The sequence below is a fragment of the Carya illinoinensis genome, chromosome 4 (genome assembly GCF_018687715.1).
Source record: "Carya illinoinensis cultivar Pawnee chromosome 4, C.illinoinensisPawnee_v1, whole genome shotgun sequence".
Lineage (NCBI taxonomy): Eukaryota > Viridiplantae > Streptophyta > Magnoliopsida > Fagales > Juglandaceae > Carya > Carya illinoinensis.
In genome coordinates this window covers 169,087-404,717 of record NC_056755.1, presented here as the reverse complement: position 1 = coordinate 404,717, position 235,631 = coordinate 169,087, and the positions used below count along the sequence as shown (strand labels likewise).

The window sequence follows — 235,631 nt, the reverse complement described above, 5'->3', positions numbered from 1 at the left end:
CACACACACACACACGACTCTTCTTTGCTTTTCGTTTGTATACATCTTTGTGATGAAAATGTATATATATGTAGGCTACATATATGTGCATATGGCTCACAGCAGGCACGCATCCCTCTTAATTGTATGCTGCTACACCCCCAAGGTCGTAGTGCATGTATGTAGCAGAAGTACAGTTCTCTCTCTTTATAATAACATCACCAAAAAAAAAAAAAATGTTCTATGATATACAATATAATATTTAATTTTCCTAAATCAAATTATATATAGGCCAGGGTACTCATGTAAAATAGAACAAATGTGAGGGCCGGGAACAATTATAAGCTGCTGGGGTTAAAAAAAATTAAGAGATGTCACGCGTATACGTACGTACGTACGATCGATGTTCTTAGTTAAGAAGAAAAAGGAGTTTATATATATGTACTGCTTCTGGTATTTGGGTGGCCTGAAAATGCAATGATCACAAGGTATTCGTAGATGGAAGATAAGGATCGGATATTAATTAAATTAGCTAGCTAGCTGGGGCAGCTTATATATCATGTATTATTGGATGAGGAAAATCAATATGCAGTCAAAGAAACGGAAAACGATATTAATATTCGATCATGCTTATTGTCAGATTTCTTCTTCTTCTTCTTCTTCTTCTCTCTCTCTCTCTCTCTCTCTCTCTCTCTCTCTCTCTCTCTCTCTCTCTCTCTCTCTATATATATATATATATATATATATGCATACATGCACTGCCTTAAGCTTACAGTACTAGTACTATATGTAGCTAATTGTATATTTGTGGCATACAATTATAGCCTTATTTATAATCTTCAAGTCTTAGTATATGCATGTGTTTAATTATTTAGAACAAGGCTACTTTGAGTACTGCAAGTACTGGACGTGAATTATATAGCTAGCTATCTAGCTAGGCCTCTTTTTGCGCCAAAAACCCTCAAAAAAGGTTTAATTGCGCCAGAACATGTATGGTGGTAGTGGTACTCAACCCAATTTCGGAGATCACGTACGGGTACACAAGACGCAACATGACCAGGGTGCATGGTGTTCCATTTTCAAGCAATTAATTAAAACATATGATCGTATATAACGAGTAATATTATATTATAAGTGGTGGAGGGGGTTTGATATTAATTCACGATCGATCTACTCCATTCGACTCTTGTGAATCTAATAGTTACTATTTTTCACAATAAAAAATTCTATGTATAGTCATTTATATTTATTATTTTACGCACTTCAATCATGTGATTAGTTGAATATTTAAAAAAGATTGATGTAGCCAATTAATCAGTAGTAAAATACACATAAAATACATAAAAATGACTGTATATAACATTATTCATATTAGTTAAGTTTTGAATTCACGGTCATGTTGGGTTAAGCTTCAAATTAAGCATGTTGACAGCTTGGTTTTCTTAGCCATGAAATGATGTGAGGCCAGCAAGATTATTAATTTATGGATCGCGCGACGTAGAAATCATGGCAAACGCAAGTTTTATGCGGTAATGTGGTAGAGCAAGCCTGGCTTCCAACGTCTCTAGCTGCGACTCATGTACGTACGTAGTCAGATTAATTTGTAACTTTAACCTTAATATAATATAGACCTATATATACAAATAGGAAAGATATTTCGTTAATATTATTTGGAAGTTTTCCCAGAGACCGGTACGTACTTGTTGCTTATAAAGATCGAGAGAGAGAGAGAGAGAGAGAGAGAGAGAGAGAGAGAGAGAGAGAGAGAGAGAGATTTCAATGAATTATAAGCAGCACGTGGTGAGGTATTAATTAACTAGAGAGGCCACAAGGTTAAAGGTTAAAAGTTAACAGAATGGGCCGGCCGGGGGTATATTTAGGACGTATAATATTAAAGGTACCATATATTGGTCTAGGTAAAGGCAAGTATATGGGAACATGTCGCCGGGAAAAGCCGGTGACACTACTGTACGTAGTGGCGGTGTGCTCACGACAACCATTAAAATCATATTCCCATGCATGCATGTCGGCAATTTGTTTACTAACTTTAATTTTTTTGTTGGAACTTGTTTTGTTTTAATTAATAATTTGAATATTATAAGTTTACATGATCATGTAAGCTGGAGGAAAACTCATGAGGTTTATATATTGTACAATAGCAATGATCTGTTATTCTACTAGTCTATCTACATATATATAATGGCATTCCTTGCAATATATAGTTCATAGTTGTTTTAGAAACCATTATATATAAATATATATATATTCATGTAACTATAATAAGTTGCTACTACTTCATCCACACTTTATTCTAAAAAAGAAAACCCGATAATATATAAACATACCTGATCCATATATAGCTTAGTAGCTAGCCTGCATGCCTCAAAATTAAGAATTATACAGTAGTAGTACTCCTCCTACGTACATACGTACGTACAAGCTAGGTTTGCATTGGCTAGGGCTGACGTATACATATGAGCTAGCCAAGCTGTCACTTATATACATGTACATGATCATGGTTTATCCGTTAAAGATGAGAAGGAAGAAGAAACTTTCGGATAATTTAGGCATGCATGCAGCAAACTGTTTGGTGGGGAAATGTGAGGTTGTCTATTGGTCTCCCACTTGCACCCCCCCCTGGCTGTTTGGTTGGGCATGCTGTATGCTGTACTGATCTCATGGAATTGGTGATCATGATTTTTCTTAGCAAAGTCTGACGCAACACACCTTTTGAAAATGCGACCAACCATATATATAGCTTTATCTATCTATCTATCAATGCACCCATCCTTCGATGTTGGGCCGTTAAAGCAAATTATGACAAGACGGCTTTTCTCAGCCTTTGCTCCTCACATTTGCAAACCAGCTGACGTTTTCCCAACGTTGACTGCTTTTGCTTTTCTCTCTGTTTTTAACCTTTTCTTGTCCTAACCCTTCAGCTGGTGAGTACTTCTGTGTTTGGATTATATAGAGCCTTGGAGGAGGGGGCTTGCTTCCATATTTTGAATTTTCAGTTGGAAATGTATCGATATTGGGATCTGCCGGTGTCTTTGTCTCGCATTGTGTTCCAGCACTGTAGTATAGGGAATGTCTTGTCTTTCTATTGCTTTCTGCTTGAGTGCCTGATCATCAATTATCTATTCCTCATGTTGAGAAGGATATTGGACCAGAAAAATACAACCTTTTTTTTTTTTTAATGTAAATCTCCAAGTAGCAATATAGTATGAAGGCTTGATCTCAAGTAACTCCTTCCAATTTAAAGTTTAATTTCAATCCCAAACCTTTGGAACCGACTCTAGAGTCTTATTTTTTGACTGTAAAGAGAGCCCTCGATCCGTGGTCAAACTTCAAAGAGTAGTTTTTTATTTTTCTTTTTTTTGAGAAAAAAACTTCAAAGAGTACTCATCATGGTATCTGTGCTGGCCGTGCTTAGAATCAAAGTACCGGACAAAGTTCTGCACTCATTTCCACCAAACCCTTGTGTCTTTTTTTCCTTTCTTTTTATCTCCAACTGATGAACCAACCTACGTCCTATTGTTAATTATTAAAGAGGAAAAAACACAACCTATTATGTCTCTTGAATGTCCATTGACACGTCATTCACACGTGATTGATTCATCACCTCCAACCTCTGTCTACAACATGACATAACATGCATGTACGTCTATATAATTAATTGTGCAAACCAAACAGTCGTCCTCTAGCTAGCTGCATGCTCGTACTGATTAAACAAAAGAGGTCCTCTTCGGTGGTTAATGGTTGACATCGTATTTTGAGAGGTAAACATGGGCCCATAATCATTTGCCAATCAGATTCGATTAATCCAAGCAATGTGAATTAGTGATCCCCCGGGTTAAAAAGCAGCATTAACTCAATTGTTGGAGAGATTAATTATGGTTTAATTATGAGGAAATTAAGAAGTCATCTTAGGCTAATTTCCATGTCCAGAAGAAGAAAATAATGCTAATAATACATGGCGTTTCTGTTTATTATATCCCGCAAATGGGTGGTGGGGAAGAACCAGAGAAAAGGAAATGATACGACCAGCACTACATCTAGTACTAGGGTCATGCCTACTGAATTACATTCATCTAACGGCTTAGACTTTCCTAATTCGATAGTAAATTAATCAATGTCCTCAACCAGCATGCAAGTAATATCCCTAGTCAATAAAATTAAATTCCTCTTTCCCTCAATACAGTCATACAGTGGAACTGTTTTAATTACCTCAAAACCACCTCCAGTCACTATGTGCAAATCTAATTAGTTGTATGAATCGATATCTCATAAACATGAATTTAGGGGCAGGCAGACGATGAAGCTTCACTAAATTATGTAATAGCTATGGTCAACATCAAAACCACCTCCATTACGCTCAGCTAGCACTGGAACTCAAAATTCTATTGTCGAGAAATTGGAGCCATTGGCATGGACGATGGTTGGTTGTAGATATTACCCTCAGAACCCTGAAAGCCCTGGTAAGAATTTGTAGGAGGTGTTGTAAAGGTGGGAATTCCATTCACCGGAGCCCCGATTGTCAAATAACTAGGCATTGCAGGCAGCTGTTGTTGGGCCACCCCATAGCTGTATGGTAGACTGGTTACTGATCCAGCAGTTTGCATGTACTGGGTTAGTGCATATTGTGGCATAGGTGGTAGTGGTGGCAATGGAGGAGGAGACGATGAGGGAGGAGGTGGTGGCTCATTTGGAGTAAACTGTTGGCTGCTGGTAGAGACACTGTGTTGTATAGATTCTGGATGCGGGTAAGGAGGAACTGGCGTTTGTTGAAGATTCTGAGGTATGTAAGAGGATTGGTCATTTTCGAGCTTATGCCTTTTTTCGGGAGGGTAAGCACTTGGGGATTCTTTCACTGGATTTCCTATCACTCCCTCTGATGCAAGGGAGGATAGGACATAAGAGAGCATCTGGGCTGAGGATGTCGATGCGGTTAGCTTTGCTGCCACTGCAGCAGCAGCAGACTTGCGTGGGTCATCCTCAGCCTGGCCAGATTTTTCAGGAAAGGAAGCCTGCCGTGTGTACATTACTGGAGCAGATTGTTCCCTATCTCCTGGTATAAAGCTGTGAGGTGCCATGGATGTTTGAGCTTCCCTCAGGCTCGGTTCAGCTGGTGACCTACCTTTGTTTCTATCTAGTAACTGTTGGCAGATATTACCTGCCTGTTCTGATTGGGAATGTGCGGCCTGGAAAACAGCACATGGTGAAAGGAAGACATGCAAACAGTTAGAATGCTTACAAACAATATTCCTAGAAAATTAAAAAGAAATCAAGTTAAAGGTTCTCTTGCATTTTTGGTGCAAATTTTCTTCAATCCACAGAGGAAAACCAAGACAAAGTTAAACATTGTACCCCAAACTACACCTGTTTTGTAATGTGGACATTGAATCATAACAAATTGCAATGTGTAACTAACGTTAATATTTTACAAGAAATATAACAAACTGCCATGTGTACCTAACGTTAATATTTGACCATTGTGCCATGTGGTCTATTTCAATCTATCTTTACACACTGCAACTTCTTGTAATTGAAGTACATGTTGCCTAAAAAGTGATAAGAGGGTGCATAAATTTTATTTATTTTTTTATAAGTAAGAGGGTGCATAAATATGATTACAACGAACACGTATGACATAATTACAGGAGGTCAGATAACACGACTTTCACATCTACCTAGCCATAACATCTTCCACCTTTTTTATAAGTGAACTATTTCTGCATTGAAATAAACTAATCCAAACCAAAAAGCCACAGCCTGTGTCAACAAATATACAAATTTATTGGTTTCAAACTTCCAATACAGAGAAGTTCAGAAATCTAATTTTATCAATGAATGCACAAATGAAGGGAGAGATATTGGAAGTTGTACTTAAGATTTTTCGACATTCCATATGTTTTGTCTGTTAAAAAGAGTAATAAAAAAATCGAGAAAGTTAACTAATACTCCCACCCGAGTAGGGTTTATACAAGCAACAAACCTGAAGTTGGTTACGGTCTCGATCCAGCTTAAATTCCTGACATGAACAAAACCATTTCAGCTTTAGGCTTGACTAATCTCATTATCTCCTGCAAAATAGTAGATAGGTATGCAGAAGTCTGGCCAACCAACCTGCTCCTGGAGAGCTTCTCTTAAATGAGAGACAAGACTTGCTCTGGATGATTCAACTGCCGTTAGTTGTTCAATACAGTCCCTCAGTATAGCATGCTGCCCTCTGAGCTCCTCCACAAATGCAGATCCATGGAATTGCCCTAAAATACCAAACATTTCAGAGAAAATAAAAGATCCAAAGTGTAGCGAACAACGAAAGTCCCAATGACAGCGATCATGGAAGACCAATAAGATACTGCAGCCAGAACGCAGCTAACAAAAGTGCCATAACTGACTTTTTTACTCAATTCTGATCCAAATTTAACCTGCATCTCAATTTGAAAATCCAGACAATTTTTATATTATTAAGTTATTGAAGTTCAATAGGTCATATTTCTATGGAAACGCTCTCAAAAGTGTTTTGAGGAGACCTCCCGCCACCACCACAGACAAGGCTGACGGGCTCCAATGACTCCTCTGAGGGCACTCCGGCGACGGTCCTCCTACCAGCGACCGGGACTCTCTCAAGAAACCTTCTTTTGGTTTCGTCAGCGTAGATCTGGTACCTTCCTTACATCGGGACCCCTGCCATTGCCATAGACAAGACCGACAAGCTGTATCAACTCCTCTGAGGGCGCTCCGGCATCGGTCCTCCCTCCGGCAACCAAGATTTTCTCAAGAAACCTTCTTTTGGTTTCGTCGACACAGATTTGGTATCTTCCTTACAATGGAACCCCTGCCACCACCACAAACAAGACCAACGTCTCCAACAACTCCTCTGAGGGCAATCCAGCGACGGTCCTCCCTCCAACGACTGGGATTTTCTTAGGAAACCTTTATGTTGGTTTGCTGGTGCAGATCTGGTGTAAGCTTCAAAAACAGCAGCTTTGCAAATTATTCCCGTATAACAACGCGATATGATGATGCGAGATTATCCTAGGAGATGATCTTGTGATTTGGGATCATAGGATGATGACGCGATACGCGGAATTGTCTCAAATGGAAGGTGAAAGGTGGTTGAAGGTGGCATAAAAAACTTTTGTTTTTACGAAAGAGGGAGGAAATAGCTTTCACATCTCTAAACGTAGCAAAGGGATGGCTAAGTTCATGTATCTATGTGGGTCATTGGCTTCATGGGTTGCTAAGAGAATAGAGGATTTGCTTAGAACTCCGCTGTCATGATGGATTCTTCAGGGAGCTAAGGATGGGTGTAACAAGTCTAATGACTCAGCCCAATAATTCTAAGGTCGAAATACTAATAATTTTTATTGGACTTTTAAGTTATATTTAATTGGCCATATTGGATAAATCCATGAGCGATAAATTATTGTGATTAATTAGGAGTTTAAATTGGACTTAATAACTAGGTTAAATCTCATTTATTATTAATTAAATGAGTTAGACTCATTTTAGAATTTAAAAATCGGTCATTAGAAATTTATTTCAATTTAAAATCATCACTGATTGAAGTCCCCTACTATATAATGTTTTTAAATTCAAACTCTCTTCATGAATGATCGTGACCGTGACTCGAACTCGAACTCGAACTTGTAGATATCCTATTCCAACAAGGATACAAATCTACAAGTCATCCTCACGTTAAAACTCTTTAACCGAGTCCCACTCAGACTAGTCATCACCCTCTCCCAAATCTCTCGATAAATATCTCAATTCCGTATATTATTTTGGAAAAAAAAAAATCATAAACCTCCCAGTTGAGCACTGTGATCGATTTTGTGTCAAAAAGTTTAGGAAGCAACACTACAAGGTAAGTATCTTGATCATAAATTAGAATTAACATACGTTAGCTAGTTATACATATTATTATTAAAGTCAGTTCCTTCGAAGTCAGTGTTTATGTACCACACATGTCATAATATTTACAAGCACGTCATTCATCATGTTTCATTCCACATGTTATAGTTATGTATGTATTATGCATCTCAAATTGCATAAAACACGTAAACTTTCATAAGATCAGGTATAAGATAAGCTCATAACAGTTAATCAGATAGTCATTTAGATGCATGGTACCAATAAAGTTTTAGGGTAGGCGTGCAAGGCATGGACTCAAGAGTTGTCCACTGTAGTACGCCAGAGTACTGCACAGTCGGCTTCCTTTGCTGCAGCAGGGAAAGTTAATGCACAACTTTGCACACAGGATTAAGTGTGTTGGACAGCCAAATAAGTTAGATAAATCAGATCAGTTGGTTAATTCAGAAAAATCAGTCATGCATAGCATAAGCATCATCATGATCAATCATGATTTTAAGTTCTCAACATGAAATATTTTATGAAAAATCTTATGTTAAGTAGGTTTACGTTATGATGAGTTTTTTTGCTAAGTCATCGACTCATTTTAGTTTGTTTTTATTTTTTAAACCACCCTAGATCAGGATAATTATGACGATAGAGTTGCACGATGGGACTTAGTCCAGGGAGGCATGATAGTAGCCTAGATCATGTACAGAGATTTTCAGTTATGATATTTATAGCACAAATTTTGAAAATTTTTAATAAATGCTTCCGCACACTCACATTTATGATATCAGTATTTTAATTCGAAATAACTCTATTTATTATAAGGAATCTTTATACTTGGTGCTTCCTTTATACTTGAAAATATATTTTTAAGTCAAAGTTCAATAGTAACACTCTGGCTGCCAAGAATTTTTAAAAGTGATTTTATTATCAACCGTGTGGAGCGGATTGTTACAATGGACAATGGAGTTCTCATTATTCAACACCATACTAACGCAAGGGGTATATTTCTACAACTCTTAGAATTCCAAAATGGAAGGAGGAAAGGTTTGTTGGTGATCCCTGAAGGCGCAAATGGCATCAAATAGAAAGGTTTTGGGCATTCCATTCGAAGCGTCACTGGGCCCAAAGCCTCTAATGCAAATAGAGGGGTGTTTGTTGATGGAAAGACAATGGGAAGGCCTTTCTCGGTCAAAGGTGTCTCAAAAGCCTCAGTGTTGAGGTCACAGGTGTGTATTCCAACCAAGAGTAGCCCTGCGGCGAAAGGAAAGGATAAAGCACTTGTAGGAGAAAGACTGCCAGGTGGCATTGGGAAAAGTGGAGGGTAAGCACACTCCTCATGTGTTGCCTCTGCCGGATGTTTGAGGGTGGGAGAAGTGGGGGAGGTCTTGTGGGCTATCAAAGCTCAATTGACGAAAGTTATGGAGAATGTGAGAGATCTGATGATTAAAGTGGATAAGGGGCTGGACTTGGTCATGGGTTTGGGCGGTGGGCCGAAAATGGACGAGGGGTGTTTGAAGGTCTCAAGTTCTCCGGCACAGGGCATCTTGACACCATCACAAATAGGGTCGTCGGACGCTAGTATCACTGCTTACACCGATGTCACTTAGGTCATCGGCACGTTGTCGTTTGATTGTCCTCGATCACCAGTTGTAAATGGGGTTGATATTTTTTTCCAGGGTTCACTTTCATTTGAAGATGGGGATCCTTCCAGGGTGAGTACTTAGGAAGAAGCAGATGAGTCTCTTTCAAAAGATGAAAAGGGTGTAACAGAAGGTAGTACTTCACCACTTGTTTTGAGAGGTGGGGATGAGCCTAGCCCTATCTGTTCTATGCCTTTTGCGGGAGCAGTAGGGTCTGACGAAGTGGCACAAAAGGGGTCTTCGGGGGATGGCACACCTACAAGCAATGTTCTCATCAATGGAATGCCGACACCTACGCCGGAGGTGAAGGAACCTTCAATGGTGATAGCAACAATATAGCTGCTAAGGAGATTCGAGATTTGAATGCAGGAGATGGTGGGGAAGAAATTATGGGTTTGTTGTTGGTGCCTTGTGAGGAGGAATGTTTAGGGTCGGAAGTTCAGTTAGGAGTTGTGTTTGGGGAAAATATTGTTCCCCTGGTACTCTTCCTCCGATAAACAATATAGCGGGTTCATCATCGAATTGGGTTCAGCATAGGGTTAATGAGATTCAGCAATGTGTGGGGCTTTCATATGAGGGATGTGACAACCAATTTGCAACACTACTCACTGCGATTGAGGTGGGCCACTCGCTTGAAACCAAATCAAGATTTAAGAAAAATATGGAGTCAAAGCATCTTTCTTGGAGTTAGTTCGAGTCGAGGGAAGACTAAAGGGAGGTCATTATGAAGCCGTCCACGTAGAGGGAGTTTCGGGTTGGGGTTGGGGTTGGGGAGGGTGTGTTTTGTTCCCATTCGAGCTTGGTGTATTTTGGATAGATTTCTCTCTAGTATGGACTAGGTCTTTCTTGTATACACCCAACGTACTTGTTTACTCCTATTGATGTTAATATATATAATATTTTACTTATAAAAAAAAGATTTCTATGGATATAATAGAATATATTTCTATCTTTCAGACATGTCCGACAGGGACGACAACACCCCATATCAGGGACAATTCCAAAAAACCAGGTCAGTTAAAGTTGCCTCGAATCTAAACTTGCAGCAATTGATTAGGCAGTCCTAAATCTGGTGGAAGTATGAAAAACCTCTTCTAGTTAAAACAAAACCTGTTCCCCAAATTGTAAAGGAAAAAATGGCATCATATAATACTAGCCTAAAAAAACCCCAGCCAGCACAACAGATAACAGTTACACCTTTTGTCCTGCACAATCACTGAATAAAATTTTCAAGGCATGGTTCAACTTATTCACAACACATACATAGATAATACAAAAGATAAACATCCATGAAATTGTCATAAACTGATTAGAAATAAGAAAATTACATGTAATATGTTAAATAAAGATGAAATTATCATAACCTGATTAGAAATAAGAAAATTACCTGTACGATGTTAAATAAAGATGAAGGGAGAAAAAAGAGCGCTAGATATGTTTTCAATTGCAAACATGCTCACATATAAATCACAATAATTGCATAGATTTGCGTTTTGAGAAAGCAGTTATGAAATACATATACGGGAAGTACCTGAATTAATATCACCACCAATTTCCTTATCTAGTTTCTCAAGACTGCTAACAGCATTGCTGCATTTGCTTAATATAACATCTTCATCCAACTGGCCACCATAAACAGCATGATAGTCTGAAACAATTTTTTCCAATATATTTCCAGCAGATGGTCTCTGTTTAAAAGGGAAAGAGAGACAGAATTAGTCTGCAAGGTGTATAGAAAACTTCAATATATATGCACACATAAATACAGCTCAGAGAATTTGAATTACCAATTTGAAGTTCAAATCCTTTCCATTTCTATTACTATTTTCCAAGTGCCTACCACCCACCAGTCCTTCCTTAAGAATCTGCCCCCTAGAACCAAAAACTTTTCTCTCCTCCCATATACCTATCTGCATGAGGAAAAACTAGATATAAATTTTGTGGTAATTTCCACACAACAAAATCAAGTGTCCAGTACATATTAAATGCCATAAGTGTGGATTACATAGAAATTTAAAATCATAACAGACAAAAACTTTTTTTCATAGGTCATACCAAACTAAAACTAACAATTTGCTACCCGTCCTATAGCCAAAGAGCAAAAGCATAGAGAGGGCAATCAACTACATACTTCAGCATTCATTTTGGTACAATACTAACATAAGTTTCAATTTTGATGTTACACTGGTTGAAGCTATAGCAATTTTCCAAGCATTACAAAACTCAAATAAAAACAATAAAAGACAAGTTATTGAATTAAATCGAAACCACGTGTGATGGGGAAGCTGAGGCAATGTCTTTCGATACATATCTTACCTCGTGCTTCGAACACTCCAATAGTCAGAGAGACTGGCCTCGTTTGTTTTCAGAGATGAGATAAGATAAAATCTTTTGAGATATGTTGAGATGAGATGAGATAAGATGAGATTAGATGAAATATGTGTTTGTTTTTAGAGATGAGATGAGATAAAATTTTTTGAGATATGTTGAGATGAGATGAGATGAGATAAGATGAAATTAGATTAAATATGTGTTTGTTTTTAGAGATGAGATGAGATTAGTTTGACTTTGTTATAGTTAGTAATATGATGAGACCCACAAGTACTTGTAGTACTTTTTATAATATTTTATTTATTTACCAATGCTACAATTTTTTTTCTTCTTTTTTTTTTTTTTTTTGCTACTTCCTTTGTTTATTTATTTACCAATGGTGTATTTTTTTTTTCGCTAATTCCTTTTTTTTTAACTGAGAGAAACCATTTGGTCTTTTTTTTTTTTATTGGTTGCTTCATTTGTTTATTTATTTACCAATGATGCATTTTTTATTTTTTTTTGCTGCTTCCTTTTTTATTAACCATTTGGTCAATTTTTTTTTTTTTTCTGCTTATTTTGTTTATTTATTTACCAATGATGATTTTTTTTTTTGCTGCTTCCTTTTTTTAACCATTTGGTCTTTTTTTTTTTTTTTTTTTGCTGCTTCCTTTGTTTATTTATTTACCAATGGTGTATTTTTTTTTTCTGCTTCCTGTTTTTTTTAACCATTTTGTCCTTTTTTTTTTTTTGGCTACTTCCTTTATTTATTTATTTACCAATGGTGTAATTTGAGGATTAGATGAAAACTTGAGATCTTTTAAGATGAAAACTTGAGATGAAAACTTGAGAAGAAACTTGAGATCTTTTGAGATGAAAACCTGAGAAGAAACTTGAGATCTTTTGAGATGAAAACTAGTAGATCAAAATGTGTGTTTGTTTTTGTAAAACTTCTGACAATACGAAAACTTTGAGAAGTTTTCAAAGTTTTGGTTTTTAGTCGCGAAAACAAACGAGGCCTTAACAATGACACATCAGCACATTTGCAGATTTAAAATGTTGCACATTGCTAAAGCATCTTTCCTAAGGTGAAGTTATCTACTTAGCATAAGGCTTATACTTTCAAAACAGAATGCACAGGTCAACTGGACAATAGGATAAATTAGACATACCAATCGGAGTGCAGCATTCCTTCCATACTCATCCCCATTTTCAATCACATCATGAAGAGCATTTGGAAGAACCTTCCAAAATTCACCAACAAACTCTGAACCCTTTCGCCTACTGTTCTGCAATATGTCATTTGCAAGATATAGAAAGGCTAATCTCTGATCACGTGGAGAACCATGAAACCGCTGATCCCATGTTTCAACAACTTGCTTTGCTTTATTCATATGGAATATACACCAATGTGATAAAGCTTAATCAAATTAAGGATGGCCAACTCACAAACAGCCCCAAACTAACCACAAACACCAGGAACACAATGAAATAATTGTTCAAACAAAGAACAATGCATCTATTTGATCCAAGAAGGAAAAAAAACAAGTTACAATGATCTGGAAAGTTACTGAGGAGTTGCTTGAGAGCAAATTACAATATCCAATAAAGCTATGTCCTAAAGACCCATCACAAGAAGCATTAACTAATCTAGGTACACCTTAAATTAACATCATAAATATGAAAAAAGCCAAAAAAAAAAAAATGATCTTAGATGGTATAGAACCAAAAACAAACAGGAAAACCCTAATTCATATAATGCAGGATACTCTCTATACTCGCCTGTGAATTGTTGAGCTTGGCTAGCTTCTCCACTAAAATCTGAGGATTGAATGTACTCCCCATTGATTCTGATGATAGTTTTCCAACTAATGAAGCACAATGCTGAAGCACAATGCTGACCTCAAAAGTGAAGTAATCTTCACAGGAGAACAGAAAGGAAAATAATAATAATAATACTGATAAATAGATTAACCACCCAAGAAGATAAGTTAAAGCACATCATATCAAGATAAGGAAATAATATTTGATCAATATACAAACAGCCTTCCTATTAAAACCAAAATCTAGCAAAGTTTCCAATCAAACACACTGACACAATTTTTTATATTAGATATATGCCAGGGAGCTTTCAAGTATCTGCTACTCAAATACTAAGTACATCGCTAATTATTGCCATACCAGAAGAGTGGAAACACTTGTGTTTGCGGGTACATATGAGATGCATATAAACTTTATGCATTATTAAAGAATACCCAAGTTTAAAGGTTCACAATAAGAAGCTGGGAGTGAAGAAAATCCAAGTTTGAGGAACACATAAAAAATAGGAATTACCAAGGAGATCCAGCAGTTCCAAATTCAAGTTACAAGATTGGCACAAAAAATATACTCGAAGAGTGCATATTTGCATGCATGTCCATGCGTTCAAATATATGATAAATAAATTCAAGTTTTACAAAAAAATCCTGGACATTTGCAATTCAAAGCATTAAAAGACAGGTTGTCTGGCATCAACTAAAGGCACGCATCTGTTGAATGTCACAAAAACGCGAAATAAACTTTGCCCCAGAACATTCACTCCCAATCAACGGAGTTGAAATTTCTCTACAGCAAGGATAATATGAATGCCCAAATAAAAATTGACCTCCGAGTGAGCCTATTGAAAAATAATTAAGGATACTAAAACCACACAGAGAAAATAAAAGAAAAAAAGAACACAAGAAAGCAACGTTCATGCTGCTAGGAACAATAGCTTACTAACTGTGCTATTGTGGAATTGGGCAATTAAGAAAGAGAAACTATTTCTATTAAGGAAAAACAATTCTCTTGTAGGGTTCTCCACACCAGTTCCCGTAGTATTCTGTGAAATTTGTCACTAAAGAAATTTTCATTGTACGCAAAAGGGACTGCACATCGGAAGGCATGAATACAGGATGAAAGGCCAAGAATTAAAGAGAAATAGGATGAGAGTAAAGAGCTGAAGCAAGTAAAAGAGAAAGAAATTTGTAATTGAAGGAAGTAGAAGGCATAGAGTTATTACCTATCGAGAAGAAAGCGGGAAGAATCAACTGCCGGTGAGAAGAGCGTGGTGGAGCTCTTCTTCCATGGGAGAGGAATGAGATAGAATTAGGGGTTTGTATTGGAGATAGGGGGATTACCGTACCAATTGGAGTTTTTTGGGAACCGACGGAGAAAGGCGCACACAGTTCTTCTACTTCTGCCCCCAAAATTGTCTTAAGCAGTAATTAGGAGTAACATTAAGGTCGCCTGTGGACATTAGTCTGACTTCTGAGATCCGTAGCCGTTGGCCCAAAAACATCCGGCCCTAGCTAGCCCGTCTTGCATATAAAAAGTTTTAAAATTTTTGAGATTTTTCTTTTTAAATTAAGTTGCATTTTCCTTGTGAGTACTGTTGATAGAATTTTGGATAAGATTTTAGTATATATTTTTATTATATTTTTTGAAAGAGAGTCATGTAATTAGGTACTGTTGTTTCTTATAATGCGATTATTTCAAACAAATAATTTTTAATATGCTGATCTTTAATTACCTGCTTTCACGTATAAATAACATTCTCGATCTATTAAGTATTTTGATATTTTATGTATAAAAACATATATACAGTACTGCTAAAGTACGTACTAGTACTGGTACTGGTAAGTAAATTTATCAAAATATCTCATGAAATAATTCGTTTCAATTAAAGAAATTTTTATGAATCCCCCGGCCGGCCGGCCAGCATGCATGCATGCTAGCTAATTCCATTTCTAGCTGAAGGTGTAAATACGTACGTACGTGGAATTTTCATCAAATTAATCATTCAATATTGTACGTGTTTGTCTCTCGCGATTCATCAAGTACGGACGTAGATCATCATCATGATATATATGGTTAAGTAGTAGTTTATAAATAATTTGTTCGATCACTGGCATGGCCTATTCAAATGCGCGCTAGCTGCCAAATCAACGTATATGGTTACGTACTTCATGTTGCATTCACGGTATGACCGCCGGCTAGCTTATATATACGATTCTTTAATTCACTAATCAGGTCGTCGTGATTTCTACATTAATTTAGTATCGTTTTTAGCAGCGCATTTAATTTTTATTAGTTTACGAAACGCGTACATGATGATGAATGGGAAACGAATAATAATAATATATACTACCAAACGTATTGGAATTTTTTTTCATTTTTATATAAAACTCGCATATATTTTAATTAGTTTAGACAAAAATTAAGTTGACGTTAATGTAAAAGCATTATCTAGAGTACTCACTTTCCAATAAAAAAAATATATTATTTGTCATGCACTTGGTAAGTAGCTGCCAATTAAGTCTGAACATACCAAACTCAAATATTAATTAAGTAGCACGGCCTATCTTGGTGGAACAATACAATATATGGTCAACCATTACTTATGTACATGCATGTATGTTTGACATTTATGTAATTGTAACGGTCAACCATTACTTATGTAATTGTAATTCAATTACACGTCCTAAAAAATATCCCACCATTTATTCATCATTTTCCATCAAATATCACCATCTATATATTCAACATTGCCAAAAAACCATTCATGAGTACTTTGTTATCTATTAACATTAAATTGTTGATTGGATTTTAATCATTTTATCAATTTAGGATTTTTCTTATCTATATTTTGTCTACTATACTCTTAATGGAGAAAATACAGCAAAATTTCCTATGTGAAGGAATGAATGTTGCGTTCAAATTTCATCCGATAGAATGGGCTACCGTTTGTTTTCCAATTTTTGAATAAGGTTTGGGTATCCAAACTTAATTTGTAGCTTTTTAATAAGGCGTTGTTGGCCGGGATTCAAAGTATTGTAAAGCATAGGAAGGTTGATGCTTGAACGATGTGAGTGGATCCTATATAAGGGGTGGTGGGGCTCTGGAAGCACATTAGGCATAGATGTATTAAACTTTCTAATTTTACCCATTTTGAGTCGGGTAACAGGTCCCAAACCAACTTTTAGCATGATATATAGTGTGACGACTAAGTACTCAATGAAGCCTATCCATACTTCTTTGGTAAAGCAATAATGAAGAAAGCCTCAATTGCGGCAATTCCCAATAGAATGTTACATTTCTTAGAACTGTCAATGATTGAGAAGTTGACACAATTTTTGAATTTTACAACCTAGTCTATTATGTCCCTATAAGAGCATTAGTAGTGGCCTCAACAAATTTTAGTTAAAATTTAGTTAAAAAATTCACTTTTATAAATTTTAACTAACCACTTTTTACAATACCAAATAATAGACTCAACAAATCTTTCATTATTCTATTAAAATATTGATTTTAAACTTTGGCTAGTCTCTTTCACTCAATAAATTTGATTAGCTATATAGCCAAAAGTTGAATTTACTATTCATTTGCTGAGCCTAGTGTAGCATTTTATTTTACATTTCGGTTATTATTTGGCTAAAATTTAATTTTATTGAGCCCACTACTAGTGCTCTAAAGGAGAGGTGAATACAAATCTTTTTGGCGTATCTCGACATAAGGGAAGTTTATAGTGCACTTCTTCTGCCAATCCATCTATAAAGTGTAATGTAAATCTATTTTTATGAAAGAGCATTAGGAAGACAAATGTTCCTTTAAAGGCATTTTTTTGTATTTTTTTGATATGGATAGTTTATATGGAGAAGATTCACTATCGACAATCTAAAGAAATGATGAATCATATTTTTAGATTTGTATTATTTGTATAAAAAGAGTGAATAATTTATCAATTATCTACTAATACATTGCATTGTGAGTTTGCCACAGCTTCGTGGAATAACTTTTTTGCTAGGGCAGGTGTAGCTTGGACGATGCCAAGAATAGTGCTTGACCTTTTAGCTTTATGGAGAGGTCTCTAAGGTATTTCTTGGAAGATAGTTCCGATCTGTCTAATGATGTGTCTTTGGAGGGAGAGAAACGAGCGAAAATTCAAATATCATGAGTGGTCATATGATGAATTTAGAACTTTTTTTTTTTGAATCATTGTAATTTATTTTAATGACATAACCTTTTATAAATTTCTTGTATCACTAGAATCTCACGCTTTTAAGTGTTGCTATAATATATGATCCTTATTCTCGGACTTGGCTGTAGATGACAAATAGAATGTTTCAAAGTTCAATAAATAATTCACACTTTTAAAAAATAACTCATGCTTTTATTCATTTAGATTTGGTCAACACAAATATTTTATACAATAGATCAATTTTTTTTTCTATTAATTAAATCATTAAAATATGTGATTTGTTCAGTCTCTCTATCTTCTCTTTGAAAAAGATTTCCAAATTCTGGTGTCGCCGATCTAGGGGGAGGAGCTTTGCCTCCCTTCCATTTCCTTTCTCTCTTTTCCTCTATTCATCTTCATCATTTTCTCTTTGTTTTCTGGAGTTTTTTCTTCCGTTTTGATTCCAGCATTTTTTGGTGGAGATATTTCGATCTGTTGGCCTTTGGAGTTCGACGGCTTCCACGCTCACCACAACGGACTTTCAAATGTGCCGATTTGTCGGAAGGAATAGGAAATTCGCCAAACGCAGTGACAAGTGGATAGCACACGCGGTCCGTAGTGGGGTGATTGAAGTTCAAATGCCACTGCTTAAAATACTTTTCTGTCGTCACGCGAGGCTTATCTAGGATCGGGGCATCTGTTTTCTCAGGAGCTGACTGTCGTCTCATGCTCCGAGGGCGGCGCGTGGATCGCACGCTCCTATTGCAGCCCCTGCCAGTGCTTTTGTTCTTATTTTTTGGTTTTGTTTAGTTTAATCTCTATTTAGTTAATGCTTTTTAGTATAATAAAATTACAAGTCTATTAGACATTAGGTTTGAAGAGTTGTTTTCCTTTGATTGTTAGTCTGTAGGGTGTTTTTTCTACTTGGTTTGTTGAACAAGTAGAGGCTGCTTACACTCTGTCCAAAATAGAGTATTGTTTGTCTCTCAAACAATAGTATTGCTTGGTGAGGATGCAATAAGGGTTAGGTCATATCGGTTACATGTGTGTATTGGAGATCTTTTAGAGATTTAAGTTGACTTGTAATGAGAATTATAAGTCTAGTTTGTAATGTCCAATTTAAATGAATGCAATATGTAATTTTATAAAAAAAAATTAAATCATTAAAATGGCCAAAATTTATCGTTGCAATAAATAATAAATACATAAAAACATCACATAGAATTGGGGGAAAATTTATAAAAAAATCCTATTCATCGTCTTATATACATACTATATATTATTTTTTATATTTTTTATTTTTATTAAATATATAGTATATAAATAATAAATAAAATAACTTAATCAGTTTAAGAGAAATAAAAAATAAAAATAAAAATAAAAATATGGGTGATATCGCTGACGTGTAAGTTTATAAATTCAACCGTGGATAAGGGTACCTTTCCGTTAAGAAAAGGTCAATTTCGTACAGCGAGTGAGTTGGGGCTATCAGCATCATCATCATTCGCCGCAGTAACCATCACATTCTCACTTTGGGAAAACAGAAAGGGCGGGTCAAGACGCACCCGCCCAATTCGTCCATCTCTCGAACGCCCCAATCACACATAGCCACGTCTCATCTTCTCTGCTGTAAAGCTCCCCATACACAAGTCCCTCCGCCGTACAATCTCTCTATCCCCCTCTCTCACCAAACCCTCGCTCGCTCCCACACACTCCGTCGGAGACCCCCCATAAACAGCCCTTGAGCTCGCTGGAACCTAAATTAATCATGGACCCGAGTTCTGAACGCTAGAAGTGAGCGATTGGAGCTCTTTGCACCTTCCCTTTTGGTTATATGCATTCTTAGAGTATCTAAAGCTGACAGACCGAAAGAGAGAGAGAGAGAGAGACACACACACACACACACACACACATATATATATATATATATATTTACAGGATGTACGTGGTGCCTCCACCCCAGGACTCCGATCCGGGATCCAGATCCACCGATGTTCGGCTTTACCAAGCTTGGAAAGGCAGCAATGTAAGTTTTCTTGTCTAATTCCCCTAGGAACTTATTTTCAGTCTTTTCTTTTAATGCGTATGTTATCTGATATCGTCATTATCGCTGTTTATGTTTTCCATATACTGTTGCCTTTTACTTTTCCTTTCCCCCCGCCCTCTCTTTTTCTCGTGTAAGGATTTTTGGAATAAAATTTGATCATGTAATCGGCCAAAAAGCACTTTTTTTTTTAATTAGTTTAGAAGCTGAGCCAATAAGCTGAAATTAATGTTCCGGTAGACTTGCAATTCCTTTGAATCTGATTCCATTTTTCCTTGGCTTTTGCCAAAAATGACAAATCAGTTTTGCCACGAGAGCATAAAAGCCTGTGCTTTTGTGCTTCTGTTTGGGTAAACCTGGGGGAGGGGGTGTTTAGCACCGTTGGACTGATGCCAGTCAAACGCTCAATTAACATTCGTTTTTCTTTTTGTGTAGACTGTTCAATTAACGCTCACCAACATTTTAAGATGTCGCCAAACGCTCTTCAAATTATTCTTGTAGAACTTTTTCAATCAGTGATTATTGAATTAGGATTTTTTTTTTTCCCAATTAGTAAGTGTAATCAAGTATTTGACATCGACAAGTTTAGAATGGGAACCTTGCCTCTAAAAGAATAAGGAAAGAAGAACAGAGAACGATAGCATACATCTGTGGTATGATTGACTTTTTAGAAATTTTAAAGTGATCAGCTAGAATGCTCTTGCTTGCCTCAATTCCACCACATAAGAGCTTTGATTTAGCTGAATGTTGTCTGGCGTACTTCCTTACTCTTTTAACCAGTAATTTCAGTAAGTTTTGGTTCTTTGTGCTTGATGCATGTATGCTACCTGTAACTTGTAGAGAATCCATTTAAACAGACAGCAAGTGAATAGAGTGATTCTCTTTTAGCATATAGCTAATGAATCAATTTGCTTGAGGTGAAGGTCCATTCATTCTTTCAATTATTGGCTGTCAATAATCTCTTTAGGTTAGTCCTTGTAAATGTCTAATGTGCTAGAGTAAGGAAGGGTAAACCTACTTGTGCTTTGCTTAATCAATTAATTTACTGACAATGCTGATGGTGAATACATTGCAAATAACTTGGTAGTACTTTTTGTAAACAAGGAGGTTTCCTTTGCTCCAGCCAGCTCCTCGCCTTTAATTCATTGAACCATCTCAATTGGATCCTTTCAAATAATTTAAGTTGGCTATCCCTGTGGATTCTTAAATCCACTAACTTCAATTAGATTTTGAAAAGGTTTATACATCTTTATTGTGAACGAGTTCAATTGGATTATTAACTTAGTATAATGCTTTAAATGATAGAATATCTCAGCTCTAGATGCTAATTATATGACAAGATATGTGAGGGTTATAATTAACTGTTTTTTTTAAATCTAATGTGATATATAAAGTATTCGTATGCTTCTGCATCTATCATAATCATTTCTCTTTTGCAGATATTTTTCCTTCAGGGAAGGTTCATATTTGGACCTGATGTAAGATCCCTGGGATTGACCATATTCCTTATTGTTGCTCCTGTCGCAGTCTTCTGTGTCTTTGTTGCCAGAAAACTGATGAATGATTTTTCACATCACTTGGGGATATCAATAATGATTATTGCTGTTGTGTTCACAGTATATGTGAGCCCTCTCTCTCTCTCTCTCTCTCTCTCTCTCTCTCTCTCTCTCTCTCTCTCTCTCTCTCTCTCTCTCTCCAATGAGTATTTATTGCCTTTTGCTCTACGTTCTTTGTTGCCTCCAAAATCATTGACGTTCTATGACATATCATAAAGACCAGTGTGCTTTTGGAATTCCTCATGATCGTTAACTAGATTTGAAAATTTTCGCTGACCAAATAGGTTTGAAAGAAGTTTATACTTTATACTGAAGGTGTAGGTTTTTCCCTTATTAGGATTAACTATTTTGCCAGTCACTTAGGTATGGAGTTTGGCCTCAGACAAGGGTAGCTTGTCACATGAGAGAGTGGCGAATTACTTTCTTTCATCTCCTGGTTGGGTCTTGAATGGGCTATTTTATATCTGCTATGCTTTAACAATATTTGTGATATGCGTTTGCAGTTTTTCAATAATAAAATAGAATTTTGGAGTACTGACGAGTGAAGACTAAGTTGATTGGCATGCTTAATGTTCCAGGTATTAGTTCTTCTTCTGCTGACCTCTGGAAGAGATCCTGGTATAATTCCACGTAATGCACACCCTCCAGAGCCAGAAGGCTTTGATGGGAATGTAGAAGCTGGGGCTGGCCAAACTCCACAGTTACGCTTGCCTCGCATTAAAGAAGTACTGGTTAATGGTGTCATTGTAAAGATTAAATACTGTGATACCTGCATGCTTTATAGACCTCCTCGCTGCTCGCACTGTTCAATTTGCAATAACTGTGTGGAGCGATTTGACCACCACTGCCCCTGGGTTGGGCAGTGTATTGGCCTGGTAAGTGATCCTTTCTTCTTGGATGAGTTTTGCTACATACAAGTAAAGTCGCGCACTAATCTGCATACCAATACTGATTCATTCGTACTTAAAATTTAAATTAGCACTATTTTTAATAAAATATACTTTTTGACCAATCACAAAAGATTGGTGCACATATTAGTACACAATTGTGCTTGTAACTAGATTTTTTCTTCTACCTGTTTTTTGCCATTTCTGGAATTCAGTTTTATGTTTATTATTATGTGGCTTTTTTTCTTTTCCTTTTAGATTTTTGGTGGAGGTAGCATTTATGGGAGTAGCGTTGATGAAGCATAGCTGCCTTTGTTCATGGAAGGGTAGAGTTTTCAAGGAGGTCTTTATAGGAGTAGTACTCATGAAACACTGCACCATTTGTTCACAGATGGGTAGTGTTTTGTATCAGTTTGGGAGATAGATACTTGTACTTATAAAAAATAAAAATAAAAAATGTTTGGGAGATAGATACTTGTAATTTGTATATATTACTAGTCTCAAATTTCTCTTTGTAGTAAAGAGAAATAATTACTTAGGCTCACATCAAATGAGCTTGAGCTGAGGTTGCTGGATTCCTATTCAGACACCACCACTGTCAGGTATCTGAGAAGAGCTGGAGCTCATTTGATTATTAGTTTGAACTGCAGATAAACATGACTGAAAATAAATCAAGCATCGGTAGAGTTAAATTTTGAATATAAATTGTCTTATTAACTGATTGATATATCTCCTTGTAAGTTGAATTGGTGATGCTCAATGTTTTGTTTATGGATGATGCACCTAAAAACTCCCGATGTTGGTTGCAGAGGAATTATCGATTCTTCTTCATGTTCGTCTTCTCGACAACCCTTCTTTGTATATATGTCTTTGCATTCTGCTGGGTCTACATAAGAAGGATCATGGGAGGAGAACAGACCACAATTTGGAAAGCGATGGTCAAAACACCTGCATCCATTGTGCTAATAGCTTACACTTTCATATCCATGTGGTTTGTTGGTGGTCTTACTGCTTTCCATTTATATCTCATCAGCACAAATCAGGTAAGAGACCCATCTTCTTCATGCCATAATTCCGTAGAGTTGAATTTTATATGCATTTCTGAAATTAATATCTTTGTTAATGACAGACGAGTTTCTAAGTTTCTATATATCCATGTCGCCTTGTGCAGACTACTTATGAAAATTTCAGATATCGATATGATCGGCGAGCTAATCCCTATAACAAAGGCGTGGTTGAAAATTTCACGGAACTATTTTGCACCAGCATTCCCCCATCCAAGAACAATTTCAGGGTTAAGGTACCAAGGGAACCCGGGTTACCTAATAGGTCAGTGGGTGCGGGTTTTATGAGTCCAAACATGGGGAAAGCTGTGGACATAGAAATGGGCAGAAAAACAGTGTGGGGAGACATGGGTGCTGGGGCAGATCATTGTGAAGGGCAACTTAACAACAATGATCGGCTGAATGTAAAGGATGGCGAATTAGGTGAAATTACTCCAGATTTAAAAATGATGGTAGAGGGAGCAGGGGAGCGTACTGCAATACATCCCAGGCGTTCCAGCTGGGGAAGGAAAAGTGGAAGCTGGGAAATGTCACCTGAAGTTCTTGCTTTGGCCGCTAGAGTTGGGGAACCAAACCGTAATGGTGGAACTAGCAGCAATGGCTTGACACTGAGAACTGAAAATTCGTAGCGGATTGGGTGATGAATGACTAGAATTGGGAACTAAACTGGATATGATTTGGTTGGTATGGAGTGGGTTAGTTGAGATTTCTGCGATTGATCACTGAAGATTATGTGCAGTATGGGGGGAACTTGCTTTGCTTTGCTATGTTGTGTTTTGTTTTTTTGTTTGGTGGGGGGGTTCAACTTTTGGCCTTTGTGATCTTAGAAAGGAATGTTAATGGTGTGTTGTTGGTATGATTGAGCCTTCATGATGTGTCAGCATTTGTGGAATTAGTTAGCATTTAACCATATTGCATTTGTGGAATTGGGCTATATTTGTTTTGGAGTGAGACCTTAAAAATTAAGCGAGGAAAAAGAAAAAAAAAAAGGGCATGAAAACCTGCTTCTCATGACTTAACTGTAAATTACCATCTAATAAATTTTCTTTCTTTGAAACTAATACTTTCCATACAAGGCAATGATAACAATAGCAATAACAGTAATAAAAATAAAAAATAAAATAGTTACATACGTTTGACTCAAGAAATAACGTTGCCATTATGATTAATGATGGGGAAGTTGAATTACTTGGTAATGCGGAGCAGAGTAGCTCGATTTGTTGCCAATTTTTGAAGTATTTGTCTCAAAGAAGGATAGGTGTAAAAATTATCTTCTCCACATACATCAAAGGTTATAACTTATTTTTCATGCAACGAATGAAGAAGGAATGGCGTTGAGGCAATCAATGCTCAATTGAATTCGAAGGAGTTGTCCGCGCTTACACGTACTCGATCTCAATCCAATGGTAAATATATGTAGTATATGTAAGTCAAAGCGAGGAGGGAGGTACCCTGCCCCCAGTCAACACAATGCCTGCACTCCACTCCAAAGTCAATGTGATGTTACACTGCGATTTTGCTGCCAAAAACAAAACTCAAATCAACTAGGCCATCTTCTTTATTATTAACTTGTACCACTTTCAATATTATCTCAGGATCTGGGGATTCTTTATGTGATTCGATCTAATCTATAATCTAGAATGGTGCAAAATGTCGTAACTACCCACCCCCCCTCCCCCCACCAAAAAGGTCAAAGATGAGGCTGCTTTTGGTTCTCATTGCTAGAAAACTGTGCTGTACCAGGGAAATTTTTCTTTTTCTTTTTTTATTTGAACTCAATTTAAAACTGTTATGGAATCCCTCTTTTCCTGCTGGGTAAAATGCTAGCCAAGAGAGAACAAAGGGAGTGCAAAAGCTTCTTTTAGCTCAGAGCTCCAAATTTGACAGTTTTCACTTGAGTCGGTTATCTTCTATTCTCTCTCTTCCTCACAGCTGACATAAGTAGTAGCACATGAGATGCTTTGTCCTGAAAGCCGAGAGTCCTATGCCAATGTAGGAGCGAGAAATCAGGTGAAGTAGGTGGGTTCCTTGATTTTGTCTTTAGATTTTCAGTGGTTGCATTCATTTCCTCCGCTCTTTCTCTAGGTTGGTATCATCTGCTTTACATTTCACTTGCTACACTATTTTAGTATTCTTTTGTCCCCATGAGATGATTTCTCTCTCTCCCTCTCTAGATAAGTTCTTATACTCTTCCTATTTTCCTCTCCCTTCTAGGATGATGGTAAAAGAACGGATTCATGTTGGTTTGATTGGTTTTTCATGGCAGATATGTATAAGAATCAGCTGCAGGAACTTGCACAGAGAAGCTGTTTCAACTTGCCTTCCTATGCTTGCATCAGAGAAGGGCCTGATCATGCCCCAAGATTTAAAGCTTCTGTGAATTTCAACGGTGAGATCTTTGAAAGCCCGAGTTATTGCACCACGTTAAGACAGGCAGAGCATGCAGCTGCCGAAGTAGCTCTCAATGTCCTGTCCACGAGAGGTCCTGTAAGGTCTCTAACTGCAAGAGTTCTTGTAAGTTCCTCTGCTAAGAAGCCCTCTTAAATATATTTGATTTTGACCAGTCTTGTTGAATGGTTGGATAAATAAAGAAGGCATACCCATTCGTCTCTAATTTGGTTTTCCTCATTTTATTTGCTCTATTGTTAAACTCCATGAAGGATGAAACTGGGATTTACAAGAACCTACTTCAAGAAACTGCCCATAGAGCTGGACTGAACCTTCCTGTATATACCACTGTAAGATCAGGTCCTGCCCATGTCCCAATCTTCACTTCTACTGTAGAGCTTGCTGGCATGAATTTTCCCGGTGAGCCAGCCAAAACAAAGAAGCAAGCCGAGAAGAATGCTGCAATTGCAGCTTGGTCTGCACTGAAAAAAGGTAGGTCTGATTTCATTAGTAAATTTCTTTTATTTCCCATACCAAGTTTATTTGATCAATGGCCATCTCTCTGCAGTGCCAAACTTAGTTTCGTTCGGTGATAAAGAAGTAGACACTGGTGAAGAACTGGATCAGGCAGTTGTGGTAAGGGTTCTTTCAAACTTCAGGACCAAGGACGAATGCAAACATGTGAGGAGGAGGGATCAGAACCAAGTCAAAAGGAGAATGGTGAGGGCTCATAGAGACATATGTTGTGGTACTTCTTCATCCACATCTAGTAACAATACGCAGCATAAGCCGTGGAGGCTTTTGGATCTGTTCATGGACTCTGTCCCAGAAGGCTTCGTTAAAAAACAAACCTGCTTTGTATCTCTTCTGCCTCCTCCTCCACCCAGAACAGCTTCAAAGATCCTACCACCAAATTCATCCACAGACAGTCCCTCTCCGTATCCATCAAATAGGCCTATTCCAGTAAGAATCAGGTGTAGATCACAAATCATTACTCCAGTTGAAGAGCATCAAAGGGATGAGGAAGAGTGGCTTGGTGGGAAATCAATTATCAAGAAACGTACTGAAAATGAATGTCCATGCAATTCAAATTCAAGTGTTGTCTACGGGTCAAGTTCAATATCCAGGCAATCTCCTTTTTCCAATACAGGGAAGATGACGGCTTCCATGCTTGATAGCGTCGCTCAACTTGAAGAAAGCCGCATCACAGCTAGGCCTTTTGGTTCGCTAGATTCGTCTCAATTGGCACTGGCTCCAATCAAGGCATCCACAGGTAGGCACATGGCCCGGACCATGTACACTGGAGGGTTCAATCCCCAGAGGATTGCCCCAGCAGTTCAAATCAGATCAGTGATCCCAGTCTGTGCAGCACCATCTCCAAATCCAATGATCCAACCCTCAAACCCCCCAGCAGTGAAGGAAACTTCAGCATCGGCTTTAAGTCCTACTACTACTACTTCACTATTGCCCGCACAAACAGGAGAAGAGATCCCATCAGCTAGCTCCAAGTTCAACAAGCCACATTTGGGGTCAACTCGACTTAGTTCTGAGTTCAACAAGCTAGAGTTATGAGGTACAGAACGAGCGTTATAGAACTTGCGTTAGCATCTTCTGCCACAGTTTGTACTTCATGGGTTCTGGAGAGTCCAAAACTTCGGCTATCGGCCCTTGGGAACCATAGTTTTTCTCTCATGTGTCTATGGTGAAATTTTGTAAAAGATGATATATTATAATTTTCACCTTGACATGTATTTACTGCTCCTATTGATCCAGAGTAAGAGAGGGATAGAGCAATAAATGAGATATGGGGGAGTGGGTTGCTGGAGATAAGAGGGAGAGAAAAAAAGTGAGCTTAGAGTTGGGGGGCAGATGGAGGTAGCAATGAAGGCAGTGTGAAGAGGACGAACAGACAATTTCAGCGATAAGGCAAGTAATTAAGATACCCTGAGAAATATTTAATGGTCCTGTCTTCACTCACCATTAATGCTCCTCCTGCACACACACTCCTCTCTCTTTCCTCATCTTCTTCCTTCCATTTAGTAGCCTCTCCTTTTATTCACTCACTGTTTTGTAACTATTTAGTTAGTTTTTTCCTCAATTCTTTATCTAATCATTCATTATTGAATTGACTCCACCTAGCAACTGGGGAGAAAGGCTTGGATTTTATTTATTTATTTTCTGAATTTCTTATTTATGAAGGAAAAGTAGCCGTTATGTTCAAGGGGTTGCAGGGAACTGGGAACTTGATGGCAGCTTGTGCAATCCCAGCTAGCTGTGGAAATTGAAAGTGTAGTGTGAGGGCCATGCCGGTTCAATTAAAGAGAGGGTTGGCCACCATAAAAGCATCCGGGAGGGGGATCAAAAAGTCAATATATTGAGCTTGTCCTGTTAGGCTTGCAATAATACAACAACTTAATATGATGTTACGTAGCAAGTAGGCATTCATCACGTACCCAACTAATACTGTTACAAAACTGAACGATCGATAACAGTTTAGTTGTCATATAAGTTAGGGATGGAATTAATAATATTGTAACAATCTTTGTTAACATAAAATATTGGCATAATCTCCAACCTGCATACTCATCTTTTGGTTATTAAAAGACGGAAAATATTTTAATATAAAAAGATTATATAAAAATAAATTTATAAATTGATATGATTTGATGTAATATGTCATATTGTAAAATTATTTTTATTGTAAAGTAAATTTTATAAATTTTATTAATTTATAAATTTATTTTTATATATCTCTTTTTATATATATATAGCAATTTTCTTAAAAAATACGGAAGAAAACACAAAAGACCTCAATAAGCGAGCTCGCACATGTACACATGGAAAAAAAAGGCTTACCACATCATACGAAGCACAGAAAACTGAGAAAAGGCCTTCAAAGCTCAATGAACGTAACCTCGATAATCTAAAAATTAAGCCCAAAGCAAGTTTTTGGTATTTAAAAAAATAGAAACCCGATAAGAATTTGGAAAAATTGTATGCAAAGTCCTGACCCAGCCCAAATCCAATGCACCGAATTCAAACACCGCCCCAACTCCATCAGGTTTGGTGTTGGAAATTGGCAGTGTTTGATGTGGACAAATTCGACTCTATTCCCTCCCAACAACGAAAACTTGGGAGGCAGACTATTAAATATAGGGTTTGGATTTTTTTTTTTTTTTAAATTAATGAGTTTGGACTTGACCTCAGAGTAACGATACATGTATAACATTTTTACAACATTTTATATAATTATATTTTAAATATGTGACATGATTAGTAAATTATCTAATACACATAATATTAAATTAACGAGTTTGAATTTGTTGTTAGAGTAATTACACATGAGCCCGCAATCATTTTTACAACATTTTATACAATCATGTTTTAAAGTAAGGGTGTTAATATAAAATGATGTTACTTTTATAAGTTATTTTATAAAAATACCCATCATTTAAAACATATAGTTGTATAAAAGATTGTAAAAATAGTTGTATGTCTATCATTTTTTTTATTTATTTATTGTCAATGGATTTAGATCAAAACAGGTTGATTCGTTAAGACATTATTTGTAAATGGGTTAACCCACATAATCTGAAATCAACCTTTCTTTTTTATAAGAGAAATCAATCATTTTAGACTTTATTTAAAAATTACAATTTTATTATTGTTAAGTTGTAATATTAGTGTTTCTCAGTATGCTTATATTTTTATTGTTGGGATTGTAATTTAAGACCTATGTTCATATTTGTTATTGTAAAGTTTGTAAACAGGTAGTCTTTTTAAAAAAAAAAAAGTTATTGTGACAATTAATAAATATAGATTTTAAGATCAAAACAGATAACACGACACAACTAATTATTTAAATGAGTTGGGTTATAATTTAAAATTTTGACACGTTTAATTTAACATGTCAAATTTGACTTGACCCATTTAGTCAAATGATCATGATTTTATAAGACACGAATACGAATTATGCATGCCACCACTCCTAATTAAAAGAAAATGAACCTGTGAATTAGATTTAATTATCTTATAATTAATGCATGCTGAATAATTATGTCAGAGATATATATATATATATATATATTTGTGTTAATAATCGTATTTATGAGTCATACATATCATGGCCGGCCGGCCAATCAACAAAATGCCAGATAATTAGGCGTAATTCTTTGCGTGCGCGCTAATTGTTTGGATACTCTCCATTGAGTCGACAACAGTCAAATGTTCTTTAAGTTAATAAAAGGATTCATCATGTGACCAAAATATTGAAGCAAATGATCATGTTAATGATCGATCATGTGAAATCTTTATGGTATTATTAGAAGGTTTCCACACGCTAAGCAAAGATGCATCCTTCCACGGTAAGAAACCTATATATAATATGGTATATATATATATAATTGTACGTCGATCATGTTATAATGTATAGAATCCGCTTTATGAATATATATGAAGGATTAAAATAAGTATAATGATAATGCTCCCGATCGAATTACTTAATATTTAATTTGATTCGATCTTCAAACCCATTATAAGTGCGAGCTTGATTGCGATCTAGTCCACCATGCATTTCCTTTTCGTTCTCTTTCATTCGCTGCATAACATATATTCCAACATGCAGGATGCTGATCGATCAATTCCCTGGTCTTAGCTTTATGTCTAGCTAGCTAGCTCAACTTGTTTAATTGAGATAATTAATTAGAATTAGTCTGTTAGAAGGTGGCTGCATGCCGGGGATATATTATTAATCGACATGCAGGAGAAACCAAAGCAGTACTGTGCCATGATAAATAATAATAATATTAATGGAGCTGCAGGGATCACAGCACTGCCTATCGGGTACCGGTTCCATCCCACCGACCAAGAGCTTGTCTTTCACTACTTGAAGCTCAAGGTCTTCGCTATCCCATTACCAGCTTCAGTCATTCCCGAGTTCGATGTATTCCAGACTCATCCTTGGGGCTTGCCAGGTAATTCCAGACAGATCATGATCTCTTTACATTATGCATTTTTATTTTTTTTAAATTAGTGATATTGTATTTGCAGCTCCGGATCGAATATGAAAGCCAGTACTAGAACTAAGTTCAAATTAAATGTCAAAATTAGTGCTATATATTTTCCTAATTAATTGCTGCCACATTTTATATATATTCTTGATCAAGCTAGCTAGCTAGGGTGTACATGTAGCTTATATATTACAGTATTAATTATAATTGTTACATGATGATTTTATGACTAGTTTTAGAAATATTTGATGAGCTAATTAAGCCTATCATGTTATATTAACTCTTTCATGGCGTGGGCGCTTAGGTGACTTAAAGGAAAAGAGGTACTTTTTTAGCAGTACTACTAGATCAAAGAGGATAAGTACTGCCCTTGACAATAACTACTGCAAGAGAGCTGCTGGTACTACTTCCGGTTACTGGAAGCCTGTTGGCAAATCTAAGCAAATATTAGCATCTGAGAGCAACGTCCGAGAGATTGGGATAAGGAGAACTCTGATTTTCTGCGAAAGGAAGCGTTCTTATGGAGCTCAAACGAGATGGGTCATGCACGAATATCGTCTTGTGAACACTGAAACAAGCCCCTGCTCCACTCAGGTATATATATATATAGCTAGGATGATGAGCAGTTAACTACTATAAAATCTGTTCACATGATGGTTTTGTATGAAAAGTACTATTCGATTTTGAATGAAATTCCGGAGTATAACACCAGGTTACAATTATTATTTCGATGGAGACTAAATTTTGTGAGCTTGATGGTTTTGTTTTTGAATTTCTGTCCAGGTGTCTAAGATGGTAATGGAAGATTGGGCTGTCTATCTTGTATTCCAAAGAAAGAAAAGACCTGAAAAACAAGGGGTCATGATTTCTCAGCTCTATAACAGCACGACAATTCGGAGACTGGAAGTTAGGCCAACTACAATGAATTACATGGGGGAAGTCAGCTCTGATTTAGGTCCTGATCCTCAGCCTTCTATATCATGTAAGAGTGAAATCACTGAGGTCTCCTCTATTGGCTTAGATCAGGAAGAAACAAGTACCCACATTAAGTTTTCCCCATATTCCTGTGTGAGAGAGCTGTAAATTAGCCTTGTTAAGGACTTGTATATATCGGTCGGTACTAAAAACTGTTGTTCAACAAAAGAGATCACTGGCCTAATAGAAAAGAATAAGCATTTAACTGTTTCAAGGGCTCAAGAGATTGTGCTCTGCAAGCAAATCCTTAGTTATTAATATTGTACGTACGTACTGATATTCTTTCTCGATCCTCTTATTTTATTGAATTAATGAAATTCAAATCAATCATAGTGAGAGGAAAAGAGGTGGCTCTGCGTGTTGCTCAGGATCTAATTAAGGTTATATTAAGAAAATTAAGGGGAAATAATTTTTTAGACAAAAAGATTACGCGAAGCAATGAATAAGGGAATACATTCAAAAGATAAGCATCCACTATGAAGAAGCAGAGAGGTTCATGCACTGCATGCTCTAATCATGAGTTTGTGAAAAGACGCAAATCCTTATGGCCGGCAAGAGCACAAACCCGAGCACGACTCAGATTCCAGTGCCAAAGAGCATCCGCACATGGGGCTGATTCGCATCCATTTTCACTCACTGATCTCTCTCTCTCTCTCTCTCTCTCTCTCTCTCTCACAAACAAAGTAGAAGAAATGAATACCCCGGCGCCCCCCATTAATGAATTCTTTCCTGCAAAGAATCTCTATGACTTTTTGAACTTAATGATAGCTTAAGCAACATAAAAAAGCAATGAGATTCTCAATCGTTTCCAGTTGCTGTAGAATTCAAAATTATTTGAGATAAATATTGTGTTTTTTCCTATATAATGCATGGTTGAATGGTGTTGGTTGTGTTGGGGAAGGTAACAAGGAACCGATTAAAAGGTTATCTGGGTACTCAATATCCCAGGCTTGGAAAACACAACCCTCGTACGTGGAGGTTGACAATAAGATTTACTATTCCTCTTAATTATCATCCTATATATGGAGCTGGGAATTAAAGACATGATATAATATATATATATATATATATATATGATCAAAATATTAGAAAGGTGCAATCTCCAGAAGGAATCTCAACTTGTTGGCAGGACCCCTTGCAAGTAAGATGAAAAATTAATCCCTGTATTGCTGGTACACACTACAACAAAAAACATATTTTGGAACGAAAATTTTCGTCCCAAAATATATCGATTTCGTTCCGAAAGATTTTTTGGGACGAAAAAATTTCGTCCCAAGGTCGTCCCAACATCACTGTCCCAGAAGATATATTGGGACGAAAATCACAATTTCGTCCCAAAATATATCTTTTGGAACGATTTTGAAAGTGACCGTTCGATACCGTTCGAACGATGGATTTTTTTGTCACGGTTAAAATTCGTCCCAGAATTGCGTTCGAATGCTTCTCATATACCGTTCGAACGTTTATGTTTCTTTTGAACGGTTATCAAGATACGTTCAAACGATCAGTAGAAATACGTTCGAACGTTAAATGAGACGATCGAACGGTATAAGAGATCGAACGGTGATGATCAACGTTCGAACGATATGGTAATGTCATGCGTTTGAACGGTTTTTTGAGCATCTGGTATCGTTCGAACGGTTTGCGAGTTGACGTTTGAACGTTACATTATCGTTTGAACGGCATGCCCATTAATGTTCGAACGTGACTCGGTCGTTCGAACGGATATTATTTTTATTAAAACCAATAATTATAAAAAAACTAAATAGACATCCATATTATTTGAAAAATATAAATTAAGAACTGTTTAATTACTCACAAAAGTTTTATAATAAGTGCGAAGAAATAAATAACCATAAAACTAGCATTGTTCATACATAATTAGATAATGTCATAAGCTAGACGTAAAAAACCATCAGTTGGTTGGAGGCCTGTACTGTTGCATAAGCTGTTGCATTTGGAGTTGCATATCTCTCCTGAACTCTGCTTGTTCTTCTTCATGTTGTTTGAGGCGCATCTCCATGTCTCCTTGTCTCGCCAATTGAGCCTCTAACTCTTGTTGTTTTGCAATCAATTCTTCAATTCTACGATTCGCATTCTCTTGAGCTATAGAGGCAGACCCGGAAGAAGAGGAAGAGGGAGAAGGTTTTACACAGCGACCCAAACCCCTCAAATATCCTGAACGTTCACCCAGAACTTGTGTAAAAATCTCAAGATCTGTATTTGAGGAATTTTGATCTGACGCAGATTCAGCACGCAGGGCAACCATTTTATCCTACACATAAGATAAAAAGTTAATATCATCATAAATATTCAAATATATTTATTTAAAACAAATTATAATACTTACATAATTTTCACGGGCATCAGGATGACTCCACTCTCCATTACGATTAGTATGTGATGCAGCATATAATTTTGTCAGATCATAATTGGCATCTGAATCTTGCTATAATAAAGATTTGTTAAGATATAAAGTCATTATGATTGATATATTCAGTTAACTATATACAAATGAAAGAATAGCAATACCAATTTTTTAGAGAGGCGGTGGAAAGATCTTGAGCCTGCATGATGAGTAATCTTCAATTTTGATCTATTTGTTTTGTTTATAGAACTTCGCTCGTACATAAGAATTGAAAATATTAGAAAGCGAAATTAAAAATAGGACTAAAATAATTAAATTAATTATACCTTATATGATGAATCCTCAAACATGTCACAAAGTTTTTCCCAATCAGAAGGTTGCACATCTTGAAAAGGATGTTGGCGTGCTTCTTCACTATTCTCAAACTTATTATAATGCTCATGACACCTCGCCTTATACTTGCGGAATGCATTACTCATAAGCTCTTCCACAGTTTTACGCTCCTCTCTCCGACCAAAATTTAATTCGAAATCATCCTTACAGAAAAAAGTTTGGACAAAAATATTATCATTTATAATATTCTAACTTTAAAGTAAAATAAAATTATAAGTCCAATTAAATTTCATTTATTAAACATTACCAAACAACGCTTCTTGATAAGGTCCTTAACATCTTGGGGGACTTTCTTCCATGAACTTGTTGCCAAAGGTGCATAAGTTCGTGTAAGAGCACCCACATGCGATGCAAGCCAAGCTGCTGGTTGTCCTTCGCCTCCGGTATGTTCATCAAGAATGTTAACTTTGATCTTACCCACCTTACGATATTTTTCCAACGTCACGCCTCTCGTAGTGCCTCGACCTTGACGAGATTGTACTGTGAAGTCATCATGATATATAACATTATAATCAATTTTCTATTATAATCTTAATTAATAACTTTTATAACTATTAGAATTTTACCTTGTTCTGTAGAATCAATCTCTAATGGTGAGTCTGAAGGAGAGCTAGGAACAGGTGGAGATGGGTTGCGCACTTCCTTTCTCTTCGGAGGCATAATTTCAAAAAACTGATACAATATTCATTAAGTAAAATAGTGCTCATCATCACGTAATGTGAAAATATAATTCGTCAATCACTATCTGTATCAGTATCATTTGACAATTCAGTCTCATCTTCTGTAGATAGTTCAGATGAATCAACACTTTGCTCAAGTGTCGCATCAACAATTTCAGCCTCAATATCTTCTCTATTCAATGGAATCATCTCATACTGGCTCAAATCCACAAACAAATTAAAGACGGGCTGACTCTCTTGGTATGCTTCTTGAGTAGAGGCATCATCTTCTTCTTCATCTCGCCCTTCTGCCTGAGGGATAACATCATATATATTTCTTGGAGCATATTTTTGTACTACTCGCCATTGAGTTCCCAACTTCGGGTCATCTAAGTAGAATACTTGAGATGCTTGAGAAGCTAAAATAAATGGATCATCCTCGTACCATTTTCTTGATGTATTAATACTCAAGAAATATTCATCATCACGGACTCCTGTTCGAGGATTGCTTAAATCCCACCAATCACACTTAAACAGATACACTGCAAGCTCCCCCAAATATTTCATTCCAATTATATTAACAATCACTCCATAGAAATCAATATTTTCTCCATCATGACTTCCCTCAACTAGGACACCACTATTTTGTGTTTTCCTATAATGATCTCGATCTATTGTGTGATACCTACTACCACGAGAAATACATGCAGAATATCTTGTAGCCCGTCTCGATGGGCCACGCGCTAATGCATACAATTCATCTGATATATCGTTTGGATTATTGGCATGCATTTGTACAACCTACATATTAAGTAAAACGTCTATTATATCAATAAAAAAAACAATCAATATTTTCTATTTGTATTGAATGAAGTGTCGCATATGTAATGTCATTACCCGTTGTTCAAACCATCTCGGAAACTCCTCTTCATGTTTCCGGTCTATATCATTTACTCCTAGTTCCTTGAGCATGTTAATATGATCACTGAAATTGATGATTACCACATGTATTTTATATTATTAGAATTTTGCGAAAGTAAATGAGCGAATACTAAATTAAGAAAAGATTAATACTTACTTCAAGTAAATCTCTATGTCAGGGCAATTGTTCAGCACGTACCACTGAGCTTTCTCAAACTCTCTTCCACATAAGTCATAACCACGCACTGCACCAAGTCGACGTACTTGTTGGGAAAACACGGAAAACACATTTCGTTGTCTTGCTCTGTCAACGTCAAAGTTTCTTTCTGGCCGATCAAACCTAGTGTCAACTTCGTGGAAATATTTGGAACAGAAGGTATGCCACTCATCATCAATATATGCTTCTGCAATTGATCCTTCTGGTCGAGCTTTATTACCAACTGTTCGTTTCAACTTCCCAAGAAATCGTTCAATGGGATACATCCATCTATACTGAACTGGTCCTGCAAGTCGAGCCTCACGTGGCAAATGGACGGCCAGGTGAACCATGACATCGAAAAATGACGGTGGGTAAATACTTTCTAGCTTACACAATATGATGGGAATTTCCCGTTCCATTCGATCCAAAGCTTCTACATTTAATGTCCGTGCACATAAGTCTTTGAAAAATAAACCCAACTCAGTCAAAGCCACGCGCACGTCTCTAGTCAAGTACCCACGTATACCAATAGGCAAGATACGCTGCAAAAGGACATGACAATCATGACTTTTTAACCCAGTTATTTTCCAGTCATTTGTTCGCACACACCTTGTCAAATTCGAGGCATAACCATCCGGTAATTTAATTTTCATTATCCACTCACAAAAAGTAGCCCTTTCATTCCTTGACAATGTATACCACCCAATCGGCATGTAAACGGACGAACCATTTTCTTGCAACTGCATTTCCGGTCTTATTCCCAACCGCTTCAAATCCTTCCTTGAGTTTAATGTATCCTTCGTTTTTCCTTCAATTGACATCAATGTTCCCAATACGGATTCGCATATATTTTTTTCAATATGCATAACATCAAGACTGTGCCGTAATTTTAACTTTGACCAGTATGGAAGATCGAAAAATATACTCTTCTTAGTCCAATTCAACTCAGAAGTAGCTTGTTTTCTCTTTCGTTGTTTTTTACCAAATTCATTACAACCAACATCTACAAATTGTGCAAGTAAATCTTCACCAGACAAATATGGTGGAGGTTGGCCCCATTCAACAGTACCATCAAACATTTGTGAATTTCCCCGTCATCTATGATCACCAGGTAGAAATCGATGATGACCCATGAAACATAATTTTCTCCCGTAAGTGAGCCATTCAGATTTAGTATGTTTGTTACATGTTGGACATGCCATTTTCCCCTTAGTACTCCAACCTGACAAGTTTCCATATGCTGAAAAATCATTTATTGTCCATAAAACCGCAGCATGCATCTTGAACGACTTACCTGTTGATGAATCAAATGTGACAACCCCATTCTCCCACAAATCTTTCAATTCTGCAATCAATGGCTGTAAGTGTATGTTTATATCATTTCCCGGCGATCTCGGACCTGGAATGAGCAAACTCATCATGAAATATGGATCTTTCATACACTTCCACGGTGGTAGATTATACGGCATAAGTACGACTGGCCAAGTACTGTGACTAGTACTCATGTTCCCAAACGGATTAAATCCATCTGTTGCCAACCCAAGTCTCACATTACGTGGTTCTTCTGCAAACCATGTATGCTCCTTATCAAATTCCTTCCACACCTGAGAGTCAGCAGGATGTGATAAAATATCATCGTTTCTAACTCTGGCTGATGAGTGCCATATCATATCTGCAGCTGTTGCACGTGACATATATAATCGTTGTAATCTAGGTGTCAATGGAAAGTGGCGTACTACCTTTTGCGGCACATTTTGTTTGTCAGATGTCCATCTTGACTCGTGGCATATGGGACATTCGTTCAACTGCTCATTCTCTTGCCAAAATAATATGCAGTCATTCTTACATGCATGTATTACGTTGTAATCAAATCCAAGTCCTCGTTTCAATTTTTTTGCTTCATAGAAGTTACGAGGAAGTGTATTATCTGATGGCAGTGCCTCCTTAAACAACTCGAGTAACATATTGACAGCCTTAATTGATAATCGGCACATTGATTTTATGTGTAGCAGTCTTACGGTAAATGACAACTTACTGTGTCTTCTGCATCCTGGATATAGCTCACGTTGTGACTCATTCCACAATCGTGCAAAAGTATTATGACCCCCATCATTTGAACTTGATGTGTCCGTGCCACCTTCATTCATAAACATTCCCGCACCGATGTCACCTAACATTTCTTCCATATCCTCATCATACTCATCTCCAACAATATCTGGTTGTACATCTTCATCGATAGCTTCTTCTTCATGTGGAGCATCGAATGAAGTTGGATATGGTTCCCCGTGTAAGACCCAATCAGTATAACCCTTGTCAATACCTTTTACAAACAGATGCTCTCTCACCAAGTCTATCTTATGAGAGCGCAAATTCCTACATTCTTTACATGGGCATCTAATACGTCCATCACTATCACATGTACCCAATGCAAACTCTAAGAATTTCTTAACACCTTCAGCATATACGTTGTAATTCTGACCCAAACGATCGCTAACTCGCATCCAACTCTTATCCATGCTGACTATCTTCATTATAAACAATCACGTGTGCATCAACAAACAAGCATGTATCATGTATCAATCAAGGAGTATGCCACCTTACACCGGGTAGTTGGTCCTATCCCATTCGGAACTGTAAGATCATAGTCGCAAACCTATCCTTTATAATCTGTCACGCCCAACAAAATTTCGGCAACATCTCCCCATAGTTCTCCAAATATGCTCGTCTGGTTGTGTGCACCGACTTATCCATCGTCGATACAACATCACCGAAACTGCATATCCGGAGAACAAGGGATAAATCTGCCAAAATCTTAATGCTGGACGTATAACAGATATAGCTCGATAGTTTGCGAGAATGATCTTACAATTCCAAACTGTCCACTCTGGACAATTCAAGAGTTATCAATCTTTCAATTAAGGCGGATTGATAACTCTCGAACGGGTCTAAGGCTAATATTGATGAACAAGCAATATAAGATATGCCAATATTTAACATGTATCAAACAAATAATTCAACATCATAAATAATTAAGTTTTGTAACAAATCTTAGATGATTTGTAATTTAATTCATTCTCATTTGATTATTTGAATCTTTTAAGTATTTAAGTATTATTAAATGTAGATTATATATATTTAATTTTTAATTACACTCCTGCATTTAAAATGTTAATTATTTTAACACTGCCCAAGAAATCGTTCAAACGGTGCTCGTGACCGTTCGATCTCCTATACAGTCGTTCGAACGGTACACGAATACCGTTCGAACGGTTTACTTCCAGAAATCACTCGTCTTCAACCTCCGAAAACCCCAAAATTTACAGTCCATATTACATCAAAAGATAGCAAAATATATGACGAACTCATGTAAGCAAACGAAAACACTTATATAAAAACTAAAATGAGGTCAAATTTAAGGAGAATACCTGATTTGGAGAGATAAAGCTTCAAAAATTCCAAACGGTAAAAACTCTTCACCAAATGGTAAAAACAACATCTTAATCCGAAAATATAAGAGATTGATAGAAGTTTGTAATATTTGAGGGCTAGATTGAAGAATAATGGCGTTGGTTGGAACAAAATGAGCGTGGGAGTGATGCTCGGTTGACTGAAACGAGTCCGAGATTGTGAGGTACTGTCGTGTAAATGCAGAACATTGACGTTCGAACGGTTGTTTAATGAACGTTCGAACGTCAAATCGACTAGCGGGAAAAATTTCCCCCCCTAATTTAACGTTCGAACGTGAAAATATACGTTCGAAGGCTAATAATAAACGTTCGAACGGTTATATCAGACCGTTCAAACGTCAAATCGACTAGCGGAAAAAATTTCCCCCCCTAATTTAACGTTCGAACGTTAATATATACGTTCGAACGTATTATTAAACGTTTGAACGCCAATAGTAAACCGTTCAAACGTTTAAGTTATATTGTTGCTTATTGTATTTTTTTTGCACTATACCTTTAAATATAATAATTTCTAAATGTACTATAGTTTAGAGCCATAGTAATATAACTATATAATATATAATCAAACATATATTATATAGTTTAGTAACATATATAGTATAAAATATCATATTACATCTAATATTATAGTCAAGTACTACATATATTAACCTATTATATATAACATATATATGGTATCATAGCATAGGGTTATATGTATAAAATGCATATATATATAATGTTTATTTCTATAATATTAATAGTAGATATTTAATAATAGAATATCTACTATTAATATATATAGTGTTATCTATACTAGTATATATATATGTGATACTAGTTAATATCACATATAATATATATGTTATATAAATACATGAACATAGCTTCATGTATATAGTAGTCTATATTATATTAATTATACTATATAATATAACTTATACTATATACTATATAATATTCAATAGTATAATATATTTTAATTAAATATAATATAATATATACTATATATATAAAAAATTATATATATAATACATAGTGTTTAATAATATATAAGTGCATTAAATATATTGCATTTAATATATTTAACAATTAAAATATATTATAATTGAATTAATTATTATATTTAATATAATTAATACCGAATATTGCATTTAAATATTTGAAAACCGATTAATTAGGGATAAATAGTAATATTTAGTTAATGCGTTCGAACGGTATAACTTACCGTTCGAACGGTACTGCATATATAAGCCCATCCCGACGTCATTTTTACGCATTTCCTCCGTGAAAAAGCCTCCAAACCGTCGATCTCCGCCGTTGAACGCCGTCTTCGCCGCCGTCAACAGTGCCCACTCGAAGCCCCTACCTCTAACAACCGGTATTTTTCATTTTTAAAGCATTTTACCGTTTAGATTTAGGTTTTTGATAGATTAATTGTTTAACTTAGGGTAAACCGATTTATACATCAAAATAATCGGTAGATTTGCATAAATCCATGTTAGGAACGTTTATTTAGGTTTCTATTGCATTTATTTTGGTGTAAAATCCAGGGAATCGAAGGATTCCATGGATTTCAATGGCCGAGTCGACTCGGCCTGGAATCCCGATCGGCACGAATATCGTTCGAACGCTATGCGTAGCGTTCGAACGATATAACTTAACGGTCGAACGGTCTGTCTGTAACCGTTCGACTGTTACAGTAAACGTTCGAACGATATAACTTAACGGTCGAACGGTTTGTCTGTAACCGTTCGACTGTTACAGTAAACGTTCGAACGGTTTTTAATATTATATTTATATTATTAATATTGATATTGAGTGACATATTTATTGTTGATAATATTGTTCAGAATATCAAATATTATTAAATTGCTGTTTGTTTCAAACTACTGTAAATAGTTCTTTATTGTATTTTTCTTGTTAATGTTATATATCTAGTTTGTAATTATAAATTTCAGGTTGATTATAATGTCTACTTCTAGACCGGCACGTAAGCGACGCAATCTTGGTGAGAGTAGTAGTGGTCCAGTTCGGGAGAGGACAGTTTCACTGGAGCGACCAGTGAAGATTTCTGATTTCCAGAGTCTTCTCTGGGAGGGTCATTCATTGCCCTCAATATTCAGTGATCGTGGTTGGGGACCTATCTTGGATGAACGGGAGGAAGCATGGGAGCCAGTCTCCTACATTGACATTGTTGCTGAGTTCTATAGAGAACTCGGCAGTGCCAGCGCAGATGATTCTGGGGCCTACAGTATCATTGTCCGAGGAGTACCCGTTGTATTTTCACTAGATGGACTTGCTGAGCATCTCGGTATTCCTAGGCTGCCAGATGCATATCCAAATGTGGTGCCTAGAGAGTCTGATCCTTCAGTTGAGGCGGAGACAGCTGAGGAGGAGGCATCAGTTTATACTGATGAGGTCGATACCCTTGCTGATCACGAGGTGAGGGATTTGGTTGTCGGTCCAGATGCTCCACCGTATGACGGGACGAAGAGCATCAAACAGGCAGATTTATCTTCTTTCTTTAAGATATTAAATTTGATAATTGCCAATAATATTGACCCTCGGCAGCACAAGACAGAAGTTGGCATTGATCGGACGAAATTTATGATACGGGTCGCTCGTGGCATTCCTATCGACTTGGTGGGGTATATATTCGATAGGATTCGATCAGAATCTCGGTACATTTCGATGGATATACTACCATTCGGAGTCCTGATCACCCGATATCTACTATGTGCTGGTGTTGTGCCAGATGTTGCTGAGCGTAAACGGGAGCCGATGGGACCGATAAATAGCACCACCCTCTCACGCAGCACGGGACACTCGAGACTGCGTTTTCGTGCACATGTTCCAGAACCAGTTGATCCTCACAGAGATGCACAGCCGGGAGATCATGGAGTCTCAGCTGCAGCTGCAGAGACATCTACACGGGCCGAGGCATCAGTCCACAGTGTTACTCGTGAGGAGATGGCTGACATAGTGCGTGCAGCGATCAGCGAGCAGACATCAGCAGTGATCGATGCAGTGCGTATGGAGATCCATTCTACTGTGTCTGAGCTTCGTACAGAGTTTGCTGCCATGTCTGCGACTCAGGTCACCATCAGTACTCGACTGACACAAATAGAGGAACGTATAGCTGCAGTCGAGGAAGTGTGCAAAGACTTGGGGTCTTAATTACTTTATGATAAATTTTATTTATTTATTTCCTGTTTTTTGTATGGACAATATTTTGTGTTTTGTAAATTCAGTATTTAAGTTATATGCAATAGTATTGTTTTATATTTTCTAAACTAATTCTTAATTTAGATTATTCATATTATTTTATTAACCAATTTTTTATAATTACTAGTTAATCTAAATATAATTTGGCAAAAAACTTAAAAAATTAAAACTTTGTCACCGTTCGACCGATTCAAATAACGTTTGAACGGTAAATATGCATCATTCGAACGGTTAATATTAACCGTTCGAACGGTTTATCAATTTACCTCCAAAATAATTTTGCCTATCGCGCCAATATTACGTTCAAACGGTGAAAATTAAACGTTCGAACGGTTAATCATTAACGGTCGAACGGTTAACTTATTTGGGACAAAAATATTCGTCCCTAAGAATACCGTTCGAACGCGTTCGAACGGTCTGGCGTCATTTTGGAACGAAATTCAAATTTCGTTCCTAAATCCCACTTTTTGGGACGATTTTAAATTCGTCCCAAAGTAATTTCGTCCCAAAAAAACATTTTTGTTGTAGTGACATGAGCATGATCAAGATGATATTTTCTTCAGATTAGTGAGTGAATATATATAAGATATGGTACTTAATCGTCCTTTCAAAGATCGATCGAGCGGATCAACTTGTAATTGGATATTAGAAACTTGTAACAAAATCTTTCAACTAAGTGGACATGAATTTGGGAAATTATTCAAAACCATGGTGTAACTAACAATTATGTTTCATAATCATTTAACAGTACTTCACCTATATATATAATATGTATATATATCATGTATAGTAGTAGTTTCAAGTATATGTGGTTTAAGAAGTACTAATTAGTGAGATCAGAAAGTTAAGAAGATTTGAGACTAACAATTCAATGTACATGTATTGTTGTTCACACGAAGAGAACTACGTACGTACGCGCACATGCATTAGTGTTGCAGGCCGCTTGTTGCATTAGTACTGGATTTAGAATCTTTATTACGAATTATCCAAACTATCGTATGTCATATGGATCGAATTATATATATATAAGCGTTAATATTTAATACTAGAGTAGTGCTATTTGAAAGTCTTTACATTACATACTATTCATAATACATAATTTGATTTTTAAGATTCAAATTAAAAAAAAAAAAATTAATTAAATTATATCACGTGAATAGTGTACATGTGGTGTAAAAAATTTCAAATAGAATTATTTTTAATTAATTACTACGTATGAAGGTCGGTTTTCTTAATTAATTACAAACAAATTAAGTAGCGTTATTTTGACAAATTAATTAGGTGGCTTGTCATGTTAAAAATTCAAATTTGAAAACGATTTATAGCGCATGGTGTTTGTCATGATTTCGTTGCAAGATGTTAAAGATGTTATCGGTTCTTATCACTACAACATAATTTGTCTTTTATGATAGAGAAAATTGTCACAAAAAATGATCAAAACGTCACTAAATATAAGTTTAAAATCGTCACTACGACCGTTATCTAATGTGCATCATAGAAAATAATTGATAACAGTTTACTGTACAACCGTCAGTAAAAGTTAGAGGCGTTTCGTTTAGTGCAACATTTGAATATGGCATTTTTCTGTGATGATTAAAATTTATTACAGAAAATAATGTTCAAACGTTAATCCGACCAATTGATATTCGAATAATAAAAGTTGACTTTTATTGGTTATGGTTCGAACGTATCATATTTACGTTTGAACGTTAACTATAATATACGCTCGAATATCTAATCAAATATTAATGGATGAATGTTTGAACGTAATGAATATAACATTTAAGCGTTAGTTTGAATATTAAAGAATAAGCGTTCGAACACAATTGATACATATAGAGATTTGTTTGAATGTTAATCGTTTAAACGTTGAAAAATTAGACATGGGATCTGAGATTAGAAAATCAGTTCCATATTAGAAGTGCCACAAATATTTAAAGACTATATTCTCTCGGAAAATATATATATATGTATATATATATATATGGACATGTCGACATGCATTTTACGTACGTCATGCATCCCTGATGATCTTACGTGATGTATGGCATATTTATCTATCTATATATAATTTAAAAATAGAAATTAGAAAAGCTGCTAATTTCCACAAGCTATCCAATATTAATAACAGACCATGCTGAGTTAAAGGGATAACGTACGGGAATTATCATCATGCTGATCATGAGCTCGCATGCATTAACGTACGTACGTATAGCGCTAGCTCGCTAGAATCGGTGTTTGTGGACATCTGAGTCTAAATTTATATATATATAGTATATATCTGTTGACGTGTCGAGCTTTTAGTGAATTCTTTAGAAAGATTAAGAGAATGGAAGGGATTCTCCACCCGCCTGCCTCTAATTAAGTCTTTCCAAAGCCACGGTGAACTTGAAACCCATTGTTAGCCTCGTGTTTTTACCAACCCTAATCCGGAACCCTCGTTGCATCGATCCCTTGTTCGTTTTGCAGAAAGTTTTGTCCGTTTCTTTCATAGCATGATTCAAACCGGCCATCGATCGAGACCCTAGCTAGCTACCAGCTTACACATGAGACTCTTTTTTTCATCTCCTCTGGATATATGATATCTCTCTCCTCTGCTCCTAGCTAATTAATTATTAATTCATCTCGATCGATCTGATCATCTTATTCTTTCGTGACAGTAGTACTCCTCCTGGATCAATGGGTTGTGGCATTTCGATGTTTGACCCCGAAGACGGCCGGGTAGGCCCAACTTGCGAGTTCAACCCCCTCCGTCAAAACAACGTTCACCCCATTGATCATCAGGTCGACGTTGATAATTCTGATCATGGCCGAAAAAGCATTTCTTCGCCAGCAAAGAACAAAGGTACTGCTCATGTAAAGGACCAGACTGCAGTGAAAAAAATAAAGACGAGGCAGCTCATGTGTTCCGAGGACCCGACGGAAGAGAAAGAGCCTAGAAAGGAGATGAAGGTCATGTCAGCTGGGAAAGTTGTGCAGGAAGATCAAGGGGGCTTTCGCAAGGAAGAGGTCGAGGAGGATGGACGACGGATCAATAAAGAAGAGGAAAAAGAGATTTGTCATAAGAGGGAAGATAGCCTAATTGGTCCAGGATCCCCAAGTTTTAAGGAGTACTGCAGGGATAGTTCTACCTCGTGCGGCTGCAGCGACGATGGTAAGGCATCGATATTTATTTATTTATTTTTTTAATCTGTCCGATATTTGTCATTTTAAAAGCTGCCCTAATTCAAACAGGCAGGTAGCGACTGATTAATTATACCTTGTGCAGGCCCTAACGGTGATATTGCAGCAAAGAGTGACAAGAAGCCACAAAAGGAGGGGCCGCTGGAATCCAACGAGGTACGTACGTAAATACGGAATGCATGCATGGCCATTAAGATGGCCGGTGGTTTAATCAAAAAAATAATATCAGATCGGGCATAAATTGATAGAAATAAATAAAGAAATGCTAGCTTGCAGAATCATGTACCATTCACGAGTAAATTAAGTTCCTGTACGACGTTTGGCCTCAATCAGTACCATATATAATTTATCTGATTCGGGAGTTGGCAATTTTTTTTTTCATTCCTTAATTAATTAACTGTGCGTGGAGTAGAAATTATCTTGACAATAATAATAATAATAACTCTCCTGCATTCAATTGTTTACCAACATAGCTTCATTATATAATTATATTCAAATAATAATCAATGTCATGCTTATATATATATGTTAATGTTCCACATATATATTTTTATATAATATCATGTAGCTCGATCTCGCAAGTTCTAATTTGAAGTTAAAATGTTCAATATCACGGGCATGATCAATAAAAACATGACGTTTTACAATTAATCAAAGTACTATCATATATTTAGTAATATGATCGATATGTATATATATATATTTATGTTATTATTTATAATTAATTTGCGCGCTTCGATTGGCAGCTGGTTTATGGAACCCAGATAGGCAAGAAAGATCAGAGAAAAGGAAGAGGATTGAGAAGTGTACTGTTACACAAGGGGCGCTGGCCAGCAGGAGTTAAATTTTTTTCCAACGGATCGAATGTACCATCCTAACTATATGCATTACACACACATACATATTATCTTGATCTCATACGTACGTGGGAGTTTGCTAAAACTGGTTTGAAAACCCGCGTGATGATGCAGGGTTTCGTAGGTAGACGATTATAATGATCATCATGTGGCTTATGCCACGTACTCATGATGTGAATCATGTACTGCATGCAGTACCTGATGCTCTTATGGTGATCATGAATCTTAATTTCTTTGTTTTAGTACCGCATGCATGCATGCAGTCACGTCGACAGGCCAGCTAGCTAGCATTGGGTTTGACTTTGATTCTCAAAATTGAGAATATTGTTATTAATGACTTTATAAGATATATACACGTGTATATATAAATATATATTTAATTACGGAAAATGCAATTCCATTCCAAATTAATTAAGAGTAGTTGGATATAATATGCATGCCTCTGTTGTCGTTACGACGTTGGAGAATGAGGAACGTCGTGGGTACAATCTGCAACACAACTTAATCAAAGAGGCAGTCTATGCACAGTCACCCAAATTCAGTCCCCGCTGCAAAAAAAGTCCTGCAATGAAAAAAATTGAATTCCCTCTGTTGAAGTCATTTTCAATTGACAAAAAAGCCCTGCACGAATTTCTCTACGATTTCGAGTTGCAACTCTGTCCGTCGGCATCGACTGGATCTCTTCTCCTCCACCACCGTCGGTCTTTAGGTTTCTCTTTGAGTGCGGTCAGCACAACTTTCTTCCTCCCCACTCTCGTTCTCAGTCCTCCCCACAGCTCTCATCACAGATCTGCTGCAGCACTGCCCACCACGAGAGTTCCTTGTGAGAAAATTCCTCGTCAGTAGTCAAGAGTGTGTAGTTGAAGTATAGAGCTGACTATAATAGCTTCTCCTGTCTTAACTCCTAAAGAAACATAAACTTGAAAAAGGAATGAATTGGCTTCTACACACTCTTGTGGTTCAGCCGTGCTATTTATTTATGATGATCAATCAGTACTTTTATCAAACACGTTACAAGTAGTTCCAAGTCTAGGCAAGAAGTAACCTGAGCCAATACTTTGTTACATTCAGAAAGAAATAGAACAATAAAAATAGAACAGCATACGAGATGTATGGCTCTTCTTCTTGTGATGAATTTCATCTTTTTGTCCGTATGTTTATGCTTATCTCTTTGTTGCTTTGCTTTGGTAGAGTTTGAGATGGACTCTGTTTCAATAACTACCAAACTTTCAAGATTAAAATTCACTGCATTGAATCTCCATCGCGGGAGGCAAGATGGGAGCCGTGCTCTAGGTCAATATTGGCATTCTCAATACTACCGGTAGCCACATGGTAAGCATAGGCTCGAAGAAAATGTATAAAATACGAAGCCTTTTCCTTAATTTCAGCTCCTTGAGCCAGAGATATGGTGATCCTAATCTAGGAGATAGTGCCATCCACCGAAACGAAGGATGAAGATACTTGTGAAGATCCATTTTCAATTCTGGTCATATCCAACTGAGAACGAACCATGTACCCAAATAAAATGAGACATTTCATTGCCTCCCTCTCGGTCCCATGCTTTTAATGAAACGAGTCGTTTCATCGCCCCTCCTCCACGTTAGAATTTTCCTGCATGACTGTATTTAGAATTTTCCTAAAAAATATTGAAGGACATAATGAAGCAGTAAGCAGTGGGGAATTACTACTTTTCAAAATCCATCTGGATATATATCAAATTGAATTAAAAAGCTAGTACTATTATGTCCTTTCAATTTGTCTCTTTAGTATAAATTATATATTTTTTATTTCAATATTTTTTAAAATATGTTTAAGTATTTTTAAAAAAATATCAATATATTAATAATTATTTTCAGTAATTTTTTTAAATAAAATTTAATAGAAAATAAAGAAATAAAACGAGAGGACAGCAATAGTATTCAAATTAAAAATGAAAGTGATGTGTACCTTTGAACATGAGCAGGGAAAGACAGACGTGACCCCATCTAGTTTTCCTAATCTTAACGTAGGCATGCAGGCAGCAGATTGCAGAACCCATTCTCTCTCTCTCTCTCTCTCTCTCTCACCCGCTGCTGACTTTTTGACTCGTTCTACTGGTATGGTACATCGAACAGCTCGGAAAGAGAGTTGACCCAGAGAGAGAGAGAGAGCGCATCCCATGCCCACGTGTTCCCCTCTCTCTTTATAACCATCCTACTCTTGCCACGTCACATTTCCCTAACCTGGGCCGTCTCAGATAAAGATTGTTCCTGAATAGCCTCTTCTCTCCTTCCACGGTTTACCAAGACTGTCCTTTCTCTGCACTTTTCGTCCCACTGGCTTGAGTGGCTTCCCCCTTTTTTTTCACTCTGGTGAATGACTTACCCACACCAACCACTCGCTCCCCCCTCTCTCTAACCCTCTGACCTGCTAGGAGTCGTCTTGACACCCAGAGAGAGGTGTTGCTGCTTCTCCTTCTTCAATGTTGTCCAAGTTATCGAATATATATAGAATCCTCACCTCTCTGCCCGTGAATTTTTGGCTGTAAATTCTTTGTATTTAATCCTCCGGCTTTGAATTTTAAGGAATATCATAGAAGAATACATATTTTCTTCCCTAACGGAGTCTGCGTTTGCTCTCTCTGCATCTGTTTTCGGTCATTTGGTTTAGGGTTCGTGGGAAATGAAGTCCTCTCTGGGGAAGCTGCGGAGACTCGCGCTGCAGAAGAGCGATGCCAAGGATAAATCACACTTTCTACCCTCGGCACACTTGGATGAGCTCGCTCAGGCTGCTAGGGTAATTCCCCAAACTGCCCTCATTCTCACTCTCTCTCTCTCTCCCCCCCCCCCCCCCCCCCCCCCCCCCCCCCCCCCAAAATACAAAAAATAAAAGTTTTTGGCTGTAATTTATTACGAATCCCGTAAATTTTAAAAATCCTATGCTCTATACTAATTGAAAGCTTCTTGACGATAGCTCCAGATTTTCCTTGGAAGCTAAAATGAGATTCGGTAGTAAATTCAAACATCTTTGCCTATATCTCGGCGAAATATTGATTCCGTAGGCTGAGTTTTTTTTTTTTACAATAATACGAGAAGATTACGGCTTAACTTGAATTATTTTGCAATACATTCATTCCATGAAAGGGTGAAACTATGTATTTTCTCGGAGTATAATGGTCTTTCAACAAAAGATTCAGCAGAGCTCCAGAATAAGTTTACACTTTGTCTTGTGCTCTTTGTGCGCGATAATTTGTATGTATGTGAACAGTATATTATATATATATAGAGTTTTGCTATATACAAGCACAGTCGCGTACTAATCTGTGTACCAATACTGATTCATTCATACTTAAAATTTAAATTAACACTGTTTTCAATAAAATCTACTTTTTGACCAATCACATCATATTGGTACACAGATTAGTGCACAATTGTGCTTGTAACTATATTTTTCCATATATATATTAGTTTCTATGACCCTCTTTCAATTATGAATTGTTGTTGCGTCCTAATAACGTCAACATTTGTAATTTACTATTAGCTGCTTTGGGTTGTGAGTATGATTCCAAATCATGTGTCATACGAATCTGTAGGTTAGAAGTGTGAATTTTATTCAGCTTGTGGGTGGATATGTACGGCAATGATATCATCACGAAAGGAAACTTTATGAAGGCTTAAGTAATGAAATTGTGAATTACAAATAGAGTGAAACAGTTGACTGAGATTACCAATTTCAGCAGCAAAAATAGCTATGGAACACGTGGTTTTTGTTGCGCTATCACATTTATTGTTTACCATCAAAACCTTGTATTCATCTGGTAGATAATGGAAAAGGACGGGTTTTATTTCTATCAATTGAGGTTATTGTGTTCATCAATCCAGATGAATGAATTTTGATTGTCCAGCTAGTTCATTTCCCTCATGAAAGCGTTTTTTGTTTGTTTTATATTATTCCTTCATTTTCTTAGGACATGCAAGAGATGAGAAATTGCTATGATAGCTTACTTTCTGCAGCTGCCGCTACTGCAAACAGTGCATACGGTAACCATTTTACTGCAATCTATGCAAAAGATCTCTAGGTTCCATATTTTGCTTTTCAATGATAAAACTCAGAATGTACTTTGACGACATTCAATTTGGAACATTCTCTGAGGTTGTTTTTCAGACCAAATAGTGTTATTTGGAATAGAAATTAATTTTGAAGTCCTAAACAGCACCAAACATCTCAACAGAAGAAATTTCAACTTATTAAGCCATATCCATGGTTTCTCATCTGATTCGATATAGGTAAATTGAATCCATACACTCACATTACTCACATACTATCACTTACAAAAAAATTAGACACATGCAAGTATTGGCCATTTTGATGTATTGTGCCTTATCCTATGTAACCTTCATATTTAAGTTATGACTGCCAATTTTTGATATGGTAAAAAATCTAAACTTCACTTTACTCGAGTTATACTGTTGCAGTATGTTAAAAACATTGATAAGTTATTGAGTTTTGGGATTGGTTGAAAAATGCATATCGAAATGTCATAAATTACTTGTTCAGCTGAACATCATTGAATCTCCTATTTGACTCCACATGCACTTCCAGAATTCTCAGAGTCACTGCGGGAGATGGGTGCTTGTCTTGTGGAGAAGACCATGTTACATGATAATGAAGAGAGTGGTGAGCGAGTAAATTTTTTTGACTTGGTTTTCCCCCTTTTTTTTTTTTTTGGAGGGGGGGGGGGGGGGGGGGGGGAACTGGTTAGTGTTTTATTCATCTGGTTGAATTTGAGGTGTTTAAAATCATTTATAGCTTGCTTTAAGTTTTCCACATTTGTCAATAGGTAATGTTTTGCTAATGTTGGGGAAAGTGCAGTTTGAACTTCAAAAACTTGTTGATAGCTATGTAAGTGCTTATTGTTATGGTGTAATCTTCAGCTCTTCTGGTGATATCATTTACTATTGCTCCTTCTACCTCATACTTGACCTTTTTCCTTTTGTATATCAGCGTGCTCATATATTAATGACAATTACAAACCCTTCAGAGTCTCTTCTCAACGATCTTCGGACGGTTGAGGTTTGTTCACATGCTTTTCTCTCCTTTTATTATCATTGGAGATTTCACATAATTTTCTTACTTGGTGATAACAAAAAGGTACCAAATGAAGTGTTGGTTGTTGAAATGAAGATCGTGGTGGTGATAATGAATATGTATGGACCTTCATCAAGCTATATTTAGACATTGGTTTTTGTTGTTGGGCTTGGATTAATGTGTTTGTTGGCTTTTCACAGGATTGGATTCAGTTAGTTTCTATGCTGTTTATGATTAGCCTGAGATTTCTGATCTATTTTCTCTAATAAACTTGCTGACTAGAAAGAATTATCTATTTTAGATATTGGTAGGCTGTTGAGAGGCCAGGTTTTCTGACCTGCCAAGTCATGCATTTTGATTGACCCCATCTGACATGTCAACTTCTGAAATATATTGGCTCAGTGATCGAAAAGTTGGCTAGACCTCCAATGTATGTCAGGTTGGGAGTTGGTAGTGGGTTGGTGGAATCCTGACCAGATGTGTATTAAAGGGCACAACTTAGCTTTTCTATAGAAGCCTTGCTTTAAAATAAATAAATAAATAAATAATAATAATAATTAAAAAAAAAGAAAAGAAAAAAACTAGAACTGGACAGAGAATTCTACCACTGTAAGGATCAATCCCTTATGTCCTCTCTTTTGGCTCTCACAGTCGTAGGTCGCAAACTCTAGCATTTTCCCTCGTCGCCATCTATTTCTCATAGCATTTTTTTCTCATTAGATCCCCTATAAATTCAAAGCCTTAGTTTCCAACAGTTGTACGAGCTTGATTCGTAGAACCTCTCTGCATTTGCTTAACTAAACTTACCATGCCTTAGGTGTGATGGTTTGATTTATGTTTGGATCTAGTGGCTTTGTCATGTTTCTCTTCTGATATGAAGATCATATTGTAAAATTATTCCAATAATTTGTATAGATTAAGAAGGATATCTTTTGATCTTCCAATAGGAAGTTTGGGGATTGTCAATTCTGACCCCTCAGAATTGGAAGGTGGAATGTCAGTTTTCTGAGACGATCCATCTCCACAAGAACACCCCTAGATTTTGTTCAGCTCGCAAGGGGATCGTCAATTCCAACTCCTCTATGAGGGGAAGGTGGATTGCTAGTTTTCCGAGATAATCTTTTTTTGATAAGTAAATGATATTATTAATAAGGATAGGCATAGCCCAAGTACGCAAGATGGTATACAAGAGATAAGACCTATCTAGGTCGCAGTAGTGGAAACAAGAAAATTATGTAAATTTAGGCCGTTAAAATCTACAGCTATGGCCCACGGAAATAAAGTACGGAAAAATAAAGATCGAAGCTCCTCTAGTCTTTGCTCCTTATCTTCAAATGTCCGATCGTTACGCTCTCGCTATATGCATCACATAGTACAAATAGGGACCATCTTTCACACAGTTTTGAATTGTGGGGCCCCTCCCGGAAGTGTCCAGCTGGCCAATAACTCAACCACTGTGGCAAACATTACCCAATTGAACTCTACTTGGCTGAACCTTCAATCCACAAGGCTCTAGCTATCCCGCAATGTAGCAAGAGATGATCCACTGTCACTAGCTTTCTTGCACATACAACACCAATCTAAAATAATGAATCGGCGCTTCCTCAGATTTTCAGTTGTCAAAATCTTGCTCAAGGCAGCTGTCCAAGTGAAGAAGAGTGCTTTGGGGGGCACCTTATTTCTCCATATTCTTCTCCAAGGGAATTGAGTATTCAGTAAATGTGTAAGGGACTTATAGAAGGATTGAACTGAGAATGCCCTTACTTGCAGGTGTCCACCAAAGCTTATCGGCTCTTAGTCCATTCAGCTTCACAAAAAAAGCCTCAAAGATGTCTACATCCCAACCTTGGGCCGCTCTATTAAAGGTGACGTTCCATTGGACTTGGTCCCTCGATCGAACCATGAGGTTCGCCACTAAAGCTTCCTGATCACATGCCATCCAAAAAACGGAAGGAAAATAGTCCTTTAGAGCCTCTTTCCCACACCATATGTTGCTCCAAAATTTTATCCTAGTACTTGCACCTAGCACTAAGTGTGTACAAGAAACTGACAAACCAGTCGTGATCGACACAGACCGACCGCCGGAGTCTGAAACTGCCAGGGAACCGGTCGGCTGGCGGCAAAAATTTAACCAAACCGACGGATGGTCACAATTTGAGGCTGGCTCAAACCGCTGAACTGGCCGACCACATATACTTATTTCTTTTTTAATCTATACCTATATAAAACGACGCCGTTCTACTTAAGTTTAAGTGGAACGGCGTCGTTTGATGCCTTCAGTTTTGTTTAAAACACATCTAAACAACGCCGTTTGTATTAAACCAAACGGCGTTATTTTATCTATGAGAAACGAAAAAAAAAATAAGTAGAACAACGCCATTGGATTTAGAAACAAATGGTGTCGTTTAGATCTTCTTCTTCTTCCCTAATTCACGTCCGTTTCTCTTTCTCTCTCTCTCTCTCTACTCTCTCAGAGAACCAGCACCGCTAGGGGAACCGAGAACCGACCGTGAACTGCGAGAGAACCACCGAAGTAGATACAGACGGTTTTCCTCCTCCCCATTGACCGGTTATTGTTGTTTGCTCCGGCATATCTCACCTTGTCGGTCAGCGTCAGTTTTACCCAAAAATCGTGCCAATGAGGTCGGTTTTCACCCCTACCTAGCACAAGTTTAGTATGGCGAGGAAACACCCCCCACCCTCGTCTAATGTGCTTCCAAACCCACTCCATAGGCCTTGTTCACCTCTCTAGTACACCAACCACCACCCCCTCCCCCCCAAAAAAAAAGAAAAGAAAAGAAGCTTCCGTGTTTGCAATCAACCACCAATTTCCACAGGACTTCTGGTTCCATATCATATCTCCATAGCCATATCCCAAGTAGGGCCCGATTGAAAGTTCTCATATTTTTTTTATCCCCAACCTACCTGAAGAAATTGGCCTGCACACCTTGTCCCAACTGACTAGATGTAACTTGAAGAACACCCCTAGATATTGGCTCCTCCCCTCACTTGGGCAAGTGGCTTAGGCTTTCTAAGATCTAGTGCCTTGAAGGTGCCTTTACCTTTGACTGCATTGGTGATAAAATCCTTAGTAGTCTTTGGCTTTTAATTATGATATTTTCAGTCCAACCAATTAAACGCTTCTGCATCACTTGCCTAGGAAGGTCCTGATCTCCTTTTCTTTTATCTAGTCATGTTGACTATACTGATTTAGTTTATCTGGGCATTGATTTGTGAACAATGCTCACCATCCCTTGTATTGTTTTCTGGTGCAGGAGATGAAGATACATTGTGATGAAAAGAGGTCCTTATCATTCTATTATAAACTATTTTGTCAGATTTGGAAGTAAATTTTTTCTAAAGGTGGTACATTATGTGCAGAGATGTATATGAATACATGATGGCACACCAGAGAGAAAAAGGAAGGTCAAAAAGTGGGAAAGGTGAAAATTTTAATGTACAGAAATTGCAAGCAGCTCATGAGGAATATAATGAGGAGGCATCCCAGTGCGTTTTCCGGTTGAAATCCCTTAAGGAAGGGCATTCTCGAAGTCTTCTGACACAAGCAGTTCGTCACCATGCGGCTCAGGTTTTCTTTCTCTCTCTACAATTTCAAAATTTAAGAACTTCACTGTTCTTATTATCTATATCTTTTTTCCCCCCCTTTTTTTTTTTCCTGCTTTGTGTTCAGTTGACTTTCTTTCGAAGGGGACTCAAATCACTGGAGGCTGTTGAACCACATGTAATATGTATCACGGAACAGCACCATATTGATTACCAGTTCAGTGGGCTTGAAGATGATGATGGGGAAGATGGCGAAGATGATGGTGAGAATAGCTATAGTGCTAATGATGCTGGGGAATTGAGTTTTGACTATAGAGCAAATAAGCAGGGTCTTGATGGTGTTTCCATGTCAAAGACTTCAATGGAGGTGTGTATCAATCGTGATTAAAAATATGTTTTGTTAACTATACTATCTGGGCCCAAAGGTGCAAGGTGAAAACACTCAACAAGTTTCTCTTGTTGGGAACCCAGCCTTTCCTCTAAAATATCAGCAGGTTTGATAGGTTTGGTGGCTTGATTTAAGCAAATATCAACCCTAGCCGTGGTTGTAATCAATAGCTGTGACCCCTAGGAGTTCACAAAAAAATAAAAATAAAAGCTGATCCCTATATATTAAAAAAGAGTAATGCTACATACAGTCATTTTTGCGCACTCCACTGATATGATTGGCTGGATTAATTTTTTTTTAATACACAACCAATCATATCACTGAAGTGCACAAAGGAGTCCGCAAAAATGATTGCATATAGAATTTTCCATTAAAAAATATATAGAGGGATATGGAAAGTTTTAAAAGCCAGGGGCTCTATAGTGATCACTGTGTTAGTTGGGACCTTTGTTTTTTGTTTATTCTCCTCATGAGCTACTGCCATTTGGACTCTTTAATTTTGCTTCTATTATTACTTATAACAAAAAAAAAAAATTGCTTCTATTATGTCTTTTTCATGTGCCTATGATTTGGTAGCTTATCCCCCCAGGTGGATGAAGTGGGCCGGTCATTTGCCCAGGCGTCAACCGCAGAAATTACAGAGGTATTGTCCTTTATGCCTTTCATTGGTGGATATTTCTTGTGAATTATACCTTGTGATTTAACTTTGAGCTGCCAAAGCATAAAGTGACAAGCATAAATTACAGCCAAATCCACCAGTTTCTCTTTACCTATGATAAAGACCAGCATGCTTGGCAGAGGGGATAGGTGAGGAATCACATCATAGGGAGAGATGAGGATTTCGGGAGCAAAGGAAAGGAGGGATGAGATCTCTTTGTGGGATTCTCTTTGTTTTTCCCTGTAGTTGACAACTAAACTTGCACTGTATTTTGAGTTTCGTCATGTAACATTCAGCTTCTTGAATTACTTATAAAAAAAAAACATTCAGCTTCTTGAATTTGCGTCTTAAAACTTCCTTGTGCAGATGAGTCTTGACAAAAACCAAGAGGATGTCAGAGTCTCGAGTAGAGAACCTAGAGTGGGTAGCCATTCAGCTCCAATATACGCTGAAAAAAAGTTCGATCTGGCAGAAAGGTTAAAAAATATGAAACCGGTATCTACGCACACATATGTTCTGCCCACACCTGTTGATATAAAGGCTTCAAGTTCAACAAGAGCAAGTAGTGCAATTCCCCAGGCAATGCAAAGTGGTCGCATCCAGGATTTCTGGTATTCTTCCACATTGGAAGATAAGAAGCATGAGAAGGATACCAGCAATGGTAGCTTGTCGGGGCATACGATCTTAAAATCACAGTCAGTACTCAAGGAGAGCAACAGTAATACCTCCATCGCACTACCCCCTCCTTTAGCACATGGAGTTTTACTTCCACAGCTAGATGCATTTAATGCTTCAGATACTAGAAAAATCAAACGACGAGCTTTTTCAGGTCCATTTGTTAGTAAGCCAGGGTCAACAAAGCCTGTTTTATCTGCCAGTGGTCCCATTGTGTCTACTGAATTGCCCCAAGTAGTTCCTGGAATGATTTCTCGGTTGCCAATTCCTCAGCCTTTTTCATCTCCAAAAGTATCCCCAAGTGCTTCACCTCCCCGTGTTTCTTCACCCAAGTTAAGTGAGCTTCATGAGCTTCCTAGACCTCCTGGTTCCAAGCCAGCAATGTCTTCTGGTTTACTGGGTCACTCTGCTTCAGTGGCCTTCAGAAATCAGGAGCCATCTGGAATTAATAAAATCCCTTTGGAGGCATCAATTGCTGCTTCTCCACTTCCAATTCCTCCATTAGTCGTCCCTCGGAGTTTCTCTATACCCTCAAGTAGTCAGAGAGCAATGGCAATTCATGTTGCAAAGCTTTTAGATTCTCCTCAAGTTCCTGGCAAGGCTAAAGAAGTTGCTTCACCTCCATTGACACCTGTTTCCCTCTCAAAGCATTAAGGCGGCAACAACTGTTACTGAAGTGGCCTCTGAGTCTAGTCAAATCCGAGGTGAGTGAGGTATCATTTTGGCCTAGAAATTGGCATGTCCATCTGCTAGCTGCATCACATTGCTTATGGTTTTCCATGGTTGATAATCGACATTGGAAAACTCCAGTGCTTCAAGTATTTTCAATTTCTTAGGATTAAACTGGTACCATATGTGTCAGTTGTAGGAATCTTCTATTGGTCTATGCCTTTTTTGGATGCGATTTTTTTGTGCGTGATAATCACATTTTATCGCAGCTGCATTAGTTACTTGGGATGCCAATATTATTTCTTAGTTGGGAACATCTTCAGTAAAAATGCAGGTGGAAGCTGGTTTTTCTTTTTGAATGTGGGTCGGCCTGGCAGAAGATTGTTTTGGGCACTTATCTTCATGTTGGGTACGGTTTTGTAAATATGATGTTTTCTGCGCTGTTTAGTTTCTCATCTCAGTTCTTGTGCATTGTTTGTGTAATTTGATAGTGATGAGAACTAAACTATACTCACTTGTGGGAGACATTGATGAGAACTAAACTATACTCACTTGTGGGACTGTAATGTCTCACTTATATATTTAAATGAAGAATTTGCACCAGGCTATCACCCCTAATTGTTCTCCGGACCACTTTTTAGAGTTTTTGTTTGCTTTGAATGCTTTCAATCTTGATCGATTCAATATTATGATAACTAATTTTGGAATTTTCTTCTTCATTTCTATTTTTTATTTTATTTTGGACTGTTGAGATTTTCAAACTTGGCTTTAAGACCAACTACATTTTTCTATTAATTATCTGGACTTTTAGATTTCTCCCATTGGCCATTTGGGATGGAGTTGGGCGCGGGAGAGAGGACCTTGGGAGAACACGAGAAGTTTCCAAGTTTGGTTTTTCTTCTCGCACTTTGGTATTCCCTACACGAGCCCTCCCCCACATCAGCGTCTATGAATATATATGTTTGGCTAAGAATGATGGGAATATCACTAATCCCACTCCCAAATTCAACTATATGATTGTTAACCTCCACTTGTCCAAACAATAAAAAAAGAAAACAAAAATGAAATGGACGGGTAACAATCTCTCCTTTCGGCTGCTCAAATGGAACAGTGAGAGTGGGCCAAGTCTCACATGCAATTAATGGTAGGCATGGATTGGCACGGCAATACCCAACAAGAGCGTGGGCCAGAGCTGCCTTTTATTTTATTTTATTTAGGCTTCATTTTAGGCCACACGTCTCTTGTGCTTGACAAGAGATGCATGCAGCGTTTCTGCTTTGAGCGGCGCTGAAAATTCGGTGCCAATGGGTACGGAACAGTCTAAATTATTATTATTTTTTTGTTTTCTTCAATAATCTTTTAAATTTTTGTGAAATTAAAAAAAAAATTATTAACAAATATTTCTTTAATTATTAAGTAAAAAAAATTACAAAAAAGTTTGATACAAAATGTATGTACAATTTTTTGACGGCTGTCATTTATCTCACCATATTCATTATTTGTAAATTTACATCCATTCCCACTTGATTTGGGATGGCGATAGGGTTGGTAAATTGTGTTAATAGGTTGTGTTTATGTTGTGTATATTATACTGTATAGATTAATCTAAACACGATCCATTAAATTCAATGGACTAGATTTTCAAATCCTAACACAATCTATTAAAATAATAGATTGAGATGACCCGTTTTAACATGTTATGAATTAATTAAAAATATATAGGCACAATACGACCTATTTTGATCTGTTTATGTAAATGGGTTGAATTAATCCAAATACTTCATTTGACTTAATTGACATAATTTTATACAAAAGTTAAAATCACAATATATCTCAAAAATATAAAACTAACTATATAAGTCCAAAATCGCAATTCAAATAATAAAAATACCCAAATTACATCTAGAAGAAGTGTGGGAGGCTATCATGACTCATAAAAACTGACTCAACTGAAATTTAAGAGAGAGCTAAGAAATACAAAATAGGGTTATGGTATTTTTGTCTTTAGGTTAAAAAATATATAATTGTAATTTTGAGTAAAAAATTGAATGGGTCTAAACGGATCACTAAAAGGTTAAGCAGGTTAACACATTAGAGAGCCATTAATAAATCGTGTTTTAACATATCAACATATTTTAACTCGAATCAGTTAATATCAAACTCAAATCTGCTAATTTCGTATCTTGTTCATATTAGATTAACAAATTATATCAAATATTACCACTCCTTGATGGCAATTGCCATAAAATGAAATGCATACCCAGAAATACTTTCAACATAATTTCTTGAAAATTCCATCCTACACCACTAAACTAATTCTTAACGCTCTGAACATTAATTAATTTTTTTTTTAAATAGAAAAGCTTTGAACCATTTTATTTATTTATATATATAATTCTATATACATAATAAAACCGATGTGAATGCGCTGCGTCTCTCTCTCTCTCTCTCTCTCTCTCTCTCTATATATATATATATATATATATATCTCTATATATATCTATAGATATATTTTAATTTGATACACAAACACAATACATTGAATCATTGTTAAAGAAAAATAAGAAAATGGTAAACTGCGGTGCGGTGCGGTACGGTACGTTTCATTTTTGTTTTGGGTTTATAAACAGGGTCCCCTTCCTGCCAATTGCCCAATCCATCCTTCTTCTACAAACCCAACCCCTCGCTTTCTCCTCTTCTTCCCCCCTACCTCCTCTTCCCTTTCCTTCTTCACCCTTACATAAGGTATTTCGTTTTCCTGAATTTCCTACACCCTTCTCTCTACTCCCTTCCCTTTTTCTAAATTGTCCCTGATTTTATCTTTTGCTTTTGATTTTACTCATTATTTTATCTGAGGATTGGATTTATTTTGCCATGTGATATCCCTGTAATGATTTAGCTACGTGGTTCATCTCTGATGAAAGGCCTTCGTTTGTTCGTCTCTTAATCGAACTAACCATGGACTACCAACCCATTTTCTTTGTTGTTTGATTTTGGTTATTTTTAGTCCATAATTTGGGTGATCAGGCTAGGCTAATGCTGTGGTTAGTCTGATTCTTCCTTGATTTGGTTGTTTATGAGGAATTGTGGTAATTGAAATAGATTATTCTCTTCAACAAAATTTAAAATAAACAAAGAAAAAAAAATGAATTGAAGAAACAGCGTTTGCTTGTAGTTTTAGTATATGACGACTCAGAAGCTTATGGGTCTTGGCTTCGTGGTGAATGCCTTTCGTACAAGTCACCCCTTGTGACTTCTTGCCGCAGTCATTCGTCGTTGATTGTTTTCTGGGTTATTAATTATTTTGCTGTTGGCTTTATTTATCAAAAAAAAAAAAAAAATTGCTGTTGGCTTGTAGATTTTCTATCTTGATCGATTTGGTTGATTTGCAGCTTCTTTTGTTTGTCAGGCTCTTCCTCTGCCTTATTTTTCACTTGCAATTTATTGCAATAGAATACCATAAATTACGTGTCAGTTTTAAAGTCATGAATTGGCTATCACTGGAAGCATTTCATTTGTCACCTAACTAAAATCTGGATTACCGTCTTTTGTTTCAGGTGTATGCATTGATTCTTCAAGCGGCCATGAGCCATATGTACTGGTGTGGTGGTTGGAAGATCTGTGCTACTTGTGATTTTTGGATATCTGTAATGTGCTTGGGTCTCTCTTTGCACCCTTCTAAGGGAGCGGGAGTAGAAATGTTGGAAATGTGGATGCCCGTAGTAGGTACATAGCATTCAGCTTTTCTCTAGATTTGAGAATCAAAACTGTAGGTCTGAGGTTCGTGATATATCAGAATTTGTGGAGCATTTTTTTTTTCATTTTCTTTTTTAAAGTAATTGTTATGTTGATAGAATTTGGACAAGTTCACGTGTACATCTGATTAAGATAACAGGTTCTTTGTAGATTAGAAAACTAGGTGGAGAATGGTGAATTCATACAAGTAGTGTGGGTGAATGAAAACTGACATTGCACCTTAGAAAAACAAGTCATTAAGTTCTTTTAGAAAGTATACACATTAGTTTTGCGAATACTACTTATGGGCTTGCCGCAAGTTCCTTCAAGCGAAACAGGTGGGGAAGTTGAAGAAGCACCGTTGGGTACGTTTTTGCAGAACCCACCTCGATTTACTGATGCAAGCACCTGTGTCATGGAGGGAATGCCCGGCGAAAGTATGAGCCGATTTACTGGGAATCCACCATGCTCTTCTAGGATAGATTTCCAAAGAAACACCTGCCTGGAGCTTGCAAAGGTTCATGATGATTCATTTAAGTTTAGAGGGGCAATGGAAGTTACTTCCAATATTCATGGTATGAGAATTGGTTCTGTGGATAAAGGTAATTGGCAGACTTCTAAAAGTGGGTGGAATATTCAGAACCCTGTTTCTAGGGTCGTGGGTTTTGAATCAGGTGGAACAAGTTCTCCAACTGGACTCAAGGGAGTTTCAGCTGTTCATGTTCATTCTTCTGGTGGGAATAATGTCACACTCAATGAAAGTGAGTCTAGTGGGTCTCTAGCCAGGAAGCGATTGTTGTCGCCATTGAGCAGTATGCTTTCCACTGATCAATTTATCATCGATTCGCTAGACATTGGGTGCGGAAATATTAAGGCAAATTCACCAACCTTTAACCATAATTTTAGCATTTCTCTAGCGAAAGATAATAAGAAAGCAAATATTGGTAGCCAAAACCATCTTACCTTGCCAACCTGGTCCTTGTCTAATTGCTTGGAACAGAAGAACACAGAGTCCGATAATGGTAGAAAGGCATCAATGTTATTCACTGATGGCCCTTTACTGGAAAACAAAGAACTACCGGATTGCAATAGTTGTTTATCTGATGGCCCTTTACTGGAAAACAAAGAACTGCCAGATTTTAATAGTTGTTTATCTTCACCTGGGCTTGATCACTGCATAGATTCAAGTAAGGTAAGTTCTCAAAGTGGTGCAATATCAATATCTCCCCTAAAGGTTGACTCACCTTCACTTTCTTTGTCACCTCTTGGTCCAAAATTTGCTGAAAGAATGAAAACTGCTGGAGGATGCAGGACAATCAAGAACAAGATGGAGGACTGTCATTTAACCTTAAAAAATATAGGTCAATCACTTGAAAGATCTGACAGAGACATTATCCTTGCCTGTAATGCAGAGGATAATAGGATTGCCAGCAAATCATTTGAAGAAATTTATATTTTGCGAAAAGAGTTCCATCCATCTTCTTTGGAAAGTAATTCTGACATAAGTTGGCCTCTTTCCCAAGAGTCAGTTCCAACCTTCCAATGTAAAAGATTCATTAGAAGTCTAAGTGGACTTCCTGTTCGGAGATCCCTGGTTGGTTCATTTGAGGAGTCTCTATTGTCTGGTCGGTTCTTATCCGGAAAACTCAGTCAGGTTAGCAATGATTTTATGTTGTGTAAGTTTTGTTTATACCATGGATCCAGTTTTTGGAAGTCATTATCTACAGACATCATAGTCCGCCACTTACTGTTGGTATCTGATTTGTATAGAGAATTGATGGCTTTCTAGCTGTACTAAGCATTACTGGAGGGAATTTTTCCCCACAGACAAGGAAGCTTCCATTTTCAGTATCCAGTGTGGATGGAGATTGCTACTTGCTGTACTATGCATCCATAGATCTTGCGGGGAGTTCATCATTGAAGAAGTGCAGTGGCCAAAAACTGAGACGAGGCCTTGGCAATGATGACTCGCAAACTATCAAGAGCCGCCTGCGCATTCCAATGAAAGGGCGTATACAGCTGGTACATGGCTTCTATCTTGAAACCGATTGTTACATCTTTATCTTGTACCACCGTTATGACCACTGAACTACTGGATTATTTAATAGGAAAACTTTGTCATGATGGATACGGCATAGCATGCTTGTGTTGCCCACTTTTTATATTTGGGTGGCACCCCCTGTGTTCTTTAATAAACTCAGTGACGTTATTTAAAATATATATATATATTGTAATTACCTATCAAAAAAATTTATCAAAAAATGAAACTGTTCTTTTTTTCTCAGTTTTGGGTATGATTTCTAAGTCTTCATGATACCGTTGGTTTTAACATCTTATGATGTAAGAAATGGTTTTTGTTTACTGTTAAATTGAATTGATCTCCACAGGTTCTCAGCAATCCAGAGAAGACACCTCTTCACACTTTCCTTTGCAACTATGATCTGACTGACATGCCAGCTGGTACCAAAGTAAGATGACCTTATATCCTGAGTATGGATAGAATGATCGCTGTGACTTATTCAATATTTTGTTCTGTTTTGACACCAGTTTTTAGCATTAGCCTGAAAACTCCCCAGACAATCTGACATTGATGATGTAAAATTTTAAGATTCCCCTTACATATTATAACTGTAAGTGCAAATCCAATTTCTGATCATATGGGCATTTCCCCCCGCCCTCTTTCTTTTTAAGGAAAGGGGTGTGGAATATTTAGTGGGGCCTTCATATATTTGTATGTAACACGCTGTCTCTGATGAGTTTCTTTTCTTTACATGAGTAGACATTCTTGCGGCAGAAGCTCACCCTAGCTTTATCCAGCCCAAATTCCACACAGTTGAAGCAAGGACATATAGATATAGACAGTAAAGTTATAGACAAGGGGGTTCCAGCCTCACAGCAAAGCCGTCCTATACAGTTTAGCGAGGAAGTAAGGAGTGCAGGTGGAGTTGGCACTGAACATACAGTGAGATCCGTGGATCAAAAAAATGAAATTAATCATAGTGAAGAATCTAAACGGGTGGCTTCAACAGATAAAGGGGAGCTGTCCAAGAAGTTTCTCAACATGGGAGGGCTAGGTTGTCCATCCCTTAGTATTGAGCATGGGTGTGACACTGATCAATGCCAGAGAATTGAGGGGAAGGACAACAGCTGTGCTGGTAAATGTCATGAAACTCTCGGGAAATCACATGGTTGTTCAAAGGTCAATGATAATATTGCTGGTGCTGGTGCACTTCGCTATGCTCTTCACCTCCGTTTTATTTGCCCTTTCCTCACAAAATGTTCTAGGTCAGTTCAGAAATGCAAATCCGATCCTCTATCTGCACCACAAAATAAACATGTGGAAGGGGAGCGGAGGTTCTACCTTTACAATGACTTGAGGGTTGTTTTCCCTCAACGCCATTCAGATGCTGATGAGGGCAAGGTATGTGATGTTTAACATGGTTTTAAGAGTGCTTTTTTGTTAGTCCAATGTTTGACAGACCTCTTTTGATTCTTTGTTTATCTTTTTCTAGCAGTGCATTGGTTGCTTGTAAATGTCATCCTTCTCGCATACCATGATGGCTCAAGCTTTCCTTAATTAATTGTTCCTCCATGTTGCTTTTTTATGTTATAAACAATATTGTATTAAATCTCTATCTTGATTTGATTTTTTTTTTTAACAGAGTAAAAATATAGTAGTATGAAATGTTCTTGTTTTTGGATACAACATATTTGTTTGTCGACATTGGAAATCAATGGGAAAGCTAATGCTTCCAACTTCTATTGTAAATTGGTGGTTGGTTTAACCCATGATGAACCCGTATAAAGGACAACACGTTGTGCATTTGATTTGTAGGATCTGTTGCATTTCCTCTTGCTTTAGTTTGCTGTAACAAAGAGAGACCGTCAATATAGTAAAGATCAGTCTTCAGTCAATGGTTATGCTGTATAGTCTCGAATTCTTTGAAAACAATGGAAACAACCCCTCACCAATAACCCATATATTCGTCGCAACCATATTCACAATAACCTACTACTAAGAAGCTTTTTTTGATATCTCAGAAATTTAGCTTTGTCATGTCTATATGTCTAACCCGGATTTTTGCTGGCTTATGGCAGTTGAGCGCGGAATACCATTTCCCAGAAGATCCAAGATACTTCGACATCAACTGAAGTCTAATTTCTAATTAACCTCTCGCCGAAAGCAAAGATTATTTGCTCTGTACATAGTCATCTCATCTCAAAATTGCATTAACCCTGATTTCTTTACCTGTAAAGAATTATATTCCAAATAATTTGATGGGTTAAATATTATATGGCAGCATCACTGGTGAAAGGAGTGTCGATATCTATTTATTAATTCACCCAAAAATCATTTTGACTCAACCCAATTCAGGTTGACAGTCGCGATTATCAGCAGTGCTGGTGATGTGTTATGATACCTAGCCTCCTTTATTTCGTTGTGTCATGTTCGGCTAAGCACGACCCACGGGGGGGGCTACCCCTTCGTGTGGTCTTCCCTTTTTTGAAAAAAAAAAAAAAAAAAAAAGTTTAAAGGGGCCGGAAGTTACGTAATCAAATTGGGCAACATGAATAAAGAAGAACACGACAAGAAGAAGTGGGATTGTTGTCTACGCATCGTATTCTTTATGTGGGCTGGGGGTTTGTTTTGTTGAAGAGGGCCCATGGCCGTATTTTATTTGCTGCCGGACTTGCCTTGAGTAAGAAGGATCATGACCCAATTGATCTAGAAGAAATTGAAATACGTTATATGCAGCGAATAAAAAAGACATGTGACATTATATTTGTAGTCATAAAATATTTAAATAATTCATACTTATTTTGAAAAAAAATGAGTAAACATATTAAAAAAATTAAATTTTTAATGGTAAATTTTAATATTTTTAAAAAAATTTATGCAGCACTTATTCATTCTACAACTATATTTAACATTACTACATAAAGATGACCAATACCACGTTTTTTTCATTATTACATTCAATCGAAGTCTCCATAATCAATTTGAGACTTGTGAAGCAAATCAACCACTGATCTGCTGTAACTCCAAATATATATATATATATATATATATGTTCACAGGCTGCCCACTTCTTATCATCTACGAACACCCTTAATTAAAAAGACCGAGCTACTCTACCGCCTAGCGGTTACAGCTGGCGTGCTAAGTTCAGAATTTTTATTTTATCTTTTATCTTTTATCTTTTCATAATTTTTAAATATATTTAAATATTTAAAAAAAAATATATCAATATATTAAAAATCACTTACTTAATTATTAACTAAAAAATAAAAAAATAAAATTATTGAGCGGTACATTTAAGTGGGCAAAGTAGCTTTTTCCTTATAAAAACTCCTTCCTTTGGGAGAGTAATATTCATGCCAACATCATCATGCCCGGCCATTACATCGTGACCTCCAGCAAAAGCTCATGTGTATATTTGGTTGGGAGGGGAAGTGAAGATGGAATTCATCTCTTACGAAAAACTCAAAGTTCAAATGTAGGAGCTTCAGCAGAAAAGCCATGTGTGGTCTGGTAAATTAACCGAGACAATAGATTTCTATAAGGATCACTTTCTCTTTTTTCCTTCAAATAACCAATGCATCTCTGGACCTCGGTCTTGACTTGTAAATATAATTCATGAGACTTGTCCCTGTCTCTTAATTCATGCCCCCTTCCTTCAGGAGTAGGAAAAAAAAAAGAAAAAAAAGAACAGATTAATCAACTTATCCGGAAAGGTGGAAAGGAAAAAAAAAAAGTACTGCATCAAGAACTAGCATGCTACATTGGTAGAGGAGACAAAATCAAATAAAAAATTTGAGTTGATTATTATATATCCTTGTCAAGATGTATTTTTTTTTTGGCAGATATATCGTCTCTCATCACTTCGTATTTATTTTAATTTAGAATAATAAAGATGAAAAATTTTATTCAACAATCCTATATCACACACCTGTGAAAAATGCTACTTATCATTCTCACAGCACATGCCACTATATGATTTATCATTTTTATCCTTCTATTTAAATATATATATTTATATATTAATATGTGAATTTAAATAAAATAATAAAAATGACAAATCACATATTCGTACGTGTGAATGGGATGATAAGCAGAATTTTTCATAACGTTTTAAGGCCTTTGCAGTTGCACACTGGATGTACGTAGAGACAATTAATTAACGACTGCTTTAAGATTGCGAAGATACAGCGGACTCGAAGAAGGGGGGATGGCTACAGAACTTAAAAAGTACCCAATGCGTCCCTTTATACCTGCAAACCAAACGCCCTCTACTATACCATATATCGATCTTAATTTGCACGTGGGTAGGTGTATGATGTAGTAGTGATTTCTAAGAAAAGCTTACACGTGTCATGTTATGCAATTGTGATGATAGATTATAAGCACATAAATCGCAGAGATGTTAGAAGAGAATGAATGGCATGTAAAGATATGATTATAACTCGATGGTTGCTATATAGTATGAATCTTCTTAGGCTGCTTCTAGCCAGCTCAGTGGGTTGGGTACTTTAAATGAACTTTCGCAGACTGAATTTAAAGTTAATTTCCAACTTATTATATCTGTAATGCAATGAGGAGATGCTTATCATTCCCAACTATCTTTAAAGGATCGCTAGTATTTTATCAATTTGAGTGGCCATACCTTCTGTTTTAATGGGTTTCCCAAAGTAGTAATAAAACCGACCAGGAAATTTTGGTAGAATTCCTGGAAGGTGTACATCTTGGTTTGCCACCTCCCCATAAGCATTAGTCCTACAATACAGCATGACGGTAATATTAAAGGAAGAATGGGCAAAGAAAACGCAAGGGAAAACTCAACTTGAGAGTAAGTATTTGTGAAGAAAAGTCAACACTAGAAGAGCTTAATATACCTCAACTTCACGGCCTCATTAGTTAATTCTCTTATTTCATCCTTAAAGTAAGGAATCTTCATCAAGTCATTGTAGTCAAAAATCAGCTATCAATAACCATGAAACCAATTATACATTAGAAAGCATAGACCAGTCAAATCCGGTGACAAAAATTTCAATCTGAATAAAAGCTAGCCACAAAAACAATTAGCAGTAAAGTATATGGTTCTTAAAACATATTCCCATCTCTGCTTGTGTTCAGCATAGTTGGGACACTTCTAACAAGGTTCCCCATACATAACATATAAAATTATGGCAAGGAACCGTTTTGTTACGACACTTCTACTTACGGTTCTCACCACATATCACAGACTAAAAGTTACTGAACGATGACAAGGATGCATGTTACGTACAATTTAAAATAATGAGTGTGTGCATATAGATCCAGGTTTTAATTTTAAACCTGGCCAGGTGAAGACTCATGCAAGATGTATTTGGCTAGCAGACTAAAAATCAGCCTTTGCTGTATGCAAATCTATCAATGGGATGGAATTGATCATTGATAAAAAGGAGATGATACAAACTAAAGTTTTTAGCATACTTCACTAATATCATCTTCTCCAACAGCAGCAAAAGGTATGATTTTGGCTCCAAATCTTGCCGCCATCCTGACAAACTCAGACTGTTCTGGCCAGATCAACTTGTATTCTTCACCCTAGGAAGTACAAAAAGTCAAGGATTTAGAAGTATTTAAATTAGCGTTTTATCATATCATAAAACAAACAATGCATGCAAAAATGATAAAGATTTTTTTAGGACTGCAGCTTGAGCTGGTAGATGCAAACCAACTAGATCCAAACCAATAAATTATCAAGTTAGGCTTTCCCTATCTTGGATTGAGTCTTGATTGGGAACACTAGACCCACTACAAAGGGGCTGAGCAAGGGATACAGGTCAGGTTTAACACATAATATTCAACATCCTTATACTGCTGGTTCCAATCCAGCAGCCCCAGCAGCACATGGTGGGGCTAGGTATGCTATTGATGGAAGAAGTCTATTCCGGTGGTTGAGAAAGGTTTAATCTCTACCCCAGGCACCTTGTCTGAGTTGCAGCCCAAGGATACATGAAGAGTCTTATTATGTTTGAAACTGAAACACCGGATTTTAATTCAACCAAAACAGGAGTAAACCAGCATATTGTGACTGTGTGTATGAACATAGATATAAAAAGGAGTAAATCAAAATAGAAATTAAAATGTTACCTTCCGGTGGAGAGCCTCACGCATGCCTCCTGGATACAGCAGGACATGAGATTTTGAAGAGAAGAGCTTGTAGAAGTTAATCCCTGAGACAGGAACTGCACCCATCATTCGCATTGTGTCAAACTGTGATAAATCAGGTAACCTTCCTTGTTTATGCTTTATAAACATCATTGGATGTGCTATCCCCCGCACAAGAATGTTTCTTTCCCGATAAATCTTGGTTACCAATGGAACTAGTTCAAGTCCTAGTAACATGTGATAGCCTACTAGCAAGACAGGACCCTCTGAAGGTATTCCAGCAAGGCCCCTCACAATCTTCCCATCCTCTAAAGTTGACAGCATCACAGGGCTGGTAACAGCATTAATCCATCTGAGAACATCATAAAAACAATCAATGTGGTGTGCAATTTGATATAGAGTCAATTGTAGAAGTCTGGAAAATTGATCTCTAAGATGACTTTCAGATCAGCTGCAAGAATTCTCCTCGATCTTGAAAACTTTCTCCTATCTCAGACGAAACAAAAAAGTTGAAACAGCCATATCCATGTGGTAAATTAGCTACAATATATCTAGTTTTGTGTGCATATGGTCCTAGAAGAAGCTCTAATTTCTAATGTTATTAGTCGACAAAATCCTACAATCCATTTTACTTGGTTGACACCGGCATGCCCCCATGCCATATATAAACCATGGATGGACTGGTCAGGCACCTCAGTTTTTGAACATGTTGTTATCACAGAATAATCTGTGTATGTATGTTTCTTTCTTGGGGAATATGACCTACCTGCTTTCAGCATATATTTTATTGAACTCAGTAGGGGTTGGTGGCATGTAATCTGAAACATAGTCTTTGCATTTTCCTCGACGATAGAAACCAGCACCCTTGATGATAGTTACCAAATCAATACTATCTTCCTGCCATATATGTGAAAAATTCAAGAGAAGTGTGATATATCTACAACTCAAAGAATATAATTCAGGGACTGTATAACCTAATTGTGACAAGACCTGTAATTGGAACACATAATATAATGCTAAAACATCTGTTTCAAAATAAGCAGTTTTATCCTAAGTTCACACAAATGCTGATGCATGATGGTTTGGTATATGAACAAAAAATATATATATAACTATATAATTTTCAAAAGATGAAATAAATAATTTTCTTTCTCTGATGTTTAACAGCATATGAATCTAAGACTCGTACAGGAAGTGTTTGAGCTCCATTTTGGTTTCATATTGTAAGAAGAGCATTCTAAGTTTACACTAAATTCACACACAACACACACACATATATATATATCTGCCACAGAAACCACCATAGGTATATATTTCTATCCTTCTTAATTATAAACTCTATGCTATTGTTTTGCTTGAACTCTTCTGCAAGGCCTTGGATTATGGAACTTCCAGACTAGTGGAAACTGAACACCGGTAATTATCAAGTCACTGTTAATGACAGAGCCTCAGCAAGCAGACGAAACCAGACACATGGTTTCGTGTAAAAATGTGTGCCCACACGCAAAAACACACACGCAGAGGGGATATATACATATATATATATATATAGAGAGAGAGAGAGAGAGAGAGAGAGATTCATACCAAGAAGAGGAAATGGCCACTCTCATTGAACTTACGAATCTCACATTTTGGCAGTGCACGACGCAGCTTTTCACCTTCATCTTGACTAGGTAGCAACTGATATCTCTCACTAAAAAAGTCAAACAATGAACTCGACCAATCATTCTTGAAAGAACCACCGACCACCAGATAAGAAAAGGGAAGCTCAACAAGAATGTAAAACAAACATCGCCATATGTCTTTACAATAGACGTATAACCATACTTTCACTGGGAAAAAGCATTTGAAAGCTTAAAGCCAATGCTTCAAAATGAAGATGCCATTTGTACAAGATATATGGCCCACGCATCATTCTTGATTAGGCCAACGTTCTGCTTTTTCCAATGTTGGGCATAAGCAGATAAGCTCTAGGTTCCAAATACAGAGTTATGTATCATGTAGTGGGAAAAAGAGGCTGCCATTTAGCCCAGTCAGAAATTTGAAATGCCCCAATGAAGGCCCAAGTCACATAGCCTATACTTTAAAAGGACTAATCAATTATACAATTAGAACCTCGTTGAAACATTATAAAAGTCAAGAATTTTTCCTTCCTAAGCAATGTGGGATCCCATACATCACCTACTCTTGTCACTTATCAAAATGGGTATCACAAAATTAGACCATCTTGAGTTCATTAGCATATCCCTAGTTTTATATAGATTAAAATATAGCAAGTACATTTGCCTCTTTTTAACTTACATATCTTATAAAACTTTTAATACTGCAGTTCTTTGGTTCCTTTGCCTCCTTTTGACTTCCACTTTCCAGATGGAGGCGGAGGTTATATTATCGTCTAGAGTACATTGATCTGAAATGCAAAGATCTACAAGGAATTATTAAACTTGTTGTCATTTTAAGAAGCTGATGATAATCGTCAATGAGCTCTTTGAGGATAGGGTTTTCTCTTTTGAAATCAATGTGCCTAGTGTTTTTCAGTTGAAGAAAACTTGGTTTAATTGCTTTAACATCATTCTATTAAAAAGGGCTGCAAGTAGACCAATTATTACAAAAGAAACGAAATGCTAAATACTTTTGTTTTTGTAGTTGTTCTTTTACAAAATAACAAAAAAGGGGCAGTTTTAGTTTTTAGTTTTTTTTTTTTAATCTTTTGTGGCTTGTAAGCAGTTCAACCAATTTAAGCCAAATATTAACAAGAGCTTGGATGTTCTGGTAACTATTGAAATGGTTACAGCAAAGGATACGAACCTCAAAAGTATTAGTGTTTGAGCTTTTACAGCATGGAGGCGTGAATTGGAAACTGATGAAGCCGATTTAAGCATCTGCAGCTTCCAGCCAAGTGTTTCTCTTGGATAGACATCAGGCAGAATCTGAGAATTTAATCATCAGAGATGTATGAAGAGAAAAATATTTAGAAAGTGAGATAGTTCAAATTTTCTTTAGAAAAGAAAACTATCCAACACTAGAGATCAAGTTAAAAAGTAAGGCATTTGGCTCCACAAATTTGATCAAGATTTATAAAACATCTATTTTTCCTGTTAATAAATTTATTGGATAAGTTTTGGCGTATAAGTAATTTAACCAACATATATGAAAATGGGTGAGGCCCCATTCCTCGGAGTTTACACACACATACACATGTCGCCGGCCTATTCATGTTTTAAAGTGGAGCCTTACAGTGAGATAAGATGATATTGCAAGAAGATCTTGTGATAGCTCTCCAATCGTTTGTTGTAAAGGAAGTCCCTCCAGCAGACTGTCCATCATCATTCTCAAAGGATCCCCTAATGGACATTATACAATTGCTAGTGTCAAGTGAGCATATATGCAAATCTATACCCATGGGTGTGCATACCTTTTTACAAGTAACATAGGCATGGATACTTAATATGCAACTAGATAAGTAACATAGGTATGGATACTTGATATGAAAATGGTTCATTTTTCTTAGAACTGATCATTTTCGCCATGCTTGGGATAATGAAAAGAGATGCATGAAATCAGTTTCTGGGTTAAAAGAGTGTGGAATTTTTTTTCTTTTAATTCCAAGATGTCCATTTTAACATTTAAATGAAACCTTTAATACATGCTCTCCAATTTTAAGAGGAAAAAAAGTTTTAGTCCAACAAGTCTACACCTTAGGTCATCAAGCCCTCTCCATCCATTCGTTTTATAATGCAATACGGGGGAAAAAAAAAACTTCGTAAAGATCTGTCTCTCAACGTGAGAAATTTAGATGCAGAGAATGATCACTATTGATGTTGACTATTCAAAAATAATTTTTTTCACACCAAAGGAAAGAGATCAGAGGAAAATAGAACAAAGAAAATAAAAGGTCAATTATAGTGTGGAGAACCGAAGATTACAAAAACTCAAGCTGAGACTTTTATCTTGGTATCACATCATCAGCACGTAGCTTAATCATCAAATTGAACTATTTCAAAAAAATAAAAAAAAAATCAGCGAATTGAACAAATCCTAACGGTTTCCCCATGGGCATTAAATTGTGTGAGGATAGCCTAAGCGTGTCAAAGTCGACAATTGTTTACTACTTTACTACAGGCCACAACCCTATCTCAGCTTGCATATTGCGTACTAAATAATCCGTCTTACGAAAAATGAGAAGTTTGTGACCTACGACAGTGCCAGGTGGAAATGCTTCTGTGTCTCAAGCAACTAGGAATCACAAAGATGGAAACGTGAAGAATAAGGAAAGCAAACCTATCATCAGTCTCAACATGTTAGGGAGGCCACGAGGGAGTAGGTAAGGCAGAATGTCCAATAGTGTCATAAACGATTGTAGTTGAGAGTGACTAAACGATGTAGCTGCAAAGAAAACATCAGTAGGCACTAAGAAGAGTCACCAAAAAATAAATAAATAAAAAAAGGCGCCGCTACTCGGTATGACAACGAATTTATACCGAATCTTTTTATATGACTTATTTCACTTCCTTTTTTTTTTTTTTTTTCACTTTTTTCATCATTTTATAATTACTTTTTATTCTTATAAAATTTAAAAAGTGACAAAAAAATAAAAACAAAATAAGATATATTCAGTCATGTTGTTTGTTATGCTGAGCAGTGGTTTTCAACACTGCATGAGCAGTGCAACAAAGTGAAAAAAGTGCTCTTATTTGAAGAGCACTGCTCCCCGTGTCTCTATCACTACTGTTGCTCTGAAGATTCTTTAACATTTTGCTTTCTCATAAAAATACTACTACTGTACAGATCTTTGATTAATACAATCAACTTGACCTATTACTCTAGTTGATTTAAAACAAAATTTACCTGGGTTAGCCAAAATTAGCACAAGATCAATATCAGGATTACAAGCTGCCACGGCCAGAGCAAGGCATCCTCCGCATGATTCTCCAACAAGATATATGGGCCTACTGGGGAAAAGATGATTCTGGGACCTAATTGTTCTTTCCACCAGCTTCACCAGCTCTAAAAAATGAAAATCTAGAGTAATGAGTTTCCACGCTCAAAAAAAGAAAAAAACAAAAGAAAGATAAAATCAGATATTTTTTCTTCAGTTTACTAGATTTTTCGTAAGATATATAAAACAAGAGAAAAGTTGATGTCATTCTTCAACCATAGCTTCGTGATAACTTTTGTCAGTTCTAATATGTTGTGATCTCTATGTGAATCTCAAGCCCAAAACTAGAGCAACAGTTGCTGCTACACAATATATATGACCAAAGCTACAAAAACTTCGAGTATACTTCGCAAGCATGTCAGAAAAATGTAGTTAATAACAAGGAAAGTGAGACAGAGAGAAGGACCTGTAAATGGTGTTCGATCCATAACTGGAGTATGCAAGCACCATATCTCAAAAATCCTTCATTTAAGGTGAATAACAAAAAAAAAATTAAAAAAATCAAGTTAGGTGGCCTCATATAAATTAATAGTCGGTAGAAATTCCTTATACAAAATTTCAGTCACCCCAAACTATCAGTTTCAACAATGAACTCGAAATTAATAAAAAGGTTACAAAATACTCCCTTTTTGCTTTAAAAGGAAACAGTACCTCTAAAGATTATGAAAAAGACAAAATTACCCATAAAGGTGTACCTATGTTATGTTTTTGTTTTCTTTTTTTAATTAGAACTACAAAATATCTTTTTAAAAATAATTTTATAAAAACCAAAAAATATAACTCAAAATTATTTTTTTAATGTTTTTTCATGTTATTTTATGTCTTAACTTTTGTTTCATAAAAAGTATTCATTTTTAAGACCTTTAGTTTTTTCAAATTAATTTTCAATTTTCTGTTGTTTTTACTTGTACGAATATTTTTTTTTAAAATATTTTCATTTTTAATGCTTTTTTCTTGTTTATGATTTTTTAGGTTTCATGGGTGTTTATTTTTTTTATGCAGCGAGTAATTTACAAATTTTAGTAATTTAAGAGGTGATTTCAAAATTAATAATTTGAACTATTTGCAAATTAGGTAGTAGTTTATTTTTCTTAGATATAGGAAAACTCTCTTCATGAAAAGTTGCTTTCAAAGCATCCATGACATTCAAATAATTGTTATTGGTTCATTTTTTTTTTAAAAAAAAATTTGCTGAATAATTGTTCGTGGCATTCAAATATGAGTGAACACTTACTTTCCAAGTCCACGATGTTGCTTAATAAGTCCAAGTCCAGAATCGATAAACCCTGAAAAGTCCGCACTCAAAAATAGCATATAATCAGTTCTATTTTCAACCATAAAATACATATAATAACCATAAAAAGATTTCGAGAAGTTCTAAATGGAGATGTAAATTAGAAATTTCTCATGGGTGTGATCGAAGATGAAGTTAGTTGACGGCCGGTACTGTTTGGCCATAAAGAATTTTCATCTTAAACACAAAATTCTCATCTTATCATTACAATTTTCTTAAATTTTCATATAAAATATAATAAACAATTCAACTTTTTTATTACTTTTTCAAATTCTAAAATAATAATAATATTAAAATATAATATTTTAATATTTAATCTTAAAATTTAAAATTCTCATCTAAAAAATCTCAGTGGCCAAGCAGAACCTGCCGTCAACTATTCACGTCATACATTTCACATTTATAACTTTTTATAGAATATGAGTGTTTTTTATAATATGTATGAATGTTTTTCATAAAGTGTGAGGTGTAGACCATAAATAGTGACTAATTAAAAGAATTATTTAAATTTCAGAAAGAAGAGTTCTTGATATCGTTGATCCCTTAGTTAAAAAAATGTACTTTATTTGTGACCGTCACAAGCAACAATACACTCAATTCAACCCTTTTTGTCGTCCGTAACCCCCTCGCTCAAAATGCTCAAATGCAATTTTTGAAATGCAAAATATTTTAGTTACAATTTCAAATCTGTTGTAAACCTAAAGAGAATTAGTAAGAGAATTAGAAGATATTAATATAAATTTAACTCTTCATGAGCTTAAGATCATTCTCTTTGACTTTATTGTATTATACTAATAATTTTTAAGACCTATTTTTATATGCATAGGAGATAAAGGATACGAATGGATGATAAATGAATTACTGAGATGCATTAATGAATTTAGGAATTTCATGAGTTAGTACGTAAATGAGAATTTTAAGAGTCGGTACATAAAATGAAAACCCAAATAGTCATTCACTAAATTTTATATATGCATTTATGATACTTCCCCTTAGAATACTATACACAGTAAACATGTCTCGATAAAATTTAGCCAACGAAAAATTAGATAGAAAAAAATCAACAGTAAAAGAAAAAATGTATATATCTTTAATTATAAAAAAAAAAATATTCTTATATATCTTGAAATGTTTTATGATTGTCATGTTAAAATCTTGTAAAGAAAAATCTAGTGAAAAAAATCTTAATAAGAGAAAAATAATACAATTCATATGATTAATTTCTCTCTCTAAAAGTTACGTAGAGTTTCAATAATTTACAATAAAAGATATTTGACTTGATGCATTTTAAAGCCTTGTACCAACTTTTTAAATGTTGTAGTCGATAATTATATCACTTCTCTTCGAAATGCGTCGCAACCAAAGGGAACTAGAGGTGAATTAGGGAATCATGTAAAAAAATAACGGAAACCAGTTAGTGTAAGAAGATGAACCAGGCAAAAAGAGAAGCAGAGGTGAATTCATCGACGGAGGGCCGCACTCCAAGGGCGTGAACCACCTAGGCGGTCCACCGTCCGAACTGATAATCAACTCCTTTGACCGCTCAAAGTACTCCTTCAAGCTCTTACGCCCCACCACCGGATCCTCATACGTCGCTGCAGCTACCGCCTCAACTTCTCCACGCTTTTGCAACCTCCTCCGCTTCGTCGCAGGGGTTGGCGCTTGCTCTGCGAATCGCCAAGTCGAAATCGAAATGTGAGTAGATATAAACTTCCCGAGGGATGAGGAAGTCGAGTCCCGGGAGAATAGCGGGTATAAATTAGAGTGAAAAAGAGAAGTCCCGGTGGGCGCCATGGACGGATAGGTAGCTAATTAGCTAAGCGAAGCTACATGGTCATGGCTGGCCGGGGGACTCTGCAAATCACAGAGCACTCAAACGGCGGTCCTCGGTGATTTAAAAGCCAGGAAGACAATAAAAACGAAATTGATCTCTGACAATTATTATTATATGATGCATAGCACAGCATTGAGCATAGCAGTGAGTAATAGTATATTCTAAAATCAAAATTAGGAAAGAGAGATGGGAGAGAGGCAACGGGAAAACTCAGAAGCGATCTCTGACAATTACAGAAAATATTTTTTTATTTATTAAAGTTGTTATTCTAATTACTCGTGTTTGTTTATAATTGTGCGTGCCGAGGATTAACGACTTGTTATTGTTCCCACCCTCGTGTCTTTTACCGGTGTTTGCCTACTCTCGCTGGCCAAACAATAGGTTTTTTTCAGAGTCTTGATATTTACAATTAAAATCGCATATTAATATATTTATCAATACTGACTTATTTATATTTAAAATTTAAATTAATATTATTTTTAATAAAAATTACTTTTTGATCAATCACATTAAATTTATATATATATTAGTACACAATTATACTTACAACAAGATTTTTCCTTTCTTTTAACTTTTTTTTTTTTTTCTTTCTGGTTGTGCGATGAAAAGATAACAGGACCAATTCATTGATTTTAATGTATTTTTTAATTTTGTATATAATATATATTGTATATATTATATGTAAAAGCAAGATGATATTTCTAATTAACTTGGAAACCAAGAGCGGCAAGAAGGTGCCGATTTGCTCTAATTGATCAGAGTTAAAAATGGTGCGGTCGCTGTGATCGACCATCAAATTATCTTCCCTGAGTCTTACTGAACAATTTGAATTGGGCAATTCAAACGTGTCTCTCGTCTTCAATGCCCAAAGGAAGTTCTTATACGGCAGGTTGCTTTTGTTTTGTCTTCCTCTTAGGCACTAATAATGGTTTATGTATCTTTCATTTTTAAAATCACATTTTTTAAAGATTGATTTTGAAGATAAAAAAAATTCTTACATTGAATTATGTATTTTTTGACCAAATAATAATAAAATATTATTTTTTTCCTAAAATTTAGATAGTTCAATAAATTTAAGTCAAATTTAATATTCAAGTCCAATAAATTCAATCTATTATATATATATATATATATTCAACAATATAGAAAAATCTACACATACTCTATGTGTGGTCTAATTTTATACAAATTCATAACTTAGACAAGGAAAAATAATAAAAATAATATTTGAAGAAAGAAAATGACATCTTCAAAGATAAATAATGATTGTTCATAGTTATTCAAAATTATAGATATAGATAAACTAATGCAGATGATTTTAAGGGAAGTTTATTCAAATTTGAGAATAAAAATGAAGATAAATAAGCCATTACTAGTGCTAAGTTGTGAAAATGATCATTTATTATATATTTTTTAATCATTTAATAGTGATAAAATGAGTCCTATATTATTTAATATGATGAAAATAAGATGAGAGTGTATTGTATAATATTATTCTTTTCTTTTCTTTTTAGAAAATTCTATACACTATATTACGATTATATTTTCATCCGATAAAATATGATGTGACACATTTATTAGTATTGAATAATCATTTATTACATATATTTTTATTATTTAATAATAATATATGAGCTATATGTTATTTAATAAGATGAAAATAACACAGAAATATATTGTATAGCGTTACTCTTTTTGCGATCGCTTCGTACAAATATTAAATATATATTGAACCTTCAGTTAGTAAACAATGGTCTGAGTTTCAAGTCTGGACCAGTACTGTACCGTAAAAACAAGGTAGACCAAAACCGGACCCGCCTACATTAATAGAATTGAATTCAGACCATGTCCTGTAGTTGTTGGATTGAGATATTTGTTGAACAATCCACCCCTAACATGTACCATTTTTTATTTTAATAAAATTTATTTGCTTAAAAAGAGAGAGAGAATTAAATTCCGGCCATGTCTGATAATGGCAGCATGGCAACAGGTGCAACCCTCCATGATTTTTTTTTTTTTTTTAAAGAAAATCCAGGAAGTCCTTGGAATATAGATATATTAGCCCCAGAATTTGTTAAATTAATTTGTGTAACTGGCGTAGTAATTTATAATTAGTAAGGCCTGTATGGGATTGGTGTATGAGTGTTAAAAAGTGTTTTAATAATCTTAAAAATTTTTTAATAGAAAAATTAAGTTATTTGCATGTTCAATATTAAATCATTTTTAATCTTAAATAAGTTAAAAAGTATATTTGAGAGAAAAAAATATCAAATATACTTTTTCAGATAATACAAAATGTAATTCAAATTATAAAAAAACTGTCAATAGACGAAAATATATATAATTTTTAAATAATTATAAGTTTCAAACTTTCAATGATATGGTCTTAATCTATAAAAATTTAAATAGTCGTAATTTCTATATCAGAAAGCACTTTCTAAATAATCGTTATGTTTAAAATTATTTTAAACATATAATTATCAAACGGTAAATAACTTTTTAATAATAAAACTTATTATTTAAATTATAAGTTATAAGTTCTAAAATTATAAACTATATTTCTTACCGTAATTTCAAACATGCACTAAGAGTAATGTAAGTATAAGAAGAAAACAAAGAATATTCTACAAGTAGAATACAATATCATCCACATATGAGATAATTTGGAGCATTTGAAAGGACAAAACCTTAGCTGACTTCACCAGGTATTATCTTGCAGATAGTTGAATGAATGGAGTCACTAGTTAGGCTCATTTTTATTTTCTTTTAATTTTTAGAAAAATTTTGTTCAGCAATTCTATACTACATTCTTATTATATATTTTTTTATTTTTTTTATTTTTTCTCTTAGTATGTGTGTAGTGTAAAACTGTTGAGTATAAGAACTCAATAATTTATTCAATGCAAACAAGTTCTAACTCTAACAAGAATGATGTATCAAAGCACTTTTAATCTAACTTATTTTGATGTTTTTTTAAACTTATTTTTTTGAATAATGCAAAATTTAATTCAAAATTTAAAGTAATTATCAATAAAAAAATAACTATATAATTTTAAAATAATTATAACTTTTAAGGATATGTTTAAAAATTCACAAATTTGTCATCTCTACTGCAAAAAATACTTTTTAAGTTTGTTTCCAAACAAATATAACACGATTGAAAGTGTTTTAAAAATTTTGTTACCAAAAAATAAATAAATTTTTAATAGTAGAATTTATTATTTAAATTATAAGTTATAAGCCCTGAAGGTTTAAACTATATTTTCCACTGCAATCACAAATATGCACATACTGGTTGGGGTTGTAATATGATTCTTAAAAAGTTCTTAAATAGTTTTAAAAGTTCTTTAATAAAAAAATATTTTTAATCTCAAATAAGTGAACAAGTATTTTTTAGATAATACAGAATATAATTCGAATTTTAAAAAAACTGTTAATGGTGAAATACCTATATAATTTTTGAATAATTACAACTTTCAAGGATATGGTCATAATAATTAAAGAAAAAATATTGGCATCAGCCAAAACACACCTTACGTGTCATAGAGTAAAATGACTAAAAACACTCCACAACAAAACCAAGTCTTTTTTCTCCCTCTCTCTACCCCGTGTGTCTCCCAAGCCCCCCCCCCCGGGTCCTCTACCCCCACCCCCACCACCCGTGTCTGCATCCTCTCCCCCACCCGCAACCTGCACACCATCCTCTCCCCCATCGCCCATCTAGGCCACATGAGAGGCATGACTGAGCATGAAGGAGGCTGAGAGAGGTGCGGTGGAGTTGGTGGTGGCTGAGGGAGGCTCCAGGTGGAGGCTGGAAGCCGTGGGTGGCGGCATATGGCGGGGTAAGGGGCATAACCCATTTCAGGTGAAACTCATTTCGAGTCTGGAAGCCGTGGGTGGCAGCATAATCCGTGGGCTTGGTGGTGCTCGACTGTGGAGCTAGAGGCTGACGACAGCGACGGTAGTAGCGGCAAACCGTGTAAGAGAACCCATTTCGAGTTGAGAGAGGGTGCTATGCGTTGGGGCTTCCGTGGAGGTTTGAAGGTGGCTGGAGGTGGCCAGCGTGATGGGGAGTCAAATGGTGGTAGCCAGTGGCACTGCAGGTGGCGCACGGCGAGGTTGGATGAGGTTGTGAGCTGAGAGGGAATCAGATGAGGGGAGAGGGAACTAGGTGGGGGAGGGGGAAACGGGATTTTGTTATTAAAAAAAAAAAGAAAAAATAGAAAAAACAAAGAGAAACGTAAGGTGTGCTCTGGATCAATCGTGAACAATGACTGATCCGTAGCAAACCTCATATTTAAAATTTCAAATAATTGTAATTTCTACATCAGAAAGTAATTTTAATTTATTTCCAAACAAGCATAACATGTTTGAAAGTGTTTTAAATATATAGTTACCAAACATTAAATAACTATTTTAATAATATAACTTATTACTTACGTTATAAGTCTTAAAGTTATAAATCATATTTTTCACTGCATTATCAAATATTAGGGGTGAAAACCGACCCATCTGGTGCGTTTTTTGGGCAAAACCAACGCCAACCGATGAGAGGAAAAATGGATGAGCAACCGACCGTAACCAGTCGATGGGAAGGAGAGAAATCGGCCGTATTAACTCTAGCAGTTCATGGTCGGTTCTCGGTTCCTCGCTAGAGGCCATGGTCCTCTGATAGAGTAGAGAGAGAGAGAGAGCTGTAGAGGAGATAAAGGACAAAAGAAACAACGAATGAATTCAGAGAATAAAAATGGTGAAGAAGACGATATAAATTCAGAACGACGCTATTTGGTTTCAAATCCAATGGTGTCGGTCAACAATTTTTTTATTTTCATACGTAATGAATAAAACGACACCGTTTGGTAGTGTCGTAAAACACAACTTCAGTCATAAAACAATGCCGTTCAACTTAAACTTAAGTAAAATGACGGCATTTTACATAAGTATAATATAAAAAAAAAAAGGTATATGTCATCGACCGATTCAGCAATTTGAGCCAATCTCAAACTCGAACCGACGTTCGTTGGTTTTGTTCGCCGACTAGTTCCATGTCAATTTCAGCTGGTTCCATCTATTGGCATCCAGTCTGTGTCGATCACAACTGGTGTTGCGGTTTTTTATATACCCCTATCAAACATGCACTAAGCAGCTTAACCTTAGAGCTCTTGACCGGCTGTTTTACTCTCCAAAATAAGATGTACTCCCAACAGGTAACCTAATTTTACTAGAAATTGTTTTTTTGTTTTTCAATATTAATTGCAGTACATGCGAGGTATACTCCATGGTTTCACGAAACACCAAAATAGCAAGAGTAATCATCGCAAGGCGCCGAGCGGTACCCCATGGTCCCCACCTCCCCCCTTTTATCTCCATGTGAATGCTGTATACAGACAAAATTCTGATTTTTTCCCGATTTATTGCCTTCTTCTGTTCTGTCGTGCATAAAACAATTTTTCATTTCTTTTATGGCTTCCCCGATGACTAAAGAAAGAAGCTCCTTTATGCTCCAAACGAAATCTTCAGGCATGTCAAGCCCGTCACAGAGAAGATGCTCAGTTGCCCAAGTCATTCTTAGAGTCTTAGCCGTTGCTTTCACAGCGGCTGCAATCTCTGTGACGGTCACCAGCGGTCAATCCGTCGTGATACTTGGATTCACGTTCAAAGCCCGCTATTCCTACTCATCTGCCATGAGGTAAATCTAATCTAACCCCACTCAAGAGGCAAAATACCCATTTGGAAGATTCCAACTTTTCAATCTTTTATACCGGAGTGCCGAGTTTGAGACGGCCTTTAGTATCGTGTCTCTCGCAGGTTCTTGGTTGGTGTTGATGCCGTGGTGTGCGCGTTCTCGGCATTGTCATTGATCTTTGTTTACCTTCTTCTGAACCGCTCGGGGTCACACCTCACAAACTATTTCTTCCTATTTTTGCATGATATGGTGAGCAAATCTTTGGTGATTTCTGTTATTAGATGGACCTGTAAACACATCTATAAGTGTATTACTTGTCCCCAACAAAATTGCCGATATCAGTATCTATCTTTTTGGGTTCATATCATTGTGTACGAGATTTTTGTACAGTTCATTGTATACATAGCTCTTTATTTTTAAACAAAAAAGTAAACTACAGGTGATGACGGTTTTGATGATATCTGGATGTGCCGCGGCAACTGCGGTTGGTTACATTGGTCGTTATGGAGAAGAACGGGTAGGTTGGGGAGCAGTGTGTGGACGTATTGGCAAGTTTTGCAACAGAAATTTGGTATCTGTGGTTTTATCTTACTTGACTTTCTTGGCGTATTTGGCACTTGCAATTATTTCTGCTAGCAAACTCATGTCTAGAGCTACGGAGTGAAATCACCAGAAGCAAACATGGACTTAAAAATACTGGGAAGTTTGAGAATGATGTGGTTAAAAAGGCCAAGTGCGGGCTACATAATTAATGGAGGGAAAGGCTCTTTTTCTTTGTCTTTTTATGTTTTAAGAAATGAAAGAACTACAGTCTACACTGTTTGGGGTTTTCTGCTTGGAAAAATTTAGTTACAAATATAATTGTGCACTAATATGTGTACTAACTTATTATGATTGGTTAAAAAGTAGATTTTATTAAAAACAGTACTAATTTAAATTTAAAGTATGAAATAACAGTATTGATTCGCAGATTAGTATACGACTTTGCTTGTATATAGCAAAACTCTTTCTTCTTTTGCCCCTCTTCTCTTTGTTTGAAGAAATTAGTATGGGAAGTTGGGTTTGTGCAGCATATCACTTTTGTCATTTCTTTTTTACATATTTAATGGATAGTATGCATGGCAAATATTTTTCTGACTATTGGAACATCACGAATAATATATAGCTGTAGAAACATCCGAAATACACGACTGATTTGTGACAAAAGAAAATTCAATATTTACCTACATATGGAAATTTAAGCCTCAGTGTCTCGTCCCACTGAATGGTAAAGGGGTGAACGGAGGTTCCATAGGTGAGAGAGGGGTGAACGGTGAGCTGCAAGCAATAATAAATTGTTTCTGTTCTTGAGAAATATGCTAGCTTTTATAACAATGTAGTGAAGTTTAGTCCTCAAAGTTGATATCCAATGACAGAAAAAATAAGTCATTCAGTTTCAATCTCATCTTCACCATCCTTGAGGTGGAATTTTAAAGGCTCTCCCTGAATTCTGCATTTTTCATCACCACAAGCTAAATCTAATTTCAGGCAATTGATAGTGTTTTAGGTCTTTGTTTGGATGCTAAGAGTATCTTAGATCATTTGTAAATATTACTGAAATAATTTGTGAATAATAATGAAATAACAGCGAATGGTTTGTGAATAGTAATAAAATAATCTGAGAATATCTCATAACAGTTGTGTTTCCAAACATGCCCTTAAGACAGTTAGAAATCTGGTTGGTCAGGCAATGCTTGGAGAGCCCAGCATCATCACCAGTTTAATAATTTGTTGTATAGTCTTAAAATTCATCTTTTAGGTAGCAATGTGTCCCAAGAGAGAATCAAATGAACTTAGATGGCAGAGGAAGAGTAACTTCAGGGACATATGCCTCAGACTTCCTTGATGTAACTTAAGGAATTTTCTGATGTAAATGCTTCATAGATCTCCAGAGCTGGGGTTGGATTGTTAATCAGAATATTTTGCAAGGCAAAAGTTCAAGCAGGCTTTCTTGCTCTGATGAACCAGAGATGCTTCTTTCCATACCATTAACAGTCTCCGTATGATCATGAATTCATGATATCCTGACAAACAGTGATAACCTTGATCATACATGGGAAAACAAACTAAATCAAGAGAGGACAGTTCGGAAAGTTATAACTACACAAACAGGTGAGTATAAAGCAAGGAACATACACTTCCATATTTCAGTCACTTGAAAAGATGTTAATTCCTATTAGGTGCATCACATCATCCTGAATGAATTCTTTATTAAACAGAGTTCCGGAAATATAGTTCATCGCACATCATAAAGCATTGTGGATGACGAGTTCAGCTTTTTGCTTATTAAAGAATAGAATAGGAATACACACCTGGCTAAAATAGCTCAGCTGTTCACATGCCTACTTCCTCTTAACTGATATAGTGGCCTTTATTGCATTCAACAGCTAAACAAAGTTGAATTTCAGTTCCCTGAATTTGTTATCAAAATCATGTCTATTCAATATCTTAGAATTTAGCCATTAGTTGGTGCGTTAAATAGTTTTTTTTTTTTTTAATTGACGAATCAGTATACAAAATAGGATAACAAAGATAAGAAAGAACCAAATACGTGGATTAACTTCTGGGTGTATGTCTTTTGTTTTCTGGTAACAAGTTACTGTCATGGCGGCAAGTTGCATTGCTGGTGTTTAATATGTTGGTTTTTTGTGCTCGGAAATTTCAAATGTTACAATCATATTCAGTACCTCTTTCAATTCATAGACTGGAATATTTCCTAAGCAATGCAGCCCAGTTATGTGGAGACCTTGGGTAACAGAATCAAATAACATCAACGTCAATTAGTCTGATACAGGAGCAAGCTAGATGATTTTCAAAGTTCTGTAATCTATTTCCATACCAGGACATCCCGGACGCAGGTTTCAAATTGAAGTATCCTGGTAAGTAACAGATCAACATCATGCCTCTCGCAGTCTGGTGGTAGACATTTAGACGACTTTTGATTATTTAACGTATAGATCATCATTAACGGGATTTGCCTCGACCAAAAATTGAAGAATCAACCTCAAATCCACTTGCATAAGCACATACTTGTAGTAAATATGTCCCTTACACCGCAACCAGAATGGTCCTTAGAAATCAATGAGAAGTTGGACTCTGAAAAGTCAGCATAGCCATTAGGCGAACAACCGAGAGCAATTCACACCAGGAGTTTTTTTATACACGTTTCCTGCTCATAAAGTTTCAGATTCAATTACAAGACTGAAAACAATCAAACGTCTACACGTTAGATTAATTACTATTGAGATTCTGACTTTCTTGCATGTTGTCCAATCCATATTCTAGTTTCTTCCACTTAAGACCATTATTCTCCTTCTTATGCATACTATTTTCACGTTTGAGAGAGAGAGAGAGAGAGAGAGAGAGAGAGAGATGACTCGTGATACTTTTCTTAATGAGTCCAAACAAAATTAACATGTACTGCTCGAGTGCTCGCCGTAGTTCATTTATAGTAGATCCAGCAGCAATAACCATAGTTTCTGCATGGTAAATCGCTTTAATTTTGAAGACGAACCATTTGGTTGCCGTGGATGACTTGCCTGCTACTTGCATGCGCATGTTCCGAGCAGAGGTGAAAGTGTTGATCGGCATTAACCTTTGTAGTTGGTTCCCCTGCACGCACGCAAGTCAACTAGGCAGGCTCTAATTAGATCTCGTGTTAGGCATTCTCTCGTATTAGGCAGGTGGATCTACCATGCGGAAACTATGCTTATTGCAGCTGCATCTACACCTTTATCATTCAGTTCATTACTAAACAATAATCCTGTCAGAAGTTTCCACCAATCTCCAGTATTTTCAAAATCATGGCCTCAAAATTTAATTTCTATTTTATTTGTTCTAAATAAATACAATAGCTTACAGTTGATGGCCATTTTTATTAATAAATAAATAAATAAATAAATAAAACAAGAAATTGATCTACCTTTAAATAATAAAAAATTGTTACGTTTTATTTTTTATTTTTTAATATGACATGACATTGTAAGATGGTATTGCTACGTCAAATAATCTATATGAAAAATAAACTTAAGAGATTGAATAGCATTTTCATTTTCTTTTAATAATAAATATAATATTTACATAAAAATAATAATTTTTTAATAAAAAATTTTATTTATTTTTAAATAAAATATACAGAATTGACACAACACATCTTATTCCTCTTCTTGCTGAGGGGTAATTAGTTATGAAGCATTTTGCTTTTGTTGACCCAAGTTTTAACTGGGCCTGGGCCTTCAAACTGGCACATGAGGATTACACTAGTCATCAACTACTGTATGTAGGAATCTGACTGAGCATATGTAATTCTGAGAGTCTCCGTCTCTGCACCCCCCACAAGCTCCCGACGACCTGCAGAGTTCTCAACCCCCAACCACACCCATGGCTCGGTCATACCTGATCTTCGGTTTGATTTCTCTTTTGCTGGTCTCTTCCTCTCTTGGAAGCTCAGTAGATGTGCCCTTCATCGTGGCGCACAAGAGGGCCTCCCTCACCAGGCTTAAGTCCGGCGCCGAACACGTCTCCGTCTCCGTCGACATCTACAACCAAGGATCCTCGTACTTTTCCCAAATCTCACACTTTTTTTCAACAATTTTTATTTAGATCTGGTTTCCTTTGGCCTGTGTGGTAGATCCAATTAAATGGTTGCATACGTTGTTTGATGTTAATTTTCTGTATCGGATTGAGTGTCTTCAAATGAAAAAAGAGCATGCATCCTTGTTGGGTTTTAACCAGGACGAGGTTCTTATCCTTTTTTGAATAAAAGCGTATGGAATTTTTAAAATACCGATATTAGAATTGTAACTACTATTAGCTATTAGTTACAAATTAGTTAGAAGTGGTCAGTTTGTTAACAGAGGATATAAGCTCAAGTACTGTATATAAATATGGATACCTCTCATGTGTAGGAATCAGATACATTGCAATGGTATCTTTCATTTTCACTCCATCTTCCCTTCTCTCGGCGGTTCTCTCTTCTGTCCCCCAACTCCATTTCTGACATGGTATCAGAGCTTTTCTGAGAAAAGCTTCCGATGATTGCTACTCTGCCCGTGTGGGCCGGGGGCTGTGCCTCTGTGAAGTTCTTTGAGTTCTGTTGTCATGAAGATTTCGTTCATTCTAGTTTCTTTTTCATTTCTCTTTATTTTGCTGAATCAAAAGAAAGAAAAATCGAAATTCTCGGCAATTTCATTTGCAAAGTGACCGTGATTGCAAGTTCTACGCAATCTATGTTGTTTCTTGTAATTTTCTATGATCTTTGGTGATCATTCCAGTGAACTATGTGCTGATTTTGGCAGTGTTCTGTTTTTCTCATTCTTGATGTTGATGGTGTTTATGCAAGTTTATTGAAAAAGAATGGATGTTTTTATGATCTTTGGTGGTTGTGATGTCTTATGTTCTCCTGATTGCTCTGGTGAGTTCTGTGGTGATTGCTACTGTTGTTAGCGCCGGAAATCATGATTGGAAACATCTCAAGGTAGAAGATGACTGCTGTTTGGTTATAGCGCTGATTATCTGGAATGAGGCTATCCCTACTCTATACCAAGACTAGTTAAACATACTCTGGCCCATTTGCAATTAAATAAGAGTCTAGTGTATGGTATATTCCTCCTTCTCAAAGTTACTCTGTTAAATCTTCCATAGACTGCAAAAGTTGATTTTCTTCGAATCTCTTTCTTCTCTGGTATATCCCTCTTCAACTTAACTCTTATTTTGTCAATTCAATTCAAGATCAGAAAATACAAGATTCTCTATCTTGATTTCTTTACTTTCTTCTTTCTTGCAAGATCAGAAAAATGCAAGATTCTTTCTTTCTTGATTTAGCTCTTCTTTCTTCTTTCTTCTTTCTCCTTCGACTCTGTTAGGACATTTGCTTTCTGGTTCAGGGAATTTTCCACCGGTTTAGCATTATTCCAGCTTTGTTCTGGTGTGTTCTTCAAATGATTTCCAGCATACTTTTGGTGAAATTTAAAAATTAAAATTAAAAATTAAAAAATCTGATGTATATTCGGTGTTCCTTTCTCCCCTTCTTTTCAAATGAAATCTCTCTCTCTGTCTCTGTCTCTCTCTCTCTCCCCACTTAGTTAGAGCCAATGGGGGTTTTCATTTCCATTCCCACCATGGTTACCATGAATAGCAGTGTTTGCAATTCAATTTGGGTCTTGTTGTTGAAGATCAATAAACTTTATTAATTATAAAAAACTAATCTGTCGTGAGAAGTGATTGAATGGCCATGGAAGCTTTCCTCAGATGGGATGTTCACAAAAAGAAGTCAAGGGCGACCATCATCCAAGTGGATTTGTTTGCATAGAACTTGCTTGAGTATAGAGATTTTGCCATGTACAATTTTATCTACTTGTGATAGATTTGTTTCTTGTTTGCAATAGTGTACTTCAAGCTGTTCCAGCTTGAGGGGGGAAGTTTTAGAATTGTAATTGCTGTTAGCTATTAGTTACAAATTAGTTAGAAGTGGTTAGTTTGTTAATAAAGGATTTAAGCTCAAGTGTTGTATATAAATATCTCTCATGTGTAGGAATCATATACAGTGCAATAATATCTTTCATTTTCACTCCATCCTTTCTTCTCTCGGCAGCTTTCTCTTCTGTCCCCCAACTCCATTTTTTAGAACAATTATTTTAGTTCAAATTCCTAGTTTTGCCACCTTGACATCTTAGTGAGATGCAGTAAAGTAACGAAAATTAAGGATCTTTTAAAGTTAAGTGTTTGATGATCATATTGTAGCCTGTCTTAATTGGTTGGTTTGAGAATGGTTGTCAAGGGATGGAATTGTAGTTTATTTTAAGGCAATGGTACATCATAGTGATGAAATTCCCCGAGCATTGTACAATTTGATGGAGAGATGGTTGGGCAATGGGATATTACGTTAATGTAAAGTTAAAATAATGATAATGCAGCGAACCATACTGGAAGTTTAAAAAAAATAAAACAAACAAACAAACAAAAAAAGTGATATGTCGGTTCCCTAGCTTTGGAGATTGGGGAATAGGGGCCAAGGGTTCCTCTTATGAGGTATGGGAGCCTTATTTTTACTTCCTCCTGCTAGTTATGATTTGTAGGTTGATTTTCTGCATGCCCTTTCTGTTTCTATGGACTGATAGAAAGTTAAATATATGGTCGTTGTGGTCAAAATTGGGAGGGTTGGGTGGAATACTCCTCTATATATGAGCAGTGGGTTGGTTTGAATTACCCAAGAAGAATGGAGTCAGCGGGTTACCACCCTTTATTCTCGCATGGTTTTTTCTAATTCATATCCCTCCACTTCGAGTCTTGATAACTTCTAATAGGTTATTAGTTTCGTGTTAACTGGTAGAATCAAATTGAAATTGTTTTGTGAAACTCTTGAATTGTCTTATTGTCTTCATATGATCTTCTTCGGCTACAAGTAGTTTTGTGTTTTTCTCTGTTTTCCAGGACTGCATATGATGTAATTCTTACCGACGATAGCTGGCCTCAAGATTTATTCGAAGTTGTAAGTGGTAACACTTCAATCTCATGGGAAAGGCTTGATGCGTAAGTGATGCCTTTGTTAATGATAATTCCTTTCTCAAACAGAAAGCTTGTTCCGTACATGTTTCCATTTGTTAATTTCCGATAATTTGGTTTGCAGGGGTGGTCTTCTAATGCACTCTTTTGAGTTGGAGGGCAAAGCAAAAGGATTGTTCTATGGTGCTCCAGCTGTCATTACATTCCGCATCCCCACAAAGGCTGCTCTGCAGGTCTGGATTTGCAACAATGACTATTTTTCTTGGGGTTGGTTGATATTTGATCTTCTGACTGGTTCTTGGTTTAGGAAGCATACTCAACTCCAATCTTGCCTTTAGATGTCCTTGCAGATAGACCCCCGGAGAAGAAGTTTGAGTGGGTAAGTTTTCCCTAGACGTATACATTCAGCTTTCTGATTTGGAAATCCTGACTGTGTTAATGTAAGCGTTGTTTTGTTTTTTGCATACAATTGTCTTCTCTTGGGGCCACATTTTCACAGGCCAAGGTACGAATCGTCCATTTTTTTCTTTGAACTGTCTAGGTTTTGAAAGTTAATTTGACATGCACATGGATAATATAAATTGAAATGCATTGTTTTGCATGTGGTGCAATAAACCCCCTTATCTTGAAGCACTATAATCTCCTTGACTGTCGAGGATGATGCAATACTCGCAGATCTACAAAAACTATAGAGGCAAATAAATTAGAATGTTGGTCTCCCAACGTGGATGACACTCGTGCATGGTTTCCTGATACTCACTCTTCATGTGCATGTTAAGGGGGAAAAACACCTGCAACTTGTGTCATGTTCCTGTACAAACAAGCCTTGTGTCTGCATTCCAAGACTCTGTACCTTTTCATTTCTCGTTTAAAAATTCCAAACCTTACTACTTGCAGAAGTTGCTGGCAAAATATGGGTCTCTCTTGTCTGTGATCTCCATTATGGTTCTGTTTGTGTACCTGATCAGTACCCCATCGAAATCCAGTGCTGCAAAAGGAAGCAAGAAGAAGCGCTGAGCATGAGAAATTTGGTTTTGATGAAAAGCTCGAGGCCCGGGCCTCTACTGCCATGATGCTTTTTGGTTTTTGTTTTTTTGCCATTTTGCCCCCGAGTTTAGGAATTTTGTTGACATTTTTTAAATGAACTAGAATTTGAAACTTGATAGTTACGTGCACAAGATCTTAAATTATCTTCGACACTGCTAATTTCTAGGAAAAAGTTGTACTACATGTTTTCAGGGGTGGATTCTCGAAGCCTTTTCTTTGGCTCTCTCTCTCTCTCTCTCTCTCTCTCTCTCTCTCTCTCTCTGTGTTTTAAAAAACAATGAATATGAACATGAATGAATACCACGCAACACAAGAATACAAAGGCGAATGCTATCTGGTTAAAGAAAAAAAGGCTGTGGTGAAATGGGTTTTGCCATATAAGTCAGTCCTTCGGTAGATTTCAATTTGTGAGTGTTGATTAGATGGTAGATTCTAATAAGGTAGGTTATGGTCTGGTCCCAATGGGGGAAAGTGGTACTCTTTTATAGAAATGGCCATCATTTTGGTGTGGGACACGCAGTTTGGACTTGGAATTTGGAATTTTTTGGGAACGTTCCAGCTAAACCGAGGATTTTTTTTTTTTTTTTTTTTTTAATATGAAGCTTCGTAGTTTTAGATCTCGTTTGGAAATGCTACTCTTACATATGAGCTCCAAACAGTTTTTTTTTTTTTTTTTTTCTTAAAGAATGTTGTGAGTTATTTTTAAATTAAAAAAAATTATTTAAAAATGTTAAAAAAATACATTAAAAAAAAAAAGGCACTATCGGAGCCTCAATGTGTGGGGGTAGAGCTACTCTACTCTTGTAACACCTTCTCTCATTTAAACATCCAAATGCTACTAACATAAGCACTGTTAAACATTCTTATAAAATATATTAATTTAAATTATTTTACTACTACTTATAATTTATTTTATTACTATTCATAAATCATATCATCTCATATAACTATAAAAAGATACCTTACATATTCGTAACGTGTTTGAAAAAATACTTGGTGCATTAGATTTTATGGATGCTTTAATAATTAGTCGTTAATTAGCAACAAATAATTTACCTATATTATCAAAAATAATAATAATTTACCTATTAAAAGAAAAATATAAATACATAAATAGTATACGACCTTGCGTATATATGTCAACCCAGACAAACACCAACACTACTCCCCCCTCCTCCTCACAGCCCGACGATGAGTTACCAGAAAGCTCCCCAAGAACCCTATCCACCCCCAGGTCAGTTGCTCCTTCCATCCCCGATCTCTCTTTTTCTTTTTCCTTTTTTAATCATTGATTTGGGAAACTATTTGATTTTCTCTAGTTTTCGATTCCGATTTCTTTTTATTGAAATTTCACAAGAATACGTGCAGGGTATGCTTCTCCATACCCGCCGCCGCCGCCGCCACCGGGGTACCCATCAGCGCCACCATACGAAGGGTATCCACCCGCCGCCCCACCGCCGCCTGGGTATCCGGGGTATCCTCCGCCGTTGCCTCAGCATCCGCCCTATGAAGGTTACCAGGGGTATTTCGGACAAGGCTACACTCCACCGCCTCCGCCACCAGCTCCGCAATACCAGCACTACCACCACCATTATGAAGACCAGACCGGTTGTGCCTCTTTCTTACAAGGCTGGTATGCAAGATACCCATCTTTTCACTCTCTTTATCTCCTCCATTTTATTCATCTAACGTGGAATTTGTCAAACTTCATTGAAGATAATGTAAATTTCCCACCATGCTTAACTGAGTACTATAGAACGTGGTAAGTTTTCATGTTCAATAAGTGGCCTTTATATAACATGTGCCCATGTCTCTTGCTCCTACTAAACCATTTCTATTTAACATGCCAGGTTCTAATTGAGAAAAATGCACAATGACAGACTCTGAAATGCGTATAAATAATAAATTTTACCTTTAATTTTGACTAGAGTTATATCTTTAATCTTTTCTTCAATATTATATTTGTTTTTTTATTGGCCCCGGGTGTCTGAGAACAAAGTTCTGACTAATCTAAGGTTGCACAGGCCTTCAGTAATGAGTTTGCTGCAGGTGCACCTTGGGTAATTCCGGGTAAAATTCCCCTAGTCCAATGACCCCTGGAAATTGTATGCACCCAAGGGTTCAAACCTTGACATGAAGGGATTATACGACCGAGACCAAGGCTATTACCACTTGCCAATCGCTAGTGGTTTCTTCAATGTTATATTTGTATTCGTCTTTCTCATGTGGTAGCACTAGGAATGGGCTGAAACTGAATGCTAAGGGCATTAAAAAAATGGCCAATGAAACTTCAATGTGGGAACCAAACCCCCCAGGGAACCAATCCAATCCCCCCCGGTGAAGATTGTGACTAAATGGATTATCTGTCTGATTGAAAAGCATTTTTGTAATGACTAAAAAGGGTATGATTGGGGGCTACCGCACGATGGTACTCTCTGCACCCTTGCCTACCATTCTTCCCCGCTGAGTTGGACCAGCCTAGATGTGTCTGCAGAGACCATGGGAAGAGGGGTTGATGTGGGGGAACCGTGGGAGTGAGTCCCTTACAATCAAAGCTAACACCCTTGTCGTAGCTTTTTGCCAGTAACAAATTTATTAAAATTGCAATGTTAGTTGGCTTCTCCCTGTCCCAATTAGATCTTCTGAAACAAACAGGCTAGCTATGCATATCTCATTTGGAAAGGTGCTAAAGCTCAGTCTTCACTTGTATTTCTTTTTGTTTTCATTTGTACGATAATGTAACAACAAATGAGTATTTTTTCTGCATGTGCAGTTTGGCTGCGCTTTGCTGCTGCTGTTTGCTGGAGGAATGCTGTTTTTTCCTTTAATGTCACAACAAATGAGTTGCTTCTTGAGTTGGCTTGGGGCACTTCGCTATTTTGTTTGATTCGACATAATCTTTGCGGGGGGGTTCTGGTAATGCTTTTTCTTTACGCCTCGTGTGGGATAAGGAGGTTTTATGATGTGGTTTATGGGGGGGGCGCAGTGACCTTGTAATCGTATTGTATTTCAACGGGTACTTTCGTAAGTAAAATGGTTCTTATTCTTGTGTGATTACATATGGATCTCTTTTTATGCGAGGCTTCAGTCATAAAACCAATTTAAGCAGGTCATCAGAGTAACTTTTGCGGGCGGTGCTTTTTATCGAATCCATGCTTTTTGTGGTGCATCCGTTTGATAAACTAATGGGAACTCGCCGTTGGATGATTAGTATATTTTTTTATTTTGTTTCCTTGAGTAGATAGTTTGTCTCTTCAGCAGCCCTCTCACCTGAAAATGGCAGCACAGCTTTCCAAGCTACGTGGGAACTTTATACACACACACATCAAGTAAACGGATGTCTGAACATTGGATTTTCAAATCAATGAATTGAAAACGAAGACGCCATGGACCATGCTCGGAATATCTTCGGCGTTCAGAAGAATTTTACTTGAGGATATAATATCAGGATGGAAGGAATTCTTGGGTTGCAAGCATCTTTCCTTGAAAGCATGTAACCATGAGTCGAGTTGAACAGATGAGCTCAGATGCAGGAGCAGTAACAAAAAGTTTTCTTCCCACTAAACATTTTCGTACAATGAAAATCCAAATTAATGAATTGACCCCAAATATGATAGTTGACACCATCGGCTACTTTAATAGAAGTCAAATTCGAAACCAACTGCCATCTGGATTCATCCAAGCCACAGAGCAGTTATTAAATTTGCCAATGCCAGCACAATTCTATTTATAATAACGAAAATTACAAATAGCAAACCTCTTGTACATATAACAATAACATAATGCTAATTCACCATGACGGTCTAAAAGAAGTACTACTTAATAAAAAATAAAAATAAAAAACGGCACAGCCTATGAGACAGCCCGAGTGCACCTGCCACCTACAATGTCCACACAAATTCCGGTGCATCTTTCCTTGGACCGACCAGTGTCCGATACAGATACATCTTCTCTACTCTCTGCTCTTCAGATCCAATTTCCATCTGATCATGTTCATTTATGATCTCCACATTAAGCCTAGGCATCTCCTTCGCAAGTGTCTTGCAGCCTCCAAGAGTAACTTCACAGGACGACATCCAAAGGGATCGCATTGTTTCATACTTTCCCACGTCCGTTAGAAGTGCCTTGTCACCATACGGGCAGTCCCTGATCTCCAGCTTGCGAAGCTTCTTGCACCCATTTAACACGTAAAGCATGCCCTTGTCACTGTCCCCAGCAAATGCGACTGAGAGCATTTCAAGCTGCTCGGCATACATCCCAATGTAAAGGAAAACCCGGTCAGTCAGAAGGCCAGATAGCGACAATCGTCGAAGATGCTTGCATGACTGGACAATTGCTCCAAAGCCATCATCTAAAGGCTGCATGGTCACAGGGTCAGGTTTTGTAGGTTCAAGAATGCAGAGTCTGAAGCGGATAAAATTTGGACAGTTCTTGGCTACGACTATGAGAGCAGCATTTGTCATCTGCTGGCAGAAGTACAGTAATGAATGAAGCTTTGGGCAACCAGCAGATATAGCAACCAGGCCATTTTCTGTCACAGCAGCATGCCCGACCCCAAGTACATCAGACGGGAAAACCCTCAATTCCTGCAACTCTTTACAAGTGGAAGCTACGACTTCTAGTCCCTTGTCTCCAATACAATCCAGTATCTGCAGCCATTAATAAAATGCATATCAGTCGTTAGTTTAAAAGAAGAGAGTAAACTTCAGTTGGACCTGGTTTAAAGATCATACCCACAGGCGCTGAAGTTTTGCACAGCGCCGAATTAGCTTTACAAGCTCAGAACCATGAATCCCTGCAGCGTAGCTTAGGTTTAAGGAGGTCAAATTCAAGCAGATAGGGTAAATGGCTGGCAGGCAGCGAGGGGCAACCTCCAAAAACCCTGATAAATTCCTAATTGATTTACACTTCAGAATGGTATGCTTGAGTTTATTGTAGGTCTCTGAATCAGGATCATGGATATATGATCCCGTCCCTAAATCCACTAGTTGAGGCGCTCGCATCAATATATTTTGGAGCGTCTCAAGAGGCACTGCACGATTTAACCTCAAACTCCTGAGATTAGGGGATCTTGCCACAAGTCTCTCAAGTGCTGCTAAATTAATTTCTCCTTTGAGGCACGCAAAATTCAGGGAGATCAGTGATGTGCAGCTGTCAGGAAAGCAACTAAGCCAGTGGCCACTATGATCGTCAATTTCATTTTCTTGCAGGTCCAGCTCCCTAAGAAACCTGGATGGAAGAAAACAGAGGAAATATAAAGTCTAGAACCAAACTAATTTCTCAACCAACTCTTTGGATAACTGTTGTGAACATACTATCTCCTATCATCATCAAGTCTACAAACCTCCCGCCATCATTTTTTTTTTTTTTTTTTGGTGCAAGTAACCTCATGCAGCTTAGGCTTAGGTTCCTTCCATGAGCCAACCCCACCCCCTGCCACTAAACATGCAGCTTAGGCTTAGGTTCCTTCCATGAGCCAACCCCACCCCCTGCCACTAAACCCCCTCCCCTCCACTTCCTTTCTGTCCCTTCCCCAGAGGAAGGGGAAAATCCGAATAAAATACAGCCCAGTGCGTGATCAATAAGACATGAAAACAGACAGCAATCAAAGTTTCAAGACCTATAAATCATAACACTGTTAAAGGTCACTTCTCAGAAACTTTATTATAATCCAAAACAAGGAACAAGATATTGATTATGTCCAAGGAAAGACTCCAATTGACGGAAAAAAATCTCAAAAGAGAACAGTTCAAATTAACCACTTAAAGGCAGGACACCCGCCCATATAAACAAAGAGAAGTTTGAACAATAATGGAACATACGTATAGTCAATGTGGAGTCCACCTCACAATGAATACATCCAATAGAAGTAAAAAGGAACACGGCTGGATCACAGACTTCAAAAATAACAAAAAGCAACCAAATATTTAGTACGGAAGTAACTTTAACTTCTTTAGTTTAACTCCTGGCCAAATAACAATTACCATTAACTCAGCAACAAGCATACACCATGATGCAAAAGATGTCCAAGAAATGCTCATAAAAGAAAACGTCCTAAAAACAAAAACGACCGCCTCAATAACAAAATAGGACCATTCTTGTTCAGTCCAATAAAAGCGCTATCTAAGCACACTTGATGAAGTAACCAAAATAAACTTCCAAACTCAGATAAAAGGAACTGTCAAAGAAACCCATTTATAACAAATCAATACCTACAAACCAAACTTAAAAAAAAAAAAAAAAAAAAAAAAAAAAAAAAAAGACACAGAACCCCATGAAATACGCTGAAGACAACTTCAATGTTAGTAATAATAATAATAATAATAATAATATTGCACAACAATAATCAGGATGGTGAGGATAAAAAAATTCTTCATTACCTACAGTTAGCAGCTATAGCTGCAAGGCCAACGGTGGTGAACCCTTCACAGCTAACAAGCACTAAAGACTTAAAATTCGCTAAAGACCGCGAAAGAAGCTCGAGGCTCTCATCCGAGACCACCATTCTCTTCAGTCTAAGCTCTTCCAAGCCAATCCTACTATTTGACAAGGCCTCGATCCAAGGTTGCACATAGCCTCCCCAGTCATGCGGCACCAAGTTGAAGTCTGCAAAATGAGGCTTCCCCTTCAAAGTCAGCGACTTGAGACCCGGAAACCTCGCGATCAGTATCTCGGGACTCAGTGCATAGCAGTTTCCGACGAACACTCTCTGCCTACTAAGCCTTTCTACTCTATGCCATAATCTGCACACAAGAGATACCGCGTTGCGGTCCCTATGCGATGCGACGAAATCGAACACGTGCTCTAAAACCTCGTCCGGAAAATAGTTCATCCCCGTCTAACATCCAACCCAAGACGCACAATTTTCCCGGAAAATATACAATCTCCGGGGGAAAACACTAATTCCCGGGGAAATTGGAGAGATTCAGGTAGATCCCGTTGCAAAAGTGGTGAGATCTACGTGAAAGAGAGCGGATCTGAAGAGGTTATAACCGGAGATTTCCTCACATAGCTTAGATCTGAAAAACATAGAGAGAGAGAGAGAGAGAGAGAGAGAGAGAGAAGAAGAAGAAGAAGAAGAAGAAGAGAGATCAAATTTTGTGGAGAAAAAAGTGGGAGAGCAGATAAAGGAAAATGCTGTCTGGGTGATGATCTATGAAATCAAGCAAGTGATGATTACAACGACGGGAAATATAAAAGTAAATACAACGAATTTAAAAAAATAAAACGTTGTAAAACAGATCAAAATTCGCAGATATTAGAATCTGAAATTCCCCCATCATTTCGATAAATAGAAATGAATCTACGAACAGGGAGATGCAGCCTCTCTCTCTCTCTCTCTCTCTCTCTCTCTCTCTCTCCCTCCCACGCAAAGCACTCACCCACACAGTCTGACGTTCATGGAGAGACAGCCTCGTGTTAAAGCGCAGCTTATTAGCTCAACTCAACCCAAGAGCCGGTGGAACGGAAGCCAGAGATGGCCTTGGCAAACTAACCATGGTTAGAGTTTTTGAGGTAGTAGTCAACCGTGGTTGCTCTCTTTTTTTGGGGGGGGGGGGGGGGGGGGGGGGGTTCAGATCGAACGGTCGTTAATTGGATCCATGGGGAAATTAAGGGAATCTGGAGCGTCGAGGGGGAAAACATGCATGTGTCCTTATCACTGGTATCAGAGAGAGAGAGAGAGAGAGAGAGAGGGAGAGAGGGAGTGAGGAGGAGCAGCAGCGGGCCCTCCTTGGGTTGGGCCAAAGTGTTACTGTTACCAAAGAGATCAGTAGTAATGGTCTGTCAGAAAAATGGCTCTGGTTTTCAACCAAATTTACCAAAAGTACCAATTGGAAGAGGGAGACAAGCGAGTAGGAGAAACTCGCGGCATTTGGACGGACATCTCCTTGTAAAGCAGGTTAAAATGGCTCTACTGTGACAGCTGTGCTTCTGAAAAAGCGAGTGCTTCTATTTACTACTCTCGAGTCAGAACTCCTTTATCTATTTATTTATTTATTTATTTTAATTTTTTATGATTTTGTTGAAATATGGATTATACACCCTCTGTGTGTCATCTCACATCAGTCATGAGTAACGTCTAGCGAGTACTCCAGCGAGGAGTAGTGGCAGTAGATAAGTGAATCACTGGTGTTTGTTTATGAAAAATTATATTTATCAGTCTCATATTAAACATTATATATAATTTTTTAAGAAAATGTTACACATCATCTCACATCACACATTTTATATATTAAAATAATATTTTTTATTTTTTTATTTTTTATTTCATTTTATTCTTATTAAACTAATTAAATTATTCTATTTATCATCTACACATTACATATTTATTATAGAAAAAATGAAAAAAAATAAAATAAATGTGGTGTGTGAAGTGTGAGGATGATAAGAAGAATTTTCTAATTTTTTATTCTCTTTTTATAAAAATTTAATTAATTTATAAAAAATAAAATCAATAAAAATTAAAATAAATAAATAATATAGTATATAATGTATAAAGAAGATGAAAATAATCTATATATGGTGGTCACCCGGTCTTTGGTTGCATCACCTACTTCCCTCAACTTATCAATCATGACGATGAGACTCTTCCCACCTAATGCGGCTTTTTCTTTTTTGTTGGGGGGGGGTTGTTTGGGAATGATACATCAATAATTCTTCATTACTGTATTATTGTAGCGTTTATATGTTTGTTGACTATGATTCCCAAGTTTTGATTGCTCCCGCGTGGCTGATAATTATGTGAGGCCACATTCAAAAAACTTTTACGTACGTAGGTTTGATTAGAGTTGTAAACAATAAATACTTTTATTTTATTTTCTTTTTATAGTAAGAAGAAAGTTCCATTATTAATATATATAGTGTGATGATCAGAAGAAACAAATGATAAAGATTAATTACATTAATTTGATTCCAACATTATAGGATTAATATGATGATGAGTAATAATATTAGTGGTACGTACTAAACGCTCATTTTGTAAATGAGTAGATCGAGAACATATATAATATATAATTAATTAGAGAGAGAGAGAGAGAGAGAGAGAGAGAGAGAGAGAGAGAGAGAGAGGTTGAATTACAGATCGATCCATGCTTCTAGCTAGGTTAAATAGAGTGAAGATAAGGAGAATTAGGACATTTTCCAATTAATATAATACTCCTAAATGATCAGCATGACGACAATATAAGTAATTAACGCTTAGTTATGAATTTGGTGCTCCCAAGTCCCATGCATGCAGTTACAGAGATCCATCATGGAAGCGCGCTGCACAACAAAAAGAGTTTTTGTGCATTATTGCATGGATAAATCAATGAAATGAGAAAGCCCTGCCTACAACGTACTTATATACTATTATACGTACGTTCGGAAAACCAACTAATTACGGGACGATCGATGATGATCAGGAAGATCATGAGCAAGAAGATATATATATATATATTTATATATTTTATTGGAAATCCAGAGCTTGAGGTCGGGGAATCGATCCAGGCCTAGATCAGATCAACTGACATCATGACCATCACCATATATTATAATTAATTATAACTAATTTAGAAGTAGTAATTAATTAATGAATAATGAATATATATTATATATATCCTAGATCGCTATCTTTGACCATGAATATTTCTTATCACCTTATATCTTATTTCAATTTATAAGGATAAAGGATTGATCCAATATTCCAAAACTAAGACTTTGTAGGAGGAGGAGTGCTACTACTACAAATTACTTATCAATTATATATATTAATGGAAAGATAACGATCGATCGAGATTAGGAGGACGTGTCTAGTTTAGCTACAAGAGCTATATTTAAAAGCCCCCATTGCCTTTCATAAGACATTTTATTTTTTTAATTTGGTGTAATTAAATTAATTAGTAATTGTTACATCATCAGCTGCAAAAAAGATGTCATGATCTGCTAACCCATAGAATTATGAAGAAAAGCAAAACAACCTCATCTCATGGCTTTCATTAATCACGATTGCACTTGAGTACTTAAGATTTTACTTTACTGATCATGGATGGTGGAATTTAGGTGCTAGCTAGCTAGCTATATATTGCTCCTACACGTACGTACGTACGCGACATAATTTCCTGCATGCGGATTACCCTAGCTAGCTAGCCGGCCACAAGCCAAAAATGGGATCAATTCCCATATAGATAAATATCAAAATTAAGGTACGTACTACCTTTGAGATTCCATTGCCAAAAGCTAAACAAATTAATGCATTCAAAGGATCTAGCCAGCTGGAGGGGGAAAAGGAATATTACTGCTCTCATCGATCGATCGTTGGACTTGCACGCATGCATGGTATATAGAGATCATAAATTATATATAATAGATCAAGATCAGGCTAGATTCAATTAGCAGGTAGCACTGGTACGTATTATAAGTACGTAGTACTGCGCGCATATATATGCAAGTAAATTAATTTAATTATCATTAATTAATGCATGGTTTATAATTGATTAATTTGATCATTATATATATATAGTCTTTGATTTGTTTGATTATGTATTTTTGTACGTTCTCTGATCCCTACGTACAGATACCAGTACGTTTAAATGAGAAAAGTAGGGGTTGGCCATTCAATGATCTTGATCACCGAAGACGGACGTACAGATATATATATATATATATATATATATATATATATATATATATATATATATATAATATGATGAGCCCGCGGGGCAAAAAAGAAAAAGAAATGTACGTACGACGTTTACTTAGCCAGTAGATTCTTTTGTGGTATAAGATAATTGTAACCAAGACCCAGTGGTTTAGTGTTTATCTTCTGGTTGCCTTCGTAATTCCAATTAATCATGCATCACTTTGACCAAATGCCATACGTTCATTTTATCCACCTTTTTCCTATATATATATATATATATATATATGTATGTATGTAGATCATGATCAATACGTACCATTGGCATGTAGATCATGATCAACCACGTATTGATCATTGGCATGTAGATCATGATCAATACGTATCATTGGCATATACATATATATATATATATATATATAAATCCTTTGGAATGAAATTATTGGTCTATGGCTTCTTTATATATAGGTCAACAATGCCAACATGTACATGAACATGAACTACTTTAGTATTGTTTTTATTGTTCAAATTTATTATAATGATCAGTAGGTCTCCGGCCCATTCCCTGGAGGCCAATCTTCATCATGACACATTAATAGGCCGCTCATTTGTTTGTCTTTTGCAGCATGTACGTGTACGGCCCTGATCATCTGGTCAATATTGGCACATATTGTGCCATTGAATTTGTTCTAAAGCAGCAGCTTTTTGAACATGCCGACACCCAAACAAACCAATAAATACGCCCTCAAGTTTTAATTAATTGTATTAATATAGATCGACCGACGTAAGTACGTACTTTATATTAAAAATGAGTCTTTACGATAAATTTATAACAACAAAAAAATTATTAACAATTATATTACTATAAATTAATAGTAAAAGTTTGTTTTTTAATAGTATATGTACTAGCTGGCCAGTAACATTATATAATACGTATGACTACTTTTTAACTCTTCTCCATTTTTCTTTTCCAAATTGGGGACGAAAAATATCATGTACTTGCCAGGAAAAAGAAGAAGATAAAGAGATCGGATTGATGCACCTTTTGGACTGCTGTTAGATTTTATATACGTTTAATTTGGTGTACGTATATATTAATTAATTCCACGTGAATCGTTTGGGGCGCAAGTATATGTGTTCCACATTAACGAGTTCATCATTCGAAAACACCTTAGCAGAATTTTGTAGAAGATGGCCAGAGATAAGAATCATCAGTAGAGATGAGAAGGGGAAGGTGATTATATATATGTTAATGTTTTTTGCATTATATGGCCGGCAATGCCATGCCATGCCATGCCATGCCAATTAAGAACCATGATCAAATCCTTCAAGGCATTATCATCCATGAAGACTAGGTTATAAGAGCATACCCCACCTACCTAATGAATTAATTGTGTGCCACATACAAGTAGTTTTTCCTTCTACTTTTAATTAACGCTAGCTTGGATCAGCCCAAAATTTCCCCGTCCAATCATGTTTTCTTATTCACATTTCTTTTTCCTAGCTATATATTATATATGTGTATATATAGATATATGTAATAATTCCGATTATTAAATTGATCTCTAAGTGGACCATGCATCACGACATCGAGGAGTGTGGGTGGCCATGTGATGGTGGGGTATCCCTAAAGTAAAATTTTACTTTGTCAGCAGTAGCTAGCTAGCACATTATAATATATATAGGGTTCAACTTTATATTAATAGAGAAATTATAATTGTAGTCGCGAATGCGTAAATACTATATAATTATTTTTAAAAAATAAATAAATATGAAACTTATATAATATATATATTTTACTAATGAATCGTGCTATTTTTTAAAGTTACTGAATGGCGCTTGCACACTCTATATTATTTTATCACATATACATACATAAAATGGTTTACAACCCTAAACCCTTGCTAAGGGAGGGGGTATATATATGTACCTACTCAGGTCACGTCTTTCTGTCATATTCTTGTTGTGCAACAGACCTACTAAACCCAATCATGACTACCATTGACAACCCAGGAGGCATGTCGTGGTGTGCCTACCTCCAGAATTCATTAAATGCGACGCGGCTCTTTCGTTGTGGCGTGCTCATCTCTAAGTTCCATTAAATGTGGCGCAACCTTGGTCAGGTGTGCCCACTCCTAAGGTCTGTCCAACTGCCGGAGTTCAGGGACAAGGAGTGTCCTTGAACTTACGCGCGCTAGGTCTGTTGACCAATAGTGGTGTCAAATAATCTATCTTTCAACCCCTGACCAGCACATGTTGTCTAGCTGCTTTTCCCCCGGGCTTCCTTGAGCTAACTAGACCTGGCCGATTATATCCTCTTTGGGCCTTATGAGCCAGGCCTGTTTGGCTTGGCCTAACCTCGAGAATAACTCCCCTCACAATAACTCTTTTATCACATATATATACATAAAATGGTTTACAACCCTAAACCCTCTATAAATCCTCGCTAAGGAAGGGGATATATATATATATATATATATATATATATATATATATATATATATGTACCTATTCAGGGTGATTCTTGGGAAGGGGATCATGAGGGTGTCATTCCATACTTGGGTCCTGTCTCTCTCATCTTCTTGCTGTGCAACAAACCTACTAGACCCAATCATGGCTACCACAAGAGGCACGTCGTGGTGTGTCTACCCCCAGACTTCATTAAATGTGACAAGGCTCCTTCGTCGTAGCGTATCCATCTCCGCGATATATTAAATGTCATGTGACCCTGGTCAGATGTGCCCACTCCTAAGGTTAAGGACAAACACTTGTTCCGTGCTTTTGAACGATCGAAACCATCCAAATTGGTTTCCTAAATTCATTCCAATGCATTATGGATGCATTCCAAGCCTCACCTACCATTAATTGAATATTATCAAATTTTTTTGATTTTTCAATATTTTTAAACTTATAAAATTATAAAAAAAAAATATGTCCAGCTGCCGAGGTTTAGTGACAAGATTTGTCTTTGACCTTACACGTTAGGGCTGTCAGCCAGTAGCAGCGTCAGATAATATGTCTTCCAACCTCTGATCAGCACATGTTGTCTAGCTGATTTTGCCCCGAGCTTCCCTAAGCCGACTTGACCTGGCCTATTATATCCTCTTGGGCCTCTTCGAGCCTTGTGAGCCATGCTCATTTAGCTTGGCCCAGTCTCGAGAATAACTCCCTCACAATGACTCTTTGAAGAATGAATGTAGATTAAAATTTGGATGATGTTGTTATGGCTAATCCAATGCCAGCAGATTTAAACACAAATTTTTCATATTTGACTAAGCACTTGTATCTGGCTAAGCCAATAATAATGCTGTAATTAATTAATATGAACCGGAAGTAGCTAGCTTTGATTCGAGAAAAAAATGGGCTTGAAAATCTATATATCTAACGAGTCAATGTAGCCAGTTGTCTTATAATAAAGAAATAAATTTTAAGCTGTGTACTCCTGCTCCTGCTCATCAAAATAAATGGAGGGTTTAATTTTGATCATGTTAAGGTCACATATATGCAGTACCTTAGTTATAGAAAGTTATATCCAATGGGTTCAACAAATCATGCTTATATATTTATATATTAGAATATGATCAATGCTTTAATTTTAGATCAATAAAATAAGGGTAATGTGGAAAGCTAGTTGGCCATTCCTGGCTGGCAAATTTTGTTGGTATTAGCTTGCTAGCTAGGCAGGCTGGCTGGCTACTATATTATATACCCACCCACAAATCAACAACAAATACGTATACGCGATGACGTTCCTTCGTTGACAGAAAAATTAATGATCCAATGAGGGGTCGGATCGTAATCTGCAATATTTGGAAAGGAGTGGTTACATATTTAAGAAATGATATTTAGAGTTATGGTTATATAAGCGGCGTGCAGTCATTTTAAAAAAAATAAATTCATATGAATTTATATAAAAAAAATTAATTTTTTAACCGTAGACTCTATTTTTTTTCAAAATGATTGCACGACGTTTACATATTTATATAATATATAATATTTATATAACGACAATAGATAAGTAGAAATCAAATATATATATAATATAATATATATATATTATATATATATTTGTATGCAGGTTCCACTTGCATATAATACTAACAATTAGGAGAAGAACATAATTGAAAGCGAGAGGCCTGGAAAAGAGACGGGGAGGGACAGGAACCTTTAACAGTTGCCATTATCATTTCTCACTTCCATCTCCATATGCCCCTTCACTTCACTTCTCTTCACTTCAATGATTATAAACTACAATTGAAAAATATTAAAGGTTTATCTATACACGATTATACGCAACCTTTTCTTTATTCCTTTTTTTATTATTTTGCAAAAAGTCTAAAACAATTCGATCCTCGTGATTATTAACAATCAATAATATTATTGATTTCCAGTTATCATGAATGGAGGATTATTATAATTAATGAATTATAGGTAAGTACTGATATATATATATATATATATATATATATATATATATATATATTTATGTATTCAAAGGTAAAGAAGGATACACGTACACTTTCATTTCATGCTACGCAATCTTGATTCTAGGAAAATTGTGGAACCTAAGTGGGATTAAAGGTACCCAAAATTTTTGAGCAGCATGCGGCATCATATCCTAACGCATGGCCCTCCAACGTGGTCCTGGATTATGAGGCGTATGCATGATTGTTCATCTAAAACTTATCGACGGTTTACTGAGGGAGACGAAACAAAAGATGTCGCTTTTATTGCCCAAAATTGGTCCCCCAAAATGAACAAGTGTCCCGCCAGCATAGCTCCCTAGTAGTCACCAATCACCAAGGACAATTTGGTCGTGGTCACCGTGGTCGCTAAATACGGGCAAAAGGAAAATGAGAGCAGGGTAAAAGGACCACATAAGTGGTCGGTTGATTTTTATTTTTATTTTATTTTTGTAAAAAAAAGGACAGAGGAAAAGGCAATTCCACGACTGCAAATCCCATGGTGCTCATGTCAGCTGGTCCAGGTTAAAGAATTGGAGTTTGGGAATGAACACTACCACGTGCCCGCCCCAATTTGTTTTTAATGAAGTTTCAGTACATTCCGATAGCATTTCGACCATGATACCTGCTCTCTGCCACTGAGCCGGTTAGGATAAGGTACTTTCAGTTTCAGTTTCAGTTTCAAAGGGTTTAAATTCTGGGACTGTGATGCCTCGGTTGGACTTGGTGGGAAGATGAGAAAGAGAGAGTATCAAGTGGGGAATACTTTTGGGCCTCTTGGATGTTTCTATCTCATCTAGAGAAATCCTTACAACCGGTCGGGCTGGTTATATCTAAAAAACAGTCTGCCAATCACATAATAACACGTAAGCCTTCCACCATAATTCTCCTGAAGCAACGCTACACCAGAAAAGAAAGTCCAAATCCTTTCTACGCAATTTCAGCCCCTTATCCCTGTCACCCACAGGAAACCCAGCTGATTTCAACCCCACAACTGAGACACCTGAAGGAAGACCCAGCTGTGTCGGCAGTTAGCTGAATCGCACCCCTTTCATCGAAGCTCAACCCAAGGAACTCCTCCACGAATCCCGCCACCAAGCTTCGTCGGCCCCCACTGACATTTTATTTTTTTTCCTCCGTCCCCACCCCCCCCCCCCTCCCCCCACTGTCAGTCGATGTTTTTCTGCCTCAATTTGCACTGATTTGTGCACTGATTTACTCTAATTTGGAAGTGATTTGTGCACTAATTTGTACTGATTTGGGAGAAAATTATACACCCGGTAAAGGACCCTCAAGCAACACCCTGATTTTGAAAGCTTTGCTATTTCCAGCATGATCAATCCATCTCCTTCCCGATATTTTTCACCCTTTTATATTCTGACTACATGACAAATTTGGGTCTTCTTCTTCATTATTTTTTTTCCTTGAGTTTTCGTTGGATGGCGTCAGCTGTTTAGGAAGTTTTTTTGTTCATAGTTTTTATTTTTTTTCATTATGCTAGGCAGCGATTTTCCATCTTTCCGTTGGGGGACTTTTTCTAAGTTTTTCGTTTCCGTTGGATAGTGACAGGAGGACGGTGCAAATGGGCTAGCATGCAACTGTGATTTCTCTTACAGTGTATTTACTTACGTGCAGTTAGCTGAATAGAGAGTTGTTTTTGTGGGTTTTCCAGCCGGACCGTTGGGAAGCGTTTCTCATTGGCGTCGGGCTGCGATGGTTGCTTCCGTCGGCGTCGGGCTGAGACAAATGGCAGAAGGGAGAACAGCTAGTACTCGAGATCGTGAGAAGGCTAGACGGAAAACTCAAGCTGTTACGTTTTGATTCCCTGCTTCACGGTCTACTAACCTTTTAGTCCTTTTTCCTACGTGGCATAAGATGATTGGTGGGCTGTTTTTGTGTGATTAACAGCCCGACCGGTCTGAAGCGTTTCTCTTCTATCTATGTCTCCGTAGCTGAAAAGAATGGAGAGGGCTTGAAAATGGGTTTGTATCTGAGCCGATTTCTGATTTAACCCGGCCCAACTAAGGTGCAGGTTCGGCAATATTAAATTGGGCCCAACATCACTGTGGACCTACGAGCTCCTAGATCGTGAACTCTGATTAAATCCGTGCAAGTTATTCGCAATTTTATATTTTAAAAAAAAAAAAAAAAAAAAAAAACTTGCTTACGACCAAACACAAAACAATATTCAATGAGCAAAGTTCCAGGCGAATTACTAGCATATCTACTGTTGATGATATGGTGCAGGCGCGGCGTAAATGGGGTTTTGAAATGGTTGGAAAGAAGGAAATGAATGATCAGGTTGCACGAGTCTTGAAGGAGTAGATATCTTTCAAGCAAAGAGCCCATCCATAAAGCCATTGTCTAATAATATTGCCATTTGTTGAGGAGGAGGCCATCATACAAATCTCCTTTTATTGATAAATCAGCAGTAGCTGTCCATGCAATTCAAGTCTATCAACCATATAGAATTCCCCTTTGTTTTGGCCAGTAAACATATACATAATCAGCATCCCGTCCTCTCTTTTTGCAGTTCACTCCATGTAACAGTTGCAATAAAGTCGCAACAAAAAAATCCACAACCACTACCAACACATTCAATTGACCTTGAAACAGAGATGCCAAACCAGGTTTCCAATTCCAAATAGTTAATACCACGAGTAATAACCAGTTTCTCAATTTTAAAAAATGATACTGCATTACTGTAGAAGCCCAAATTAGTCAGGACGCTATCCCCGGATACTTCGATGCCAATAAAATAAATTCATTGTATATATATATATATATATTTTTTTTTGGCATATAATAAACTACCACTAAGAGTTCAATCACGTAGTACATATACACCGGGCTTACAAGTAGCTTTGTCTTGCAAAATCAAACAACCCAAACCAAATCCTCAACAGCCTCCTATTTCCCCCTTGTAGCAAGTCAGTTTCCGAGAAACAACCACGTATACATACTGTCCCGACTGCCCATAACCCCCAGTGATGGCACTGCCAGCAAACACTGGACCCCCAGAATTTCATGATGAGCTGGAGAACAAGAGTCAGGAGTCAGTTGTTCAGACAATCTAGACACAGAAAGCACATCAAACTCCAATGTGAAGAACTTGGAGCAAATCTGGCTTCTAGGTGTCGCTCAGATAAAAACTGGGGGTAGGGGAATCGAAAGTAATGATATTTCATCTCATGAAAGTGGACAATTAAATGATACCACGAATCCTACCAAAACTTAAATATTCCTCTGTTGGGATGGTCCTTCTACTTTGCTTGAGAATTTTATCACAAACTTAGTAACATGTTTATTTATGCACAAGAGAGGCCCCCTCCCTGGAACAACTGACAACTGCGTGGGGTATATGGGTTAATGCAGACATGCTTAAGTTGGCCGAAGAAGATTTAGCATCACCAAATGTTGGGAACTGTTTAATTGTAAATTTTGTGTTCCGACGTTGGAAATTTTGATCGCTTGTCACGAGCTGGGTTTGGATGATCTCTCTCCACTATCATTTGATCAATTATTGCAAATTTGTGAGGTTCTTTTCCATGATACACCCACATCACTGGTAAAGTAGCTTCAGCCTCCGCATTTTTCACGAAGGCAGAAAAGTCAAAATCGAACGTTGCAACGAGCAGAAAGACACGTGATTCTACTCTCTCAATATCAAAGCAAATAAAGATGTGATCAAAATCAAACGAAAACGAAAACCATAATCACATTTAGCCTTGGGTTACAACACGACCTCACCATTCTCACCCTCACCGCCCTAGTTCCCAGCGCTTTTTTTTTTTCTTTTTTTTCAAATATATATTCTTAAGACAACATAAATCTCACTGAATCACTAAAAACTTTTACAAAATCAAAAATCCCAAAATTTTGCTAAAAATTTTCACTAACCTTCCATTCCTTATCCTCACGCATCGCCACCGTCGCCATCATCGTCGTTGTTACCAAGATCACTAGCAATGTAAACCCCAGGCTGAATCGTCCGCTTCCGAGTCCTGGACGGCAGAATGTTATCCAAATCGACCTCCGCTAACGGATCGTCCGATAAATCGCTTTCACCGTTCGATATATCGCTACCGTCGTCTTCGTCTTCGTCTTCTAGAATCAATTTGCCTTTGCCCTTGTCATCCCTCACCATACCCTTTCCCCTCTGGTCCACCTCAGCATTCCCATTACCGTCCTCACTATCTTCATCTTCTTCGTCTTCGTCCTCTTCTTCGTCTTCATAGTCGTCCTCGTCCTCGTCCTCGTCTTCGTCTTCGGCTTCGGCGAGTAAATCGGTCTCGAATTTACAGTCCTTCTTTTGAGCTGTTGAAGAATTGTGTTCAGAAGATTCTAGAAAGTTGTTTTCCTCTTTGAAAACCGAGGAACCGATGTTGTTATCGGGAGGAGCTTCTAGTTTCGTAGTTTTCTTGGGGTTGCCTTCGCAGGTGAGATCGGGTTTGCGCTTCGCGGACAATGTAGGTTCTTCTTGGTGATTTATCTCTGCCATGACTTTGCCTGCTCAAAAATTTTGTAGTCAGTGTGAAATTTGGGGCTCTCGAGTCTGAACTCTTTGACGGTTAGGGTTTTGGGGGCGTGCGTATATAGGAGACAAGAGGATGATATAAAATAATTTATAAATATCGAGGCCGTCGTTTTTGTTAATTTGTTACTGTTGCAATTAATTTTTTTTCATTTTCTTAATGTATTTTTTTTATTATTTAAAAAAATTATGCTTTAATTAAGGACGTTTTTATCATTTTTTTTTTAATTTATAATTTGTATGGGCTAATGAGTTTGTTGCAAACTGGATGATAATCTGAAGACTTTGTGTATGCTTCCCAAGAAAGTGAATGATTAATTTGTAGGATACATATAAGGACATACAAAAGCTTATAGTTTCTAGTTTGAGTAAGTGCGTTATCTCATTTTATTTTTATAATTATTTTAAATTTTTACCAAATAATTTAATTTTATCTAATTTAAAAATAAAAATAATTTTAAATTTTATTTTATTTTTAATTTTTATTTCATATAAGGTTTAAAATTTAAATAGCTAGAGAGGATAGACAGTATTAACTGGAGCTCGAAAATTCAAGGCCCTTTTGATATGGGGACGATGAAACTGACAGAATAACTCGTATTGAACAACAATTATCATGCATATTATAACTAAGGGTGATTTGCACAAGAGATACGAAAGGTTAACCCATTATCATTGGAGTGTTTGAAGTTCAACGTTGTTTGTAACAGTAGTAGCTAGGAATCTAAGAAAATACGACAAACACAACTCCTCCTTAATTACAAGATCATATATCCTATAAAAATATAAATATATATTACAAGATCATATATAGAGGAGGCCGGATTAGTCCTCCTTATCTTACTTTTTTTTTTTTTCTATTTTAATTTGCAACGTTAAAGTCAAATATGTCGTTCTTTTTTCTTTTTTCTTTTTTTCTATCTCACTTCGCGTGATCATCTCCAATCGTATCCCTCTCGCCTTTTTTCATCCAAATACTAATACAAACTGTTGTTTTTCATAAATGCGTAAAACTCACGCGTCGTCACAAGGTGCATGCGTGAATGTCCGTGCATCCCGTACGTTCACAATAAATAAATATCAATCAATCATTCTATTTTTGAGGGATACTAGCTGTATACATACGCAATACATTCATGCAATAATAAGATTTAGATCTGTCTCCAATTATGCAAGGACGACGTACGTTCATGCTCCCTTTGTCGGATGAGTGAGTGAAGTTCTTCTGCAATCTGAATATATCTTACATAACATGCAACAAACTTTTTCTATCTTAATACCATCTTATATTAATGATTCAAAAAAGAAATTACCATCTTATGTATCGGGAGGTACTACTCCTCTCTCCAACGAACCATTAATTCTAACCCTTCCTTGTATTTTAATTTGGTGAAAGGAATCTGTAAACTTATTAATTTTGTTAAGTAATATTAGTGTTTGCTGTCAGCATTTAATTAGCTGCCTGCATGATTTTAACTCAATAATAATGTTGGAAGTTAATTATATTTTATATATATCTCTCCTTATTTATTATCTGTTAAGAAACTAATTTCCATGCATGCATGTTGCCCACGTGGCTGTGCATACAACCCGAGGTTTGGATTCCATAAAACAGGGTTGAATTAATTAAGACAGCTAGGCAAAAAAAAAAAAAAATGTTAAAAGTAAAAAACCGACGGGTTGCGCTTCTCCATTCTCAAATTCAAAACCACTCTTCCCCTATGGAAAAAAAGCTCACACAGAGAGAGAGACAGAGACGCCATTGATTTCTGTTTCATGATTCAGAACTTTAGCAACACCTGGACCTCCATTCCAAGCCCTCCTTTGCTACACCTCCATCGTCTATTCGTCACTGCTCTCTAAGTTAAGCCATGTCTCCCAACCCAACCACCCCTATCCTCCTCGCTCCACACTTTTCAACGCTAACCCCCAGCCTTAACCCTAACCATAGTTCCTGCTTCCCAGTCACACTCCAACCCATTTTCACCAAACTATTTACATATACGAAGAAACAAAAGATCTAATGGCCAGGCAACCAATATGCCTGGATGCATATTGCACATTTGTCATCCATACCTCATGCCCTGTAATCACCTTTACTCTAACCCTAGTTTATGCTCTCCAGTCTAGTTCGTCACAAAAAAATCCCCATTTCACAAAAAGATATAAGCAAGAACAAAGGATCCGAAAGCAACCATGAATCCACATTGCACATGTGTCATCCATGCCAGTCAGTCTGATCAAAAGTCACCAAAAGCCATAACCCTAGTTTGTGCTTCCCAAATCCCATTTAACCATTACCCATCATCTAAAAATCTGTAATTATATAATAAGAACAAAAGATTGGAAGGCCAACATGAATGCAGAATGCACAAATGTCACAAAAACCAGGCTGGGTAATCACCATGAACCCTTGCTAAAAATAGCAAAAAGCGTAAGAAAAAGCAGAAGCCCACTATTCTCTTTACCACTTCCCACCCATTTCGTGATTGCCGAGCGTCCATCAGGCGCTATTTTTCTTCGATCTGCACATATAGCCACTGAATAGTACTCACAGAAACCCAAAACCCTAGCAGCTAATGATGAAGGACCAACAAGGGGTTCCGTATGTGAAACCCGAGGCGGCCTGTGGTTTGGTGGCAGCTGTAGAGGCTGAGCTTGGGCTTGTCACCGTTGGGGGGGACACGACCACCCTTCATGGGTCGGATCTGATCGGGGAGACCCGTGACCTTGTTGCTGCTGTTACGAGTTTTGGGGTAGTCCACCGGAAGAAAAGGATGCCCAGACAGAGACGATCATCCACCAGAAAACTCCTGTCTTTTACTCCCTCCAGCTCCCAGTTGCCTCCATCCCCACTCCATAGCCTTCCCACTCTCCCTGCACGCGTGAGCTTTCATTCCCCCCACTTCTTATAACTTTGATCTTGTGGGTTTTGTAATTTTTTTGGGATGCACCTAGCTTAAAATGGATATTTACTCTCTCACTAATTAACGATTGTCTTGATCAGAAAACGTTGTGGACCGGGTGAGTTTTGTCTAGGTTGGTATCTTTTTATTCATTCAATTACGTAAATCTCGAATATATAACAGTTTAGTAACTGTCGATTTTGGAATTGATTAGTTAATTAAACAGAGCTTGGAGATTTGCAACATTCAGGAGTTTTCCTTCATATGGATTTACCCGTGAGCTGAGTTTTCTGTTATTCATTCGTTTTGAGATAATATGGATCAGATTTATCATGTCAACTCGTCTGCGATTTCTTTTGGTTTTAAATATGAATTGCCGCTGCTGCATATATCCCCATCTGTTGTTCACATATATATATATATATATAATAGTATTGAATGATCAGTTGAATATGCTTTTCTTTTCAGTACATTAATTTAAACGTTTTTTACATTGATAACTGTAAAGGGAAAACGACTCGATAAATCTAAAAAATAAATAAAAATCACTTGGACAATTACGTTTTTGCTGTGGCGACCAACCTCATATTTGGGTAATTATAAAATCTTAGAAAAATATGTGAAGGGAGCATTGCGACTTTTGATGACGTCGTTGGGAAGGATATGTGCGCGCGCGCGCGCGTTATATGTATTTCTTCGTTAGGTGCATATATATAGGTTTTTCTGTTCTTCCCGGGTTGATTTGTCATGGCCTTCAATTTTATTATATATGCTGTTTGCTTGTTGGCCTTACAACATTCGAGCATAGATAAATACTTTTGTTTCTTATTTCATCTAATTTACTAAAAAAATGATATTATGCTTTAGGAAATTGATCCTAGGAGGTTGAGATTTCTATTCGAAAAGGAGCTTAAGAACAGTGATGTAGGCTCCTTGAGAAGAATGATACTCCCAAAGGTTCGTGTTTTTGACTTCTTATTTAATTAATTAGTCTACGATTGGAATGATTAGCACTTAGCTAGTAATGCTTAATGTCTGAGTGGACTTTGAACTGGTGCATTTGGTAACCAACAACCAAGGTTCACTTAATACAATCTGTAAGTATCATTAACCCTATATCAAATCTATCATCTTGCTCTCAAAAACGAAAGAATGATACATATTATATATACATATATCATGGCACAACTTAATTTCAGAAAGCAGCAGAGGCTCACCTCCCTGTCCTAGAGTCCAAGGAAGGGATTTTTATCAGCATGGATGACTTGGATGGCCTACATGTATGGAGTTTCAAGTACAGGTCCGAGTCCTCTGGTTCTCTATTCATGAGCAAGATCATACTGGAATATATATTGATTTGAGTTGTTGATATATATGGTAAAGTCTAAGTTGTAAACACATGTGATAATTAATAACTAGCATTATATATGTATGTATATATATGTGTGTGTGTGTGCTCAATTAGTATCTCTGCAATTTCCTGCATGCAAGCCAGATGTCCTCTCATGAAAAGTTTTCGAGTTAGAAGAGTTGGACTACAAATAAGTTCATTAATTTTGGATGGTCAAGTACGTGGCCGGCCGGCTGCATGTGAAACAAAAATATAACTTAAAAATTCATTTTACTTTCCATATACTTTGCAATGGTCTAATTCCATATCTTGGTTATTTTTTTTCCCAGCAGGTATTGGCCTAATAACAACAGCCGAATGTACGTATTAGAAAATACTGGTATGGGATCTATATACTCTTATTTTTCTAATCTCCTGATCTCTGTTGTGTCAAAACTAATTAAATTATGAAATTTCTATCGATTTTATCAGGGGATTTTGTCAATATGCACGGCTTACAACTCGGAGACTATATCATGATTTACCAAGACGATCAAAATCAGAACTATGTATGTTGCAAGAATTTACATGAGCTAACTGGCTTCAGATATGTTAAAATTAATTAGTTGAAGTACGAATAATTTGGTTTAGATCAGCTGCAATATATATCCGTGCAAGTATGCTAGATCGTGCTAAAATTAAGTGGTATAGTAGGTAGGTGGATAGCTAATATATAGATGTTCATGCTGTTTTTGCGCGCAGGTCATTAGGGCTAAAAAGGCTTCTGATGATGATCAAGATCATGTATTTGCTGATCACATAACCAGCAGGAAAAATGGGGTGAATGACAATTATATGGTTCTTAATGACTATGAGCCTAGTAAACAAGGAGGTTCCTTTTATGTGAATTATCCCATGATGGATGATCATACAAACATGTCATTTATCTACGACACCACAAGCTTCTCAAACGATTCACCGCTTGATTTTTTGGGCGGTTCCTTGACCAACTACTCCAGAATCGGATCTTTGGAAGGCTTCGGATCTGTTGAAAACTTGTCTCTGGATGACTTCTATTAATACTAGTACTACTGTACGTACGTACGTGTCATAACAATATTAGAAAGCTCCCAGCATATATGGCAGTGCCCATCGTGTCTGCATATATGCAGGATCGATGATCCTCAAATACTAACGTTGAGGGCAATGTACGTCTTCGATCATTTTGCTACTGAATTTATAAGCAGTACTGTGCCGGTACTGGTACTTTTGCATGCACATATATTGGTAAATAAAGAGTGGCTAGCAAGCTATGATCATGTAAACTTTTAATTTGACATATGTCCTAGCTTGCATATATGATTTCTTTAATTTCACTTGGACAGTACTCCAGTACATCACTCATAGATCAATTACAAGAAAACTGCTTATAATTTGTAGCTAGTTTAGCATATAAACTGCTTAACTAGTATTTGAATTATATTATTAACTACATTTTTTAGCATATAAACCGAAATGATGTAATTTTTATTTTATTTTTAATAACGTTACTTATCATTTATTATTTTTTTATCATCTCATAATGTGATATTAAATAATTTGAGATTAGTTGTTATGTTTTACTTGTAGACTTATCTTTTAATGTCATGAGAAGAGATGTTGAGATCAAGTAAAAATGATGAAAATTATTATTTTATATATTTTTTTGCTGCCCATAAATTAAGTAGATCCTTCACTACAACAGATTCGACTTTTTCCAACGATTAATAATCGCCGGGAAAATAAGGAAAATCCTCGCCATACCTCAATACCGGCGATAACATAATCGTCGCACCTTCGCCGATACTATATAGCCATTTCCAATATACTACGGCGGAAAAAAAAAATCGCCGGCATATAAGCACTATATACCGGCGATTTCAAACTAGCCGGTATATCAACCCAAAACCGTTTTCTATTTACCAGCGATTTTAAAATCGCTGCAATATCATAACCCAGTGATTTTACAAACGCTGGCAAATAATTTTCACTTATGAAATTTATTTGCTAGCGATTAGAAAATCGCTGTCATAGTATATAGCAGCGATTATTAAATCGCTGGCAATCAAGTTTCGGTTATGAAATTAATATAGCAGCGATTTTAAAATCGCTGCTATATACTATGACAGCGATTTACTAATCGCTGGAAAATAAATTTCATAACCGAAAATTAGTTGCCAGCGTTTATAAAATCGCTGGTATATGATATGCCAGCGATTCTGTAATCGCTGGTAAATAGGTTTCACGCCCGAAACTTATTTGCCAGTGTTTGTAGAATCACTGGCAGATTATATAGCAGCGATTGTCAAATCGCTGGTATATAAGGAATTATATCCCAGCGTTTCATATATAAGGTATTTGCCACTGATATTAAGAGTTGTTATATGTTTCATATATAGTGTTAAAACTGCCCGAGTTGATTGGTTTGGATTATGGGCGACTCACTCTATTGACCTCAACTTTTGGGTTTAGGAATGCTATGGGATTCCAATATAAATTTATGATTTGCAACAATCATAATCTTCTTAGTGATGGCAGTATGGGTAGTAGTGGTGGGTTGTGTCTATTATGGAATAAGGAGTTGGAAGTGAGCCTCATTTAATTATTCTACTTGGCATATTAGTGTGAGTGTGAAGGAACCTGAAGTTAGTTTATCATAGATGTTCACTGGATTCTATGGCCATCCATAAACCTCAAAAAGGGTGTCTAGTTGGGATCTACTGAAACATATTAGGCCAGCAACATAATTACTCTGAAATTACTCTGAAAAAACACTCAGAGCAGCTTTGAGAAGCTATAAATATATAGAAATGTTTTTCGAAGTTTATTCAGCTTGTGATCTTAGTGGCATTTATACTAAAGGGCCTAAATATACATGGACCAATAATAGAAGGGATAGTGGCTAGAACCAGGAGAAATTGGGCAGACTAGTAGTAAATATGGAAGCATTCATCAAAGTTTCCTTGATTCTTTATACTTGTAGTAGAACAAAAATAACTCTTGCTATATACTTGTTTTTTGTTTAAAGACTGCATGTTCATGTTGGAGATGTACGGTTACATTTTCCCTAATCAATTATTTCCCAGAATCTAGCCCTAAAACTAACCTCAAATGCACATTGTTAGAATCATGGAGAAATCACAGCAATAAAAATAATCAAAGTGAAAGACCTAATATATTAGAGGAATTATATGGGGAAATTGCCAACTACCACGACTGATAATCAACCAATGAATCCACAATAGCCACAGCATCGACAGATCACAAAAAAATAAATATAAATATAAAAAAAACGACGAAGAGTTTATATAAAATGATTTGTTATAGTCATCCAACAATCCAAGTAACCCCTCAAATGGCGCTATGTTCATGCATGTATGGAGAAAATAATGACTTCCAAACAGAGTTTCTGAGTAGAAAAATACCTTGGACATGCTGAGCAGCACCCGAGCAGTGGAATTTGGCCAACCGAGGGCTTAGAATGGACTACTCATCCTCGCACACAGGATGCATGGGATAATGGGATTTTCGGGGGATTTCTAGTAGATCTAATGCACAACAGAGGGCATATTTGGCAGTTCTCGCCGTCTGTCCACTGGAATATCAACAGAAGGGGGAAAAACTTTTTGGTAGCCGAAGTATTAGGTGGCCGAAGTAGAAGAATGGAAGGGGGTTCATAGAATGCCTAATGGGTAAAACGTAAGATGGAGGCAAAGCTTGGGTTTTGGAAGGAACGGATGAGAAACCTTCGCCGGCATAAGCTGAGCTATTGTAGCGAAGGCGTATCGATTGGGCTTCGGGAGCATTTCTAGAATGGGGATTACTACTCTCACTACCACGTATGGCTTCGCCAGAACGGATTTTCGAGGAAGCTGATGGGCAATCGATGACAAACACACACGGAGAGCAGAGAGGGTACTGTGTGAATTACTCGCGGGGAGGGAAATAAAACTCAAGTTTGGTGCCTGAGATGAGTTATGACATTTTGCGGTGACATTTTTCGCCGCTAAAAGGTTACAAAATTGCTGGGATACTCCGAGTGACAATTCTCGCCAGCTTGACTAAAGTTTACCCCAGCGAGTAATAAATCGCCGTTATAAGTGATATGTTGCGGCGATTTATTTTCCGGCGATTTTTAAATCGCTGCTAAAAATCTAAATTCTTGTAGTGCTTGAACCTTGCAACTTATTATTGGAATTTGAATGAGTTTTAATCACAACATGGATTCATATGACATTGATTCTAAATTGCCAATGATATAAATATATATAATTTGAGGCAACTTCGTCTTATGATCACACACACACATATATATGTATAATATCATTAAGAAAAATTCTAAACATAAGCCCACGTATCACATTTTTTTTATTTTTTTCTTTTATCAAATATTTGGTCTATGAATAGTGAGTATAAAAATTTAATTAAAAAAATAAAAATTAAAAAAAAAGTATTATATATGATGTGTGGATGTATACGTAGCAAATCTCTATTATTAATATATAATAGAAGAAGGTATAAAGGGGTTGTATACCTCGTTTCGAGAAATTACAGTTAAATTGATATAAATTTATACCACACTGTATAATTTATTTATGTTAGATTTATTATAATAATTTTACTTTATAATAAAAATTGATATAAACCATTTCTCGTCCCAAAATTATATTGATATTCCAAATGGCTACAGCGTGAGCTCGTTGTCTTTTTACTGCGTGCAGGATATTTCCGAAGTAAAATACAAACTTCCTCAAAATCCTGCGAACCTTCGTCTCCGCCATTGCTAACCCCTCTCTCTGTCTGTCTGAAATTCAGAGCTCATAACCGAAGCTTCAATGGCAACGAGATACTGGGTGGCCTCTCTTCCGGTTCAGAACTCCGCTTCTTCTCTCTGGAACCGATTGCAAGAGCAAATCTCCAAGCATTCCTTTGACACTCCTCTTTACAGAGTACACCTTTCACTCACCCATTTCGTTCCAAGATCTGTTTCCAATTGAATGAATTTCATTGAATCACACTTTAAATATTATTGTTCGTTCTTATATTCGGTTTGATTTTGACAGTTCAATGTTCCCAATCTCCGAGTTGGAACCCTAGATTCTCTCCTCTCCCTCAGCGATGATCTGGTAAAGGTAATTTATCCAACATCTGAACTCAATTTTGAAGAACTTTTTTTTATATTAATATTTGGTACTTTCTAGTTTTTTTTTTTTTTTTTTTTCGTGGAAGATGCTCATTTTTCTTTTAATTTATAATGCAGATTCTGTACATTTGTCTGTTGGTTATCAATTTATTGCGGTTTTTTTTTTTTTTTGTCATTTGTAAACCTGTTGTTTATTGACGAAGTTGTTGACAAATGGATTTCAAATTTTGATAATGATCTATTATTGTAGTGAGTTTTATTATTAAAACAATTGAGATTTTGAGGTGAATTGTGGAAATGTGCAGTCGAACAGCTTTGTGGAAGGGGTCTCACACAAGATCAGGCGTCAGATCGAGGAACTGGAGAGGGTATCGGGCGTGGAGAGCAATGCTCTTACCGTGGACGGAGTACCAGTTGATTCTTACCTCACCAGGTGAATGAAAGTTTCTGTAAAATCATTGGATAGCTCTTTATCAGGAAGAGAGTGGCTTTGGGATTTTTTTGTTTTTGTGATTGAGAGTGATCTGTGTGTTGTACTTGTGCTTTCGGTTTTTGTAAATGGAAAAGGTTTGTTTGGGACGAAGCAAAGTACCCGACCATGTCACCCCTGAGGGAGATTGTGGATAGCATTCATGGTCAAGTAACAAAGATCGAGGATGATCTCAAGGTAATTATTGTTAATGCCCTGTCGATTCGATATGTTGGTTATCTGTGATACCTAAGAAGATATCTCAAGGATATTGCTTATGGTTACGCCTTGCCGATATGTTGCGAATGGTTATGTTACTGTAATACCCTGTCCCTCTAGGTTCGCGTTGCTGAATATAACACTGTGCGCAGCCAGCTTAACGCTATAAACCGAAAGCAAAGTGGAAGGTATAAGTTTTTTTCTAATCAGCTTCTTTCTTCTGTCTAATTCTATCATGTACATGAAACGTATCTTATTCTGATCTCCTAGCTGACCTAGCTTTCTTCGATTTCAGCTTAGCTGTGCGTGATCTCTCAAATCTAGTGAAACCTGAGGATATGATTACCACAGAACATCTAGTGACTCTCCTTGCGATTGTTCCAAAGTATTCACAGAAAGACTGGTTGGCCAGCTATGAGACTCTGACTAACTTTGTGGTAATAATTGGTTTTTATGGTTATATATTTTGTAGGGTGGTGGTTTAGATCTCTGGAGTAGTTGAAGTCTTATTGTTTTACTTTTTGTTTGTTGTTTTCTTACCTCAGTCTTATTAATCAAGATTAATACTTCCAGGTCCCCAGGTCCTCCAAGAAGTTGTACGAGGATAATGAATATGCTCTTTATACTGTGATACTCTTTCATCGTGTTGCAGATAATTTTAGAACAAGTGCACGTGAAAGAGGGTTTCAAGTGAGTATGTTGTACAAGTTGCATGTGCTTATTGATCTGTGGATGTTACAGCAGTGAATCTTTGCCGTCATTTAAAATTTGTATCCTTTGTGAAGAATCTGTAGGGCAGAAATCATGAAGATTCTGTTGCGAATTGTCTGGTTTCTGCTACTTTCAGTGTTTGACTAGGATGAAGATATCTAACCAGTGTTTTTTTTTTTTTTTTTTTTTCATTTTATCATGGGATTCAGATTCGTGATTTTGAATACAGTCCAGAAGCACAAGAGAGTCGGAAGGAGGAGTTAGAAAAATTAATGCAAGACCAGGAAAGATTAAGAAGTTCTCTTTTGCAGTGGTGCTATACTAGCTATGGGGAGGTATTTTTCCTTATTCTATTTCTTGTTTTTAAGATGCCTATGACTTAATCGTCCACCAATGTAGACTACTGGCCTATATATGGTCAGAATCTTCCAAATTGTTGTTTTCAGTACAGTTTTAAGTTTTGCTGTTATTTATATTGTTGCAATTATCACTATATATTGTAATTATGTGTTCTCATCGGTGTTTTCTTGCCCTCCCATAATAGAATTATAATTCTCTTATACTGATTATGTTCTTGCCTGTAGGTATTTAGCTCCTGGATGCACTTTTGTGCAGTACGAGTTTTTGTAGAGAGCATTCTGAGATATGGTCTGCCACCATCTTTCTTGGTATATACATTTTATGTTCATTCATGGCTTTCCAACCAAGCATTTACTTTTCAACTGGGCATGGATTGTATGAATAAAATGAATATCGTTATGACGGGCTTCAATTGAAATAATTTCAGGCATGTGTTTTATCTCCATCTGTAAGAAGTGAGAAGAAAGTAAGATCAATCCTTGAAGGGTTGTGTGACAGTGCAAACAGGCAAGTCCTTAAAAGCTGTGTATATTTTATGTGATAGTATGAATAACCTCAATAGTTTTGTTATATAAGCACACACACACAAACTAGGGTCAAGCTTGGAGTAGCATTCTTAGCTTCATGGGGCCATGTAAGATTATTATAAGATTGGACAAACTCAAGATATTGTTTACCAAACTAATAAGATCAATTTATCTGAGATGGTCACCTGATTCAGGGATACACCATGTAGGTATGGTTGAGAAAGATAGGAAGGTTGTCAAGAGATTTAAAATTATTTTTTATTTTCTAATCTCTGTGGGAACACTATCCATCATTTTTTAATGTGACTAAGCTAAACCTTAAACTCTCTTTGCGAGAACTTTTTGCCTTAAGTTAAAAAACATTGTGGTCACATTCCAGTTCATTGTGATGTGTTGTTTGTTAATGGTGATAGCTTTTTGTAATGGAATTTCATATATGTGGAAATTTGTTGTACGTTTGTGAATCTCGATGGTTTTTTGTAACCTGATAGATTTTTCCTTATATTGGTCCTTTGATGATTAAATGCAGCTCATACTGGAAAAACGATGATGAAGTTGGAGGAGGGATTGCTGGTCTGGCAGGGGATGCTGATGGCCATCCCTATGTCTGCTTCACAATCAGTCTGGCGTGATCAGTGCTGAATCTCAGTTCCTTGCTTCTTAAGATGTCTTAGTGCAGGGATAGCAACGACAATGGACAGGCATTGTATATTTGATTTAGTGACCCAATTCTTTGGTTGCTTATTGGAGTTTCAGCTTTTGGGAGTTGCAATTAGAGTTTTAAGCATCAAGGGTGAAATATGTACGGAAGGTTTGGACTACAGAGATTTTATAACTTCTATTTTATGAGCTTTCAGTATGGATATTTAAAAAGCGTGAAAATAAGGGTGTTGGCGTATTTCCGTATAGTAACATGTTGATTACTTGAAAGACGCAATGCTTTATCGTTACATGCTACTCATGAGTTAGCCTTTGAAATGAAATGGTATAATTGAGTTCCTGTTTGGGAAGGTTGGCCCTGCAAAAACTGAAGGCTGTGTCCCTAACTCGAGATAAATTTTTGCCACAAAAATACCTATGAAGCATATATGTCGTCTCTGCCTACTCGAGTAACGTCGTTGTAAGGATTATTTAGATGCATCAATCAGTGGAACTAGGAACTCTGGTGCCGCGGGAAAGAGGATGAATTTGGATCTCATTAGAATGATTCCAAGTTCTCGTAAAGTTAGAACCGTGCAATACAAAGATTAAAGTAATAAAAGCAGTACTCGAACAAAAATACTTGGAATTGTTGACTCATCCCCGGAGATGGCTTAGGACTGAATCAGATGCTAACAAATTTTGAATTCGGTTAATTTCTGATCCCATGGGGCACCAATCTTTTCCAAGTGCCGGCAACAAAAATATTAAAACGGGCGATTTCCATATAGGCGATCCAGTAGTATTTTTTAGGATACAAAATAACTCGGACAGCAAAATCTAGGGAAGCAACAGAAAAACCCCCTTCTAAAGCTACAAAATAACTCAAGACCAACACGCCAAACAGGCCTTCAATCTAAGTGGAAGACCTTCAGACCGTGCATGCAAGGACCATGGAAAAGGTTGGCCACTGAGAAAATCAACACGGCAACTGAATCAGCGATATGCTTCGTATCACAATCGCATTCCAAACGATGTAAAAAGGAGAAAACTCAGTATGTAATGTGATTCCATATACCCATTATTCTTTGGCCCAAGCTTGCTGGGAACGTGATCCTAACAACACATTGCAAATTCATGATAGACCTAACTACTAGTTTTAAATCAACCAGGGTGAGAACAAAACCATCCCTCCATAAGTCAACTTCGAACAATTGGAAAAATTGACCCAAACGCAAAAGAATACTCTCCACTGGCTTGGGAGCCATCGGAGTAGGCTCCAGCAATCCTATGTTTATTTAATCCCCGTAAATGTCACAAGATGACAAAAAAATATTGTGAACATCAGCTGCAATTCTACACCTTTGCAAGCTCAGTAGCAGCGGTGGCAGCAGCAGGAGTTACACCACCAGTGGTTGGCCTGAGGTAACACGAAATCCCATTTAATAACTAAACTCAATATCATGAAAAACAAGATTTACTAAACCACACGACACAGTATAAGATTTGACTTACAATCCCACGAAAACTTTGAAGGCATCATAGATTCCCCACTGAGCTCCAGTAAGAGTTCCAATCATGACGATACGGAGAGGAAGCCCACGGGTAAAGAGACCCCACAAACCTAGCTTCTTCACAGCCTGGACAATCCAGAAGACAGTCAAAAGAAAGTGTAAAAGAACAGACAAGCACCAGGGAACCATGCCAAGGAGAAATTACTCACATCACCAACAGTTGCTCCTTTGGCATTGTTGAGAAAAGAGACAAGATTGTCAGCAGGGTGAGACACTATAGCACAAAACACACCAGCCACATATCCCCCAGCAAAACTCACACCAAGCTGCAGATTTTTACTACATTGGTCCTTCGGTGTGGGGATGGCATACTTATAAATATATTCCACAATGGTCTCAAAAGATGCAAACTTCATCATTGTATCTGAACATAATCACATAAAAGGTCAGAAGACATTAACAATAGCCTCAAAGGGCTCAGCACTTTTCTCCAATCAAATCCCTGGATAAGTGTGAACAAATTTTCAATTAAAATATATGGCCTGACCAAACCAAGTTGGACAGAGATTAGCAAATTACTTTTGTGCATATTAGAACAAAGATCAAAGAAACTAAGACGCAACATATGGACCATTTCATGGAATGAATGGAGTACATACTTCTTTTTCATAAGTAGGAATGAAAGGGGAACATATTACATAATTATGGGATGGAGTGTGTATACATACACATTTTCTAGCTTCTACAAGGAATATCCAAAATTTAAAATTTTATACTAGGCCTGTGCAAAAATGAGCTTGGCCCGCTCAAACCGAAAGGCCCGACACTACCAGCCCGATAAAAGCGGGTTAAAATCAGAAGCGGGTCATCCAAGTATTACAAGCGGGCGAAACCGAAGCATGTAAATAAACCCGTAGGCCGTATGTCCCTTCTTCAGAAAAACGTAGACCTCTCGCTCTCTCTCTCTCCCTCCTCGATCAAGCCTGCAGAAACCGAGTCTCTCTCTCTCTCCTCGATCGCGCCTCCAAGCAATAGAGTCTCTCTCTCTCCTCGATCGTGCCTCCAAGCAACTGTGTACTCCAAGCATACACTTCAGCTGCTGTAGAAACCCTAGCTAGTGGCGTTCTTCGTTGCTGTTCACCATCACTGTTCGGCCGCAGCTCCAAGATCAAGTCGATTTGATGAGGTATATTCCGTTTCTCATGCTCCAAATTTCTCTGTCAAAACCATGGAGAAGAACCACTGGATTTGTCTTGCTCCGTATCAATGGCCTCACGCAATTACTCATTATACAATTATCCGAGAAGCCCACTTGAAGTTATCGGCATCTTTGGGGAGAAACGAAGGGAACCCAGGAGTGGAGTAGACTTTGAGACACTTTGGGGCTCTGCGTTTGGTGTGCTTTGGGGGTGGTGTTGGTGCGGAGATGGGTGTGAGGGTTTCTAAAAAAACCGATAGTTTTGCCCGACCCGAACCAGTCCGAGTCGGATCGGATTGTTTCTGGTGCAGCTGGTTCACGGGTAACCTCGGGTCGGGCCAATATATTGCTTGGGCGGGTCATTGCACAGGCCTATTTTATACAATGAAACTCGATACATGGAAGTCATACAAAAACTATCAACATAATCATTCCCGGATTTAGGCTATGGAGGTTAAAGACTCAAAACAAATACTTGTAACACACTCATTCACATGTTTGGAACGATTAATAACATATATGGCTTGCCTCCTTGAAAGCCTCACTTGAGATTCATCTTTAAATTATAGTTATGTTGTGCCATTTGTGCAGTGTTCTGGCATTTCATATTAAGTTACTTTAAATAATTTTTAGTGCTGCAACATCATCGCTACTTTGAATTTTGTCAGTCAAAAACAGAGTACTACCAATCCAATTCCTTTCCCCCACCCCAACTTACAAGGAATCTGACGTCCCCAGAGAGGAACTAGTCCCTTGTATAATCTGCATGATTTAAAAAATTGTTTAGTCATCCTTCATGCAATTGCATATATTATTAAAAAAGTTGAAACCATTCATATGCTAAAATCGAAACCATTCATAAGCATACCCTGCATAGCCTTCCGACTTAACAAACTTAGGAAGCCCATCTGAAAGACCTCTAGCAAAACCAGGCTGAGTTTGAACTCGGACCTTCACTGCCTCAAATGGGCAAAGAGCAATGTCCGCAATGACCTCAGCGGATGCAGAACCAGCAAGATAGATCAAGGTTTTGTACTTGGTTGCATACTCAGGTCCAGCAATGTCAGAGTAGTATTTCTTAAAGAATTCATAGAATCCAAACTTGCAGGCACCCTGAGCACTGTAACCAAGCAAAGTTGGCACCCAACCCCTGAAGAAGCCTCTGATGCCCTGCTCCTTCAGCAACACTCCAAAACCAGATGAGATGCTTTTGTACTTTGCAGGGTCAATCTGAAAGCTAAAAATCTCCGTGTTAATTGGCAACCCTATACTAGAGTGACACATCATATTAGAGAGCCACCTGGTTGATTGTTGAGAGAAAAACATAAGATGCTTCTACGTTCTCTCTTTATTTCCAGCCTATTATTGGAAATTATGCAAAAAAATATAAATCTATGTCACATCATCTCATTCTGCACGGAAATACAACACATAAGCTATCACCTCTACACAGATTTCTCGCGTCCAAAGCAGACCACATTATGCGCAAAGAAAATATTTTAAAAATTTCCGTGAACTGATATGAAACTAAAATTATCTTCAAGATCTTTGTTCAATCCTGTTGCATGATATGAGAACCAAATAAAGCATGGGCCATTCTCGACAACTTAGTTCGTTAGCACCCATAAAAAATACATAAAAAATAAGACAGAAATTTTAACGTGTAGTTCACACCAAGGTACTCATTAGGAAGCGCAGATGATATGGCCTCAACATACACGCTTAAGACCAAAAATCTAAGTTGTCAAAAAAATATGCCTTCCATGAATAAAATCGTGCTGCAATGTATTAAGGCATCAAACACTGCAGCAGCACCATCCACAACTAACAGAATATGTGTATAGCAGAATGTGCAAATATTCTGGAATCTATGTAAATAACAGAATGTGTATAGTAGGGACAGGTGTCGTGCATTGTATGGAAAACTTCTCCAGAGTCTGTTAGAGAATTCTGCTATAAATATGTAAACACACAGTAGTTGAAATCAATGAGAAATCGACGAATATTGCAGTGATCCTTCTGTGTCCTCTCGTTTTTAGCCTTTTTACCAACACATTGCCTGCCTTTGTTTCATATAATGCAACGCCATTACCTCGTAAGCAACTGTGTATATGCATCTTTGAAGAAGAAAAGAAATAAGGAACAACGAGAAGGAAATAGGGGAAAAAGATAAAGAAAGAAAGAACAATGAAGCAAAGCTCAAGTTCAGTACAAAACACCAAAAGTATTCAAGTGAAGATCTAGCACAACTTCGGGCGGAAAACTGATTAGTGATTCCGAGAATAGGCATGAAAGTCGCGCCACCGCACATATAGATGGGATTCCAGATTGCAATACCTACTAATTAGAAAACATGCTCGTAATTGAGCATGTGATATATTTAAAAATATTCGAAGGTTGAATTTCAGCTGAAATAACACAAATCATCATATTGTCAAAGTGGCATCCGTAACATGAATCGCCAATCCGAAAATATAACCATAGATCAGAACGGGTGGATATTCTAATATCGAAACTATAAAATGAGCTCGATAGTATATCCATCCAAACAAATGAGATCATGAAGTAAAAACTCGGATCTAGCCGAATACCAAGTCAATGCAAAAGAAAGCTTAGAAGCGCTTCGAGAGAGGCACAGATAGATACATGTAAATCTAATCCGAAACAAAAATGCTAGGTAGATGGCAAAAAAATCGAAGGAAAAAATAAAGGAAGGGGAAAAAAGAAAGGAGGAGAAGAAGAAGAAAGGAAGGTAAATAAACGAAATACAGACCTGCATATTACATTTGACGAGATCGAGCGGAGTGACGGCCATGTGAGTGAGACCGCAGCTGAGGATGCCGCCGAAGGTACAGGCGGCGTAGAATTGTGGGGAATACATCTCGATCTTCTTGGAAGGCTCGGAAGGGGAAGGAACAAAGACGTTCCTGGTAGGCGAGGAACGTTCTGAGAGGGTGTTAAGGTTGGAGCCAAGCATGATTTTATCGAGAGCTAGGGTTTTGTGGGAGGCGGCGGATGAGTAGAGGAAGCTCGGGATCAGAGATTGACGCGATGATCTTTCTGAGAGAGCCATCGCAGAGAGAGGGAGAGGGAGAGCGGAGGGGTGGTGTGTTTGTAGGAGTCAAAAAGAAAAAGAGGGAGAAGGTCGTCGGAACTCGGAAGCGAGCGACAGAGAGAGAGAGAGAGGTTAGGGCTGTGTTACCAATCTCTCGCTGCCAGAGGCTACCCCCCTCTCTCTCTCTTATAGAAATAAGAGGACAGTTCAAAGTATTAACAAAAAAAAAAAAAATTTGCAGCAAAATCGTGCGGCCGTGCCCTCAGTTTGTCTATAGCGTTATTTATACGAAGGAGAGATGTGTTATACAAAACAAAATGACCCTGTGCTTAGAGTCAATTACGATGCTGACATTGGAGACTGGAGGGCATAGTCTATGGATATTCTCCTATCCCATCGTCCCCGTATCAATATATGTGAATTGATTGGAGTCAATTAACTTGTCTAATTTTCGGAAACAGTTTAACTTGTTAAATTAGAGAATTGAGTTTTACTGTATATAAGTAAAGTTAAGTATTAATCTATTTATTAATATTGATTTATTTATATTTATAATTTAAATTAATATTATTTTAATAAAATTTACTTTTTAATCAATCATATTATATTAATACATATATTAGTATATAATTATATTTATAATTAGATTTTTCGTAGATTATTATACTTTTCTCAATTACCAAATGTATTAAAAAAATATTATTATAATTGATCAGTAGTGTCTCTCATTCTCTCAATGATATTTCCGACTATTGAGACATGTTTAGAAGTTATTAGCTAAACTTTATGCTTTGAAACCTACATTATTATTATTATTATTATTATTATTATTATTATTAAATGAGTAATACTAGATATAAATTTCATACAAGTCCTTATTATTATATTTGACTTAAATCAATATATTCTACTTATCATTTATCCATTCATTTCTTCATTTTGTTGCATTTGTATCTATACCACATCACGACCAATCAAATATTTCATGAGTGTATGGTTACAGTCTTACAGATAAACAAGATTACTCAATAAATCTCTTGAAGTCGATTCGATCAAACTCAAATGTGGCTTGGTTCGTTTATTAAATAAATAATTCATGAATACATAAGTCAATTATTAAATACCACAACTCTCATAAAACGTGACTCGACAAATGTCACCTTGTATAAATTCGAATAAATTTGAATTTAATATATATTTTTATAATATTATATGTATATTTATAATGAGAATATTTAAAATCTTTAAAGAAATTAGAAAAAATTATCTTCCTAGCACTATACATGTTCCTTAAATAACACTACTAACTACTCTACGTATTGGCTTTTCTCATCTTCATTTGATCATACAGCCAGTGATTGAACTCCTCACTGCTTTTACAGTAATTAATCACTTTCTTATGATAATTTAAAGTATTGAAGAATCTCATTTTATAAATATACATTTGACAAATTTTCTTCTCTCATTTCATTTAATCATTATAAATTTTTCAAAATTTCAAATAAAATATAATAAATCATTAAGTTTTTTTAAATCTCAAAATAAAAATTATATTCTAACAGTATTTTATTCAACTTTTAATTTTTATCTTATCTCATTTAAACTCATTATCCAAATCAAGCCTAAATTATTATTTATTTAAGAAGTTTTAAAGGGTTACATGTACATTTACCAAGTATTACTCACAGCATTTTCAATGATTTTTTCATCATATTATTTAAAATACATCATTAAAATTTATTTTTTTATATTTTAGATATTAATTTTTATAATATATCATACATCAGTTTATCTATTTATTTATATCATTTAAATATTATACCTTTTAATATATTTTATTTATTTTAAAAAAAAGTAAAAAATAGAGAATAGAGAGAGAAATTAAGTAAATATTTATACAAGTGTGTACAGTATTCCATATATGTAGAGGAGATACTATAGTAAACTAGATATTATTAATAAAATATATAATCCATTGGATGAGCTATTTTAAACTATTTTCTTTACCTAACTTATTGAGAATGCTCTTGCACAGTCATTGGTTGAGGAGGTAGACCCAAATATTTTGGGATACGGTTTGGGTTTGACGTTTTACAATGCAAACTAGACGTGCATATTGTAGTGTATAGTTGGGCTTCAACTTAAGGGCCACGTAAAAGAAACAACAGAAGGATAAAGCAAGACCCACAGAAACGATAGAGAGAGGCTGAAAGTGGGTTTTGAGCCGAGGCCCATCTTCTCCAGATCTATCGTCTCAATAATGAGGCCGAGAATGATTTCATGGACGAAGCTCTCTCATACACCACTCTCTCCCTGTTGATATCTTAGATTAACAGTACATGATCTTTAATTCTTCCCATTCTCTCAATCCCACGAGTAAGGTCGCTACTTCCTATGGACGATACTTCCTATTCCATAAATCATGAATTAGCACAAGTCTAAATGAGGAAACCAGATTCTTCATGTACTATCTATTATACAGGAGTCTAAATGTGGTCTGGCTCTTTTGTCTGCCATTAATTTTATATAGCACAAGCTAGTCTTCATTCAAAAAGAGAAAAAATTAAAAAATGAGAGGAGAGGAAATAAAAAGAATGCAAAACTTAATAAAAGTTTAGGCTAAGTCAAAGGTTTGTGTTTTGGTTTGTAATATCAACACTGCCATTGATTCCTAACATCCTAATCGTGGGAGGCTGGTCATTTTGAAAGTTTCAACATTTTATAATTAAAGCACGCTTGTAATATAGACTGATCCTAACCATTGCAACACAATTTCGTTATTTTCTTTTCATGTAAATGGCTATAGAAATTGATATTCTTTACCATCTATAACTGTTTGAGTTACATGTTATTTCCGACTTGGTTTTGTTATCGAGAGATGAATGACAGAAGAGAGAGCTAAACCACAATGATGATATAATCATTTTGCCTTGGGCGTGAGAGTTTCAGATGAGCTTGAGTACAGAGACACTGACGTGGCTCGAGGAGGGAGAGAGAGTGCAAACCAATATTGGAGGTTTGGCTTGTAAGAGAGAGAAATCCAAGGCTTTTTGGTTTGAGAGAGATAGAAAATGGAGAAAAAAAAGAGGAAGAGAGGAAAAAAAGATGAGCGCACGTATCATGGAGGTGATTGCTTGAATATGATGAGTTCTATTTTTTTCTTAAATGATATGTCAATCGATTATTGGAAGGTATAAATATCATCTTTATACAAGAACCGGTTCTTAACATTTTTATTATATAATATTAATTTTATTAGTCCATTATATATATATAAGACTCAACTTTTCATTTATTGTTAATTCCATGCATATCCATCTTGTGTGAAGAGATTATTATCTTGTGCAATAATAATGGTGATTATTGAGGATTATCTACCCAAGACTCCCACCGTATATCGTAGATCGATCAGGGCGTGCCTAGGCGGACACCATCATTCTTATACGAAAACCGGCCCCCCGGTTTCCATCATCAGTATAGTCTTCTGATCAAGTATACTACTTGATCATCAGTAACTAATAGCTAGCTTTCTTATCAAATAGCTAGATCCGCTAATTAATTAAAGGGATTTCGCACCTAAAGCATGCCATACCGTACATTATTATTATTATTATTTTTTAAAAAGCAACAAAAGTTATCAAACAAAATTAAAATAAAATCAACAAACAGCCTGCATGTCTTTATACATTAATCGTCGTGTTGTCGGGCGGTTGTCTCCACGACTTCAATAAGACAACTTTATTATTCCTACTTTTGATGATTCAATTCGTAATATAATTCTAATTAGTGTCTCGTCTCGTGTTGTACATATACAAGGTTTTTTTTTTTTATTTAGTTTAGCTATTGTTTTACAACCTCGTGATCAGATCGAATGGACCAACGTATGTAGCGATCACAAACTGATCACAATCTTAATTTGGTTTTCCGGTCCCATAACTAACACCCACATATATATAGCACATGAAATACTAGTGTATGCATGGTGAAATAGGTATATAGAAGGTTGGTTTTGTAAAGGCCTAGGAGATAGCATAGCAATTAGCATGCATCTCATTTTCTTTTCCTGATATATATAATATTATTTATATATAAGTATATATTAGCACAAGAAAAATATTATATAATATATGGGCCGGATGGGAACGAATATTTACCAGATACGTAAAGCAACATGAATTAAAGTCAATTGAGTATTTTAGTAATTATTGGTTGTCATAAGAAGGTATCAAAGAATAAGAAATAGGCGGTATACATAGAGAATATATCTACAATAGATGTATATATAGTCGAGACATAGGACGGTACTGCTTGGACGGCCTTGAGCTAATTGACAGTCTCTAAAGAAATGGAAATGGTAATGTCAATTAACTAATACGTGGTTAGCAATTCATGGTTGGAGTATAATAAAAAAAAAAAAAAGGAAGATAGAGAGGACCCATACCCCTTATAGAGCGTGGACGTGAGAGTAGAAGTGGGAGCCTGATTTGATAGAAGAGCAAGAACCATAATATTTAAGAAGGTGAAGAAAAGATGACATATATTGACATGATACCGCACATGATTTAAAAAAGAATATGGCCGGGGGTATAATAGGAGTAGATTAAGGAAAAGGATGGGCTCCTTCCCTCCCATAGCATGCGGCATAAAATTGAGGAGGGAAGCTGGCCGGTTGTCATGGAAAGTACTGGACAAGAGAATGTAATACAAGTGCCCTAACAATTTGTATGCTTCGAAATACTATAGATATTAACAGGGTGTAACTAGCTAAGAGCTGTATCAAATAAGGCAACCGTGTGAATTAAAAAAAATTCATATAGAGCTTGCTTCAAAATTCAAATGAAAAATAGGCAGCTTCCATCTATAAATTAGTAAAAACAATACATTGGGGTTTTGCACCTTCCGTTGCACAAGGAGCGATGAAAACATGCCTCAAATCCTGCAAAGTTATGCTCCCCCGCATGTTCAGCACTAAATTGTTCGTTATTCGTGAGATCCAACCAATTAAAAAAATATATAGTTATTGCTTCCTTGTTACTACGAAAACAAATATATATATATATATATATATGTACACATATTGTAGAATCCCCAACTTCTGTGCCATATGATTAACAAAAAATTAATAAAAAATATATATAAATGCTAAGTCACCAAAAAATCATAATAAAAATAAATAGATATCATAAATATTATCAATAAAATAAACAAATCCCTATTCTTGAGCAACTCGCCAAAAGGAGATAGATAAGTGGTATGGTGGGACGTATTAGACTCTAGGCCGGTAGTCTTTTTAAAAAGTTTTCCGACTTTCCTTTTAATTTTATTTCGGGGATCAGAAAATAAATGGTCGGTCCAACAAAATAACTTGCATGCGAATCCATATCTTATTGATGATATTCTCGTTGACATACATATAATTTGGATTAAAATATATGTCTATGCTGTGCTGAACAGCTGGCTTGTTGGCTGTGGTCATAAACAAAAGAAATCGAAATCCTTGCATATATAGACGATAGATTAGTATATCAAATTAAAGTCGTACGTAGCACATTCTAAATCTTTGTTGTCGTGCAATCAAACTGCCATGCCATTCACTTATTTAGTACCAGATTAAACTCTTTGTCACAAGGAATACATTGGTATGCGTATTGCCTGCTTTGGGGAAACTTCGGAGTTTTTGGATGATGATTGTATGAGTCGAAATTAGAATTCAACGCGTTCTATATATATGATTTATCATTTGGTTTTTAGTAATACGACACCATCAAAGCAAGAAAAAGGTCCCACCTTTAAAGGAGTTTTTTTGGGTCGGTATCCAAAATTCAATCAACAAAATCAAAATGGTCGGTTTTTCCAAGGCCAACGCTCGAGCCTCTCACTTACAGTCATCAATACTCTACAAGGAGATCCATTCCAAGACCCCGACGCAATTGCATAAACGCAATTCCGAGTAATTTGTTTGATTTTTTTTAAGACTTTATTTATTTATTTTTTTACACAATAATTGTATGTGCGTTACATCATATTTCGTGGGCGTTAAGTGAAGTTAAAACTAACGTTATTCCTTTTAATTTTTAAAAAAAAAAAAACAAAAACAAAATTTAGTTCTGACCATGATATTTATTATAATGGTCTATTTAAATGATTCTTGTGTATGAAACAATGAGAAAAGTTAGGAGAGGTTTGGCTTTAAAAAAATATTTTAACTCATCTTATTTAATTATTATATATTTTTTTAAATTTTTACGTAAAATATAATAAATAATTTAATTTTTTTAATTTTAAAATAATAAAATTTTAAAAATATTTTATTTAATTTTTATTTTTATTTCAACTCACCGTCCAAGACCTCCTTTTAAGGAATATGATTTCGCTTTAGGTTCATAGCAGGTAACACGGCTGCTTCAATTTATTTCTCCGTCTGTCATTGGAAAAACTTTATTTTTATCTTTTAAATTAAGAGTTTTATTACATACAAGCACAGTCGCATATTAATCTGTATATCAATACTGATTTATTCATACTTAAAACTTAAATTAACACTATTTTTAATAAAATTTACTTTTTAATCAATCATATTATATTAATGTACAAATTAATACATAATTATAATTACAAATATATTTTTCCTTAAATTAAACAGGTAGCGAAAGAAGACGCAATTGAAGCATCAAATTTGTTCTACTTCTCCCCTATAAAAAATAAATAAATATTACCGCTTTCTTTACCCTTTCAAACATGATGATCATTAAATAGGACAGGTCACAAATGCCATGCTCTCTCTCTCTCTCTCTTCTCTCTCTCTCTCTCTCTCTCGCATGGGAATGTGTGTCTAATACAACTGCAAAAACGTTTTCTTCCTCCCTCAATAAATACTTTGCTAGCTTCCCATCTTCCAGTGAGAGAGTTTTTGAGATCCAACAAGGCTCTAACGCTCAATAATCTAGTGCTCTTCCGTTGGATCTCTGCCATCGACATGCTCAAATCATTAGCCAGGTCTGCACAGTTAACGGCTCAAACGTAATATATTATCTCTTGCTTTTATTTCTGCGTTTGTGCATTTCTTCCCACTAAGTATTACATACAATTAATATCTGTTAATTTGGCTTTTGGCTTTTGCAGAGACTTCAAGTTTATGAGTAATGCTTTGCTTTGTAAGCGTACGAGATTTTATTCAACTGGAGGCAGAGGAAGGTAAGTTCTTTAATTTACTAGCTCACTCCTGATCTCTCCTTCACCGGATTTACGTTTTGGTTTTCTTTTCTTATCCTGTATGGTTCTCACAAAAAATGATTCAAATATGGTTTTAAAAATCCGTCAAGGTTGAAGGTCCGAAGACCGGATTTTTGTTTTTCAACGTAAACCAAATCTTTAAAGGGACTCGAGAAAGGACTAAACTTGAACTGAATATACCGATTAGACTTGTTATGTTTTAAAAAATACATTTATATTTGTCACACCCAGTTTTGTTTTCACACAATATTTCATGGTTGTGGTGTTTGTTGTACTTTGTCCTTTTAGATGTGCACCGGATGGGTGAGAAAGTTTAATTTTGTGTCACACAGCGCGCTGATGATCAGCTCGATAAATATGGTGCTTATTTAATTGCATATATAGACGTGATTGTGACTATATATATATATATATATAGCTATAGCTATAGCTATCATACATAGATCAGTCCCTCCCCAATGTGATCAGTGATGGCTGCTTGCCAAATCACCTTTAAACCGATCGACCCAGATAATTGGAAGGTAACAAATCGTGAATTAAGCACTTAACATTGCAGCAATGGCCATCTACTTCAATTAGCACATACATCTGAGTTGTCAATATTAAAGACTTGAAAAAAGAACAGGCATTAGGAGGCTGATCATTTCATAAACATATATAGCTCCCTCTCAAACCCGAGGAGGAGACTTGCGGTGACTGATACTTCAGCTTTTTCACTCCCAAAAAGCAGGCTAGAAGGAAAAGTTGCCCTAATAACAGGGGCGGCAAGCGGGCTTGGTAGGGCAACAGCCCAAGAATTCATTCAACATGGGGCCCAAGTCGTCATTGCCGATATAGACACTGAGCTTGGCCCAAAGGTCGCTAATGACCTGGGCCCCGCAGCTCACTTTGTGGAATGCGACGTGGCCGTGGAGTCTCAAGTAGAGGACGCAGTCAATGCCGCGGTGTCCCGCCATAAAAAACTTGACATAATGTACAACAATGCCGGCATAGCAGGCACGTCGATGCCACCGAGCATTGCGGAGTTGGACCTTAAGGAGTTTGACCGGGTGATGGAGATCAACGTGAGAGGCATGGTTGCGGGGATAAAGCATGCAGCGAGAGTGATGATACCGACGGGGTCGGGTTCCATTCTGTGTACGTCTAGCATAAGTGGTGTAATGGGAGGGCTGGGGCCACACCCATATACGATATCCAAGTATACAATACATGGGATAGTGAAGTCTGTGGCCAGTGAGCTATGCGGAGCTGGGGTGAGGATAAATTGCATTTCACCGGCACCGATTCCAACTCCAATGGCGGTGGGCCAAATAGGCAAATTTTACAAAGGGGCGACAAAGGAGCAAGTGGTGGGAATAGTGAATGGTCTCGGGGAGCTGAAGGGGGCTAAGTGTGAAGAAATAGACGTTGCCCGGGCAGCCTTGTATTTGGCATCAGACGAAGCCAAGTATGTAACAGGTCATAACCTGGTCGTGGATGGAGGTTTCACTTGCTATAAAAATCTTAGGTTCCCTTCTCCTGATCATGATCATCAGATTGTGTAACGACACATATAATATACATATATATAATTGGTATTGTCATTCTGGCGGAGGCATGCATGCATCATGTCTTTGCTCTTGATCTTCCGCCAGCTAGCTTTTCAAATTGATATTATCAGAATCAGCTTCTTTCCCGTTCTCATCCGTTACTCATGAATTAACTAATTGATGTTTAGGTTATAAATTATATAGCTGGAAACGTATTGATTATTATAAGCCCGATATGAATATTAATATTCTAAATCCATATATAGTACTGCTATGTATACGATCCAGTTATATCATGTAATCATGCATGTAGCTAGCTAGGTATATATTTTATTAATGGACGTCCTTCCAACGTTGATGGACACAACTAGATCGGGCTTAGTCAGGGCCCGAAGCGTACGTTTTTATATGCTCAAGTAACAGCCCTTCAAAATGTAACCCGGCCCCGGCCGTAGATGGACTCACTCAACCCAATGGCTCTGCGAGGAGTACTATTCATTGAACTGCACGTGGGAAACTTTGAACATATATCCCTTTCATATATATCTGAAAAAGAAAAAGAGAGAAGCTAGTAACTAGCTAGAGACCAATAATATCATACGTTCCCTGTAAAATGCAAATTCAATTATTTTTTTACATTAAAATTCATAACTCCTTAAGAGTCTAAAAGAACAAGTACTAAATAAAGTGATCTAATTAAGATATATTGATATTGTATAGCCAGCGCCTTGGAGTACTACATGATCAGACACGGATGAATATATATATGATATATCTAGATCGGATGCTCCAAGTTTTTTGTTTTTTTTTGTTTTTTAAATAAAATAAAATTTAGTCACAGTACTAACTCTATTCATTTTTGTTAGTCTAGCTAAAGTTAGCGCCCTACATTTTACTTATTGGCTCACAGGCGGTGCAACATATACATATATGCAGATATTAGTTTATAACGAATGATCTAGCTTACTCCTTCATTATTAGTTTTTCCCAACTTGCCAAAAAGAATTCAGATTTTTATATGCTGGCTTATTATGAATATCCACTTTATATATATATATATATAGAGAGAGAGAGAGAGAGAGAGAGAGAGAGAGAGAGAGAGAGAGAGAGAGAGAGAGAGAGAGAGAGAGAGATTTTTCAGAAAAACATGGAAATGATTTTCTCAAGTGCAAAAAAGTTTGATATAAAAGAGGATGGAGGGTGCAAGAAAAATATATAAGAAGTGTTGAGGGAGTGAAGAGTCGATCGGATAATCCAGAGTATACAGATAGGAAGTTGTGTTCATAGCTTTTGATCATGGATGGGGGCCAGCACGAGGCAGCTTCTTGGTATTTCTATGTAGGAACTCAGAGAAGTGGGATACTCCGCCATCGCGTACCACATGGTAATCATCCAATTCACATGCATGTGTCGCGCGACGATCGAGTATATAACAGCCAAGTTCCAATGCAACCACAGGGCGGGTACAACCATGCATGATTTTGGCCTTGCAATTTGCATGCATGTGGCATTTATCAGGATCGGAACCCCATATATATTTGATTAGCCTGTCCGAACAACCCAATTAGTTGCATGTATGCCACGTGTGTATGTATCACGTGAATTATATATATGCCAGGGACTGACACTCCCAAGTTGATCGAGTTAGAAACCGGCGATAGCTGATCATAATGACGTTAGGAATTAGGTTCAAATTGCGGAACTAGAAATTGAATTAGTTTATTTAGCTAGGTTGGCCACGCAACCCAAACCATAGGCGCGGCAGGCCAGTTTGGCTGGCTTTGAGAGAGACTTTTGAGCATTTTCAACTCTAAAATGATGCATAATCATCATTATCACCTGTGGCCAGTTAAAGGCCTTTTCTCTTGATCATCAAGTACTTTGTCATGCATAATGAAGTTTGGGGAATCTGCTGGTTTAGCTAGCTAGCTGGAGATCGAGAAATTAAATTGACAAGTGTAAGGTGCTGCATGGAAAGCAGGATATATAATATCGTTGAAGGAGAGCTAGGGAATTGAAAAGTGGCTGGGATGGGATGATCATCATCAGTTTCAAGTTTGATTAATGGGGATCGAGTAGGTACGGTGAATGGAAAGGAATCACGAGAAACCTGGGTTTTCTTCTCCAAAATTTATGCCAAAGTCTCGCTTTTGAATTGCATGGCGCAAATGGCAAGTGGAATTAAGTTCCATCGATCTTTCTGTATGTGTGTGTGTGTGTATATATATATATATACACACGAGGAAGCCACAGCAGTATTCTATTTCAAAGCCAGCCACTCGATGAACATTGCTGCAGCATTTTTGTCATTTGAAATACTACTCCTAGCTAGCTAGTTATAACTTCTTAATTACTGGGAAAATTCAAAAATTAAAAAACCTAAAAATATATATATTTTTTTAAAAAAGGAAAGAAATTATGCGTAAAATTAATTAACCATTAGCCTACCGTGTATGGGTGTATATATATCTTTTGGAGTTATCAATTCTTATATATATATTTAATTTACTTCTGGTCCACTTGTACCTCTCTGATCTCTGCTTCGCATACAGACACACACAAATGCATGCATGTCGGAAATCTCTAGAGATCATATATAAGGCGCGCAGTAGAATGAAATTATGAGAAAATGTATCATCTATGTGATTTCATTTAAGGATAAAGGCTACCTACATCTATGAATTAATTATATATCAGCCCAGCTAGCTCCAACATGCATGCGTGTGTATATATATATATATATATATATATACTAGTACTGGAGGCCAAACGTGCAAACTTAGTTGTATTTTTTGATTGTATTATAAAAAAATTTGTTTAGAGCAAATTTGAACAAAAAAATAGAAATATAAACAGAATTTTGTTTTTTTTTTTTTCATGATCATTGTAGTTCTCGGCCATATTGCACTGGGCCAATAGAGAGAATATTGAAATTTTTATGTTGTTTCTGATTGAATATTTCTGGATCTGCAGCAAGTTAAATTATCTACTATTTTTCTGAAACTTGTACTGCAATAGTCTCTATAAACTTGCTCCTATATGTTAAATATTTAATGGGATTAGAGAATAAATAAATGTGTAAATAATTAATTTACAAAAAAAGCAAAATAAAAAAATAATTAGTATGCTCCTATATGCTATATATTTAATGCTCCTATATGCTATATATTTAATAAGATTAGAGAATGAATAAATGTGTAAATAATTAATTTACAAAAAAAGAAAAATAAAAAAATAATTAGTATTTTATTATAATTTAAAGTTGAAATGTTTCATGTATAGTATAGAAACTGTAGGAATGAAAAATTTTATTTTATGAATTTTAAGTTGTGAAATTTATTTTGATGTGTTTTCTTGATATTAATTATTATTTTACATTTAAATTGATCTTTACTTTAAATTAGTTTAATGTTGGACTTTAATTATTTTATTTTATTAATATTGAGTTGTAGTATTTTTATTTGGCTCTTATTTATTTTTTTTATTGTGCATTTTTCTTTTGTTAAACTCTTCTATTTTCGGACTGGGCCTGTTTGAATGTATTTTATTTTTCTTTTGGGCCCAGCCCAACCCGTGAGCCTTCAACCCAGTCCACTAAATTCCTCCCAAATGGCGTCGTTTGATCCAGTCATTAGGGCTTCTTCTTTTCTTCTCCTTCTTTCTCTTGCGCGCCGTTGTTCTTCTCCACCTCATTTCCATTGTTTTCATCCACCCCATCAATCCGTGCACCGCTACTTCTCTTCTTCTCCTTCTTCATTTTATTTTGTTTCTTTCCTCTGTTTTTTCTCTTCTTCTCCTTTTTCACGTCCCTCAGCGTTGAACCGGGTCTTTGTTCAGCAACCTGGATATGAGGTTCCTCACATGGAGCTTGAGTGTGCCAGAGGGCGTGGAGGTCAGGAAGCTGAGGGGCTCTTTTATGATGCTGCGCAGGGTGACCTCATTCGATGGAGCCAAGAAGGGCGTGCGGCCGTAGATCATCTCGTAGATGAAGATCCTGAATGCCCACCAATCAACGGCGTTCCCGTGCGATCCACCGGATGCGATCTCCGGTACCACGTATTCATGGGTTCCAACGAAGGAGCACGACCGGGCGTCTACCGGCCCAATCACAAAAAGCCGATTGGAGGTTAGGGTTTGCACCTTGCATGACCGAAACAGTGTTGGGGAAGCACCCTCGTCGTTGTGTTTTGTACATGACGGTGTTGTGTTGGGGAAGCACCCTTGTCGTTGCGTGACGGCATTCGTGGGGTTGATGGAGCCGGGGACCACCCTCGTCATTGTGTTTTGTACCGAATGTAAACGGAGTGTAAATCTTTTACATGGAAAAAAAAAGGAATTAGAATTTACTGTTTATTTCTGTAGCAATATGGTAGACATTTATTATTATAGATTATATATAACCAAATGTTCTAATTCCAATATTGATCTTTAATTGGCTAGGCCAGGTCCCAATTAATATTTACTTGAATTGTCCTATACATTTTACTTGTGTGTGTATATACATATGTAGCCGGCCCTGTAGCTCTTATTCATGGGACCTAGTTGTCTAATTGCTTAAAATGGTAGCCTATAACCGCGGTTGATAATTCATGGTTATCCTATACATTTTAATGAGTTAATGGTGTTTGATTGAATATTTGATGGCTTAGCTTCATATATAGGCCAGGAGTAGTACATAATTTTTTTAATGTACTGCTTAATTTGATGATTATATGGTATATATATATATATATTTTAATTTCATGTGTTATTTTTTAAAAGTTAACCTAATCATGGTCATATATAACACATGAAATTAAATGGAACTTAAAATAATGTGGCTTTATACAACTAATTGCCATTTCGTGATAATAAAAAGAGATATAAAATTGATGATATATAGATCAAGAGAAAAGACAAGGCGTAATTAACTTTGCGTTTGAGACTAATTCCAATAATATTTATTGTCATTTTTTAAAGTTAAAGTTAACAGAAATTTTTATAATTTAGTATAGAATGGAATGATCTGTTTTAATTTGATTAAAAAAAATCTTTTATTTCAAATTTATATATCTTATATATATATAAGGTGCTTTTACTCAAAGTACTTATCATTAGTGTAAATTGTACTTTTTATTTTTTTATTTTAAATATTTTTTAAAAATTAAAAAAAAATATATTATTTCATTAATAATCAAATCCTTAACTATTAAAAAATAAAAAATAAAATAAAATATACAAGTTTGAATTTATAGGGAAACAGTTTGGACTTTGAGTTGAGTTGAGTTGAGTTGAGTTGAGTTGAGATGAAAGTTAAAAGTTGAATAAGATATTGTTATAATATTATTTATTATTATTATTATTATTATTTTGAGATTTGAAAAAATTTTGAATTATTTATTATTTATTTGTGTTAAAATTTAAAAAAAATTATAATAATTAAATAAAATAAATTAAGATGAATTAATAGTAACTTGGGATCCAAACAAGTGTAGCATCATCTTCTTCTGTATAGAACATTAGTAGTTACGATAACAATTTTATTTTCTTGGTACCATGTCATGGGCTTGGGCCGCTTGGCCTTGGCTAAAATTCATAGGCAAATTTGTTTCAACCGGTAGCCGCGAGCTAGCGTCAGAGCAAGCAGACTGCCACACACATGGATAACCCACACAGCTAGCGCTCTCCATTCATTTTATTTTCGCTACCATTTTTACATTTCAGTTATACAATTTACATAACGCTCGAACTTCGAATCTCATCTCTTTCTTCTCAACAATGATTCTCTGAACTCAACTCCGATCCATAGAAAAGGCCACTCCCCCTTTCGCTCTCCCCCCGCCCTCAAGCCCCCCAGCTCCCTCCCTCCCCCCCCCCCTTCTCCTCTCTCTCTCTCTCTCTGTGAAACGCCTGGGAAAAATGCTTCCGAGGTCTACAAGCGGCGTCGGTTGGATGGAAGGACCAGGAGGAGGAGAAGAAGAAGACACAGCGTCGTGGACCAGAAACAACAATGAAGGCGAGCCTGGCAAGAACGACGACATTGGTCTGGGGATACCTCTCTCTTCCTTCAAGTCCATGCTCGAGAATGACTGGTACATCAACAACAACGCCCTGAACCCAACTCAACAAAACCTCCATAACCATCTCCGTGGTCTCCCAAACCCGCAAGATGTCAGAGACATTAGCTTTTGCTCGAACCCAAACGACAACAATAACCTTCTTTTGCAGACCTTGGACTCGTCCTCTTCCTGTTCTCCGTCGCAGGCTTTCAGTATCGACCCCTCACAGGCACAGTCTCCCTTCTTGCCCCACAAATCTTGCTTCTCTTCGCTTATCAACGCCGTTTGCTCCAACCCTTTTGACAATGCCTTCGATTTGGGCCTCGATACCGGGCTTCTCGGCCCGTTCAACCCAGCTGCTTCGAACTCCCCTGCTATGACAGGCTTCACGGCCTGGAACTCTCAGCCCCAGATTAGTGCTCCCGAACTGAGTTCAGCCGCCGAGTTTCAATCAACTCGGTTGCTGCCGATATCTGACACTTCCGCCGGACTTGATGGCGGGTTTATCCCAACGTGTTTCGACGATTTTGACAACTCAGGGAGTGCTCTATTTCTGAACAGAGCAAAAGTCCTTAGACCCCTTGAGGTCTTCCCACAAGTGGGTTCGCCACCCACCCTGTTTCAGAAGCGAGCGGCGCTTCGGCAAGGAGCTGAAAAGTCTGGGAATTTGGAGGTTTCGGGCGTTAGGTTCGACGACAATTCGGCGAATTTGGAGATTAGGAGGAAGAATAATGACGTTTCGGGTGATGTTGATGAAGCAAGCATCGACGTTTCGGGTGTAAATTCCGATTCGGATGAGTTTGAAGGCATCGGTAAGGTGGAGGAGAATGTTAAGAAGGGTGGGAGCAATTCTAACGCCAACAGTACTGTCACTGGCGGAGTTCAGAAGGGAAAGAAGAAGGGGCTGCCGGCAAAGAATCTGATGGCTGAAAGGCGGCGAAGAAAGAAGCTTAATGATAGGCTTTACATGCTTCGGTCTGTTGTACCCAAGATTAGCAAGGTATGAAGTAATGTCATCCTTTAGGTTTAGAGGGTTTATAATTTTTGGACTTTGCTTCGTTCGGGTTTCTTGCTATTTATTGCAATTATACGTGCTGGTTAGTTGTTACCATATGACTTTATTCTGTATATGAAGGCCAATAATTGTCATGGAAAAGTACTAATCTTGAGTTTGGATGTCCTCTGCGTGTGTTTTATGTATGCTGTGTGTGTGGGGGTGTGTAATTCCACGAACTTTATGGACCAACCGACAATTGAAGAGCCTAGAGTGAGTGCCCTTGCTATCCCCTCTCCCAAAGAACTCTGAGAAATCACGATAGTGTTAAAGTCAACTAGTGTGAGCTTTTTAGATAAATAATTATCTATTGTATGTTTTAATAGGAGGTGAGAAGTGTGTGCTTGAAATTCCAATACTTGATATCTAAATATCTAGGATCGATGGTTGTGTGGAGGTTCTTTGGCAGTCATTATGTGGTTGCTTTGGGATTCATTACACTTGATGGGTCAGCCATTGTATCTGATGATTTTATGTCTTATTTGTGCTCAGATGGATAGAGCTTCTATTCTTGGCGATGCCATTGACTACTTAAAGGAGCTTCTGCAAAAGATCAATGACCTCCATCATGAGCTGGAGTCATCCCCACCTGGGTCTTTGCTGCCACCTTCTGCAAGCTTTCACCCTTCGACACCGACTCCACCTACGCTTCCCTGTCGTGTCAAGGAAGAGCTTTGTCCGAGCTCTTTGCCAAGCCCTAAAAACCAACAGGCACGGGTAAATCTCACACATCTTGCTTCTCATTTGATATTTTCAGGTTTTTAACCAATATCTTGATGCTTGTAAGTTTGCAAATGTGCTGTATTGGTGTTGATTCTGAGATGTACTGACGATGTGTATCGGTGTCCACACAGCTTTCTTACTTTTTTTGGTAGGTAATCAAGAAGTTTTATTCATGAGAAAAAAGGCATAGCCCAAGCACACAGGAAGTATACACATAGCTTTCCTAATTGTAAATTTGTATTTCCATATGTTTGTAAAATTGACTGAGGTATATTCAAGCAAAACCTTAAGACAATGGGGTCCAGTGATTTTTACCTAGTTAGATATAATACAGTTTATCAACTTGTGATTCTCACTGCATGGTCCTGTATTGGGGAGCCTTAAATTTTAGTGTATAGGATGGGCAAGATTATTTTCGTGTATTAGTGGGTCAAAGCCACCATTGACCAATCGAGTGTTTCTAGAGCATACCAGAGACTTCCTTATCTTTCTTTTCTTTTTAAATACCACAATTTTGTCAATTACCATCAGTTTTGGTGGAGGTATACCTTTTACTATTTCTATACTCCAAAAACTTCTGTATCTGAGATACTTACTCGACTTCGTATATCGCATAAGATCAAGTGTTCCTCGAGCATACCGAATCAAGTTTTTGGTTGTAATCCAGGAAATTGGTTTGTTTGTAACTTGCTTGAATTCTGCATTTTATAGGTGGAGGTTCGAGTAAGGGAAGGAAGAGCTGTCAACATCCACATGTTTTGTGCCCGTAGACCAGGTCTCTTGCTTTCCACTATGAGGGCTCTGGACAACCTGGGTTTAGACATACAGCAGGCTGTAATTAGCTGCTTCAATGGGTTTGCCCTGGATGTGTTCCGTGCTGAGGTATGCTTCTTTCTCTGATACAAAAGTCAGCCTTTCAATGTTTCTACCAAATTTACCTTTGGACTATGAAACAATAGATAGATTGCACATTTTTCTGTATTTCTTTTGTGTTTACATAGGAAAATACTTTAGTCACAATTACACAAAAGTAAACCCACAAACTGATGTGGCTTCATGTGATACGTCATATTGTAAAGTACTTTTATTATAAAGTAGATCTAATGGATTTCATAAAGCCACATCAGTTTGTGGGTTTACTTTGTGTAATTTTTTTTTTATATAGCAGTTCTCATTTACATAAAGAAAAAAGATTGCCCATTTTTTTGTTCTGGTTTTGGTGCTTTGCACCTGCACATTTCAACGTAAAAGCCTTGTTCCCCTATATCCTCTAGAGCTGAAAGGTTGTCTGTTCTCTATATTGGAGCAAATCTCGTTTATATGTGGAAAAAAGCTCTGTAATGCTTAAAAAAAACAAACCCTGTAATGGAGAGTCCATTCCTTTAATTGGAGAGATGATAGTCCTTTTTGCCATTCTCTGATTTTCATGAAAGTACAACCGGGTTGCCCATTTCCATAGGACTTCAGATCATCTTTTCTTATTCTCTCCCTCTCTCATTTGTACACATCAATTACTTGTAATAATTCTGTTTTTGACATCCCCATGGTGTCAATAAAAAAAGGGAAAGTTGTTTGACAGCTTGTTACTTCCGAGATGCAACTAAAACTTTCTAATGTCTACATCTCCCCGACTCTGTGTTTCATTTGATACTCTAAGAAAATGAGAGAACAGATTATTTGAAAAATAATCAATGCTGATAAATGATGGTATATAAATGAAAAAGGGAGCATGGTAGTCCTTCAGTGGATTTTTCAATAGCTTAAGAAAGGTAAAGATGGCAAATGAGTGGAAAGAAACAAAAGTAAGGAAACAAATTTTCAAATCTAGGGAGATCTTTTTTCTAGTCATCTTTACTGTCACTTTGCTGTCTAGCTTTATTGATTGCTATTAGACCAACATGCAAGGCAGGATATTGGTTCTTTGAACAATTTCGTATGTAAAAGGATGACTGAATGTCAGTAACAGTATGGACTGCTATAAGATGCGGTAGTACATGTCAGGTTTCTCAGAAATGCAAAGCAATACGAAGGGGACCTTTATTCTATTAGTGGCACCTGAATGGATGGTCCATGCGGCCTCTCCTTGTGTTAAGTGTGGCCTAACAAATTCTTCGCCCAAGCGGGTACAAGCTTTTTGGCCAATTATGGTCATCCAAAGACTTGATTTTTATTTTTTTTTTCGTTGTTCATCAGCAATGCGGGGAAGGCCAGGATGTGTTGCCCGAGCAGATTAAAGCAGTACTCTTGGATTCAGCCGGCTGCCCCAGTATGATGTAACTCTGTACTTGATCGGTAAATGCAACCTGCTCATATAGATGGAGGAACTAACTGTAGTGGTGCACCAAGAGTAGTTGGTAAGTGCATTTGCTCCTCATTCCCTTCGGTAGAGGGTAAAGGTAAAAGGTGAAGGTGCACAGATCCAAGCCCAAATGTTCGAAGCTTGATCTAACGTTATTCAGTGGAATATGTTTTGTAAACGTGCTTTGAAGCATGGCAAACTTATGGGGATATCTGAAATATCTTCAGCTTTAAGAATAAAAATGTTCCGCTTTTTCCTTAAACCTTTGCGAATAATATGTAATCCCTTGAATGCAGTCTGGCTGTCCAGTTTGATGGGTACCTTTTCATTTTTGATAACAAGAGTCTTGGATCTCTATATAGAATGCCATAATTCTGAACATGTCGAAGCTGAAAACGCCATCTCAATGCTACATTCAATCATGGATGGATGGATTGTCGACTTGGTTATGACTTACCATATTATTCAAAGGATTCCTTTCATCTCTTGCAATCCCAATTGCCTATCTACCTCTTCATTCTTCTCCCTCCCATCCGCTTCCCCTCCTCCCATACCTTGTTGAATTCCTCAACATTCATCCTGTTGCTCAGATGACTAATACAAGAGGGGGGATAAATTGAGTTGTATTAAAAAAATAACAATTATAAATCAAATATATAATATAAAATATAAACAAAATATGAAATAACAATAAATATAAAGAGTAAGGGTAAGAGAGAAGTAAACTCAGTATGTTAACAAGGTTCGGCTCCACTGCCTACGTCCTCGCTTCAAGTTACCCCTTAAGGATTTCCAAATTCACTATTCAACCTCCTTCAGGTGAAGATAGAAACCTATTACACCTTTGAACAACACCGCTACAAAGGATCCGTGTAGAACACCCTCTACACTTGCAATCACCTTACAAGTGGTGATTCAACTATTCCCCGTATAGAATACTTTCTACACGCACAAGGGTTATACACACCCTTTTTCTGATACAAAAGCTGATAGTGGGTAGGTTATCAGAAAACACTCCTCAATGAGTGAAATAAGAACAATACAGCGCAAATTATATCTCTCAAAATGAATAAGGATTAAGGCTCAATACTTAGAGAAGAGAGAATGAAAGTTTTGAATGAATGTTGTATACTCTAGATGTTGTGAATGTGAAGCTCTCAAATGATCTATTTATAGGCATATGAAACTTCATATTCAAATTTAAAAAGATTCACATGTCAAAGACAACATCATTCACTTTTTCAAAAAATTCAAATAAAAGGTTATTCTTTTCCAATTGTCAAAGATAACATCATTCACTTTTTCAAAAAAATCAAACCTAATCTTTTACTTTTGACATATGACAAAATGAGCACACTTTCCTTTTCAAAAAATTCAAACCTAATCTTTTACTTTTTGTATATGACAAAATGAGCACACTTTACTTTTCAAATTTTTCAAACAAAATCATCTACCTTTTGTATAAGTCTAAAAAGCATCAAACACTTTTGAAAATATTCAAATAAAACATGCACATGTGAAAGATGACAATCAATCATCTTTAATATTTTCAAAGTTCAACCCTTTAATTAAGGCATGCACATGCAAAAGATGACAATCAATTATCTTTCAAAATTTTCAAATTTAATTTTCAAAAAAATTCATGCACATGTGGAAAATGTATTTTAATGGTTTATGATAAAATATTAATTTTGAGCATTAATCATAATTTTGAATTTTAAGAGATTTACAACATTACTCTATGACTTTAATGTGAATTTGTTTCCTTCTTGCTCATGCTTGGTTCTTTGATGTGCTTGATTCCATTGTGTGAACAACTTGAGTTTGAAACTCCTTTATTCTTTGAATTCATTTGTTATCATCAAAATCCATGTGTAGATTTATAATCACATGAAACTTGAAACCTTGGGTTCAACAATCTCCCCATTTTTGATGATGAGAAATACTTGATAGAACTTGAAACCTGTATTAATACTTAAACTCCACCTGAAAATATGCGTTAGTTTTTCAAGCAAAAGTATAAACATAATTTCAAGCATATATAACAAGTTTAGCAATTTAAACAATATTAATGTTCTAGTCTAAAACTTCTCCCCCTTTTGGCATTATTAAAAAGGATCCGTAACAAGTAAATGGACCTGAAGAAAACGGTGTGTTAGTAGACACTGTAGATAGTTTAAAAAAATAAATAAATTTCATCCGTCCGTGACCCGACAAGTGCGGCTGGAGATTTGAAAAAATCGCCTGATGTTGTTGACAAACGAGATTGAAGGCTCCGAGTTTCTAAAAAATGTCATTTTCACCGATCGAGAAAAAATACATTGCTCTTTGACTTGGATGATAACTTGTCTTGTTCTTTATGCTATCTCTATAAAATCAGTCATGAAGTTCATCCAATCCGCATCAAGTTTTCATCTCATCTCTATAACTCATCTGCATTCCTTCAACATTCTCGTTTTAAGCCTTCTATTCTTTTCTCAATGGCTCATTCTTCTAACATTTCTCTAGATCCATCTATGAGGCATTCTGCATCTCAACCTCCTGTCCTTTCTGCAGCTGCCATTGGTGCCATGTTGCAGCAAGAAAATAATAATCTGACTAATAAGTCAGATTCTGATGCTATTTATGACTTGGTGAGTCTTGGGACTCGCTACTCTTCCTCTATTGTTACTTTTTCTCAGCGGCTACAAGCCAAAAATCATGAAGTTGAAAAGCTCAAAGAACAAATTGTTGTACTTCAACAAATTGTTCAAGAGTCTTACACAAGGGAAGAAATCATTCGGCAGAAGAATAAACAGTTGAAATCTTTATTAGATTCTTCATTTCGCTTGCCGGTTCCCATGGATAAGAATGACATGATATTGTATGAAGAGAATAAGCGTCTCAAACATGACGCTAAGAATCTCAAGTTTATGTAAAAGTATTTAAAAAATTTATCTCTATTTTTATTGACTCTGGTCTATCTTTTAAGAGATATTCATAGCATGCATCATACCTATTTCTCTTCTGATCATACATAATCTATCTTCTGGTAAAAGTTTTGTGAAAATATCTACTAACTGATCGTGTGTGTTTGTGAACTCTAATATTATATCGCCTTTCTGCACATGATCTCGAAGAAAATGATACCTTATTTCAATATGCTTAGTTCTAGAATGTTGTATTGGGTTCTTTGAAAGATTTATAACACTTGTATTATCACATTTGATTGGAATGTGATTATACATGAGTTTAAAATCTTCAAGTTGTTGCTTCATGTAGAGAATTTGAGCACAACAACTACCCGCAGCAACATATTCTGCCTCAGCAGTAGATAGTGCAACAGAATTTTATTTTTTACTAAACCAGGAAACTAGTACATGACCTAAGAAATGACATGCTCCACTAGTGCTTTTTCGATCTATTTTACAGCCAGCATAATCTGCATCTGTGTAGCTGATTAGATTGAAAGATGTGTGCTTAGGGTACCATAACCCTAGGTTAATTGTACCACTAAGATATCTAAGAATGCGTTTAACTACAATTAAATGTGATTCTTTTGGAGATGATTGAAAGCGTGCACATAAGCACACACTAAACATAATATCTGGTCTACTGGCTGTTAAATATAATAAGCTACCAATCATACCTCAATATATTTTCGAGTCAACTGGCTTACCGGATTCATCTTTATCAAGTTTAGTTGATGGACTCATTAGTGTTCCAATTTCCTTAGCATTTTCCATCTGAAACTTCTTCAGTAATTCCTTAATATATTTTGATTGATTGATGAATGTCCTACTTTTTGCTTGCTTAATTTGCAATCCGAGAAAGAATGTAAGTTCTCCCATCATGCTCATCTCAAATTCTTCCTGCATAGTTTTAGCAAAAACTTGACACATATTTTCATTAGTAGTACCAAATATTATATCATCAACATAAATCTGAATCAAAAGAATTTCATCATTTTCATATTTAATGAAAAGAGTTGTGTCGATTTTTCCTCTTGAAAAACCTTTTTCAATCAAGAAACCACTAAGTCTTTCGTACCAAGCTCTAGGAGCTTGTTTAATTCCATATAGTGCTTTTGTGAGTTTGAAAACATGATTTAGGGAAATATGATTTTCAAAACCTGGAGGTTGCTCAACATATACCTCTTCATTTATAAAACCATTTAAGAAGGCACTTTTAACATCCATTTGAAAAAGTTTGAAATCTTTATAACAAGCATATGCAAGTAGCATTCGAATAGTTTCTAATCTTGCGACAGGTGCATATGTCTCATCATAATCGATTCCTTCTTCTTGATTAAAACCTTGGGTTACAAGTCGAGCCTTATTTCTAGTAATGACTCCGGACTCATCTTTCTTGTTTCTAAAAATCCATTTTGTTCCAATAATAGTATGATTTTTAGGTCTAGGAACAAGTGTCCAAACATCATTTCTTTCAAATTGATTCAACTCTTCTTGCATAGCTAGAATCTAAGATTCATTAAGAAGTGCGTCATCAATATTTTTGGGTTCAATTTGAAATAGAAAAGCAGTATGATTGCAAATATTTCTAAGAAATGATCGAGTACTTACACCTTGTGAAGGTTCTCCCAAAATTTGTTCCACTGGATGATCTTTCACAAATTTTTACTGTTTGGTTGCATCTTGTATTAAATTTTGATAATCTTTCCTGATGGCTCCATGTTGAACTTCCTCTATTGTTTTCTCTTTGTTGAGATTGAGACTTTCCGTATTATTTATACCTCATGTTTCTTCATCAATAGATTTCTTGGAGAGTGAAGAATTAGATTCATCAAATACTACATGCATAGATTCTTGTACAGTCAAAGTCTTTTTATTGAATACTCTATAAGTTTTACTATTAATATAATACCTGAGAAAGATACATTCATTAGATTTTACATCAAATTTGCCTAAATTATCCCTGTCATTCAAAATAAAACATTTGCATCCAAATACATGAAAGTAACCAATGTTGGACTTTTTATCGTTCCAAAGCTCATAGGGGGTTTTATCTAACTTAGACCTTAGCATAACTCTATTTATAACATAACATGCAGTACTTACCGCTTCGGCCCAAAAATAACTAAGCAAGTTGTTCTCATTGAGTATTGTTCTTGCCATCTCTTGAAGAGATCTATTTTTTCTCTCTACTACTTCATTTTGTTGAGGAGTTCGAGGAGCAGAAAAATTATGCACAAAACCGTTTTCATCACAAAATGTTTCAATATTTTTATTAACAAACTCTTTTCCCCTATAACTTCGGATACTTGAAATAGTATAACCCTTTTCATTTTGAATTCTCTTGCATAACTTGGTAAAGGCATTATGTGCCTCATCTTTATGAGTAAGAAAGATGACCCAAGTATATATAGAGAAATCATCAACAATAACAAATGCATAATATTTTCCTCCTAGAGTTGCAACTCTATTTGGTCCAAAAAGATCCATGTGTATCAGTTGCAATGGTCTAGTAGTGGAAATATGTTTCTTAGTTTTAAAAGAAGTTTTTGTTTGTTTACCAAATTGACATGCATCACAAATTTTGTCTTTAAGAAAATTTGTTTTTGGTAAACTTCTCACAAGATCATTTTTTGAAAGTTTGGAAATAAGTTCCATATTGGCATGACCTAATCTTCTATGCCATAGCCAACTAGTTTCATTTTGAGCTGAAAAGCAAATAGAATCTTGTGAGGTAATTTCTTCAAAATCGATTGTATAAACATTATTGTTTCTAAAAGCAATAAAATAAATATTACAATCATAATTATTCAAAATAATGCATTTATCCATTTTGAAAGTAACTGTAAATCCTTTATCACATAATTGACTTATGATCAAAAGATTATATTTTAAACCTTCAACAAGTAGAACATCTTCAATTATGAGAGAAGATTCATTACCAATTTTACCTATTCCCACGATCTTCCCTCTCGAGTTATCTCCAAATGTCACATGTCCTTCTTCTTTAGATCTAAGATCAAAAAACTTAATCTTGTCTCCCGTCATGTGTCTTGAACATCCACTATCTAAAAATCACTTGTTTTTACTTGTGGATGACTTCATGCATACCTATAAAAACAATTAAAATGATTTTTCTTGGTACCCAAGTTCTTTGGGTCCTTTATTTATTAGTATTAGAAAAAACAAGATTTTTAGGTACCCATATGGCCCTAACAGTCATTGTATGATTTCTTCTAATAGGACAAGTATGATAATTATGACCATTTCTATTACAGAAATTGCAAATAGTATGTGACATATATGAAGAACTTGAATGATTATAATAATATCTTTTTTTGACAAAATTATTTTTATGAAAAGAATTTTGATTATTGGTTTTTGATATAGAAGGATTATCAAAGAAATTTTTATAAGGTTTGTATTTTTGTTTTGGCATATATCCCAAGCCTGCCTTGTCAAAAACACATCTTTGACTACCAAGAAGTTTTTCAAAATTTCTTTTTCCATTCGTAAAGTTTTCAACAATATTTTCTAAATCGGTTTTCTTCTTATTCAATTCAAAATTTTCATCTTTCAAAATGATATTTTCTTTTCTTAAAATATCAATTTCATTTGTTAAAGAAAAATTTTTCTTTTTCAAAGCAGTATATTTGATACCCAATTTTTCAAATTCCCCATAAACCTCTTCTAAAACATTTTGCAATTCTTCATATGAAGGATTTTCAATATTATCAAGATTTGTTACCTCAATGTCATCTTTAGCCATAAGACAAAGATTTGCTGATTCTTCATTGCTTGCTTCACTATCTGAGCTACTTGAATCATCATCCCATGTAGTTTTCATTACTTTCTTGCCTTTGTTTCGATCTTTTTTTAGCAGAGGACAATCTGGCTTGATATGACCAGGTTTATTACATTTATAACAAATTAAAGTGTCATTTTTACCTGAATCTTTCTTGAAAAACTTTTTGAAGGATTTCCTCGGAGGAGTTCTATTTTTATTCAAGAAACCTCTGAATTCTTCTTGTTATCATCGCAATTTCTTCATCTTTATCGTCATTTTCCTCATCTTCATCACTTTCACTTTCATGAGGAACAGCTTTAAGTGCTAAGCTCTTCTTTGGCTTTCCTTCTTCTTCTCCTCTTTTCAATGTGTACTCATGGGTGATAAGTGACCCGATGAGTTCATTGACTTCGAGCTTCTTGAGGTCTCTAGCTTCAAGAATCACTGTAACTTTTGATTCCCAACGTTTTGGTAAAGAGTTGAGAATTTTTCTTACTATCTCCACCTTGGAATAAACTTTGCTAAGAGTTGTCAAACTGTTTATGATGTTAGTAAAATGAGTGTGCATACTAGAAATTGATTCATCATCATTCATCTTAAACATTTCATATTCATGAGTAAGAATATAAATTTTTGATTCCTTGACTTGTGAAGTTTCTTCATAAGTTACTTCCAAGTTATCCCAAATTTCCTTTGTCGTAGCGCAATTCATTATTTTATTAAACTCATTTCCATTAAGAGCATTATATAATAAATTCATAGCAATTAAATTTAAAGTATAAAGTCTATCGTCTTCACGATCAAACTCTTCTTCTTCCTTTTTGACCTTTACTCCATCAACCACTTTTGTTGGAATATAAAGTCCATTTACAATACATTTCCAGATTTCTCTACCTTGAGCTTGAAGAAATATTCTCATTCTAACTTTCCAGAATGAGTAATTATCTCCACAAAAGAGTGGAGGCCGATTGCTAGATTGACTTTCACCAAATGAAGCTGCAATGTTAGCCATAAGATATTAACTCAAAAGATAGTTAATCTTATAATAGAGCTCTTAGCTCTGATACCAATTGTTGCCTAGATGACTAACACAAGAGGGGGGTGAATTGAGTTGTATTAAAAAAATAACAATTATAAATCAAATATATAATATAAAATATAAACAAAATATGAAATAACAATAAATATAAAGAGTAAGGGTAAGAGAGAAGCAAACTCAGTATGTTAACGAGGTTCGGTCCCACTGCCTACGTCCTCGCCTTAAGCTACCCCTTAAGGATTCCCAAATTCACTATTCAACCTCCTTCAGGTGGAGATAGAAACTTATTACACCTTTGAATAACACCGCTACAAAGGATCCGTGTAGAACACCCTCTACACTTGCAATCACCTTACAAGTGGTGATTTAACTATTCCTCGTATAGAATACTTTCTACACGAACAAGGGTTATACACACTCTTTTTCTGATACAAAAGCTAATAGTGGGTAGGTTATCAGAAAACACTCTCAATGAGTGAAATAAGAACAATACAGCGCAAACTATATCTCTCAAAATAAATAATGATTAAGGCTCAATGCTTAGAGAAGAGAGAATGAAAGTTTTGAATGAATGTTGTATGCTCTAGATGTTGTGAATGTGAAGCTCTCAAATGATCTATTTATAGGCATATGAGACTTCATATTCAAATTTGAAAAGATTCACATGTCAAAGACAACATCATTCACTTTTTCAAAAAATTCAAATAAAATGTTCTTCTTTTTCAATTGTCAAAGACAACATCATTCATTTTTTCAAAAAAATCAATCCTAATCTTTTACTTTTGACATATGACAAAATGAGCACACTTTACTTTTCAAATTTTTCAAACAAAATCATCTACCTTTTGTATAAGTCTAAAAAGAATCAAACACTTTTGAAAATATTCAAATAAAACATGCACATGTGAAAGATGACAATCAATCATCTTTAATATTTTCAAAATTCAACCCTTTAATCAAGGCATGCACATGCAAAAGATGACAATCAATCATCTTTCAAAATTTTCAAATTTAATTTTAAAAAAAAATTCATGAACATGTGGAAAATGTATTTTAATGGTTTATGATAAAATATTAATTTTGAGCATTAATCCTAATTTTGAATTTTAAGAGATTTACAACATTATTCTATGACTTTAATGTGAACTTGTTTCCTTCTTGCTCATGCTTGGTTCTTTGATGTGTTTGATTCTATTGTGTGAACAACTTGAACTTGAAACTCCTTTATTCTTTGAATTCATTTGTTATCATCAAAATCTATGTGTAGATTTATAATTACATGAAACTTGAAACCTTGGGTTCAACACATCCGAATAATCGGAAGAGCACTTCTATTTGTAAATCGATGTAAACAACATGCCCGTTGTTTTGCAAATCAACTCAAGTCAGTCCGACTATGTTATTGATGTGGAGGATGTGTTCACTTGCAAATAAAACTTTTCAGTCAGAGGTAAGTATTATATTAATAAAAATTTCAACCAAATGGAAACAACGCTAGCTAACTGTTTCGGCGCTGTGCGTGCAGATATCGTGCATATATGTGTCACACATGCACATGAGATCTAGGGTTTGTGAGGAACAAAGACAAAGGAAGGGAAGGGGCTTCTGAAGGGATGCATGCAAGACAACTAGTTTAGTTTGCAGACGAGTTTCTCAATAGGCCTAGATCTAGATGTGGGTTTATGTTAAGTAGTTTGTTTTATTTGTAGCTTGCTGAGCCTCTATCCATTTTATTTACTTGGTTGAACTTCTTTTAAATTAATAATTGTTGGGTTTTACTAAATAGTTGTGTATATATATATATATATATGTATCTTTGGGGAATATTGTAAGAAGGATCTAAATTTCTTTTTTCCTTTCTATCTTCCCTGGAGGCACTCTCTTCGTTTTCATGTGATTTTCTTTTATTTATTTGGTGTGTTACAATATATACCTCTATATCAAACACCTGGGAAGTTACTTTCCTCATTCTCCAATCCAACTGACTACCATGGAGTCGAGTGAGATTCAAGTCTTGATGGGGTCATGGCAAAGAAACATATTAAAACTAAACACAATAGAAAGATGGGTACCTCGAACGCACGATCCATAAGTGACTGAGTGGCCATGGCCAGTTCTGCGTAGATACCAAATCAGATTAAAGGGATACCTATTGTCAACTACATTCTTGCTGCCTTTATAAACCAAATTTGAGACGAAATAATTTCAATAGCCTAGCAATGTTAAGAACGTTACTTTTGCCTTTTTCAATTTTAAATTTTTTCTTTACTTTTCTTCTTTTTCTTATCACTATTATTAGTTTTTCCCACTTTTCTGAATTTACCCCATATTTTGAAACATTTATTTATTTTAATCTATGTTCATTGTTTTATAGAGGGTACTTTGGAAGTGAATGCGGACCACATAATCCTTCTACTTACTCATTTGGTTACACAATTCAAATAAATGAGATGATTTATTTTGTTAAAAATTAAATATAATATTATTATAATATAATTTTTTAATATAATTTTTATTTTAAAATTTGAAAAAGTTGAATTATTTATTATATTTTGTGTAGGAGTTTGAAAATTTTGTAACAGTTATACGAGATTAAATGAGATGAAATGATTTGATTTTACATAACCAAACCAGTTTATTCTGCAATATAAAATTGATGAGGCCCCATTTCATGATAGTATTCCAAGACGGGTAATGATAGATTTACTATCGCCTACCACTTGTTTAGTACTCCATAATGTATTTGAAATTTTTATTATTTTATTTTAAGTATTTTTTTAACATCCTTAATGATTAAGAGAAAATTAAAAATATATATAACTTCACTAATAATTACTTTCCTAATCATAAAGTAAAAAATAAATAAAGGGAGTAGTAATCGGGAGTGATAGGAAATAATAAACTTATCATTATCCTTCCAAGTTATTCAAAATGAATTGGTAGTTACTTTTAAGTTACTGATGACGATATACTACTCTTGAGTTCGACAAGAACATGATTTAAAATAAGTAGTTTTGGTCAAAATGCATTGATCTGACAAGACACTGTTAACAAACCACTCAATTGCTTGTCAACCCGTGAAACTCATAATCAATCCATATAATATGAATAAATTTTACTTTCAAATTTTATAAATGAGTTTTATATGCATTTTTTTACTCTTGGGATTCAATATTAATATTAGTATTTAACTATTTGATATATGAAACTATTAAACATTTTTTGTTAATATGTAATTTTATTTTATAAACATATTAATTTTTTATATATTATTGATAATAAAATATTTTATAATGAATCCATTTGCAATTGTGAAGTATTTATATAGTTGTCCTTATATTATATATGAATTTATATTAATTGGGTTAAAAAATAAATATATGAGTTAGCTTAATCTATTTATATTAAACAAGTTAAACGGGTTGAGACGAGTTAAATAGATCGGGTTAAAATTAATCTAATAAAAATTAATTATCAAATGGATTAAACAAATCCTATCGTATAACTCGTTATCTATACGAGTGGTATTAGAATTTTAAAGTTTGATTTATTTAATTAAATAGGTCATATTCAAATTAACACAATTTAATATTCATAATTTAACATCACACAGAGCGAATGCGCAAATTCGAATCCCCGACCCTGTTTTAGGTTAAAATTTTCGAGTATTGGTTCTCAATGCTCATAAAACGCAGGACGGACACAACAAAAAGGTGTACAAGAGACTAGGCCCACGAGCCCAACTACCCTCTCAGTAATTCCCGTTGCGCCGACATTGCATAGTGGGTTGTTCCCAATTGAAATCAACTCCGATTCCCTTCCTCGTTCTTCCAGGGAGGCGGCCATGGAAGACAGTTTCAAAGTCCGCGTAGACAAGATCTTCGGCTCCTTAGCTTCTTCAACACCACCCGCAACAGCAACAACAATTTCGTCCTCTTCTCTCTGGTCTCTCACGGACGACGAAATCCAGAAGAGAGAATGGATCCGTGACAAGACCATCCCCGAACCCGAGTTCGAATCTTTCTTCTGCAACTCCCATGGTAAAGGGTTGCAAAAATTCAATAGTCCTATGGAACTGAGGGACGAGCTGGAGAGGGACCTCGAAGACCTTGACGATGATGACGCTGGTGATGAACCCCAGCGGCGACCGTCGAATAAACCGGAAGACAACGACGATGAAGAGTGGAACATTAAGTCTAGTATTGGCCAAGACTGTACTTTGGATTACGAGGTATGTAAATAATTTTTATTTATATTTTTTGCTTTTTCTTTCTGTTTCTGCCGTCTTTTTTGGATGTTAGGCTTTAGCTTATGTTAAAGATTTTGTATGTGTAAAGAACGGAAAATGTTTAGAAAGTAATTCCACGGTTTGCAATGACCAAAATGAGGATATGATTACTTATCTGCGTGCTGGGTTTGTGTTGTGAAATGTTATATATTAAAGTTTGATGGGTTCACTTCCTAAAATTTCTTATAATTTAGATAAAACTAAGATTTTTTAAAATTTTTTCTTAAATTTTACTTATTTTTAAAAAAATTTATTAATTCCATTCAATATCTTTTCTCTATTCTATTAAAATAATATTTATATTATTATTTTATTATTTTTTTCTCTTATTTCTATTTACAAACTTAATTATTCAATATTTTTTGTTATGTTTTTAACTATTACTCTAGTAAATATTTTAAACAAAAATTTAAATTATTTTTTGTGAGTATGACAAGAATTTTAAAATTAATTTTTTTTATATTTTCGAAATTATTTAAATTATTTTTGAAATTATTATTTAAAACTATAACAAATATGAGTATGATAGAAAATATAGATGATTAGAAGTAGATAAGTATAATAAAAAGTTTAAATGATTGGAATAAAATATTAATAAAAAATAATTTGGATGTACAATTTAGAAAACTACTTTATATCTCATAAACAGTTTTTTTAAAAAAGAGATTCGGAGGTAGAGATGATTTTAATGAAATTCCAAATTTTTTTTATCAAATTATAGAAAAAATATACCTATATAGTAATAGTAATAATAGTTTTGGGTTTGTCATTCTGCATAGTAGAGAAAGATGATAGATTTTATCAGAAGTGAGATTCGTTGTCTGGGCAGGAAGACAGAGATGAATACGACAAACTGGCTATTGGCGGGGAAAAGGCTGAGCATCGGTTGTACATGAGGGATGTAACGGATTATGCTATAGACGTAGATTCTTGCAATGAGCTTCCCGATTCTTTTGAGGAAGTTGCTAGGGACCCGCGGGCGAATCACTTGGCTGCAAAACTTAGGCTGAGAGAGGATGCAGAAGCCGCTCAGAAAATCGATTCTTTGCGGGTCTCCGAGAAAGATATAACGGGAGGGGAACATCTTCAAATCAACACATCTGAGGGCGGTGTTAACCTGAAATCTATTCTCAAGAGAAAGGAGGCTCAATTGGATTCGAAGTCAGAAAAACGTGTCCGGTTTGAACTCGAGTATGAAGATGATTGTAATGGAGGTGTTTGCAATGAGGCTAACTTTTCCACTCAATGCTATTCTTCTGCAGTTCCGGATTATGTACGAAATCCTTCGAAATATACACATTACACTTTTGACTCATCAGCCGACATGGATGAAGCATCTAACAAGCAAGCCTATATGGACTTTCTCAAGCTGATAAAGAGGTCAAATAATTTCCAATCACAGCCAGATGCTTTCATTGATCTACCCGCTGTCACGTTTATACCAAAAAGAAAAACGGATGATACTATAATGGCCAAGAAACCCGCTGCTGCTTTGAGGCAGAACGAGAAGGATGCTGTTGGAAGTAAGTTTCTGCATAGGAGAGAGTTGCCTACTGGAATTGCAGCTGGGGACGTGGAAGCCGGTGAAGTTTGTGCAATGGAGGAAGATGAAACGGAGCCGGTAGCTGATGGAAGAAACAGTTCGCAGAGACTGGGCCGAAACTATAGGACCAAATCTGTTGTTTGACTTTGATCACCTTATGAGCTCAAGCATTGAGCATGGCCTTGAAAACCTCTTTTTACCTGGTGTTTAGATGGTAAGCTCTGTAACCTAGTTAATAAAAATAATTTTTATTCTATTATTAACCTTGTTTCGTGTGGCCTGACGATGAACGTGCATGTTGTTCTTTGAATATTTTGGATCTGTCCGTCTTCAGCTAAATACCTCTTGTAGTGCCTTCTGATTTTGGTGTCCATCATTTGTATAAAGACGACGACCTTCTCGTGCACTTTTAACTCTGTTGATCCTTATTGTCTTCCGACCAGAGAGTGAGATTAGCATGGAGGCACTGATGATTGGTCACTTTTAGTTGGGTTGGGCAGGGTTTCAAAGCGTTAAGCATTGAAAAATTGTATATATTATACTACTATTTTACTTATATCTTATTAATTAAAATATGACATATTTATTACTATTAAATGATATAATTTTATCATTTAATTTTATTATTTAATGATGATAAAGGTGTTGTGTCTTATTTAATGGAATGAAAATACGATGAAGAGCATTCTCTGCCCTCCACTTCTCGTCACTCGGAATTGTTCATCCACGTTAATGTTATTCACTACCACGCAGATTAATCCGCAGTTCAAGGTGTTCCATTTAAGAGGTCTGACACACAAAGTCAAATCCCATAATAATAGTTATCGAGTTTTGCTATATATAAGCACAGTTGCACACTAATTTGTGTACCAACACTGATTTATTTATACTTAAAATTTAAATTAACACTGTTTTTAATAAAACCTACTTTTTAATCAATCACATCATATTGATGCATAGATTAGTGCACAATTATACTTGTAACTATACTTTTCCATAGTTACCATATGACCATAAGAACCGGTTCGTGGCAACCTTGGGGGCCTGCCTCCGTCATCGACTCATCGTTTGCTCACAGTACTAAGGACGAAAAAAAAAAAAAAAACACTCATTAGCGTGGGAAGAACCACGGTTAGCATGTCATGTGGGATAACGTTGCCCCCAACAAAATAAGTTTAGGGCCAGATCTTAGCAATAAATTATTTTTAATGATTTGTGAATAACCACCTTTTACGTTCAGCATTACCTGAAAAGCAAGTTACCCGCATTGTCAATTCTTTTTTTATTTTTTTATTTTTTCTAAGCAAGCTTGAATATATATAAAAAGAGAAAATTACAAGAAATAAGGAGGGTCCTTCCCACTATCAATGTACAGAATATAAGTTAGAATACAATTTAAAGGAATGTTACCAAACTTCAAGTTTGTAGCTGTCCATTATGCCACTGAATGCGCGAACTTATTTTAAAATCTATAAATTTTTTTAAAGCTCAAATATTTGCGAGATTTCAAAGAGCTTTCTGTGTCTTCTGAGATTTGAGCAATTTGCCTAACAGCAACCTCCTCATAGATAGAAGAAATGACTAATTGTGAATCACCCACCATAAGGATAGATGAATGGTTGAGATGTTCCGCCATTTTGAGAGCTTATTGATGCTAAAGCTTCTGCTATTACTGGAGTCGTGGTAGGATTTTCCTCAATCCATATTTCTAAAGTCTCTCATTTTGTATTCATGCTTACTGCTAAGACTACAGAGAAAGAATTTCTGACAGCGGCATCAAAGGAGATACAGATTTGATTTTAGAGAGGTTTCTGCCATAACTTCTAAACTGAAGTGTTTTGCTTTTCGTTCCAAGCATGTAGATTTTCTTGATATAAGTAGTTCAACTGTCGTGATGCTTTTTGAAGGGAGAGGCTGATGTTGTTGTGAACTAAGTCATTCCGAAACCTCCATATGAAATCCATAATCAAGATTGCAAATAGTCTAAAAGGTTGTTTATCTTGTGAATTGAGGCCCAGCTTTTGTTTGGGGTTTAAGATGAAAATGAACCAATCATTCATAGAATTTATAGTCAAGAGTAGAGATTTAAAGGCCATTTACTCTTACTCCACAAATTTCTAGAAATGGGACATTCAATGAAAAGATGTAGAAGGGTTTCTTTGCTACCATCACAAAAAGGGCAGTTTGTTGAGAGGATACTGGAGATGAATCGTTTTAATCTTTCTCTAGTTAGAAAAATATTCCATAGGATTTTCCACAATAGGAGTTTATGACGATCATGGATTTTGAAATTTCATATCTTTTTTTCAGCAAATATTCGGAACGATTATTCTAATGGTGCTTGTCATGTTGGAAACAATATGATGGGTTGATTTGACAGAGAACCTGTCATTTTGAGTTTTTGTCCAAATGAAGCGGTCTAGTCTTTGTGTTATTGTGGATAAATGGATTTTTTGAATTTCTAAGACACTGTTGTGTTGAAAAAGGGATTGTAATTTTTGAAGATCCCAGGACCTATTTGTCGGATTGATCAGATCTGAAACCTTTAGGCTTGGCAAAAGGTCCGCTAGAGGGTTTAAAGGAAAATGTTTGAAATTTTCCAAGGAAGGGATCCATGGGTCTAACCAGGCTCTCACCGATAAACCGTTAGTGATTTTGAAACACATACCTTTTGCCAGCAGTGGTCTTGTTTTCAGTATTCCTTTCCATAAACTTGAATCAGTAATCTTTGAAGCAACATTTGTAAAGGTGGTTGATTTCAGATATTTTTTTGTAAGAAGCTTGTGTCATATACCCACATTTGGTTGACTCATTTCCCAGCCTGTCTTTGCTAATAAAGCGACATTCATGTTTTCCATCTTTCGTAGTCCCAATCCTCCTCCTTTTTTTGGTTGACAAATTGACTTCCATGATTTTAAGCATAGCTTGTTCTTTTGGTTTTTTGTGGTTTCCCACCAGAAGTTTTTGAAGCTTGTATTCAGGGACTTACAAATAGACTTTTGAAGCATATGCGTTGACATTTGATAAGTAGGGATGGTGCTTGCTACTGTTCTGATGAGCATAGATCTACCAGTTTGAGATAGCAATTTAGATTTCCAACCTTCTAATCTTTTGTTTATTTTCTTCATCATCTCTTTGTAGTCTCATTTTTTGGAGAGATTAAACGTTGTATGAATTTCCAAGTATTTCATATTTTATGACGATTCTTTGTATGACAAATTCTCCAATATTTTCCTCCTCGCTACATGGCTTGTATTTTGAGTTATGTAAATTGAGGATCTACTCTGATTGATCTGTTGGCCTGACTAGTCTTGATATTTTGCTAAGGCATTTTTTATGGCCTTTGTCGATTTTTCTTTTGCTTGCCCAAAGATTATAAGATCATCTACAAAAAGAGTGTGAGAGATGGGAGGGCTTTCTCTACTGATTTTTATGCCTTCCAATAGTCTGGTATTTTTAGATCTTACCAATAGCCTTGAAAGAATTTTTGTGCATAAGATGAAGAGAAAAAGCGAGATGGAGTTCCATGGACCCATTCTTTCTTCGGTGTATTGTCGTTGATAGATGATAAAACTTTGTATTTAAGTCTGTTGTTGTGAGCCAATTGATTCTCAACTTTTGCCTCCAAAAGAATTCTTCATTCGCTTGCTGATCTTGAAGTTTGTGGAGAAGGTAATTTTCTCTGTAAATTCGGTTGGTCTGACGTGGTGCTATGTGATTGACTAAGCTCCATCTTGATTTGCTGGATATTAGACTGGATTCTCCCGAAGTGATTTTTATTCTAAATTTTGAGTTTTTTTTATTTATTTCCTTGATCTTGCTACACAGAATAAAGGACCCGCCTTGTCAGGCTTTTCGCCTAAACCACTTGTTTCATCTCTAAATCCCAGAAAGTGACATGGATCCATGGGATTACCTTAGAAAAATGAACTTTCACTGCCAATTTGTCCAACGGCAATCAAATTAGACAGCGTTTACTAAACAATAAGATGTATAGATCACAATAGCTGTGCAGAACTGCAGATATTGAACGTAATGCAATCAAGTGGGCAACCTTCACTCTAAAAGTAAGAAACAAAAACTTGAGTTACAAAATATAATTGAAATTAAAAAATCAAAATAAATTCCTACCAACTTATTTCACGCGTTTCATTGATCTTCATAAAAATTGCTATATCAAAAGTTAGTTTCTTCACTCAGTTACAAAATCAGTAAAGAAATGGGTAACTCCAGGTAATGATGCAGTGGCACCCACGGTCGATGACGTGTACTAAAACCACCAAAAAGAGGGGAATCAGAATGTAAAGGTTAAATCAGTAGAAGCCGGTGAACAACAGTTCGTGTACAAATGTTGGTTGGTGCAACCAATGATGTTGGGCAAAAAGAGCAGATGGGGGGAAGTTCTTTTTCAGAACAAGCGCTTCCTACAATCTGCAGCACCACAGTAACAAGTCATCTGTTTTATCTTCCCATCCGGGCCATACACACTATCAAGGGCATAGCCGTAGTCATATGTCAGCTCCTACAAGCAATAAACAGCGGATTTGATTACTTCAAACTTCACTCACAGATATCTCTACATCGAAAGGAAAAATTGAAATAAACTACCAAGAATGTCAAGGTCCAATACAAAGAAAACATTTCCGGGACATATCAAGTGACAAATTGACTCCAAAGACAGTGCACTTCACTGCACTAACGAAATATCACAGCAAGGGAATAGAAACCACGGCTGTTTGCCTAGCAAGCAGTTCTGCTAATAACAGAGTTGACAATCAACGTATATCATAACTTTGGCACAGGCTCTATAAATCATATAACTCCAACCAAATCGCATATCAAAGGCATTCCATGTGCCCCAACTAGCCTGCTTAAAGTAAGCATATACCTGTATATTCCTCCAGCCTTATCAGTATGCATATGAAATTTTTAAAAACAGGCTCATTTCTGAATATGTAAAAGGATGAATAAGAAGTTAAAAGTTAACAGTTCAAAAATTTGAACCATGCCCAAATTCATGATGTCAACATGTGCACATACTATGATGATTAATTAACCATGTAATATATTTTAACACGTACATGCTGCACCAATTGTCATCAACCAAAGAGAGATCAGAATCACTTTTTGTAAATAAATAGGACGGGATATCAAAGTTATCCATGTTTTAGACAGTGTTAGTAAAAGCATCCTCAAGTGCAGAGCGAAAAAAGAGAAGCACATTTAGATCACGCTTTTTTCAGTTAATTTGAAGCATAAAAAGTGTGCTTTTGTTTTTTTTTCTTTTTTTCTTTTTTTGCAAAAATAAAAAAAAAATAGCAGTTTTAAGCATCAATGTTTATCAAGCACCATCAATTTAGATGAAGTACATAAGGAAGATGAGAAGGTTACACATCCTTTGATGACAATGATGATGGTTCTATGCTTAATGATGATGATGATTATATACTTTCGGATTGCATATATTGCTTTTTTATTTTTATTTTTTAAGTAAAAATGTGTATTCCTTACATTTGCATAAAAGTCGATACCTACAACTCCTGTGTTTTTTTGGGGATTGCCTGTTGGGAATATTTTCATTCAAGTACTTTATTTTGATTGCGGCTATCATGTATCATTGTAGTGTATATTTTGCTAATTACAAGAGAAGTAAATAAAATGCTATGATTAAACTTATGTAATTAGTTGATCTTTTTTTTTATAGGTGTGTTACTATCTTGATTGTCATGTTGCATCATACACTTAACAAAATGAGTTAATAGGCCAAATATATTACTATCTTGCCATTCTAAACTTTTTTTTATATATTGTATTTTATGAATATTTTGCTATTACATATTGATCTTTAAAAATATGCACTTTACTTCAACTGAATGTGTGATGGCATCTGCACTTTAGTTCACTTGTCGTTTTCACCAATGCTAGTTTCGAAGTCTTCAGTAGTGAGGGGTGGCAGATGGAGAGACATGCAAATGTTCAATATCCATATTTAAACAAAATCCATATTTGAACACAAAACCCAGCAAAGGTAGACTAATAATTGTGTTTGAGAGAGAGAGAGAGAGAATAACCTGCAAAGGAGGTATGTTGTCCGCCGCAAATAGCATTACTCGAGCAAGTTTGATGTCATGGTGTGAGCTCAAAACACATTGGACGAAAAGATTAGGCTCACAACTGTGATTAATAAACCTGGCAATGTTTCCAGTGGATCCTGCATCAATGCAAAACTCAGGCACAGTCTCAGATTTCAGGTCATCAGGCCGGCCTGAAGAAATGATTGTTGATACAGATACATCTCGTAATCGCCTCTGTTAAGGAAAAAATGTAGGACAAAATAAATTCAGTGTGCCATGGAAGGAAGAAAAATAAGTGAGTTCATTAATAGGTCATATAAAATGATTTAGTTTTTTCACCATAGAAGAACTCCCATTAATTAATCATGATATTTGTCTCTTTGAAATTAATTAATGAGATCATATTAGTAGACAATGGAGGAGGAACAAGTCAGACATGCAAACAACTTTTCTTTTAAGTACCTTCAAAATACATTCTTGTCTTTCAAGAAGAATTTAAAACTTTGTGATTCATACTTCAGTTAGCACTACAATCCAATACATAAGTAGAACAACAAGAATGATCGAAGGCTTAGCAGGGCAAAGGATGATAATAAATTCATAATGTAATATCTACTAGAGTTAAGGTAGCTATACCTCTCTTCCACCAAGACCCCTCATTGTTTGCAAGCAGTCAATGTCAAAAATATAATTATTCTCAGAGACATTATCCAAATCCTGAGTCCGCATAAGTATTCCTGTGTACTCACAAACTGGTGCCCCCGAAGGTATGAAGTCCCAAGATCGAACAGCCCAACCTTTCTTTGGAGTACGGAAAACCTGTTGACACCACCAATAGGTTTCAGGGGTTAATTAGAATATTTTGACCGTTCTAAATGGACAATGAACATTTTAGGTAACTTAAACAAATGAAAACCTCAAGTCGATACTTCAGTCCTCTCTGAGACGTTCGGTTTACACAATCTGGTCCACAGCCACATTTTGGACCACACTCAAAGACAACATCCTTGGCTTCAATTAATCTGTGAGGTGCAACATTAGTAGGACTCATCAAATAAACTACTAGAACGTAAATTTTCTAAAGCTCATAAAGTCCTCCCACCTAAACAAAAGTAAGCAAATTCAATTGAGGCTATAACTGAATTCACTTCTCACCTGCCACCGTCACGTGATACATAAGGGAAGTCAGAGCCATTAAGCATAGCACAGGCACAAATCTTGGGGTCCACACAGTGTCCTTTGCAACTGCATCCAGTGGCATTTGTGGGAAGCTTTACATTTTTTTCCACTTGAATAGACTTGCAATACTTGAAACCTGAAAGTAAATATGTAGCAAGCATAGCATAGCACTTGAGAAGAAATAAAGTACACTCACTCAATCTGAAGAACAGTACAAAAAGAGAATGTAAAAGGCAGATAATAAAAAGACAGGATGCTACAACTACCAAGAAAGCATAACTACATATAAGTCAAGGATGACATTGTTTGATCCCCGGGTCCAGTCCTCTTAAAAACACATTATTTAGTGGCTGTTGAGAAAATAATGGGAATAAATCATTTATAGGGAATAAACCAAATAATTTATTCATAAAAAAAAAAAAAACAAGGACTAATAATTAGACGTTATAGAACAAATGCAAAGCATTAGCCATCCCTACTTTTCTTTCTGAGGCAGCAAACCAACTTCAACAACTAAGGTCGATTAACACAAGTTTAGGAAAAAAATAGTTAAATTATTGACAAAAGAAATGCTAGAGATACGCATTTTGGTTGCACTAAACTTCAAGAAAAGCATATGCTGAGCTTGTTAAGATGCTCATCCAAGCTATTTCGCAACAAGCACAACTGGAGCTCGGACTTAAGCTCAATATCTCAGCTCTTCATAAAACCTTAGCAAAGCCAACCTCAAGGAACAAACTTTTCATTCTGTTTAGTTGCATGCCTCCCCCACCTTTGGCTTTCCTTTTCCGTGCTCCTCCATTCACATGATCTCTCTTGCCAACCCACAAGCCTTGAGCCAACATGGCAGGATGTAATCTACCTCAAAACAAATAAATTAACCCAAATTTGGGAAATAGGCAAAACCAAGGACCTAATGAAGCCGGTAAAACAAGGTTGTTGGGGATACAAATCAATTAAATAAAGCAAGAAGGATCTAACAAGGGTAAGCTTAGAACGGACTGAAACCATGCAATGAGTCAACTAAGAGTCTAAGACATGTCACAGGCAAGCAAGAACTCCCAAACTCTTACATAAGATAAGATAACATAAGATAAGTATCCATAGTAAAGATGCCAAAATTGATAGTTCAACTTGCCTATTGGTGCAACAGGTGGATCATCAACCAGATTTGTAGCAGGAATGGGAAGACTTTCTTGACCACCAGTAATGTCCTCGCACACCAACCTTAACCAGAAAGCAGAACATCTTAAGCAAAATTATAAGTTTACAACTCAGAATATATAAGATCTTTGATACATTGTTTTTTACATACCCACGTATTTCGGACACAGATTGAGGCACGCGTCCAAAAGAAAAGTGAACCTACAATAAGAGTGAAACTACATGAAACAAAGGTTCATTAAAGGCTCATTGGTTTGCCAATAAGACTAATCTAGATGAGTATGGGATCCAAAGTTTTCACAAAACAAGAGCACAATTAAACAAGGTACACTGCATCCAAATTTTACTTGGTATCTGATTAAATATGGAAGGCCAAACATGTCATCAAAGACAAGATTAAACATCAGGTCAGAAAAAATCTATTACTTCTATAATTTCTGATGCATCTCCTTTGTATTCGATTGAGCCGCTTCATCATTTTATTTTATTTTTAACTTTATTTTCATTGACCTGTCCCAACCCTTTACAGTGCTAAAAAAGACTTTTCATTGTATTGTCATTATTACCATAATAAACCCACTAGGTTTTTTGACATTAAGATTAAAAGAAGGTTTGAAGACAAAAGGTTTCCTACCATTTATGACTACTAATTCAAAAGAGAAGAAAAAAATGCATCGTATAGTGGTTATTGATTTCCCAGTACTTGTCTCTTTGACTTTCCTACACTTTTTTTTTTTATAAGTAAAACGAAATTTTATTCAACAAATGTAATAGGCAAAGCCCATGTACACAGGAAGTATAAAAAAGAAAACACCTAATTACATTCTAAGAAGGGGAAAATGAAGACAGAAAATCATGAGCTGAAGCCCCATCAAGCCCTAAAGCAGAAAACCATTGCAATAAAGAAAATACAAAGAATTTCCAGATTTCCTCTATAGTGCGCTCCTTGTTATTAAAGGATCGCTCGTTCCTTTCCCACCAAATACACCACATGAGACACCAAGGAACCATCTTCCACACCGCAGCCACTTGTTTAGAACTATGAAGCCCAATCCAGCACACAAGCAAATCCACTACTTTCATCGGCATCACCCAAACCAACCCAACTCTACTGAACACACCACCCCACAATGCCTTTGCCATCTCACAGTGCAAAAGTAAATGATCCACAGATTCCCCATGTTTCTTACAAATGAAGCACCACTCCATAATAACAAAACCCTGCTTTCTCAAGTTATTGATCGTCAACATATTTCCAAGTGATGCTGTCCATATGAAAAACACTACTTTGGAAGGCACTTGAGACCTCCAGATTTGCTTCCATGGAAAAGGAGAACAATGCTGAACAGTCAAAACCTTGTAATAAGACCGTACCGAGAACTTTTTACTTCCCGTTTGCTTCCATGTCAATTTATCCCTCTCCTTACCCCCAACCCGCAGGGAATATAGGAAGCTGAAAAAATCAGACACCTCATCAAGTTCCCAGTCCAGTATTTAAGTCTTCTACCATTTTATTATTACTTTTCCACCAACGAAAAAAGACGATTCATTTTGTTGTAGCTATTGACTCATTCGTTATTTACCCAGTTGGCTTCCTCACCTCTTAACTATTCTACTTTAATTATTTTCCCACATTGCGGAGTTGACGACTATTAATTTAGAATAGCACTCAACTAGCCTCCAATAAACTCTAAATATCATCGTACTAGACAATGTTAGTATACTAACATCTCTAACAAGGTAGCCATAAAGGAGCACATTGTCCACTTTTATGATCAGCTTCTCAAAGATCAACACCCATGGCGGCCTAAGGTAGATGGGCTGACTTTGGACACTATCGATGCCCCAAGTGCAGTGTGGTTGGAAAGGTCATTTGAAGAGGAGGAGGTGTTTAAAGTTCTAAAAAAGGGATGGGAAAAGACAAGGCCCCAGGCCCTGACGGTTTCACAATGGCTTTCTTTCAGGCTAGCTAGGACATTGTCAAAAAGGATATTATGAAGGTATTTCTTGAATTTCACTCATTCTTGAAATTCGAGAAAAGTCTCAATGCCTCATTTATCGCCCTTATTCCAAAAAGGGCAAGGTCAGTGAAGGTGCAGGATTTTCGCCCCATTAGCTTGGTGAGTGGGGTCTATAAAATTATCACCAAAGTGCTAGCTCAGCAGATGAGAACGGTAATAGGGAAGATTATATCGAAGTCCCAAAATGCCTTCGTGAAAGGGAGACAAATTCTTAACTCGGTCCTCATTGCTAATGAATGTCTGGAAAGTCAAGTCAAATCCGACACTATTTTATGCAAGTTGGATATGGAGAAAGCTTTTGATCATGTAAATTGGGACTTCTTGGTATACATACTTAGCAAGTACGGCTTTGGGGAAAGGTGGTGCCAATGAATGAAGCATTGTATCACTACTGTCAAATTTTCTATCTTGGTGAATGACATTCCTAAAGGTTTTTTCAATAGCTCTCGAGATCTGCAGCAAAGGGACCCTTTATCACATCTTCTCTTCATTTTAGTAATGGATGTTTTAAGCAAAATGTTGAATGGAATGGTGGATGGAGGTTTCATCTCGAGCTTCTCAGTAAATGCCTCCACTCACGGTAATCTCTCAATTTCTCATCTTCTCTCCGCATATGACACATTGATTTTTTGCAAGCCGAATCTTGATTAGATTAACTCCCTAAGGGCTCTATTGCTCTATGTCGAAATCGTCTCTAATCTCAAGGTCAATCTTGCAAAATTGAAAATTGTTCAAGTTGGTGAGGTTGATAATCTAAGCAAACTGGCTGATTTCCTAGGCTGCAAGGTGTCATCCCTGCCTATGAAGTATCTTGGTCTCCCTCTGGGGGCCCCTCATAAATCCAAGGCTATATGGGACAGGGTTGTCAAGAAAATCGAACGCAAACTCGCGGGTTGGAAGCGACTCTATCTTTCCAAAGGTGGCAGAGTCACTCTTATTAAGAGCACTCTTGCTAATCTTCCCACAGTTTCTCTCCTTATTCTCCTTGCCTGCAGGTGTGGCGCATAGATTGGAGAAGACCTTTTGTGATTTCCTATGGTCACATCTTCTCTTCATTTTAGTAATGGATGTTTTAAGCAAAATGTTGAATGGAATGGTGGATGGAGGTTTCATCTCGAGCTTCTCAGTAAATGCCTCCACTCACGGTAATCTCTCAATTTCTCATCTTCTCTCCGCATATGACACATTGATTTTTTGCAAGCCGAATCTTGATTAGATTAACTCCCTAAGGGCTCTATTGCTCTATGTCGAAATCGTCTCTAATCTCAAGGTCAATCTTGCAAAATTGAAAATTGTTCAAGTTGGTGAGGTTGATAATCTAAGCAAACTGGCTGATTTCCTAGGCTGCAAGGTGTCATCCCTGCCTATGAAGTATCTTGGTCTCCCTCTGGGGGCCCCTCATAAATCCAAGGCTATATGGGACAGGGTTGTCAAGAAAATCGAACGCAAACTCGCGGGTTGGAAGCGACTCTATCTTTCCAAAGGTGGCAGAGTCACTCTTATTAAGAGCACTCTTGCTAATCTTCCCACAGTTTCTCTCCTTATTCTCCTTGCCCGCAGGTGTGGCGCATAGATTGGAGAAGACCTTTTGTGATTTCCTATGGGGTAATTCGGAGGATATGAAAAAATTCCATTCGATCAAATGGGAAAAGGTTTGTACACCTATGGCTAATGGTGGATTGGGGCTCCGCAACTTGAGAACCTTCAACAAGGCCCTACTTGGTAAATAGTTATGGAGATACCACAAGGAAAGAGACGCCCTTTAGAGGGAAATTATTGACAATAAATATGGGAGCTTACGGGGAGCTTGGTGTTCCAATGCAGTAAGAGGGGCCTATGGCATGGGTTTGTGAAAATTTATACGCATCAATTGGGAAGATTTTCTTACTAATTGTCGGCTAGCGGTGGGTAAGGGCAATCAAGTCAGCTTCTAGCACGACGCTTGGTGTGGCGAGGTTGCTTTGAAGACCACTTTTCCTTCTCTGTTCAGGATTGCGTTTGATAAGGAGGCCACAATCGCTAACAATCTGGACAGCTCCTCTAACTTCACTCATTGGTCAGTAAGATTCGCTCAAGCGACACGGGATTGGGAGTTGGGAGATATTGCTGGTTTTTACAGCGCGTTACAAGCATTGAATCTACGTGCCGATAGAGAAGATCGTTTGCTTTGGTTACCCACAAGGAACAAGAGTTTCTCAGTGCATTCCTTTTACAAGGTACTATCAGCACACCCCTCCAATGCATTCCCTTGGAAGTGCATATGGAGGTCTAAGGTTCCCTTAAAAGTGGTTTTCTTTGTTTGGCTACCATCCCATGGGAGTATTCTGATTATTGATAAGCTGAGAAGGCGTGGCCTCTACCTCACATATTGGTGCTTCATGTGCAAACATGACAGTGAGTCAGCAGATCATCTACTCCTTCATTGCGAAGCAGTTACGGTTTTATGGGATGACATCTTCACAAGGCTAGGTATGGCGTGGGTAATGTCTAGAAGGGTGATTGAACTTTTGGCACATTGGATAGGAATCCAGGGTAAGGGGCAGATTGCGGATATTTGGAAGATGGTGCCACTTTGTCTAATGTGGTGCCCCTGGAACGAAAGGAATAGTCACTATTTTGAGGATAAGGAGCGCTCTCCAAAAGGGTTTAGGGATTTCTTTTATCACACCTTAGTATTATGGGCTTCTTCTATTGTACAAAATGGCACTTCTTTCAATGAACTCTCGTAGCTCTTAGCTTGTAGCTAGGCTCTTTGTATACCCCCAGTGTACTTGGGTCTCGCCCTTTTTCTTAATCTAATATATTTCCTTCTTAATTATCAAAATAATAATAATTCTTCTATAGATATGCTTCAATTTTGTTTTCTGCAAACAAATGACATCCGCCTTCCAAAGCCTTAAGAGAGCTCTTATTCTTAGTCGTTTATTAATCTCATTCAACCCCCTAACATTCCAGCTCAAAATTTTGGACTTCATTTATTAACTACTCGCGCTCCCCTCCTTTCCATCATAATTAACTAACCACATCAAATGCTTCAGCTCCCTATCTCTTTTAGACCCTACTCCATGTTGTCCTGCTTCAATGGCTATGACCAGAGCCTTAAACTGCTCTTCATAACCCACACAAGAGATCCCCATGCAGCTCTAAAGTTCCTATGCCTTTTTCCAAACCCAATCAGTAATACCAGGAGGGACCATGCTTAAAGGGGTAGGATCCTCTCCAGTAGCCTCCTCCTTTGATGCATGGTTGCCTGGATCATACACCATCATTGTCCCTTCCCCACTAACCGACAAAAACCCATAGTCTTCAACAACTGTCTTCACAGACACCCTCAGAGGACTCACCATGAGCCGTTACATCCCCCCACGCCTAAATCAAGGATAATGCCACCAACTTTGGTGACCCAGGATCCACTGGCAGAATCTGAGACAACCCACAAGGAGAAGACCCTCCCTGACACATCAACAATAGGGATACCCTCGATGATTTCCCCCACCTCCACTTCCAGCAACTGAGGGACTACCGCCTGACCTCCCCCCAAGTCGCCACACACGGTCAACACTTTTTGTCCCAGACTCGACCCAAGGGTACAGTTTCAGGCTCCACAAACGAACCCAAAACCCTGGAGCTCTGGCCTCTCCCCTGCCAAACCGAACACGGGCTTCTAAGGCCTAGCCCGTTAGCCACCCTCTTCCCCTTCAGATCACCCAAGCCCACTCCACTTTGATTTCCAGCCCACTTGGCTTCGTTGGCCCACTTTGAAGACGCCCGCCCCTTTTTTCTCCTTTGCACACCGTATTAACCAACTTATGTTTGATTGCAGCAACTCAACCTGGCCCTTCATCTCCTGCAAAGCACGAAGCGTGCTTTCCTCATTCAAACTGGCAGCTCCACTGCAAGTTTACCCCATAGCCTGGGCTCCTACAGAAGCGGCAACAACACCCCTTTGCAGGCCTACCCCTCCTCTCGAGTCTACCAATAAGTCAAGCCTACCCCTGACCTTTCCTCGTGGTTGAAGTACCTCCTTGTACGACCTGAAAGGAGGTTGTTGTGATGGTTGTGCAACACCTACACAACCAGTCTCCCTCAGTGCCTCTGCCAACTTCCTCCAACCTCTTCCATCCCTATCCTCTGGAAAGAACAAAAAGTTCTGATATCCACCCCCCCAAACTCCAACTCCATAAAACGACCACGAAAGTTAAAGCATCTCTGTGCCACATAGCCCTTGTCACCTTCTCTATGCGCAAAGTAAAACTCCATCCTCCCTACCTTCAAGCAATCCTCCAGAGCTTTAAGGAGCCATCTTGTCGTGCCTAGCCCCAAACTAACCTCTTTCACCACCTTCCAACCTTTCTCTTTTATATGGACAAACCTCCCATCTCTTGCTATCTCAAAGGACTTGGATTCTATAACCACCAGTTCCAAAGGACTCATATCTCATTATAAACAAACACTAACTCACCACTACAATCACCAAAACATCACCATAATGAAAGAATGAAACTTTTCATCATCAAAGTTTTGGTTGTACAGAGAGAAAATCTTGACGCAAAATAGAGTGAAACCTTAATATAACATTTTTGGAACCCCACTTTACTCAAAAACTAAAACCTAAGGGTTTAACAGGAATAGTTCAAATTTTTAAACTACTAACCAATGTGGGACTTAACCCCTAACACTAACAAGTGCATTGAAGGCAATAACCACAAATACACAATTAATGAAATGCAGTCAAAACTAATGTTTTGTAAACCAGTATGGCCCAAGTGGTGAAGGTCTTGGTCTTGGGGTATCACTCCCTTCAAGGTCCAAGGTTCAACACCTCATAGGTGCAAACAATCCTTTATGGCCACACCCCTAATGAAGAGCCAGCGATTTAACCAATTCCGTGTAAGGAAACTTCTGAAGATGCGGCGCACGGGATCAGGGTTTACTCTGCAAGGGTGGGTCTAAAGGGCCTACCTTGGAGAGGTCCCCAACATCAAAAAAAAAAAAAAAATTAATAAATGTTCTGAATCAGCTTACAATGAACTTCAAGTTTAGAGAGGAAGTCAACAATCCCATAGAGCAGCTCAAACTGCCGCAGCATCAGCAACCATTAGCAAAGAACTGAGTGAATTTTATCACTTTGTGGCAATAGAGAATATCCAAAATTGTATGCACCATTATGGCTCCTTTTTTATTAGTTATGATTATATGGTTAATGTTGTATACCAGATGGCAGAACCTCTCAACAAGAGTAATTAGGCAAATTATTAATTAACAATAGTTGTGTCTATAGACAATTAAAGAAGATGTATAAACCTGGTTAGTGGTCAAAATTGGCTGCCCTTCAAGCCGCCTCAGGCGATACTTATATACAGTAAATCCAGAAATACCTTTCTCTGCCCAGTATTGCACAACCTGTTAATAGAAAGCACATTTTATAGAAGAAACAAAGTTCTAGCAAAATGCAAGCAATGCAAAACGAAAATTCACAACTCAGATCAGTGAATATCTTCAAAAGGTCCCATCATGGGAAGAGTAAGGGTCAAACATATTTTGCAAGATTGCCATCAAGTTTTCAAAATTAAATTTCTGATGGAGAGTTATAGGCGATTGACAGTGGAATCAAAGACCTTTGTGTTTTCGAAAGAGGGCAGAATTAGCATTTGTAGTACTGAAAATAGCAGAAGGATGGTTAAGTTTATTTCCCTAAGTGGGTCATCGGGTTCATGGGTTGCACAGGTTGTGGAGGGAATGTTTAGAACCTTTTTGTGCAAAGGTTTCTTAAGAAAACTGAGGTTGGGTAACGGAAGTTCTCACCATTCAACGCCAAGTTAACTAGAGGGGTTGTTTTTTGCAATTGGCTGAATTCTAGAATGGAAGGAGGGGTTTTTTGGTTATCCCTAAAGGCTCGAATGGTAATGGATGGAAGGATTTGCATATTACACTCGATTAGCCGTTGGTTTCAAAGCCTCTGTTTTTGAAGATGCAAAAAGAGTGCAAGATTCTCATCCCAAACATTCCCAGGTTTGACGGGGAGCGGGGTCTGGTAGTGGGGCAAATGTGGGGAGGTCCTTCCCTTCCAAAGGTGCCTCGTATGCTGGTTTTGAGGTCACCGGCGAGTCTTCCGACAGGCAGCAATTCTATTGTGGTGGTAGACAAGAATCGGAAAAAGGGTAAGGCTATAGGGGTGACAGTGACAACAGTCAACTACTTGCTCCACATGTTGACAATTGTCATTTTGTGAAGACTGGTGTGGGTGGTGGTGGGCATTCTGATGGCTACTCGAGGGTGGGGGAAGTTGAACGGGTTTGTGGGCTGTTAGAGCTGATATGTCAAGAGTTATGAAAAAGGTAAGCGATCTGATGAACAAATTTGATACGGGTTTGGGCCATGGGTTGCCTGGCCCACAATCTTTAAACATTCATGCTGAGCTAAATACGAAGAATAAGAAGCTAAAAGGGCTGAACCCTAGTCTGGTGGGCTAGGCCTGAAGAATCTTAACATTGGGGGGCCGAATCTTAGACCCATCCCTTCTGAGTGGCAAGTTAAATCTTTACCCAATTCATCTTCTTAAGCCTTGAGAGTTCTAATCTCCCGAGGGGTTGTTCCGAGCACCTCCTCGTCAACATAGAAAGGGTTGCCAGCCGCCAATGACCCTCCAGTTTGCAACGTGGCGCAGTTTCCGACCTTAGTTGGTGTGAACAGTTGCGACGAGGTGATGGCTTCAGCTAGGTTGCCTCAGAATGAAGTTTTTGACTATCCTCAAGGCAACGATGGACCTTCACAGCCTTTTGTCTACCCTCAATCATCTTATGATGACACAGGGATGGGGATACATTCAAATGTCGTTGCACCTGCGATGGTGAGAGGATGTTCCTAAGATAAATGATGTTGTGGTTTCCTCCAAGGTTTTGTGTACTTTGGAAGAAGATGATGAGGTTCTTTCATATCATGAGGTACTCTCGAATTATGGGTCTATGGAGGGGCCTAATCTGCAGCTGGTTTGCAAGGAGTCTGGGGTAGGTGCTTTTATAAACAAATTGGAGGATTCTATGGATGAGCCTAGCCCTATATGTTCTTTGCCTCCAGTGCCTTTATGGGCTGGTTTACATTCAAATTGGGTTCTTCATAAGATAGATGAAATTCATGATTGTGTAGGGATTTCTTGTGAAGGTTTCAAAGATTAGTTTAAAGCTCTTCTTATTTCCATTGAGACGGGACAGCCCCTTTAGCTAGGTATGCTTCTAAAAAAGAAAGGAAGCTTAAGAGACTTTCTTGTTCTATCAATTACGATGAAAGGGAAGGAACTGCACGTAGGGGAAGGCACAAAGATAGGGTGAATTTTGGTGTTTTAAGAACATGTGGCTGAAAGTAGATGGGTTTACAAACAAGGTTAGATCATGGTGGTCCTCATCAATTTTTGGGTACTCCTAATTTCATTTTAGCTGGGAAAGCTAAAGCCCTGAAAAATGATTTGAAAAAATGGAATATGGAAGTTTTTGAGAACATTATTGATCAGAGGAATATTATTTTTGAGGAGTTGCATTGTTTTGATGAAAAAGAGGTTGATTGGGCCCTCTCGATTAAAGACAAGTCAAGAAAAATTGTTGTTGAGCCTGAGCTAGAAAAAATACTCCTATGTAGGAGATTTCATGGAGACAAAAATCTTGAGCTCTCGGGTTGAAGGAAGGGGACAAGTGTAAAAAGATTTTCCATAGGGTAGCTAATTCCCATCAAAGAAATAATGCCATTGACATCCTTCATTAGAAAGGTAGGATAATTTTGGACAGCACTAAAATTAAGGATCATATTGTTCGCTTTTATGAAAAGATTCTCACAGAATAATACCTTTGGAGGCCTAAGGTTGATGGGCTGGTTTTTTATTCGATTGATTAGTCAAGCGTGACTTGGTTGGAAAGATCGTTTGAAGAGGATGAGGTGCTTATTGTGTTAAGAGAGATGGACAAAGACAAAGCATTTGGCCCATATGGATTCACAACGGCTTTCTTTCAAGCTTGTTGGGCTATTGTTAGGGAGGACATCATAAAGGTTTTTCTTGAATTTCACCTGTTAATGAAATTTGAGAAAAGTCTTAACGCTAAATCCATTGCCTTTATTCCAAAAAGGGAAAGGTCGGTGGAGGTGAAAGATTTCCATCCTATAAGTCTAGTGGGTGGGGTAAACAAAATCACTTCAAAGGTTCTAGCTAATCGTTTGAGTGAAGTTATGGGAAAGATCATCTCGAAGTCACAAAATGCTTTAGTTAAGGGAAGACAAATTCTTGATTCGGTCCTCATTGCTCATGAATGCTTGAAAAGTAGATTCAAAGACGGTGCCCAATTATTCTTTGTAAACTGGATATCAAGAAGGCTTTTGATCATGTTAATTGGGATAGCTTGGTGTATATTCTTGATAAGTATGGTTTTGGGGAGAGATGGTGTAAGTGGATGGAACATTGCATCACAACTGTCAAATTCTCGGTTCTGGTTAATGGCACTCCTTAAGGATTCTTTAATAGTTCTCAGAGTTTGAGACAAGAGGACCCTTGTCTCCTTTCATGTTCATTTTAGTCAGTGGAGGCGGCGCTAGCCAGCTGGTCAAATATAAGGGGCAGAAAACCAATCAAAGATATTTGGAAGATGATCCCTCTATGCATTATGTGGTGCGTATGGCAGGAGCGAAATGAGAGGACCTTTGAGGATCAAGAAAGATCAGTGGAGGAGCTTAAACTGTTATTTTTTAGAACACTTTGTAGCTGGGCCATTGCTGTGGATTTTAATGGCATGGCCATGCATGATTTTCTTATCTCTAATGTGCCTACCTAGTTAGGGCGTTAGTGTTGTAATACTGGCTTTGCTATTGATCAATACAATTTGTTTATTTATCAAAAAAAAAATGTTCATTTTAGTAATGGACGTGTTGAGTAGAATGTTGAAGGTGGCAGCAAATAGGGGCTTTATCTCGGGTTTTTCGGTGGGAGGTTCATCAAATGATTCAAATGGTAGCATAAATGTATCTCATATCCTCTTTGTTAATGATACGCTGATTCTTTGTGAGCCGGATCCCGATAAGATTCATTCCTTAAGGGCTCTTTTGCTTCGTTTTGAAGTTCTCTGGCCTTAAGGTGATTTTTTTTTTTTTTATAGGTGCCTTAAGGTGAATTTATCGAAATATGAAATAGTCCATGTTGGCTTGATTAATAATTTAGGAGAATTGGCTGCTATTTTGGGTTGTAAGGTGTCATCTTTGCCTATGAAGTATCTTGGTCTTCCCTTGGGGGCTCCTCATAAATCCAAGGCAATGCAGGATGGGACTATTGAAAAGATTGAATGTAGATTGGCTGGTTGGAAAATGATTTATTTGTCCAAAGGTAATAGAATCCCATTAGTCAAGAGCACTTTATCTTAACTTTCCAACATACTTTTTATCTTTATTTCCTTTGCCTACAAGGGTGGCAAATAGAATGAAAAAATTTTTTCATGATTTCTTGTGGGGAGGTTTAAAGGATGAGAAAAAATGTCATTTCATTAAGTGGGATAATCTCTATACCCCTTTATCTTGTACAGGTTTGGGGATTAGAAAGTTGAAAATTTTCAATAAAGCACTTTTAGGGAAATGGTTATAAAAATAAAAATAAAAAATAAAAAATAAAAAAAATAAAAAAATAAGGAAATGGTTGTGGTAGTATCATTGGGAAGGGGATGCTCTTTGGAGGAATGTTATTGATGTTAAATATGGGAGTATTTTGGGAGGTTGGTGCTCAAATGAAGTAAGCAGGGGGCATATGGTGCGGGATTTCGGATACTTATCCGAAATGGTTGCAGAGATTTCATCAGTAATTTCATATTTGAGGTGGGAGGAAGAACACGAATCAGATTTTGGTATGATATAATGTGTGGTGATGTTGGTTTGAAGAATGCTTTCCCTTCTCTTTATAGGATTGTGTTGGATAAGGGTACTCCTAGCTGATTATATGGACATTTCTATTGGTTTTCTTTAACGGTCTGTGAGGTTTATTAGAGCTATTCATGATTGGGAAGTGGGGGATATTATTGAATTTTACAATTTTTTTTTAATAAGAAAAGAGGATTGTAGAAATGAATTTTACAATATTATATACACTGAATTTAAAGGTTGGAGACTTGAAAGGGAGGATAGGTTGCTTTGGATTCATTCAGGGAATAAAACATTTTTGGTCAAATCCTTTTGTAAGATTATGTCAACCCATTCTTCTATTGTTTTCCCTTGGAAAAGCATTTGGAGAAGCAAAGTTCCTCTCAAGATTGCTTTCTTTGGTTGGCTGGCTTCCAACTGGAAAATTTTGACTATCGACAAGATGATAAAGCGCGTCATTATTATAATGGATTGGTGTTTTATGTGTAAAAGAAATGGAGAATTAGCAGACCACCTACTTCTTCATTGTGATGTGATCAAAGCTTTATGGGATAAAATTTTTATTAGCCTTGGTATTGCATGGGTGATGCCTAGGAGGGTGCTAGATTTATTGTCATGTTGGAGAGGAATTCGGGGCAATCATCAAATTGAGGTTGTTTGAAAGATGGTGCCTTCATGTCTAATGTGGTGTACTTTGAATGAGAGGAATGGTCGCTGTTTTCATAATAGGGAATGTTCGATGGGAGGGTTTAGAGATCTTTTCTTCCATACATTGTTACTTTGGGCTTCAGCTGTTCTATTGAATGGAACGGCTGTTTTTCACAGCACTTGGCTTGTAATTAGGTTTTTCTCTTGTGTACTTCATGTGTACTTGGGTTTTGCCTAATTATGTGGATTAATAAATTCTTCTTACTTATAAAAAAATTATATTGGAAGTCAAATATTGAAAAAATATATCATTTTGTCTCTCGTATTTTAAATTCAAAAAAATTGAACAAACTGTGAATTTTATGCACAAACATTAAAGTTTCCATGCAACTGGTAGAGAAAAGGAGGCCTAACTAAATACTGGCTCTAATCAAGAGTTATTAGACGATCAATGCAAATTTATGAGAGAGAAAACAGTTTCAATTCCAAATTAGAAAAATTGCCGCATGCATATTGAAAAAGAAAACTAAATACATTGATCAGTTATCTCTGGTTACATTACTTCACTCAAATTAACAGCAGATATACAGAATTTGGATCTATTTAGGGAAGAAATGAGGATGATCAAGGGGGAAATTACACTAATGCAAGACCTAAGTCATCGAGAGATATAAATTAATACCAAATGCTTAGAATCACCTTGTACAAACCATCATATGTGTAAACTCTACCAGTGTAGCTGCTTTTAGATTCATGGCCACGAACGACTCTAACTGGCACACATTGCTCCACACAATTCTGCAATTGAGGCCAAAGTAGGTACAAGTCAAGCAATACTGTTTCAAATTCCAAAGGCACTCCAAAGACTCACTTAGGCCTCTTTTAGTTACACAATTCAAATGAGATGAGATGGGATATTTTATTGAAAATTGAATAAAATATTGTTATAATATAATTTTTTAAGATTAGTTTTATTTTCGGATTTGAAAAAGTTAAATTGTTTATTATACTTTGTGTGGGGATTTGAAAAAACTGTAATAATGAGATGAGATAGTTTAAGTTTGGGTAAACAAACGAGGGTAGAAGGAAATTTCCTCCAACCCATTTGAAAAATTGATGGGTCCCTTGAGCATGTGACAAACACATGCTTTTCTAATGGAGAGACATGTCAATTTCTAGAGTTAAGACTTCTAAAAAAAGGCATGCTCTTGTCACATGCTTAATGGACACTTGTCATATTTGTAGATAGGTTGGAGGAGGCTTCCTCAAACCCAATTTGGAGGTCAACTCCATCCATTTCAAAATACACACCTTGAGCGCCAAATTCCCACGCTCCATCTTTTGATCCTGAATTTGACGCTTATTACCAGTTAAATCATGTCCACCTTGGCCAGTATACACAACATCCTCAGCATTATCCAGGTCATCCTCATACATTCCAGACAATACAATGGCAACAGCTAGCGGGAAGGTACGGTTCATGTACTCCTATTTTCCAAAAAAGAAATAAATATTTTCATTAATTCTACTTTAGCTCCAATTCCCAACCAAGTGAAAGAACATTAAATTTTTTACTACATCAACAGGGACTGAGACTACTCAATCAGGAATAGCCTTTAGTTATTTAGTCATTGATTTACAGTATAGCATCATTAGCACAGAGATAACAGGGTAGGAAAAAAAAAACATAGCATATAAGAGGCTAAAGATCAACTGAAAAATCAAAACACCCAAGAAAATGTAAAGAGATTGGTAGTTTTTACTTCTATAGCATATGCACAGTGTCAAGTTGCAATTCACATGCATTGATAGTTTGGAACAACTGGACCTAAAATCTCTAATTTTCAAGCAAGACCCTCAACTAGATACACTACTTACACAAATTGTAAATAAGTTAGCATCTTCTAGTACGCCAAATTTAATAAGAGAGGGTATTGAATAAGTTCTAGCTTTACTTGGCCGGGATAAATTCTTGCAATTTATAATGATTTCAAATGGCTTCAATTGTAACCTTGACTAATTTTTTAAGTATTGGCCTAGATGTAACTTGAGCTTTCCTTTAGGCATTAGAAATGGTATAGAATCAATCTCGACCATAAGTTGGAGACTTAAGCTACACCATCTACAACAGAAGATCAGACGAGAACATTAGGAATTTACTGGGGGGAGATTGTAATGCCCTGAATTTAGTATGGGAGGATGATAAATAGGATCTCACATTTCTTGAGAAGAGAAGTTCTTGCAATTTATAATGACTTCAATGTGCTTTAAATGTAACCTTGACTAGTCACTAGTCTTACGGAGGGTAGGCCCAAATGTGACTTGGAATTTCCATGAGTCATTGTGTATCCCAAGAAATGATGCTTCAAGGGAGCACTCAAAAAATAAAGCATAAAGCTATTAAAAAAGTATAGGGCATATGAAAGCAAATTAGCCAAAGTGATATCATTTATAATGCTTTTGAGAAATGCAACAAACATTTCTTGTTCTCCTAACCTGAATATATTACAAGAACTACAAATAAAATGTATCTGTATATATTTCGATCAATAAAATTTAAAAAAAAAAAAAACTAATAAATACAACAACCTTATATCAACTATTATTGGACCACACTACTTAGTACTCCAACACTTCATGCAAAACAAAAAATTACAGGAAGAAAACGTATCGAAAGCTAATGGATTGCATTCTCAGGCATCCCCTAACCAAGAAAGCACAATGGTTGAATTACCCCTTTCTTGTAATTCTGCCCCATATAATCAATCCCGTTCAGCCAATGACTATGAAAGCCAACAGCAACCATTTCAGCACGAGCATAGAACTGATGCCCAACTTTAATACCTGCCATCACGATCAATCATCAATACCTCTGGGTAACAATTTGTGGGGGGCCAGAATAGACAAGGAGTTCAAAACATACTAAAATGAACAATACCAAAATACAACGGAAGAACAAGCAACCAACCTGGAATGTCACCAATTCTTTTCTCAGAGTATAATATTTCATTAGTCTCCATCATCTGCCAGAGATTTTCATTTGGAGAAAGAAAGGGCTCATTTTATCAGAATGTTGTAATGATAATTAGTTTACCATCATATTCTCCACAACCAAAAGAAGTCACCATTATTATTAATCAGGATATGACTGCAGACCAATGAAGGACTAAGAACTTGAGCGCATTATCGTCACCGTCCTTGATACATTAACATGACCATATTACTTTTCATATCTCACACTATGTATATTCTACAACAAGAGCAAATGTAAAATTAACCTAACATTGTGTTGAAAATGACAACTGTTCAAGCCTATTAGTTGCAATTAGTGAAATCGAACTTACGATGAGTTGTCTAATAGTAAAATTGTTTATGGAAAAACTTAGCCATGATTATAAGAAAGAACCGTCCACTCTTCAAATGTTGACTTGCCTTAGATACAGCCTTCAGATCAGGTCGCTTCGCCTTGGACTTCGTATCTTCGGCTGCAGCTCGTTTCTGCACAATTGGCATGTTAAATATAGCGTAGGAAAAAAAAAATAGCAGATAAATAATCATGAGCTTCAAAATTCAACATCAGAGCTCTAAAAATAATTTTTATACCACTACGCAATAATTTCATGCACGAAACAACCTGATTGAAGTGGATGCTAACCTTAGATTTTGAAGCTTTGGAAGCTTTCCTTTCTGCTTCCGCTTTCCCACACCTCTTTTCCTCTTCCTGCACCCCAAAAAAAAAAGAAAAAAAAGATGCTGAGTGATCCACTCAGCGTGAACCGAAAAGAGGAACAAAAAGTGACCACACTCACCTGCACAAAATGGAGATAGTACTTGTTGAACAATCTCAGGGTCTCCTTCACCTTGGCATGGTCACTTTTCTCAAACGTACACGCGGCAACAGCCTCAGTCGCTTCTAAACTCCGATTCATGGGCTCCGCCGCCACCTCGAAACCCTTGTGGGTCTTTTCCAGCTCCACATTCTCATTCTCTCCGTTTGCAGTTTTATCAGCACGAGCCCTTTTACAGCAATGCTTGACGCTTTTTCCTCTACCGCCTCCACCACTGTCTTTTTGGTCACTCAGGACTCTCCGACGAAACAAGAGCTCCTTGTCGGCCCTCTGTTTCTCCTTGATTCTAGCGCTCACTCTCCTGGTAAAAACCTCCGATTCGGTTTCGGTGCATTTGAGAGACTGCGCCACCATCCTCATAAAAATTGAAGTGGGTTCGAGAAGATAGGGTGAGATTTTGTTAGGGTTTGGAGGTCAGAAGGGCATAGAATGGGTGTGAAGCAAGCACAAATGTCCCACCCTCTCCAGTCTCAAGGAGAGTGAACGTGATTTTTCTTGTTCATTTGGCGATTTCGAACTCCCGCGCCCTGCTTTTTCATCTCCCTCTCCCTCTCTCTCTCCCACTCCCCTCCCCGCTGAGAGAGAGTGTGTGATCGCGTGGATTCGAAGTGCGTGGGCTCGGTGAGTTGTTGATGGGACTCTTCCTTTTTTTTGTTTTTACTTAATATTAAAGTGTAATTGGGATGATAAATGGTATGAAAATTAAAATAATAAAATATTATATTTATATTATTAATATTTTGATATTTAAAAATTTTAAATTATTTATTATATTTGGTAGAAAAATGTTAGGAATCCGTAGTCCATCCGCTCCTTTTTTTTTAGTTTTTTCTATTTAATAATTAAGAAATTATTGTTTAATAATATTGTTAATTTTTTAAAATATTTTAAAATAGTAAAAAAATGATATTAAAACCAAAAAAATATACACTAGTAGGATTGGGCAATGGGATCACCCAGCAGGATCCCTAGTGTTGCCCTATTTTGTATGGAAAGAGAGATATTACTCATCATCTCACACTATATATTTTATATATTAAAATTTTATTTTAAATTTTTTTTTATTATTGTTAAACTAATTTAGTTGTTTTACATATCATCTATACACCACATATTTATCATAGGAAAAATGAAAAAAATAAAAGTAATCATGATGTATGTGCAAGAATGATAAATAGAATTATTAAAGATTAATATTATCATGTGTTGACTATCACAAGTGCAAGTATTGTACATTCTTTTTAAAAGAATTAATTTTTTTTATAAAAATTTTATATATATTCATCTTTTTTTAAAAGAAGTGCTCGACACTTACTCATATTAAATAGTGCTATTTGTTTTTTTTCTTTTTTTTCATGTGTTTTTTAACCATCTTACATATTTTTTTTTTAAATTATAACGTCATTAAAAAGTATTTTTTAATCACTAAATAATAATAAAAAATTGTTAGGACCCACTATCCATACACGGATAGATTTTGATAGTGAGATAAGATGATTTTAGTTGAAATTAAATTTTAAAATTAAATAAAATATTTTTTTAATATTATTATTGTTTTGAAATTTGAAAAAGTTGAATTGTTTAATGTATTTTTTTGTGAGAATTTGAAAAAATTATAATGATTAGATAAGATGAGATGAAATGTTTTTTTCCAAACCTAGCCGCATTTTCCTAAGTTTTTTAGGTCTCGTTTGATTACACATTTCAGATAAGATGAAATGTTTGTTGAAAGTTGTACAAAATATTATTATAGTATAATTTTTTCATATTAGTTTTGTTTTATATTTTGAAAAAATTGAATTATTTATTATATTTTGTATGAAAATTTGATAAAATTGTAATAATTATATGAAGTGAGACGAGACAGTTTGGTTTTGTGTAACCAAACAAATCCTTATTCTTTGTATTCTTAATTTCAATGATCTATGGTGATTTGAATATTTAGAATATTTCAATGACTAGTTGTAAAATAATTTGATTTAAAATCTTCTGTTGGATTTTGAGAAATGAGATATAAAAAATTTAATAAAAAACTATAAACTTAAAATTTTGTTTGAATATTTTTTTAATATTATGTTTATTTTTAAATTTGAAAATGTAGTTAATTTTTGTGCTTTGTTTGATAATTTAAAAAAATTAAAAATTTGAAATTGAACGTATTTTATGTTTAAATGATGTATGAAAATAAAATACTTAAAGATATTTTAGAACAATTGTATTATCAAACATATTCTTATTGTTTTTCTATAACCTATTATGACTCTTAAATTACCCATCATCATGAATAGAATATCATATATTAAAAATTTTAAATCTCATTTAAAAAAACAAGCTAAAAACCTCTCAAATCAACTCCTGGATCAACCGATAGCACGACCCTAGCAATGGGCCTACCCTTAAGTTTTTTTTTTAATTAGTTTTTTAATTTTGTAACAGGTGTCACTCCATAGGAGATAAATATGGATTACTTAACAAAATATTAACAAATTAGTATTGAATTATTATAATATGAAGTACAAAAAATAAATAGTTTAAAATTAGAGTATAAAGATTGAGCTGTTTAAAAATAGTAAGGTTGAGTTTGGATATTGAACTGAGTTAAGATCAATTCTTTACGAATAATAGTAAGTTGAGATGATGGGCTAAGTTTTGCGGAGTTCATCTAAAATGAGTACAGATATATTTGGATATTAAGATAGGTTTAACACTATTTATGGAAAATTTAAAAATGTTGTGACTCCCATGTATAAATAAGTATTGAGTTAAAAAAAAATTTTGGGTCCCATGTATGTGGAAGTTTTAAATTGAGATGAATTTAATAATTTGAGAGTTGTTTATTTAGATATTAAACTCAGTTTAACATTAGACTTAACTGAATTGATCTCAATACAGTCTAACAACCAAACTAGCCCTAAATTGCAAAAAGGGGTGCTTGCCTCCCCAAACGGGCGGATAGCTACCTTTCTAGCTCGTCCTTGATTTAATATCTGTTCATACTTGTTGGATGGACACATGAATTTCGAAGGCGAATGTCTTGCACACCACCCATCCAATCTTCACAAAAATCAAATTTACATACCAACAATTCATATCAGAAAAGAAAAAATGAAAAAAAATAAATAAATAAAATACCAACAATCCATATCAGAAAAGAAAAGAAGGATAAAAAAAACAAACAAAAGGTAGCAATATGTCACTATAATCTACAACGATGATAGCAAACCTACAAACAATCATATGAATATTAATTTCAGACTATTAAACTAGAGTACGGTGAGAATGAGAAGCAGTTTGAGTCATTAGTCTAAGATGAATGTTTAGGATTTTACGACACAATAAAATGATTTTTATTTTTAGGATAACAGCAAAAATGCGTTTCGATTTATTCAAGACACTTATGGATTAAAATTTGCGAAACGAAGTGCACTCATAGTTTTGTATGATGATTTAAGATTTTATGGTATAAAGTTATTTTCACCATTTTCGGAATAAATAGTAACTTCTATGTTAGCGTCATGTAGCATGCAGTTTAGTTGTTTTCAGGTCACAATGTGGATTATCCAAATCATTCTAGAGAAGTTTGATTTAGATACTCAGCAAGATCTTAGTCACACTTTATAAATAGTTTAACACATTTGGCACTAAGTGGAACCATAAGATGAAAATGTGAAGTAAATGAAGGAAAATAAAACATTGTAATCATGCCATCTAAGCCAAACACTATTCTATCCAATAATTTATTTTTGTGTCAAACCAAATAGGATTTCAATCCTAGCAAAATCCTAAATATTTGAGATCCAATTGAAACTCCAAACTTCTTTTTGATACCAAAATCCTAAATGATTTTCCAAACCCTAAATGAAACCGGTTTTAACTTAATGTTTAATCATATGATTAGATAACTTCCACATGCCATTAATCATTCAAATTCATATCATTACACCCCTCTTATTTATTCTTTTATAATATAGTATTTTCCTCAGGCCAAGTAAAATTAAATTTGGGTTTGATAGAAAACGAAACTCCAAATGAGGCCCAATCGATTTAGGACAACCAAAAAGATCCACTTATGTAAGACTTATTGAGGAAGTTTTTTCACTGTCATGAGTATACTTCCACTGTCCATATCAAACCCCAATAGTGATTGATGGGAGGGCAATCAAACACCTCACCACCACCACATTACACAGCAGTTTCAAGGCAGAAAATTGTGCAATGTAGCCCATAGTTTGGAGCATGGTTTTGGTTAATAGCACATCACTAAAAAGTCATCCTCACATCTCCTCTCAACCCCTCCAACGATATATGAGTCGTCCATAACTTGTCCCTTATACTTTTGTCACTTTTGAAAAACTTTATTGGAGAGAAATCAATGAGAGACTTCAAACATCTTTTATGGTCTTTCTTGCTTGAATTTTTCGAAATCTTTGTAAGTAAATTATCACAAAATTATCTTCATATAAGTTGTTCCTTTTTTAGTCTAGTTTCCATTGGTATATTTTGTGTAATTTTTCATGAATTATGGTTGGTAAAAATTCTGTTTAAGGCTTTAAGCATGTAAAAGTCATATTGAGAGATAACCTGGATAATGTGAGAATTTTTTATTTTTTTCTATGAAATTCTTGGCAAGATTTTGGTTCAATCTTTTTATGGTTTAGAGTTAAAATATTAACATGCAAGTTGAATTTAAATTTGTTGCATATTAAGAGTTTTGCATGATATGAGAAAGTTGAAAACTCAAGGTGTAAAAATAATTTATGTTTTGAGTAAGTTTGGATATTTTGTTATGAAAGCATACTCCTATGATCTTGATATTCACATATGTTATTCTTAAGATTTTGATCTACATGGTAAGAATGTTATTTTGAAAATTTATAGTTATAATCTTAAGGGAATACATTTTAATGTATGCTAAAGTCCGGTTGAAACACAAATTAGAGGCTCACGAGTTGTGTCATGTTTCTAAGTAATTTCTACCATGTGATATTGAGTTTAATGCTTAGATTAGTTTTAGGATTTGCATATAAAGCATATGATATTGTTTATTGATGATTTAGTTCATGGAAATGTCAAATCAAGTGGTTTGATCGAAAACTAAAACATGTAGTACTCTTGTTTTGAAGTAAATGTGTAAACTGATTATGTTGTTTGATGTTTTGTGAGTTGACTTGTTTGTTGAAGTATAATATTTCTTAGGATTTATTTAAAAAGCGAAATTTGATCGCATCTCATTAATGACAGTAATTGCAAAGCTTGAGGAAAAGGTTGCAGCAATGTATTAAATTCCATTCCGGCATTTCGGTATATCATTTTAGGATTAATTATATATTTTATATAAATATTTATATATATATAAACTAATAACTAATAGAATAAATACATATATATATATATGTAAGTGTGTACTTGTATACGCATATATATGGAAGAATTGAAAATTTATTGTTAGTAAAATATACAATAATCTAATAAAAATTACAATGAAATTAACATTTAAATGAAACCAGTTTGAACTGAGACATGGAAATATCGCTCTCAAAATTATCTATACACTTTCTTTTATCTTCTCTCTATCTCATATGAAAAAAACACACCAAAGTTAAATACTAGAAGCTAACGTGTAATACCTCGTATTTACGTATGTATTTAATGAATGATTATTTAAATTATTATAAATAACAATTTTTTTGTTTTGAATTTAATGTGTTATTCGTTAGATTTATTTTATGATTTTTAAGTTGTGCAATTTATTTTAATGGACTTTCTAGATATTAATTATTGTTTTACATTTAAATTGCTCTTTACTTTAATTTATTTTATTGTTTGGCTTTAATTAATTTAAGTTACTAATGTTTAATTGTACTGTTGTTACTTGGCTTTTATTTATTTTTATAGTGTCATTTTCCTTTGTTGGACCTTTCTATTTTCGAGTAGGTTTTGTTCTAGTAAGTTTTCCTTTTTTGTTTTGGGCCTAGTCCTTCATTTTTCGGCCCAACCCATTGGTTCCAGCCCAGCCCTTCATTTTTTTCTCTCCCTATACGGTGCCGTTTGGTCTCCCAGCCTTTAGGGCTTCTTCTTCTTCCTTTTTCTTTGTAGCGCCAGCCACTTCTCCTTCTTCATTTCCATTCCTTTATTTCCTTTTTTTTTTTTTTTTGTGGGTTGGCGTGTGCTGCTGCTGCTTCTCTTCTTCTCCCTCATTGTTTCCCTTTTCTTCCACTACTGCGCTGACTGCTTTCTTCCTCTTTGGTTTCATGTTTCATCTGTACTTGGACTGTTAAAACTCCACCATATTTTCGTCTGGTATTAGTTTGCATTTTCATCTCCAAGTTTTAGTTTTTTTCATTTGCTGTAAAACTAAATTGTTCTTCTTCTCTCTTTGCATTTTAATTTCTTTGTTTTTCCTCCATTTTTGCATGTCAATCCGTGGGGTCTTGCTATGCTCTTGGCCCCATTTTCATGCTCAATTTTCTCTAGTACTTTTTAGTGTCCAAGATCGTGGATAAACCCTTACATTTTTCGGTTGTTTTGGACTCAAACTCGTGCCCTGTTTTGACCCCAAAACCTGTGAGCTTCATTTCATTTTTCTTGGTTATTTTGCTTACTGTGAACACCATATTTTCCAGCCATTATTCCCTTCATTTTACCTCTCGTAAATCAGTTCTTTTTCTCAAAAATATCACCTCAAATCCCATTGTTTTCGAAACCCATTTTCAGTCTAAAAAATTGTGATTTTTAGGAGATTTTTTTTTCGAACTTGTTTTTTGCATTAAATCGAGTGCGTGGGTGCTTGAACTTCCAGATTTGCCTTTAAGCACTGTGAGTAATTTTTCAAATACCTTTTTGAAATTTAAATATATTTTACACTAACAATTATTTGTAATCTGGTTGGTTTTGCTGGACGTTGAGTTTGATTAGTTTGGGGGTCGGTTGGATTGAATAATAGGGTTGTTTGTGAGGTTGGATTGTGCTTGGTATTTTTATGTCTTGCTTGGGTTCATGTTATACACTGCATATTGCATGTATGTTCATGAGTATGAATGAAAACTGAGTTTTCATATGTAAAATGATTTTTGGGTGCATGTGTATCACGACCCCAATCCAAGATTGGGCATTATCTCAGTGGAGATCTTCTGGTCACTCAGAAGTATAATATACTGAGTGATGTCTCATGGATTGTCGATGGGCGACAACGGGATCAGACGAGATAGTAAAGCTCTCGTGCTAAGTCTGTGGCCCTTCTGTTGGCAGAAGTTAGAGGATGCTTGGCCACAAACGCGTTGGGCACGGAACTGAGCATCGCTCGTTACGAAGTCACACATACAGTTGTTACCCGTGGTGTGGCGAAGGGAGCCAGGGTGTGTGGATGATCCCTATAGGAGATTGTGGTGTATATAGTTTAAAATTAGATAATTGGTTTTGATAATGGATTTATGTGAACTATTTTCTGGAAAAATAGTAGATTTTTATACTGTCATTTTTTGGAAAAAATGGCGGATGATATTTTTATGGACTTAATTTTTGGGTCAAATGAGATTTTGGCGTGTGTTGGAAAATAATTGCTTTTAAAAAATGATGATTTTTAGGTTCCATGCATATTTAATCATATGCACGTATTTTGTTGGTTGTATTAATGAATTTTTATCTGTTTGACTATTTGGTCTATTACTTACTTGCAGTATCGTTTCTTGGTACTGTAGATTTTGATAGATATGAGGATGTAGAGCCCGAGGATGCGGCTACGCCAGAAGAGTAATTGGGGATTACTTTATCGAGTGTTGAGATTTATTTTCCGTTTTTTCTCATTGTATTTTGGTTTATCATGTTTTTATTGGACACTTGTATAACTTTTGAAATGTTTGTATTTAAGTGAATTTGTATTTAAAAAATTATGGTACTTAGTTGGTTGACTTTAACTTAACGGCTGCGACTTTTGTCTTACACGTGTTGCATGTGTACACACTTAACACTTGTTGTTAGGATGCGTGACTCGTGTTGTCATCATCCCGATATCTCGATTCTAACGTTTTCATACATGGGAGTTGGGGCGTCACATAATGGCAGTAGGAAATCAAAACAATTAGTAGCCAACTTCCTACTGAGAAAGAACCACACACATCTTATTTCTACTTAAGCATTTTAAAACTACCCTAACAATCGGTTTTAAAAGCTAAACGTAAGAATTTTTACTAAAGACTCTTGATTGCAGGACTCTTGCTTGCAAGCCTTTAAAGCTGAAAATCATAAACTTAAAAATAAAAACTGATCCCAACCGCTTTATTTTCTTTATTGCCTTAAAGAATCTTTAAAAAAAGAACAGTAAAACAATGGAAATAAAAGAGGTTGAAATAGTTTTCTTCAAGAATCAAATAAGAAAAGAAAAAACTGACAAGGGAACAGTAATAATATAAACGTTAATAATACATATTATTTATTAAAAAATACCAACATTTATAAAATGAATATATGTTGAAAAAATCGCAAACTTGAGTTGAGATACCAAAAAAGGATAAATTATTAAAAATAATTATATTTAAAAGAAATAGAGAGAGAGAATGAGGAGACATATTTAAAGTTACAAAAAAAATTAAAGTTATATAAATACAATTTAGTTCCTAAAATTAATTAAATACTATCTGAATTTAAAATTTATAAAAATGTAATCCAAGTATAAGAAAATTATAAAAGCAGTCCGAAATGGAATGGGGACCGAAATGCCAATTACGGCCGGAATAACCAAAATTTGATCGGAATGGCCAAAATAGATTGGAATGGGCCAGAATTTGGAGTGAAATGGAAATAGGTAGTATAGTGTACCAGATATTACACCAGAACAGAAAATTCATGCCAGAACGGAACGGAATTTAAAATTTTGGATGGCAGAGACTGAAATTTAAGAAAAATGCATCACAACCTAGCCATTAACAAATAAAGCAGTATGGAATACCACAATCCTAGTAACCAATCACATATAGTAGGAATAATGTTTCGCTTAATAGCTTTATTACAAATAAATGCACGTGTTTAAGCTGAAGTCATAATAAGGATCACACCACATAAACAGCCAATTGATTTTTTTATCCCAAATTGATGATGAAGATGAAGCATCCAACCAAAAAATAAACTTTACAAAAGGCTAGCATCAAACTAAAGTGTTAATTTTAATTTCTCGAGCCCATGATTAGCAACTGAAGCAAAAGAAAAGAAGAAGAAAATACATATTTAAATTCTAATTTCATCTTTTTTGAACCATTCAAATCAATCAACTTAGAGAATAGACACAAATTCAAGACAGGTGAAGTTAGCCTTCATGACAAAGTAAAGCTATATATTTTAACTTCTCTAGCCCATGATTAGCCGCTCAAGCAAGAGAGTAAGATAGTACATATTCAAAATCTAAACTCATATTTTTTGAAGTATTCACATAAATGAAACATAGAAAATAGACAAAAATTCAAAGGTAGCACAAGAACTTCACCTTCTATTAGAACTTGTCTTTTACCATTTAACTCCATATCTTTCACAATTTTATTTTTTAAAAGAAAATGTGGTATACATTTAAGCAGTATGTGCGTATAATAAGAATATATAGTTCTCTAGAATATAACAAAATAAAATCAAAACTAAAATGAGGTTCCAACAACATTTAAAACAACAAAGTAAGAGTGACAGTCATGATTCGGAAGAGACAAAGGGAGAGAAAGGGAGAAGAAGTGATAGAAAATGGAATATTTGAGCTCCAAGAAATGAAACAAAAAATTATCTTATTCTCAACAAAGTGACAATGATTTGGAAGAGAGAAAGTCAGAAAAAGTAATAAATAGCGTGGGAATGAAACATGTGGGGGGCAACAACTTATCTTTTCATTTTAGCATAATAAAATAAAGATTTTGTATGCAAATAGTATCCACTCATATTTATCAGCTCCTTTTATTTCTTGTTGATCAAAGTTTTACTTTTCACGTTTTGCCTAATTTAATGTATGTCTTTTATAATGAATTGAGCTATATTTTGTGTTTCACTGGCATTTGTCTAATGCCAGTGCTCTTAGTTATATGGTGTGGCAATATGAAATTAGATTAGCACTTATTTAGAAGGTGTGGCAGTATGAAATTATATTTGTTTTTACACGAAAAATACTTGTTGCGAGCGGCCTATGCAAACGGCACGCAAAAGGCTATTTAATAATTTTGTTTTTAATTTTTCTTCTCTCTGTCTCTCTGTCTCTCTGTCTCTCTCTCTCTCTCTCTCTCTCTCTCTTTTTCTTGATCTTGCTAGCCATGGTTAAAAACTTAAAAAAGCTTGCTCCACATTGATCGAGTCTTTAGCACTTGTTTGAACGAGATTCCAAGCTCATCTACAAATGCCTTTGCTGTTTGCGTGTCCACAACCTTGTTCGCGACCAAATCACACTTATTCCCAACTAGAAGCTTGCATACACTTTTATTTGCGTATTTGTCAATTTCATTCCACCACTAATTGACATTGTTGAAATTCTCAATCTCAGTAACGTCATAGACAATAATCTGAAGCTTAATCGTCTTTCCATCCAGCTCTATAGTTATGATTTTAAAATCAACTCCAATGGTACTTATGTAGCTATCGCTTTCAACATAGGAATCATCTGTGAATATGAGGAGCAAACAAGATTTTTCCACAGAGGAGTCCTCATGGCTTAACGACTCATACTCAAATAAAAAAAGCTAAGAGAGAGAAAGAGAAGCTTGCCTTCAACGCCAGTTAACCTACTCCAGAAAAAGGATAATACATCATAAGGAAAAAAGAGAAAGAGAGAAGAAGAAACAGAGGAAGACAGAGAAATAAAAATATGCTTTTATCCTTTTTGCTTATTTAAAAAAAAATTATACATAAACTCTTACGTACAGTCCGATTACCTCCCACTTAGCCATCCCGCTTGTACGTAGCAATACTGTTTTTACATTGACATGTTTTATGTGAACTTAATTTTACATTGGGTTGGACTTAGTTTTACTATGGGCTTAGTTTTATTACATAAAACTATTATGTTACTTTGAGTTGGGTTGGGCCTAGTTTTACTTAAATAATTATATTATTCCAGAAACATATGTTACATAAAATATTTATGGGATTGTTTATATTATTTAAATATTAAATTATTTTATAATTAGATTTATTAGTCAATTATAAGAGTTTAATTCTATTTTTAACATTTTAAATCTGATTAAGCCTATTTTATGAAAAGAGTTCCCGCTATTGTTTAATAGATCTAAATAGAATATGATTTCCTACTAAATTGTAATATGTTATTAGTATTAAATTATTGTTAGATTATAATAATCAGAGCTGCTATATACAAGCAGCATGTGTAAACGAGATGTAAACGGCTATACATGGCAAAGCTTACATGAGAGAGAAAAAAAGAAAACAAAAATAAAAAAAAAGTAAAAAGGAAAACGGAAGAAGCAAAAAAAGGCCAAAGTAACATGCAAGAGTTTTCTTCTTCTTCTTCCGAGTTGGAGACCAAATGCTTTGAAGTAAACAACATTTCAAATGTAAAGCATAGCCATTATTAGACCCTCAATAAATTAGTGGGAGGCCAAGTCAATTGCTTCAATGTTCTAAACACAAGGGCTAATCACTAAATCTGGGTTGAATTGCAGCAGAGCCATTTAGAACCTTGAAGTAGTTCGTGCGAGGCGCCCACAACCCAGATTTGGAGCATAGATTAAAAGAAGAGAAAAGAGTTTTAATTAAAAAAGCAAAATCTGGATTCATAGGATTTTGAAGCATTTCTCTACCAAGAAATAGAAAAAAGAAACCAGCTTCAGCCTTCACAATTGATTCTCTGTTATTTCACCTCATATTCCCCCCACTGTGTCCTCTTCAATCAGCTTCCAAGTGCCCATTTCTCCAACAAATTCTTCATAAAGAAAATCCTTGCATAATCATCGACCTCAGATCCACAAACCATGACAACTTTAAAAGGCGAAAGTTATGTGGAGAGGTAAGGTTTCTAACTCTTTTTGTGCTTTGATACTATTTTTCTTAGAAAATGATAACAAATATTATCTGGGTTTAGGGGGCTTCATGGGAAGAAGAATAGAACAAATGTGGGTTTCGATAGCTTGTGGGTTTTGATTTTAAGGGAAGGAAAAATCGAATGTGGCTTTGTGTGGGTCTCAGACTTCCATCACAACACTGCAGGAGGGAGGGCGGCAGCTTCAAGGGGAGTGGACATGCCATCGAGGGAGGTAGGCGCTTCGAAGGATCTGTGTGGGAAGAATCGAGAAAGGAAATACAGAGAGGGAGAGAAAAACAAATGGAAACTGAGGAGGGAGGAGGGCTATTGGCTTTGCGATCTTCAAAACGATACGTTTGGTTTTTTTTCCACATCAACAACCGCTTACACGGTGTTTACTTGAGGCGCTTGTCTCCAGCATTTTTCTATAATAATAGCTAGGATTTGAATTTTAAAAATGATTAAGCTAATTATCAAAACGAATTTTTGTTGATATTTTGTTAGCTTCAATAAAATTATTATATTACAGTTATAATTAGAAAATAAAGAAATATGTTAAAAATATTTAAATGATATTAATATTTATTAGATTTCTTGTAAAATTAAATAATTATGTTAATTATAATAAAATAAACCTATTTTAAGAATTGAGGGTTTCACGACTTATTTTAATAGAATTGAATATAGTCCAATTATTCTAATAAATTATAATTTGAGAGTGAAAATATGTTATTAGTATTTAAATAATTTAAGATATAAGCATCCATTGATTTTATATTAAACAAAATATTTATTAATTATTTTCTACGGTATGAATTTAGTTAAGTGGGATATTAGGATACGTTTTCCTAGATAGATTTATTCACATTTAATACTTCGTATAGGTGATTAGATTCGAAGTGAGATTCATGAAGCAGCATAACAAAATAAGTATCTTGATCATAAATTAGAAGTAGCACATTAATTAGTCAGATAGATAAATATTAAAACCAATTATTGAAAGTCAGTTTTTATGTATCTCGCATGTCACTATTTATGCAAATATATCATAGATCATAGCACACGATCATGTTAATTTTTTGTATCATGTTCAGATTCAACATTTTATAGTAATTTATATGAGTATGTATGTCATGGATCTCACTTCCCATAAGATACCTAAGCTTTTTTAAGTTCAAATGTAAGATAAGATTCACATAAGTTGAATTAGATGTCCATTCAGATGCATAGTGCCAATGCAGTCTCATGATGGATGTGCAAGCTACAGACTCAAGCGTGGCCCACAATAGTGAGCTAGAATACTACTCAGCAGCTCCCTTTGCGGCCGCGAAACATGGGGTAGGTGCACAACCTCGCATATAATGTTAAGTGTGTTAGTCAGTCAGACAATTCAATTAATTTAGATAAATCAGTTATGAATAACATAAATATCAGTATGAGCAATTATGTTTTTAAGCTCTCAGCATGAAAAATTATGTGAAAACCTTACGTTTATTATATTTACATTGTGATGGATTTCTTATTGAGTTTTTGACTCATTTTAATTTTATTTCATATTTTTAACCATCCAGATAATGATGATGATCAGTATGAGCAGACGAGTCAGGCTTATTTGAAGCTGTTGGATTTAGCTCTAGGCTCATTTATATATTATTTAATCGATTTAATAAATTATGAAACCTCTTGCCTAATTTTATTTATGTAAGCATGTAAGATCCTTAGCCATTGGAAATGGGTGCTTCAGAGCTGGGCCTGGGACACCATATGGGTCTAGCCATTGGGAATAAAGTGTTACAGAGTTGGACTTGGGATGCCATATGGGCCTAGCCATTGTAACCCCTAACAGTAACTATATGCATAAAATGGAAGGAAAAGTTAAATCTACACGTATGATTCAGCGGTGTGTAGAGCTAGAAATTCTAGGTTAGAATTGATTTATAGGAAGAAAAATTATATTCAACATCTTCGTACCACCCATCATATATAATTTTATAATTTTTATTTTTTTCTTTTTATCAAATATGTGATGATGAAATTTCAATTAATTTAAAAAGAATGAAACAAAATTAAAAAAAAAAATGTGATATATAATATATAAGAATGATGAATAGTAAAACTCTACTACCAAACTCATTTACAGTCCCGTAATGGAGTATTTAAGATCTATGAACGACACGTAACATTTGATTTTTAGGCGTAAACGACAAGTAAAATTTATTGGTAGCGATCGGGTCCTAGACTCCCTACGTCGATTAAAATGGTTACGTCTCAAAATCACAGAATCTCTTAACTTAAGAAAACCCAATCACAGTCAAAAGGGTTTGCCGAATTTTCCCAATTATTTGGCGACGCAGATCATATTGGTTAAATCCAGCGAAGAAGAAGAAGACGAAAAATAATCAGAAGAAGATGCTGAGGGTTGCAGCGAGGAGGCTATCTTCTCTTTCTCCATCGTCGCCTTGGAGGCTCAACCAGTCCGCCTCCGCCATCGTCTCTCGTTATTTATCCTTCAACGGTAGTTATTTCTCGCTTTCCGATCAGCCCACATCCGATATCTCCTTCTACTCATCTTTTTCCCTCCGACCCGACTTATTCCAACTACCCTTCAAAGGTTAGGGCTATCTTCCTTTTCCCTCTATAGTATATACTACTCGGTTTGATTTCGGTTTATTCTGATTCAACTCATTAGATTATTATTATTTTTTTGGTAACTTTTGGGTTTTGTTATGTTGATTTAGTATCAATAACAACGCTGAAGGATACATAATTACCTTGTTCCGTTATTAATTATTCTGTTTCCCAATATTCGACGCTATTTATTCAGAAATATCACCAGCGTGCTGTTGTGTGAGACGCTTTTGACTGTTTGGGGAGGGGGCGCTATCTACAGTGCTATAGTTATTTGCATTTATTGGAGGAGGTTGGGTTTTTAGTTGTGGAAGCTAGTTTCTCAATGAAGGTTAGGAGTTTTTTTTTTTTTAATTAATAATTAGGAGTTTCTTATATTGATACTTGTCAAAAAAATAAAAAAGTGATGTCGATTGCAAGTATATTTCGGGATCTGTTGGGTATTTGAAGAAGTGTTCTTCCCGCTTGTCAAAAATATGTTTGATACGATCAGGATCAGGTGGGAAGTTTGTGTGATTGTGTATCATGTCTTAATTGATATTTGTGTCTATCCTCATAGTTGGAATATGGAGTACACGATTCTTTTTTTATAAGAAAGAATACAATTCTATATACCCGAAGATAACTATATTTGTCAAGAGTTATAATTTCTTGTTGCTGGTTTGAATTTAGTTGTATTAAATCTTCGTGATATTGTTGTGATATCTAGAATGATGATTCATAATACTTATCTGTTTCTATATACAATTGTCAACTACCTATTGATACCAAATTATAGTGTCCAGGATTACATTCGGACTAATTGTATTTCATGTGAGACACAGACACAGGCTTATCCACCTAAGATGTGTATGTACAAGTCAGTACGTAAGAACATGTATTTGCATGATCCCTGTTTCAGAGTTTTCTCTTTTGCTTTCTAATTTTTCTGAGGGATCTGGGAATTGAAAATGAAGGCAGCTGAAATAAAGCTGGAAAACTTTGTGTCAGTGAGGGAGTAAAAACCGTGAAGGCTTTGGTCTTGGTGGTATGCTCCCTCCAAGGTTTAAGGTTCGAATCCTCTTGGGTGCAAACAATTTATTGGGGCCATCGGATTGAGGGAATTTTCCCTTGAATTACCCTAGGTGTACTTGCGGGGAACTTCTTGCCGAGGGCCTGTGCACCCTAGGATTAGTCAGGATGTTGTTCTCGGACACCCGGTGCCAATAAAAAAATCATGAATATGAATAAATATGCAGGTTCTTTTATCATAGAGCACAGAGTTTTAAATTCCGTGCCATACTTGCCGGTATTTACCATGCAAGAGTAGTGACCAGTACAGGAAATATATGTGTTTCGTACCAGGTCAAATACGGCCATACTAGTGTGTTTCAATCCATACTGGCTAGTTTTTAGTGTACTGGCTGAAATTAGTGGATTTTTTTTTATTAATGTAAAAATTCTGTTGTTTTCGTAATTTTCACTCAAATTCTCACATCTTAACTTTTTTTAATCCCATTTTCCCGAGGATTGAAAATCAAATCCCTACTCTTTTCATGATGAAGATGAGTGATTATTTTTTTAAATAGTTGGATTGAGAACTTAGAAGTATTATTGAGTTTTATAAATATGTGTTTTAACTTTTTAAGATTTGCATTGATGTTATTTTGAAATATAATTTATACATATATAATTAATTTATTATATATAGACTATCTTGAAACGGTATCGGTACCGAAATATTTTGTTTCAGTGCATTAACCGAAACGGCCACAGAAACGGTATTCAAACTTTGAATTGTACATTATTTTTTGTTGCCTTTTCAAGCCTGTTATCATCACTCTTCACCCTTCAAATATTGGATGGCCTTTTCAGTTGATTTCTTTGCACACTGGAATATTGATATTATTGACCACATACATGGTTGTGCACTTTTATTCTTGTTGATTTTCTTATGACTCTTGCTGGCAAATGATTGGTAGGTCCAGGTTTTGCTTCCGAGTCTCTGACCCCAACAAAGGAAAACAGCATAGTTCCAGACGTTGCTGCAACTGTGGCAGCTGTTAAGAACCCTACTTCCAAGATCCTTTATGATGAGTACAACCATGAGCGTTACCCTCCAGGTGACCCCAGCAAGCGGGCATTTGCCTATTTTGTCCTGACTGGTGGTAGGTTTGTCTATGCCTCAGTGATTCGTCTCCTCATCCTCAAGTTTGTGCTGAGCATGTCAGCCAGTAAGGATGTTCTTGCAATGGCCTCGCTTGAGGTTGATCTGTCCAGTATTGAGCCGGGCTCTACTGTGACTGTTAAGTGGCGTGGAAAGCCAGTCTTCATCAGGCGCCGAACTGAGGATGATATAAAGCTGGCAAATAGTGTTGATGTTGGATCTCTTCGAGACCCACAGCTGGACTCAGAGAGGGTTAAGAATCCTGAATGGCTCATTGTTGTTGGAGTCTGCACGCATCTGGGTTGCATTCCCTTGCCAAATGCTGGTGACTTCGGTGGATGGTTCTGCCCATGCCATGGATCCCATTACGATATATCTGGTAGGATTCGTAAGGGGCCAGCTCCATACAATTTGGAGGTACCGACGTACTCCTTTTTGGAAGAGAACAAGTTACTGGTTGGTTGAGAATCATGGCTTGCTCTCTTGAAAACTACAATTATTTGTGATCCCAGTTTTATTTAATTTAAGCAGATAATGCCGAAGATTTGTTGCGGACATCTTTGAATTCAGCCCATTTATTCTTGGGCAGTATTAGGAATGATTATGTACTTGGAAACTGTTAACTGTCGTTGGTGTTTCTGAATTTAAATAAGTTGCCTGGCCTTTACTGAGCTTGGATGAGTTTGGGACTTCACAATTTCAGGAAGCTGCTATTTAAATTTGATTTGTTTTATTGTGGTGTATTTTTGTTTTTGTTTTGTTTTGGTTTTTAATAGGTTGTGGTGTCGTGATAATGGATGATGGTGTTTTACTTTTATCTAGTTATGAAGGGGAGCGGTTGGGACCAGGGGCTTGTTCCAACGTAATTGCCGCTGTGAAAACATCTCCATGACAAAGTATCCGTTTAGGTAGGTTTAGAACTTATATATATATATATATAAATTAATTATTTAATCTTCGCGTGTATTCATCCTTAATTGATCATAACGTGATATTTGTGCACCAATATCAATAATTTTAATTTATAATAAATTAACGAAATTTAAACTAAATGGCCATTTTAATATATAATTATTATTAAGATAATTGTTTGGAAACTTCTTTTTCGAAGAGCATTGTTAATGGATTATGCATATGTAAAGGACACTTTTGATGAATGTAAGATAAATTTAGATTTTGACTATTTCATTTACATAAATATCTACATTAGAATAAATATTTTAATATTATATAATAATAAAATAATATGAGATGAATTTGATTTTGACTATTCACATCAAATCTCTATTTTGGATTATCTATTTATTTATTATATAGTAATAAGTAATTAATAATTAAAAAAATAATTAATTAAATTTATTTTATAATGAGAAAATGGGAAAAAAATTCTAGAAAAATAAACGGTGACATTTGCATTGAAAGAGGAGAGAGGCAGAGTTGCAGATAAATAATAAAATAACAATTATCTCTATCTACAATACACATCAAATTTGATATTTCATTTATAAATACTGTAGCTAAAAGTTGTAAAATTTGCTAATGGCTAATCCGTTGCAAGTGAATTTTCTATCTTATAGTTAAAAAGTACACACCCTTTTGAGAATAGATAATCTAATGAGACTGTTATTAAGTGAGGGATTAATTCAAAAAATGTTAAACCTCAAAACGAACTGAGAGTCATGGGCCGAAAGCTAAGCCGCGTCCTTGAGCACCAAGTAAACTATTCAATGTAAACTTCAATGGTTGCAATAGATCACACAAATATGATATTTCAAATATTGAAAAAATATATCATTGTCTCTCGTATTTTAAATTCAAAAAAATTGAAGAAACCGTGAATTTTATGCACAAACATTAAAGTTTCCAAGCAACTGGTAGAGAAAAGGAGGCCTACCTAAATCCTGGCTCTAATCAAGAGTTATTAGACGATCAATGCAAATTTATGAGAGAGAAAACAGTTTCAATTCCAAATTAGAAAAATTGCCGCATGCATATTGCAAAGGAAAACTAAATACATTGATCAGTTATCTCTGGTTACATTACTTCACTCAAATTAACAGTAGATACACAGAATTTGGATCTTTTTAGGGAAGAAAATGAGGATAACCAAGGGTGAATTACACTAATGCAAGACCTAAGTCATCGAGAGATATAAATTAATACCAAATCCTTAAAATCAACTTGTACAAACCATCATACGTGTAAACTCTACCAGTGTAACTGCTTTTAGATTCATGGCCACGAACTACTCTAACTGGCACACATTGCTCCACATAATTCTGCAATTGAGGCCAAAGTATGTACAAGTCAAGCAATACTGTTTCAAATTCCAAAGGCACTCCAGAGACTCGCTTATTCTTGTGGTAAAATGGTTCTCCCTCATAATCATTTACCCAACAAAATCAAATAGAAATAAGAACTAAAGAGAGCTTCTGGGTCAACTAATACTATGAAATGAGTATATGAGGAAAAATATCCAAAGAACTTAGAAGGGCTTCAAAAGGATAGAGTTTTCATCCAAACAGGGTAGAAGGAAATTTCCTCCAACCCATTTGAAAAATTGATGTGTCCCTTGAGCATGCGACAAACACATGCTTTTTTAATAGAGAGACATGTCAATTTCTAGAGTTAAAAGACTTCTAAAAAAAGGCATGCTCTTGTCACATGCTTAATGGACACTTGTCATATTTGTAGATGGGTCGGAGGAGGCTTCCTCGAACCCAATTTGGAGGTCAACTCCATCCATTTCAAAATACACACCTTGAGAGCCAAATTCCCACGCTCCATCTTTTGATCCTGAATTTGATGCTTATTAGAGCATCTATATTGATCTATACATATGCATATATAAAGTTATATTTACATAATATGAACCTAAATCCATCTATATTGAATTATGCATCTTTAAATATTTGTATAGTTATGAACAGTACCTTTACATGTTTGAAGATCTACTATTCACTCTCCAAAACATATATTACTCATTCTCTCTCTCTCTCCTCCCACTCTCTTTCCACATATTTTATCTTTACATATTTTACTACATATTTTACTCATTCACTCCCCAAAAAATATTTTACTCAAATATTTTATATATTTGAAGATCAAACCCGTGCACCTCTCTCTCATAGGTTCTGAGTAAATTATTGGGTGCTAATTACATGTATTAACCCAATGCATGGAAATTGCAAACTCTACTAAAAAAAAAGTAAAAAAAATAATAAAATGGTAATATTTTAATATTATTTTGTCTCAAATTTGTATAAGCTAATGTGGGACTTTCGCTTGTGTGGCAAATTGGATCTCTAAAAGATATGATTTTGCATATGCATATGCATATGCATAAACCAATGTGGGTGCTCTTACCAGTTAAATCATGTCCCCCTTGGCTAGTATACACAACATCCTCAGCATTATCCTGGTCGTCCTCACATTCCAGACAATACAATGGCAACTACTAGCAGGAAGCTATGGTTCATGTACTCCTATTTTCCAAAAAAGAAATAAATATTTTCATTAATTCTACTTCAATTCCAATTCCCAACCAAGTGGAAGAACATTACATTTTTTACTACATCAACAAGGACCGAGACTACTCAATCAGGAATAGCCTTTAGTTATTTAGTCCTTGATTTACAGTATAACATAATTAACACAGATATAACTGTGTAGGAAAAAAAACATAGCATATAAGAGGCTAAAGATCAACTGAAAAATCGAAACACCCAATAAAATGTAAAGAGATTGGTAGTTTTTACTTCTATAGCATATGCACAGTGTCAAGTTACAATTCACACGCATTGATAATTTGGAACAATTGGACCTAAAATCTCTAATTTTCAAGCCAGACCCTCAACTAGATACACTACTTACACAAATTGTAAATAAGTTAGCATCTTTTAGTACGCCAAATTTAATAAAAGAGGGTGTTGTCAACTTTACTTGGCTGGGATAAATTCTTGCAATTTATAATGATTTCAAATGACTTCAATTGTAACCTAGACTAGTTTTTTAAGTATTGGCCTAGATGTAACTTGAGCTTTCCTTGAGGTGTTAGAAATGGTATAGAATCAATTTCGACCACAAGTTGGAGACTAAGCTACACCACTTACAACAGAAAGTCAGACGAGAACATTAGGAATGTACTATTTGAAAACGCGTTTCAATTTCATATCACAATGTGGATTGTTAAAATCAATCAAGAGAAGTTTCATTTAGACACTTGGTAAAATCTTCACTCCTTGTGAATAGTTTAGGATACTTGGCACCAAGAGGAACCATATGATGGAAATGTAAAGGAAATGAAGGAAAATAAGTATTGTGATCATTTCATCTAAGCCAAACACTATTCCATCCAACTATTTATTTTTGTGCCAAATCAAATAGGGTTTCAACCCTAGTAAAATTCCAAATATTTGAGATCCAATTGAAACCCCAAACTTCTTTTTGAAACCGAAATCCTAAATGTTTTTCCAAACCCTAAATGAAGCCGGTTTTAACTTAATGTTTAATCATATGATTAGATAACTTTCACATACCATTAACCATTCAAATTCATATCATTACACCCCTCTTATCCATTATTTTATAATATAGTATTTTCATCAGGCCAAGTAAAATTGAATTTGGGCTTGATAGAAAACAAAACCCCAAACCAAATCCTATTGAAACTCCAAATAAGGCTCAATTGATTTAGTCCCACCAAAAAGGTTCACTTATGTAAGACCTCTTGAGAAAGTTTTTATACTACCACGAGTGTGTTTCCACTACCCATGTCAACCCTCAATAGTGGTTGATGGGAGAGCAATCAGACATCTCACTACCACCACATTACATGTCTGTTTCAAGGCAAAAACTTGACCGGTGCAAAACTGCAAGTGCACAGTATCGTAGTTTTATAATAAAGTGGTAAGAAGAGTATCGTCCTCAGGGATTGGTACCTTACTTTTGCCAAATACCAAAATTATACTAATCTCAATTTTATCTAGAGGAATCGCTAAGGTTTTTGTAGTTGCAAATAAAACTAGATCAACTTGAAGAGAAATAAGCAAAGAAAATAAAACTGACTTTCAAAGATCAAATTCAATAGGGAAGAAAACTTCTAGGAAATCGATTTCACCATAATTCTTCACTATGCTTTTCTCATCCAGCTAATTTAACTTAACCCTCTTTTGTCTATTAGCAAATCTCTAATTCATCCAAAAGCCTCTTTCGATAGTCAATTGGAAGTGATTCTAGTTTGTCAATTCACACAAGAGTATGCAAATTAAATAATCAAGAACGCAATAAGACCAATGATTTAATTACTACACAGGTTCATACAAGTCTTTCGATCTCTATACTTACCTATGCTGAAATATCCAAGATCTACCCTATGATTCCCTCTTTCGATAGCAAATCACAAGATTAATAATCATCTAATCAATGACCAGTTAATTAGAAGCATTAAACTCAGAATAAATCAGATAAACAAAGAGAGAATTGCATTAAATTAGCATGGACAAACAAGTATAGTTCGGAAATAGGTTACATCGTTTTCCTAGAATAAAGAAAATTTAGCTCATGCTAGAAATGGAATTCAACATAAACGAATTCACCATAATTGTTCTGAAAAGATGGGAAGAAGAAAATAAACACTGAAAAATCCTCCTTGCAGCCTCAACTCGTCGTCAAAAGCTCAAGGGAACGATTCAACGCTTTTCTCCCGTTCGTGCTCGTGTATGAATCCAACGTACGTGCAAGAAATTAGAATTTCGTCTCCAAAACAAATGATTTGAATCCCTCTAGCTATGTTTTTCTCTCCCAAAGAGTGTTCTCCAGCCAAAACTCGCGGCTCTAGAGTGAAAAATGGCTTTTATATGGTCCCACGGCGGAAAACCTAAAATCTGTCAAAATACGATGTTCGCTCGAGCGGGGTGTCGAGCGCGCGTCGAGCATTCGACTCTGCCTGATTTCGCTCGAGCGGCCAATGTCTCTGCTCGAGCGATCTTCGTTTTTCAGCAACCCGCTCGAGCTCCCTGTCGAGCGGCAGTCGAGCGTTTGAATCTACCTGAATTCACTCGAGCGGCCAAAAGCCTCCGCTCGAGCGAACTTGTAAAATCTGCAATATGAAATTTTGCAAGCCATCAGAGGGCAATCAGACATCTCACTACCACCACATTACATGTCTGTTTCAAGGCAGAAAGTTGTGCGTTGTAGCCCATAGTTTTGGGCATGGCTTTGGCTTACAGCACACACTAAAAAGCCATCCTCACATCTCCTCTCAACCCCTCCAGTAGTATATGAGTCATCTATGGCTTGTCTTTTAGACTTTTGTCACTTTTGAAACATTTTCTAGGAGAGAACTCAATGAGAGACTTCAGACAGCTTTTATGGCCTTTTTTGCTTCAATTTTTTGAAACCTTTGTAAGTAAATTCTCACAAAAATATCTTCATATAAGTTCTTCCTCTTTGAGTATAGTTTCCATTAGTATATTTTGTGTGATTCTTCATGAATTTTGGTTAGTAAAAAGTCTGTTTAAGCATGTAAAAGTCATACTAAGCAATAATCGGAAGAATGTGATAAATTTTTTATTTTATTTTTTACGAAATTATTGGCAAGATCTTAATCCGATGTTTTTATGGTTTAGAGTTAAAATATTAACATGCAAGTTGAATTTAAATTTGGTGCATATTAAGAGTTTTGCATGATATGAGAAAGTTGGAAACTCGAGGTGTCAAAATAGTTTTTGTTTTGAGTAAGTTTGGATATTTTGTTATAAAAGCATGCTCCTATGATCTTGATATTCATAAATGTTGTTCTCAGGACTTTGATATATATGTTAAGAGTGTTATTTTAGAAATTTATGGCTGTGATCTCGAGAGAATAAATTTTTATGCATGCTAAGGTTCGGTTGGAACATAACTAAAGGCTCACAAGTTGTGTCGTGTTTCTAAGTTATTTCTATCATGTGATCTTGAGTTTAATCTTTAGATTAACTTTAGGATTTGCAGCATATGATATTGTTTATTGACGGTTTAGTTCATGGAAATGTCAAATCAAGTGGATTGATCGAAGACCAAAACATGTAGTACTCTGGTTTTGGAGTAAATGTGCAAACCAATTATGTTGGTTGATGTTTTGTGAGCTGACTTGTTTGTTGAAGCATAATATTTATTAGGATTGATTTAGGATCTAAAAGGACAAATCTGATCGCATCTGATTAACGACAATAATTGCAAAGCTTGAGGAAGAGATTGTAGCAATGTATTAAATTCCATTCCAGCGATTATTCCGATTTAAGTACTCGAACAGAATATTTTGGCTTCGGTGTACCATTTTTGAATTAATTATATATTATATATAAACTAACAACTAATAGAATAAATACATACATATATATATATATATGTAAGTGTGTTCTTATATATTTGTATGTATATGGAAGAATTGAAAATTTATAAAATAAATATATGTTAAAAAGATCACAAACTTGAGTTGAAATACAAAAATAAAGAAAAAAAAAGAATAGATAAATTATTAAAAATAATTCTATTTAAAAAAGAAAAAAGAAAAATGAGGGGACATATCTAAAGTTACAAAAAAATTAAAGTTATATAAATACATTTTAGTTTCTAAAATTAATTAAATACCATCTGAATTTAAAATTTACAAAAATGCAATTCCAGTATAAAAAATTACAAAAATAGTTCAAAATGGAATGGGGCCCGAAATGCCAATTCTGGTCAGAATAACTGAAATTTGACTGGAATGGGCCACAATTTGGAGCAAAATGGAAAGATGTGATATAGTGTACTAGATACTACACCATAATAGAAAATTCATGCTAGAACAGAACGAAATTTAAAATTTTGGGTTGTAGAGACGAAATTTAAGAAAAATACATTACAACCTAGTCATTAACAAATAAAGGCTATAAAGCAGTATGGTATACCACAATCTTAGTAACCAATCACATATAGTAGGAATGATGCTTCGCTTAATAACTTTATTAAAAATAAATACATGTGTTTAAGCTGAAGTCATAATAAGGATCACACCACATATACAACCAATTGATTTTTCTATCCCAAATTGATGATGAAGATGAGGCATCCAACCAAAAAATAAACTTTACAAAAGACTAGCATCAAATTCAAGTGTTAATTTTAATTTCTTGAGCCCATGATTAGCAACTGAAGCAAAAGAATATATATATATATATAAACTCTAAACTTCATATTTTTTGAACCATTCAAATCAATCAACTTAGAGAATATACAAAAATCCAAGACAGGTGAAGTTAGCCTTCACAACAAAGTAAAGTTTTATATTTTAACTTCTCTAGCCCATGATTAGCTGCTCAAGCAAGAGAGTAAGACAATACATATTCAAAATCCAAACTCATATTTTTGGAAATATTTACATAAATTAAACATAGAAAATAGACAACAATTCAAAGCTGGCACAATAACTTCACCTTCTTTCAGAACTTGTTTTTTACCATTTAACTCCATATGTTTTGCAATTTTATTTTTTAAAAGAAAATGTGGTATACATTTAAGTATGATGTGCTTATAATAAGAATATACAGTTCTCTAGAATATAACAAAATAAAATCAAAACTAAAATGAGGTTCCAGCAGCATTTAAAACAACAAAATGAGAGTGACAATCGTGATTCATAAGAGACAAAAGGAGAGGAAGTGATAGAAAATGGAAGATTTGAGCTCCAAGAAATGAAAAAAAAAAATTACCTTATTCTCAACAGAGTGCCAATAGTGATTCGGAAGAGAGAGAGAAAGAGAAAGTGAGCAATACCGTGGGAATGAAACATTGGGGGGGGGGGGTTGGGGGGGAACAACTTATCTTTTCATTTTAGTATAATAAAATAAAGATTTGGCATGCAAATAATATCCACTCATATATATCGGCCCATTTTATTTACTGTAGATCAAAGTTTCACTTTTCACATTTTGCCTAATTCAATGTATGTCTTTTATAGTGAAATGAGCTACATTTTGTGTTTCACTGGTATTTGGGTAAGCCGATGCCAGTGCTCTTTTTTTTTTTTTTTTTAAATAGACTTCAATTCATGAATGAATGAAGGAAGTTACAGCTATGACTAATAAGTCTGGGAACAAGCCCTGATTACAAGCTAACTACTTATCGGTTATACGTGCCCATGCACACAACTTTCATTGTGCCGGACACTATGTAAAAAAACTTCATAAAACTCTCCAATGATACAGCCCTTCTGAGATGAAAGACTCTGTAAAAAACAGAAGTGTCCATCTCGACTTGTCTATGAGAAAAACAACTCATTCCACCCCCACCCTCCAAAAAAGGAGGGAGACTTTTCACCCTCATCCTCCAACGAGGATAGGGACTCACTACCCTTCTCTTACAAAAGAGGAAAGGGAATTACCTACTTCAAATTTATTCTCATTTAATCCTAACAGACACAATAAAATAAAACAAACTCAACTGAAAAATAAAAGAAAAATAAAACCCAGTGCTCCACACCGTACGTCCATCCACTAACTGAACTTTCATGCCCACGCAGCTCCCCACTTTTGTCGCCCACTATCCCTGCTTTCCGTAACTTCCCCAGCCCACCCTACGTCCTGCCATAACCTGCAAACATTAAGCATGCAGCAAGCATAACTGAGCGAACGGACGACTCCACGATGCAATTGATTTTCAAGCATGCAGTGACTGGAATTTCCTCGTGACAGCCACTGGAAGCACACTGCCACCGAACACCTTATTACAGATTGAAAAACAAACCCAAAGCACCCAGAAACCTACTAAACGGAAGACCTCAGCCACCGTAGTTATTATTACATTTAACCAAACGGAAGAACCGAACATTAAACAAGAGCTAACCCACACTAAAAGGAAAACAAGATAAATTAGACTGTAAGAAACTAGAAAGTCAGGAAAAGAGAAAAAACAATTTGAAAAGGCAAACACTGTCGCCGCCCCCTTCTCCGACCACCCTCATGAAGCTTTCGGCTATGAGTTATGGTAGGGCTCCGCCCTAGACAGACCCCTTATCCTCCTCATGTACGCTGGATGCATCCCAAAAAAATCCTCTATTTTCCATGGATAAAACAGAGGCCTTAACCCCACGGAAACCACCCCAACCCAACATGCAAACCATCGCCTCCGAGAGCAAGCCGCCCTGCCCCTGCTCACGCCGTAAACCTCCAAAGCATCCCTCAGCAGACAATTTTTCCAGGCTACCCCCCATACATCTCTCAAAAACATACTAACTTCATTTTATACGTATGGAAGTTAACACCTCTCAGCCAAACAGTCAGGAACACCGGATTAGGCCATACAAGCCTAGTGGAGGCCGTGGAAGTATAGCAAAACTCAGCTTTTATTAACAACATAAAACATGAAAACAAACACAGCAGAAGAGAAAACTAAACCAAAACTAGAAAGAGAGAGGAGGGAGGGAGGAGCCAAGGCTCCCACCTCCCTCTTAATGGTTTTCGCCTGACTTGTTTCCTAGAGAGAAGGGAGACTTTCTCTCACTATCTCTCTTAGTTTTTCCGATACCAGTGCTCTTAGTTATAAGGTGTGGTAGTATGAAATTAGATTAGCACTTAGTTATAAGGTGTGGCAGTATGAAATTAGATTTGTTTTTACACTGACATGTTTTACGTGAGCTTAATTTTACATTGGGTTGGACTTAGTTTTACTATGGGCTTAGTTTTTATTACATAAAACTATTACGTTACTTTGAGTTGGGTTGGGTCTAGTTTTACTTAAATAATTACGTTATTCCATAAACTATTTATGGGATTGTTTATATTATTTAAATATTAAATTATTTAATAATTAGATTTATTAGTCAATAATAAGAGTTTAATTCTATTTTTAACATTTTAAATCTGATTAAGCCTATTTTATGGAAAGAGTTCCTGCTATTGTTTAATAGATCTAAATAGAATATGATTTCTTACTAAATTGTAATATTCTATCTATTTCTTACTAAATTGTAATATTTTATTAGTGTATAATAATAGGTATGCTAGGATTTGTATTTTAAAAATGATTAAGCTAATTATCGAAACGAATTTCCGTTGATATTTTGTTACTTTGATAAAATTACTATATTACAGTTATAATTAGAAAATAAAGAAATATGTTAAGAATACTTAAATGATATTAATATTTATTAAATTTTTTGTAAAATTAAATAATTATGTTAATTATAATAAAATAAACCTATTTTAAGAATTGAGGTTTTAACGACTTATTTTAATAGAATTGAATATAGTCCAATTATTCTAATAAATTATAATTTGAGAGTGAAAATATGTTATTAGTATTTAAATAATTGAAGATATAAGCATCCATTGATTTTATGTTAAACAGAATATTTATTAATTATTTTCTATAGTATGAATTTAATTAAGTGGGAAATTATGATACGTTTAATACTTTGTATGGGTGACAAGTTATGAAGTGAGATTCAAAAAGCAACGCAATAAAGTAAGTAGCTTGATCATAAATTAGAAGTATCATATTAGTTAGTCAGATAGATTATTATTAAAGCCAATCCTTGAAAGTCAGTGTTTATGTATCTCGTATGTCACTATTTATGCAAGTATATCATAGATCATAGAACACGATCATGTTAATTTTTTGCATCATGTTTAGATTCAGCATTTTATAGTTATTTATATGAGCATGTATGTCATGCATCTCACTTCCCATAAGATACCCAAGCTTTCTTAAGTTCAAATGTAAGATAAGATTCATATAAGTTAAATCAAATGACCATTTAGATGTATGGTGTCAATGCAGTCTCATGGTGGATGTGCAAGCCACAGACTCAAGCGTAGTCTACCGTAATATGTTAGAATACTACTCAGCGGCTCCCTTTGCGGCCGCTGGATGTGAGGCCCGTGCACAACCTCGCACACAATGTTAAATGTATTGGCCAGTCATACCATTCAAATAATTTAGATAAATTAGTCATGAATATCACAAGTATCAGTATGAGCAATCATAATTTTAAACTCTCAGCATGAAATTTTTATAAAAACCTTATATTTACATTGTAATAGGTTTTTTACCGAGTCTTCAACTTATTTTAGTTTTATTTCATATTTTTAACTAGCTAATTGATGATGATGATTAGTACGAGCAAGCGAGTCAGACTTAGTTGAAATAGTTGGATTTAGCTTCAGGCTTATTTATATATTATTTAATCGATTTAATAAATTATGAAATCTCTTGCCTAGTTTTATTTATATAAGCATGTGACATCCCTAGCCATTGAAAAATGAGTGTTCTAGAACTGGGCTTGGGACGCCATATGGGCCTAGCCATTGGAAATGAGGTGTTACAGAGCTAGGCCTAAGATGCCATATGGGCCAGTGGTATTGTACACTCTATCAATAACTATATGCATAAATTGGAAGGAAAAATTAAATCTACACGTATGACTCAGCGGTGCGTAGAGCTACTAGTAAAGAAAATTCTACTCATCATTTTCATACCATATATCACATATAATTTCTTAATTTTTAATTTTTTTCTTTTTATCAAATGTGAGATGATGGATGATGAATAGAAGATTACAATTAATTTAAGAAGAATAAAATAAAATAAATAAAAATATTAAAAAAATAAATATGATATATAATATTTGAGGATGATAAATAATAAAATTCTATCACAATAGTCCGTAATGGATTATTTAAGATTTATGAACGACACGTAACATTTGATTTTTAGGCGTAAACGACGAGTAAAATTTATTGGTAGCGATCGGGTACCTACGTCGATTAAAATGGTTACGTGTCAAAATCATAGAATATCTGAAAAAAACCCAATCACAGTCAAAAGGGTTTGCCGAATTTTCCCAATAATCAGAAGAAGAAGAAGACGACGAAAAATAAACAGAAGAAGATGCTGAGGGTTGCAGCGAGGAGGCTATCTTCTCTTTCTCCATCGTCGCCTTGGAGGCTCAACCAGTCCGCCTCCGCCATCGTCTCTCGTTATTTATCGTTCAACGGTAGTTATTCCTCGTCTTCCAGTCACCCCCGATCCGATATCTCCTACTCATCTTTTTCCCTCCGACCCGACTTATTCCAACTACCCTTCAAAGGTTAGGGCTATCTTCCATTTCCCTCTATACACTAAATACTACTCGGTTTTATTTAGGTTTATTCTGATTCATCTCATTAGATTATTTTTTTTTTTGTAAGTTTTGGGTTTTGTTATGTTGATTTAGTATCATTAACAACGCTGAAGGATACATAATTACCTTTTTCCGTTATTAATTATTCGGTTTTCCAATATTCGACGCTATTTATTCAGAAATATCACCAGCGTGCTTGATTGAGCGTGCTGTTGTGTGAGACGCTTTTGACTGTTTGGGGAGGGGGCGCTATCTACAGTGCTATAGTTATTTGCATTTATTGGAGGAGGTTGGTTTTTTAGTTGTGGAAGCTAGTTTCTCAATCAAGGTTAGGAGTTTTTTTTTTTTTAATGAATAATTAGGAGTTTCTTATATTGATACTTGTCAAAAAAATAAAAAAGTGATGTCGATTGCAAGTATATTTCAGGATCTGTTGGGTATTTGAAGAATTTTTCTTCCCGCTTGTCAAAAATATGTTTTATAAGATCAGGTGGGAAGTTTGTGTGATTGTGTGTCATGTCTTAATGGATATTTGTGTCTATCCTCATAGTTGGAATATAGAAGTACACGATTGTTTCTTTATAAGAAAGAATACAATTCTATATACCCGAAGATAACTATATTTGTCAAGAGTTATAATTTCTTGTTGCTGGGTTGAACTTATAAAAAAAAAAAAAAAAAAAAAAATTCTTGTTGCTGGTTTGAATTTAGTTGTATTAAATCTTCGTGATATTGTTGTGATATCTAGAATGATGATATGTAATACTTATCTGTTTCTATATACAATTGTCAACTACCTATTGATACCAAATTATAGTGTCCAGGATTACATTCGGACTAATTGTTTTTCATGTGAGACACAGACACAGGCTTATCCACCTAAGATGTGTATGCACAAGTCAGTATGTAAGAACATGTATTTGCATGATCCCTATTTCAGAGTTTTCTCTTTTGCTTTCTAATATTGCCGAGGGATCTGGGAATTGAAAATAAAGGCAGCTGAGAAAAGGTTTGATAACTTTGTGTCAATAAGGGAGTAAAAACCGTGAAGGCTTTGGTCTTGGTGGTATGCTCTCTCCAAGGTCTAAGGTTCGAATCCTCTTGGGTGCAAATAATTGATTGGGGCCATTGGATTGAGGGAATTTTCCCTTGAATTACTCTATGTGTACTTGTGGGAAACTTCTTGCCAAGGGCTTATGCATCCCTGGGATTAGTCGGGATGTTGTTCTCGGACACCCAGTGCCAATAAAAAAACCGTGAATATGAATAAATATGCAAGTTCTTTTATCATGGAGCACAGAGTTTTAAATTTTGTACCGTACCTACCGGTATTTACCATGCCAGAGTAGTGCCCAGTACAGGAAATATATGTGTTTCGTATCAGGTCAAATACGGCCGTACTGGTGCGTTTCAATTAGTACCGGCTAGTTTTCGATGTACCGGTTGGTTTTGGTGTACCGGCCAAAATTAATGGATTTTTTTAATTAATGTAAAAATTCTATTATTTTCATAATTTTCACATCTGAAAACTATTTTCTTAATTTTTTTTAATCCCATTCTCCCGAGGATTGAAATTCAAATCCCTACTCCTCTTTTCGTGATGAATATGAGTGATTATATTTTTAAATAGTTGGATTGAGAACTTAGAAATATTATTAAGTTTTATAAATATGTGTTTTAACTTTTTAAGATTTGCATTGATGTTATTTTGAAATATAATTTATACATATATAATTAATTTATTATATATGGACTATCTTGAAACGGTACCAGTACCGAAATATTTCGTTCCAGTGCCTTAACTGAAACGGCCACCGAAATGGTATTCAGAGCTTTGAGTTGTACATTATTTTTTGTTGCCTTTTGAAGCCTGTTATCATCGCTCTCCATCCTTCAAAGATCGGATGGCCTTTTCAGTTGATTTCTTTGCACACTGGAATATTGATATTATTGACCACATACATGGTTGTGCACTTTATTCTTGTTCATTTTCTTATGACTCTTGCTGGCAAATGATTGGTAGGTCCAGGTTTTGCTTCCGAGTCTCTTACCCCAACAAAGGAAAACAGCATAGTTCCAGACATTGCTGCAACTGTGGCAGCTGTTAAGAACCCTACTTCCAAGATCCTTTATGATGAGTACAACCATGAGCGTTACCCTCCAGGTGACCCCAGTAAGCGGGCATTTGCCTATTTTGTCCTGACCGGTGGTAGGTTTGTCTATGCCTCAGTGATTCGTCTCCTCATCCTCAAGTTTGTGCTGAGCATGTCAGCCAGTAAGGATGTTCTTGCAATGGCCTCGCTTGAGGTTGATCTGTCCAGTATTGAGCCGGGCTCTACTGTGACTGTTAAGTGGCGTGGAAAGCCAGTCTTCATCAGGCGCCGAACTGAGGATGATATAAAGCTGGCAAATAGTGTTGATGTTGGATCTCTTCGAGACCCACAGCTGGACTCAGAGAGGGTTAAGAATCCTGAATGGCTCGTTGTTGTTGGAGTCTGCACACATCTGGGTTGCATTCCCTTGCCAAATGCCGGTGACTTCGGTGGATGGTTCTGCCCATGCCATGGATCCCATTATGATATATCTGGTAGGATACGTAAGGGGCCAGCTCCATACAATTTGGAGGTACCGACTTACTCCTTTCTGGAAGAGAACAAGTTACTGGTTGGTTGAGAATCATGGCTTACTCTCTAGAAAACTACAATTATTTGTGATCCCAGTTTTGTTTAATTTGAGCAGATAATGCCAAAGATTTGTTGCGGACATCTTTGAATTCAGCCCATTTATTCTTGGGCAATATCAGGAATGATTATGTACTTGGAAACTGTTAACTGTCGTTGGTGTTTCTGAATTTAAATAAGTTGCCTGGCCTTTGCTGAGCTTGGATGAGTTTGGGACTTCACAATTGCAGGGAGCTGCTATTAAATTTGGTTTGTTTTGTTGTGGTTTTGTGATAATGGATGATAGTGTTTTATCTAGTTATGAAGGGGAGCGGTTGGGACCGGGGGTTTGTACCAACGTAATTGCCGCTGTGAAAACATCTCCATGACAAAGTATCCGTTTAGGTAGGTTTAGAACTTATATACGCGCTGTAAACTGTTCCCAAGAAGTTGACCTTAGAAAAGAATTTGGAAACCAACCAGGTACGTGGTAACTCTATAACAGTTTCTTTCAACCCAATAATTCTTCTTAAAGTTCAAACTGCTGTGATGTAAAGTAAGATTCCGGATATACGATCTATCCGTTACCATCAATCGTGTGTCCGATAATTTTTTCAAAAGAAATTTCTAGTGCATAACCTATAGTTAATGTTTATTCTTCCTTCGAGTCTACAACCCAAGACTTGAAGTTCAATCATACAATTTTTAAGAAGCCCCGTACGCATAGATAGCCAAGTACTCTGAAGAGAAAGGTACATGCAATCCGCACGTCAAATTTCGGCGGTAGTTCGGATGAATGTTTGTACACATACACGTATCTAATTTTTCACAAAAAGAATCTTGGTCATCTCTCGAAGATTCCCTTGACATACACCATACCCTTTTCACTGAGCAGAAGCTCTTTTCTCATTTGCTCCACTTGCTGGTCATCCCCTTGAACGATGATCTCGGAAAGGGTCCCATCATCTGCAACCATCATTTTAACCTTGATCTGCTCCTTTCTTGATGCTCGTTTCCAGTAATAAGCTCCTCTGAGTTCCATTACCAATGAGTTAGTACGTCAAATTACGCGTGGTTTGGCAAATGGATTACAGGCATTGTATAATTGTTACAATATCGTTAAAACTTGTACATCACAGAGTGCCTTAACTTACGCAAATGGACTTAGGATCGTAAGCCAAAACCAATTATTGCCAAAATCTGGTACGGTTATTGTAAGAACAAGGGCCACGCTTGCCAGGCTGATGCAGGTGCAGAAAGTGAGCAAGGCTGCTTGGCCTCGGCTTGGTACCATCATGCCTTCAAAACTTTAATCAAGAGAGAATCGTAAGTTATAAAACTTTTATCTCAAGCGAACAGAAGTCTTAAATCTTTTGTTATAGCAGTTAATCACCAAGTTGCGGGTAAAGAAAGATAGGCTAAACTTTCAGTCTGATCGTGTGGTAGCTTTTTACCTTCAGTATGTTCTAAACCTGAATCAAATCATTTTGCTTTCTTATATAAATCACGTCATATTTGATGGAAGTGTAAAATGTTGTGTGTTGTTTAGATTCTGGAGGAGAACGAGGAGTGGCTTACGTTACGGTCTCTCCTCTCTCGGTCACCGCAAAATTGTTGCGGGTAAAGAAAGATAGGATTTCTCCTGCTAACTGATTAGGTGCCTTTCTCCCTTCTCCTTCCGCTATAAATGTCTTCTGCACAATCTGATATAGAACCCCAATGAAATTAGCCCGTTGATAAACTAAACGAAAGAATAGAGACGCACAGAATAAAATAAAAAATCGATGTGACAAAGTTAGTTGATTTATTTGATTGTCCCACCATCATTTTCTTTTTATGCAGGAGATACTCACCGGCAGTAAAATGCTAAGGATAAAGCAGTTTTGAAACTCTTTAATTTCTCTTTTTAAGGGACAATTGGAGAAAGAAACTAAGAGAAAGGATAAAGCAGTCTTGAAACTCATTAATTTCTCTTTTTGAGGGAAAATTGGAGAAAGAAAATAAAAAGAAAAGACAGTTGGAGAAATTAAGAAAACTGATGAGAGAGAACCTTGGACTTCACAGATCGCTTGATAAGGGACCAGAGGCCAGGAACTGAGATGACAAATAGACCCAATGAAGTATAGTAGCTAGCCGAAGAATAACCCATGCTCTCTGAAAGTAATATGAGCGAGGAAGGGCTATGGTGGTGAAGCCGTTCCACAAGAACAGCGGAGGATAAGACATGGTCTTGGATGGAGTGGGAGGCACACACCGCCACGCTTCTGGGCCTTGTGGGGTTCGGAGCCCGTCCGGGCCATAGTTTATGGTGGGACTTGGAATTGGAGGAAGGGAGAGAGAGAGTCGTCAGAGGGTGGGGATGTGGGAATAGCGTCTTAGCTGCCATTAGTCTGGCCGAGAGAAAATGAGTAAGTTTATGTGCTGATATCGGATAACTACCGAGTCGGGGATAGTAAGCGGATTGAATTGAATGGTCCAGACTCCAGACTTCAGATATAGAAAAGAAGACATTTCAGCCCATTTCAGCAGTAGCCTGAATCTTTCCTTCTTCTATAAATGAATCAGGTTCAGCTAGTTTTTAAAGAGTTTTTGTCAAAGCCTTTTCCATATCTAACTGATTTTTACTGGTCCTATTAGTTCTGTTGCAGGTTTATTTATTGTTATTGAATAAATATTTGTTATGAGTTGAAAACGCCTCCCAATTTTGGTCGTTAATATCTCATGAAATGGGTACAATTCCAGCAGAATTAAACCCGCCCTAGAGAACCCGTCGGAAAACTTGTAAAAATTAGGAGTATAATTTATAAGAAAACTTTGATACACACAGTCAACCCACAAGGAAATAGGCATGGTAAAATAACAGTGTATAAATTTAATTTCTTATTAAATACAGGTTATTGATTTTCTAGTTTTTGAGCTTTTTTTAAAAAAATTTTAAAAAATCTTTTTATTATTTTAAAATTTTAGTAATTCTAGTTGGTTTTCAACTTTTCACAGAATATTATATTTTCAAGTATTTTTAATTTTTTTCGTGAAGTAGCAGTAGACTTGAATATATATATATATATATATATATATAATTTTTTAAAAAATTTAATTATTTAATTTTCGCGCGTGTTCATCCTTAATTGATGTGATATTTGTGCACCAATATCAATAATTTTTTTTATAATAAATTAAAGAAATTTAAACGAAATGGCCTTTTTAATATATGATTATTATTACGATAATTATTTGAAAACTTTTCTTTCTAAGTCAGGGATTAATTTAAAAAATGATAAACCTCAAAACGAATAGAGAGTCATGGCCCAGAGTTAAGCCGTGTCCTTGAGTAGGGGTGCTACCCGTACAATACAGTGCGGGGCAGCCCGTACCCCGCCCTGCATGGTACAGGGGTGGGGTTTTCCCATCCATCCCCCACCCCGCTTGGTGGGGTGCGGAGCAAATACCAGTCCCGTCCCGCTTCATTTTCACTTTAAAAAATTACTATTTTTTTATATTTAAAAATATATTTTTAAAATTATTTCTAAATCAAAAAGTGATCAAAAATATATTTTTAAATCCAAATTGTAAATTTAAATTTTGTAAATATGACTATAATTTAAAATTTATATAGTTTTTAAATTTGCTAGTGCATATTTTATGTAAGTTGTAGTGTAGTAGTTTTAAACTATATAGTTTTTAAATTTGCTAATGCATACTTTGTAAATAAGTTTAACAAATTGTAATATATATATATTTATATATACACAATTTGTAAAATATAAAGATATATTTATATTTATATATATAAACATATATTTATGCTTTTGTATATATATATATATATATATATATAAATATTTATGTTTTTATATATATAATATATATGTAGGGTTGGGCCCTCCCTGCCCCCCACCCCCGCTAGGGAGACTAGATGCGGGGCAGGGCCCCCCGCCCCCGCTGCCTTGCTGCCCTTGAGCTCTAAGTAAACTATTCAATATAAACTTTAACGGTTGCAATAAAACACAAAAATATGATCTTTTGTGGAAACAGATGGTGTGGAAACACAATCTTAAAAGTTAAAACTAGGAATAAGAGTTTGGTCGGGGTAGCGGGATGCGGGGCCCCGCTGCCCGCTGCCCTTGAGCACCAAGTAAACTATTCAATGTAAACTTTAACGGTTGCAATAAACCACACAAATATGATCTTTTGTGGAAACAGAGGGTATGGAAACACAATCTTAAAATTTAAAACTAGGAAGAAGAGTTTGGTCATATTCAGTTTGATCCTCGAAAAGTTAAGGATGTTTTCTGCTCTTGATATAAAAAGTTGTTCCAAACTTTGAACCTGATGCTGGTGTTGCGTGTGTAACAATAGTTAAGACAAAAATCTCATAAGAGATGATGAGGGATCTGGATAAGCCTTTTATAGTTGAGGAGGTGACTACAACATTATTTCAAATGTCCCTCTTAAAATCAATCACCCGGATCGCTTTTTATCAATACCATTGGGATATTGTAGGCCCTGAGTTATGTTCCAATCTGGTGAATTGTCTCAATGGAACTTTCTCTCTTGCAATTGTTAATCATACTTATATTGTTTTGATTCCAAAGAAGAAAGAAGTTGTTAAGTGTATTGGTTTTTGGCCAATTGTATAAGATAGTGTCAAAGATCCTTGCTAATAGGCTCAAAAAGGTCATCGTCTCACCAAGTCAAAGTGTTTTTCTTCCTGGCAGTCTTATTTCTGATAATGTCATTGTTACCTATGAGACCTTACATACCATGAATTGTCATTTGCATGGAAAAGAGGGTTATATGGTTACTAAGTTAGATATGAGCAAAACTTATGATAAGATTGAATGGAGATTCTTAAAAATGATTATGGAGAAAATGGACTTAGTGTAAGATGGATTTTTCTCATTATGAAATGTCTTACCTCAGTGTCTTACTCGATGTTAGTGAATGGAAAGCCTCAGGCACAATTTAAACCTACTCGTGGTTTGAGGAAAGGGGATCCCTTAAGTCCCTATCTTTTTCTGTTATACTCAGAAGTTCTTAGTTGCCTAATTCAACAGGCTGAAGATCAGCAAATGCTTCATGGGGTTCCAATTGCTAGAGGGGTAGTTAGGATTTCACATTTACTTTCTACATATGACAATTTACTCTTCATCAAATCTAATCCTCTTGAATGGAGGAGACTTTAAGGATTATTGGCACTGTATGAAAGAGCTTTGGGGCAACAGTTGAACTGTGATAAGACTTCACTTTTTTTAGTTCAAACACCAATCAAGAGACATGGGAAATTATTGTTGCTATAGTTGGAACTCAAGCACCTAACAACTTTGAACAATATCTAGGTGTACCATCTTTAGTTGGTCTATCTAGAATGAAGGCTTTCAACTTTATTGCTTATAGGGTATGCCAAATAATCAGTAATTGGAAGCATACTTTTCTCTCTCAAGGGAATGAAGTTCTTTTTAAGCTTGTTATTCAAGTCATCCCAACATATACTATGAGTATTTTTTTTTATCACCTAAGACCTTGTGCCCATAGCTTAATAGACTTATACAGATGTTTTTTTTGGAACATAACGAAAATAATTTAAAAATACATTGGATGAGAGAAAATGGATCTATCTAAAACAATGGGGGATTTGGGATTTTGAGACTTTGGGTGTTTTAACAAGGCCCTCTCAGCTAAACAATTATGGAGAATAACTTTTAATCCCCATTACAATTATGGAGAATAACTTTTAATCCCCATTCTCTTTCTGTTGTTATCTTCAAGGTTAAATACTTCCCTTATGGGGAATTACATAATGCGATCTTACCAAGAAGTGCCTATTGTTTATGGAAGATTTTGATGTCAGCTAAAGACCTTCTTATGGATGGTTTGATATGGAGAGTTGGCAATGAGAGGAGCATAGGCGTTTGAGGGACAAATGGTTACCAAGGCCCCATTACTTTTCAGATCTAGTCTCCAATTACCACACTTGATGCTCATGCAAGAATTGCTGTTTTAATCAACCCCCACACTAGAGATTGGAATGCCAAGGAGACTTTTTGTGTAGAGGAGGCATACATGATTCTAAGGTTACTATTAAGTCCACTACTGTCAGCTAATAAACTCATTTGGAAGGGCACTTAATCTGACAATTTTATAGTAAAGAGTGCTTACCATTTAGAGAATGAGAGGTCTATGTAGTTCATATAATACTCAGTCTAGTGCAGATTTTTGGAAGTTCACATGGTTTACTAATATCCCTCAAATATATGATCTTTTACTAATAGAAGCCAATCTTTGTAAACACCAGGTCTTGGATAATGGAGATTGTCCTGTTTGCCCACTAGAGCTTGAAACCATTGAACACATTTTGTGAGAGTGTTATTCTGCATAGGATGTATGGGATAATTGTTGTATCACTCTTCAAAAATCTTCCCTTTGAAATATCACTTTTCAGGAATTATGTTTGCATTTCTAGCAAAGTTTGTCTACTAAAGATGTTGAATTAATGTTATGTATTGCTTGAAGCATATGGTTTAGAATAAATTCTCTAGTATTTAGATAATCTTTTGATCAGCCACTACATCTAATTAATTAGACAAAGACATATATTGCGTAATTTTAAGAACTGCAACATCACAATCTTATCACCATTGATTTTGAGATAACACAACTAATATTAGGGATGCTAATCGCACCATACGGCCTCCTTGCACCCCGCCCCGCATAGTAGGGCTGAAAACCGACCGATACGGTTCAGTTTTATGAGAAAATTGAAACCGACCAAAATCTTACTTTTGAGCCTGAAAACAGGCCAAAATCGACCGTGTAAGGGGGGAAAATCGGCCGGACCGGTTGCCAGTCGTTTAACGCTCGGTTTGGGCCTTCTTTTTCCCAAGTCATAATATTATTTGGCTTTTTTTTTTTTTTTCCTTCAATTCATCATCCAAAATCTTTTTAAGCTTTTGTTCTCAACTAATCATCCAATTCTCAACTACTAAGTTACTAATTAGTAACTAATAACTATATTACTTACTATATAATTAAAAAATAAATAAAAATAATTCCACTAGAATCCTAGATGTTTAGTATTACATATTACAAAACAAGCCAAGTTGCCTTAAGCATACCAAAACGCAAGTAAAAAAATAACATTAATAAATGAAAACAAATTATCTTAAAAACTTAAACATAACAACAATGCAAATATAAACAAAATATCGATCTTCATGTTTGCTCAATGCTCCTTCTAGCCTTCAACCTTCAATCTTTAATAGTTGTCACATTTAATTATGCACCCAACTTTATAAGAATAAATAAAAATAAAATATCAAATATTAGTGAATGTAAATTATGAAAAATACTTAAATTAAATTATAATGAAAACAAATAAAACATTACCTGATTCTACTACGAAACTCTCCAAATTATCTATAGCCTCTCGGATATCAATTGGTGTTGACGGAGGCCTTAACCAATTTTGAGTGCAAATAAGTGCCTCAACAGTTCTCGTAGCCAACGAACTTCGAAAAAAATCAAGCACACGACATCCCATACTAAATGCTGACTCAGACGAAATCGTGGAAACAGGCATGGCCAATAAGTCTTGCGCAATTCTCGCAAGTATAAGATAGTTAGACTCATTAATTTTCCACAAAATCAACAAGTCAAACGATGGGCTGAGTGCCTCACAACCATCCGATAAATATCAATCCACTTCTGTTTTGGTAATATTAGATCCCATGGCGGAAGATGCCTTATATCACTCCTGGAACCATTTGGTATCACGTTTGCCATCACCATCAATCATAGATTTAGATGTTGGAGGGGGTTGAGGAACTTGGGTACTCGTGGTGGAATCAAATTTAGAATTATACTCTACATATAGATCCCCTAATACCTATTTCACACTTGAGACCAACTGTAACAGTCCGCTAGAAATTCAATTGTGAAATTTCTATTAACTTTAGGAATCTCGTGAAAAACCCATAAGTTTTCACGAATCCATTAATCGTATAGGTTTTTGTCTAACTACATAGTTAGTGTTATTATTTACTATGGTATCAGAAGTGTATTTTTGATTATTGGAGATAGTTAGAAGTGTCAAAATGTATTATGATTTGTGTCATTAGACTCGGAGGGTTATTTAAAGTCTTATGGCGCAATAACTTTTTTTCATATTTTCGGACAAAACGTCTGTTCAAAACTGTAGATATTATTGGATAAAAAGAAATATCTTGAGGTAATTTTCGTGAATATTATTGGGTAAAAATATTTTGAGTTGATTTTTATAGATATTATTAGATAAAAATATCTTAAGTTGATTTTTGTAGATATTATTGGATAGAATATTATGAGATAATCTTTTATAGATATTTTGGGTAGGAGAAAACCACACTCAACTCTCAACTCCAGCCTTATCACCTCCCTTATCTCGTCCATAAATGTGTCCAGCCAGCACCCATGAACTTATCTTCAATTACTCCTTCTAATAAAAGATTATCAAACACTCTCTCTCGGACAGATTTTAGGAGATCTTTTGCACGCCCATTTCGAAGCTGTTGTAAGTGTTTTATCATAAAGTCTCCTTCATATAAGTTGTTCATTTTTTAGTCTAGTTTACATGGATATCTTATTTTCCCCATTTTAAGATCATTTGGTCAGTCAAACATTATATAAACTATAAAAAGGTCATTCTGGGAGATAAACTGGAGAATATGTTATAGTTTGGAGTTTTTGACCAAGCTAATGGATAGATATTGGTCCGAAATTTTTATGGAGTATTGTTAACATGTATATGTGACTATTGGTTGAGGATTTTTGCATGATTAAAGGTTTTGATGAAAGATGTTCTTAGATTTAGAAACTTAGAAACTGGAAGAGGAAAAACAGTTTCTGTTTTGAGAAAGTTTAACTCTTTGGTGGTCTAAACCTATTCTAATGACTTTGATAATTTTATTGGAGGATCCTAAACATCTTATATACATGTTATATTATTATTTTGAAGATATTTGATGTTAGTTTCAAAGATATGAAATTTTATGCAAAGAGATATTCAGATAAGCCAAAGTGTGGATATTCTTGGCTAAATTTATGTTTTGGTTAATTTCTAACCATGTGATCTTGAATTAGAAGCTTGTATATGTTTTAGGACATCTTTTTAAACCATGTAATGGTTTGGTTTGAAGATCATATATTTATAAGTCATAGATCAAGAGATTTATCAAAACTAGTTGAGGAAAAAGTTCCTGTTTTTGGACTAAGTGTAAAACCAAAAACTCCAAATGTTATTTTGTGATTTTGGTGACTTTAGTTTGATGATTTAAAGCATGGTTGATGTTAGGATGATATTATGAATATGTTAGAAGTAAGATTTGATTTTTGAAATTCTTGGAGATGTTTTGATTTAAGGTCAAAACTTGTGATTCAAGTGCTTGGATCTTTTTACAAAAAAGTTTGGTGTTGATTATTAGATTTTTCTAAATGGATGTTTTAAGTATGGTTTTGAACTTAGGATTGGAAGATGTTTGTTGTAAAATTTTGGTTTAAGCATGAGTTTTGAAGTTGGAAGGAATTGCAACAAAAATAAAGGGAAATGGCCTATGGATGTTTCGACCATAGTGTGTTCTTCATGGTTGTGTTTTGTTTTAAATTTTTATGAGTTGATATTTAAGTTTAGGACAAAATTTACATGAGGAATGTAAATTTTGGAAACTTTTGAAGTTAGTATGCAAAATCCTTAAGTTATGGGTAAAACGGTCAATTTCCCACATGTAGAGAGTAAAATGAAAATTTTACTCTTTAAGTTAGTATTTTCCATATTTCAAATTATTAGTGATTTAGTTCTAATTTTTAGAATCACTAATTACAGTTCCTCGTAATCGCACTTGAAGTTTTATAAGAAACGCGGAGATCGAGGTAAGTTAGCTTTTAACTTACTAGCAGTCTACTGTGTATGTGTGCTAAGTAAAAGAATTACAGTGTATGTATGTATGTTATCATATATGTCATGCCATGCCAAGTTATCATGTAATTGTCTATTATACAGAATTTATTCTGTCATCAATTTTTATCTGTTACACAATATATTCTGTCATGTATTACTATACATTACAAATATGTCATGTTAAATATGTTGTCTGTTATATGTTATGCCATGTTACGAAATGTTACTATCTCAAGTTGGTTATGTATTTAACTACAATTGTGATGCGTAAAATACATGGGGCCACAACAACTGTGGAGTATGTATTTTTCATGTTAAGTCAAGTTTATGTAGAATACATGGGGCCACAACAACTGTGGAGTATGTATTTAACTGCATAGTGATGTGTAGAATACATGGGGCCACAAAAACTGTGGAGTATGTATTTACACATAGAATATATGGGGCCACAACAACTGTGGAGTATGTATTTTTAATGTTAAGTCAAGTTTGTGTAGAATACATGGGGCCACAACAACTGTGGAGTATGTATTTACACGTAGAATACATGGGGCCACAACAACTGTGGAGTATGTATTTTTCATGTTAATTCAAGTTTCAGAGCAAGTTCATGCTAAGTCAAGTTTCAGATCAAGTTCATGTCAAGTCAAGTTCAGTTCATGATTCAATTTAAGCTATGTCAATTATGCTATGTTGTACGCTAAGTTATGCTTTAATTACTTATGAATTTGATTATGCATTTATGCTTTTACTGTCATACATGCATCATTAGTCTGTATGGAAGTTTTTTGTTAACTTGCTGAGATTTATAATCAAATCTCACTGTGGTAGTCCCAACTACCATTCCCCCCAAATGGTAGATCTTGTTACAGGACCTGAAGGAGGATCAGGAGCTGACCAACTAGACACAGTCGACTGAACGACGGTGCGTCGTTAATGTTAATATAGTAGTTAAATTACTACTTGTACGATGGAGTTGCATCTCCAGTACTTTTGGATCATAACTATTTTGGAATAGTGCTGTGATCTTAGTTATTCAATGGATCTTTATGTATGAAGTATGTTTTAAGTATTGGGATATTTTCAGTTTGGTGCATAGTATTGCTAAAGAAAAAAAAATTATCCGCTGCGAATATTGCATAATGTTAGATGCATGTTAGGATTATTGCATCTTATATGTCATGAACGGGGGCAGGTAACCTTGTGTTACATGTCTCGACGCTTCAAATGTCCGTCCGATCCCAAACGGAATTTGGGGGCGTCACAGGGTGGTATCAGAGCAATACGTCTCTGGGCAGTAAATCCACATGTCCTTAGGAAATGCACCAAATATTAGGTTTGAAATTTAGTTGTCATTAGGCTTGAATTTCTTAAAGGTATGAGAGGTATTATATGATTGTAATATGTATACTCATGTGTTACAGGAAGAGACAAATGACTCATGGTAGAATACCTCAAAATCCTGAAGGTGGTATCAATCAGGAGAATCATGATTCCCCGATGGATGGAGGATTAGCTGAAGCTGTGCGTATGCTGACTGACGTGCTTAGACATCAGCAACAGCAACAAGTGAACGCACCTAGACCCGAAGTTAGGGGTTGTCCATATGAGAAGTTTATGCTTTACCGTTACCCAAATTTTTTTGGTAATGAAGGACCACTAAGAGCCGAGAAATGGATTATAGATCTCGAGAGAACGTACGAGATTTGTGGATGTCTTGAGGACCAAAAGGTTCTATATGCTGGATACCTATTCCAAGGAGAAGCTGGAATATGGTGGGATACACGTAGGCAACTTCTAGTTAGGGAACTAGGTAGTATGGCTGCATTGTCTTGGGAGAGGTTCAAGGAAGAGTTTGACAACAGATTCTTCCCAGACTCTGTCAAACAATTGAAAGCCCTGGAATTTGCGTCCTTAAAACAAGGTAGTTTGACTGTAGAGCAGTATGCCGCTAAATTCATGGCATTGGGAAGGTTTGCACCACACTTGATTTCAACTCAAAAGATGCAGGCACAAAAGTTTCAAGCATGACTTCTGCTTAGAATCCGAAGTCAAGTAGCTTGCCTTAGAATAGAGAATTACCAAGAGTTGGTAAATGTAGCGACAATAGCAGAGGCTGAGCAGAAGGAATTGGCGATCCAGAACATGACCGATCGAAAGAGGGCCATGCCATTTACTACAAGCAGTAGTGCTGAGAAAAAGAGGCATTTTTCTAGTCCGGAGAAAGGCAAGGGAATAATGATTGGAGGACAGAAGCCGTCCTTTTATTCACCATGCCCTAAGTGTGGTAAGCTTCATTCTGGAGAATGTTACAAGGGATATGGAGTCTGTTACCGATGTGGAAAACCAGGACATATGATTAGAGATTGTCCTAACGCCAAATAAGGTAGTGGAGCTGGTGATCGCAAGCCAAGGCCCCACATCCCGGCACGAGTGTATGCAGTAACACCCGGTGATTTTGATGTTGACGCACCTGAAACTGATGAAGCTGGCGTCATGACTGGTATTTTTTTTTATTTTATTTTATATTTTTTTTCTTTCCTTTTAGTATTGATGATGTTGCAGGTATTATGAATGTGTTAGAATTAGTATTAATATTGGTGTATATATATTTTTTTAGGAAGGGTTAATTTGTTTAGGTTCTCGGCTTGTGCACTATTCGATTCAGGTGCGTCGCAGTCCTTTGTGTCTGCAGCGTTTGCACGAATTTGTAGTTTGCAGACTGAACTATTACCACGACGGGTTGTAGTATTAATTCCCGATGGGAATACAGTATCTTGTACCCGTTTAGTTAATGATTGTCCGTTAGAGCTAGAAGGAAGGACACTGAAGGTTAACTTGTTAGTATTCGGTCAGATGGAATTCGACCTGATTTTGGGGATGGACTGGCTTTTCAAGCACTACGCTAAGATAGACTGTCGGAAACGAGAGGTTGTGTTTGAACCTCCAACTGAAGACAGGATGAGTTACGCAGGAACATCAGTTAAGGCCACCCCACCTTTGATCTCGGCGTTGCAAGCTAGGAAGTGTATCGATGATGGAGCCTCAGCGTTTCTATTGATAACTGTAGAGGAGACAACCAAAACTATAGGAATCCAAGGGATACTTGTGGTTGAAGACTTTCCTGAAGTTTTCGTTGATGAGTTACCTGGTTTACCACCAGATAGAGAAGTAGAATTCCAAATAGAGTTGGAGCCGGCAACAACTCCGACTCACAAGGCGCCATATCGTATGGCCCCTACCGAGTTGAAGGAGCTCAAGTTACAATTGGAAGAACTTTTGGAGAAGGGTTTTATCTGCCCTAGTTCTTCGCCGTGGGGAGCACCTGTGTTATTTGTGAAGAAAAAAGATGGATCTATGAGGATGTGTATAGACTATAGAGAGTTGAATAAGGTGACGATTAAGAATAGATACCCATTACCCAGAATCGATGATTTGTTGGATCAGTTGCAAGGAGCAGCAGTGTTTTCAAAGATTGACCTGAGATCCAGGTATCATCAGCTAAAAGTCAAGGATCAAGATGTGCTGAAAACTGCCTTTAGGACAAGGTATGGCCACTTCGAGTTTTTAGTGATGCCTTTTGGGTTAACCAATGCTCCAGCCGCATTCATGGACATGATGAACAAAATATTCAGACCTTATTTGGATAATTTTGTTGTCGTATTCATTGATGACATCTTAATCTACTCTAAGAACAAGGAGGAACATAGACATCATCTAAGCATGGCTTTAACTATACTTAAGGATCAGAAACTTTATGCCAAACTTAGTAAGTGTGAGTTCTGGCTGGAAGAAGTAAAATTTCTAGGTCATGTGATCTCTAGTAGAGGAGTAGCAGTAGACCCGAGCAAGATTGAAGCTGTAACGAACTGGCAGAGACCGACCAGTGTGCATGAGATCCGAAGTTTCTTAGGACTGGCTGGTTACTATAGGAGATTTGTGGAAGGATTCTCCCGTTTGTCTGGACCACTCACCGCCCTGACTAAGAAAAATGTGAAATTTACTTGGAATGATAAGTGCGAAACAAGTTTTCTTGAGTTGAAGAAAAGACTTACCACCGCACCGGTACTTACATTGCCGGAACCTCTTAAATCTTTTGTAGTATATAGCGATGCATCTAAGGCAGGACTTGGATGTGTGCTAATGCAAGAAGGGAAAGTGGTTGCTTATGCTTCACGACAACTGAAGAATCACGAACAGAATTATCCTACTCATGATTTGAAATTAGCTGCAGTAGTTTTTGCTCTTAAGATTTGGAGACATTATTTGTATGGCGAGAAGTGTGAAGTCTTCACAGATCACAAAAGCCTAAAGTACCTGTTTGAGCAGAAGAATCTTAATATGAGGCAAAGAAGATGGCTGGAATTAATCAGCGACTATCAGTGCGACATCAAGTATCATCCTGGAAAGGCCAACGTGGTAGCTGATGCTTTAAGCCGCAAGAGCAGACAAGAAGCTTCATCAGTTCCTTCATCAGAAGTAAATTCCCTCTTATGTAGTATGAGAAAACTATTGATTAGAAACCGTAGTCAGGAAACCATGTTGACTACAATCCAAGAATTCATTCCATTGGACTGGGAAGAACTGAAAGACCGTCAAAAGAAGGATAGTAAACTTGCGGAAGTTGTAAAAAAGATCGAAAAGTCAAAAGGACCAGTGGACTTTAGCCTCAGAGAGGATGGGACTCTGTATTACAAGGACCGAAGAGTCATTCCAGCAGATGAAGAGTTAAAGGAAAAAGTACTAAAGGAAGCTCATAACACACCTTACACTGCTCATCCTGGTAGTACAAAAATGTATCAGGATTTGAAACAGTCTTTTTGGTGGGAAGGAATGAAGAAGGACGTAGCAGAATTTGTGAACAAATGTTCTGTCTGTAGATTAGTAAAAGCAGAGCACCAAAAGCCAGCCGGTAAATTGCAGTCATTGCCAATCCCAGAATGGAAATGGGAGGATATTTCCATGGATTTTATAGTAGGCTTTCCAAGGACCTCAGCCGGAAATAATACTATCTGGGTAATAGTTGATCGTCTGACAAAAAGTGCTCACTTCATACCCATTAAGAATACAGATTCTCTAGAAAGATTGACGAGAATTTATATAGCAGAGATTGTCAGATTGCATGGAGTGCCTAAGACGATCGTATCAGATAGAGACCCTCGTTTTACGTCACGCTTCTGGAAAAATTTACAAGAATCGATGGGCTCTAGTCTGAGGTTTAGTAGTGCATACCACCCACAAACAGATGGACAGACAGAAAGGACGATTCAAACTTTGGAAGATATGCTAAGAGCCTGTGTTTTGGATTACGAAGGGAATTGGGAGAAACAATTACCTTTGGTAGAATTTGCTTATAACAATAGTTTCCAGGCCACTATTCAAATGGCACCATATGAAGTCTTGTATGGTAGAAAGTGTAGATCACCTCTGTATTGGGATGAAGTAGGGGAAAGCAAAGTAGTTGGACCAGAAGTCTTACAAGAGATTAAGGACCAAGTACACTTGATTAAAGAAAGGATGAAAACAGCACAGAGTCGACAGAAGAGCTACGCTGATAATCGAAGGAGGAGCATAGATTTTAAAGTTGGAGATTGGGTCTATGTGAAGGTATCTCCTATGAGAGGAGTAAGTCGTTTCGGAGTGAAAAACAAGTTAAGTCCGAGATATGTGGGACCCTATGAGATAGTGGAGAAAGTGGGAGTAGTTGCATATCGTTTGGAATTGCCAACTGAGTTCCATGGAATTCATAATGTTTTCCACGTGTCTTCTTTGAAAAAGAATTTTGGGAATCAGACACCAATGATAGTGGATCCCGATAGCATACCTTTACAACCCAACTTGACCTATGAAGAGAAGCCAATGCAAATTCTTGACTGGAAAGATAAAGAGTTGGG

General features: G+C 36.0%; 23 protein-coding genes and 1 pseudogene across 36 annotated transcripts; 16 read left to right on the top strand and 8 right to left on the bottom strand.

Annotated features, from left to right (window-relative positions):
* Positions 1-4,127: 4,127 nt before the first annotated feature.
* LOC122306967 (regulation of nuclear pre-mRNA domain-containing protein 1A-like) lies at positions 4,128-15,044 on the bottom strand. Of its 2 annotated transcripts, XM_043119548.1 has the most exons (8): positions 14,839-15,043; positions 13,568-13,717; positions 12,971-13,218; positions 11,276-11,398; positions 11,020-11,176; positions 6,106-6,245; positions 5,975-6,010; positions 4,128-5,180 (listed from the first exon to the last, which is right to left on the bottom strand). In XM_043119548.1, exons 2-8 carry the CDS (start codon positions 13,641-13,643, stop codon positions 4,380-4,382), a joined length of 1,581 nt encoding a protein of 526 aa, XP_042975482.1. In that variant the 5' UTR covers positions 13,644-13,717; positions 14,839-15,043; the 3' UTR covers positions 4,128-4,379. The 2 variants fall into 2 exon arrangements, with proteins under 2 accessions (XP_042975482.1, XP_042975483.1); XM_043119549.1 differs by lacking the exon at positions 11,276-11,398 and having other exon boundaries at positions 14,839-15,044.
* Positions 15,045-19,267: 4,223 nt separating this feature from the next.
* On the top strand, positions 19,268-24,260 carry LOC122307208 (probable protein S-acyltransferase 7). Its single transcript, XM_043119924.1, has 5 exons — positions 19,268-19,801; positions 21,259-21,441; positions 21,954-22,250; positions 23,072-23,305; positions 23,434-24,260. The coding sequence occupies exons 1-5, from the start codon at positions 19,715-19,717 to the stop codon at positions 23,953-23,955; spliced, it is 1,323 nt and encodes a 440-aa protein (XP_042975858.1). The 5' UTR covers positions 19,268-19,714; the 3' UTR covers positions 23,956-24,260.
* Positions 24,261-25,087: 827 nt separating this feature from the next.
* On the top strand, positions 25,088-27,839 carry LOC122307206 (double-stranded RNA-binding protein 5-like). Of its 3 annotated transcripts, none has more exons than XM_043119923.1 (4): positions 25,088-25,411; positions 25,593-25,840; positions 25,987-26,206; positions 26,283-27,839. In XM_043119923.1, exons 2-4 carry the CDS (start codon positions 25,595-25,597, stop codon positions 27,284-27,286), a joined length of 1,470 nt encoding a protein of 489 aa, XP_042975857.1. In that variant the 5' UTR covers positions 25,088-25,411; positions 25,593-25,594; the 3' UTR covers positions 27,287-27,839. The 3 variants fall into 3 exon arrangements, with proteins under 3 accessions (XP_042975857.1, XP_042975856.1, XP_042975855.1); XM_043119922.1 differs by having other exon boundaries at positions 25,089-25,345; XM_043119921.1 differs by lacking the exon at positions 25,088-25,411 and having other exon boundaries at positions 25,418-25,840.
* Positions 27,840-30,296: 2,457 nt separating this feature from the next.
* On the top strand, positions 30,297-31,892 carry LOC122308340 (NAC domain-containing protein 83-like). The gene is made up of 3 exons (XM_043121612.1): positions 30,297-30,687; positions 31,028-31,317; positions 31,507-31,892. Exons 1-3 carry the CDS (start codon positions 30,471-30,473, stop codon positions 31,804-31,806), a joined length of 807 nt encoding a protein of 268 aa, XP_042977546.1. The 5' UTR covers positions 30,297-30,470; the 3' UTR covers positions 31,807-31,892.
* A 13,359-nt stretch (positions 31,893-45,251) lies between these two features.
* Positions 45,252-47,638, top strand: LOC122308529. 2 transcript variants are annotated; one of them, XM_043121898.1, is made up of 3 exons: positions 45,252-46,066; positions 46,181-46,251; positions 46,860-47,638. In XM_043121898.1, the coding sequence occupies exons 1-3, from the start codon at positions 45,592-45,594 to the stop codon at positions 46,971-46,973; spliced, it is 660 nt and encodes a 219-aa protein (XP_042977832.1). In that variant the 5' UTR covers positions 45,252-45,591; the 3' UTR covers positions 46,974-47,638. The 2 variants fall into 2 exon arrangements, with proteins under 2 accessions (XP_042977832.1, XP_042977831.1); XM_043121897.1 differs by having other exon boundaries at positions 45,253-46,066; positions 46,842-47,591.
* Positions 47,639-49,171: 1,533 nt separating this feature from the next.
* LOC122307149 lies at positions 49,172-58,591 on the top strand (annotated as a pseudogene).
* Positions 58,592-61,554: 2,963 nt separating this feature from the next.
* On the top strand, positions 61,555-66,011 carry LOC122307199. 3 transcript variants are annotated; one of them, XM_043119899.1, is made up of 5 exons: positions 61,555-63,362; positions 63,479-63,730; positions 64,096-64,176; positions 64,488-65,129; positions 65,807-66,011. In XM_043119899.1, exons 1-5 carry the CDS (start codon positions 62,013-62,015, stop codon positions 65,858-65,860), a joined length of 2,379 nt encoding a protein of 792 aa, XP_042975833.1. In that variant the 5' UTR covers positions 61,555-62,012; the 3' UTR covers positions 65,861-66,011. The 3 variants fall into 3 exon arrangements, with proteins under 3 accessions (XP_042975833.1, XP_042975836.1, XP_042975835.1); XM_043119902.1 differs by lacking the exon at positions 65,807-66,011 and adding an exon at positions 65,224-65,542; XM_043119901.1 differs by lacking the exon at positions 65,807-66,011 and adding an exon at positions 65,221-65,542.
* A 1,018-nt stretch (positions 66,012-67,029) lies between these two features.
* LOC122306804 (acyltransferase-like protein At3g26840, chloroplastic) lies at positions 67,030-78,162 on the bottom strand. The gene is made up of 14 exons (XM_043119318.1): positions 77,530-78,162; positions 76,037-76,088; positions 75,209-75,264; positions 74,712-74,870; positions 74,145-74,249; positions 73,101-73,207; positions 72,672-72,793; positions 71,448-71,556; positions 70,630-70,760; positions 69,846-70,215; positions 69,183-69,296; positions 68,603-68,688; positions 68,374-68,483; positions 67,030-67,384 (listed from the first exon to the last, which is right to left on the bottom strand). Exons 1-14 carry the CDS (start codon positions 77,888-77,890, stop codon positions 67,194-67,196), a joined length of 2,073 nt encoding a protein of 690 aa, XP_042975252.1. The 5' UTR covers positions 77,891-78,162; the 3' UTR covers positions 67,030-67,193.
* Positions 78,163-83,328: 5,166 nt separating this feature from the next.
* Positions 83,329-84,590, top strand: LOC122306918 (CASP-like protein 1F3). The gene is made up of 3 exons (XM_043119486.1): positions 83,329-83,619; positions 83,739-83,865; positions 84,056-84,590. The coding sequence occupies exons 1-3, from the start codon at positions 83,393-83,395 to the stop codon at positions 84,278-84,280; spliced, it is 579 nt and encodes a 192-aa protein (XP_042975420.1). The 5' UTR covers positions 83,329-83,392; the 3' UTR covers positions 84,281-84,590.
* A 3,345-nt stretch (positions 84,591-87,935) lies between these two features.
* On the top strand, positions 87,936-92,428 carry LOC122307801 (translocon-associated protein subunit beta-like). Its single transcript, XM_043120896.1, has 6 exons — positions 87,936-88,211; positions 91,087-91,185; positions 91,283-91,391; positions 91,466-91,537; positions 91,658-91,663; positions 92,056-92,428. The coding sequence occupies exons 1-6, from the start codon at positions 88,036-88,038 to the stop codon at positions 92,173-92,175; spliced, it is 582 nt and encodes a 193-aa protein (XP_042976830.1). The 5' UTR covers positions 87,936-88,035; the 3' UTR covers positions 92,176-92,428.
* Positions 92,429-93,290: 862 nt separating this feature from the next.
* On the top strand, positions 93,291-95,262 carry LOC122306821 (cysteine-rich and transmembrane domain-containing protein WIH1). Its single transcript, XM_043119340.1, has 3 exons — positions 93,291-93,439; positions 93,574-93,838; positions 94,979-95,262. Exons 1-3 carry the CDS (start codon positions 93,397-93,399, stop codon positions 95,031-95,033), a joined length of 363 nt encoding a protein of 120 aa, XP_042975274.1. The 5' UTR covers positions 93,291-93,396; the 3' UTR covers positions 95,034-95,262.
* Positions 95,263-95,855: 593 nt separating this feature from the next.
* Positions 95,856-99,729, bottom strand: LOC122306820 (protein AUXIN SIGNALING F-BOX 2-like). 2 transcript variants are annotated; one of them, XM_043119339.1, is made up of 4 exons: positions 99,588-99,729; positions 98,586-99,224; positions 96,939-97,434; positions 95,856-96,854 (listed from the first exon to the last, which is right to left on the bottom strand). In XM_043119339.1, the coding sequence occupies exons 2-4, from the start codon at positions 99,035-99,037 to the stop codon at positions 96,087-96,089; spliced, it is 1,716 nt and encodes a 571-aa protein (XP_042975273.1). In that variant the 5' UTR covers positions 99,038-99,224; positions 99,588-99,729; the 3' UTR covers positions 95,856-96,086. The 2 variants fall into 2 exon arrangements, with proteins under 2 accessions (XP_042975273.1, XP_042975272.1); XM_043119338.1 differs by having other exon boundaries at positions 98,586-99,626.
* A 9,702-nt stretch (positions 99,730-109,431) lies between these two features.
* LOC122306675 (glutamic acid-rich protein-like) lies at positions 109,432-111,893 on the bottom strand. Its single transcript, XM_043119138.1, has 2 exons — positions 111,187-111,893; positions 109,432-110,321 (listed from the first exon to the last, which is right to left on the bottom strand). The coding sequence occupies exon 1, from the start codon at positions 111,785-111,787 to the stop codon at positions 111,203-111,205; it is 585 nt and encodes a 194-aa protein (XP_042975072.1). The 5' UTR covers positions 111,788-111,893; the 3' UTR covers positions 109,432-110,321; positions 111,187-111,202.
* Positions 111,894-114,159: 2,266 nt separating this feature from the next.
* Positions 114,160-117,388, top strand: LOC122306916 (B3 domain-containing transcription factor FUS3-like). Its single transcript, XM_043119484.1, has 6 exons — positions 114,160-114,705; positions 115,594-115,683; positions 115,926-116,026; positions 116,410-116,456; positions 116,549-116,625; positions 116,819-117,388. The coding sequence occupies exons 1-6, from the start codon at positions 114,400-114,402 to the stop codon at positions 117,134-117,136; spliced, it is 939 nt and encodes a 312-aa protein (XP_042975418.1). The 5' UTR covers positions 114,160-114,399; the 3' UTR covers positions 117,137-117,388.
* A 3,304-nt stretch (positions 117,389-120,692) lies between these two features.
* Positions 120,693-124,422, top strand: LOC122307087 (V-type proton ATPase subunit C). 2 transcript variants are annotated; one of them, XM_043119708.1, is made up of 12 exons: positions 120,693-120,828; positions 120,911-121,044; positions 121,159-121,227; positions 121,544-121,671; positions 121,806-121,905; positions 122,047-122,114; positions 122,222-122,363; positions 122,500-122,616; positions 122,847-122,972; positions 123,222-123,305; positions 123,425-123,504; positions 124,054-124,422. In XM_043119708.1, the coding sequence occupies exons 2-12, from the start codon at positions 120,931-120,933 to the stop codon at positions 124,154-124,156; spliced, it is 1,131 nt and encodes a 376-aa protein (XP_042975642.1). In that variant the 5' UTR covers positions 120,693-120,828; positions 120,911-120,930; the 3' UTR covers positions 124,157-124,422. The 2 variants fall into 2 exon arrangements, with proteins under 2 accessions (XP_042975642.1, XP_042975641.1); XM_043119707.1 differs by lacking the exon at positions 120,693-120,828 and having other exon boundaries at positions 120,835-121,044.
* Positions 124,423-125,200: 778 nt separating this feature from the next.
* LOC122307088 (mitochondrial phosphate carrier protein 3, mitochondrial-like) lies at positions 125,201-130,178 on the bottom strand. The gene is made up of 6 exons (XM_043119710.1): positions 129,649-130,178; positions 127,744-128,105; positions 127,594-127,637; positions 125,887-126,101; positions 125,679-125,803; positions 125,201-125,583 (listed from the first exon to the last, which is right to left on the bottom strand). Exons 1-6 carry the CDS (start codon positions 129,946-129,948, stop codon positions 125,520-125,522), a joined length of 1,110 nt encoding a protein of 369 aa, XP_042975644.1. The 5' UTR covers positions 129,949-130,178; the 3' UTR covers positions 125,201-125,519.
* A 6,511-nt stretch (positions 130,179-136,689) lies between these two features.
* On the top strand, positions 136,690-138,891 carry LOC122306925 (secoisolariciresinol dehydrogenase-like). Of its 4 annotated transcripts, none has more exons than XM_043119497.1 (3): positions 136,690-136,926; positions 137,053-137,124; positions 137,891-138,891. In XM_043119497.1, exons 1-3 carry the CDS (start codon positions 136,907-136,909, stop codon positions 138,705-138,707), a joined length of 909 nt encoding a protein of 302 aa, XP_042975431.1. In that variant the 5' UTR covers positions 136,690-136,906; the 3' UTR covers positions 138,708-138,891. The 4 variants fall into 4 exon arrangements, with proteins under 4 accessions (XP_042975431.1, XP_042975429.1, XP_042975433.1 ...); XM_043119495.1 differs by having other exon boundaries at positions 136,690-136,950; XM_043119499.1 differs by having other exon boundaries at positions 136,692-136,926; positions 137,894-138,891.
* A 3,611-nt stretch (positions 138,892-142,502) lies between these two features.
* LOC122307417 (protein kinase PINOID-like) lies at positions 142,503-142,970 on the bottom strand. Its single transcript, XM_043120312.1, has one exon. The coding sequence runs from the start codon at positions 142,968-142,970 to the stop codon at positions 142,503-142,505; it is 468 nt and encodes a 155-aa protein (XP_042976246.1).
* Positions 142,971-144,306: 1,336 nt separating this feature from the next.
* On the top strand, positions 144,307-149,068 carry LOC122307400 (transcription factor ICE1-like). 2 transcript variants are annotated; one of them, XM_043120282.1, is made up of 4 exons: positions 144,307-145,730; positions 146,277-146,495; positions 147,219-147,389; positions 148,701-149,068. In XM_043120282.1, exons 1-4 carry the CDS (start codon positions 144,591-144,593, stop codon positions 148,782-148,784), a joined length of 1,614 nt encoding a protein of 537 aa, XP_042976216.1. In that variant the 5' UTR covers positions 144,307-144,590; the 3' UTR covers positions 148,785-149,068. The 2 variants fall into 2 exon arrangements, with proteins under 2 accessions (XP_042976216.1, XP_042976215.1); XM_043120281.1 differs by having other exon boundaries at positions 144,309-145,730; positions 146,277-146,501.
* An 11,199-nt stretch (positions 149,069-160,267) lies between these two features.
* LOC122308277 lies at positions 160,268-162,753 on the top strand. The gene is made up of 2 exons (XM_043121514.1): positions 160,268-160,814; positions 161,701-162,753. Exons 1-2 carry the CDS (start codon positions 160,428-160,430, stop codon positions 162,556-162,558), a joined length of 1,245 nt encoding a protein of 414 aa, XP_042977448.1. The 5' UTR covers positions 160,268-160,427; the 3' UTR covers positions 162,559-162,753.
* Positions 162,754-166,538: 3,785 nt separating this feature from the next.
* LOC122307316 (histone-lysine N-methyltransferase, H3 lysine-9 specific SUVH4-like) lies at positions 166,539-187,855 on the bottom strand. Of its 2 annotated transcripts, none has more exons than XM_043120126.1 (15): positions 187,192-187,852; positions 187,038-187,103; positions 186,815-186,880; positions 186,351-186,405; positions 186,117-186,226; positions 184,694-184,870; positions 184,082-184,180; positions 178,157-178,255; positions 170,983-171,032; positions 170,806-170,894; positions 169,644-169,803; positions 169,405-169,510; positions 169,125-169,307; positions 168,486-168,722; positions 166,539-166,936 (listed from the first exon to the last, which is right to left on the bottom strand). In XM_043120126.1, the coding sequence occupies exons 1-15, from the start codon at positions 187,588-187,590 to the stop codon at positions 166,823-166,825; spliced, it is 2,010 nt and encodes a 669-aa protein (XP_042976060.1). In that variant the 5' UTR covers positions 187,591-187,852; the 3' UTR covers positions 166,539-166,822. The 2 variants fall into 2 exon arrangements, with proteins under 2 accessions (XP_042976060.1, XP_042976059.1); XM_043120125.1 differs by lacking the exon at positions 166,539-166,936 and adding an exon at positions 167,010-167,302 and having other exon boundaries at positions 187,192-187,855.
* Positions 187,856-201,525: 13,670 nt separating this feature from the next.
* On the top strand, positions 201,526-220,035 carry LOC122306711 (cytochrome b-c1 complex subunit Rieske-4, mitochondrial-like). The gene is made up of 3 exons (XM_043119211.1): positions 201,526-201,637; positions 216,915-217,113; positions 219,170-220,035. The coding sequence occupies exons 2-3, from the start codon at positions 216,915-216,917 to the stop codon at positions 219,817-219,819; spliced, it is 849 nt and encodes a 282-aa protein (XP_042975145.1). The 5' UTR covers positions 201,526-201,637; the 3' UTR covers positions 219,820-220,035.
* LOC122306710 (cytochrome b-c1 complex subunit Rieske-4, mitochondrial-like) lies at positions 201,636-204,735 on the top strand. Its single transcript, XM_043119210.1, has 2 exons — positions 201,636-201,839; positions 203,818-204,735. Exons 1-2 carry the CDS (start codon positions 201,638-201,640, stop codon positions 204,465-204,467), a joined length of 852 nt encoding a protein of 283 aa, XP_042975144.1. The 5' UTR covers positions 201,636-201,637; the 3' UTR covers positions 204,468-204,735.
* A 454-nt stretch (positions 220,036-220,489) lies between the features above and the next one.
* On the bottom strand, positions 220,490-222,352 carry LOC122306712 (protein COFACTOR ASSEMBLY OF COMPLEX C SUBUNIT B CCB1, chloroplastic). Its single transcript, XM_043119213.1, has 4 exons — positions 221,857-222,352; positions 221,385-221,509; positions 220,961-221,113; positions 220,490-220,837 (listed from the first exon to the last, which is right to left on the bottom strand). Exons 1-4 carry the CDS (start codon positions 222,190-222,192, stop codon positions 220,651-220,653), a joined length of 801 nt encoding a protein of 266 aa, XP_042975147.1. The 5' UTR covers positions 222,193-222,352; the 3' UTR covers positions 220,490-220,650.
* Between the last annotated feature and the right edge of the window lie 13,279 nt (positions 222,353-235,631).

Bases quoted from the DNA above. Each gene is read 5' to 3' on its own strand.
- LOC122306925 (XM_043119495.1), top strand. From the start codon at position 136,907: ATGCTCAAATCATTAGCCAGGTCTGCACAGTTAACGGCTCAAAC. The intron at 136,951-137,052 runs GTAATATATTAT...TGGCTTTTGCAG, and splicing joins GCACAGTTAACGGCTCAAAC to AGACTTCAAGTTTATGAGTA. The intron at 137,125-137,890 runs GTAAGTTCTTTA...ACTCCCAAAAAG, and splicing joins TCAACTGGAGGCAGAGGAAG to CAGGCTAGAAGGAAAAGTTG.
- LOC122306918 (XM_043119486.1), top strand. From the start codon at position 83,393: ATGGCTTCCCCGATGACTAAAGAAAGAAGCTCCTTTATGCTCCAAACG. The intron at 83,620-83,738 runs GTAAATCTAATC...TGTCTCTCGCAG, and splicing joins TCCTACTCATCTGCCATGAG to GTTCTTGGTTGGTGTTGATG. The intron at 83,866-84,055 runs GTGAGCAAATCT...AGTAAACTACAG, and splicing joins TCCTATTTTTGCATGATATG to GTGATGACGGTTTTGATGAT.
- LOC122306710 (XM_043119210.1), top strand. From the start codon at position 201,638: ATGCTGAGGGTTGCAGCGAGGAGGCTATCTTCTCTTTCTCCATCGTCG. The intron at 201,840-203,817 runs GTTAGGGCTATC...AATGATTGGTAG, and splicing joins ATTCCAACTACCCTTCAAAG to GTCCAGGTTTTGCTTCCGAG.
- LOC122307206 (XM_043119921.1), top strand. From the start codon at position 25,586: ATGGCAGATATGTATAAGAATCAGCTGCAGGAACTTGCACAGAGAAGC. The intron at 25,841-25,986 runs GTAAGTTCCTCT...AACTCCATGAAG, and splicing joins CTCTAACTGCAAGAGTTCTT to GATGAAACTGGGATTTACAA. The intron at 26,207-26,282 runs GTAGGTCTGATT...ATCTCTCTGCAG, and splicing joins TTGGTCTGCACTGAAAAAAG to TGCCAAACTTAGTTTCGTTC.
- LOC122307199 (XM_043119899.1), top strand. From the start codon at position 62,013: ATGGGCTTGCCGCAAGTTCCTTCAAGCGAAACAGGTGGGGAAGTTGAA. The intron at 63,363-63,478 runs GTTAGCAATGAT...TGATTTGTATAG, and splicing joins TATCCGGAAAACTCAGTCAG to AGAATTGATGGCTTTCTAGC. The intron at 65,130-65,806 runs GTATGTGATGTT...GGCTTATGGCAG, and splicing joins CAGATGCTGATGAGGGCAAG to TTGAGCGCGGAATACCATTT.
- LOC122307088 (XM_043119710.1), bottom strand. From the start codon at position 129,948: ATGGCTCTCTCAGAAAGATCATCGCGTCAATCTCTGATCCCGAGCTTC. The intron at 127,638-127,743 runs GTATGCTTATGA...TAAATCATGCAG, and splicing joins AAGTCGGAAGGCTATGCAGG to ATTATACAAGGGACTAGTTC. The intron at 126,102-127,593 runs GTAAGTTGGGGT...GATTATGTTCAG, and splicing joins CTGGGGACGTCAGATTCCTT to ATACAATGATGAAGTTTGCA.
- LOC122307400 (XM_043120281.1), top strand. From the start codon at position 144,591: ATGCTTCCGAGGTCTACAAGCGGCGTCGGTTGGATGGAAGGACCAGGA. The intron at 145,731-146,276 runs GTATGAAGTAAT...ATTTGTGCTCAG, and splicing joins TTGTACCCAAGATTAGCAAG to ATGGATAGAGCTTCTATTCT. The intron at 146,502-147,218 runs GTAAATCTCACA...TGCATTTTATAG, and splicing joins CTAAAAACCAACAGGCACGG to GTGGAGGTTCGAGTAAGGGA.
- LOC122307208 (XM_043119924.1), top strand. From the start codon at position 19,715: ATGTACGTGGTGCCTCCACCCCAGGACTCCGATCCGGGATCCAGATCC. The intron at 22,251-23,071 runs GTAAGTGATCCT...TGTTGGTTGCAG, and splicing joins TTGGGCAGTGTATTGGCCTG to AGGAATTATCGATTCTTCTT. The intron at 23,306-23,433 runs GTAAGAGACCCA...CGCCTTGTGCAG, and splicing joins ATCTCATCAGCACAAATCAG to ACTACTTATGAAAATTTCAG.
- LOC122306916 (XM_043119484.1), top strand. From the start codon at position 114,400: ATGATGAAGGACCAACAAGGGGTTCCGTATGTGAAACCCGAGGCGGCC. The intron at 114,706-115,593 runs GTGAGCTTTCAT...ATTATGCTTTAG, and splicing joins TTCCCACTCTCCCTGCACGC to GAAATTGATCCTAGGAGGTT. The intron at 115,684-115,925 runs GTTCGTGTTTTT...ACTTAATTTCAG, and splicing joins GAAGAATGATACTCCCAAAG to AAAGCAGCAGAGGCTCACCT.
- LOC122306967 (XM_043119548.1), bottom strand. From the start codon at position 13,643: ATGGGGAGTACATTCAATCCTCAGATTTTAGTGGAGAAGCTAGCCAAG. The intron at 6,246-11,019 runs GTACTTCCCGTA...TTGGTATTTTAG, and splicing joins TGGTGGTGATATTAATTCAG to GGCAATTCCATGGATCTGCA. The intron at 5,181-5,974 runs GTTTGTTGCTTG...GCTGTTTTCCAG, and splicing joins GAGACCGTAACCAACTTCAG to GCCGCACATTCCCAATCAGA.
- LOC122308529 (XM_043121897.1), top strand. From the start codon at position 45,592: ATGGGTTGTGGCATTTCGATGTTTGACCCCGAAGACGGCCGGGTAGGC. The intron at 46,067-46,180 runs GTAAGGCATCGA...TACCTTGTGCAG, and splicing joins GTGCGGCTGCAGCGACGATG to GCCCTAACGGTGATATTGCA. The intron at 46,252-46,841 runs GTACGTACGTAA...TTCGATTGGCAG, and splicing joins GGCCGCTGGAATCCAACGAG to CTGGTTTATGGAACCCAGAT.
- LOC122307417 (XM_043120312.1), bottom strand. From the start codon at position 142,970: ATGACGAGGGTGGTCCCCGGCTCCATCAACCCCACGAATGCCGTCACG.
- LOC122306711 (XM_043119211.1), top strand. From the start codon at position 216,915: ATGCTGAGGGTTGCAGCGAGGAGGCTATCTTCTCTTTCTCCATCGTCG. The intron at 217,114-219,169 runs GTTAGGGCTATC...AATGATTGGTAG, and splicing joins ATTCCAACTACCCTTCAAAG to GTCCAGGTTTTGCTTCCGAG.
- LOC122307087 (XM_043119708.1), top strand. From the start codon at position 120,931: ATGGCAACGAGATACTGGGTGGCCTCTCTTCCGGTTCAGAACTCCGCT. The intron at 121,228-121,543 runs GTAATTTATCCA...GGAAATGTGCAG, and splicing joins TCAGCGATGATCTGGTAAAG to TCGAACAGCTTTGTGGAAGG. The intron at 121,672-121,805 runs GTGAATGAAAGT...TAAATGGAAAAG, and splicing joins GTTGATTCTTACCTCACCAG to GTTTGTTTGGGACGAAGCAA.
- LOC122306712 (XM_043119213.1), bottom strand. From the start codon at position 222,192: ATGGCAGCTAAGACGCTATTCCCACATCCCCACCCTCTGACGACTCTC. The intron at 221,510-221,856 runs GTTCTCTCTCAT...GTTCTATATCAG, and splicing joins AGCGATCTGTGAAGTCCAAG to ATTGTGCAGAAGACATTTAT. The intron at 220,838-220,960 runs GTAAGTTAAGGC...AATGGAACTCAG, and splicing joins ACGATCCTAAGTCCATTTGC to AGGAGCTTATTACTGGAAAC.
- LOC122308277 (XM_043121514.1), top strand. From the start codon at position 160,428: ATGGAAGACAGTTTCAAAGTCCGCGTAGACAAGATCTTCGGCTCCTTA. The intron at 160,815-161,700 runs GTATGTAAATAA...TTGTCTGGGCAG, and splicing joins ACTGTACTTTGGATTACGAG to GAAGACAGAGATGAATACGA.
- LOC122306821 (XM_043119340.1), top strand. From the start codon at position 93,397: ATGAGTTACCAGAAAGCTCCCCAAGAACCCTATCCACCCCCAG. The intron at 93,440-93,573 runs GTCAGTTGCTCC...GAATACGTGCAG, and splicing joins AGAACCCTATCCACCCCCAG to GGTATGCTTCTCCATACCCG. The intron at 93,839-94,978 runs GTATGCAAGATA...CTGCATGTGCAG, and splicing joins GCCTCTTTCTTACAAGGCTG to TTTGGCTGCGCTTTGCTGCT.
- LOC122307801 (XM_043120896.1), top strand. From the start codon at position 88,036: ATGGCTCGGTCATACCTGATCTTCGGTTTGATTTCTCTTTTGCTGGTC. The intron at 88,212-91,086 runs GTACTTTTCCCA...TCTGTTTTCCAG, and splicing joins ATCTACAACCAAGGATCCTC to GACTGCATATGATGTAATTC. The intron at 91,186-91,282 runs GTAAGTGATGCC...TTTGGTTTGCAG, and splicing joins TCATGGGAAAGGCTTGATGC to GGGTGGTCTTCTAATGCACT.
- LOC122308340 (XM_043121612.1), top strand. From the start codon at position 30,471: ATGCAGGAGAAACCAAAGCAGTACTGTGCCATGATAAATAATAATAAT. The intron at 30,688-31,027 runs GTAATTCCAGAC...GTGGGCGCTTAG, and splicing joins TCATCCTTGGGGCTTGCCAG to GTGACTTAAAGGAAAAGAGG. The intron at 31,318-31,506 runs GTATATATATAT...ATTTCTGTCCAG, and splicing joins CAAGCCCCTGCTCCACTCAG to GTGTCTAAGATGGTAATGGA.
- LOC122307316 (XM_043120125.1), bottom strand. From the start codon at position 187,590: ATGAGGATGGTGGCGCAGTCTCTCAAATGCACCGAAACCGAATCGGAG. The intron at 169,804-170,805 runs GCAAGTTGAACT...ATTTACTTTCAG, and splicing joins TCCACCTGTTGCACCAATAG to GTTTCAAGTATTGCAAGTCT. The intron at 168,723-169,124 runs GTATAGCTACCT...TTTCCTTAACAG, and splicing joins GGGGTCTTGGTGGAAGAGAG to AGGCGATTACGAGATGTATC.
- LOC122306804 (XM_043119318.1), bottom strand. From the start codon at position 77,890: ATGGCGCCCACCGGGACTTCTCTTTTTCACTCTAATTTATACCCGCTA. The intron at 75,265-76,036 runs GTAAGTGTTCAC...CCTTAAATGAAG, and splicing joins CAACATCGTGGACTTGGAAA to GATTTTTGAGATATGGTGCT. The intron at 67,385-68,373 runs GTATGGCCACTC...CTACTCCTGAAG, and splicing joins GAAACCCATTAAAACAGAAG to GAAGGGGGCATGAATTAAGA.
- LOC122306675 (XM_043119138.1), bottom strand. From the start codon at position 111,787: ATGGCAGAGATAAATCACCAAGAAGAACCTACATTGTCCGCGAAGCGC.
- LOC122306820 (XM_043119339.1), bottom strand. From the start codon at position 99,037: ATGAACTATTTTCCGGACGAGGTTTTAGAGCACGTGTTCGATTTCGTC. The intron at 97,435-98,585 runs GTAATGAAGAAT...TCTTCCATCCAG, and splicing joins GCTATAGCTGCTAACTGTAG to GTTTCTTAGGGAGCTGGACC. The intron at 96,855-96,938 runs GTATGATCTTTA...TAATGGCTGCAG, and splicing joins CAAAACTTCAGCGCCTGTGG to ATACTGGATTGTATTGGAGA.